The sequence below is a fragment of the Stigmatopora nigra genome, chromosome 1, assembly GCF_051989575.1.
Source record: "Stigmatopora nigra isolate UIUO_SnigA chromosome 1, RoL_Snig_1.1, whole genome shotgun sequence".
NCBI classification, from domain to species: domain Eukaryota; kingdom Metazoa; phylum Chordata; class Actinopteri; order Syngnathiformes; family Syngnathidae; genus Stigmatopora; species Stigmatopora nigra.
In genome coordinates this window covers 637,287-892,500 of record NC_135508.1, presented here as the reverse complement: position 1 = coordinate 892,500, position 255,214 = coordinate 637,287, and the positions used below count along the sequence as shown (strand labels likewise).

At 37.4% G+C, this 255,214-nt stretch overlaps 22 protein-coding genes, 1 long non-coding RNA gene and 1 pseudogene across 44 annotated transcripts in view; 11 read left to right on the top strand and 13 right to left on the bottom strand.

Moving 5' to 3' along the window:
* LOC144206329 (metalloreductase STEAP3-like) overlaps window positions 1–1,846 on the bottom strand; it is a 7,374-nt gene extending 5,528 nt beyond the window's left edge. The window contains exons 1-2 of the mRNA XM_077731262.1: window positions 1,769–1,846; window positions 515–734 (exon numbers count right to left, since the gene is read on the bottom strand). Of these exons, the coding sequence (XP_077587388.1) occupies window positions 515–727 (213 nt within the window). The 5' untranslated portion in view covers window positions 728–734; window positions 1,769–1,846. The remainder of the gene's footprint in view (window positions 1–514; window positions 735–1,768) is intronic.
* Window positions 1,847–2,121: 275 nt separating this feature from the next.
* Window positions 2,122–9,566, bottom strand: borcs6 (BLOC-1 related complex subunit 6). The gene is made up of 7 exons (XM_077732691.1): window positions 9,292–9,566; window positions 7,598–7,977; window positions 6,284–6,470; window positions 5,060–5,224; window positions 3,823–3,986; window positions 3,669–3,752; window positions 2,122–2,591 (listed from the first exon to the last, which is right to left on the bottom strand). The coding sequence occupies exons 2-7, from the start codon at window positions 7,964–7,966 to the stop codon at window positions 2,466–2,468; spliced, it is 1,095 nt and encodes a 364-aa protein (XP_077588817.1). The 5' UTR covers window positions 7,967–7,977; window positions 9,292–9,566; the 3' UTR covers window positions 2,122–2,465.
* A 396-nt stretch (window positions 9,567–9,962) lies between these two features.
* Window positions 9,963–25,786, bottom strand: LOC144202787 (phosphatidylinositol 5-phosphate 4-kinase type-2 gamma-like). 2 transcript variants are annotated; one of them, XM_077725806.1, is made up of 10 exons: window positions 25,344–25,786; window positions 24,356–24,453; window positions 24,172–24,268; window positions 23,932–24,081; window positions 14,558–14,704; window positions 14,448–14,486; window positions 14,250–14,363; window positions 12,688–12,955; window positions 11,781–11,884; window positions 9,963–11,717 (listed from the first exon to the last, which is right to left on the bottom strand). In XM_077725806.1, the coding sequence occupies exons 1-10, from the start codon at window positions 25,509–25,511 to the stop codon at window positions 11,637–11,639; spliced, it is 1,266 nt and encodes a 421-aa protein (XP_077581932.1). In that variant the 5' UTR covers window positions 25,512–25,786; the 3' UTR covers window positions 9,963–11,636. The 2 variants fall into 2 exon arrangements, with proteins under 2 accessions (XP_077581932.1, XP_077581941.1); XM_077725815.1 differs by having other exon boundaries at window positions 25,607–25,786.
* An 834-nt stretch (window positions 25,787–26,620) lies between these two features.
* On the bottom strand, window positions 26,621–38,724 carry LOC144202744 (LIM domain and actin-binding protein 1-like). Of its 4 annotated transcripts, XM_077725699.1 has the most exons (10): window positions 38,567–38,724; window positions 36,966–37,081; window positions 32,042–32,108; window positions 30,761–30,849; window positions 30,615–30,680; window positions 30,486–30,540; window positions 30,353–30,396; window positions 29,249–29,382; window positions 28,324–28,661; window positions 26,622–27,307 (listed from the first exon to the last, which is right to left on the bottom strand). In XM_077725699.1, exons 1-10 carry the CDS (start codon window positions 38,592–38,594, stop codon window positions 26,802–26,804), a joined length of 1,443 nt encoding a protein of 480 aa, XP_077581825.1. In that variant the 5' UTR covers window positions 38,595–38,724; the 3' UTR covers window positions 26,622–26,801. The 4 variants fall into 4 exon arrangements, with proteins under 4 accessions (XP_077581852.1, XP_077581844.1, XP_077581835.1 ...); XM_077725726.1 differs by lacking the exons at window positions 36,966–37,081; window positions 38,567–38,724 and adding an exon at window positions 36,610–36,773 and having other exon boundaries at window positions 26,621–27,307; XM_077725718.1 differs by lacking the exons at window positions 36,966–37,081; window positions 38,567–38,724 and adding an exon at window positions 35,429–35,541 and having other exon boundaries at window positions 26,621–27,307.
* LOC144202767 (uncharacterized) lies at window positions 35,629–37,327 on the top strand. Its single transcript, XR_013327557.1, has 2 exons — window positions 35,629–35,695; window positions 36,733–37,327. It is a non-coding gene; the product is annotated as an uncharacterized LOC144202767 (long non-coding RNA).
* Window positions 38,725–39,836: 1,112 nt separating the features above from the next.
* taf8 (TAF8 RNA polymerase II, TATA box binding protein (TBP)-associated factor) lies at window positions 39,837–44,075 on the top strand. Of its 2 annotated transcripts, none has more exons than XM_077725751.1 (8): window positions 39,837–40,048; window positions 40,920–41,079; window positions 41,151–41,249; window positions 41,988–42,050; window positions 42,136–42,260; window positions 42,576–42,723; window positions 43,477–43,610; window positions 43,765–44,075. In XM_077725751.1, exons 1-8 carry the CDS (start codon window positions 39,998–40,000, stop codon window positions 43,903–43,905), a joined length of 921 nt encoding a protein of 306 aa, XP_077581877.1. In that variant the 5' UTR covers window positions 39,837–39,997; the 3' UTR covers window positions 43,906–44,075. The 2 variants fall into 2 exon arrangements, with proteins under 2 accessions (XP_077581877.1, XP_077581866.1); XM_077725740.1 differs by having other exon boundaries at window positions 39,841–40,048; window positions 43,477–43,616.
* A 1,049-nt stretch (window positions 44,076–45,124) lies between these two features.
* Window positions 45,125–51,785, bottom strand: LOC144200651 (V-type proton ATPase subunit S1-like). The gene is made up of 9 exons (XM_077722899.1): window positions 51,620–51,785; window positions 50,833–50,953; window positions 49,611–49,685; window positions 49,352–49,542; window positions 49,238–49,275; window positions 47,823–48,144; window positions 47,716–47,751; window positions 46,683–46,920; window positions 45,125–45,533 (listed from the first exon to the last, which is right to left on the bottom strand). Exons 1-9 carry the CDS (start codon window positions 51,748–51,750, stop codon window positions 45,321–45,323), a joined length of 1,365 nt encoding a protein of 454 aa, XP_077579025.1. The 5' UTR covers window positions 51,751–51,785; the 3' UTR covers window positions 45,125–45,320.
* Window positions 51,786–54,430: 2,645 nt separating this feature from the next.
* On the top strand, window positions 54,431–68,073 carry LOC144196799 (rab GDP dissociation inhibitor alpha). Its single transcript, XM_077717249.1, has 11 exons — window positions 54,431–54,725; window positions 57,151–57,258; window positions 57,335–57,434; window positions 58,583–58,717; window positions 58,783–58,981; window positions 59,765–59,896; window positions 61,072–61,171; window positions 62,357–62,528; window positions 62,605–62,749; window positions 64,243–64,297; window positions 65,039–68,073. The coding sequence occupies exons 1-11, from the start codon at window positions 54,681–54,683 to the stop codon at window positions 65,186–65,188; spliced, it is 1,341 nt and encodes a 446-aa protein (XP_077573375.1). The 5' UTR covers window positions 54,431–54,680; the 3' UTR covers window positions 65,189–68,073.
* Window positions 68,074–68,969: 896 nt separating this feature from the next.
* Window positions 68,970–84,094, bottom strand: itih6 (inter-alpha-trypsin inhibitor heavy chain family member 6). Its single transcript, XM_077722924.1, has 17 exons — window positions 83,937–84,094; window positions 82,742–82,777; window positions 81,788–81,942; window positions 78,290–78,400; window positions 77,172–77,425; window positions 76,950–77,107; window positions 76,769–76,885; window positions 75,583–75,754; window positions 73,471–74,556; window positions 72,740–72,772; window positions 72,174–72,236; window positions 71,294–71,353; window positions 71,181–71,210; window positions 71,049–71,090; window positions 70,822–70,935; window positions 69,839–70,207; window positions 68,970–69,247 (listed from the first exon to the last, which is right to left on the bottom strand). Exons 1-17 carry the CDS (start codon window positions 84,042–84,044, stop codon window positions 69,021–69,023), a joined length of 3,135 nt encoding a protein of 1,044 aa, XP_077579050.1. The 5' UTR covers window positions 84,045–84,094; the 3' UTR covers window positions 68,970–69,020.
* Window positions 84,095–85,578: 1,484 nt separating this feature from the next.
* On the top strand, window positions 85,579–89,198 carry LOC144206255 (peptidyl-prolyl cis-trans isomerase FKBP1A-like). Its single transcript, XM_077731112.1, has 5 exons — window positions 85,579–85,764; window positions 85,864–85,911; window positions 87,088–87,200; window positions 87,941–88,117; window positions 88,889–89,198. Exons 1-4 carry the CDS (start codon window positions 85,605–85,607, stop codon window positions 88,070–88,072), a joined length of 453 nt encoding a protein of 150 aa, XP_077587238.1. The 5' UTR covers window positions 85,579–85,604; the 3' UTR covers window positions 88,073–88,117; window positions 88,889–89,198.
* A 475-nt stretch (window positions 89,199–89,673) lies between these two features.
* sarnp (SAP domain containing ribonucleoprotein) lies at window positions 89,674–95,286 on the top strand. Its single transcript, XM_077719601.1, has 11 exons — window positions 89,674–89,815; window positions 90,577–90,676; window positions 91,678–91,721; window positions 91,793–91,863; window positions 91,983–92,034; window positions 92,119–92,192; window positions 93,163–93,200; window positions 93,291–93,316; window positions 93,388–93,456; window positions 94,955–95,041; window positions 95,135–95,286. Exons 1-11 carry the CDS (start codon window positions 89,783–89,785, stop codon window positions 95,174–95,176), a joined length of 636 nt encoding a protein of 211 aa, XP_077575727.1. The 5' UTR covers window positions 89,674–89,782; the 3' UTR covers window positions 95,177–95,286.
* Window positions 95,287–95,818: 532 nt separating this feature from the next.
* Window positions 95,819–105,359, top strand: ccnt1 (cyclin T1). Of its 2 annotated transcripts, XM_077718142.1 has the most exons (9): window positions 95,819–96,026; window positions 97,380–97,461; window positions 98,179–98,307; window positions 98,569–98,629; window positions 99,871–99,933; window positions 100,037–100,088; window positions 101,565–101,728; window positions 102,797–102,867; window positions 103,775–105,359. In XM_077718142.1, the coding sequence occupies exons 1-9, from the start codon at window positions 95,854–95,856 to the stop codon at window positions 104,933–104,935; spliced, it is 1,956 nt and encodes a 651-aa protein (XP_077574268.1). In that variant the 5' UTR covers window positions 95,819–95,853; the 3' UTR covers window positions 104,936–105,359. The 2 variants fall into 2 exon arrangements, with proteins under 2 accessions (XP_077574268.1, XP_077574277.1); XM_077718151.1 differs by lacking the exons at window positions 101,565–101,728; window positions 102,797–102,867; window positions 103,775–105,359 and having other exon boundaries at window positions 100,043–100,092.
* A 2,940-nt stretch (window positions 105,360–108,299) lies between these two features.
* On the top strand, window positions 108,300–117,968 carry kansl2 (KAT8 regulatory NSL complex subunit 2). Of its 2 annotated transcripts, none has more exons than XM_077718713.1 (10): window positions 108,300–108,403; window positions 109,958–110,225; window positions 111,295–111,470; window positions 113,341–113,461; window positions 114,879–115,042; window positions 115,100–115,263; window positions 116,225–116,321; window positions 117,269–117,525; window positions 117,596–117,736; window positions 117,816–117,968. In XM_077718713.1, exons 2-10 carry the CDS (start codon window positions 109,966–109,968, stop codon window positions 117,846–117,848), a joined length of 1,413 nt encoding a protein of 470 aa, XP_077574839.1. In that variant the 5' UTR covers window positions 108,300–108,403; window positions 109,958–109,965; the 3' UTR covers window positions 117,849–117,968. The 2 variants fall into 2 exon arrangements, with proteins under 2 accessions (XP_077574839.1, XP_077574847.1); XM_077718721.1 differs by lacking the exon at window positions 108,300–108,403 and adding an exon at window positions 108,822–108,842.
* Window positions 117,969–119,067: 1,099 nt separating this feature from the next.
* On the top strand, window positions 119,068–142,559 carry nckap5l (NCK-associated protein 5-like). 3 transcript variants are annotated; one of them, XM_077720617.1, is made up of 13 exons: window positions 119,068–119,225; window positions 125,460–125,542; window positions 128,360–128,491; window positions 129,753–129,821; window positions 129,898–129,936; window positions 131,046–131,165; window positions 132,319–132,411; window positions 133,448–135,573; window positions 136,819–136,945; window positions 137,016–137,082; window positions 138,379–138,615; window positions 140,885–141,012; window positions 142,172–142,559. In XM_077720617.1, exons 3-13 carry the CDS (start codon window positions 128,360–128,362, stop codon window positions 142,409–142,411), a joined length of 3,378 nt encoding a protein of 1,125 aa, XP_077576743.1. In that variant the 5' UTR covers window positions 119,068–119,225; window positions 125,460–125,542; the 3' UTR covers window positions 142,412–142,559. The 3 variants fall into 3 exon arrangements, with proteins under 3 accessions (XP_077576743.1, XP_077576723.1, XP_077576733.1); XM_077720597.1 differs by having other exon boundaries at window positions 140,882–141,012; XM_077720607.1 differs by lacking the exon at window positions 119,068–119,225 and adding an exon at window positions 122,710–122,861 and having other exon boundaries at window positions 140,882–141,012.
* A 50-nt stretch (window positions 142,560–142,609) lies between these two features.
* On the bottom strand, window positions 142,610–171,622 carry tmbim6 (transmembrane BAX inhibitor motif containing 6). 2 transcript variants are annotated; one of them, XM_077720722.1, is made up of 11 exons: window positions 171,619–171,622; window positions 149,036–149,063; window positions 147,725–147,800; window positions 147,539–147,647; window positions 146,346–146,466; window positions 146,209–146,257; window positions 146,019–146,116; window positions 145,031–145,110; window positions 144,856–144,956; window positions 143,956–144,031; window positions 142,610–143,887 (listed from the first exon to the last, which is right to left on the bottom strand). In XM_077720722.1, exons 3-11 carry the CDS (start codon window positions 147,778–147,780, stop codon window positions 143,864–143,866), a joined length of 714 nt encoding a protein of 237 aa, XP_077576848.1. In that variant the 5' UTR covers window positions 147,781–147,800; window positions 149,036–149,063; window positions 171,619–171,622; the 3' UTR covers window positions 142,610–143,863. The 2 variants fall into 2 exon arrangements, with proteins under 2 accessions (XP_077576848.1, XP_077576838.1); XM_077720712.1 differs by lacking the exon at window positions 171,619–171,622 and having other exon boundaries at window positions 149,036–149,092.
* letmd1 (LETM1 domain containing 1) lies at window positions 149,770–154,380 on the top strand. The gene is made up of 8 exons (XM_077720671.1): window positions 149,770–149,971; window positions 150,252–150,606; window positions 150,859–150,941; window positions 151,011–151,197; window positions 151,842–151,943; window positions 152,355–152,507; window positions 152,576–152,672; window positions 153,257–154,380. The coding sequence occupies exons 1-8, from the start codon at window positions 149,856–149,858 to the stop codon at window positions 153,331–153,333; spliced, it is 1,170 nt and encodes a 389-aa protein (XP_077576797.1). The 5' UTR covers window positions 149,770–149,855; the 3' UTR covers window positions 153,334–154,380.
* cd63 (CD63 molecule) lies at window positions 154,407–163,201 on the bottom strand. 3 transcript variants are annotated; one of them, XM_077720691.1, is made up of 8 exons: window positions 163,038–163,201; window positions 162,386–162,472; window positions 158,275–158,463; window positions 158,122–158,196; window positions 157,007–157,105; window positions 156,796–156,939; window positions 155,962–156,045; window positions 154,407–155,078 (listed from the first exon to the last, which is right to left on the bottom strand). In XM_077720691.1, exons 2-8 carry the CDS (start codon window positions 162,449–162,451, stop codon window positions 155,013–155,015), a joined length of 723 nt encoding a protein of 240 aa, XP_077576817.1. In that variant the 5' UTR covers window positions 162,452–162,472; window positions 163,038–163,201; the 3' UTR covers window positions 154,407–155,012. The 3 variants fall into 3 exon arrangements, with proteins under 3 accessions (XP_077576817.1, XP_077576808.1, XP_077576825.1); XM_077720682.1 differs by having other exon boundaries at window positions 162,386–162,470; window positions 163,035–163,199; XM_077720699.1 differs by lacking the exon at window positions 163,038–163,201 and adding an exon at window positions 162,757–162,987 and having other exon boundaries at window positions 162,386–162,470.
* On the bottom strand, window positions 163,391–175,982 carry LOC144199171 (UDP-glucuronosyltransferase 2A2 pseudogene; annotated as a pseudogene). Its single transcript, XR_013326861.1, has 4 exons — window positions 175,776–175,982; window positions 173,896–174,043; window positions 167,575–167,734; window positions 163,391–165,763 (listed from the first exon to the last, which is right to left on the bottom strand). The product of XR_013326861.1 is annotated as a UDP-glucuronosyltransferase 2A2 pseudogene (transcript).
* Window positions 169,082–178,340, top strand: LOC144199178 (6-phosphofructo-2-kinase/fructose-2,6-bisphosphatase-like). 3 transcript variants are annotated; one of them, XM_077720640.1, is made up of 14 exons: window positions 169,085–169,382; window positions 170,854–170,973; window positions 171,036–171,132; window positions 171,199–171,265; window positions 171,348–171,422; window positions 172,615–172,671; window positions 173,664–173,785; window positions 173,853–174,060; window positions 176,676–176,822; window positions 176,894–176,998; window positions 177,603–177,732; window positions 177,860–177,922; window positions 178,011–178,075; window positions 178,220–178,340. In XM_077720640.1, exons 1-14 carry the CDS (start codon window positions 169,325–169,327, stop codon window positions 178,277–178,279), a joined length of 1,374 nt encoding a protein of 457 aa, XP_077576766.1. In that variant the 5' UTR covers window positions 169,085–169,324; the 3' UTR covers window positions 178,280–178,340. The 3 variants fall into 3 exon arrangements, with proteins under 3 accessions (XP_077576775.1, XP_077576766.1, XP_077576784.1); XM_077720658.1 differs by having other exon boundaries at window positions 169,255–169,365; XM_077720649.1 differs by lacking the exon at window positions 177,860–177,922 and having other exon boundaries at window positions 169,082–169,382.
* Window positions 178,341–180,184: 1,844 nt separating this feature from the next.
* Window positions 180,185–208,119, bottom strand: hnf4a (hepatocyte nuclear factor 4, alpha). Of its 3 annotated transcripts, none has more exons than XM_077720929.1 (10): window positions 208,019–208,119; window positions 189,715–189,889; window positions 189,002–189,096; window positions 187,173–187,279; window positions 185,628–185,783; window positions 184,342–184,429; window positions 184,111–184,263; window positions 183,793–184,029; window positions 182,755–182,877; window positions 180,185–181,279 (listed from the first exon to the last, which is right to left on the bottom strand). In XM_077720929.1, exons 2-10 carry the CDS (start codon window positions 189,861–189,863, stop codon window positions 181,137–181,139), a joined length of 1,251 nt encoding a protein of 416 aa, XP_077577055.1. In that variant the 5' UTR covers window positions 189,864–189,889; window positions 208,019–208,119; the 3' UTR covers window positions 180,185–181,136. The 3 variants fall into 3 exon arrangements, with proteins under 3 accessions (XP_077577055.1, XP_077577047.1, XP_077577037.1); XM_077720921.1 differs by lacking the exon at window positions 208,019–208,119 and adding an exon at window positions 203,410–203,557; XM_077720911.1 differs by lacking the exon at window positions 208,019–208,119 and adding an exon at window positions 191,784–191,974.
* Window positions 197,785–212,998, top strand: ormdl2 (ORMDL sphingolipid biosynthesis regulator 2). 2 transcript variants are annotated; one of them, XM_077720964.1, is made up of 4 exons: window positions 197,785–197,964; window positions 210,724–210,897; window positions 211,001–211,152; window positions 212,398–212,998. In XM_077720964.1, exons 2-4 carry the CDS (start codon window positions 210,724–210,726, stop codon window positions 212,531–212,533), a joined length of 462 nt encoding a protein of 153 aa, XP_077577090.1. In that variant the 5' UTR covers window positions 197,785–197,964; the 3' UTR covers window positions 212,534–212,998. The 2 variants fall into 2 exon arrangements, with proteins under 2 accessions (XP_077577090.1, XP_077577083.1); XM_077720957.1 differs by lacking the exon at window positions 197,785–197,964 and adding an exon at window positions 209,606–209,683.
* A 569-nt stretch (window positions 212,999–213,567) lies between these two features.
* On the bottom strand, window positions 213,568–220,863 carry nemp1 (nuclear envelope integral membrane protein 1). Of its 2 annotated transcripts, XM_077720939.1 has the most exons (10): window positions 220,703–220,860; window positions 220,467–220,484; window positions 220,270–220,391; window positions 219,327–219,540; window positions 219,175–219,247; window positions 218,641–218,734; window positions 218,456–218,570; window positions 216,721–216,946; window positions 215,875–216,051; window positions 213,568–214,080 (listed from the first exon to the last, which is right to left on the bottom strand). In XM_077720939.1, the coding sequence occupies exons 1-10, from the start codon at window positions 220,809–220,811 to the stop codon at window positions 213,882–213,884; spliced, it is 1,347 nt and encodes a 448-aa protein (XP_077577065.1). In that variant the 5' UTR covers window positions 220,812–220,860; the 3' UTR covers window positions 213,568–213,881. The 2 variants fall into 2 exon arrangements, with proteins under 2 accessions (XP_077577065.1, XP_077577072.1); XM_077720946.1 differs by lacking the exon at window positions 220,467–220,484 and having other exon boundaries at window positions 220,703–220,863.
* A 759-nt stretch (window positions 220,864–221,622) lies between these two features.
* LOC144200542 (ras-associated and pleckstrin homology domains-containing protein 1-like) lies at window positions 221,623–250,662 on the bottom strand. The gene is made up of 19 exons (XM_077722768.1): window positions 250,266–250,662; window positions 242,952–243,016; window positions 242,554–242,673; window positions 241,592–241,697; window positions 241,346–241,525; window positions 240,064–240,464; window positions 238,052–238,129; window positions 237,198–237,272; window positions 234,200–234,277; window positions 232,911–233,070; window positions 232,038–232,159; window positions 230,815–230,880; window positions 230,576–230,719; window positions 230,288–230,398; window positions 229,275–229,373; window positions 229,073–229,193; window positions 227,879–228,012; window positions 227,320–227,810; window positions 221,623–227,274 (listed from the first exon to the last, which is right to left on the bottom strand). Exons 3-19 carry the CDS (start codon window positions 242,671–242,673, stop codon window positions 225,378–225,380), a joined length of 4,383 nt encoding a protein of 1,460 aa, XP_077578894.1. The 5' UTR covers window positions 242,952–243,016; window positions 250,266–250,662; the 3' UTR covers window positions 221,623–225,377.
* A 757-nt stretch (window positions 250,663–251,419) lies between these two features.
* On the bottom strand, window positions 251,420–254,481 carry fastkd2 (FAST kinase domains 2). 3 transcript variants are annotated; one of them, XM_077722266.1, is made up of 6 exons: window positions 254,309–254,481; window positions 253,539–253,888; window positions 253,378–253,481; window positions 251,963–252,071; window positions 251,756–251,879; window positions 251,420–251,648 (listed from the first exon to the last, which is right to left on the bottom strand). In XM_077722266.1, exons 1-6 carry the CDS (start codon window positions 254,376–254,378, stop codon window positions 251,524–251,526), a joined length of 882 nt encoding a protein of 293 aa, XP_077578392.1. In that variant the 5' UTR covers window positions 254,379–254,481; the 3' UTR covers window positions 251,420–251,523. The 3 variants fall into 3 exon arrangements, with proteins under 3 accessions (XP_077578392.1, XP_077578399.1, XP_077578383.1); XM_077722273.1 differs by having other exon boundaries at window positions 253,539–253,892; window positions 254,309–254,447; XM_077722257.1 differs by lacking the exon at window positions 254,309–254,481 and having other exon boundaries at window positions 253,539–254,203.
* Window positions 254,482–255,214: the final 733 nt, after the last annotated feature.

The window sequence follows — 255,214 nt, the reverse complement described above, 5'->3', positions numbered from 1 at the left end:
TCAGAATCGGATTCCGAATCGGATTCCGAATCGGATTCCGATTCGGAATCCGACTCGGAATCCGATTCGGAATCCGATTCGGAATCCGATTCGGAATCCGATTCGGAATCCGATTCGGAATCCGACTCGGAATCCGACTCGGAATCCGATTCGGAATCCGATTCGGATTCCGATTCGGAATCCGATTCGGAATCCGATTCGGAATCCGATTCGGAATCCGATTCGGAATCCGATTCGGAATCCGATTCGGAATCCGATTCAGAATCCGATTCGGAATCCGATTCAGATTCCGATTCAGAATCCGATTCAGAATCCGATTCTGAATCCGATTCCGAATCAGATACAGAATCCGATCCAGAATCAGATTCCTATGGCCAGAAGTCAGCTGGGAATAGCTCCAGCACCCCCCGCACCCCTAGTGAGGATAAAGCGATTCAGAAAATGAAATCTGAAAAAAATGGATACCGAAATAAGTGAAGTTCTCAAACATGGCCGCCGTCTAATTCCGTCTCACCTCTGCATTTTTGGGGAAGAGCGCCGCCGAGCGTTTGGGGGTTCGACTCCCGACCACCACCTGGTAGCCCGACGCCAGAAGTCTTCCGGTAAGCGAGCGGGAGAAGTCGCCCGAGCCCAAGATGGCCACCACCGGCGTATCCGGTTCGGACGCCCAGGCCTTGTCGTCATCGTCGTCTTCCTGGATTAAAGCGCTTCGCATCTCGTCGGGCATGGTGGCGCTGACAAAGAAAAACGCGGGAGAAATTGTTATCCAGGTGATAATTGTCCAGAAAATGACAATTATTGATTTAAACGGGGAAAATCAGGAAATTTAATATACATCTATACTCTTCATATTAATTTTATCCTAAAACAGAAAGTCGGCACTCATTATTTACTTTCCCGGGCCACACAAAATGATGCGGCGGGCCAGATTTGACCCCCGGGCTGCCACTTTGACACACTAAATTAACCATTATATATTATTGGGTTCCTTATTGAATGAGTGTTTATAAGGTTAGCATTAGCAGATGACTTCAGCTAATGCTAACCATATTCAGTGTGTGTGTTCCCCCTGGTGCTTGTAGTTAGCTGGGATGGCTATAGCACCCCCCGCGACTCTTGTGGATATAAGAAAACAAAAAAATGGTTTTGCTATTCTCTAACTTTATGGTTGAATAGCTATGTTCAAATTGGGGGAAGGTAGTATTTATATTCGTCCCATTTTAATACATTTTCGAGTTTTCGGATCGGGACTGTACAAAAGTCACGTGACTTCCATGGAAATCATTAACAACAAAAGCATTAAAAACAACATTCTCAATTTTATGTAGCGGTAATAGCAAACGGTTGTTGCTTTTAACAGAAAGTTTAAAAACTTACATGACATTTGAACAATTTAAAAATACAAGCGTGAAGTTGTGTCGAATCTGCTGATAGGAAAAAAAGACTATTTTTTTCACTCACGTTCGACATTTATTCACCTGCGAAGCGGATAAATTGTCGTTTTTCGCAACACTGCACTTAAACATAACATGAAGTTTATTTTTAAAAATTTAAATAAATTAAAAGCTTTAAAATTAAGGTTACATTTCCTTCCCCCGAAGAAGCTAAAGTGACACTTTGTTCCGTGTCCTTGGTCGAAGTTAACTCATAAAAAGTAACTTTTAGTTCGACTTTGCGAATCAATATAGCACAAAACGCTGCATTACATATGATAATAATTCATTTTTTCGCATTAAGGGTGAAAATTAATAGTTATTTATTTACTCACGCCGCATGTAGTTCTTTCTGAGGCAGTTTCGTTATTTTTGACAGATGACGTCATCGGACCGCGCCCCCATGTGTTGCAAGAAGATAAAACTGGTTCCAAATTCCCGTTTTTTTACCTAATTAATTCTTATACAAACACGTTTCCACATACAATAATAACAAGTATCATTTACATAATATTACAGAAAGTCTATTTTAATGGAGACTTGTTTTGTGACATTTAAAACGTTAAGTGATGTATAATTTCCACCAAATGTACTATTAGTAGTTGTTCCTCGTTTTATGATATTTATATAGTTTTTCCTTCCATTATGTCGACTTATAAATAAAATAAATAAAAATACCAGTGAAATATGCGTGTGACCTTATTGCATTTTATTAAAAATAGCCATTCCTTACACTCAAAAAGTCTGTCGTAAGAACAAAAGACGTACACCTCCTTGTGGTCAGGAGAGGTTATTGCAATCTGAACAAAGCTTGACAGGTCGGTTACATCGAACAAAAAAACCTGAACCTGCCAGTTTTTAGGGCCCGGAAATAATTAAATAATCAAGTAGGTTACAGTGACGTCATCACGGTTAACCGAGTGGCAAAAAATCCGGCATGCCGAGCGACCGTAGTCGTAAAGAGTGCAGAGAGGCGAGGAGTTTTTTGGGAGGTGCTTCGGGACCAATTTTGGCAAAAAAAGGGGGTCCTCGTTACTTGCAGACGGCCTCCAAAGCGTCCAGGGTTCGTTTGACGTCTCGGATCTGCGTGGCCAGGTTGTTGATGGGCTGCATGGAGCGGTCCAATTCCTCGCAGCGAGCCATTAGCGTGTACATGCCCTGTTTTGGAGATATCGGAAACATGTAGTTTTTACCCAAAAAATTCTTGTAAATTCTCGAATTTGTTCGGAAAGTGAGCGTGGGTTTATATTAGTGGCTAGTTTTAAAGATGGTGGCTAAAATAATGCTAAGTTAATGAAAAAATTGGCCTCGACAGTGGTACCTTGACATACGAGTGCCCCGACATACGAGTGATTTGAGATAGGAGTAAAATTTTGAGGAAATATTTATCTTGAGATGAGTCAAATTTGGAGAAATTTTTATCTTGAGATACGAGAAAAATTTGGGGCGAATATTTGAGATACAAGTCAAATTTTGGGGAAATGTTTATTTTGAGATACGAGTAAAATTTGGGGCAAATATTTGAGATACGAGTAAAATTTTGGGGAAATGTTTATCTAGAGATACGAGTAAAATTTGGGGAAAATATTCGAGATACGAGTCAAATTTTGGGGAAATGTTTATCTTGAGATACGAGTAAAATTTGGGGAAAATATTTGAGATAAGAGTCAAATTTGGGGCAAATGTTTGAGATACGAGTAAAATTTGGGCCAAACATTTTAGATACGTGTAAAATTTGGGGCAAATATTTGAGATACGAGTGAAATTTGGGCAAATATTTGAGATACGAGTGAAATTTTGGGCAAATGTTTATCTTGATATACAAGTAAAATTTTGGCAAATATTTATCTTGAGATACGAGTCAATTTTTGGGCAAATATTTATCTTGAGATACAAATAGATTTTGGGCAAATATTTGAGATACGAGTGAAATTTTGGGCAAATGTTTATCTTGAGATACGAGTGAAGTTTTGGGCAAATATTTATCTTGAGATATGAGTATAATTTTGGGCAAATATTTATCTTGAGATACAAGTCAAATTTTGAGCAAATAGGGTTGTAACCAAATAATTTGTCTTGAGTTCATTTCTATGGGAAACATTCATTTGAGTTACGAGTAAATCAACATACGAGCTCAGTCTTGGAACGCATTAAGCTCTTATCTCAAGGTACCACTGTATTTACAAAAAAAACAAGTCACAAACAGATGAATTTGAGTTAAATTGGACAAATCACCTTGATGCTCATGTCCACCGACTCTCCCAGGCTGTCCACCGAGTCTCGATAAGTCTGGATGTATCCGACGCTCAGAGCCGTCATCTAGTGGGAGGAGAACGGAGATGGCCCTCATTGGCTGGAGAAAAGGAAGGGGGCGGAGTCAGCCACTCACATTCTGGATGGTTCCATTGAGGCTTCGCATCATCATTTCCACGTTCTGCGCGATGTCTTGCGTGTGTCTCTGCAGGTCGAGCAGGACGCCGGGATCGATGGGCGGAATGTCCTCAAGTCGCCGCAACAACCCGCGGCTCCGGTAGATTGGACCCGAACAGTCGGCTGCCATTTTCCACAAAAACATGACGACCGGGTTATTAAAACGACTCACAATGACGTCAAATAATGTCACTTTACCATATTGGCCCGAATATAAGACAATGTTATTTTTGTATTTGGCACAAGACTGGAAAAAAGGGTGGTACGGTGGACGAGTGGGTAGCGTGTCGGGCTCGCAGTTTTTTTGGTCTTGGGTTCGAACCCAGATCCATCCACTTTTGTGTTTGACTTTGCATGTTTTGCGTGGGTTTCCCCTGGGTGCTCCGGTTTTCTCCTACATTCTAAAGACATGCAGGTGTCAAAGCGGCGGCCCGGGGGCCAAATCTGGTCCGGCGCATTATTTTGTGCGGCCCGAAAAAAAAATAATGAGCGCAAATTTTCTGTTTTAAGATATAATTAATATTAAAATCATGTATTATTAATGTGTCTTAAAATTATATTTTATATATATTATATTTCCTGGTTGTATTTTCCCTTTTAAAACAATAATTGCATTTTTTTTAAATCCAATTTAGGGTTTTTTTAGTTCAAAAATAATTTTGTAAAATCGAAAAATAAATATATACAAATATGTTCTATATTCCACTTAAATATTCAATATAATTAAAACAAAATTTAGTTTCCTTTTTAAATGAAAAAATAATTACAATGTTTTCCCTTACTAAGAAAAACAAATAAACATTGTTTTAGATTTATTTAAAAAAAATAGTCGGCTCCAGCACCCCCCACGACCCAAATGAGGATCCAATAAAGCGGTTCAGAAAATGAATGAATAAATGAAATAATACTGGAAAAACTAAAGGTCGTCTTACTTTCGGGGTTTGGACATTATACCCATTCACAACACTAGGGGGCGCCAGATATGATATTAAAATGTTCAGCGAATATTAACATGATTTTTGTACGATTTCAATGAGGAAAAATCATTAGATTTTTTTCCTCCAATATATTGTTTCCGGTGTACTGTCATTATTTTGAATTAAATTTGAAAAAGGGGGCGTCGTCTTATAATCGGGCCAATAGGGTTCACGAGAAGGAAACCCATGGTCAACTAATAAGAAAAATGTGAGCCTCACAATCACTGCAGTCCAAACTGGGCTTGGAACTCATCTTGATCTTCTGCTCTAGGTTCTTGGTGATAAAATTGGTGAGGTCCCCCTCGTGGCTGACCGTGCCCTCCAGCTCCAGTGCCGAGGAGATGGTGGCTCGCCTGCCTTCCGATTGGCCGCCCCTGGCTCCGCCTGTTGGTGAGTTTACACACAAACCGCTTAAATGACAGAATCGTGAATAAAACGTATTCCAAACTAATGGAAACCCGCACAAATCCAAAAGATAACTGAAATTGGGTGATTATGCTAACTTGGGGAAGGGTTTGCCTCTGCATAAGGGAAACCAATGCATGGTGAGCAACCTTAAAAATCTCTCAAAATTAATATGAAATTAAAATGATCCAAAATTTACCAGAAGTGACCCGGAAGTACTCAAAAATGGCAAGGAAATCACCTGGAAGTACTCAAAAATGACAAGGATGTGACTCGGAAGTAGCAAGATATTACAAGGGGTGACCCGGAAGTACCCACAAATGACAAGGAAGTGACCTACGTGGAAGTACCCAAAAGTAGCAAAAATTTACAAGAGAGTGACCCGGAAGTAACCTAAAGTACAAGGATGTGACCCAGAAGTACCATAAAAATGGCAAGGAAGTGCCCTGGAAGTACTCTAAATGGCAAGGAAGTGACATGGAAGTACCCAAACATGACAAGGAAGTGACCTGGAAGTACCCTAATGACAAGTGACCCCGGAAGTACCCTAAACGACAAGAACATGACCTGGAAGTACCCTAAATGGCAAGGAAGTGACACGGAAGTACCTGAAGATGACAAGGAAGTACCCTAATGACAAGTGACCCCGGAAGTACCCTAAAGGACAAGGACATGACCTGGAAGCACCCGAAAATGACAAGGGGGTGACCTGGAAGTACCCTAAATGACAAGTGACCTGGAAGTACCCTAAATGACAAGGAAGTGACCCGGAAGTACCATAAAAAGAAAGGACCTGGCCCGTAAGTACCATAAAAATGACAAGGAAGTTTCTCATGTTTTATGCAAGATACGCTTAATTTCTTCTTTGAATTTCATTCGTAGAGGTCAAGATAGATTTTCTTTAGCATTTTATCCGTTTATCTTTTCTACGCGTCATTGCGTCACGTCAATACGGCAACCGAACTGGCCCCTCCCACACAAGATCGACTTAAGAAATCATTTCATCCACAGCTTTATATCCACCAATCACAGACGTACCTCCACAGGCTCGGCTAATCTCATCCAAGCTCTTGCTGTCCTGCATCCCCCGGACGTTGCGGACCCAGACTTGGGCCATGACGTGAGGGGGACACGGCGCATCGTCGGCGGGGTGGACGGACGCCGGCGCCAAGCGGGAGTAGGCGGTGCTTGGACCCGGCGCTGATGACGAGTAGTGACGTAAAGACTGGGAACAAAATGAGTCTTATTATAAAGGTAAGCTTGATGCAGTAAGTAATACTTTGACATACGAGTGCCCTGACATACGAGAAATTTGAGGTAAGAGTAAAATTTTGGGGCAAATATTTATCTTGAGATAGGAGACATTTTGATGAGTATTTTAGATTCAGATTTTTTTTTAATAAATGGATTAAAAGAACTGGATTAAAATCCCTGAATATTCAGTTTTTTTTATAGATCTAAAACAATGTTTATTTTAGCTTTTTTTAAATATATTTTTAAATTTTACAAAATGATTTTTTAACTGAAAACACCGAAAAAATGGACAAAAAAATGACAATTATTGATTTAAAAGGGGTAAAATCAGGACATTTAATATACATCATATTTAGATTTTTTTTAAATAAATGGATTAAAAGAACTGGATTAAAAGCCCAGAATATTCCGTTTTTAATAGATCTAGAACAATGTTTATTTTAGCTTTTTTAAAATATATTCTTAGGGTTTACAAAATGATTTTTTTAACTGAAAACACAGAAAAAAATGATTAAAAAATGACAATTATTGATTTAAAAGGGGTAAAGTAAGGACATTTAATATACATCATATTTAGATTTTTTTTTAAATAAATGGATTAAAAGAACTGGATTAAAGTCCGTGAATATTCAGTTTTTATAGATCTAAAACAATGTTTATTTTAGCTTTTTTTAAATATATTTTTAAATTTTACAAAATGATTTTTTAACTGAAAACACAGAAAAAAATTATTAAAAAATTACAATTATTGATTTAAAAAGGGGAAAATCTGCAAATTTAATATACATCTATACTCTTCATTTCAATTTCGCGTTGCCGTGCAAAAATTCTAATTTAGAACTATTAAACACATTTTACTCCTATTAAACAACTAGTTATCTATTACTTTATTAATAGATGACAAATTAGAACAAATAAAAATATTTTTCCAATCCAATATCCTGTTTTGGTGTTTTTTCAGAGGTTTGGAACAAATTAATTAGTTTTTAGTTCATTTCTATGGGAAACGTTGATTTGAAATTGACATACGAGCTCAGTCCTGGAACGAATTAAGCTCATATCTCAAGGTACCACTAAGCAAGGGGATGAGTGGCTCACCTCAATCTCCCTTTTCTCATTCCACCGCTTGTTTTCATTCTTTTCTTCTTCTCCGCCATCCAAGTCGGCGAGATCGGGATCTCCCCTCCAAGATGAGGCCCTGGGACGGATATCGGCGTTGCCAGATTGGGCGGCATTCTCAGAAGAATCCAGAGAAAAATGATTTTCCACGGCGTCGTCTCCCATTTCGGAAACTAAGCAGTAGTCACGTCCTTTGAGTCCGTCCGCATGCTTTTCATGGTCTTTTGACGGAGGGTCCGAAAAGTCCGCACTTTTCCACCGGTCCGTAAAACCAGGACTGTTTTGGGAGGAGGAAACGCCATTAAGAGTTTCTGGCAAGTCTGCGTCAATCACAGGGGAGATGTTCATCCCTCCACCTGCTGGGGAAAAAACAGAAAATCTCATGTTGGTTTGTTTCATAGAGAAAAAACATGTTTACTTTCAAAACAAAGGTTGCCAGATTTTGGGTGGGGTTTACATTGTATTTGCATTGGTGATTATCCTTCTATCTGGCAACCCTGCTTTCTACTTTAAAAGTGGTGGAATGACTAAAAAAACATTTTCATGTCGTCATACCTCTACTTACAACTGCCTCTAAGTATGAAATTTTCAGGTTATTAATTTTTTTCTATTCAAATGAGTGACTGGAGCAACGAAAAAGACCAAAAGTAAAAAAGTAAATGCATTTCTTATCCGTTATTTTATTAGGAAAATGTCGCGGATGCATTTTTTTCTTTTTTTTGGAACCTCGCTACTCTCTACTGGGCTCTCAATGGCTGTCTCATAACAACCACTATCCATGTTTCAAGATTTTCTCTTACATACCTGTCCACCTCAGCTAAATGCTCCCCTTATTAAACAATGCAATTACCCCTTATTAAGCGATTAAAAACTGTACAAAGGCAACATACCAAATATTTTCACACAAATACATAGGGCACACATAAAAGTCTAAAATGTACTACAAAGTGGACGGCTTTTGGCCCTGGTTGAACCGGGTATTGTCGCTATCTGGCGGACCAAAACGGGTACTACATCTATAACGGCCGCGGAAGGAGATATTTCAGCGGCGTGAGGCACATTTTTATAGTCTTTATTCATTTTAAGATATTAATAAATAATTTTCTTGTAATTTTCTCTCATTTTGGTGCGTTTCCTCACATCTTTCATGCAAAATTGGGACACTTTGATCCATTTTAATACGAAAATTTCAAGTTACCAACTTCATTTTAAAATTTGGCTATGACTCTCAAGAAATAACATTTAAAAATGTCAATTATTTATGACTGTCGAAGTAAAAAATGTATATAATCTTCGAACTAATCATTAAGACAGTGTTTAACCGTCTTATGTTAAGGCTAACATTAAAAAAATGCTAACTTATTAGCTCATCCTCGATTAAGCTTTACTGAAGCGCCAGCATGAGTAAATAATTTCACCAAAAAGGCTGGAAACAAACCTCAAAAACAGAAACATAACCGTAATATAAGACAAAATAGTTATTATGTAACAATAAATAGTACTCTGAAATGTCAAGTAGCCAACTTGCTAGCTTTGTTGCTGAGTTAGCATTCGTGTCTCGGCTATCAGGCCCTTCGGACAATAATTAAAAAAAACGACAATAACTGGGTGATATCACGTGAAATATTCATTCTATATTATATGGATAATACATTTTAATGTTGTCAACATACCAATCCGCTGCTCAATTTGATGAGGTCAACGTCAGCTGTTTATGTTATCATGAAAACATCAATTCGAAGTCCGTTTGGAAAAAGCGTCCCCACGAAGACCTAAGCAAAGTTTGTTTTCCGCTTTAAAGTAACAATTAAATGTTCTGCCTGGGTTAATAAAACATGTTTACGCGGTAATAATGTAAATAAAATGCACGAAAATAGTTAAAATTACTATAAATCCGACATTTAGAGGAAATACTGTAAAACCGTACGACTGCTCGTGTACCCAAAGAAGTCGTATGTACAAAGCTAGAAGAATTAAATAGGAAGCGAGAAAACGGAGACTTCCGTCGACTTTTGTCGGCCATTTTGAGTCGGGGTTTTCGGGTTCGGTTACAGTCATTTAGTCGCGGATGGAATTTTAAAATGGTAATAATTTGCTCGTTAAACAACACATTTTGCTGTCGGCCATTTTGTGTTGAGGACTTAAGGTACATATCGTCAATTAGCCGTGTAATTTTAAAATAATAATTATGTGCTCGTTTTAAAACATTTTCAAACAGTTTGGTTGGTCATAAACGTGATAGATGTAGTAATTTTACTCTTTAGGTAATAATAGTTATAACATGTTCTTAAAATTATACCTAAATCGAAGAAAACTCAAAATGACGACAAATGACAACTTTTTTTTTGTAAAATATATTTTGGTCAAAATGCAGATAGCAAAAATACAACATGTGCAATGCATTGAGAAGACAAGGCCTTACACAAAATGCAGATTTTATTTCTACATATCCGCGCTATTTCTTTTTTTTTTTTGGAATGCTGCATGATGTTGCGTTTAATTGCTAAACTAATCAAGTGCAGAGTGGAAGAAAAAAACAGGCCATCACGAAATCTGCAATAAAATTGAATACCCAACAATAAGTGTATTGCTAGATTGCTCACACATAAAAATATCTCCCATATTTAATAAGCTACAACTTGAATTTTTCCAGTCACATAACATATATTAAATATTGAAGTCAGCTGTGCTCATCGGTCCTTTATTTTTAATGAAAAAAAACTATAATTTATTTCCTATTAAGTCCAAATTTAGTGTACAACACACTTTTGGCACTTTAGGTATTTTTTTTCAAAACTAATAATTCCTATTTTGGCAAAATAAAATGAAAAGTTCAGCTTGAATTTAAACACAAAATTATTTCTTTTCAAATGTAAACTAATATTTAAATGTACCATATTTTGCGGACTATAAGCCACGCCCTTTTTCCTTATTTTGGTTGAGCTTGCGACTTATATTCATGTCAAACTGAACATTATATACCGCCATACAATGGAGTATATAGACGACCAAAAATCAACCACCAGAGGGCGCTCTTAACTTGTGATTAAAAAGCCAAGAAACGATCTTCGTCTTATACTTTTAAGCACAATTTAACCGAACAATAACGGGATAATAATGAGAAATTATCATTTATTTGGAGCAGTTTGTTGAAATTGAAGTTATATTTACGTTTAAATTTTAATTATTTGATTTTCTCATGCATTTTAAACAAAGTGATTATTTTAAAAGGAAAAAGTTGCATAATTTTGGACAAAAATCGTTAAATTAATCCGGAAAAATCATTTTTTTAAATTCTGGAACGAAATTAAGGAAGATATGTTGCCTAATTTGTGAATAGCATCTCTACAGAACATTTTGTTAGCTAGCTAGATGCCAAATTGTCCACTGGAAACACTGGACAAGCTAATAGCAACAGCTTAGCTAAGCTAAGCCTGCTAATGTCAGTGAATTCCATACTAGCCAAAACCAAAAGTAAAAAAAATGTGCGAATGCTAAGAAAATTGAAGAAAACTAACGCTAACGCTTAGCTAACATACTAGCTTGCAAAGCTAAAGGGTGTTTGTGTTAGCATATGCTATGTTAGCATCAGTACTGCTATTTGTGAATGTCAACACAGTGGATTTGGCAACAATTTAAGTCTTTTTTTTGCCTAATGACTAAATTTGAGCTACTTCACAAAATGGCGGGCATTTTCTCCATAAAATTAACGCATTGTTTGGCACTTTTTTTGTCTTTTAGTCCAAAACGACTTATAGTCTGGCAAATATGGTACATAACTGTTAAATATCTTTTCAAAATAATAGCCATAGCAAGTCTTGTAGATAAATATCAAGCGAGCTAACCAGTTAGCAATATTTTAGCATTTCTGGCAAACATTATTAGCATTGAATTATGTTGAAATATTATTTTTTTTGGGGGGGGGACATAATTCAATAGTCAGCATCCACGACAAAAATTATTGCCGTCAAAATTACTGTAGTTTTTTTTTGCGTTTTTTTTGCGAGAATTTTTTAGTTTACGCAAAAATGTTGGAGATGAAGTCCCGGAAACGTTTGGCGTACTGCTCGGGGTGCACGGTGGAGATTTCGGCCCCCGCCTGTGAGACAACAAATCAGATGTTTGGAAGGGAAATTCACCAAAAAAATAGCATTTCACTCACCCCATGTTTGACTGTTTTGGCCGCGTGGGCGGCTTTTTTCTTGGTGTCGTACTGAGTTAGGACGTCAATCAGGCCCATGAAGTAGACTTCCCTCTGGGGGGCCCCTGCAAAAAAAATATAAGGGATGCAGTAATCCCTCGATTAGCGCGGGTAATGAAGAGCAAATATGGCCGTGATAAATGGAAAAAAACTGAGAAATAGGGTCACCCCTATTTAAAAAAAAATGTTTTTTTGTATTACGGAGGACGCGGAGTGGTTTCTACTAGCGAGTTTTAGTGTGGATTTTCACATTTATCTTAAATTACAACAAAAAAAACTCAAAAGTTGAAGCCATGATATTCAAGGGATTACTGTACAGTAATCTCTTGATTATTGCAGTTAATGTAGACCAGACTAATCCGTGATAATTGAAAAATAGTGAAGCGGCTTCACTACATCGCGTTTTTTGTGAAAAAAAAAATTGTAAAATTTTTTGGTAGAAAATTTTTTGGGTAAAAAATTTTTTGGCATTTTTTTTGCAAGTTCATAAAAATGTGGATATTCACATTTTTATGAACTTGCAAAAAAAATGTACCAAAAAGTTTTACCCCCAAAAAAAAAAATTCTACCAAAAAAATTGTACTTTTTTTTTTTTGCTGAAACCCGCAAGCGGAAGCAACCTAAGCAAAATCTCCTCCAATTTCATTTTAAACAAAACAAAATTTTTTATATTCCAGTATTAAATCTTCTTATTCTTGTCAAAATATCTAAATATGAAAAAAAAAATTATTACATATCTAAAATCAAATTGCGGGACATCTAAATCTGACAAAAAACCCTTTTTTTAATACAATTAGCTTTTCTCTATTGCACTAACTCTCGAAGTCATACTAGCTTCTGTGAATAAGAGCCAAAATGGCGCCCTCACCTGCACAGCTTCCCACAGCATAGACATCCACATAGGGGTCAAACTCGCCACTTCCCAGGGGCTTGCAGCACGACATGTATCCGGCGATACCCTCGGGCGACGTGCCGTAGGGCCCCGCGGCGGGGGCGCCGGGCGCCAGGCCATTCTCCGCCTCCTGCTCTTCCTCATTGGAGACCTCTTCACCTTCCTCTTCCTCCCGCTCGGCTCGGCCCGAATCGTGGATGCCCAATAGGAGGCTGTAATCCATGATCTTCAGTTTCACCAAGAACTGGACACAAACAAGAATGTCAGCACATTAATTCACATATAAGCCTCCTCCACGTATAAGCCACACCCTTAAAATGGCCTTAAAATGGTTGAATTTGACAATTTCTCGCATATAAGCCTCCCCCTGCTTCCCAAAATTCACCTCCATATTTGTAGTTTTTAACAGGGAGTGCAAATGAGTTACTATAAGTCGCCTCGCGTTTAAGCCACACCCTTAAAATGGCCTTAAAATGGTTGAATTTGACAATTTCTCGCATATAGGCCTCCCCCTGGTTCCCAATTTTCACCTCCATATTTGTAGTTTTTAATAGGGAGTACAAATGAGTTATTATAAGACGCCCCATGTTTAAGCCACGCCCTTAAAATGTCTGAATTTGACAATTTCTTGCATACAAGCCTCCCCCTGGTTTCCAATATTCACCTCCATATTTGTAGTTTTTAATAGGGAGTACAAATGAGTTACTATAAGTCGCCCCACGTTTAAGCCACACCCTTAAAATGCCCTAAAATGGTTGAATTTGACAATTTCTCGCACATAAGCCGCCCCCGATTCTCAATACTAACCTCCATATTTGTAGTTTTTAATAGGGAGTACAAATGTGTTACTTTGAAGGGAAAATCTTAAGAAAAATCAAATTTCTGAGATACTTTATGAAAGAAAAGGATCATCTTCTGGATTGCCACCCAAAAAAGTTCTTACTTGCACGTAGATAAATTCAAAACGGAAGTCATGTGACCAGTACAACCAGGAAGTGTTTCCGTAGTAGTCTAGTTTTGTCATCCTGAGGTAAGATGGCGACACCCTGAGCGACCAATGGCAGGCACAATTAAGTTTTTTTTCACGTTTTATGCATTTTTTTCTTGAATTTCATTCATAGACGGCAAAATAAATTTTATTTAGCATTTTATCTTTTCTTTATTTTGAATTAAATGACCAAAATCAGCCATATTGTCTTGAGTCATGGCGTCTAATTTATGCGCATATAAGCCGCCCCCTCAATTCAGTATTTTTTTTAGCGACAAAACGGCGTATATGCAAAAAAATATGGTACTTTTTTTCCAAAACTATTTTGTTCTACTCATTAACATAAAATATTGACAAAGACGGGACATCCAATCAGAAAATAGGGAAAATTATCCATTTTAAAGGGTCCCCAAAACATACAAAAACCAACACTTAACATCAACAAATATAAATTAGCATGCTTGCTTCTCACTAGCGAATCATCATAAACCCATTATCATTTTTGCGCTAACTGCTACAGAAAATAACAAATGCTAAATGTCCATCTCACCTCGACATCACGATTAAGTTTCTCCATGATTTTCTCCTTCTGCTCATCCGTGACGTAAACCTTCTGCATGTTGTTCCTGAAGTCCACATCCTTCAAAGTGGGAAGTTCTTTACCCTTAAAACCAGAGTCCAAATACCCTCTCGTTAGCATCGACGGCTAACGAAATGCTCACAAGTCGTTTTTTGTTTTTTTTGTTACCCGTTCTTTGTCGCTGGCCTCCCGATCCACTAGAGAACCCTGCGAATAAAACCCAAAGATCAGTGTACTTTGTAGTCGGCGATAATTTCCCAAGTGTACTTTGTACTGACCTTCAAGTCGTTCTTCCTGTGTACCACCAATCGGTGGCTGAACATGTTCCTCATGACGATGAGGTAAGTCTCTTCGCTGTCCACGCTCACCCGGTACATTCCCAGGAATTGAGGTAGCAGGGTGCTACCGTGGCACTTGACGATGTGCTGTTGGGACCCGTCATTTGCATATCAACCGCTTTTGTAACTTGAACATTTTGTACCCAGAGGCATTTGTAATTAGAGGGATATTTACAAAATTAGCTGGCCTTAGTTTGGCATAACAAACGCTGGCGGCTGGCATAGCATACACTGGCGGCTAGTGGCTACCATAACATACACTAACCACTAGCATAACACACTACCAGCTAGTGGCTAGCATCACATACACTTGCGGCTAGCATAACATACACTTGTGGCTAGCATAACATAAACTGGCAGCTAGCATAACATACGCTAGCAGATAGCAAAACATAAGCTAGCAGATAGCAAAACACACTGGCGGCTATTGACTAGCATAAGATCCAATAGCATCTAGTGACTAGCATAACATACACTGGCAGCTAGCATATCATACACTAGCGAATATCATAGCATACACTGGTGGCAAGCTAGCAGATAGCAAAACACACTGGCGGCTAGCGACTAGCATAAGATACACTAGCAGGTAGCATAACATACACTAGCGGGTAGCATAACATACACTAGCGGGTAGCATAACATACACTAGCGGATAGCATAACATACACTAGCGGGTAGCATAACATACACTAGCGGGTAGCATAACATACGCTGGCGACTAGCGGCTAACATAACATACGCTGGTGGCTAGCATAACACACTGGCGGCTAGCATAACATACACTAGCGGGTAGCATAACATACACTAGCGGGTAGCATAACATACACTAGCGGGTAGCATAACATACACTAGCGGGTAGCATAACATACGCTGGCGACTAGCGGCTAACATAACATACGCGGGTGGCTAGCATAACATACACTGGCGGATAGCATAACATACACTGGCGGATAGCATAACATACACTAGCGGGTAGCATAACTGTTGGGTTTATGCTGTTTTACTATTATAATAGTTATATTAATTCATTTCTTTATTAAATCATTCTCTTTCTTTTCTTTGTATTAATTCATTACTTTGTTAAATCATTCTCTTTCTGTTTTTCAAAAGTCTTGAGGTCACACCAAGTCATCTTTAACCTAGACAGCCTGTTCCAGGATGGTTATACAAACAATCCACCCAATCTGGGTCCTTGAGATTTGGTGGGCCCTTGGTGACGAGGACAGGGCTATTCGGACAATAACAAGAATATTGTTATCGTTATGTAACCGTACACTTCGGGTTTTTCTGTATGTAACGATTATATGATTATGATTATATTATATGATTCTTAGGTCAAGGAGGTTGTATAATTACTCTAATCTAAATGTTGTTAGGTCTAGTCCCTGTTTTTGTTATTAGATTGTTATTGTAGTCCCAGATGTTGTTTTTACTCATACGTGATGGAATGATCAACAACTCTGTAACTTGTGACCATAAGAATGGGACGAAAACGTCTATTCGAGGAGACGTTCGGAAGTCGTACGGTGACGCTTGCTGTAACTCTCCCTCCGGAGGCTATCTGTTGTATCCATTTCTATTTAATTAAATGTCAATAATTGAATAAGATGTCTTCCTGCAGTTATTGATAATTACGGACGAAGGTAATTATTGATGAACCTGACATTTTGGTCCTTCGAGCCATGGAGGTCAATATACCGGAGCGAGAACCCAGGCGCTGCTGTTCGACATCTGGTAAGTGACCGTGCGCACGGCGTCTTCAAAACCCTTGGTGGGCCGGAGTTTTTCGACGGGGGCGCCTGGATTCTCGGCGGTTGAAGACTTTTCCTGCTGGAGGGAGACATCTGATGGATCTCGGGTAAGTCCACATTAATGTCTGCATGTTGTGAAGGTGTTTACAAATGCGTTAAAGGGACATTGTATGTGAGGCCCATTGTTGGGCTGGTTTCGCGTCCTGGGTGACGGCGATAAAACCCTGTGTTTATACTAGTCAATGGCAGGTACGGTGGGGCACTTTGCTGGAAAGTGTCCTGTGTCTCAGGGGTAGGCACGAATGTATTGTACTAGAGGTACAATATTGGGGCCGGGGAGTGTCCTGTGTCTAAAGGGTAGGCACGAATATACGTTGTATGTTGTTTGTGTGGTTTCTGCAGTAAAATTAAGATAAGCCTAGGAAATACAGTCGAAGGAGTGATAATAATAAAAATAGATATAATAAAGTTAACTCTGTGAGGCACACGAACTCACTACAAAAAAGTAAAATATGGGAAACACGTGTTGTAAGGCGGGTTTGGATGACGATCCAAAAAATACGTCTAACTTGTAAGGATTGGAAAAAAAAATTGGTAAGACAAAGCGCTTTAAAAATATTACACAGCTATATTTATGGATAAATAAATATGGGTTTGCTGGCCAGCTTAAAATGCATAGAATACAGGATAATATATGCACTAATGCATAGAGGTAATATACATATATAAATAATATGTGAGTGGATAAAAGTGTAACAGCTTGTTCCACAGACACTAATGGAGGTAATATACATATATAAATAATATGTGAGTGGATAAAAGTGTAACAGCTTGTTCCACAGACACTAATGGCGAAATAAGGCCGGGGAGAAGTTAAAAATACTATTTTGGGAAAATAGTGGGGGCTCCCTCGGATAACGGGGATATATTTAAGACCGTGGCGGCGGGAAAGTACTGTTTGGTAAGGAAAAAATAGCGGGGCCTCCTCGGCTGACGGGGAAAATATTTACCGAGATAGGTGACGGGCGCGGAGGAAGTTTAACAAAAATAAAGGGAGCTAGAAAATTAATGGAGACACTGGTATTTAATTTGGTTCATCCAGGTATGACGTTTTGTGATTACAATTAAATTGGGTTTTTTGTGATGCTTGGGCTTGTATAACAACAATTAGAATGGTTATTTCCAAGTGCTGGTGGTGCTTTGTTAATATAACCTATATGTACTGTCAATTTACAGCAATGTGATGGCTTATTGCAGCTTGGTTTTTGATCCCGTCCGCTAGCGGGAAGATGGTGTTTAAAAAGACAAAAGAATATATACAAAATGATCATTTAAATTTTAGCAGGGAATGTCACTTGTGTTTTTATTATGCTCTAGACTTGCCAAAAAATGTGTCAACTGCGGGGGAAGCGTTTCTGGTGCAGCGGCTGCTGATTAGATGGGAGTGAAACATGTGGGCCGCGGGGCAGACGATTTAACTGTGTTGGGCTTTCGGGAGCGTTCGGACCGTGTAAACGACTAAAATTTTGTGATCCCTTCCGTGAAGACATTATAATAATAATAATTGGCCTTGGGGGTGCTGAAGCAAACTTGAGGGCAGAAAATGGGTTTTTGCCATATTGTTGTGCTTGCAGCATACATATTCTGGATATATGGGGTCTTGGAAAAATATTGTTATGTAGTTGAATATCGGAAGAGGGGTTAATTTGACGTTTTAATGGTTGTCTTCTCTAAAAAGCGTTGTATTTGGGCACAGGGAAAAAGCTGGTTTGTAAACATAAGATAACAATGCTGTTTTCGCAGCAAGAGTGGAGGTCATAGTTAACGGCTAATTGCGTTTTCTGTTTGGACTTTTCAGAATAAGAACAATACATGGGCTGCAAGAAATGCAAGGTTATGCGAATGCTTTCGCATTGATATTTTGGGTTTTAAAATGAAATGCATTAAGAGGATAGAAAAATCTGTTCAGTAAAAGGTTGATTTGGTAAAAAGCTTTGGATTTGGGAAATAGACCAAAATAGTCATTTTTGAGCAATTGTGGATTTCAAAGGGCTCTTAGTTAAAGGAAACTAGCTTTTGGAGGATAAAATAATATTAATACTATTTCAGAATTTTTTGATTATTCAAAATACTTTAATCCAGGAGGTTGGCTGTTTAAAAAAAAAAAAAAAAGGCCAGGATGACAAAATTTACAATATTATGGTATATTGGTGACGATAAGGTTTTTAAAACATTAAAGTTTGTAATTAGGAATTGTCTAACAAAAGGTTGATTTGTCTCATTTAATTGTTGTAGATTTTTGTTTTGGTAACAGGCTATGGGAAATGACTCGTGTCTTAAGTAAACATCATATGAGGTGATTTACAAAGTATAGTAGGTATTGAATTATTTGGCTGATTAACGACATCAGATGGGAAATTTACAATGCAATAGTGGCATGATAAAATTCATGGCATTCATCCAAATAATTAGGTGAATTGTAAATAAAATAATTGGTTTAGGATGAGCATATTTTCCCTAAGAATGGAGTAACATGGAATGTTTTTCAAAGTGCACTTGAAAGAACATTGTCTGTTGTCCTGGCAGGAGGAAATATGCTTTGTCACAGGTCATATTGATGACTTTAAGGATATTACGGATTGGATAAGCATTGGTCAATTGATACAACCAAATAACGTTGCTTTTACGGCTTTAAGGGCATGCAAATTGGTGAGAACTTTAGCAACGATGGGGTTAATACGCCTGAATGTTACAGTGATAACGAGTGACAATAACAAGCTTAGATAAGGGAGGGAAAGGAGAAATTCTCCAAATTCCAGAATCTGGCTTAGAAACAGGTTATGTTAGTCGTTTTGGGTTTTTGACAGGATGTGGTAGTACATTAATTCTGGGAAATTTTGGGAAATTGGGGACCCCATATCTAAAACAAGTTTGAGACAAATGTGTAAATAGGCTCTATTTGGCGCTGGATGCACGAATTCTAGTGGGGCCTTTCATGTTTTGAAACAAGTGACGCTTTAGGTAGATGGGTTGTCTATGAACAAAATGGGATGGGGGAAATTCGCTTACAAATTCGGCGTGTTATCTTGGTTCATAGAATTTGGAGTCAAGGCGACGTAATAAAGGCCATAGGCGTCATGTTGTATAAATTAGGCGTGGACGAATTTGTTTTACAAATGGGGGAGATTATCTTATCACCTGAAACAAGTAGAAACAAAATTGGATGGCCGCATTAAAAGGTGATTGGCATGCTATTAGAGGGAATTGGGATTTTCCAAAAACATGATAGGGGGCCATTAGGTCATGGCGGCTGTAAAAAATAAAAACTTTAGATGTGAAACTATTCCCACCTCAATTCGGGGAACAAACAGGTAAACTGATAGCATTAAAAAGGATATAACTTTGTGTGAAACTTGAAGGTAATTTTTTACAAACGGTTAAAATACTAGAGTGGGGGTGTGTATATTAAAGGATCTACTAATGAATGCGGGGTGGATCCAGACCTTCCGGAATGTGGGGTATTCATGGCGTCCTCGAGAATTTGTGGATTTTCTCCGGGTACTCCAGTTTACTCCCACAAAATGAAATTATGGATGCTAGACTGGTTGAACACACTAAATTCTTCTGTTTATGAGTGTGAGCGTGAATGATAGTTTGTATTTTTGTGTTTTTTGATTGGCAGACCACCGAGACATAATCTATCAATAAAAGATCAATAAAGAAAATAATTTGGGCTTGAGTCAAGGGAAGACCTATGTCTCGACAAGGGGGAGGTGGCCTTGCTACAACGGCACTACAAGGCTTAGGGTTTAAATCTATATGCATACCCACATATCCATTTCAAAAAATACATATAGATTTTATTTTATTCTTTAGATCATATGGATATCATTCCACGATATGGAATTCCAGAAACTATTTATAGTGATAATGACTCCCATTTTGTTAAAATAATAGTTGTCTACCATCCACAATTGGCGGACCTTATATGAAGTCCTGTTTGGTAGACCTTACAAATTGTTATTATTCACCACACAATGACAATTGGATGATGAGGCGAATCTATCAGAGAAAAAAAAAAAAAAAACGCACACACCAAATTTAGACTATCAGAGGGAGATTTTGCTTCTCAACAGGAAACGGACGAAGCGACGGTGATTCTTGAAGACTGGATGCTGATAAGCAGCATAAAAGAAGAAACATCGGAGCAACGCAAAGTGGGAGGGTCCTTGTTACTGAAAGGGGACACGGATGCACCTTTCCCACAGTAAGAAGGTTGTCTAAATTGAAACGTTTCAAGAGGAAAACTCCCTAAACAAAGACAAAAAGTCATGTTGAAAACAATTATTGCTTTTGGGGCAATGAGATTAATGATGATTGTGATTCTATTCCTTTCCACAGTAGGGTTGTTTTCTCCAGTTGGAGAAAAAGGCGGAGGCGTTTCAATTGAGGATACACCTTCTTACGGGAGGGTAAACCGAGAAACATACACATTTACATTTAATTAACATTACCTACTAAATCAAATTTCCACATTGAAAATATATATTTGGACTCGGCGACGTCCCGGTTGCCATACAAAAAGAGATGGTGGGAAATATGTGTGGTACATTAACAGCAAAAAATTAAAGATTGGGAAAAGCCTTGTTGCAGAAATTGGTCAAGATTGGAAAGCTTGGACTGACATATTAACCTGTGAAATTTATTTCTGAAACAGGGATTTCCCAAACGGGGGATAATTGGGCGCTGTTAATGGAGTGTAAAGAAGGCAAGCACTATGTGGAGCTACTTTGGTAAAAGGGTGGTCTCAATTGAAACATTGAGGGGACGGGTAAGATAAACTTTCTGACTTAATAAGATACGGGAAACACCAATATTAATTGAAAAGATTATTGCTCAGCAAGCAATACCATAAAACTATAGGGAACTCTTTTATATTGGGTTTGACGTCTCCATATGGTTTCAATTGAGACTAAACCATCTTACAAAGGATTAGGATAACCTACCAGACAAGGGAAAATACGATGGGGTCTAACAACTCCCTCAATCACCATTCATTTGGGGAAAAGTGTTTTTACAAATGAAAAAACGTGTCCTACTTGGCAAGAAAAAATATTGAAGCAGTGTTTATCCTGTTACGCGGTAAATAGGAAGTCAATTTTTCCACTGTTTAATCATTTTACCTGCTTAAACCTTACAGGGCATGGTCTGAAGCTGGGGGCGATAAATGAGACGTGGTGTACCGGCGTTCTAAAACAAACTACACCCCTGATACCACGTTCTGGCCTATGGTGGCGGGGTGGTAGATAAATTATACGACTCCTGCCGAAACGCGGCAGGACTAGGTACTTTGGTCTCACTGCTCTTACCGGTGTCTGTTTTTCCATCCACAGTGGAGGAGATACAATTGGCGGCTCATAATTCGGAGGTGAAGGGTCGACCCTCCCGACATCGTCGAGAGGCATGGAGGGAAGGAGATCCAACATACATTGATGCGATTGGCATCCCCTGGGGCGTACCAGATGAGTATAAGCTGGCTAATCAGATCGCAGCAGGTTGGGAGTCTATCTTCCTTCTAATCACCCCAAACAAAAATGTGGATAGAATAAATTACTTACATTACAATGTTCAAAACTTGGAAATTATACTGAACAGGGATTTGTGGCCATGAAGGAACAACTGGCAGCTACCAGTCTGATGGCGTTCCAGAATCGCATAGCGGTGGATATGATCCTTGAAACAGGGGGCGTGTGTGCAATGTTTGGAAAACAATGTTGCACCTTCATACCGAACAACGCGTCACCCAGTGGATCTCTCACCAGGGCCATTACTGGCCTGCAAACACTGAACCGCAATATGCAAGAGCACTCTGGAGTAGATACGTCCGCATTGTCAGATTGGTGGGATAAGACCTTTGGAAAATCTAAAGATTTGGACTATAGGCACAATTACCGCTATCCCAACATTGTGTGGGTGATGTAGTATCCCCTGTTTGCGCTACTTGCTAAGCCGACTTATAACTACTGAAATTGCCCCTACAAATTCTAAAGTACATGAGTTGTATCTTATGGGACGGTTTGGGGAAAGCAGTGAGGTCCAGGAGTACGGTAAATCCGAGGACCAATTGGACGAATATAATTATGTTTTTTCTCTTTCAGACCAGCCATGGGAGTAAGGAGTAGGCGGGAAAAATCACAGTCACCCGACATTACCATTTAGTGATTACTTTGAAATGACTAATAACATACATATTATAAAAACGGGGGAATGTTGGGTTTATGCTGTTTTACTATTATAATAGTTATATTAATTCATTTCTTTATTAAATCATTCTCTTTCTTTTCTTTGTATTAATTCATTACTTTGTTAAATCATTCTCTTTCTGTTTTTCAAAAGTCTTGAGGTCACACCAAGTCATCTTTAACCTAGACAGCCTGTTCCAGGATGGTTATACAAACAATCCACCCAATCTGGGTCCTTGAGATTTGGTGGGCCCTTGGTGACGAGGACAGGGCTATTCGGACAATAACAAGAATATTGTTATCGTTATGTAACCGTACACTTCGGGTTTTTCTGTATGTAACGATTATATGATTATGATTATATTATATGATTCTTAGGTCAAGGAGGTTGTATAATTACTCTAATCTAAATGTTGTTAGGTCTAGTCCCTGTTTTTGTTATTAGATTGTTATTGTAGTCCCAGATGTTGTTTTTACTCATACGTGATGGAATGATCAACAACTCTGTAACTTGTGACCATAAGAATGGGACGAAAACGTCTATTCGAGGAGACGTTCGGAAGTCGTACGGTGACGCTTGCTGTAACTCTCCCTCCGGAGGCTATCTGTTGTATCCATTTCTATTTAATTAAATGTCAATAATTGAATAAGATGTCTTCCTGCAGTTATTGATAATTACGGACGAAGGTAATTATTGATGAACCTGACAATAACATACACTAGCGGGTAGCATAACATACACTAGCGGGTAGCATAACATACACTAGCGGGTAGCATAACATACACTAGCGGGTAGCATAACATACACTAGCGGGTAGCATAACATACACTAGCGGGTAGCATAACATACACTAGCGGGTAGCATAACATACACTAGCGGTAGGATAACATACACTAGCGGGTAGCATAACATACACTAGCGGGTAGCATAACATACACTAGCGGGTAGCATAACATACACTAGCGGGTAGCATAACATACACTAGCGGCTACCATAACATACACTAGCGGGAAGCGGCTAGCATAACATACAAGTGGTGGCTAGCATAACATAGACTGGTGGCTGGCATAACATACACTGGTGGCTAGCATAACATACACTGGTGGCTAGCATAACATAGACTAGTGGCTAGCATAACATACACTAGCCTAGTGTCATGCTAGCGCCTTTTCAAACAAAGCGTCTGATATATTAACAAAAAACAGAAAATATACCCGTAAATGAGACTGCACCCTATCACACATTGCATTTTATTGGTGTACAAATACGGTACCATAGTAATAGAATTTATCTAGGTAGCGTAGAATCGACAAGCCTCACCTGGTGATACTCGGAAAGGATGCTGTGCATGTCGGCCACGTCCTCGCTGGATATTTGCTTGACGATCAGCGTCCTGTCGTAGGAGTTGAGGAGAAGCCCCTCCCCTTGGTCGTTGACACTCCGGGTTGGGGGACTGCGGGTCAGTGATACCTTGGAAGACAACGTAAAAAAAAAATCAAATCTGGTCCGAATCTAGCCCCCGGGCCACCACTTTACCACCCGGAATGAGTGGTCACCTACTTGATAATCCAGATCTTCGATACCAAAGCGTTCCCGCAGATTTCGAAAGACTTGAGGGCAATATTCCTTGAATTTAAAATGTCCAGGCAGATTTTCTCTACACAAAACAGGGAAAAAACACATAAAATGGCGACTTTGGCTAGCCAAAACACAAAATTACCCAGAAACCCTTGCGTTGTCTTACTTGTTGAACAGATGGTTGTTCACCTTGATCTTCATGTTGGCCTTAAAGTCGTCAGGGAGTAACATGACAGGCACTGGGACCTGGTTAAGGTCATTAATCTGCAAAAAAATAAAAATATATATGTTATTGTTTTCTTTTAGCAAATTTTGTTACATCCACTTTTAATTTAAACAAAAAACAAGCTCATTTCTACTAAAGTCATTGTAAAACATTTTTTAAATTTATTTAGTACTTTTTTTCAACATGTTATTATAATTTAATATTATTTTGTCATATGAATATTTATTCATATATATTTATATTATTATTTGAATTTTGAAATTATCCCAATTTATTCCCATTTATTTTTTAAATTAATTCACTTTATTTGTTTTTAATACTTAAATGGGAGTGGCAAAGTACCATCACATGGACTCCAATTGGCCCCTGTACCACAAGTTTGAGATCCCTGCCCTATATGAAATAAATAAAATCTCATAAAATAAAAATATATAGTTTGGGCGTGGTACATTTATTCTTATGGGATTTTGAATTAAATCATATTTTGCACTTATAATTACGACATTTGTTGTTGTGACGTCACACCCAGATATTGACGTCTATCTTCCTAGTGCATCACTAACTAGTACATGTTGACAAAAACATGGTGACAGCAAGTGAATAAAAAAGCGGATATCTTGCAATTATACACTGAATTATGATTTTTAAAATGAATTATGATTTTTTTGTGGGTCGGGTCACGGTATCTGAGAAATGAACACAAATTAGCATTTCATTATATAGCTTTTTCGGTCGCTTTTCTAGATAAATTCGTATCCAAAATACGGTGAGCGTCAAGTCTTATCATAACTAAAAGCACATTTTAAACCATATAGCTAATAAATACTGACCGACGTAATGAAAGCGACCCTTGTTTTGGTGTTTATGGAACACCTGCTAGCATCTAAGCTAACATCGCTAACGCAAGCTCCGTTGCCGGCCGACTCACCGAATGATTGACGCCCCAGATAAAGACGCTGAGAACCGGGTCGCTAGCTCGGAAGACTTTAACCTTCTGCTGAACAAAGTGTTTCTTTTTAGTCTTCGTCTTCGGGGCTAGTACTACCATGGGACTAGTAGCCGAGGAAGTGACCGCCGAGTTCCCGAGCGAAGCCATGGCGGCCGGAGCAGGGCTCTCCGTCCGGCGTCCGTAAACGCTTGTCCGCTAGCCGAATGCTAACCTTTAGCTTGGCTAACGGTGCGAATGTTTACCGTTCGAGGAGGACAACAATGTCAGGCGGCGTCTTCGCTAAAGTCGGACAACTTTTGCAAATGAAATGGATGACTCATTCGTCAAGTTGAACCGCGCTGCACCGTAGACGGCACACTCCCCCACCTTGGGGGCCGCGGTCTTATACGTCAAATGGGGTGGCCATGTTTGATGTGGCTAGTGGAGAGGGCGGGGTTGCCAGATTGAAAGGAATTCTTGCTTGATGTGGCTCGTGTTGAGGGCGAGGTTGCCAGATTGGGAAGAATTCTTCTCAGATGGGAAGGAATTCATCGCTTTATGTATTTTTCAGCGAGGTTGCCAGATTGGGAAGAATTCTTCTCAGATGGGAAGGAATTCATCGCTTTATGTATTTTTCATAATTTCGTCTCCTATGTATTTTTGGGGCGGGGTTGCCAGATATGAATGAATTCTTCCCAGATATGAATTATTCTCTTTATGTATTGTTCATAATTTCGTCTCTTTTATGTATTTGTTGAGGGGGCGGGGTTGCCAGATGGTAAGGAATTCTCCCTTGATGTGTCGAGGGCCAGGTTGCCAGATAGAAAGGATAGCTGCCATTTGCGTTTTTTTTTATAATTTCGTCTCTTATGTGTTTTAAAAGTATTACATTAAATGGGGAAAATATTGTTTAGATACAAAAATGTTTATTTGAACTTTTATTAAAAAGGAAGAACGTTCATATTTTAAAATGAAAATTATTTATTTAAAAACAATATATTTGAGGGGATATTTTATTTACATTAAAAGGTACAAGTGGAATTTACCAAATATTCAATTTTCCTTATTTTTGAAAATGTTTTTGAAATAAAAAAATGCTATTTAAAAACAACTGCAAATTATTTAAAAAAATGATCCCTTTTTAATATGAACTTAATTGAAAAAATATAAAAAATAAAGAAACCTTAACAAAAACAACCCCCGATTCAAGTATTTGGTTTATTTTCATTCTCTTTCAGCAGTTTCCAATAAAGAAATTATCTCCAATTGCCCCTCCCCCACCTCCAAAATCCCCCCCAAAAATAGCATCAAATACATTCAACACTTAATTGTCTACATATAAAAAATATTGGCCAAAGTGGGATAAATTTGAATTGGATTACACTTTAAAGACCTTCAAGTTAGCAAAGAAAGGTCCCGGAAGGTAGAAAATAGGCACAGCGAAAGATTCTCCAAGGTCTAAAAATCCCCCTCATCTTCATCCTCCTCTTCATCCAGGTAGCGATTTTGTTTGATCATTTCCTCCACGGACATCTCAAGCTCCGCCTTCTCGTCCCCCTCCCCCTCCTCCCCCTCCCCCTCCCAGAAGCCCACATCCTGGGGTGAGCGACTGGCCTCCTTCTCGGGCTCCCATTGGTCTTCCTCCTTTTCGTCCGTCTCGTCCGTCTCGTCGTCATCCTCCCGAACTACTTCCGCATCGCTCCCTTCAAGCTCCGCCCCCTCGGCATTTTCGCCGTCTTTTTCAGGCGCGTCACCGCCGTCCTTCCCCGGGACGTCTTGGCTTTTCTTCCCCGATTCGTCGGTCCCCGGGCGTTCCTTTTCCGTCTCGGGGTCACAGCCGGGTGAGAAAGCCTCCGCGGGCTGTTCGGGGGGCGGTGAGGAGTCCTCCGGGGGCCACTTGGCTCGGATGGACTTTCCGGCCCCGTCGGAGGGCGTGGCCAAGATAGCTTGCACGTCGTCCAAGCCTGTCGCCAGAACAAATTTTATTCATTTTTTTTTGAACCGCTTATCCTCACGAGGTTCGTGGGGGGTGCTGGAGCAATAATTACTTAGCAACTTAGCAAATAATTACTTAGCAATTCAGCAAATAATTACTTCTCATATAATTACTTAGCAACTTAGCAAGTAATTACTTAGCAACTTAGCAAATAATTACTTAGCAAATAATTACTTAGCATATAATTACTTAGCATATAATTACTTAGCATATAATTACTTAGCAACATAGCAAATAATTACTTAGCAACTTAGCAAATAATTACTTAGCAACTTAGCAAATAATTACTTAGCAAATAATTACTTAGCAAATAATTACTTAGCAAATAATTACTTAGCAAATAATTACTTAGCCAATAATTACTTAGCATATAATTACTTAGGAACTTAGCAAATAATTTCTTAGCAACGTAGCATACAATTACTTAGCAGCTTAGCAAATAATTTCTTAGCAATGTAGCAAATAATTACTTGGCATATAATTACTTAGCAAATAATTACTTAGCATATAATTACTTAGCATATAATTACTTAGCAAATAATTACTTAGCAAATAATTACTTAGCAAATAATTACTTAGCAATTTAGCACATAATTACTTCGCAACTTAGCAAATATTTACTTAGCAATTTAGAAAATAATTACTTAGCATATAATTACTTTGCAACTTAGCAAATAATTAGTTAGGAACTTAGCAAATATTTACTTAGCAAATAATTACTTAACATATAGTTACTTAGCATATAATTAGCCTAGCATGCATGTTTCGGGGATACTTTTTGGGGAATGTGGGGGTGCTGGAGCCTATCCCAGCTAACTATGGGCACTAGGAGGGCGACACCCTGAATTGGTGGCCAGCCAATCACAGGGCACTAGGAGACAAATGACAATAATTTAGGCTCACACTCATAGCTAGGGATTACTTAGCATACAATTAGCCTAGCATACATATTTTGGGGATATGTGGAGAAAACCCACGACTCACCCTCGTCGTTTTCTGGTTGCGGCGGCCATGAAATCTTCAGCCTCCGCGCTTCCGGCGGCCTGTCGCTCTTCTCGGTCGAACCTTGGCCCAGCGCCTCCATGTTGGCCGTCAGGACGTTGACTTTGGCGATGGGGGAGTCCTCCACGTTGGCGTCGGAGGCGCGATGACCGGCGGTGGCCCTGGGGGGCGACGTCTCGCCCGCCTCGGCTTTACTCTCCCACAATTCCTTGTGGGGACGGTGTCCGAAACCCTCGTCGTAGTTGCCCTTGGCTTTGAAGAGCTGGCAGAAATGCGGCTTGCAGTAGACGTTGTTGTGCAGGGACGCGTAGTTAGCCAAACTGTAATAAAATACATATTTAATTCAAATTTTTATTGTTATTATTAAATAAATATAATGAGATTTAAAGCTTTAACACAAAGTGTACAAATAATAACAAATAATAAATAAAGTAGTCAAAAACAAATAAATAATCCATAAATAGCACTAAATGATAAACAGGGTGGTACAGTGGGGAAGTGGTTAGCATGTCGGCCTCACACTAGGAGATTCTGGGTTTAAATCCAGGGTGTTCCACGGTACCCAGAATAAACCCCCACAAGCCTAGCGAGACCATGCAAATTCCACAGAGTTAAAACCCACTTGGGATTCGAACCCAGAACCCTACACCACTCTTTCACAACCCGTAAAATTTACATTTATTTTTTTCAATTTGATTTTTTTACTCAAAAAGAGGGTATTTTATATTTTTTTTTAAAATAAATATTTGAAGCAGAATATTTCCCGTTGGCTGGGATAGGCTCCAGCACCCCCCGCGACCCTATTGGGGATAAGTGCTTATAAATATAAATATGAATGATCATTTTTTACACAGTGACGTTTTGTTGGCATGGATATTGCAGAAAAAGGGGCGGGGCCACTGCTTACCTGAGTTTGGTGTTGCAATGACAGCATCGGAAGCAAGCGCTGTGAAACACTTGCTGATTGGCTACCAGCCTTTCCAGAGGATAAACCGTCTTCTGGCAGGACACGCATGGCTCCCGCGTGGGAAGGCAGAAACTCTGTAACCCCGAGAAAAGCAAAGCGTCAGACCATATTTGGAGCTTCTCTTATTTCACGCCCATTCTGCGACCCATTAATGACCACTATGTTCACCAGGTGAGTCAATTGGGAGTGCTAAATTAGCCTAGCATCCCTTTAGAGAGCTAAACTAGCCTAGCATCCATTTAGAGTGCTAAATTAGCCTAGCATCCATTTAGAGTGCGAAATTAGCCTAGCAGTGCTAAATTAGCCTAATATCAATTTAGAGTGCTAAATTAGCTTAGCATCCATTTAGAGTGCGAAATTAGCCTAGCATCCATGAATTAGCCTAACGTCCATTTAGAGTGCTAAATTAGCTTAGCATCCATGAATTAGTCTAGCATCCATGTGGAGTGGTAAATTACCCTAGCATCCATGAATTAGCCTAGCATCAATTTAAAGGGCTAAATTAGCTTAGCATCCATTTAGAGTGCTAAATTAGCCTACCATCCATGAATTAGCCTAGCATCCATTTAGAGTGCAAAATTAGCCTAGCATCCATGAATGAGCCTAGCATCCATTTAGAGTGCTAAATTAGCCTAGCATCCATGAATTAGCCTAACATCCATTTAGAGTGCTAAATTAGCTTAGCATCCATTTAGGGTGCTAAATTAGCCTAGAATTCATTTAGAGTGCTAAATTAGCATAGCATCTGTTTATAGTGCTAAATTAGCCTACCATCAATTTAGAGTGCTAAATTAGCCTAGAATTCATTCAGAGTAATAAATTAGCCTAGCTTCCATTTAAAGTGCTAAATTAGCATCACATCCATTTAGTGCTAAATTAGCCTAGCATCCATGAATCAGCCTAGCATCCATTTAGAATGCTGAATTAGCCTCGCATTAATTTAGAGTGCTAAGTAAGCCTAGCATCCATTCAGAGTGCTGAATTAGCCTAGCATCTATTTACCGTGCTAAATTAGCCTAAGTCAGCTAGCTTGTCGAAACTTACCCTGGGAGTTTTCACTGGAGAAAAGTTTACAGCATTCTCACCATCTGTGGGATAAAAAAAAAAAACTTACTCAACCCCATTCGCTATACATGTTGCTAATGCTAATGCTAATGCTACTTAAAAAATATGTCACCGTTGTTCTCAGCAATAAAACTTCTCCTGACGCTCGGTGGCTCCGCCTCCGGGCTCTGTAATCAAAGTGGAATCATGGTTAGCGTTAGCATCAAGTCATTCCAATAAAGCTAACGTTAGCTTAGCTCACAGTGTCCAGAGAGAAGGGTGGCACGTTCTCCTTCTGTTTGCCGTCAAATGATTCTTGTAGATCAGTCTGGGGGGACGGAAATGATTCATTATCATATTTGAACTGATTGGACAGCGGTAGTCGAATGGTTGTTTGGCAGAACTCACAGCGACTGGAGTGGCTTCCTGTTTGGAAATGGCCGCCTGGTAGAGCGCCATCCTGTCCCGGAGTGGCGTCGAATCTTCCAGACTTCCGTCTGTTGTAAACACAAAACAACATGGAAACTTTCTTTTAAAAAATATATACATATAAATATATATCATTAAAAAATATATGTATCAGTTTTTAAAAGGAAAATAGGGTTTCCCTAAATTATTGACAGTTATGAGATTGGTTAACGTCATGAAAATAATAATAATATTAAGAATATTCTTAAAACATTTTTCTTAAAAATGAGAATGATGCTAGTAGGCTAACCTATAGCCTACTAGCATCATTCTCTTTTTTATGATTTTAACCGCTAAAGTCATGAAATTATTTGTTTTTCTGGATAAAGGGGGATTTTCCTATAAAATATTCAAATGCTAAGCCACGCTATACGACATTATGCTCTGCTACGCTAAGTTATGCTATGCTACACTGTGCTACACTGTGCTATGCTGTTATTCTATGCTATATTATGCTAGGCTACGCTATGTTATGCTTTGCTATATTATGCTTTGCTATATTATGCTTTGCTATATTATGCTTTGCTATATTATGCTTTGCTATATTATGCTTTGCTATATTATGCTTTGCTATATTATGCTTTGCTATATTATGCTTTGCTATATTATGCTTTGCTATATTATGCTTTGCTATATTATGATTTGCTATATTATGCTAGGCTACGCTATGTTATGCTATGCTATGATATGTTATGATGCACTATGTTACGCTATGCTATATTACACTACAGTATTCTACAATAAGCTAGTCTACGCTATTCTATGCTACGTAATGCTATGCTACATTATGCTACGCTATGCTATGTAATGCTATGCTGTACTATGCTATGCTATTAGCCAAAAGGCATTGAAAAACTACATTTCTGGGGTGTTTCCAACTGTATTCAATTATACTCTGAGATTAAAGTCATAAAAATATATTTTTTTCTATATTTCCAAATGTATACAATGATGCTATGGGGCTAAAGTCACCAAAATATCAATTCTTTTCCAAAAAGAGGATTCAATTATTTCTCAAAACATGAAAATGCTATGCTATTACTGTTTATTTTCCATACCTGTTCTAATTTACTTTCATCTTCTTCTTATCTATTATCTATGTTTTGACAGCTTAAAGTATAACAGACATTAGTGTCTTAAAAAAATAATAACTTTAAATAAACAACGTCACTTTGACTAAGTAAATAGAATTAAGAGAGAAGAAGATGAAGAAGAGCCTACCCCCCAGTATCTCCTCCATTTTGGCTCTATTTGCCTTTCCTCTGGGCGACTGCTCTCTTGATGAAACCTTGACAGAAAAAAGCAGGAAAACTAAATAGGACGCAATCAAACAGGCGCCCGACACCAAAAAGCGGACCCACATTGCTTCCTTCATCACACAAAAACACACAAAAACACACACACACACTACACACTTCAAACTACGCGATTAAGTGTTGTACATTAGAGGAATCAGAATTTAAAAAAAAAACACTGCCACTGTGGTAAGTGTGTGCGTGTGTGTGTGTGTGCGTGACTTTAATCCCGGTAATGAGCTCAGAAGGCCGACAGACAACCCCGTCTGAGCGAGACAAAACACGTCTCGGCTTCCTTTGGGAATATTTCCAACGCCAGCAGGGCCGGTTTTCTACTATGAGCAATCTAGGTGGTTGCCCAAGGCGCCACATGTTTGGGGGCGAACATGTTTTTTTTTTTTTAGTTATAATGGTAGTAAGGCTTGATGGTGGAGCGCAGGTGGGTGAAAAGTGGTGGTTGGGGGGCTGATTGTGGCCCGCCGTATCAGTTTGTGTGGCCCGGGGAGGTAAATGATGAGTGATGACGTTCTGTTTTAGGATCAAATTCAAATGAATATAGATGGATATTAGATTTTTTTTATTTTCCCCCTTTTACATCAATCATTGTCATTTTTAATCAATTTTTCTGTTTTTAGTTAAAAAATATTTTGTTGAATCTAAAAAATACTGAATATTCAGGGCTTTTAATCTAGTTATTTTAATTTTATTTAAAAAAATCTAAATATGATGTATATTAAATTTCCTGATTTTCCCACTTTCAAATCACTCATTGTCATATTTTTAATCCATTCTTTCTGTGCTTTTAGTTCAAAAATCATTTTGTAAATTCTAAAAATATATATTTTTAAAAAGCTAAAATAAACATTGTTTTAGATCTATAAAAAACGGAATAATCAGGGTTCTTTTATTTCATTTATATAAAAAAAATCTAAATATGATATATATTAAATTTCCCGATTTTACCCCTTTTAAATCAACAATTGTCATTTTTAATCCATTTTTTTTTCTGTTTTTAGCTCAAAAATCATTTAGTAAAATGAATTGAAAGGAATTTTCAGGCATTTTAATCCAGTTCTTTTAATTCATTTATATATAAAAAAATCTAAATATGATGTATATGAAATTTCCTGATGATCCCCCTTTTGAATCAATAATTGTCATTTTTTAATCAATTTTTTCAGTGTTTTTAGTTCAAAAATCATTTAGAAAAATCTAAAAATCTATTTTAAAAAAGCTAAAATAAATATTGTTTTAGATCTATAAAAAACTGAATACTCAGGGCTTTTAATCCACTTCTTTTAATCCATTTATTAAATAAAAATCTAAATATGATCTATATTAAATTTCCTGATTTTGGCCCTTTTAAATCAATAATTGTTATTTTTTAATCAATTTTTCTGAGTTTTTAGTTCAAAAATCATTTTTAAAAATTTAAAAATATATTTAAAAAAAGCTAAAATAAACATTGTTTTAGATATCTAAAAAAACTGAATATTGAGGGATTTTAATCAGGTTCTTTTAATCCATTTATAATTTAAAAAACTAAATATTTTATCTATAATAGTCCAGCCCACGTGAAATCAAGTTGACGTTAAAGCAGCCCGCGAAGCAACCCGAATCTCCCACTCTTAACCGTAGATAAAAATCAAATAGAATCTACCTTTTCCCCAAGAAGACAAACAACAACAACAGGCATGGGCGTTCTGTTCTGTCTACGTGGTCCTCAGCTGGTGTCCAATCTCAGACTGAGCAATCTGGCCCAGATTGCCTCGGGACACAAAGGGGATGATGAAAGGGGTTGGAGCGTGTGGCGGGGGGGTCGCGGGGGGGGTCGCCGGAAGGGGGGGGGGGGGAGAAAAAAAAGAGGGAGCGGGGCGCCTTGAAATCCAGGTCGTCTGGATGAGGTCAAGCCAACGGAGCCATGGAGCTTCTTGCTAAGGATGACCTCATTTTTCAAGAATTTCCTGTCTTAGTTTTAAAGAGGGGGGGGGGGGGGCACTTTTTTGTAGCTTTTAAAGTCCCCCCCCCCCCCCCACATGTGTGAATGGATTCACTTTATTAGGCCACAAACTAGCGTTTTTTATGTAAAATAAAGGAAAACAAGCATATTTTTTTTAGTTTAAGTTTGTTTTGGGCCAGAAAACTACAAATGTTATCTAGTGAGTATTGGGCGCCATGTTTTCGCACTGTATGTCAATGCTAAAGTGAGAGAGAGGTTAAAAGCTAGCGCTATGTTTGCGCACCATGATTGGAATTGAATGTCAATGCTAACGTGAGATAGATGCTAAAAGCTAGCGCTTGGTTGCGCACTGCAATTGGAACTGTGTCAATGCTAACATGAGATAGATGCTAAATGTGAGTGCCATGTACAATTGGAACTGTATGTCAATGCTAACGCGAGATGAATGCTAAATGCTAGCGCTTGGTTTGCGCACTACAATTGGAATTGTGTGTCAATGCTAACATGAGATAGATGCTAAAAACTAGTGTCATGTTTGTCCACCACAATGTATGTCAATGCTAACGCAAGACAGATGCTAAAAGCTAGCGTCATTTTCGTGCACTACAATTGGAACTGTGTCAGTGCTAACATGAGGTGGATGCTAAAAGTTAGCGCTATGTTTCCGCATTACAATTGGAACTGTATGACAATGCTAATGCGAGATAAATGCTAAAAGCTAGCTTATTATAAACATTTATAACCCGCCTGGTGTTAACTTTTTTTTTTTTTTTTTAACTTTAATGCATTCTGTTTTCTTCTCTGAAGTCATCTAATCCTTCTTCTACTGACCGGCGGCCATTTTGGGGCGGACGCGTGTCAGTTGGTAATAAAAACTCATATTATTACGCAATTTAGCCACTCATTCAAAAAAATATGCCGTAAAAATGTTAGCATCCACTAAAACGTGTTTAGCGCATCCGGCTCGCAGTTCTACGGTCAAGGGTTCGATCCCGGGTGGATCCTCACAGTGTAACGTTTGCATAGTCTTACTGGGCTTGCCTGGATTTTCTCCGGGTAACCCAAAAATACATGCTAGGTTAGCTAGTTGAACACTTTAAATGGTCGCTAGCTAGCTCCAGCACCCTTCGCGACCCTTGTAAGCAATTTAGAAAATAAATGAATATATAAAACAGCCATTATAGAAAGCGAACCCCCCAAAAAAGATAATTTCCATTATTTTTTTGCCCCAGTGCTAATGCTAATGCTAACAACGAGACAAACTGAATGGACAGCCATTTTAAAACCACATAAGACCAATCTTACCTCATTTATCTCCTCATATTCCGAATATTTTGACAAAAATATACTCACTGTCTGGAAAGGCTTCGGCCCGTTTAAGCGCACTTTTCAGGCATCATACGATGATGCAAAGTGGCTGTGCGGGGGTGCTTGAGTTGCTTTATGATGAAAGGTGATGGCTTAAAGACAACCACATGTCATACAGCCGACTCCCCCCAATCAGCCCGTTTTGTCATTATGTCATCGTTATGTCATTTTGACATGAGTCATTTATTTAAGGGCGCATGAGTAGTTAGCTGAGGTGGACTCCAGCACCCCCTGTGAGCCTTGTGAGGATAAGTGGATATAGGAATTGAATGAAGTTAAAAAAAAAATAATTGTGCGTTGTTAAGTCACAATGGCTGGGCCTCAGTTTGGGGTGTATATAGTTAGCTCCAGCACCCCCGGTGAACCTTGTGAGGATAAGCGGTATGGAAATTGATTTAAAGTGTTTTTTGTGTGGGTTGTTCAGTTGGATTGGCAGCGCTTCATTTTGGGATGTCCCCGATTTGGTATCCATAGCTAGGTCAGATCGACTCCAGCACCCCCGGCGAACCTTGTGAGGATATGTGGTCTGGAAATTGATTTAATGTATTTTTTTGTACGAGTTGTTCAGTCAGATTGGCTGGGCCTCATTTTGGGGTGTCCTCGATTTGGTGTCCATACCTAGGTGAGATCGACTCCAGCACCCCCGGCGAACCTTGCGGTATGAAAATTGAATGCATTTTTTTTCATTTTTGTGTGTGGGTTGTTCAGTCGGATTGGATGTGCCTCCTTTTGGGATGTACCCGATTTGGTGTACATAGTTATCTGGAAAAGACTCCAGCACCCCCAGCGAACCTTGTCAGGATAAGTGGTATGGAAATTTACTGTTTAAAAATATTTTTGGTGTGTCTTTCCATCGCATTGGCTTACCACCGTTTAAATGTTACACATTTCCTGGTTCCCATAGTTAGCTTGGATATACTCCAGCACCCCCGCGAACCTTGTCAGGATAAGTGGTATGGAAATTGAGTATTTTTAAAAAATGGTCTGTATTTCCATCGCATTGGCTTTCCACCGCTTAAATTAGTTACACATTGCCTAGTTCCCATAGTTAGCCTTGGACAGACTCCAGCACCCCTCGCGAACCTTGTCAGGATAAGTGGTATGGAAATTGAGTGAGTATATTTTTAAAAATACTTTTGGTGTATCTTTCCATCGCATAGGCTTACCACCGCTTCAATTAGTTCCACATTGCCTGGCTCTCATAGTTAGCTTGGATATACTCCAGCACCCCCCGCGACCATGATGGATAAACAGCCCGGGAATTGAATCAAAGTATTTTTTTCCGCTAGGCCCGCATGACTCCACTCCGTCACGCTCCAGTTTTAACCGTTGCGGAGATGCGGTGGTAGATCAGCTGAAGGAAGACAACCATGTGACCACCAATATGACGTCATTGACGGACCGCGTGATTGCTCCCCGCCGATGCCCGATAACGAAGGGCCAATGGGAGTGGCTTCAAGGGACCGTGACGTATTGGAATTGCCAATGGGTTATTCTACGGGTGAATGTGGCTACTACGCACCTGCTCCGTCCCGGACTTTTCAAAGATCATTTTGAGGTTTTGGAGGGGGACGCTAAGTCTCTCTGAAGCGGGGACTTCGGTAGACCGGGGCTTGTCCTGCTCTGGGACGTCCATACCTGCGAGAAAAGAAGGGGGAAAGCTAAATTAGGTTGGATTTTATGCCTTATTAGCAGTGGAACATGATACAGTAACACCCCCGTTATTGTGGATAAAGTGGTTCGGTCCAGCCAAAATCGACAAGTGAGGGCACCAATACTTAAAAAAACTAATGAATTCTTCATAGGAGTAGGAGTGGCTTCTGGTTATTATGGGTTATTTTTGAGAATGTAAAAAAGTCATAGAATAAATTTAAAATAAGACGCCTTGTGGTTAACTCGCCTGACTTTGTTTCGGGATTGATTCCCGCAGGCGGTGTTAGGGTTGAGAGTGCAGATAGAGTTTGTCTCTTTGTTTGCCCGACGACTGACTGGCGACCAGTCGAGTATTAAAATGAATTATACATATATAATTAAATTCATATACATTAATTTATTTTATATATATTTGTATCAAATGGATTAATTTAATGGTATATAAATATGATAAGACTACATGCTTTACAAAAATACAATATATAGAATACAATTTAAAAAAAAAATTGAGTTCAGTGAACTAGGTTCGCGGGGGTGCCGGAGCCTATCATAACTAACTAGGTGCGGGACACCTTGAATTGCAAAGGGACTATTTAGCATACAATTAGCCTAGCATGATTTTTTTTTGGGATGTGGGAGGAAACCGGAGTCGGTACCCAGAGAAAACCCACACAGGACCGCGAAGAACATCCCAACTCCGAACGACCTGGATTCGAATTCAGGACACCAGAACTGAGAAGCCAAAGTGCTAACCACTCAATCGTGAAAGTAAACATTTTAAAAATAGCCCAATTTTTTTTTTCTTATTCACTTTTTTTTTATCCAAGATTTTTTTCAATCACAAAATTTAGAAAAAATAATAAAACTGAAGATAAAAATAAATATTTCAGGTTTTTGCTTATTTTTCCATTTAAAAAAAAACATTAAAAAAATCAAAAAACAAGAATGTACTCCTATTAAAAAGCCTCCAAAATAGCATTCATACAAATTAAAATAAATTAAAAACAATCATTCCACGACCCAAAAAATGCTAGTCAGCGAACATAACGTCAAAAAAATGACGTTGCCAAAAAAGAATTTGACACCCCTCAATTAGTCACTGAACCAAAACGCTCTTTAAACTTAAAGCTAACACTTCTTAGCTTCATAAAAATTAGCTTCCCAAACATTAACATGTCTCAAAACCCAAAAACAAAGACAAGAAGAAAACATTTTCCCCCCTAGAAGTCTTTCCAAGCCTCCAAAAATGATGACTCACCATTCCTCAAACTTAACCGGCGACCAATCCGACAAAAAAACCCTTAAAAGTCCAATTTTTATCTCAAGGGAGGACAACAGAAAGAAGAAAAAGAACAACCGAGACAGGAAACAACTGCACACAAAGACAAAGAACCATTCAAAAAGAGCCTGACTAGAAAGTTTGAAACCCCCCCCCCTTTAAAAAAAAAAAAACATTAAAAAAGGCCCAACCTGAGAATGGCTGGAGACTGGTCGCCATGGAGCGGTCGCTGGATCTCCGGCGTTGGACGAGAGACGCTCCAGATGTGGCAGCTTTTGGGAAAAAAGGAGCTGGTCGTAGAGAGACAGGAAAGAAAGGAAGGAAACTGGGAGGGAGTGACGGGAGGGGGGCGTGGCCAAAGGGAAATCACAAACAGGGATAGTCACAGATGGAAACTGGGAAGAAAAAAACCCAACAGGAAATGGAGGAAAGTGCTGGAGAATGACGGGTCTTCAGTTTCACGCAAGGGGTGGTTTTTCCTATGGGAATAAGTGCGACTGAGTCCCGTGCGGAGTCCATTTTGGGGCGGCTTAGAGTTATGGTTGAATGTTGTTTGGTTGGTTGGTTGGTTGGTTGGTTGGTTGGTTGGTTATTGGAAGTCCTAGTGTGGAGATTTTTTTTGTGGGGAGATTTTATTGTTGTTAGGGTGATTTTTATTTTATGATTGGATGTTGGGGTCCTAGTGGATTGTATTTGCAGGTCGGGGGTCGTGGGTTTAAATCCGGGTTGGTGGAGTTTATATGAAGTGAAGGGGAAATAAAGTAGGATTTTTTTGGAATGTTTTTTTTATGTTGTTTATTTTTTTAGATAACATCATAAAATAATTTAGTGGGAGGATTGGTGGTTGAGTGGTTAGTGCATTGGCCTCACAGCTCTGGGGTTGTGGGTTCAAATGCAAGTTAGTGGAAAAAATGCATTTTTTGGGAAGTATTTTTAGTTTTTTAATTTTTCTTGATTTAACATATTGGAATCTGATAGTGCGGGTGGTGGTTGAGTGGTTAGCGCATTGGCCTCAGGGGAACTGGGTTCAAATCCAGGTCAGTGGAGTTTGCATGAAATGGCATTTTTGGGGATTTTTTTAAAATTATTTTTTCTATAAAATCACAAATTAATTGTGTGATGGCCTGGCGGATGAGTGGTTAGCTCATTGGCCTAACATTTGGGGGCCTGGGTTTAAATCCAGTTTAGTCCCAACTGTAAAACGGTTCCGAGCCAATATGAGATCAAAAGGTCAACAATGTGATGCGGGAATAAAATGAGTTTGGCAACCTTGTAACGGAAAAAAAACAATAGAATCGTTTGACAAATAAGTCTTCCATTATACTCATAGGCGAAAGAGTGATGGTTTCGTCCCCCGTTTTTGTTATTATATGAAAACATACAGTTTCATAAAAGGAGAAATTGTATCTTTAATGTAGCGGAAGTTTGTGTTTTGTACTGGCGTCTATGTATCTGGGCGGATTTGACAGTCCAGACAGATTTTCTTAACTGGCAACCCTGAAAGTGACGTCACAGGCACGGTGTTTACGAATGGCGGCTATGGAGATTTAGCTCGGAAAACCCGAAAGAGGAGTTTTTTGAAGGCAAGAACTTCAAGTTAGGACGCGTTTTTGTAAAAACGCATGAATATGGACGCGGCCGTGGCGACGGGAGTTTCGCTGGCGACTGGCGGGGTGAGAACGTCCACCATTCGGCAGAGACGCTAGCTCGCTAGCTAGTAGCTAGCTTGTGAGCCAAGCTAGCTAAACGTTTACGACGTTCGTGAAATACGTTTAGGATTTATTTAGTTGACGTATTTGCTCGTTGGCTTCATTATTAAGGTTTACATTGAATAATTGAGCAGTTAATAATGTTGAAAATGTTTATTTGTGGATATAATCGCTCCGTGGGTAGGTTCGTCACATTGCGATGTTTATTCTTTTTTAAGGGGTCGAATTCTTTTTTTTTTTTTTTGTGAGCCACGTTGAAGTTACGTTTTTACTAGTGGGGCTGTGACGTCAAATTAGGGCGACGTAATTGATCGGAGGAAAATAATTTGTTTATATATTTTTTAATTAAAAGGAAATTAGTAAATGTTCTATTTATTTACTTTGAGTAAACATCTTCGTTTTATTTGTTAGTTTTGCTAAATTTTCGATTTGAAAATAACAAATAGTGAAATTGGGGGAGGGGGTATATTTTGTTTACATTTAAAAAATTACATTGGAAAATAAAAGGGGAAACGTCTGTGTTATATTTATTACTTTTTCTTAAATTTCAGATTTGAAAACTATTTTTTTTTTTGGATTGTACAAATGGCGGGAAAACTTTTTGTTTACGTTTAAAAATATTTGTAGACAGTAAAATTGGGGTAACTACTTTTTGTTTACATTCAAAAATAAAAGGTTGAAAGAATAAACGTCTCTCTTTTGTTTATTAGTTATGCTAAATTTCAGTTTAAATACATTTAGATGGTGAATTTGGGGAAACACATTTTTTGTTTACGTTTAAAAAGTACTGTTTCAAATGTAAAAAGTGAAAGTTTAACAATTTTTGCCTTGCTAGCGCGCGGGTGGTGCTAAAGCCGCCACTAGCCCCCTGGAGAATTACCACCTGGCTCGACGGCGGACCCTACAGGTCGCAGTGAGCGCCCTCCTGACCGAGTGCGGGTTCGACTCTGCCGAGAAGGTCGCCGTGGAAACGCTGACGGAAATGATGCAGAGCTGTAAGTTCAAAATATTTTTGTCCAATCAAAGTCACGTGATTCAGATTCGTGATGCCATTTTGTTTTTTCAGATATAACGGAAATTGGACGCTGCGCCAAATCGTATTGCGAACACACGGCGAGGAGCGTCCCGACTCTCTCCGATACGGTGCTAACGCTAATTGAAATGGGTAAGTTTATTTTATTTTACCGTATTTTCTCGCATATAAGCCGTATTTGTCGCTAAAAAATGATGACCCAGGGTACGGTTTATATGCGCATAAATTCAACTTGACATTTAAAGGTTTTATAGTGGTGAGGATTAAGGATGGTGGATTGAATGATGCTAATTTAATATAAAATGATGTTAAACTATTAAAAGTATGAAAATTGTCCATTAGTGGGCGCCTTATACAAGAGAAATGGTCAAATTCAACCATTTTAAGGGTGTGGCTTAAACACGGACGCGGCTAATATTTGAGAAAATATGGTAGCTATCACCCCCAATTTTACCACATTCAGCGCATATTTCAAAATCATGTTTTTAATTTGAATAAATTATACATCTAAATAAATCAAACTGAATATTTCCTGGTTTCGTCTTACTTTTTATGATTTTATTTCAATATTAACTTCATTTTTTTGTACATTTGTACTGCTATTAAAAGCATAATTTCAAAATCATGTTTTTAATTATAAAAGTTAAAAGTTAAATAAATTAAACTGAATATTTCCTGGTTTCGTCCTACTTTTTATGATTTTATTTCAATATTAACTTCAATATTTAGTACTGTGAAGTCAAGGCCTTTTCCCTTAATCAGGAAATAATCACCAATGTGGATTTACATTAAACATCTCGCCCCCTGCTGTTCAGTCTTGGCATTGCATTTATATATATTTTTTTCCATCAATTAATTTATTTCGTACAGGCTTCAATGTGGACACCCTCCCCGTGTACGCCAAGCGCTCGCAAAGGATGGTCATCACTGCACGTAAGAAGCTCCTCCCCCCCAATGCCCCGCCCCCGACTTCACCACATAAACAGCCACCATAAAAATGTCCGCCCATTTTTTTCAGCTCCGGTCACCAACCAACCAATGACCCCCAAAGCCTTGTCGGCCGGACTCAAACGCACGCACCCGGCGCACATCCCGGGCCATTACCCAGAATTCCCGGACCCGCACACCTACATCAAAACCCCCGTGAGTCAAAAACGATTAGCTTTTTAAGCATGTCGGCTTCGCAGTTTTGAGGTCGTGGGCTCGATCCTGGGCGGAGCTTCACTGTAAAGTACTGATCAGGGTGGCTGGGATAGGCTCCAGCACCCCCTTATACCGCAACTTTTGTGAGAATATGTGGTTTTACAACATGAATGAAGTTTGAAGTGTCCAAGATCAACGTGTCACTTGGCGAGCAGTTCAGAAAAATTCAGTTATTGTTATTTTTGTTACCCTAAAAAAAGCCACGCGCGTATTTCCGGGAATAACGTAGATTCCTTACCTTGTTTCCGTGCGCAGACATTCCGGGAACCCGTGTCCGACTACCAGGTGGTGCGGGAGAAAGCGGCCACCCAGAGGCGGGACGTTGAGAGAGCGCTCACCCGCTTTATGGCCAAGACCAGCAAGACGCAGAGTCTCTTCAAAGATGACGTCACCGCCTTCCCCTGTAAGTCACGTAGAAGGATTATGGGGGGAGGAGCCCAAATATGGGGGGCAAAAATTGTATGACTGAGACTGGGTCCAATCCATTTCAATCACACGGTGCCAGAAGTGCCAGAAACAACAGGATGTGATGTAGAGTAAACAGGAAGTAGCCCAGAATTTTTAGTTATCAACAGGAAGTGAACAATGAATAAGAAGCAGCCCAGAATTGCCTTATAACCAAAAGGAAATGATCCCAAATGTGCAGGAAGTGACCGCATAGAGGCCCGAAATGTACAGGAAGTGACACCCGTAGTGAGTGGCCCAAAGTGTACAGGAAGTGACCACAGTGGCCCAAAATGTACAGGAAGTGATCACAAAGTGACCCAAAATGTAAAGGAAGTGACCATAGTGGCCCAAAATGTACAGGAAGTGGCCCAAAATGTACATGAAGTGACCACAGTGGCCCAAAATATACAGGAAGTGACCACAGTGGCCCAAAATATACAGGAAGTGACCACAGTGGCCCAAAATGTACAGGAAGTGACCCCGTAGTGAGTGCCCCAAAATGTGCAGGAAGTGTTCCTTTAGTGGCCCGAAATATAGAAAGTAACCCCGTAATGAGTGGCCCAAAATGTGCAGGATGTGACCACGTAGTGGCTCAAAATTTAGAGGAAGTGACCCGGTAGTGGCCCAAAACGTACAGGAAGCAACCCAGTCAAAAAACCCAAAAAGGTAATAGGCCTCACCCGCGTTCTTGCCCGTGTCCTTTCCTCAGTGATCGCTGCGCAGCCGAGCACCATCCCGTACCTCAGCGCCCTCTTGCCGTCCGAGCTGGAACTGCAAACGCTGGAGGACACGGATTCGATGGAGCAGGACGACCAGGCGGACGGCGACACCACTGGCAACCTCGTGAGCGTAAGCCGCCTCCCACACACATTATTGTCACATACAAGTATAATGAGATATATTGGTAGAATACAAATATAGCCACTAGGGGGCGTCCAACTGGTTTCTCATTTCACAATGTGCTTGACTTACCTTCTTTTTTAAATTTCTTTTCCAGGACGAATTGGCGGTAGACAAAGAAAACTCCATGCTGCCACCAGGGGGTGCCATTCCGCCCACTAAAAACTGCGAGGATAACGTGATTGACAACCCGTACTTGAGGCCTGTGAAAAAACCCAAAGTGAGGAGGAAGAAATAAAGTTTTGAGACTTTAATTTTTTTTGTCCCCTTATCTCGTTGTCATGGTTACCAGTATTTCTCAGCCACTTCCTGTCTTCAAGCACTCATTTCTAAGTCATTTTGAAACATTTGTTGTCAAGTCATTAATGAAAAGATTTTTTTTTGTGAATAAAAGTTTGTTAAAATGTATCTTCTGTCTTTTATAAATATACATTAAAAATACATTTAAATATTTATTTTAATTAAGGGCTCCAAAAGAACACAAAAAGACAAATGAATCCTCAAATAAAACAAAAAAGAATGACATTTTTGTACTATGCAACATTTTTTGAGGGTTGAAAACATAAATTATTAAATTAAAAGTAAAGGTGTTGGGAGATAGGGAGCAAAAATAATATTAAAAAATAGTTCATTTTGCATCTTTTTTTTACTTCTAAATATACGAATTTGATCTTTCTGTGATCATTCGGGTCAATGAGGATTTTGTTAGTATAAAAGCCACAAAAGTTCAATAAATGTGTTCGTCCATGCCCGTCATTTGAACAAATGTTTTACAGCGGGGGGACTATTTCTTGCAGCGGGCGATTAACAGACCACTGTTTTTTTTTTGTGTCAACATGACATTCACTATTTTAAATTTGGTAAAAATCTACTTCAGGTAGTTCAAGGGTTAAAGCACATAGGTTGGGGTCCAAAAAAAAAAAAATTATAGATATTTAAAAAAAAAATCCTCCGGACTACCGTATTTTCCGGACTATAAGCGGCACTTTCTTGGCTAAGGCTCATCCACACAATTGGTTTGTGATACATAAAATTAAAAATAATAATAATAAAAAATGAAAATAAAATAATCAAAAATGAAAATAACAATAATCCAAAATAAAATAAAAATAATCCAAAATAAAATAAAAATAATCCAAAATAAAATAAAAATAATCCAAAATAAAATAAAAATAATCCAAAAATAAAATAAAAATAATCCAAAATAAAATAAAAATAATCCAAAATAAAATAAAAATAATCCAAAATAAAATAAAAATAATCCAACATAAAATAAACAATAATTAAAAAATAAAAACAACAATACCCAAAAATAAAAACTATAAAACAAAATTTGAAAAAATAAAACTAAGAAAAAATAATAAATCAAAAATTTAAAACAAAACTAAAAATAATTAAAAAAATATATAAAAAAATAAAATTAAGAAAAAATAAATCAAAAATTAAAAAAGAAAATTAAAAATAGAAACACCCCAAAAAATCAAATTATTTTCCCCACCTCTGGATGGCGTACTCTTTTGGCTGGGGTGACTTACAGTCTGGAAAATAAGGTTCAAAATTTGAAGCCATCTCCTGGAAGAAAACAGTTTAGGCACTTGCATGGGGAAGAAGGAGTGTGCGTTAGCATAGGAGCTAACAGCGCTACAAAACGCCTCACTCCGACTGAGGCACAGAAATGGACGGTCCCTTGGGGTCGTCGAAGCGGTCCATGGTGTTGAGTTGGGTGATCATGTGTAGGCCGTAGACCAGGATGGACAGCATGAGGAGGGACGTCAAGGTCCCCATCCAAATGCCCGGCGTGAAGAAACCCGCGCAGTCGCTGGCGTACGAGAAATCGGTCCCGTTGGCCAATCCGAAGCCTTGAATCTACAAAAGGGGTGGAGTCAAAAAGTCATAGAAGTCACCTTTTAAATATTTGCAGAACAAAGTGGCATGTAGAGAAAATAAATTGCTCAATTTTGAATTTATGCTATAATAATGGCTATATTTTATTGATTTATTTATTTATTTACTACCTATTTATTTGTGTCTAAAATGTATTTTTTTGTTTTTGTATTCGAATACGGGATGAAGAAAATTATCTAAAAAAATAGAAAATATTTTTTGTTTGTTTTTCAAGTGGTTAGCATGTTAGCATGTTAGCATCAAAGCTCTGGGGTTCTAGGTTCAAATCCAGGTCTAGTCCACCTCTATGGACTTTGCATGTTCTGTGTGGGTTTTCTCCGGGTACTCCGCTTTCCTCCCACATTCCAAAAAACATGCATGCTAAGCTAACTGTATGCTAAATCGGCCTTAGCTATGATTGGTTGTTTGTCTCATGGTGCCCTGTGATTGGCTGGCCACCAATTCAGGGTGTTGTTCCCTGCCTCTGGCCCGGAGTACGCTGGGATAGGCTCCAGCACCCCCGCGACCCTAGTGAGGATAATCACAGGATAAACATTGATGGTCATACTCATAGCTAGAGGTGATTTAGCATATAATTAGCTTAGCAGGCATGTTTTAGGGATGTGGGAGGACACTAGTGCACCCGGGGAAAACCCACACAGGCCGAGGAAGAACAAGTAAAGTCTAAACAAGTATTTTAGCATGGATTTTCACATTTTATGAACTTAAAAAATATTTATATTTGAAAATTAAGAACCAAAAGTAATTGTTATTGCTATTTAAAAAATCTCATTTGATAAATGGGTGTTTAACAAATAAAAGATTGAGTTTACAAACTTAAAAAAGGTGAAAAACAATTCAATGACTCGTCTATTAGTATCCGGCAGCCATTTTCGGTGAATATAAAAAATTTCAAATCCCTACGTTGCACGGTTTGGACAAACATAGCGATAGAATCTTAACATACCCACACATACACCCATAACTTGTCTATTAGGATCTGGCAACCATTTCTGACCATCACAAAAAAAATCAAATCTCTACGTTGCACGGTTTGGACAAACATAGCGAGGGAATCTTAACATACCCACAAAAAATATGATTTTCCTCACCATTTTCGTGTTTGTTTACCTGAAAGTCGACGAAACGCAGCCTCCAATCGGCGAAGGCGGGATCGCTAGAATTGAGGGTGAGCAGGGCGTCGCCGAAATTGGCCACCGTCTGGCAACGGAAGGAATACTCGGACGGCGCCGAGATGGCGCGGTGGCCCGTGAAAGTGGCCGTGGTGCCGTTGGAGCTCAGTTGCACCGAGTCCAGTTTGAACCAGTTCCGGGCGGATGTTGGGTAAAAGCGTTGACTCATGGCGAAGCTGCAAAATCAAAATAAAGGAAAATTACTTTAGGTATGCAGTAAAAGTACTTGTAGTTGAAGTAGGGGGCAAAACACAGCTACTTCAAAGTACAGTAATCCCTCAATTATCACAAATTCACTAGAGTTATATTTTTCTGCTATTAATTATTTTTTAAATTATTACAGTTGTCCCCAAATATCGCAAATATTTTACCATTAATAATTTAAAAAAATATATTACAGTAGCAAGAGTTGTTTAATAAATAAAAATAAATCAAATAAATAAAAATGAATCAAATAAATAAAAATAAATCAAAATGAATCAAATAAATAAAAATAAATAAAAAGGAATACAATAAAAATAAATACAAAAGTTAAAATAATAAAAAAAGAATATTAAATAAAGTTAAAATAAAAATGAATCAAATAAATAAAAAGGAATAAAATAAAAATAAATACAAATAAGTTAAAATAGATTAAAATAGATAAAATGGATTAAAATTGATAAAAATAGATAATAAATCAATAAAAATAAATACCAATAAATTTAAAAAGATAAAAATGGATTTAAAAAAGAAATAAAAATCCATTAAAATCAATAAATTAAACAAAAATAAAGTTAGAGCCACTAGAATATAGTGGAGGTATAAAACAACTCCTAACCACTACAGTTCCATCTAGTGGATTGATAACACAACACACTACTTCTCATGAATAGATGTAGCCTTAGATGTAGTATGTTGTGCCCTCCATCCACTAGATGGAGCTGTAGCAGTTAGGAGTGGAAAATAGGGTAATTGAAAAAGGGGCATACCTGAGGCTAATGCCCGACGAGTACTGGAGGACCAGCCTGGGATAAAAAGAAGAAGAAAATTTCCATCAGGCATGTTTCAGGACAGCCTCGCGTGGGCGTGGACTCACAAGGCGCTGTCGGCGCCACAGCGCGAACCCGCCAAGGAGGGCGTCTGGGCGGCGAGGTCCGTCCACTGGGGCGACGGCGAGAAGCTGACGTTGAGGTTCTGCGCCCAAAGCATGATGCAAGGCCCCCCGGTTCCATTGAACATGATTGGAGCCGTGACTTCGGGGGGCGGAGCTTGGAGTAACGAGCGGGCGGCCCCGTCGTTGGCGAGTCTCTCCCATTGGTGGGCGGAGCTTACTCTCGAAGGGCGGACCCCCGTGTACATGGCGGTGTACGGGAGCATTTTGGTGGCCATGACGCCGGTGACATCGGATATGATGGCGTCTGAAAAAGACGGGAGGGGTAAATGTTTGGCAACCCGGGAAAGGAAAGCATGGAGTGGGGACAGGGGGTTGCCAGATTGGGAAGAAAGAAGTGTTGAAGTTAGTTTGGGGGCGATTTAGGAGTTGAAAAAAAAACCTATACATTCAAAATACATTAAAAAGAAAATCTGATGGATTTTACGATATTTCCTGTCTGCCACAAATTTTAAGTTATATTAAAATATTAAAATATATTAAAATGTATTTTTTCTAAAAAAATTAAAAATGGAAGTTAAAAAATAAACAAAAACTAATAACTACAAATTCAAAAATAAACCAATAAGAACAAACAGATAAATAAAAATACAGAAAGAATAATAAAAAAAATAGAAACAAATAAATAAAAATACGTAAAGAATAAAATAAATAAAAACAAATAAACACAAAATACATAAATTAATTAAAATACATAAGAATAAAAATAAAAATAAAAACATAAACAAAAATAAATGAATTAAAATACATAAAAATAATAAAAAAAAAATGTAAATAGTTTTAAAGTTCCTAAAGAAATGTGAAAATCCACAGAAAAAATGGAAGTTAAAAAATAAATAAAAACTAATTAAAAAAAATAAAAAATAAACAAATTAAAACAAATAGATAAATAAAAATAGATAAAGAAGAATAAAATAAATAAAAACAAATAAACAAATAAAGATAGATTAATTAAAATACATAAAGAAGAATAAAAATATAAATGAATAAAAACAAACAAACAAAAATAAATAAATTAAAATACATAAAAATAATGTAAAAAGTAAATAAAATGTAAATACATATAAATAAAAATATAATTGAATAAAATTGTAAATAAATTAAAATGTAAATAAATCGTCACAAATAAAAATACATAAAAATAAAGAAAAATACATAAAGATTGATAAAATTAAACACTTAAAACAGATTTTTTAAAGTTCCTAAAATATGTAAAAATCCACTCTAAAACTCAAGTTTGCTATAAGGACTGTAGTTAAAAAAAATATATTTCAATTAATAAATAGCAGAAAAACACAAAGCAGGAGGGATTACTGTAGTTTGAGACCCCTCCCCCTTACCATTGTCACGTAGAACTTCCTTGCAAGACTTCTGCGAGCTACAACACAAAAAACAAACACGTCACATAACTCCGCCCCCAAAACCTGAATGGGCCGCATTCCAACAGACATCACCTCGCGCAAGACGCCAACTCCACCACCAGCAAGTTGCCAATTTTTGTCTCCAGTCGGGCGCGTGCCAGCGAATCGGCGTCCACCAACGTGGGCGGGACGCCAAGTCGGCGCTCCAGCATCGCCAGCGTCGAGGATGCCGAGCACGCCACGGCGGGGAACGTCAGCGAGGACGCCGAATCCCGTAGCGACGCCTGGACGGCGAGTAACGGTCGGTTTTGGTGAAAAATTATTATTAATAACATTTGTGTTGAAAACTTACCCGCAGGTTGGCGAAGGCGCCATCTCGCTCGTTTCCGAACACGCCCCCAAAAACGGTGAAGTCATCCACGCTGAGCTGAACGCAAAAAAACAAAACAATTTGACATTATCCCGTTTTTTATGCGCATATAAGCCGTACTCTGGATTTAGTCATCATTTTTTAGCAAAAAATGATTTTTTTAATGCGCATATAAGCCATACCCAGGACGCAGTCATCATTTTTTTGCGACAATTACCTTTTTTATGCGCATATAAGCCTTACCTTGGATTCAGTCATCCTTTTTTAGTGACAAATACCATTTTTTTATGCGTAAATAAGCCTTACCTTGGATTCAGTCATCATTTTTAGCGACAAATATCGTTTATATGCGCATTTAAATCGTACCCTGGATTCATTCATAGTTTTTTTGCAACAAATACCTTTTTATTATACAGATATAAGCCGTACTCTGGATTTAGTCATCATATTTTAGCAAAAAATACCGTTTTTATGTGCATATAAGCCGTACCCTGGATTCAGTCATATTTTTTAGTGAAAAATACAAATTTTTAATGCGCATATAAGCCATACCCAGGACCCAGTCATCATTTTTTTGCGACAATTACCTTTTTTTATGCACATATAAGCCTTACCTTGGATTCAGTCATCATGTTTTAGTGACAAATACCATTTTTTATGCATATTTAAGCCGTATCCTGGATTCAGTCAACATATCTTTTAGCGACAAATACCGTTTTTAAGTGCATATAAGCCACACCTTGGATTTAGTCAACATTTTTAGCAAAAAAATTAAACAAAAATATGCGCATATAAGCCGTACCCTGGATTCAGTCAATATTTTTAGCGACAAATACCATTTTTTATGCGTATATAAGCCATACCCTGGATTGGGTCATCATTTTTAGCAACAAATACAGATTTTTATGCGCATATAACCCTTACCCTGAATTTAATCATTATTTTTAGCGACAAATACCATGTTTATGCGCATATAAGCCATACCCTGAATTCAATCATCATATTTTAGCAAAAAAAACATTTTTTGATACGCATATAAGCCGTACCCTGGATTCAGTAATCATATTTTAGAGACAAATACCGTTTTTCATGCGCATTAAGCCATAACCTGGATTCAGTCATCATTTTTTTAGCGACAAATACCATTTTTATGCACATATAAGCCGAAAAAATGATTAAGAGTCAAGGAAAGATTAACACTGACCTCGTCTTGCAGGAAGAAAAGAACGGTGTGGGCACCCGGGCCAAAGGCGGAGCCTAGGTAACTGTTGAGGCCATCGCTGGACAGGATGTGGCCCGCCGGGGACGGTGCCGCCACAGGTAAACTACACGACAAAAAATTGAATTTTATAAAAATATGGATGACAAGGTCATTAAAATACAATTTGGACTGTTAAAGCAAAGTTCTGAAATTATTAAAATGATATACTTCATCATATACTAATAATCCTGACGTTTCACAGTCAGAATTGTGCCAAAAAACAGAAAAAAATCCGAGATACGAGTCAGAATTCGGACTCGGAATTTTCAGCCAAAAAATGACAAACTGGTGAACGTCATCATGGCAAATTTGACTCGTTTTACGTTTTTATATACGGAACTTCCGTTTTTTCACATATATAACTCCACGGAAAAAAAAACAGGAAAGGAAAATGGAACATATGTAAAGGCTTAATAACCAGAAGTTCCCAAAATTAGTCATAAAAAAATACGAAACGTTCGAAATATCAGCGAAATATCTCCTAATTCAACTTTGAGACTGAACTTTTTTTCATATTTTGCCTATTTTCAAACACATACCCGACGTATATCATAAAATTTACCACTTAAACATGAATATTAAGTCTCTTTAGCACACAAACTTTCGCGAATATGTGTTTTTTCGGTTTTCCTTAGACGTAGGAGAAAAGTTAGTTATGCTTCGGAGCGTTAGCATTAGCATTACCGTAACAAACAGGCCTTCATTCCGGGCAACAAAGTAATATATTTACCTGCGGTTGGACCAAATGACAAGAGGCACTTGAGCGGTTGAGCTCGCTAACTTCAAATTGGTTAAAATGAAGGAAAATAGTAGAATAAGTCGAACTTTTCGGGGGCAGGTGCACGGAAATGCTTCCTCCATGTTTCACGAGTATTTTAGCTTTGGAAAGGGAAGGAACTAGCACGTGACGCACACCAGCTGACCGTCATGTGAGGACTCGGAGCGATGTTACTAGGTGCGGACGAATCGTAGGGAAACGCATTGGCGGCCATTTTGCGACAGACGGAAACATCTGTCGTGTTCGGTTGCAGTGGAAGAAACGTTGCCAGATTGGGTTAGGGTTAGGGTTAGGGTTAGGGTTAGGGTTAGGGTTAGGGCTACGGTTAGGGTGTGTTTAAATACAAAATGGTTAGGGTTTGTTTAGGGTTAGGGTGTGTTTAAATACAAAATGGTTAGGGTTAGGGTTAAGGTGTGTTTAAATACAATATGGTTAGGGGTAGGGTTAGGGTTAGGGTTAGGGTTAGGGTTAGGGTTAGGGTTAGGGTTAGGGTTAGGGTTAGGGTTAGGGTTAGGGTTAGGGTTAGGGTTAGGGTTAGGGCTACGGTTAGGGTGTGTTTAAATACAAAATGGTTAGGGTTTGTTTAGGGTTAGGGTGTGTTTAAATACAAAATGGTTAGGGTTAGGGTTAAGGTGTGTTTAAATACAATATGGTTAGGGGTAGGGTTAGGGGTAGGGTTAGGGTTAGGGTTAGGGTTAGGGTTAGGGCTAGGGCTACAGTTAGGGTGTGTTTAAATACAAAATGGTTAGGGGTAGGGGTAGGAGTAGGGTTAGGGTTAGGGGGAGGGTTGGGGGTATGGTTAGGGTTAGGGTTAGGGTTAGGGCTAGGGCTACAGTTAGGGTGTGTTTAAATACAAAATGGTTAGGGTTAGGGGTAGGGGTAAGAGTAGGGTTAGGGTTATGGGGAGGGTTGGGGGTATGGTTAGGGTTAGGGTTAAGGTGTGTTTAAATACAATATGGTTAGGGTTAGGGGTAGGGTTAGGGTTAGGGGTAGGGTTAGGGTTAGGGTTAAGGTGTGTTTAAATACAATATGGTTAGGGTTAGGGGTAGGGGTAGGGTTAGGGTTAGGGTTAGGGGTAGGGTTAGGGGTAGGGTTAGGGTTAGGGGTAGGGTTAGGGGTAGGGTTAGGGGTAGGGTTAGGGGTAGGGTTAGGGGTAGGGGTAGGGTTAGGGGTAGGGGTAGGGTAGGGTAGGGTTAGGGGTAGGGGTAGGCATAGGGGTAGGGGTAGGGTTAGGGGTAGGGTTAGGGGTAGGGTTAGGGTTGGGTTAGGGTGTGTTTAAATACAAAATGGTTAGGGATAGGGTTAGGGGTTAGGGTTAGAGATAGGGTTAGGGCTAGGGTTAGGGTGTGTTTAAATACAAAATGGTTAGGGTTTGTTTAGGGTTAGGCGTTAGGGTTAGGGTTAGAGTTAGGGTTAGGGCTAGGCTTAGGGTGTGTTTAAATACAAAATGGTTAGGGTTTGTTTGGGGTTAGGGTTAGAGTTAGGGTTAAGGTTAGGGCTAGGCTTAGGGTGTGTTTAAATACAAAATGGTTAGGGGTTAGGGTTAGGTTTAGGGGTTAATTTCCCTCAATTGAATTGATATAATTAGCCTTTTCTTGTTTTTTTTAAATGTTGATTTATTATTTAACCATTTTGACTAGTTTTAACAGTTAAATCTGTATTTCTACAGCTTGAAATTCGGTCATGTGACTCCTGAAGTGGCATTTTTAACTAATTTTTATGTAATTTCTCATTTGTTGGCAGTTAAATTCAACACAAAAATTCTAAATAATAAAAACATTTAAATTAATTTTTACATCTTAAATTAATTGTTTACCTATTTTTTGGTATGTTTGTTATGTTCATATTTTGTTAACAAGCGAATTAGCTTCTACTTTTAACATCCTAATTTAATCATTTTTCCCAAAATGCACTTTGACTATATAATCTCTGGAAAATATAGTCAAAATTCTGCTTTGACAGTGTTTTTTAAGGACAAACATGTGGTTATTTTTTACATTTAAAAGTTGAAATTTTACAAATTTTTGCTTTAGCCGATATCAATATTTTACCAACACTGTACAGAGACCACTTAAAAAATAATACATAAATTAATAAATAAACTTTGGTGTTTTTTTTCAATAGGTTTTTGTCATATATATTTAGCTGCCATTGACGGTAATAGACGTCCAATCCATTTAAACTGGAAGCCGTTTTGGAACATTTTACACACATACACAAATTATACAAAAAAATAACTTTTTAATAAACGCCCACTGTCCAAGAAATCGCGAAAAACACTGGAAATTGAGTGAAGTTTTTATCACATAAAAACATTTTCATGTTTAATGTGAAACAGGTTCACCTGGCGACTGTCCATGGTGCTACGTTTACAACCACCGTTATTTCTGTGTTATAACGCCCAAAATATAACACCAAAACAAGACAGGTCCCCTCACCATCCTCATAAACATTTAAAAACATAAGCCAAGTCCGTGTTAACAGACATTTCTCGCCATTTTCCATGCCCGAGTGTTTGGGATGGCGGAGGGATACCAGTCGCCTCTCCGCGTAACCCTTCGCCTTCAACTGCGAAAAAAACCCTAAAAATAATACTTTTTGGGGTGAAGGAAGCTCTCACGGTCTAAAGGTTAAGTCGATTTTCGAATTAGAAAGAGAGACGTCGTGGTGTTGTTTTTTATTCGGACTCCATTGTGTGGATGCAACATGCAAAGCGGACAGGGAGCGCACTATTTTACGACGCGGATGCAGGGAGGGACTATTCCCGACTGCTTCAGGAGCCGGGCCATCTTTACTCGTCCTCTCCGGTGACATCCAGCTTGATTGAAATTCTTCGCTCTTTTCCTCCGCTTTCTAATGATTTCAGAACACATTTAAAAGTGTCAAGCAGCTTCCCGAAACGGTTGACGGTTTTCCTTTTTTCCTCCCGGGACTCTTTGTTAGGTTTACTCGCGAAAAAAAGGGTGAAAAGGGAAAGAGGAAGAAGAAGAAGAAGGCGAGGCGGAGACACAACATGGATGAGGAATATGATGTGATCGTTTTGGGCACCGGGCTCACGGTAAGACGCTTTTTTGGGTTTAATTTGGGTTTTTTTGGAAGGGGGAACATCTGGGTTGCTCGGTGAGGTGGTTATATCGAGGTAGAAAACGTTTTTAGGTGGTTATTCGGTGGGGGAGCTTGCGTGTTACGGACCGAGGAGGTTCCGGAGGAGGGCTGGCTGGGGAGGGGCGTTTGATGGCCGCAGTCTGCAGCATCTTTTAGGCGTCACCCCTCCGCGGCTACCGCTACTCAAAACGGCTGACTCATGATGACGTCACGCCGCGCGACGTGGTTGGGGGACATTTGGCTTGTTTTTGCTGGTTAGGGTCGCCATTTCGGCTCCGAAAAATGGTTGGAAAATGGCTCGGCGAAATACACACCGTCACCGTGCGATGACGTCAGCGTGACAAATACATCGGGGATGATTGAATTCTTGGCGAAATGGATGCGCATGCGCAGTTGGGTTTGGCCAGGCCTGCATTGTTTGAGGCATAAGCATCCATTGGAAGGAAAATTATTAATAAATAATAAAATAAAGGTTTGTTTTAGACAAGTTAAGCTTACGGATTTGTGCAGGATTTATGATTTTTTTCCAGTTTATTTCATTTTAATTACTGGTTGTCATCCAATACATTTTGACTGGGAGGGGCGAATAAGAATTTTTCATTGGCCCCTCCCACTTTCAAACGGATTGGACATCTGGAACCAAAACAAGAGTTGAATTGTCTTCATTTTCAATATTTTTTTTGCTTTTTTTGGTCATCCATCTTCATTTTTTGTTCCCTTATAGTTATTAATACAAATATTAAAAACATAATTCGACCTATTGACAATTTCGTCACAATATTGTGTAATACAATTTTTTTTGTATATTTTGTTATGTAATTACACACATTTTTACAAGATTTAAATTCTAACATGGTTGGAGGATGGCTAATTTAGCTCGACTAGCTACTATGTGCTTAATTAGCGCTTTTTTGCTTCAAACTATGAATTCATAATTAATTATTATTATACTAATACTTTTTTGTGGTTCTGAATTTATAACTTTTACTTTAGGAAGCAATAATCACAATTTTTTGTCAATTTCTTTTTTTTTAATGATGTTACAGTCTAAACTTGTCCTGTAAAGTGGGCGGAGCTATTTTTCCCTATGATTTATATCCATAATTCCTGCAAATAAGGGTACAATTTTCCCCGTGACGCACTTTGGTAGCTAGCTAGCCGACCCCCACTACACAACAACACCCGCTATTGTAGGGAATGCTACGCTAGTTGGAAATGCTTACAAACCATGCTTTTATTCCCCAAATTCTTCAAAAAAAGCCTTGATGAAGCAACACTTTATAGATATTTACCACATTTTCTTGCATAAACGCCGTATTTGATGACTGAATCAAGGGTACGGCTTATATGCGCATAAATTAGACTCAAAACTGCAAGTTGATCTAGACTAAACGCCATAACAATTTGGCCAATATGGTCATTTATTTTAAAATAGAGATAAGATAAACAGATAAAAAGCTAAACAACATTTATTTTGATGTCTATGAATACAATTTAAGAAAAAAAATAACCCATATCTTGCATAAAACATGAAAAAAACATTGTTTTAGATTTATAAAAATGGAATATTCAGGGATTTTAATCCAGGTCTTTTAATCCATTTATTTTAAAGAAAATCTAAATATGATGTATATTAAAATTTCCTGATATTTTCCCCCTTTTAAATCAATAATTGTCATTTTTAAATCCATTTTTTTCTGTGTTTTTAGTTCAAAAATTATTTTGTAAAATCCAAAAATATATTTAAAAAAAGCTCAAATAAACATTGTTTTAGATCTATAAAAAACGGAATATTCAGGGCTTTTAATCCATTCATTTAAAAAAAATCTAAATATGATATATATTAAATTTCCTGATATTTCCCCCTTTTAAATCAATAATTTTCATTTTTTAAATCAATTTTTTCAGTTTTTAGTTCAAAAATAATTTTGTAAAATCTAAAAAATATATTTAAAAAAAGCTAAAATAAACATTGTTTTAGATCTATAAAAAAATGGGATATTCAGGTCTTTTAAGCCAGTTCTTTTAATCCATAATTGTCATTTTTTAATCCATTTCTGTGTTTTTAGTTCAAAAATCATTTAGTAAAATCTAAAAAATATATTTAAAAAAGGTAAAATAAACATTGTTTTAGATCTATAAAAAACGGAATATTCAGGGTTTTTAATCCATTTATAAAAAAAAAAACATGGCCGTAATAATTGAAAAATGATGAAGTAGAATCACCCCTATTATAACTACCATTCTTTTCCCTTGAGTGCTAATTGGCTAATGCTTACAAGTTTTAGCGTGGATTTTCACATTTATGAGTTAATTTTTTTTTATATATACTTAAAAAAATTATGAATAGCATTTATCTTAGATTTTTTTTTGCGCAGGAATGCATCCTATCGGGGATCATGTCGGTGAACGGCAAGAAGGTGCTGCACATGGACAGAAACCCGTACTACGGCGGCGAGAGTTCATCCATCACCCCGCTGGAGGAGGTAACGGCGACCACTAGGCGGCCGGCCAATGGCTTTTCTCCGATGCGTTTGACGTCAGTCTGGCGCTCGCTTTCAGCTTTACAAGCGCTTCAGTCTCCCCAATAGTCCGCCCGAGTCCATGGGCCGAGGACGCGACTGGAACGTCGACCTCATCCCCAAGTTTCTCATGGCTAACGGTAAGACCGCCGCCAAATACCGCAAAAACGGGAAATTTATTTATATTTATTCAAGTTTTTATGCATGTGAAAATTTCAGTTTTAAAATAAGGAAGAAAAAAATACATAATAAACGTTGTGCAGCGTTAGCATTAAGGCTAACGACAATGTTTGGTTGGAAATGAACCAGTTTAGCATGCAGTTAGCCATTAGCTTCTTTCTCCAAAACGCATTTTTTTTCCAAACATACATTTGCAAATGATGCCAATTTTTTAAAGAAGTACACCTTATACAAAGTGTAAATCGTCTGATTAGCGGCTAATTTTGCACATTTCCGGTGAACATTTCAAAATAAAAGCAAAAAAAACTGATGCCAGATGTGGTATGAAAATACAAATGCTATTTTTGTACAAAGTTTAAACTGTCGGATTAGCGCGTTAGCATACAGCCTAGTGCACATGTTTCTGGTGAACGTTTCAAAATAAAAGGTGGAAAAATACAACTGATGTCGTATGTGGAAGAAAAAAAACAAGTGCTGTTTTTTAAAATTTAAAGAAGTACAACTGATACAAAGTGTAAGCCGTGTGGTTAACGCATTAGCATGCAAATTTCCGGTGAACATTTCAAAATAAAAGCAAAAAAGTACAATTGATGCCGCATGTTTTATGAAAATACAACTGGTATTTTTGTACAAAGTGCAAACCCTCTGATTAGCGCGTTAGCATGCACATTTCCAGTGAACATTTCAAAATAAAAGCACGTTGCATTTGTAGTTTTAATAAAAAAATAAATAGTATAATATTAAAATAAAATAAATGATATATCAAAATAGAATAAATAATATATCAAAATAAAATAAATAATATATTAAAATAAAATAAATATCATATTAAAATAAAATAAAATGCATAATACATTATATATTAAAATAAAATACATAATATATTAAAATAAAATAAATAATATATTAAAATAAAATAAATAATATATTAAAATAAAATGAATAATATATTAAAATAAAATAAATAATATATTAAAATAAAATTAAATAAATAAAAAAACACAAAATGCATTTTTACGATAATTTGAGAAGCGAGTCGTTGTTCTAGCCTGAAAACATTCGCATCTCAAAAATGGCCGCCAAAGAACCGAATTTTGGTCCCGAGCAGGTCAGCTGGTGAAGATGCTTCTCTACACGGAAGTCACCCGCTACTTGGACTTCAAAGTAGTGGAGGGAAGCTTTGTGTACAAGGGAGGAAAGATCTACAAGGTGCCCTCCACCGAGACCGAGGCCTTGGCTTCCAGTAAGACCCCGCTACGGCGCCCCCTGCTGTCCAATGGCGTCTCACCACTCTGGTTCACCTCCTAGATTTGATGGGAATGTTCGAGAAGCGGCGCTTCCGAAAGTTTTTGGTCTTCGTGGCCAACTTTGACGAGAACGACCCCAAAACCTTCGAGGGGGTGGACCCCAAGACCACCACCATGAGGGACGTTTATAAGAAGTTTGACCTGGGACAGGACGTCATCGACTTCACCGGACACGCCCTTGCCCTCTACAGGACAGACGAGTAAGTGCCGTTTGAGTTGGGAATTGTTACTACGGTAATCCCTCGAATATCGTGGGTTCAATTTTTGTGGATATTTTTATGGGGGATTTTTTTTTGTTTTTATTACTTTTTAATCTATATATTATATATATATTTATATTTTGTTGTTGTTTTTATTACTTTTTCATTTATATTATATATTATATCTATTTATATTTATTTATATTTTGTTGTTGTTTTTAATTACTTTTTATTTATATTATATATTTATATTATATTTTGTTGTTTTTATTACTTTTTTATTTATATTATATATTTATTTATATTGTATTAATTTTATATTTTATATATTTTTTAAGTTCATAAAATATGGAAATCCTTTTTTTTGTTATTTATTTATTACTTTTTCATTTATATTATATATTTATTTATATTATATTTTTGTTGTTGCTTTTATTACATTTTTATTTATATTATATATTTATATTTTGTTGTTTTTATTACTTTTTTATTTATATTATATTTATTACATAATTAATTTATATTATATTTTTTATATATATTTATATTTATTTATATGTATTTATATTTGTTTATATTTATTTATATTTATTATATTTATTTATATTTATCTATTTTTATTTTTATTTATTTATATTATATCTATTTTTGTATTTATATTTTTTTATATTATATATTTTGTTGTTGTTTTACTCCCACATTCCAAAATCATGCATGCTAGGCTAACTTAGCGCTTTAGTCAGAGTTTAACCGAAGCCGATTTGCCATTTTTTTCGTCGTCAGATACCTGGACTCTGCTTGCTTGGACACCATCAACCGAATTAAACTTTACAGCGAGTCGTTGGCGCGTTATGGGAGGAGCCCGTACCTCTACCCCTTGTACGGCCTGGGAGAACTGCCGCAGGGATTTGCCAGGTGAGAAACAAGTTCTTACGTTTGGTTTTGTTAGTTAGCATCGATGCTAATGGAGAAAGACAATGTATACAGTTGTGCTAACCACTTTAGCTCGCTATTAGCTAAAGCTTTCCTCTCCAAAAATCAATGTTACTTAGCATTGAGGCTAATGGCGAAAGACAGTGTTAAACAGTTGTCTGTTATGCTAACCACTTCTGCTCGCCGTTAACTGAAACCCTCTTCAAAAATTAGGCTAATGGCGAAAGACTATGCATACAGCTGTGCTAACCACTTTTGCTCCCTAATAACTAAAGGCGTCTTCTCTAAAAAATGTTATTTAGCATTGAGGCTAATGGCAAAAGCTAATGTAAACAGTTGTCAGTTGTGCTAGCCACTTTAGCTCGCTATTAACTAAAGCTGTCAGCTCCAAAAAATCAATGTTAGTTAGCATTGAAGCTAATGGCAAAAGCCAATGTATAAATTTGTCAGTTGTGCTAACCACTTTAGCTCGCTATTAGCTCAAGCTGTCCTCTAAAAAAAATCAATGTTAGTTAGCATTGAGGCTAATGGAGAAAGACAGTTTATACAGTTGTGCTAACCAGTTTAGCTCGCTATTAACTAAAGTTGTCTTCTCCAAAAGTTAATGTTAGTTAGCATTAAGGCTAATGGCAAAAGACAATGTATACTGTTGTGCTAACCACTGTTGCTTGCGATTAACGATAGCTCTCTTCTCCAAAAATCAATCTTAATTAGCATTTAGGCTAATGGCGAAGGTGTATACAGTTGTGCTAACCACTTTAGCTCTCTATTAATTAAAGCAATCTCCCAAAAAATGTTAGTTAGCATTGAGGCTAATGGCGAAAGACAATGTATACAGTTGTGCTAACCAGTTTAGCTCGCTATTAACTACCATATCATTGTTTAAATCAAATTAGCTAACAAGCGCACTTTGATGACGTTCATTTTGAATCAAATCAATGTTTTTTATTTATTATTTTTTATTATTATTTGTAATATAGTACCTGTATTTTATTCCATTGAATGGTGGTTTATTGTTACTTCATTAATGACAAAATTGTTTTATTTTTTTATTTTTATAATAATATCGCAAGTCAAGGTAAATGTATATTGTCCACAAACATTTTTGGGCATAATTTTTTGACATTTTGGCACTTGATTTTTTTGACTCTCTTGAGGTTGAGCGCCATCTACGGGGGAACCTACATGCTGAACAAACCTGTTGATGAGATTGTCATCGAGGACGGTCACGTGATCGGCGTCAAGTCTGAAGGCGAGGTACGCCCACACCTTTTTGGACCTTTTTGGTACGGCTTATATGCGCATAAATTAGACTTGACATGCACCAAAATACAAGGTCAAAAAGACTATGTATGACGCTATGATGCCATGATACGGTCATTAAATTCAAAATAGAGAAGAGATAAACATAAAATGCTAAACAAAAAAATATTTTGACGTCTTTAATATAACATTCAAGAAAAAAACAACTTATCTTGCATATAATGGTGAAAAAACTCACTTTTGCCTGCCATTGTTTGCTCAGGGTGCCGCCATCTTACCTCTAGATGACAAAACTAGACCACTACAGAGCTATTTCCTGGTTGTACTGCTCACATGACTTCCTTTTTGAATTTATCTACGTGCAGACAACAACTTTTTTAAGTGTGCAATCCAGCAGACGATCCTTTCCATTCAAACAAAATCTCAGAAATATGATTTTTCTTAATAGTTTCCCTTCAAAGTAACACATTTGTACTCCCTATTAAAACCACAAATATGGAGGTGAAAATTGGGAATCAGGGGGCGGCTTATACGTGAGAAATTGTCAAATTCAACCATTTTAGGGCCATTTTAAGGGTTTGGCTTATACGCGAATGCGGCTTATATGCGAGAAATTGTCAAATTCAACCATTTTAAGGGTTTAGCTTAAATGCTAATGCGGCTTATTCGTGAGAAATTATCAAATTCAACTACTTTAAGGGTTTTAAGGGTTTAGCTTATATGCGAATGCGGCTTATATGCGAGAAATTGTCAAATTCAACTATTTTAAGGCCATTTTAAGGGTTTTAAGGGTTTAGCTTATATGTGAATGCGGCTTATACGCGAGAAATTGTCAAATTCAACCATTTTAAGGCCATTTTAAGGGTTTGTCTTATATGCTAATGTGGCTTATATGCGAGAAATTGTCAAGTTCAACCATTTTAAGGCCATTTTAATAGTTCGGCTTATACACAAATGCGGCTTATACGCGAGAAATTGTAAAATTCAGCCATTTTAAGGGTTTAGCTTGTATGCTAATGCGGCTTATACGCGAGAAATTGTCAAATTGAACCGTTTTAAGGGTTCGGCTTATACACGGAGCTGCTTATATGCGAGAAACTACACCATGAGTCGATCGCAACCAACCCGAAATTCCTCAAATCCCAACATTTTTTTTACATTACCGGTTTTCACCACCAGGTGGCCCGCTGCAAACAACTGATCTGCGACCCCAGCTACATCCCCGAGCGGGTGCGCAAAGCGGGCCAGGTGATCCGCGTCATTTGCGTCCTCAGCCATCCCATCAAGAACACCAACGACGCCAACTCCTGTCAGATCATCATACCCCAGAATCAAGTCAACCGCAACTCAGGTGAGCTCAAACACCGGCACCCCCGCAGCACGCCACGGCCTACCAATTGAGACCGGTGGCCATTTTTTCCCCGCAGATATCTACGTGTGTATGATCTCATACGCCCACAACGTGGCGGCCCAGGGGAAGTACATCGCCATCGTTAGCACCACGGTGGAAACCGCCGAACCCGAGGCCGAGATACAACCCGCCTTCGAGCTGCTGGAGCCAATCGACCAAAAGTAAGTTGGTTCACGAGCCACTTTAACGTCAACTTGGTTTCATGTGGGCCATTTTAGATACAGTATTTAGATTTTTTTTTTATAAATGGATTAAAAGAACTGGATTAAAAGCACTGAATATTCAGTTTTTTATAGATCTTACACAGTGTTTATTTTAGCGTTTTTTAAATATATTTTTCGATTTTACAAAATTATTTTTGAACTAAAAACAGAGACACAATGGATTAAAAAATGACAATTATTGATTAAAAGAACTGGATTAAAAGCCCTGAATATTCTGTTTTTATAGATCTAAAACAATGTTTATTTTAGATTTTTTTAGATATATTTTTTCGATTTTACAAAATTATTTTTGAACTAGAAACACAGAAAAAAATGAAGGAAAAAATAACAATAATTGATTTAAAAGGGGGAAAATCAGGAAAATTAATATACATCATATTGAGATTTTTTTAAATAAATGGATTAAAAGAACTGGAATAAAAAACCCTGAATATTCTGTTTTTTTTATAGATCTAAAACAATGTTTATTTTAGCTTTTATATATATATATATATATATATATATATATATATATATATATTTAGATTTGAAATATATATATATATATATATATTTTTAGATTTGAAAAAATGATTTTTTAACTAAAACACAGAAAAAAATGATGAAAAAATGACAATAATTGATTTATAAGGGGGAAAAATCAGGAAATTGAATATACATCATATTTAGATTTTTTTTAGAAATGGATTAAAAGTACTGGATTAAAATCCCTGAATATTCCGTTTTTATAGATATAAAACAATGTTTATTTTAGCTTTTTTAAAATATATTTTTAGATTTTACAAAATGATTTTTGAACTAAAAAACAGGAAAAAAAGGATTGAAAATGACAATGATTGACTTAAAAATCGGGACATTTAATATACATCATATTTAGATTTTTTTTATAAATGCATTTAAAAAAACTGGATTAAATGCCCTGAATATTCCGTTTTTTTATAGATCTGAAACAATGTTTATTTTAGCTTTTTTTAAATATATCTTTTGATTTCACAAAGTGATTTTTGAACTAAAACACAGAAAAAAATGACAATTGATTTAAAAGGGGGAAAATCAGGAAATTTAAAATACATCATAATTAGATTTTTTTTATATAAATGGATTAAAAGCCCTGAATATTCCATTTTTTTATAGATCTAAAACAATGGTATTTTGTGCTTTTTTAAATATATTTTTTAGATTTTACAAAATGATATTTGAACTAAAAACAAAAAAAATCAACTTCTGTCTGTGTATATAAACCCCGTGTTCTGGAATGTTTTATTGTTGGGATTATTGTTTCTATTCCATATTGTCTATTCGTCAATGAGTAGAATTAATAATAACTTTGGAATCTTACATGTATGTATATTTTCATTAATTTGTTTTAATCATTAATTCAAGATGGCTGCCGTCCCTGAAAGGGTTAAACTAATGATTGTTCGTTACAGGTTTGTGGCTATCAGCGATCTTTACGAGTCCACTGACGACGGCACGGAGAGCCAGGTGAGATTATTAATCATTATGATTTTTACAAAAAGGGCGAGTAGGGCGTTAGCATTGCTACATTTAGGCTAATGGCGAAAGACAATGTACGCTAATAACTCACCAAATCGCTAAATATATACAAAACGTTCAACATGTAGGAATATATAATATAAAAAGCAACGCACAATTGAATAATATTCAACCCGCCACTGGGGGCAGTGTCTAGCTTCGGTACTGCGACTCCTAGTGGTAAGAAAGAGGAGCTCGCTATTTTGGAGGTAATAAATAAACCGTTTCTATATAAAAGAGGACGATGCTAACATTAGCCATATACATAGTCGACTCCTGAATGGACAAAATACAATATAATGGCTTCCTTTTCCTCCAATAGCGTATTAGTTGCAATATCTGTCATAATTTCTTATCTTTCTGAGTAATAGGCCCCGCCCATTTAGTTTATTCGGACAAATAACTTTAAATAAAGAACTCTATGACGACAAAAGGCGTTCAGAAGAATTGTTTGAGGCTTCAATGAGTCAAACAGGATGTGGGGGCATTTCAAAATAAGATGAGGGATAAAGGAAATGTATTGTTTTTGGGGGGTTTAATAACTTTTGTGTATTGGAATGATCATTTGGATGGAAAAGTGCTTTGCATGATGCTAACATTTTGTATGTAGAGGCTTTTATTTGTAAGTAGAGGAACCTCTTTCTTTTATTCTGACGACGACACGATAATTTCCTGCCAATGCGTTAACAGATCTTCGCGTCCAGTTCTTATGACGCCACCACCCACTTTGAGACCACCTGTAACGACATCAAGGACATCTACAAGCGAATGACCGGCAGCGACTTTGACTTTGAGAACATGAAGCGCAAACAAAACGACGTCTTCGGGGAGGACGAATAGTGAGAGACGTACGCCCACCGCCCGGCTTCTTCTTCTTCTCTCGCCCGCCACGCACACAAAACACGCACGCGCTACCGTTCGGCGAAAAAAAAAAACAGGACCCACGCCATCTCTCGTTCGTTTTGACCAAACTATACGCATTTCTAACTATGGCCACTAGAGGTCCGTCTACCGGGCGCTTTGCAAACACTGCCTTTCTTCTCAATTCACTATCTTTTGGCTCTCATTGGTTAACGTCTTTGCTAAGAATGGGGGTGTCAAACTACTAAAGGAGAAGTTTGAGAGTATTTGGCTCCTTAAAATGGCCCAAAATCAACAGGAAGTCACTGGGAAATGACCCAAAACCAACAGGAAGTCACCAGGAAATGCCAAAAATCATCAGGAAACAAAAATTGAACAAGCATCTGGAAAATGCCTCAAAATAAATAGGAAGTGACCCAAAATTGACAGGAAGTTACCCAAAATTTTCAGGAAGTGACCCAAAATTGACAGGAAGTTACCCAAAATTTTCAGGAAGTGACCCCAAATTGACAGCAACTGGCCCAAGATCGACAGGGAAGTTACCCGGACTTGACAGGAAAGTTACCCAAACTTGACAGGGAAGTCACCCAAACTTGACAGGGAAGTTACCCAAACTTGACGGGAAGTGACCCAAACTTAACTGGAAGTTACCCAAACTTTACAGGAAGTTACCCGAACTTGACAGAAGTTACCCAAACTTGACAGGGAAGTTACCCAAACTTGACTGGAAAGTTACCCAAAATTGACAGGAAGTGGCCCAAACTTCACCAGAAGTTACCCAAAATTGACCAGAAGTTACCCAAAATTGACCAGAAGTTACTCAACATTGACCAGAAGTTACTCAAAATTCACAGGAAGTTACCCAAAATTTACCTGAAGTTGCCCTAAATTGACCTGAAGCTACCCCAACTTCCCCAGAAGTTACCCAAACTTGGCCCGCGAACCGAAGTTTGACACCCCCTTGTCTTAGAACCTTCCATCCCCTTCGTTTTGATTACAAACATTTCACACCTGGCTTCATTCGCTTCCGTATTCTCACGACCTCTAGTGGCTCTTTGTCACTCCCCTCGCTAAAGACAAAATGCTAGCTATCTATTCACCAGTAAGCACTGGTTTTGTTGCTTTTTTGCGCTACTGTGTTAAAGTCATTACCTCGATAGAAAATGGACACCATTACTTTGCGGTAAGGATTTACATTTTATTGCTAACAGTTTGTTTCATGCCCATTTTTGCACATTATGCCCCTTTTCTCTCAAATTGGGATACAAACAATGTTAGCTATTGAGATTAAAAACATAACCGGAATCAAACTACTTCCGGGACGCACCCCGTTCGATTTCAAATTAAAAGTCGCTATTTTGTGAGCTTTGCTCGCATCCTCACAGCCTTTTTGTTTACGTTTTCAGCTCATACTAAATGCCCCGTTAGCTTAGCTTAGCCTACCTGTACACTAGCTTCCCATTCTACTCATTAGCTTCCGGCTTCGGTACAAGCTAGCTTTCAAAATGTTCCTTTTAACTTCCGGTCGATTTAAAACGGTCCTTATTGACATAATTTAGCTACTTTGTGTAGTTTAAACGTCAAAAACCGTCAGGACGAGCACAATTTGAGTCTGCTAATTCCGTACAAAATAGACAAAGTTAACACACTTATTGGCAGCTGTTGTTAAATTAAATACACAATAAACAGTGTATTAAAGAATAATTGGGTTTCTAATTATTATATAGTAGCTTGGTTAAATATGAATAGCGGTAATGTTTCTTGGCGTTTTAATTGCGAGTCATTTGCGCCCTCTGGTGGCTGATTGTGGATTAACAGTTCACCGTTGTAGTTTTGTTTACATTTGAATTTGGTGTATTTATTTACTAACCGAGATTGTGAAGTTTCAGAGATGAGCCAGAAGGTATTAAAAGATTAAAAAATATGAAATTATTATTTTTTAAAGTTTGGGGCAACCGTAAGTGAGTTTTGTCAGCACTTTTTTAAAATTAATTTGCGTCGTTTGAAGGAAAACTGGAAGTAAGCCTCCATTTGTAATTGGTGTGTTGTGAATATAGTCTATTTAATAACAATTTTATGCATAAATTATGTTGCTTTTCATTAAAATAAAAACTGGAGAGTCAATGAATTGGACGTTTTTCACCGTCAATTAATTTAAAAAAATAATTAATAACTTTGAGAGGTGACTTGGGGCCATAACCGGTACGACTTTTTGTTTTTAATCAATTTTGTATTATTTTTAACTACAATAATAATCAACCATTTACAAAATGTGTAATAATTTCAAGTATTTAATATTTTTAAATAGGCACTTGCTCTTTAAAGTGTCCAAAAGTTTTTTCACCTTCTCCATAAAAATTTAAAGGTCAAAATCGTTAATTATGTTGATAAATACTGTCATTTTTGCTTGTTGTAACACACAAAAACACGCAAATATAGCACATTGTTAATGTTTTTTTTCTTTGTATCGTGTTGCATTCAGGCGACCTAAAACGGTCGTTTTTTCCGCCTTCATAATGTACGTCATTGAATTTAACATTGTGTGTGTGTTCTGAAATTAATTGTTGTCTTTCCTCATCAATATAACGACGCCTTCCTCAACATTATAGTGCTTTAACATTTTTTTCTATTTATTGAAAAGCAAAAATCCCCACATGTGGTTGTACTATTTTAAATCTCCTTTTTTCGGGGGGTCATTGAACGCCACTTTTTGCTGATTTCCTGACTGACTTGGATATCACGTGTCCTGTTCATTCGCTCGTCACGTGACCGGCGCCTTTGCGTGCTCTTTTTGTGTCAACGATAAGATGAATTCAACTATGGATAAAAGGATAGAAAAAATAAAAAGAAGCACATGGTGAAAATATGACAATTGTGCCTGATTTTTTTCCCTTCCAAAATAAAAGACAGGACAGACCAGTCCTTACGTAGAGATGTCCAAACGGTGATATTTGTGGCTCACTTCTTGTTCATGTTAGGGGAATTGTAGGTCACTTCCTGCATGTTTTAGGGCAATTGTGGGTCACTTCCTGTTTATTTTAAGGTACTTGTCGGTCACTTTTTATAATAAGACAATTGTGGGTCACTTCCTGTTTGTCTTAGGGCAATTGTGGATCACTTTCTGTTTGTTTTAGGGTAATTCTGGGTAACTTCCTGTTCATTTTAGGGTAATTGCAGGTCAATTTTCAGATTAGGACAATTGTTGGACGCTTCCTCTTTGTTTTAGGACAAATGTGGGTAACTTCCTGTTAATTTTAGGTTAATTGTGGGTCACTTCCTGTTTGTTTTAGGGCAATTGTGGGTAACTCCCTGTCAATTTTAGGGCAGGTGTGGGTAACTTCCTGTTTATTTTAGGGCAAGTGCGGCTTCACTTGCTGTTTATTTTAGGTCAAGTGCGGGTAACTTCCTGTTCGTTTTAGGGCAAGTGCAGGGTAACTTCCTGTTCATTTTTGGGCAATTGCAGGTCACTTCCTGATCATTTTTGCACAAGTGCGGGTAATTTCCTGTTTGTTTTAGGTCAAGTGCGGGTAACTTCCTGTTTGTTTTAGGTCAAGTGTGGGTAACTTCCTGTTCATTTTAGGACAAGTACAGATCAATACCGGGTTGGTTTAGGGCATTTTAACATCACTTCCTGTTCATTTTTGGGCAATTACGCATCACTTCCTGTTCATTTTTGGGCAATTGAACATCACTTCCTGTTCATTTTGTTTCTTCAATAGCGCCCGATGCTAAATGCTGTCATTTATAAGCCTAAAAGACATTTATAAACAGCAATATTGGCCTTTATTGACATTTATTTCCACCGCGGCGTCTAATGGCGCCGAACCACGTAGCTGGCGTACGGCCTGCCGAGTAGCCGCTCAATCTCCGACTTGGGCACCGCCCAGCACTTGTCTACGTGTCGCCTTAGCGCGCTATCCTTTAGCATCTTGTCCTGTAAGGTGACCGGCATCAGCTGGGCACCCCGTCTCAGGACCCCCCGTCCCGCCATTCCGTCTTTGGTCGGCGCTACGCTCAAAGCGGCGTGCTGGAATTGTCCTGTAGGGGGAAACATGGTGTTATAGGGTTGAGGGTTCAATCCCAGGTTGGTCTTCCATGTCCCCCAAAAACATGCATGCTAGGCTAGCTGGTTGAAACACTCTAATTTGGCTAATGCTAGCTATGATTAGCTGGGATAGGCTCCGGAAACCCCCGGTTTCCTAAAATCATGCATGCTAAGCTAATTGTATGCTAATTTTACCCTAGCGACCAGTGATTGGCTGTTATCTTGGGGGCTGTGATTGGCTGGCTACCAATTCATAGTGTTTCCTGCCTGTTACCAGTAGTTGACTGGGATCGTCTCCAGCACCCCCGCGAAGCTTGTGAGATAAGCAATTCAGAAAATGAACTAATAAATTGTGGCGACTGAATGGTTAGCACGTGTGCCTCCGATTGGCTGGCCACCGTAGTCGGCTGGGATTGGCTCCGGCACCCCCTGCGAACCTTGTGAGGATTTAAAGTCATTAATTTGTCCCTACATACCAATAATTAGTTGTCTATCTCCTTATGGCCTGCGATTGGCTGCCCACTGGAATTGGCTGGCTGGGATCGGCTCCAGCACCCCCCGCGAACCTTGTGAGGAAAATTTACCCAGCAGTCCCCGCGTGGAGGGTGACAAGCCCCGCCCACGGGTGATGTAGAAACCCAGGTGGTCCATCTGCAGGTAGCTGGGGTGCTTGTAGTGGTGGAAGAGAACCAGGAAGTGGACGTCCTCGGCCAGCTGGATGCGGCACCCCCGCCGCTCTTCCACGCTGACTGTCACGCCCCCTCTGGTGATCGAGGCGCTGCGGTCTAGGCGGAGGCGGTCTCGTCCCTCCCCCTTGACAGACACGTGGTCCAGGGACACGGCGATCTCGACGCGGCCTGACGTCACGCTCAGCCAGTCGAAGTACGTCCGCGAGCTGTTTTCGTGGCCGCGTTTGGACGGGGCGCCCGTCAAGTGACCCTCCACCGTCACTCCTGGGGGGTTATAAAAGGGGGCGTGGTCGTAGTCAAACTTAATTTTAACACTATATATATATAAGTATATATATATTTTTTGTTTTATTTCAACAATCACGATATAGCTAGCAACACTTTGCGAGCAGTATAGAGGAATTATATTGACAAAACAGCACAAATGGGGTGCTGGAGCCTATCCCAGCCAATAACGGACACCAGGCGGGGGACACTCTGACAGGAAGTATCCTAAATTCGAAGAGAAGTTACCCAAAATGGACAGGAAGTGGCCAAAAATGTACAGGAAGTGGCTAAAATGGACAGGAAGTGGCCCAAAATTGGCAGGAAGTGGCCCAAAATTGATAGGAAGTGGCCCAACATTGACTGGACGTAACCCAAAATTGACGAGGAGTGGCCCAAAATGGACAGGAAAATACCCAAAATGGACAGGAAGTTACCCAAAGTTGACAGGAAGGTACCCAAAGTTGACAGGAAGTGGCCCAAAATTGATAGAAATTGGCCCAAAATTGACAGGAAGTCCGTAGAAGAAAATTATGTTCACTTGACAGCTATTAGCGCCATTCAAAGCAACCGATTTCTGATTGGAAGACAAAAAGAGGGCGTGACCAACCAACCTCTCTGCGGGTCGTCCACCAGCCTCAGCACGTCATTGGCTCGTCCGTTGACGGTAAAACACAAGTTCTGTTTTTGCTTGGGTAATTGGAGGACAAAATGCGGGTCTCCATCAGCTGGGGGAAAAAAAAGAACGTTGACATTTATTTGGCGACACCTGGCGGACCAAAACAAATTGCCCCAAAACAGACCAATCCCCAGAACCCAAATAATAGAGAATGATCATCACCTGATGAGGAGAAATGTTCGGCACTCAGCCCAGTGGGAGGTTCTAAAAAAAACGACTACAATCATACCTCTACTTACAAATACTACAGTTGTACATAGACTTAAACGCCATAAAGAATTAAAAATGGCCTACCAAACGATTCCGTGTCGGCGGCGTTCACCCCTAAAATGGTGGGAAAAAAGACAAAGTGGATTTGAAGTGGACCAAGCGCTACATCGTTAGCATCGTTAGCGCCGTTAGCTTACACGCGTCGCGGTTGAGATTTTCGTCGGCATCGTCGTCGTACTCGTACGTCACGTCGTAATCTGGAGAAGGAAATCGTTTATTACGTTTTTTTATGATTGGTTCTATTATGGTTCTGAAAATATGAAAATATGAAAATATGGAAATATGGAAATATGGAAATATGAAAATATGAAAATATGAAAATATGGAAATATGGAAATATGGAAATATGGAAATATGGAAATATGAAAATATGAAAATATGAAAATATGAAAATATGAAAATATGAAAATATGAAAATATGAAAATATGAAAATATGAAAATATGGAAATATGGAAATATGGAAATATGGAAATATGGGAATATGGGAATATGGAAATATGGAAATATGGAAATATGAAAATATGAAAATGTGAAAATGTGGAAATGTGGAAATGTGGAAATGTGAAAATGTGAAAATGTGAAAATGTGAAAATGTGAAAATGTGGAAATGTGGAAATGTGGAAATGTGGAAATGTGGAAATATGAAAATATGAAATGATGAAAATATGAAATGATGAAAATATGAAATGATGAAAATATGAAATGATGAAAATATGAAATGATGAAATGATGAAATGATGAAATGATGAAATGATGAAATGATGAAATGATGAAATGATGAAATGATGAAATGATGAAATGATGAAATGATGAAATGATGAAATGATGAAATGATGAAATGATGAAATGATGAAATGATGAAATGATGAAATGATGAAATGATGAAATGATGAAATGATGAAATGATGAAATGATGAAATGATGAAATGATGAAATGATGAAATGATGAATATATGAAAACATTAATATATGAACATATGAACCTATGAACATATGAAAATATGGATCCAACTTACCTTTGGCGGCATCCAAATCTGTTGAATAAAAAACACCCGCAGTCGTTAAGTTTTGAAACTTTTTTTTAAACATTCATTTGAATGAAAAAGTGTTTCAAAACTTTCGACCGCAGGGGTGCAAGAGACATTAAAATGAAAAATTATCCCGACAAAAATTAAGTGGGTTACAGGACTACCGCCATTGTATACAGTAATACCTTGACATACGAGTGCCCCTTGAAATTTAAGATACGAGTCAAATTCTGAGCAAATATTTACCTTGAGATATGAGTAAATTTCTCAGCAAATATTTACCCTGAGATGTGAGTAAAACTCTGAACTAGTGTTTACCTTGAGATACGAGTAAGATTCCGAGCAAATGTTTACCTTGAGATGTGAGTAAAATTTTGAGCAAATGTTTACCTTGAGATACGAGTAAGATTCCGCGCAAATATTTACCTTGAGATGCGAGTAAAACTCTGAGCAAGTGTTTACCTTGAGATACGAGTACGATTCTGAGCAAATATCTACCTTGAGATACGAGTAAAATTCAAAGCAAACCCTTGTGGAAAAAAATGGAAATTCACCTTTTCTCTGCATTTGAATGGAGGTAGAAACATCTAGTGAGGAGATACAAAGAAGAAGAAGGTTTAGTTGTCAAGCTAAAATGGGTAGCCTAGCGGCTAACAGTTAGCAAATCTGCGTCGCAGTTCTTAGATGGAAGGTTTAATCTCGTGGTTTTTGTGTGGGTTTTCTCTGGGTACTCCGGCTTCCTTCCACATGCTAGGCTAATCATATGCTAAATTGACTGGAGCATGTGTCTAATTGTGCCCTGCGATTGGTTGCCCTTAGTTGGTTGGGATGGACTCCAGCACCCCTTACGAATTTCACCCCTAGTGACCCAAAAATGCCCCAAAATCACCAGGAAGTGACCCAAAAATCCCCTCAAATAAACAGGAAGTGACCCAAAAAAATATCACAAAATCAACAAGAAAAATGATCCAAAAACTACCCTCAAATCAAGAGGAAGTGACTCAAAAATGCCCCCAACTCAACAGGAAGTGACTCGAAAACTACCCACAAATGAAGAGGATGTGACCATAAAATGTCCTAAAACCAACAGGAAGTGACCCAAAACATACCCCCCACTCAACAGGATATGACCCAAAAAATCCCCCCAAACCAACAGGAAGTGACCCAAAAACTACCCTCAATTCTACTGGAAGCGATCCAAAAAATACCCCAAAATCAACAAGAAGTGACCCAAAAATACCCCAAAAATCAATCGAAAATAAACTTAAACAGCAAATAAACTTACCCAGAAGTCCGGCCGCCTCCCACAATTTGGGCGCATCCGTCGCCCCAGGCATGGGCGCAAAAGTAGCGCTCACCAACTTAGCTAAAACCGGAAACGGCGCCGAACTAGGACTCGTCCTCCCGTCCACTTCCGACTCCGTGGTGGGTTTCGGGGCGGTACCCGCTACCACCGTTAGCATCGCACCTGGCGACGCTAAGGTTGGAAACAATCCCATTTTAGTAAAAGTGGGCGGAGACTCATGCTTTGTCTGGGTAAGCACTGGAGTCGGTCGAGGGTGGGCGGGGCTAGAGGTGGTTGTTTTAAGGGTTTTGGCAGTGGGGGGTTGGGTTTCCGGAGTCGGAACCGCTTCCACATCGGGCTTGACTACAACCAAAGAGGTCACGGGGGTGACGAAGTTATACTCCAGGGACAGTTTGGTGGCTTTAGTCTCCAAGACCTTCTGGATTTCGGGGTCCGCAGTTCCCAGTTTAGCCTGTAGAAGTTCCTTAATGGTGGAAAAGGCCCAAAGACGTCGTACGAACCCGAACATCCCCTCCGAAGGCCACGGGCAGTCCACCGACTGTTGGATTTGGACACGCCCCTCTAGCTTGAAGCGTTTCTGCCAGTCTGTGGCGGATAAAGACACCCGGAAGTCCCCAAGCTCCGCCTCCCGGAGTCGTCCGGCGATTACTAACTCAGAACCCCGGAAATAGTTGGGGAATAACGCCCGGGTGACGTCCAACGCCCGGCCGTCCAAGTAGCGCAACTGCACGTCGGCCAGTAGGGGGCTGGCCACTTCGTCGTAGAAGCCCTTGAGCTGCGAGGGGGCGTCGGCATCTTCGTAGACCATCCGGGCGGCGCCGCGGTTTTCTAAGGCCAAGCGGCGGAGGAGGGGGAAGTCGGCGTCGTCGCCGAAGGCCAAACCGAAGAGGGAAATGGAACCCAGGGCCTTTTTGGCGTTGCTGAGGATGGCCACGCCCCCTGTCACGCCGGCGGTGGCTTCGCCGTCTGTGAGGAAGATGAGGAGGGGGACGCGGGGGGAGTCGGAGGGGGGAGGCGGCTTGACTAGACGGGCGGCTGATAGGAGGGCGGCGTTGATGTTGGTCCCTGAGGGCGGAGGGGAACCAATCAGGGGGCTGGAAAATGATATGCTGACAAATAGGACCGTATTGTGCTTGTTTATGTTGGTTATTTACTGATATATTATCTTGAAATACTTCATTTATAACTCTACTTACGAAAGTTTCGAGTTACAAATAAAGTTGGTAGGTAAAAATACGACCGGAAAAATATTTATCATTATTTAAAGATTTGTTTTTAAAAAAAATTCTTATTATTTGTTGATTTTTAAACATTAAAAAATATTTATTATTATTTGTTGATTTTTAAACATTTAAAAAATATTTATTATTATTTGTTGATTTTTAAACATTTAAAAAATGTTTATTATTATTTGTTGATTTAAAAAGGATATTTATTATTATTTGTTGATTTAAAAATATATATTTATTATTATTTGTTGAGTTTTTAAATTATGTATTAATTTTTGTTTATTTCTAAAAATTATTTAGTATTTTTTTAGAATTTTCAAAATTATTTAATTTTTTTTCTAGATTATTAAAAAATATGTACTATTATTGGTTGAGTTTTTAAATTATGTATTATTTTTTGTTTATTTTTAACAATTATTTAGCATTATTTTAGGATTTTTAAAATTATTTAGCATTATTTGTAGATTTTTAAAATGATTTAGAATTGTTTGTAGATTATTAAAAAATATCTATTATTATTTGTTGATTTTTAAAATGTATTTATTACTATTTGTTATTTTTTTACAAATATTTTTATTATTTGTTTATTTTTTAAATGTATTCATTATTATATGTTGACTTTTAAAAAATATATATTATTATTTGTTCATTTATTTAAAATTATTCATTATTATTTGTTGATTTAAAAAAATATTTATTATTATTAAGTCTCATACTTTTAAAATGACTGTAAAAGCATTCTATACACTGTGACTGCACTTCCCCTCCCGTCCACTAAATGGCAGCACGCGTCATGCTGTTACTTAAGATAATGATCTGACCTGCCAATTTTTTTTTTAAATACCCAAATCCGGATACTCACATCCCTGAGCGACGATCTTCTTGACAAAATCTTTGGCTTCCTGAACGTTTCGTCGCGAGGCCGGGACCGTGCGTCCTTTCTTCCAAACGTCCACCTTGTCGGAGAAAGTCACGATGTTGAAGTGGTCTCCTTCCCTCAGCTCACCCAGGATGGTGTTCATGGCCTGCTTGGTCTGCCCACAAAATAAAGGAGCCAAAAATACCCTCAAATCAACAGGAAGTGACCCAAAAAATTCTCAAAATAAACAGGAAGTGACCCAGGAATGAATGCCCTAAAATTAACATGAAGTGATCACAAAGTACCCCCAAATTAACAGGACATTGCCCAAAAAATCTAGCCAAATAAACAGGAAGTAGCCCAAAAATGCCCAAAGATCAAGAAGGGACCCAAAAATTCCTAAAAAAAAAACAGGAAGTGACCCCAAAATACCCCCAAATCAACAAAAAATGGCCCAAAAATTCTTAAAAATCAACATAAAGTGGCCCAAAAATTCTTGAAAATCAACAGGAAATGGCCCAAAAATTCTTAAAAATCAACAGGAAGTCGCCCAAAGATCCCGGCAAATCAAAAGAAAGTGCCCCCCCCCCCAAATATCTAAAATCAACAGGAAGAGGCCCCAAAATTCCTCGAAATAAACAGGAAGTGACCCAAAAATGGCCCCAAATAAATAGGAAGCGCCCCCCAAAGAATCTTCAAATCAATAGGAAGTTACCCAAAAATATCCTAAAATCAACAGGAAATGACCCAAAAATGCCCCCAAATCAATGAATGCACCAAAAACAACAGGAAATGACGTAATAATGCTCCGAAATTAACAGTAAATGACAGCATAATTCCCCAAATCAACAGGAATTGACCCAAAAATGCCCCAAAATTAACAGGAAATGACAACATAATGCCCCAAAATCAACAGGAATTGACCTAAAAATGCCCCAAAAATAACAGGAAATGACAACATAATGCCCCAAAATCAACAGGAAGTGATGAGATAATGCCCCAAAATCCAAAATCAACAGGAAGTGACCCAAACATGCCCCAAAATCCAAAATCAACAGGAAGTGACCCGAAAATGCCCCAAAATCAACATGAAAGGACGACATAATGCCCCGAAATCAATAGGAAATGACAACATAATGCCCCAATATCAACAGAAAGTGACCCAAAAATGCCCCAAAATCCACAAGACCTGTTTGATTTTGGTGCCGATCATGGATCCGCTGACGTCGATGACGAAAACCACGTCCTTGGGGACCACGGGAAGTCCTCTGGGTGCAAAGTAATGCACAAAGTAGCCGTCAGAGACCTGACAAAAACAAAAGTCATGGCCCCGCCCATTCCGCCCATTCGGCTCCGCCCATTCCGCTCACCCGAACGTCTCCCATGGGGTCCGTCATGTTCACGTCGTACTGGACCACCAAGTCCCCGTTCAGGCCTTTGGGGGAGACGTGGACTTGCTCCTCCCACGTAGGACTGTAGCTCACCCGGGCGCAACCCGCGTTTTTCTCCACCCGGGTGGAGGCGGGAGCTATCAGGAAAAAAACTACATGAGTCGTCATTTGCTACTATGTAGCCCCGCCCCCAAATGAGACCTTGAGTGCGATTGGAGGACGGTAGTCCGCCGCCGCCCCCTAGTGGGAGGACCTGGAGGAAGCGGATTCCCGTGGGTTCGGCCAACGCCACTTCCACCGTCAGGTTTTGCACGGGTTGGCCGGCGCGCAGGGGTGCCGTGATTCGGTAGCGGCCCAGTCGGCGGTGGAGAAGCTCCTCGTAGGTCAGGGCGAAGGAGAGCCGAGCTCCCGGCGGGACGCTGACCGCCACGCGGAACTTCTCCGTCTCCCTCTCTCTGTTTGGGGGAGGGGGGACAACGCGGTCACGTACGGCTTTATTTCTGGCCTGGAAAGTTGACGCACTTGCCGTCCTTGATGGGGATTGGAATTTGAATTGAATTGGGAATTGAATTGGAATCGGAATTGGAATCGGAATTGGAATCGGAATTGGAATTGGAATCGGAACTGGAATCGGAATTGGAATCGGAATTGGAATCGGAATCGGAATTGGAATCGGAATTGGAATCGGAATTGGAATCGGAATTGGAATCGGAATTGGAATCGGAATTGGACCGGAATTGAATTGGATATGATTGCTAATTGAATTGGAACTAATTGAATTGGAATTGAAACTGAATTGGAATCAGAATTGGAATCGGAATTGGAATGGAATCAGAATTGAATTGAAATGGAATTGAAATGGAATTGAAATTGGATATGATTTGGGAATAGCAATGGCAATTGAAATTAATTTGAAAATAATTTAAAATTGGAATTGAATTGATTTTTGATTTGAAATCGAATTTGAATTTGAATTGGAATCAAATCGGAATTTGAATTGAATTGGAATCAAATTTAAATGGATTTAAAAGTGGAATTGAATTGATATTGATTTGAAATTGAATTATAATCTAATTGGAATTGAATCGGAATTGAATTGGATTGGAATTAAATTAGGAAATGAATTGAGAATGAATTTGAAATTGGATTGGATTTTAAATTGGGATTGGATTGAGATTGAATTGGAATTTGAATTGAATTGACTGCAACATAATAGTAAGTCTATTTGGACTGAATATTGGTTAGTTGGCCCCTCCCACTGAAAATGGATGTCGATCGGAAACAATGGCACAGTCCCCAAAATTGGGAGCGGAACTCACTTAGTAGCTACGAGTCCCGCCGCCTTTCCTTGCTTCTTCGCCGCCTCGTAGATTTTCCTGGCCGCCGCCCGTTCCTTCACCTGGGCGTCGTACACCTTGCCGTTGGCCACGCTGAAGGGGAGGAGCAAAGTCGTGGTAGCTAATTGTATGACAATTATATGCTAAGATAATTATATGCTAAGCTAATTGTATGCTAAGCTAATTGTATGCTAAATCGTCCCTATCTTTGATTGGTTGTTGCCGTCACCGTGACCGCAATTGTGGGATGGGCGTAGTTTTTCCAGGTTGTGTCGGATTCCCACGTGGAATTCCAGAAACACCCATAAAAAAGTGGAAAAGTGGGGCACGCAAAACACAGCATCCTTGTTTCGAGCCAACGGCGCCGTTCACGGAGGAGGCGGCGGCGTGGCGGGAAAATAAGGGCAAAGAAAGGTTCCCCTTGTGCGGGTGTTTGGGCGTCGACACCCCCAAAAAATCCCCTTTGCACAGCACTTGATCCAAATTACACAGCGGACTTCCTTATTTGTGGCTTGAGGTCACGCTACCAAGGTGCATGATGGGACATTTTATCACTATTTGTTTTCCATTCCCATCAATTAAGCCAATGAGACAAGGTTACCGGTATATGTATATTATGCTTACTTTTGTGTACTAGTACAACAAGTATGTGCACTGTTGTGTACTAGTACTACAAGTATGTGTACCTTTGTTTGCTAGTACTACAACTATGTGTACTTTTGTTTGCTATTACTACAACTATCTGTACTTTTGTGTACTAGTAGTACAAGTATGTGTACTTTTGTGTACTCGTGCTAGAAGTATTTGTACTTTTGTGCACTAGTACTACTTGTATGTGTACTAGTACTACATGTATGTGTACTAGTACTACACATATGTGTACTTTTGTGTACTAGTACTATAAGTATGTGTACTTTTGTGTACTCATACTAAAAATATGTGCACTTTTGTGTACTAGTATGACTAGTATGTGTACTTTTGTGTACTTGTACTACTAGTATGTGTACTTGTGGTAACTAGTACAAAGAAGTATGTGTACAAGTACTACAGGTATGTGTACTTTTGTGTATTAGTAGTACAAGTATTTGTACCTTTGTGTATTAGTAGTACAAGTATTTGTACTTTTGTGTAGTAGTAATACAAGAATTAGTACTTTTGTGTACTAGTACTACAAGTGTACTCTACATCTACACATGTAATAAAAGTACATAAGTGTGCGTATTTGTACTAAAAGTACACACATCTGCATGTACTCTGATGAAACGTACACATACTTGCAAATACTAAAAGTACAAACATGCGTATATTCATACAAAAATTACACGTGTGTACTAAAAGTACACATAGTTGCACGTACTTGTCCTAAAAGTACACACAGGTGTATGTACTCGTATGAAAAGTACACATACTTGCACGTACTTGTACTAAAACTACACACAGTTGCATATACTCATACAGAAACTACATGTACTTGTGCTAAAAGTACACATAGTTGCATGTACTTGTACTAAAAGTATGCGGAATTGCGTATACTTTCTCTAAAAGTACACATACTTGCAACTGTTGTCCTTTAAGCATTTACACCCGCAAAATATCCCCAAAAATAGCATTTTCTTGTTTCTAGGTAGAAATGTTGCCTTTTTAAAACCAGCCATTCTGATTGGCCATTGCTATCCATTTATCTGGAAGCCCAAAGATGAACCAATCAGATGCCGGTATCATTTTAAGCAACCCTTCTTGCGCTTTCAAGGTAAAAAATGTGGGAGAAAAGTCAACACAAATATCCGCGGGTGTAAAATTGTCACGAGAGGGCACAAAAGCGGCTAAGTTCCGTCGACAAAAATGGCGGGGAAAGTCGGCATTGCACAACATGAATAGCGGCCAAAAAAAAAGGGGGCGGTCCCAAATAGCGTGTGCCATTTGGCCGTGTGCCACTGTCAACGGACCGGGAAGCGGCGTTGGGCAAACTGCTACCCGCGTATGAACTTTATGGCTTTCGGGCGGGTTAGTACAAAGGTGGCATTGATTCGGGATGGGCTTCCTCACCCTCAAAGCGGCTAGCGTAGCGCCGCCGTGTCTGCCGCCGTCGGTTCGTTTTATATTTAGCGCTTTTTCAAAAATCACTGCGTGGTGTATGTGCGGGTGTGTGGGTATGTTTGTGGATTAACTCATTTTTGGGGAAACTAGTCAAATGTTATGATTGGATAAGACATTTTTGTGTATATCATGTTGAAAGTATTGATAAAATGGATTTAAATGGTGGTTTGGTGGATTAGTGGATATTGTGACGGGCTCGCAGTTTTGGGATCGAGGGTTCGATTCCAAGTCCGGACGGTTTTTGGGGAGTCCAAACTCTTTTTTTTGGAGATTTTGCATGTTCTTCTAGGGTTTTTTTCCGGGTATTCCACTTTCCTCTCGCATACCCAAAACATGAATGCTAAGCTAAGCTAATTGTATGTTGCATGCTAAGCTAAGCTAATTGTATGCTAAATTTGTTCGTACTAGCTATGAATGATTGGTTGTCTGTCTCCTTTTGACCTGCGATTGACTGGCTACTAATTCATAGTTAGCTGGGATGGGCTCCAGCACCCTCTGCGGACCTTGTGAAGACATTTATTTCTGAAATTGTAGTATTTATTATTTAGTAAACATGTTTGCAGAACATATGGCCTCGATATCTACATTCATTTTCTAAACCGCTTATCCTCACAAGGATTGCAAGGGGTGCCGGAGCCAATCCCAGTCAACCCCGAGCAAAAGGCTGGGAACACCCTGAATCGGTGGCCAGCCAATCACAAGGCACAAGAAGACAAACAACCTAATGACTTCTAGCTAGGGACAATTAAGCATCCAATTAGCCTAGCATGAATTTATTAGCATCTAATTAGCCTATCATGAATGTAGTACGTTCCAATTAGCCAGGCAACAATGTATTAGCATCTAATTCACCTAGAATGAATGTATTAGCATCTAATTAGCCTAGCAAGAATGTACTAGCATCCAATTAGCCTAACATGAATGTATTAGCATCTCATTAGCCTAGAATAAATGTATTACCATCTAATTAGCCTAGTATGCATTTATTAGCATTGAATTAGCCTAGCATGAATGTATTAGCATCTAATTCGGCTGTATTAGCATATTTTTTTCATATTAAGAATTTTGTATTTAAGCTCGTTTAACGAATAAAAATGTGGAAAATAGGATAGGCTAATTGGATGCTAATACATTCACAATACACAATAGCACTCAAAATATCTTTGAAACAGCTCCCTCTTTCGTCCAAGTAGGCTTACAACATGCCAGGCCACCTCTGCTGTTTACTAGTGGACACGAATGGAAGTGAAGCCACCGACTGTTTATTTCCACCCAAAATACGCGTATAAAAAAACCTTTTGAATCAAAATACATAACACGTGACCCATTATTATTATTTACATAATATATATATATTTTTAAATAATAAAAATGAGGACGTACATGGAAAAGTTGGAGATAAACGCCGAAGATGGCAGGTCCACCTCAAAGGCGGCCTCCTTGATGACCCCCATCTGGTTCCACACGGTACTGCGGACCTCCGTGACCACGTAACGGGACGTCACGGAACACTTGACGTGGTAGTCGGTCACCTTTAACTGGACACAAAATTGTCAGAAGGGGTGCTGGAGCCATTCCCAGCCAACCATGGCTCAAGGTGCCATGAAATACTCGAAAGAGTGACCCATTTTTTACGCAAATCCATCCCACAAAACCTCAAAAACAGCCTAATAATTAAATTAAATGATGCCTTTGGCCCCGCCCACAAAAACTTAAAAGCAAATAAGTCACACCTGGAAACGCACTGCCAATTTTTAGCATTGCTAGCATTTTAAGCTAATGTTTTCTCTAGTGTTGTTACTGTGTGATTTCCAAGATACCTTTAGCCCCGCCCACAAAAACTTCAAAGAGACGATGTGACACCTGTAAACGCACTGCCGATTTTTAGCATTGCTAGCATGCTAAGCTAATGTTTTCTCTTGTGTTATTGCCGTGTGATTGCCACGATGCCTTTAGCCCCGCCCACAAAAGCTTCAAAGCGATGATGTCACACCTGTAACGTATTGCCGATTTTTTTGTGTTCGCTAGCATGCTAAGCTAATCTTTTCTCTTGTGTTGTTTCTGTGTGATTTCAAAGATGTCTTTAGCCCCACCCACAAAAACTTCAAATCGATGATGTCACACCTATAACGTATTGCCAATTTTTTACAATTTGCTAGCATGCTAAGCTAATGTTTTCTCTTCTGTTATTCCTGTGTGATTATCAAGATGCCTCTGGCCCCGCCCACAAAAACTTCAAAGCGATTACGTCACAGCTTGAATAAATTACCTATTTTTTAGCTTTTGTTAGCATGCTAAGCTAATGTTCGGCACCCCCGTTTTAGAGGACGGACTCACCGTTGGTCTGGTTGTCTTCGTCTGGCGTTTTTCTCTCTGCAAAAAAGAAAAAAATCATTAAAACGGAGACAACAAATTATGTGGGTTCCGACTTGTGTGGACTCCGCCCCTTTCACAAATGGCGGGGCAAATGAATGGTCGCAGTGTAGTCCATCAGTGCCAGCTCCAAAAATTCGCCCCGTGCACAAAACATGGCTGTGTCAACACGGCTATTTCGCGTAAGCGGCTTTTAAGCGGAGAAACCAGTGGTTAGTGGATAGTGTGTCGGGCTTGCAGTTCTGGGGTCGAGGGCTCGAATTCCGGGTGGGTCCTCATTGTTTGGAATTTGCGTGTTTGCCCTGGGCTTGCATGGATTTTCTCTGGGTACTCCCACGATTTGAAAAATATGCAATGCTAGGCTAATGATATGCTAATGATATGTCCCTGGCCATGACTATGATTGGTTGTTTGTCTCATTGGGTCATTGGCATGTGTGGACTTTATATTATGTTATATATATTTATTTATTTAATTTTATTTTAACGATTTAATATTTTGTAATTTATCTATTCCTTTTTAAAATATTATTATTTTATTTGTTTTATTGTTTATTTATGTATCCATTTTATGGTTTATTTATTTATCAATTTTACTTGTTTTATTTATTATTCAGCAACAAGCTTATTTATTTATGTATTTATTTATATATTGCCTATTATTTTAATTTAATGATTAAATTTGTTTTAAATGTATTTATTTATTCATTCCTCAATTATTATTATTTTATTTATTCAATTATTATTATTTTATTTATTCAATTATTATTATATTATTTATTCAATTATTATTATTTTATTTATTCAATTATCATTATTTTATTCAAATATTATTATTTTATTTATTCAATTATTTATTAATTAAAAAAAATATTATTCATATATTTAATTATTTCTATTTTTATTTATTAGTTATTTATTTATTTTTATTTTTATTCAGCAATAATCTTACTTATTTCTTTATTTATTAACTTCATTATTACCCATCTATTTATGTCTTTCCCGGATCTAATCTAATCTAATGTAATCTAATCTAATCTTATTGTTATCACCAAATTAACCCACCCAATAAAACCCTAACCACCAAAAATGTACAAAAAAATGATAAAGACTTCAACCAATAAAAAGTCAACTATCTCATGAAAGTTGTTGTTACTCACCCTTGGCAGACTTTGATCTGATTGGCCGACGACGTTGTCATGCTGAGAAAATCCCTCATTGGCACAAAAGAAGAAAAGCAAAAAGCACTTGAAGTTCAAATGCATCATCCACCACCAAAAAAAACCCCGATTTTCAACGAGAAAAAGTTTCGTCGACCGACCCGCCTGGAATTTCAAATAACGACTACGAGGGGAAACGCGCTTGGTCGCTGGGGTCTGGCGGCCCATCCCCCTTCCTCAAATAGACCATTTAACTGGTGGAAACTGTATACAGTAGGGCTGGGAAAACTGCACTATATACGCTAACCATTAGCATTAGCTCACAATTATAGCTAGTGTATATTTATTCATTTTCTCAACTACTGATCCTAAAAAAAATGTTGCCGGGGGTGCTAGAGTCTCACTACGGGCACCAGGGTTGTGATACACCAAATCAGTGGTCAGCCAATCACAGGACACAAGGAGATAAATGACTAATTACTCATAGATAGAGGCAATTTAGCATAAAATTAGCCTAGCATGCATGTTTTTGGGATGTAGGCGGAAACTGGAGTACCTGCTTATTCTTACAAGGTTTGCAGGGGGTGCTGGAGCCTATCCCAGCCAAGAAGGCAAACAATAATTTACAATAACACTTGTTTCTAAAGAAAATGTAGCATAAAATTAGCCTAGCATGCATGTTTTGGGGATGTGGGTGGAAACTGGAGTAACTGGTTATTCTAACAAGGTTTGCAGGGGTGCTGGAGCATATCCCAGCTAAAAAGACAAACAATAATTTACGCTAGTACTTGTTTCTGAAGAAAATGTAGCATAACATTAGCCTAGCATGCATGTTTTTGGGATGTGGGTGGAAACTGGAGTAACTGGTTATTCTTATAACGTTTGAAGGGGGTGCTGGAGCCTATCCCAGCTAATAAGATAAACAATAATTTATGCTAGCACTTGTTTCTAAAGCAAATGTAGCATAAAATTAGCCTAGCATGCATGTTTGTGGGATGTGGGTGAAAACTGGAGTACCGGTTTATTCTTACAAGGTTTGCAGGGGTGCTGGAGCATATCCCAGCTAAGGAGACAAACAATAATTCATGCTAACACTCATTTCTAAAGAAAATTTATCTTAAAATTAACCTAGCATGCATGTTTTTTAGGAAACCAGAGTACCTGCAGAATTTAATAAATATTTATTCATTTTTCAAACCGCTCATTCTCACAGGGGGTGCTGGAGCGTATCCCAGCTCATGAGAGACAGATGTTTATTGGCCAATAAAACAGCATAGAAACGTAATCAGACTTTCAAAATAAAATAACAATTATTGTGGTTATCACTAAATAAATGCAAATAAAAAAACAAAAACATACATATACAAAACATAAATAATAAAATATAAATTCTTATGATTAGATTATATGTTGGGGTGGGTTGTATGTAAGGGGGACCATGAGGTTTTCTGCCCATGACGCAATATTAGCTAGGTCCGCCTCTGGGTGAAATGTGGGCGTGGCTGATTTTTACGTCATTCACAAAAAATAATAATAATTTAAAAAGATCAATACGATAAAATAATTTGATTAAATATTTTATAAATTACAACTTTAGAGTTATAAAAAAAAATTGAATTTATTAGTTGAATGTAGTCAAATCATAATGCCGTCAAGACCGGATAGTTGATGTTTTCCGGTAGTCAAAGACAAGAATATATTCCGCTGTTGCCAAGAACCGGCGTGCCTCCCCCCGCTTCCGCTTCCCTACTCGCACCGGTGGTCGACCCGAACGGCTCCAGACTTTCGGACATGGGGGTACAAATCGAAACTATCCAAGCCGGAGACGGTGGGTGGCTCTCGGCCTCGTTTCGCTACGTTCACCCGCTGTTTTCTCCGGGTGTCTGTCCAACGTCATTTTTTCCCGTTTTTTCACCCCTGTTTGCAGGACAGACGTTTCCCAAGAAGGGACAACGAGTCGTGGTTCACTATGTTGGTGAGTAAATGGCTTAAACGGCCGTAAACTTTCGAATTTAGCCATCTTTGTTTGGAAAAATTTACGTCATTACGAGCTTTGCGGTTGCGTAGTTTCTAGAAGTTCGGGGGGTTCCTCGCGTTGTTCCGGTGGGCAATTACGAAGTGGTTTTGGGGTTTTTAAGGGGTTGCGAGGTATGGTTCGAGAGGATAATTAATTAATTTAACTGTTTATAGTCATAAATATGTTTGAATTGTCGGGTTTGGGTGGACGACGGGCGGGTTAGCGACATGCTTCATGCTAGTCGGCTAACTTTGGCTGGTTGGCTAATCGTAGCATGACAGTTATAGCGTCAAATTCGCTATTTTTAATTTATTTTTTAAATATATGACGGAAAATATGACACACAGGGCCCCCGAAAATGTGTTGTTTAAAGCTTTTGCAACTCTACGTTTATTTTCGTACTATAATCATGGAAAAAGAAGTCGGCTCATAGGAGTGGTGGAATCGTTGCGGTTTGGGCGCGCGAAGCATCATGGGTAATGTAGTTCTTATACTATTGTATTTACATTGGAATAAGTACAATCATGAACTGTTTAGTCATTAGCAGGCGAATAAAAGTTAGCGTACAAGTATAAAAATAAGGTATTAGTAGTTAGTCATAAAAATATGAAAATTAAGCAAACTGTATAGTTATAACAGAAAATGAATACGTTCTAATAGTAATAAATTAAATTTACAAAGCAATAAACACCATCTGGAAATGCCCCAAAATCAGTAGCCTGGGAACAGGAAGTAGCCCGGAAATTCCCCCTAACAATCGATTGGAAAGGATCCAAATTTTGAAGGATGTGACTTGTAAGTACTCTAAAATGGATGCAAAATTAACTCTTTGCCTGCCATTGACAACTATAGACGTCCAATTCACATGCTTATATTTGAATGCCAGTTCAGTGCTATTAATTATTTTTTGGACAAAAATAAAGGGGTCTGGTCTGGTTATCAGGGTCTGGTTAGCGCAGTTTGGTTAGCACGATTTTGTTAGCATCAATGTTGAAGTTGGAAACCACCATTCAACGCCCATTATTGGCCGGCTACCCCTGAATTGGGTAAAATTTAGTCTGCAAGTTTTTTAAAGACAAAGTCCTCTATTGATTTTGGTTCTGGAAATACACAAAATGTCCGCCGTGTGTTCAGGAACGCTGTCCAATGGCAAAGTATTTGACTCTTCGAGGGGACGAGGAAAGCCGTTCAAGTTCAAGATTGGACACCAGGAAGTCATCCGGGGCTGGGAAGAAGGAGTGGCACAGGTGACATTATAGTATTCGAATATATGCAATAATCTTTGCTTAAAATATTAAATAACACCAACTGTATTTAATGTAATATCTATATCAAGTAGGTGAGATAACGTTTTTTTGTCCAATTATAGCCTATCAAATGTCTAAAACGATTAGCTTTAGCTTCTCGAAAATGGTGCGCTTTTATTTTGAAATGTTCAAGTGCGGAAGTGCTCTCGCTAAACCAAGTGAACTTGTATTTATCTACGTTTTTTTTCTTCTTAAATCGTTTCTAAATGCTGAAAAAACATTACCATGTTAAAAATATCACTTTTTAATGTGAAGATAACCTTTTGGTTAAGTTAAATATTGGACCACTGCACGCTAAAGTCGTTAGTAAAACTACACATTAACAACTATACAATATACTGCGTTAGCATTGAAGCTAATGGAGAAAACCACTGACTTTCTCCATTAGCCTCGACGCTAACGCTGTAAACGTAAACCGAACCGAAGACTTTTATTATCATTATACTTTTTTCTAAATACAACTATATTACCATAAAGAGCTTACACGAATAAATAAGCTTAAACAAAGTTATATAGTACAATAAAAATAAAATTGGCTCAAAGATGGATGTTTTCTTTTTTTTTTGTATGTCAAAGCTTTATTACTATGCATGTATGTTAACAGTCAGCAAAATGGTCGACTTTTTTTCTTTGTTTTTTATCTTTTTCTCCCGACGTAACCCCCTCGGCACCCCCCACAGATGAGCGTAGGTCAGCGTGCCAAGCTGATCTGCTCGCCGGACTTTGCGTACGGCAGCAAAGGTCACCCGGGGATCATCCCCCCCAACGCCACCCTCACCTTCGACGTGGAGTTGCTGGGTCTGGAGGCCTGAAGCGCCCCCGTCCACGTGGCGCGCCGTTCCGCTCGACTCACTGGGGTGAGTGACCGCTCTCCATCCCATTACACCGTCTAAATTTTTACGTTTAGACTAATCAGCCGGTGCACTAAATTCAAGATTCTGTAGATGTCGCTGTATCTCACTTGATTGTCTGGCTACATTGCTTGCTGACACGCTCTATTTCTCATGTGTTAGCCACAACCATGTATAAACTGCACCCTTAAAATTGTCTTAAGATGGTTAAATTTTACAATTTCTCGCGTATAAGCCACCCCCTAGAAAATACAGTATTTTTTTGTTTTTATTCAGTTACAATTACATTTTTTTATTTCAATCTATTTTTTATTTTAGTATATTTTTTATTTCAATCTATTGGTATATTTTTATTTCAATCTATTTGTATATTTTATGTCAATTTATTTTTTATTAGTGTATTTTTTATTTAAATCTATTCTACTTAATATTTTTATTTAAATATATTTTCTATTTAGTATTTTTTATTTCAATCTATTTTTTTAGTATATTTTTAATTTCAATCTATATTTTAGTATTTTTTATTTCAATCTATTTTTTAGTATATCTTTTATTAAAATGATTTTTTTTATTTTGTATATTTTTATTTTATTTGTTATATTTTTAGTGTTTTTTTTTACATCTCTTTATATTATTTAATATTATTTTTTTCTTTCAATTAATTTTATTGTCACTGCCATGATGTCTGTGCCTTTCAACTCTATTTCCGGTCATATTGTTTTTTTATTCCGAAGCATTTCCTCAATTTCATATTTTTAATGTTTTTTTCCCCTAAAGCTACACTCGGAGTTCACAACACCCGGAATTTTCCAAGCAAGCACACGTCGGAAACCCTTGATGACCATGCAAGTTTATTTATGAGCGCTAAATGGTTTTTTTTAGCGCTCGGACACTTTTCTCATGCTGGTTGCTTCTGATAACAAAAAAACAAAAAAAAAAACAATGGTGGGGATCATGTTTTGCTGAAAAAAACTGCCATTTCTTTCATAAAAAAATCACCTGCATGGTTTGTCATTGTTTATTATAACAAGTTGTGTGTTACATTTTTGTTACACTTCAAAATTAAAGAGTTTGTAAGGGGGAACAAGTGTCGTTATTTTATTTTTCGGATTTTATCTTTTTGTATTGGTCGGGTATTTGATGCTCTTATTTTGCAAGAATTTTAGGGATTTTTAATCACTTCCTATGGAAAACAGGTCATTTTCAGTTTGTTTTTGTTTTATTTTTTAGCAAAAAAAATATATATATATAATATATGCGTCTAAATTTCCCAAAATTGTATTATTAATTAATGCAAATTGGCTAAAATATGCGTGACAAAAATTGAATGTTAAATCTTGATTGAGCATTTTGCTTCCAGCGTAAACATTTGGACAAAATTAAAACATTTAATATATATATTCTAAATTCAAACACCGAAAAAACGACAATCAAGCAACTACACTACTCCACGCCACATGGGGCGCTCTTACGCCATTCGAAATGTTCCAAGTTGAAAGCTAGAATAAGACGGCGAAAGAAAACACTATCTGACACTTACTCGTCACGCCACTGGGGGAGCTCTAACACCAATAAGCAGTTTCCCAAACGGCAACATTCAAATATACCATCCCAAAACGCCTACGAAGAAGAAACGCGCGTCGGATTGGAGGAAGCAGTCGGTCAACAAAGATGGCTGAAGTGATTGAGCTCCACAAACTCAAGGTTTGTAACGCCAACGAATCTTTAAATTATGCTTTTAACGGCTTACGCATATCACGTTTTAACTCTTTACGAGAAGTAGTTCGCTGCCCTGTCCAATAACAGACGAACAGAACGTAAAGCGCGGTCGTAACAATGAAATTGGCTCACCGGCTAATGTTAGCGGTTAGCTGTAGGCTAGCTCGCGTTCACGGTTGTCCCGTCTCCCCGCGCCCACGCGTAACCGGCTAATACGCCTCTAAAATGTACTTTAAGATACCGTTTAAGTCGTAGTTTTCGATGGGAAACTATTCATTACGTCCTGTAACGTTTATGTAGATACACGGTCAGTAGAAGTGAAAAGTAAGACGACTTATCATTCGTCGGTTTTAGCCTGGGCGCCCCGACACACGGTCTGCGGGCTAGCTTTACAGAGCGAGGTTTATGTTGCACTTCTCGGTTTTCAGCGCTAGATGGAGCTCGATAGTTGGACAGTACAAATTCAATACCGCAAGGGTCGTAATATTGAAATTAATGTAAGGAACTGTTGAACTTATTTTTGCCGTGAGCAACGTTGAAATTTGATTTTTATAGCATTTTGTTTACAATTTGTATTTTTCCTAATTATTATTTTTTAAATAAGAAGTTAAAACCTCATATTTAATTGTATTTTCCCTTAAAAGGACAAATTTTACATTGATTATGGCGAATTCAATTTTTTTCGGCTATTATTTTTGTAAATGTAGTTATTATAATGTTGACTGTACTTATTTTTTGCTTATTAGCTGGCCGAACTGAGGCAGGAGTGCGAGGCCCGAGGACTGGAGACCAAAGGAAACAAGGGCGATCTCATCGCACGTCTGCAGGCATACTTGGACGAACATGGTGAGATCCAAACGTCACCTTTGACCTGATACAGTCATACCATTATTTCCAAATAATTGGTTCAAAGACTTTCTTTGTAACTTGAAAATTTCGTAAGTAGAGGTGTACTTTATATGTAAATTCTGTAATTGGTTCCACATTTCTTACACAACTACCAACTAAACCCTTTAAAATGGGTTTAAAAAGTCCAAACTTTGTACGAAAAATGTGAAGATACACAGAAAATTATAAGGAAATTATTTATTAATGTCATAAAATCAATAACGCATATAAAACTGCCTTACGCCGCTGAAATATCTACTTTTCAAAGGATATCTTGGATCTTTTTCGTAATTTCCGTCACTCATTTGCATAAAAAAAATTGTAACCTGAAACATTTTGTAAGTAGAGGTGTACTTTATATCTAAATTATCAAATTGGTTCTACGGTCTTCACACAATGACCAATTAAACCCTTTAAAATGGGTTAAAAAGCCCCAATTTTGTATGAAAGATGTGAGAAAACATAGAAAATGAGAGAAAATTATAAGGGAATGATTTATTAATGTATTAAAATAAATAAAGCATATGAAAATGTGCCCTTTACTTTACTTTGTAGTACATTTTAGACTTTTACGTGTGCCTTGTTTGTGTGTGTGAAAATATGCGGCATGTTGCATTTGTAGTTTTTAATACCGTATTTTCACGACTATAAGGCGCACTGCATTATAAGGCGCACCCTCAATGAATGACATTTTTTTCCATATATAAGGCGCACTGGATTATAAGGCGTACTGTCTATTTTGGAGAACATTGAAGACTTTTAAGTGCGCCTTATAGTCGTGAAAATACGGTAGCTTAATAAGGGAAATTCAAAATAAAATGATGGATAAGGAAATGCATCTACTTTTGTGATCTGGATATTTCACTATCTCATTTGCATATTTAAAAATTTGTAACCTGAAATTTTGGTACATAGAGGCATTTGTAAGTAGAGGTATGACTGTATTTCTTTCTCCGCAGAAGACGATGTGGACGTGGACGACGTTCTGGCCGACGACGCGGTGGTAACGTGGCCAGTCGGCGATGCTCCGCCCTCCCGCCCAAGTCGACGCCCCCTTCTCCGTTTGCGTTGCAGGACTTTGTCAAAGGCCAAGTCGTAGACAACGGCAAAGACGTCAAAGACTTGGAGTCTCCCGTCGCCGAGCTGTACGGGGTTTTCTTTTCATTTTTTTTTTGTCCGACTCGAAGTTCTGAGGTCGAGGGTTCGATACCCCGGTCGATCTTTCGATTGATTGCTTTTTGATGTATTTTTGTGTATTTTTTAGGCCGCCCGAGAAGAAGCTGGTCAAAATCTCCCCGCCAGCAACGGCCACCGAAGTATGACGCGGACTCCATCTTTTTTTTTTGGACAGGTTTATTAATTTTTTTAAGCGCATATTTATCGACAATTTTGTCACGCAGCGACTACAAAAACGCGCCGAACGTTTCAACATGCCGGCCTCGGCCGAAGATAAGAAGAACCAACGTGCCGCTAGGTGAGTACAAATAATATTTAATATGCAAATGAGTGACTGGAAATACGAAAAGTAAATATATTTCCTTATCCTTTATTTTATTTTGAAATTCCTCCTATTAAGCCATTAAAAACTGCAACATATTTTGCGCACGCACACACACATAAAAGTCTGAAATGTACCGTATTTTCGCGAGTATAAGGCGCACATAAAAGTCTTAAATTTTCTCCAAAATAGACAGTGCGCCTTATATATGGAAAAAAACAGAAAACCAAAAACGAAAAACCACCATTGACGGATATTAAAAAAACACAAATGCCTGAACTGAATACTAAATACTGTTAAATATGCAGATCAGCCATCTTAGTTTACAAAATCTTCCATCATATAGCTCCTCCCCCACTGCAAGATTTTCTACCAAAAAAAAATCCAAAACATCAACAATGGCTGGCTCTAGAGGTGACTGTGAAGTAGTGAGTGCTTCATACCTGGAAGTCAATAGCAACTACCGTATTTACACGACTATAAGGCGCACTTAAAAGTCTTACATTTTCTCCAAAATAGACAGTGCGCCTTATAAAACAGTGCGCCTTATATATGGAAAAAATGTCATTCATTGAGGGTGCGCCTTATAATGCGGTGCGCCTTATAGTCGTGAAAATATGGTACTACAAACTAGACGCTTTTGAAATTTTCAAGTTACAATAAATGTCTTGGAACCAATGAATTTCATAAGCAGAGGTATGACTATTCTGGTTTTTATGATATATTTATTGTTTTATTATATTTGATTTTTAATACGGAACTTACATGTAAAGTACACTTTTACTTACCAAATTTTCAATTTACGAAAAAAAACTATTAATTTTGTAAGTAGAGGTACGACTATTGTGAGGATTGGAACTAATTTGTGTGTTATTTAGTTATTTGGTTGTAATTCTGTTTTGTCTTAAAGTAACAGAACATTTTCCCGGCTTATTTGTATTTCTAGGTTCGGGTTGCCAGTCAGTGTTTCCAATCCAGCCACAGGTCGGTTTGTCTTTAACGACCGTTTGATGGAAATGGCGCTATCTAGGTGCGCAAAAGTAATCTTATCTTATCTATTCTTATCCCACACAGGCGCCGCAGTAGCCAGCAACGCTCCGGTAAGCGCCATCTTCGCCGCCGTGACCTTCTTGACGACATGCTAACGTGGCTACGTTGGCGTGTGGCGCAGGTTAGCGTGGATCAGCTGAAGAAACGGGCCGAGAGATTCGGCATGAACGTCTCGTCGCTTTCACAGAAGGTGACCACCATTTTCTTTTTTCAGCTTATCCAGACTACAAGTCACTTTTTGCCGTATTTTCTCGCATATAAGCCGTATTTGTAACTTAAAATAAAATGCTGACTGAATAAAGGGTAGGGCTCATATGCGCACAAGACTTGCTATACTCGTTTTCACCAGTAGAGGGTTGCAGAAGGTGCTGGAGCCTATCCCAGCCAATTACCATATTTTCTTGCATATAAGCCGGGTTTGTTTAACTTAAAAAAATTATGACTTTATCAAGGGTAGGCCTTATATGCGCACAAGACATACACCGTTGATATACTCTTTCTCACCAGTAGATGTCAGTAAAGTGACATTTACTATTTGTTGGTTATTTTCAGTTTTGCAGTAAGAAAACAACCATTACTGGATGAATGATGATATTGACCCTAATAATGTGCTTTTGATTCATACAGTTTCTCATAAATATGATTTTTCTTGCAATTTTCCCTTCAAAGTAACACATTTGTACTTCCTATTAAAACCATGATTATGGGGGTGAAAAGAAGGAATCGGGGGCGGCTTATACGAGGGAAATTGTCAACTTCAACCATTTTTATGGCCATTTTAAGGGCGTGGCTTAGATGGGGCGTCTTATAAAAACTCATTTGTACTCCCTATTAAAAACCACAAATATGGAGGTGAAAATTGGGAATCAGGGGGCGGCTTATATGCGAGAAATTGTCAATTTTTCAGATTTTAAGGCAATTTTAAGTGTGTGGCTTATACGCGGGGGAGACTTATAGAAGAAACTCATTTGTACTCCCTATTAAAAACCACGAATATGGATGTGAAAAGAGGGAATCGGGGGCGGCTTATATGCGAGAAATTGTCAAATTCAACCATTTTTAAGGATGTGGCTTATACGCAGAGGCATCTTATAGTAACACATTTGTACTCCCTATTAAAAACCACGAATATGGAGGTGAAATTTGGGAATCTGGGGGTGGCTTATATGAGGGAAATTGTCAAATTCGGCCATTTTAAGGTCATTTTAAGCATGTGGCTTACATGATATGTAAAAAGTGGGAATCGGGTGGCTTATACGAGGGAAATTGTCAAATTCAGCTATTTTTAAGGCCATTTTAAGGGTGTGGATTATACGTGGGGGCGTCTTATTGAAATTTATTTGTACTGCCTATAAAAACCATGAATATGGAGGGGAAAATCTGGAGTCAGGGGCGGCTTATACGAGGGAAATTGTCAAATTCGACCATTTTTAAGGCCATTTTAAGGCTGTGGCTTATACGCGGGGGCTTCTCATAGAAACCTATTTACTCCCTATTAAAAACCACAAAAATGGAGGTGAAAATTGGGAATCAGGGGCAGCTTATACGCGAGAAATTCTCATTCGGCCATTTTAAGGCTATTTTAGGGGGCAGCTAATATGGGACAAAACACAGTGGATATTACAAGTGAGTGTTTGTGGCTTTTATTGTGGTATGCATTCAACAAATTTGTTTTTTGTGTTTTCCAGATGGAAGCCGACGAGAAACTGATGAAGAGGAAGGAGAGGTTCGGCATCATGACGGCCGGCACCGTCACTGGTTCGGCAGACAGCGAGGTACATTATTCCACCATTTTGACTCATTTTACGGGATTCAATTATTATCATTTCAGGCAAATATATGAACTTATTTCTTTCCTTTTTTTGCAGGCCAAAAAAATGAAGCGTGCTGCCCGATTTGGAAAAGTTTAAAATGTCTTGTTTTTTTATTTTGTTTGTTTTTAAATCATTTCCAGTCTCCAGAATTTAAAGTGATGGCAACAGTAACCTTGGTTTTCAAAATAAATTTTAAAAAATGTCAATTTTTAGGGCAAAAGTGTGGAATTTTTCATGTTAATTGCTTACAGTTCTTTAATTATATTAAGTATAATATGTTAAGTACATTAATATGAATATTTGGTGATTATAAATTATTTATTCACAAAAATAATGTAATGTTGATAAATTGAGCTGTTTTGATTGTGATTTTCTTAGCATTAACTCCAGCACCCCCTGCGAACCTTGTGAGGATAATAATAATGACGAATGAATAAATATATATATATATACTATTTAAAATAATATGATTTAAAAAAGAAAATATATATATTTTTAAATTATATACATATATATATATTTTAAAATAATAATATGTATATATGTATATTTTCATTTTGTATTTTATTTTCTTTATTATTATTATTTATTTTTAAATGGCATCAATGCAGTATCGGTATCGATCGCTAACGTACAGCGAATTATCTGTCGCAAAAGAATAAAAATTGGCGGTAAACACAAGAAAGCACCTACTCCCCCCCCCCCCCCCCTCGAAGTCATGACGTAACATCCTGTGACGCACCGCAATTTTAAACTGGCCTCCCTCGTCAGTGATGGCGGCTTCCCTTCGTTGTCTCCCCGCAAGCTGCAACAACAAATGGTACTACAGCCGGCAAGAAATCGACAATAACCCGTCCCGGAGAGCCGGACTCGACCCGGACAAGGAGCTTTCGTACAGACAACAAGCGGCTAACTTGCTACAGGACATGGGACAACGGCTCAATGTGTATCCTTTTGTCGTACGGTGGCTAGCCGAGCTTCTCCGCTAGCCTAGCGTAATGGCCGCTTCTTTCTCGTCGTGTCTGTTAATATAACTTAACGGTAGTTAACGGTTAACGTTTCCTTTTCGTGACGCACTTTTTAAAATACATTTTTAACGGTTTGGTTGTCTAAGGGCGCCGTAGAACAAGCTAGCAATCGACGAAGGCTTCAGGCCTAGTTCGCTAGCATGTTGTCGGCTAGCGGTGAAACGATACTCGTTTTTTGGAAAAGTGTTACAAAAGAGGATTTTATTGCATGCACGTCGGTTACGTCAGTATTTTAATGGTATTATCTTTGCAGTGTTTTGGTCTTGCAATGCTTTTTAGCTAACTTTAGTTTTTATGAGGTTATAATCGGAATGCGATATCGGCTGTAAATGCTACATCGAGTCGTGGAGGTTTTTTTTTAATAACAATGTTTTTTTTAGCTATTGGCTTTTGATTATTATTCAAATTGTGCGATTATTGTGCTTTAGTTTCATTTAGTGAACTAAAGAATTATGTTTTGAACTTGAAAATGCTATTTTTGCTGGAATTTGGTGTTGCTGCATGGAGTGTTTCTCCCATGGGTGGATTTTTATTGGTCACTTCCGACTTATTTTGAAGAGTTTCCGGGTCACGTTCTTGTTGATATGTTGACTTGAATGTGCATTCAACCAATACCCAGTTAAATCGGATTGAACGTATCGTGACGTCATTGGCAGACAGTTAGTGGCCTTTAAAGACTACAACTAAAAACATGTCGTGGTCTTTTTCATAGTTTTTTTGGGGGGATTTTTGGTTACTGGTTGCCTTTTCTGGTTTGGTGTTGTTTTTAGTGGTATTGCTGTTTTCAGTTGTGCCTGGAATTTTGTCAGCTTTTGTTTATGTCATAGATTTTGTTGTTTTCCGGGGTGCATTTTAGGTTCAAAACTAAAATCCTGTCGTGGCTTTTTGATTTTTGATTACTGGTTGTGTTTTTTGGTCCGGTGATATTTTCATTTTTTTAATGGTATTGCTGTTTTTAGCTACATCATGGAATTTTATTAGCTTTTCGGTCATAGTTTTTGTTGTTACTTTTTTTGTGTTGTTTTTGGAGTGCATTTTAAGTTAATAGGCAGAGTTTTCAAATCATTTCCTACTCAAATCTGGTTATTAATCGTTGGAAAGGAGCTTTTTTGGTCATATTTTGGTAGAAACGTTTTCTATATATTTTTTGTCCGTTACCATAAAAATCGTATCAAAAGTTACCCGAACCAATTGAGACGTTGCGATAAAGTTTCTACTTGATTTTTTTTTGCGGAAATGTTTTAGTGTTGCCCTTAACGGGCATTTCTCAGATCCCAGCTGACAATTAACACGGCCATTGTGTACATGCATCGCTTCTACATGGTCCAGTCCTTCACCAGATTCCACAGAAATGTAAGTACAGTTATACCTCTACTTACAACATTTGTTGGTAACTTGAACATTTTGTAAGTAGAGGTGTACTTTATATGTAAATTCTCTCATTCTTTCCACGCTCCTCGCACAACTACCGACTAAAATTTGGTCAAAATGTCCCAATTTTTATCATAAAATTATTTATTAATGTCATTAGTGAATAAAAAAGTATATTGTAGTGCCTCAAGATACAAGTTTAATTCGTCCCAGGACTGAGCTCGTATGTCCATTTCCTCGTAACTCAAAACGATCAGAATGGCCAAAAGTAGTATATAAATACTCCTCTCGTATTAGCGATTAAGCTCCGCCTTTCTGCACTGACGAACAGGAAAAAAAAAAAAATTGAAAAAATGCAATTCTCCGCCCGGTGGTCCTAGAGAGACATTACACGAGGGACTTGCTACCAATAAGACAGCGTCCACAATGTTTTTATGAGCAGCCTCTCACATCCACAGTCTGCTCGTATCTCAAAATTTGACTCGTATCTCAAGACAAAAATTTCCCTATTTTTTTACTCGTATCTCAAATTGCTCGTATGTCGGGGTACCACTTGTATTTAAATAAATTGGTCAAATTCAGCTTTGTTTTTGTGCCAAAATGTGAACGTTTTGTCAATTTTTTTACGTTTGTTTGTTGTTTACGTTGATTATTATTATTGTTATTTTTTAATGGTTATTTTTTGTTAAATTACGGCAGGTGATTTCCCCCGCCGCCCTTTTTTTGGCCGCCAAAGTGGAGGAACAACCCCGAAAACTGGAGCACGTCATCAAAGTGGCTCACGCCTGTTTGAACCCGCAAGATCCCTCGCCGGATGTACGGAGCGACGTAAGTACAAAGACAAACCCGTGGCGACCTATCCGTCTATCCCCGATCCAAAAAAAGCGACCCGTCTTAGTTTGGAGTTGCGGTCGGCCGACTTTTTGAGAAAGCGGCGTCGTAGAACGCCCAACGAAAAGATTGGCGATAATGCATGAGAGGCCGCTATATTTATTTATGAAATTATGAATTTATGAAATATGATAGTTAATGAGTGATGGGTGGATGGGCTTTTGGCGGTGAGTAACGTGCCTGTCCTCTCAACCTCAGGCTTACCTGCAACAAGCCCAAGACCTGGTCATTCTTGAGAGCATAATACTCCAGACCTTGGGTAAGTTGGGAAGGAAACAAAGCGTGGTGGGCGGGGTTTGATGGGGTGGGGTGTGGCTACCTTTGGGGTTTTCCCCTCCTCATTCCACAGAAAGAAAGAAAAAATGATGACTGAATCAAGGGCATGCTTTATATATAGTAGTCCCTCAAATTTTGTGGACTAGGACGCCATGATCGAAAAATCGCAAAGTAGGGTCACCACTATTATAAGAAATTAAAAAGAAAAACTTTTTTTTGTTCAGTGCCGAGTTAATGTAGCAAGAGTGGCTCTCTTTTATCAGATTAGATTTACGATTAGATTTAAGGGTTTGGATTAGATTTAAACTTTAGGATTAGATTTAAGATTTAGGATTAGGTTCGATTCGGAGTCGATTCAGATTTGATTTAGATTTGGATTTGATTCAGATTTGATTTAGATTTGGATTTGATTCAGATTCGATTTGGATTCAATTGGATTCTATTTGCATCTGGATTCGAATCAGATTTGATTTGGATTTCATTTGGATTCAGTTTGGATTTGGATTCAATTAGATTCTATTTGGATTCGTTTTTGAATTGGATTCAGATTCAATTTGGACTTGGATTCGATCTACTACGATTTGGATTGGATTTCGATTACCATTTTTACTTTCAAAAGGCAACAAAATATTTTTTTAAATTAATTTTTTATGTTCAATATTAAAGTGGTAAACAACATTTTTATTCTTAGATTCTACAAAATGCTTTTTGAACAAAAAAATAGATTACAATTTGATTAAAATGGGTAAAATTAGGAAATATAATATACAAATGTAATCTAAACAGAGAGTGGCCACTCATCAATTACATTCTTGGGCGCACATTTGGCCCTTGGGCCACCATTTTGACACCTTTTTTTTGCCGTATCCCTCTGCTCAATGGACGCCAGATTCTGCAGAATGTCCCAACCTTGTGTGGGTTTTTCCCATGTTTAGTTCCACTTTTAACTAGCTCTACATTGTCTTTCCCTGTGTCTGTACTCACCACTGCAACAAACCCAATTTCCCCAATATGGGAAGACTAAATGTTAATCTAATCTAAGATTTTTTCCCCGGAAATAATGTCTCGGCCCGGGTACCCAATCCCATCTGTTCGTAGAAAACCTTCCCTCGCAAAAACAACCAAAAATTGAACGAAAACACGACTTTTTATGGCCTGAATCGGGTTGTGTCTTTTTACCGGGACATCACCGTCCAATGGTCTTTCTTCTTCTTGTCCTCACAGCATTCGAAATTACCATCGATCACCCTCATACGCATGTGGTCAAGTGCACCCAGTTGGTCCGAGGTGAGTATCCAAATACATGTCATTTAGTTCAAAAAATATGTATTTAAGAATTTTTGTCCACACCGTCTCAGATTTTAAGTATGCTTGTTTTTTCCCCTCGTTGTTTCAGCAAGCAAGGACTTGGCCCAAACGTCATACTTCATGGCCACCAACAGGTAAGCCCAACTCCATGTCATTTTTTTTGCGTATTATGAGCCGGAAAATGCGAAACAAAAGGGGAAAAAATCTTTATTTACCGTATTTTCACGACTAGAAGTCTTAAATTTTCTCCAAAATATAATCCAGGGTGATTTGTAGATGGAAAAAAATTAAAATGTGTCATTCATTGACAGTGCGCCTTTGAATGGGGTGCGCCTTGTAGTTGAGAAAATACGGTAAATTGAATTTTTGAGGGAGTTTTTGGGTATAAAATTCGAAATAATCGTCTTGAAAGTCATTAAAAATTAAAATAAAATAAAAAGTAGAGGCAACAACAAGCTAAATGCAATTTATTGACAATTTTTTGATAAGTTACATGCAATTGAATTGAATGTCAATATTATTATACAAGGATAATAACATTTTAAAGCACATTTAAACCTTATTAATGATTGCAATCCCCTTTTTTAATCGATAATAAACCATACAAATGCAACATATATTATATATTCGTTATTATTATGTATATATTTACTCGTTTACATGTAAAAGTCTCAAAAGTGGACGCAGTCCAATCAGAATGCACCAAATTGTAGATTCTGTAGATGTCGCTGTATGACTGTCTGGGTACATTGCTTGCTGACATGCTATATTTATACAGTTGTACTTCTACTTATGAAATTAATTGGTTTCAATACTTTTTTCGTAACTTGAAAATTTAGTAAGTAGAAGTGTACTTTATATGTAAATTCTATAATTGATTCCAATGTCCTCAAAAAACTACCAATTAAACCCTTGAAAATGGGTCAAAAAGTCCCAATTTTGAATGAAAAATGTGCGAAAAACACACAAATTTGAGTAAATTATGAAGAAATTATTTATTAATATCTTAAAATTAATAAAGCATATGAAAATGTGCCTTTAAATATCTCCCTAAGCGGCCGTTATAGATTTAATACTTTTTGTTCCACTTTGGAAGCCGTCCACTTTGTAGTACATTTTAGACTTTTACTTATGCTCTATTAGTGTGGGTGTGAAAATATTGCATTTTTATAGTTTTTAATGGCTTAATAACAGAAATTAAAATCATTAATAAGGGGAGTATTTTGTCAAAGTGGTCAGGTATGTAAGAGAGAATCTTGAAGTATGGATAGTGGTTGTTGTGAGACAGCCAATGAGAGCCCAGTATAGGGTAGCGAGGTTTTAAAATGAGAATCAATGCATCTGTGACAATATTTTCATAATAAAATAACGGATAAGCAAATGGATTTACTTTTTGGGGGGATTTTGGTATATCCAGTCCCTCATTTGCATATTAAAATAATTTATAACCTTAAAAGTTTGTATCTAGAGGCATTTATTTGTAAGTGGGGGTGTGTCTTAAACAACAATTGCATTGAATGTACTGAATGTGTATTTTTCTTCTTTTTTTTCCCCTTTTCGTCCTCCCGCTGCAATTGTCTTCCTCGCCTGGGGTGGCCGCCACCGAGCAGTCTACACCTGACCACCTTCTGCCTGCAATACAGCCCGCCGGTGGTGGCCTGCGTGTGCATCCACCTGGCCTGCAAGTGGTCCAAGTGGGAGATTCCCGTCTCGACGGACGGGAAACACTGGTGGGAGTACGTCGACCCCACCGTCACTCTCAAGCTGCTGGACGGTAAGCATGCAAAAATCTATAATTTTTGATTTATTTCGGGTTATCGGTAGAAAAGGTAACAAAAAAAGGACCATGTGACCCTTTGCTTGTCAGTTTCACTTTTATGGGTTTGAATGGGGTCATTCCCTGATAGGGATCGGCCATTTTGGCTCTATTGGGATCAATTCTGTTAATTACAGTAATCCATCGATTAGCGCAAATTCACTACTTTGCAATTTTTTTTCTGCTATTAATTTAAAAAAAATGTAAATAATTTTTGAAAAGTCAATAATAAAAAATATGAAAAATTAAATAAATAAATAGAATATATAAATCATAAAAAAATGAGAAATAACAGGAAAAGAAAAAAATATAAATAATTAAAAATAGAATATATAAATAATAAAAAAATAGAGAAATAACATAAAAAGAATATATATAAATAATTAAAAATATATATAAATACTTAAAAATATATATAAATACTTAAAACAATATATAAATATTTAAAGATATATATAAATACTTAAAAATATATATAAATACTTAAAAAAATATATAAATACTTAAAGATATATATAGATACTTAAAAATATATATTAATACTTAAAAATATATATAAATACTTAAAAATATATATAAATACTTAAAGATATATATAAATACTTGAAAAATATATATAAATACTTGAAAAATATATATAAATACTTAAAAAATATATATAAATACTTAAAAAATATATATAAATACTTCAAGAATATACATAAAAATTTTGTACAAAACGAATATATACATAATTAAAAAAGTATTTTTATTAATTTCTTAAAAAATATGTTTATTCTTTTTTAAAAATGAATTATTTGTTTATTTTTTGATTGTGGCAGCCATGTTTGGACTACATTAACCAGGATATTTGAGAGATTACTGTACGGTATTTTCTCGCATATGCTGTATTTTTAACAAAAAAATGACAACTGTTGGGGTTACGGCTTATATGTGCCCAAATTTGACTTGAGATGCACCAAACTTGCAACCCACAAAAACTTAAACGCTGCCATGGTAACCCGACTGTGATTTCGTTTCCTTCAGAGTTGACGCACGAGTTCCTGCAGATTCTGGAAAAAACGCCCAGCCGATTGAAACGGATTCGCAACTGGAAGGTACGTCGCCTGGACTTTCTCGCTCCAAAGGCGGTGGTGGTTCAACGCTTGTACGCTATTTTTTCCCCCCAAAAAATACAGCTATAGCTTGAAATATGAACTTAATGCGGGATTTAGCTTGTATGTCAAATGACTCGTACCTCAAATCAAATTATCCTCATGAATTAACAATTTAAAATGTGTCTCGTATCTTCAATTTATGCAAAAAAAATTTACAGAATTGCCCTTGTATCTTAAATTTCTGAGAAAAAATGCTTAGAATTTTCCTTTTTTCTTGAATTTCTGCAAAAAACATTCTTGGAATTTTCCTCATCTTAAATCCTGCAAAAAAATGCTCAGAATGTTCCTCATTTCTTAAATTTCTGTCATTTTTTGGGGGGAACTTTTCTCGCGTCCTAAATCTCTGCAAAAAATACCTCCAAATTTTACTCGTATCTTAAATTTCTGCAAAAAATGCTCCAAATTTTCCTCACCTTAAATTTCTGCAAAAAAATTCTCAGAATTTTCCCTCTATCTTATTTTTATACAAAAAATTGCTCAAAATATCTTGTCATAAATTTCCCCCCAAAAATACTCAGAATTTCCCCCCCCCCGAACTTAAATTTCTTTAAAAAAATGCTCAGAATTGACCTCTTATCTCAAATTTCTGAGATGATTGGGACACACTTACCTCAAGTTATTGCTATACAACAAAGCTATGCAAACATTGACCATCAAATTCTGACAATACACAGTCATACCTCTACTTACAAATACCTCTTGAGTCACAAAAGCCAGATTTATCTCATATCCCCAGGCAAAAAAAATCCTCAAATCTTCCTCATATCTCCAATTTCTCCCATTTTCCCAATGGCTTCTTTTCCCATCCAACCATAATGGACCCTAATGACCCATTTCCTCCCCCCAGGCCGGAGGCCAGACCCCCAAAGCCAAACCCAAAGTCCAAGAAGAAGGCGACCAACGGGACACCATGATGAGCATGATCTCCATGGCGTCCTCCGAGAGCACCGTTGCCGGCCTCATGAGCCTCTCCGCCCCCTCTTCCTCTTCCTCCTCTTTGGAAAAACTCCGCGGCGGTGGCGGCGCGGCCTGGAGCGGCCGTAACCCCGTCCCCGACCCCGCCCCTCCCTCCTCCAACCACGAAGTCCACGCCCCCGCCAAAGTCTCCCTGAGCGAATACCGCGCCAAGAACGCCGACGTCCTGGCCGCCCAGAAGCGAAAACTGGAAAACATGGAGGCCAGCGTCAAACGGGACTACGCCAACGCCGCCCAAGTCCTCATCGGACAACAACAGAGGAAAGACAAACCGTCCTCACACCAACAACAACAACAACAACAACAACAAGCGACCGCCGCCTCCTCCTCTGACTCCTCCCCCATCATTTTAAAAATCCCACTCGAAAAGGAACGCCACGACCGATCTCTAAAAATGCGATTCCCTTTGGGCGCCGGTGGGCGTGGCCAAGAACAGGACATCAAAGTACGAATCCGCGTCCCGGACAAACAGCGAATGGGCTCGGGGGAGGACGCAAAGGGGCGGGACAAGCACCGAGGCGAACGCTCCAATCACCATCATCACCACCACCATCACCCCACGCCGTCCTCCGCCTCCCACAAACACTCGTCCGCCGGCAAAAAAGCCCCCGGGGGTGCCGGATCCTCCTCTCGGAAGAGGACACACCCCCAGGATAGCCAATCTTGGCCCCACCCACCCAGCAAAACATCCAAATCCTCTTCCAGGAACCCTTACCAACTCCAGGCTCCGCCCTCTTCCTCCGATATCCTCAGCGCCCTAGGCCCCGCCTCCCACCCGGCGGGGGCGGGCTACCCCCACGCCAAGGGCGACAAGACGGACACCAACGGACACGGCGCCCAGTCGGACGAGTACCAGGATACTTTTGAAATGTTGAACTCGTTGCTAAGTGCGCAGGGGGTGCAACCCTCGCAGCCGTCCGTTTTTGACTACCGCTCACAATTCGGGGACTACAAATACTCCAGGGGGGGGAACGCAAGACCCCCACCCTTGCCCTCAGACCCCCCGCCCCCGCTACCGCCATTACCCAAATGAGTTGACGTCGGCCATCTTGGATTTTTGCCGTTTTTTTTTTGATATCCCATTTTTTTGGTCGTTTTTTTTTTACCCAAATTTTTTTTCGAGGAAAATAACTTGATATTATCGACACGCAACTAAAGTTGGTGGTTTTTAAAGATTTTTTTAGACGAAAAAATGACGACAGAGTTTTAGGGACGGAAAAAGAACCAAAAAAATGTTTTTAAAAAATTAATCAGATGATCGTATTTGTGGGATTAGCTTGAGATAAGAGCTTAGTTTGTTCCAAGACTGAGCTCTTATGTCAAGGCACTCAACTTTTTTCTATAGAAATTAATTCGTTCCAACCCTCTAAAAAAACACCCAAATATTATATTTAAATTTCAAATATTATGATGTATTATTTCCAAATATTACGATATATTTCCAAATTTTACGATATAATATTTCCCAATTTTACGATATAATTTCCAAATATTACAATATAATATTTCCAAGTATTACGATATAATATTTCCAAATGTTATGATATAATTTCCAAATATTACAATGTAATATTTCCAAATATTTCAATGTAATATTTCCAAATATTATGATGTAATATTTCCAAATATTACAATAAATTTCATATTACAATGTAATATATCCAAATATTACAATATTTCCAAATATTACAATAATATTTCCCAATATACATATTTCCAAATATTACAATATAATAATTCCAAATATTACATTATAATCCAACTTTTTAAATTGAAATATTACGTCAATTTTTTTAATCCCTTTTCTTTGTTCGCCCCTAAAATTCTGTCGTTAAAAAAACAAAAACCAGCCCCGTTTATGACTTATTTATTGACATTTTTCATATTTTTTTTTCAACCTCTTGAAAATGTACAGACGTCACAAAACAGCCCAAAAAAAACCCACAAAAAAATCCACTCTGTGTTCTGTATGTATTCGGAGATTGTAAAACGTTGTTCAAAAAACAGTACGAGAAATATTTTTACATTTTGTTAAAAAAACAAAAAAAATAGAAAAAAAAAGTAAATTATCGTTTTTTTTTCTCTAAAAAAATGGTTTTAAGTGTTGCAGTCATTGTTTTAAATGGTTGTGAAAATACGTCTCATTTTTCCAAGCTCAAAAAGTTTTTACCAATTCAATCCATTTTTTTAAATCAAAAAAGTCCTTCTAAATGTTCTCTTTCCATATTTTGATAGCATATCAAGTTATTAATTCACCAAGTAAAGTCGTCCGTTTTACATTTCGGCATTTCCGTGTCATTTTAATGTCGTTTTTTTTATACGATAAAGTCAAGTCGATCGAAACCATGTCATTGTTTTTAAGTGGACTTTTTGTACTTTTGACTTAAACCCCATCGAGAAACAACTTGTTTGGAGATTAATTTTAATATTTTGTGCAAATTTTGCAGTGCAAAAATGTCTTTTTTTTTTGAAATCTGTATTCTATTGACTTAAACCCCGTCGAGAATCAATTTGAGAGGATATTTTATCCACTACATTTTAAATTTTTGCTCAAATTTTGGGGAAATTTTGGGCAAATTTTGTGGTGCAAAAAGTATTTTTTGGTCTTATTGTGTTCTATTGATTTAAACCCCATCAAGAATCAACTTGAGAGAAAATATTCAATCCACGTTTTAAAATTTTGAGCCATTTTAGCTCAAATTTTGCGCAAATTTTGTGGTGAAAAAAGCTTTTTTAAAAATTTTATTTATTCTGTGTTATATTGATTCAAACCCCATCGAGAACCAACTTTAGAGAGGATATTCAATCAACTACATTTTACATTTTTTTGCAAATTTTGCGCGCATTTTTTGGTGCAAAAACATTTTTTTTAATTCTGTATTCTACTCATTTAAACTCCATTGAGAATCTGCCTGTTTAATTAAGAGAATATTCAATCCACTACATTTTAAAATTTTGCCCAGTTTTTGCACTACAAAAACCTTTTAAAAATTTTGCACAAATTTTGCATTGCCATTTTTTTAAAAAATTCTGTCTTCTATTGACCTAATTCCTATCAAGAATCAACCTGTTTAATTAAGAGGATAATAAATCCACTCAATTTTTGAAAAAAATGCACAAATTTTGCACTGCAAAAAAGTATTTTTTCCCCCAAAAAATCTATATTCCATTGACTTAAACACCACTAAGAATCAATTTAAAACAGGATATTTAATCCACGACATTATAAACTTTTTTGCACATTTTGCTCTCCAAAAAACAAGTTTTTTTTTTTAACGTTCTGTACTCTAGTTTTTTGTTTGCTTGGTGAATTGGTAGACATTATTTTTTTTAAAAGAAATCTTTACAGGAAGGAGTAAAAAACGTTTTTTTACGTTTCCATGTGAGTGGAAATTAATTTAAGAGAGAACAAGATTATAAAAAAAGTAACCCTTCAAAACGCGAATGCAAAAAAAATGAGTTTTCCTTTATTTTTTAAAGAAATATTGGACGCAGGACTGGGAGAGTCGGCATGCTGGTGGGATTTATTTTTTATCCTCCTGTTTGTTCTATGTGAATATTTCTTTTTACATCAACTTATTTTTTCCACATTAAAGTCAAATGCTTGAGAAAAGCTTGGAATTATTTTTTTGACAATTTTAAATACCGGATTTTCTCGCATATAAGCCGTATTTGTCACTAAAAAAATGACTGAATTGACGGTGCGGCTTATATGCGCATAATTGACACTTAAAGCAAAATAATGGTAATTTATTCCAAAATAGAGAAAAATAAACTGATTAAACGCTTTAAAATTAATTTTGACGTCTATGAATATGTTTAATCTGAAAAAAAACTTGGTTGTACTGGTCACATGACGTCCTTTTAAAAACAAAATTCCACATGAGATGATTTTTCTTACAAAAATTCCCTTCAAAGTAAAAGTAACATTTCTAACCCCTATTAAAATTATTGTATTTCCACCATTACACTAAAATTTATACTTCATAAAATAGGTGTGCAGACTAATAATGACCAGTGATGGCAAATTAATATAAAATATAACAACGAAGCCCAATTAACATTTGTATTTAATGTAAAAAAGAAAATAAGGAAACTGCATTGTCCTATTTTAATTTGTTTTTTTTAGCATTACCAAATAAAGAATCACTTTTTTAAATAACTAGCTCCACCTATCGTTAATTCTTTTGACTGCAGTTGTTTATCGGCTGAACTGTGCGAACATATTCAATAATACATAATAATATTAATACTAATAATAACTGGGTTAGTAACAACGTACAGTCAACGGACACGCGAACGCATCATCGTCCTCACATTTGATTGACAGGCATTTTTCGCGAATGAAATCGTCCAAGCATACACTCGGACCAATCAGGGCTTTCGATGTAGGCTTGGGGGCGGGCTCTAGTAACCGACAGCGCTTTTTCCTCTCAGGCAGCCAACAGAGCAGGCGCATTGTGCTTCAAGAGCTTGGCTACGACTGTTGCTTGCTAACTAGGTACGTAGCTAATATTCTTGATTTTCATAAACAATAATTGATTTTTAATGTATCGGTAAGATTTCAGTGCCCACCCGAAAAGAATTCGTGTGACTAACGAAAATATCTAGGCGCTAAATTTTGAGTTTTTGCTAAAAAAGCAAGCTTAGCTTCCGTTAGCAACTCCTGAACAAAGATGGCGCCTCTGCGGGAATGACGTCGGCGTTAGAGGCGGGCGTTGAAATCGGCGTGTTTGGACCCTTACTCGCCAAATAATGTATTATTTCGGGGTTTTTAAAGCTTTTTTTGTGATTATTTGTACGAAGTAGGTATGTTGTGTTCTTTCGAGCTGCGTGTGTTGCAATTTGGACCAAGTATTTAACTATTTGGACTTTATTTCGAAGGTATATTTGTGCTTCCTTTGTGAATGCGACGTTTTTTCGTCGAACTTCGAACCCTGGTACATTATTTTATATTCTTTAGGCAAAATACCGTTTCCGTAAATCGTATTTCGTCGTTACGATCACCCATCTACTGTATTAGCATCCTAATTGAAGTAAAATTTGGAACTTGACCTGTCAAACAACGCCCTCCTGTGTCCAAACACGTTTACAACCACGCTTTGTCGAATCATCATGCAGTGGTGGAGAAAGAATATCATTATTTAGAAGTGATAAGCTTTTTCATTGTCCTGGAAAAAAATGTATGTCCTGTAAATTAGAAACATTTGTGTGATTTTTATCAAATTATATTATATTATTATGTATTTTATTTTTATGTTTTCACCGGGTTTAAAATTTCAAGTTGCGTGCTTAAAAAATGTGAGCTCCACGAGTGACACAATTGGAAAAAAAACAAAGAGATTTATTTATTTATTTTAAAAGTATTATGTCCCGTCAATTAGAAATATTTGTGTGATTTTTATGAAATGATATTGTATTTTTATGTATTTTATTTTGATGTTTTGACCTGCTTTAAAATTCAATTTGCGTGCTTTAAAAAATGTGAGCGCCACTGGTGATATAATCGGAAAAAATGTAATTTTTTAAAAGTTATTTTTAAAAAAAATAGTAAGTCCTGTCAATTAGAAATATTTGTGAGGTTTTTATTAACTTATATTATATTATTATGTATTCTATTTTGATGATTTTACCTGCTTTAAAATTCAATTTGCGTGCTTGAAAATGTGAGCTCCACTGGTGATATAATTGAAAAACAAACCTGTGTTATTTATTTATTTACTTATTTTAATAAATTAGTATCTCCTGTCAATTAGAAATATTTGTGAGATTTTTATTAAATTATATTGTATTTTTATGTATTTTATTTTGATCTTTAGACCTGCTTTAAAATTCAATTTGTGTGCTTAAAAAATTTGAGCGCCACTAGCGGTATAATTTTTAAGAATTTAGTTATTTATTCATTTTTTTAAAATTAGTATGTCCTGTCAATTAGAAATATTTGTGTGATTTTTCTTAACTTATATCTTATTATGATGTATTTTATCTGGATGTTTGAACCTGCACTAAAATTCAAAAACCCTGAGTTTTTATTCATTTATTACCCTGTTTTCAGAGGCAACCATGAACAGGATTCGAATCCACGTCCTGCCGAGCAGCCGCAACCGTCCGGCGACCCAGCCGCAAGCGGCTCGCCCTCAGGAGGCGCAGAAGTGCGCCTTCGCCCAACGGCCGTGCTCGCAACCCCACCTGGAGGGCTTGGACTTCTGCATCAAGCACATCTTGGAGGACAAGAGCGCCCCCTACAAGCAATGCAATTACGTTTCGGCTAAGAACAACAAACGATGCCCCAACGCAGCACCCAAGGTGGACAGGAAAGACGGGTAAGAGTTCCGGGGGGCGGAGCCCGTGTGTCGTCAGGTTTTTCAATAGTAGTAGTACCTCTACTTACGAATTTTTCAGGTTATAAGATGCTTTGAAAGGTCAATTGTTGGTCCAAGATGCAATAATTTGTCACAGTTACGAAACATCAAAATACAAAAAGTGTATAAATATTAAAAAATACTCACCCTTGTAGTAGTAGTACCTCTACTTATGAATTTTTCAGGTTATACGATGCTTCAAAAGGTCAATTGTTGTTCCAAGATACAATAATTTGTCTCATTTGACGAAACATCAAAATACAGTGTGTAAATATAAAAAAAAAAATACTCGCCCTCGTAGTAGTAGTTGTACCTCTACTTACAAATTTTCAGGTTGTAAAACACTTAAAATGTCAATTATTGTTCCAAGATGCAATAATTTTCCCCGGTTATGAAACATCAAAATACATCAAGCGTGTAACTATAAAAAAAATACCCTAGTAGTAGTACCTCTACTTACGAATTTTCAGGTTGTAAAACATTGAAAAAATGTCAATTATTGTTCCAAAATACAATAACTCAGTTATGAAATGGTTATGAAACATCAAAATACATGAAGAGTGTAAATATAAAAATAAATACTCACCCTAGTAGTATTGGTAGTAGTAGTAGTACCTCTACTTATGAATTTATCAGGTTGTAAAATGATTTGAAAGGTCAACTATTGTTCCAAAATACAATAATTTGCCCCAGTTATGAAACATCAAAATACCTAAAGCATATATATTTTTTAAAATTAATTGTAGTAGTAGCACCTCTACTTACAAATTGTGTTACCAATTGATTTTGTAAGTAGAGGTACCACTGAATTTATTTTAATGACTTACTTTTGTTACATTTTGACTCCTTTTCTTCTATTCTAACTCCATTTTTTGCATATGTATGTCCATTTACGTCCATATTTCATCCAAAATTGATTTACTTTGATCATTTTTAAAGGTTTTAAATTAGCTATAATGATGCTAATGAATGTAAAATATGTCCAAAATGACCAATTGAACTTGATTTTTATTATTATTTTTTTTTCCAGCGTGACGTTTTGCGCCGAACACGCTCGCAGGAACGCCATGGCGCTCCGGGCGCAGATGAGGAAGGCTTCGTCACAAGTGTCCCCGGAGACGTTGCTGTCCCAACTCAGCGGATACAGCCACGCCGAAATGCGACGATTGGACGGCGGAGGACGCGGCGAATCCAGTCGCATTTTAGGCAAGTTCATCATAAATATTTAAAGAAAACTAATAAACATCATTTTAAGATGATAAGTTGAAAATTGGGAGCCGAATGCAGCTCGAAAGCCGCCTTTGTCGGCAAAAACGTCTTTTTTGGACTACAAAAGGCAAAATACAAACAATAATATAAGGGGAATTTCATCTAATTGGATTGTACTTGCGCCTTATAGTGCGAGAAATACGGACTGTCGTGTTAAGTGTTTAAATAGTAGTAGTAGTACCTCTACTTACGAATTTTTCAGTTTGTAAGATGCTTTAAAAGGTCCACTATCGTTCCAAGATGAAATAGTTTGTTCCCATTACAAAACATGATCATAATAAAGCGTGTAAATGTAAAAAAAAAAAAATACTTGTAGTAGTAGTAGTAGTAGTACCTCTACTTACAAATTTTTCAGATTATAAGACGCTTTAAAAGGTCAATTAGTGTTCCAAAATATAATAATTTGCCCCAGTTATGAAAAATCAAGCGTATAAATATAAAAAAATTACGCACCGTAGTAGTAGTAGTAGTACCTCTACTTATGAATTTATTAGGTTATGAAATGCTTTTAAAATGTCAATTATAGTCCTAAGATACAATAATTTGTCCTTGTTACAAAAAGCAAAATACATAAAGCGTGTAAATGTAAAAAAAAATACTCTAGTAGTAGTAGTAGTAGTAGTAGTACTTCTACTTATGAATTTATTAGGTTGTGAAATGCTTTTAAAATGTCAATTATTGTTCCAAGATATAATAATTTGCCCCAGTTATGAAACATCAAGCGTATAAATATTAAAAAAATACGCACCGTAGTAGTAGTACTAGTAGTAATACCTATACTTATGAATTTATTAGGTTGTAAAATGCTTTTAAAATGTCTATTATTGTCCTGAGATTCAATAATTTGTCCTTGTTTCAAAAAGCAAAATACATAAAGCGTGTAAATGTAAAAAAAAATACTCTAGTAGTAGTAGTACCTCTACTTATGAATATTTCAGGTTTTAAAATGCTTTGAAAGGTCAATTATTGTTCCAAGATATAATAATTTGCCCCAGTGATGAAACATCAAGCGTATAAATATAAAAAAATTACGCACCGTAGTAGTCGTACTAGTAGTAGTAGTAATGCCTCTACTTATGAATTTATTAGGTTGTAAAATGCTTTTAAAATGTCTATTATTGTCCTAAGATACAATAATTTGTCCTTGTTACAAAAAGCAAAATACATAAAGCGTGTAAATGTAGAAAAAATACTCTAGTAGTAGTAGTACCTCTACTTATGAATATTTCAGGTTTTAAAATGCTTTTGAAGGTCAATTATTGTTCCAAGATATAATAATTTGCCCCAGTTATGAAACAACAAGCCTATAAATATAAAAAAATTACGCACCGTAGTAGTAGTACTAGTAGTAGTAGTACTAGTAGTAGTAGTAATGCCTCTACTTATGAATTTATTAGGTTGTAAAATGCTTTTAAAATGTCAATTATTGTCCTAAGATACAATAATTTGTTTTTGTTACAAAAATCAAAATACATAAAGCGTGTAAATGTAAAAAAATACTCTAGTAGTAGTAGTAGTACTTCTACTTATGAATTTATTAGGTTGTAAAATGCTTTTAAAATGCCTATTATTGTCCTAAGATGCAATAATTTGTCCTTGTTACAAAAATAAAAATACATAAAGAGTGTAAATGTAAAAAAATACTCGTAGTAGTAGTAGTAGTACCTCTACTTATGATTTTTTTCAGGTTTTAAAATGCTTTGAAAGGTCAATTATTGTTCTAGGATACAATGATTATAGTGCGAGAAATACGGTAGTTCCTAAGGTTGAGTGGGCGTGGTCATGTTTGTGTGGATTTTTGGTTTAGATGACGACAGTCCGCTGAGCGAGGAGGAGGAGGCGGGGCCATTGGTGCTGGACCAGACGTGGCGAGGAGATCCCGAAAGTGACGCCGACAGTGTGGACAGCGACCATGAGGACCCTCTCAAGTAAGTATTAATTACCGTACAGTGTAGTACTTTGAGATATGAGCTTAATTCGTCCCGGGACTGTGCTTGTATGTTGATTTTCTCGTTCATGTGGGCTGGACCATTTTAGATAAAATATTTAGATTTTTTTATTTTAGCTTTTTTTTTTAAATATATTTTTAGATTTTACAAAATGATTTTTGAACTAAAAACAGAAAGAAAATGATTAAAAAATGACAAATATAGATTAAAAGAACTGGATAAAAACCCAGAATATTCAGTTTTTTATAGATCAAAAACAATGTGTATTTTAGCGTTTTTTAAATATATTTTTAGGTTTGACAAAATGATTTTTAACGAAAAACTGAAAAAATGGATCAAAAATGACAATTGTGGATTACAAGAACTGGATTAAATTCCATGAATATTCATTTTTTTTATAGATCTAAAACAATGTTTATTTTAGCTTTTTTAAAATATTTTTTTAGATTATAACAAATGATTTTTGAACTAAAAACACAGAAAATGAGGAATAAAAATGACAATTATGCAATAAAGGCCCTGAATATTCCGTTTTTTTTTTCGATCTAAAACAATGTTTATTTTCGCTTTTTAAAAAATATATATTTAGATTTTATAAAATGATTTTTGAACTAAAAACCGAAAAAAATGGATTAAAAATGACAATTATGGATTAAAAAAAACTGTATTAAAAACCCAGAATATTCAGTTTTTATAGATCTAAAACAATGTTTATTTTAGCTTTTTTTAAATATATTTTTAGATTTTACTAAATATTTTTTTTACCTAAAAACAAAAAAATATTAAAAATGACAAATATGGATTAAAAAACTGGATTAAAAGCCCTGAATATTCCGTTTTCTATATATCTAAAACAATGTTTATATTAGCTTTTTTTATATATATATTTTTTTTAGATTTTACACAATTAATTTTGAACTATAAACATTAAAAAATTATAAAAAATACAATTATTGATTAAAATCCCTGAATATTCCGATTTTTTTGTAGAAATCAAAAACAATGTTTATTTTAGCTTTTTTATGTATATTTTTAGATTTTCCAAAATATTTTTTGAATTAAAACGCAGAAAAAATGGATTAAAAAATGACAATTATTGATTTAAAAGTGGAAAAATCAGGAAATATAATATCCATCTATACTCTTCATTAGAATTTGATCCTAAAACAGAAATGATTGACTTTCCGGACCGCACAAAATGATACGGCGGGCCACATTTGGCCCCCCAACCGCCACTTTGACACATGCACACTAATACTAAAAAAATGCAACACTACCCCAAGTGGTCATAGAAATATTACACAAGTGACTAGACCTCCATTCCATTTTAAAAACTACCATCTCTTATAAATTCAACTACTATTCCTAAATATAAACCCCGCCTCCTTCCCCGCAGACACGCCGGCGTGTACACGGCCGAAGAGGTGGCGCTATTCACCCGCGAAAAACTGATCCGACTGCAGTCTCTCTACATCGACCAGTTCAAACGGCTTCAACATCTTCTCAAGGAGAAAAAACGGCGTTATCTTCACCACCGCAAAATCGAGCACGAAACCATGGGTGAGCTCCCCCTGCTGGCCGTCTTTGGCAATTGACCATTCTTGACCCTTTTTCCAGGGAGCAGCCTACTGACCGGACCCGAAGGTTTGTCGGCTAAGGAGAGGGAGAACCTGAAAAAGCTAAAGGCGCTACGTCGCTATCGACGACGCTACGGCGCCGAGGCCTTGCTGCATCGACAACTGCGGGAGAGGAGGCACGCTGCCACCGAGGGACTTCCTCAGGTACGCGGGGGTCACAAAAAAAACACATTCATTTGGAGAATTTACAGTATGGGTGTCCAAGTGAAGGTTGGAGGGCCAAATGTGGTCCGCCGCATCATTTTGTGCGGCCCAAGTCAATGATTAATGCCGAATTTTCTGTTTTAGGATCACATTAAAATGAAAAGTATAGATGTATATTATATTTCCTGATTTTTTTCCACTTTTAAATCAATAATTGGCATTTTTTAATCATTTTTTTTCTGTTTTTAGGTCAAAATCATAAAATAAAATTATATAAAATCAAAAAATATATAAAAAATGCTAAAATAAGTATTGTTTTAGATAAATAAAAACGGAATATTCAGGGATTTTCATCCAGTCATTTAATACATATTTGTCATTTTTTAAATACATTTTTTTTCTGAGTTTTTTAGTTTAAAAAATCATTTTGTAAAATCTAAAAATGTATTTTAAAAAAGCGAAAATAAACATTGTTTTAGATTTCAATGAAAAATGAAATGGGATTTTAATCCAGTTCTTTTAATCCATAATTGTAATTTTTTATATATTTTTTTTGTGTTTTTGGTTCAAAAATCATTTTGTAAAATCTAAAAATATATTTAAAAAAAATGGAATATTCAGGGTTTTAAAAAAAATGGAATATTCAGGGTTTTAATCCAGTTCATACATAATTGTCATTTTTAATCCTTTTTTTCAGTTTTTTAGTTCAAAAATCATTTTGTAAAACCTAAAAAAAATATTTAAAAAAACTAAAATAAACATTGTTTTAGATCTACAAAAAACTGAATATTTATGGCTTTTAATCCAACCATTAAAAAAATCGAAATATTATATTTTATAGTAGCATCAGCAAATTTAACAAAAAAAAAATCCCAAAGATTGAGAGTCTCACAGTGGAATCCTAATTTGGGGTGCATAAAATGGTCGTTAACCTATTGTTGTTGTTGTTGTTGTTTTGTAGGCACACCCGCGAGCCCTGCAGGAGAAATGCATTTCCTTTGTGGAGGGAAGTCGATGTTCCAATCCCTGCCTTCCTCTCACGCGACACTGTTTCTCCCGTATCCTCTTTGGAAAATCCCATGTAGAAATTAACAAATTCAACCAATAGAGGGCCATTTTTTTGTCAAATTCAGCCATTTTATGGGCGATTTTTAAGGAGTGGCTTATATGCGAGAAATTGTAGAATTCAGCAATATATAATATAAGATATAATATATGTGAGAAAATACTCAATAAATAATAAATAATTTACATAGATATATATACACAATGAATTAATTTTAAACAATTAATGTATATTATTAATTAAAAATAATAAAAATTAATTCATTCAAAATAATTATTTTATATTATTAATTTAAAATAATTGATTTACACAAAATTAATTCATTCAAAAGAATTAATTTATTTATATAAAATTAACTAATTTAAAAGAATTAATTTATATAAATATATATATATCTAAATATAATTAATTTATACAAAATTAGGTAATTCAAAGGAACTAATTTATATATATATATATATTTTTCATATATATTTATATATCTAAAATTTACTTATTTAATATATATACATGTATCTAAATATTAATTTATACAATTTTTTAATTTAAGTTAATTCATTCTATTTAATAGTTCTAATTCACCACCTATGCTAAAAACCCTAACAAATACCTATTTTAGGCTTATGAAAAATATATAAAATTCAACTATGGCATTTTACCTTCAAGACAGACTAAAATAAACCCCATAAAATATGTAAACTATACAACCAATCCTCAGATATCTTTACCCGATGAAGATGCTATTCTCATTTCGGCCACTTGGTGGCCACATGTGTAACCATCTCTTATTATGCTCGTTTTAAATAGAGATTTCACTGTACCGTTTTAAAGGGGTTTTTCACAATATCCTTTTAAATGTGTTTGTCACGCCCACCCCCACGTGACCTTTACCCCTCCGTAGCTTTCCTGACACGACCTTTGACCCCAGCCCCCTCTCAGACATCTCCCAGGACGGCAACCAAGTCCTCTTCAAAAACTGTCCCGGCACCAAAGACGTCCCCTGCCAGCGAACCGTCCACATGGGCCAATCGGACGACCCCCGCTGCCCACTCCACTTGCCCCTCCCTCCTCCCATGCATCAACCGGAATGGGAACCGCCCCCTCAGGAGCCCCCCAGCCCCCCCGCCGGTCGGGAACTCTACCTGAGCGCCGCCGAACTCCAACCCACCGAGAGCCTCCCCTTGGAGTTCAGCGACGTGCGAAACTCCGCCCATTCACCACATTCCCTCGCTCACCACTTTTAACGCCACGCCCCTTTTCCCACAGGACCTGGACGTGGAAGGAGATGGCGCACAGGCTCCGCCCTCCCCGCTACAGTTCGATACGGCGTTAGCCTTGGAGGACCAGACTATTCGGGCAATTGCCGAGGCGCCCATGGACCTCCTGACCGCCGAGGACCCCGATCAGGTTGGACACGCCCCCCCGCCACTGTTTGGCTCAATGTCGCCCCCTCCTGGCTGACCACGGTATCCGTTTTTTTCCGTAGGTGGCGTTGGGAAGGGAAGATGCTCATAGATGAAAACAAAAACAAAAAAAATGGCCGACTTGTTGTTCTTCTGACCGTCGGGGACCAGAGGGGACTGAGTCTTCTCTGATTGGTTCCCTGCACTTGTGGGCGGGGCTTTCTGAACTCAACTTGATTTTTTTGGGGGACGGTTGCTGTTGTTTAACAGGAAGAGGAAGTGAGAATAAAAAGAGGAAGAAGAAATTATTTGAGAAACTGGGAAGCGTGTAGAGCCAAAATGGCCGTGCTAAAAAGGAAGTTATGGCCATTGAATGGGGGAAATTAATAAAGGACTGTTACTTTAAAGTCAGTTTTTGGGCTTCAAATGATGATTTTCAGTTTTTCGGACTAAATGTCAGAATTAGGACAGAAAAATATTCAGATTTTAAGGTTAGAAGAAAAGATTTGAAGACGATTAGATTAGCTAGTGTGTACTGGCTGTAGTTTTAGCTAATTAGCTAGTGCATACTAGATGTAGTTTTGGCTAAATAGCTAGTACGTACTGGTTAGCTGTAGTTTTGGCTAATTAGCTAGTGCATACTAGATGTAGTTTCGGCTAAATAGCTAGTACGTACTCGCTGTTTAAGCTAATTAGCTAGTTTGTACTGGTTAGCTGTAGTTTTAGCTAATTAGCTAGTACACACTAGTTGTAGTTTTAGTTAAGTGGCTAGTGTATATTAGATGTAGTTTTGGCTAATTAGCTAGTACATACTCGCTGTTTAAGGTGATTAGCTAGTTTGTACTGGTTAGCTGTAGTTTTAGCTAATTAGCTAGTGCATACTAGTTGTAGTCTTAGCTAATTAGCTAGTGAAACCTAGTTGTAGTTTTAGTTAATTAGCTTGTGCACACTAGTTGTTGTAGTTTTAGCTAATTAACTACTATGTGCTGGCTGTTTGTTTTAGCTAATTAGGTAGTGAGTGTACTCACTGTTGTTTAGCATAATTAGCTAGTACGTACTAGCTAAATTAGCATACATTGTCCAAAACGACTTTCCTGCTAACATCACTTTTTTCATAATATTTCAACATACAATTTTCATAAGACGATGACCTCCTTTTTTTTATTTTTCCCCGTAGCGTTACAACGTGACTTTAATCTTGTGATTTTATGACTTTTTTTCCTTTAGTCTCCTTTTCTTTCTTCCTTTGTTTGGCCCCAAAAAGCCGTCGTAAAATCTACATTAAAGAAAAGAAGAAGAAGAAGAAAACGGGGGGCGGGGCGACTGAAACAGATGCAATGACATCACTTTCCTCAACCCAAACACGGACGAAGAAGAAGAAGCGGAGTACGACGACGACAACGCGGAGGAGAAAGAAGGACATAACGGAGAAATGAACCCGTCTCGAACACTCTTTCGACAACATGGACGTCTAAGACCTCCTACAAAATGAGGTACGTGTGCTAGTTTATAGCTTCATGGGTTTTGTGAGCACGAAATAGCCCCCGTTGGACCTCTAGTAGCGGAAAGATGGGTTGTAAAGGAGCCGCCTTTACTCGGCTGTTCGTCCCCCAGCCAGCAGGCCAAGGGCGGAACGGTTCGTTTTGGGGACGAAAACCGGTTCCGTCCGGTACCGTGTTTGCTATTTGTTGTTTTTTTTACTACAACGTATATAAATATCGACATATTTCCTAAGTCATTAAGGAGGGGTCTTGAGCATCCATGGAAAAGTGCTGACTCATGATTTTTTTTAATCTATGGGTTAATTAAATGATAGTAAATGTGGTTTTTCAACTAGTTTTGAGGTTTATATGTTTAGTGTTAAGGGGTTGAAAGGAAATGAAAGAGAATTTGGCTATAGGTTTTTAATAAGGGCGTCCACAAGGTGGTGTTTTAATCGGTTGATTGCCCTCAGGTGGGGCTGGTTTTAGATGAAAGCTTATTGGTTGAACTGGTTGTGCCTTGGAGCCAAAACATGGCCTTTTTGAAATAATTTTGCCTTAAGGCGGAGTTTAAAATCACACAAAAATTAAAATTAGTATTTACTTGCATGTAAGACACTCCCATTTATAAGCTAAATGCATAAAAATGCCTTAAAATGGTTGAATTTTACATTTTTTTGCATATAAGCCGCCCCCTGATCCATAATTTTCACCTCCATATTTGTAGTTTTAATAGGGAGTACAAATGTGTTACTATAAGACGCCCCTGTGTATAAGCCACACCCTTAAAATTGTCTTAAATGGTTGAATTTGAAAATTTCTCGCGTATAAGCCGTCCTCTTATTCATAATTTTCACCTCCATATTCATCTAGTAGTTGCAAAAACTGTCAAATATCATCTTCTATTTTCCCCCCAAAAAATAACCGGGCCCGTTGACTCATTTCATTCGCAGCTGCAATATTTGAGGGATTACTTTAGCCCCAATTCTTTTTAAATTATTTTTTTTTTTACACAAAAATCATTAAAATAATAAAATTCCCCCAGAAAAAACAGTCTGTGATGTCATGAAGCTGCAATATTCGAGAGATTACTGTAGCCCCAATTTTTTTAATTTATTTTTTAAATTGTTCTTTTTACCCCCAAAAATGTCATTAAAATTAAAAATATCCCCTCCAAAAAAACTCCATGTAATGAAGCCGCAATATTCGAGAGATTACTTTAGCCCCAATTCTTTTTAAGTTTTAAAATTTTTTTTTCTACAAAAAAAATCATTAAAATGAAAAAAATCTCAGAAAAACAATCTGCCGGGTCATGAAACTGCAATATTCGAGGGATTACTGTGGCCACAATTTATTATTTTCTTAATAAAAATTAAAAAATTCCCCCAAAATGTTTTCATTAAAATAACCCCCAACAAAAACCCTGTCATTTAGTGAAGCCGCAATATTCGAGGGATTACTGTAGCCCCAATTATTATGTTTTAATTTTTTAATTTTTTTTAATGAAAAATAAATTCATATAAAAAAATTCCCCCAGAAAAAAAATCTGCAACGTATTCAAGCCGCAATATTTGCGGGATTACTGTAGCCCCAATCATATTTTTTTTTACATTTTTAAAATTATTTTTTTATGAAAAATAAATTTATATAAAAAAATTCCCCCAGAAAAAAAACTGCAACGTAGTCAAGACGCAATATTCGCGGGATTACTGTAGCCCCAATTATTATTATTTTATAATTAAATAAAAAAAACATGAAAAATAAAATCATTCATATATTGAAAAATATAATATGAAAAATAAATTCATTCAAAAAATCCCCCAGAAAAACAATCCGCCATGTCATGAAGTCGCAATATTCGAGGGACTACTGTGGGCCCAATGTATTATTATTTTATTATATTTTTTTAAACAAAAAAAAATCATTAAAATAAAAAAATTCCCTAAAAAAAAAACTATCCGCCCTGTAATAAAGCCGCAATATTCGAGGTATTACTCTAGCCGCAAAAATTAAGAAACCCGAGCTTATTTCATCATTATACTACATTACCGCCATTTTGACACATCCCTTCACCCAATCACGTCGCTGCCTTTCGACAGTGTTTTTTTTTTTAATCAAAATTTTGCTGAATAACGTCGCCAGTTGAGCTATTTGCGGCGGCGTCTGGCCCGCGTGGCGCCGCGTGACATCCCCACAAGGCGAAGAAGGGGTGACTTCATGCATGGGGCGGGTCGCCTCCGGCACCCTCTAATTGATGCCACATGCGCTTTTGCCGCAAACAATACGTTGAAATCCCAACCGTGTCTCATCGGAATGTTGATGATTTCATTTGTTTATTTGGGAAATTTAATACTCGCCATCTTTTGACACTTTGTCAGATTTTTGTCCCATTTTATATCTCATAGAAAGAGATGAAAATGTCTATTTAACTTGGAAATATGGATATTAAACCGGGAAAAAAATGAGACTGAATTGTTTTATACAGTCGTAACTTGAAAATTTGGTAAGTAGAAGTGTACTTTATATCAAAATTTCTAATTTGTTCCACATTTTTCACAAAACTACCAATTAAACTCTTTAAAATGGGTTAAAAAGTCCCAATTTTGTATGAAAAAAATGGCGTATACGCAAGAAATTGTCAAATTCAACCATTTTAAGGGTGTGGCTTATACACGGAGGTGGCTAATATGCAAGAAAATATGGTACTTCTTTTATTTATCAAAATTTGTCTACTTGAAAGAATTTTTAAAGGTTTTATGGTGGCAAAGATTAAAGATGGCGGAATCAATGAGGCTAATTTAATATAAAACATTGTTTTCAATTTAATGTATTGCTTTTTTTGTATCTTGGATTTTCATTTCGTAAGTAGAGGAAACACTGTAAAAAAATGCTCACAAAATAACATGAGCTAGTCCAATATTTTGTTTAAATTTATTTTTTAATTTTTCTTTGTATTTTTTGTATATTTTTACTCCATATTGTAAAAAAGGCTCACAAAATACCGTGGGCTAGTCCAGGAGTAGGGAACCTATGGCTTGAGAGCCATATGCGGCTCTTTTGATGGGTTTATATGGTTCGGGAGCCATATGTGGCTCTTTTGATGGGTGTAAATGGCTCTCCACTGTTCCCGACCCCTGGGCTAGTCCAACAATTAATATTTTTCTGTATTTTTTGTACATTTTTTACTCCGTATTAAAAACATGAATATGGAGGTGAAAATTGGGAATCGGGGCGGCTTATACCCGAGAAATTGTCAAATTTAACCATTTTAAGGCAAATTTAAGTGTACGGCTATTACACTGAGGTGGCTAATATGCGAGAAAATACATACACTATGTCCTATTTATTGGGCTGACGGGAATCGGGTAAAATCCAATGGCGCAGTTCCAATCCACTGCCGTCAAAAGTCATTTGGAGAAAGCCAATCCTCTTAGCCGGTATTTAAGGGGTTAATGTTTAGCGGAGGCGGGAGGAGGGAGGGAAGGAGGGAGGGAGGAAGAGCCGGCACAGCTCCGCAGATGTTGTAGCGGGGAGGGAGGGAGAGAGGGAAGGAGGATCGGCGGCAGGAAATCCTCCTCGTCCGTGGTCCCGGAACAATGGCTGAAAATGCCGTCTCCGTTTGATTAATAAAAAGCGCCGGTTGGACGGGTGAGTGGTGTCTCTTTGCCGTCGTTCCGCCGTTCTTTGTACGTCGCGACGCTAAGCCGGCTTTGTTTTGGTTCCGAGGTGTGAGGGAGGGAGCGAGGGGGGTGCTAAAGCAGGGGAGGTGCGCTAATCCACCGGTTATTGATACGGGGCCCGGCCCGGCTCGGCGAGCGAGCGAGCTCACCGCGGCGGCGGCGGTTCCCTTCCCCCGACGGTGTGCCGTCGCCGGAGGATTGTGGCCAATCGTGTGTGTCGGTTCCTGTGGTAATGCTAAATATGTTAATTATATGTAAATATATATGTATATATATTTTTAGAAAAAATAATGTAATATTATTTTAAAATAAAAATATTACTAATATTTCTACTGTTATATTATATATTAGTGTTATTTTATATTTATAAAAAATAGGCTAGGAATAATACATTTGTAAGAATAATATATTCAGAAAATGGAATATTTCAGATTTTTCATTTTTTTTTAATTAGAAAAATGGAATAAACTTTTTTAAATAAAAATACTAATATTGCTTCGGTTATATATATATCCTACTACTGTTTTTTCAAGTTTAGGGATGATAAATTCATAAGATTATTCTATTCATAAAACTGAATATTTCAGATTTTTTTGTGAGAATAAAATTGAATACACTTTTTTAGTTAAAAAAATCTATTACAATTTAGTTCTATTTTAAATTAATAAGGAGTCTAGAAATAATAAATATATTAAACTGAATACTTTAAATGTTTTAAAATGTCTAATTTTTAGACATTTATTAATACTAATATTTTAAATAAAAAATGTAGAAATTCCTAAAACTAAATATTTCTGGTTTTCCACTCTTTATATAAATTATAATCATTTTTAAAAATATTTTTTCCGCATACCAGTGGTTGAGTGGTCAGTCTCGCAGTATATAGGTCGAGGGTTCGATGCCCTGTGGATCCCAACCTATGTTCTTCCCCCAAGTTTACGTGGCTTTTCACCGAGTACTCAGTCTCCCTAAATTATACATGCTAGCTTATCTTGTTGTCTGTAATATTCATTATATTATTCCACTCATTCATTTTTCCCAAGGCTCGCAAGGGGTGCTGGAGCCTATCTCAGCCAACCACAACTGCTTGAAAGGGTGTCCTGCCAATCATAACCAAGATTACCCAATTTTAAAGTGTTTAACCAGCTAGCTAGCCTAGCATGAATGTTTTGGGGTTAGGGATCGAACCTACGAGCCCAGAAGCGTCAGGGCGACATGCTAACCGTTAGCTTGCCGATTGTTGTCTGTGCCCGTGGCAAATTTGGCTTTGAAGAAGAAGAAGAAAATGTAGGCCAAAGTCAAGCACGGTGTCGCCGCCATTGTCTGCTTGTTTCATCTTGGAGGGGGGGGGGGTGCATGGGGGGGGGTATATCAAAGAGGTTGACGACGTGGGGGAGGTTGCTTCCTCTTTGATCTCCGGCGCCACTGGGGGTGGTGGCAAACGCATTTTGGGCCAAACACGTTTTCTTTCTTCCATCATTCACCCGTTCATAAATATCGCCGAGATTTTATATCGTGCAAAAATTTATATTCTTTATAGTAGATTTTATGTGATGATTTTTTATTTTTTAAACATTTTTTTACAGCATTTTTTGTATTTGGAAAAAAATGGTTACATTTTTTACAGTGTGTTTGATATGTAAAAGTGTATGCAAGCTATACAGCATTTTTATAGCATGACAAATGTGTACATTTTTTACAGCGTGTTTATTTATATATCATGCAAAATTGTATTCACTTTTTACAGCAGATTTTGTGATGACTTTTTTTACAGCCGGATTATTTTTTACATTCTTTACAGCGTATTTAATATGCTAGTCTACATACAATGCAGCATTTTTAGAGCGTGAATAAATATGTACATTTTTTACAGTGTATTTAATATGCCTAAGTGTATACATGCTATACAGCATTTTTTTTATACCATGATTATTTTTGTTACGTTCTTTACAGCGTAAATAATATGCAAACGTATATAGATACTATACAGCATTTTTTATAGCAAGACATTTTTTTTGACATTTTACAGCATATTTAGTATGCATAAGTTTAAACACTATACAGCATTTTTAATATTTTTTGCATTATTTACAGCGCATTTAATATCATGCAAAAGTGTATTCATAATAGCCTGCATTTTTATATCATAAATAATATATATTTTTTTAATATCATGCTTAAGTACATACATTAATTACATTAAGTAATACAGCATTTTATTATATCATGATTTCTGTACATTCTTTACAGCGTATTTAACATAATGCAAGTGTATACATACACAGCATTTTTTGTTATGATTTTTTAAAACATTTTTTACAGCAATTTACTATGCATAAGTGTATACATACTGTACAGCTTTTTTTATATCATGATTTTTTCTTACATTCTTTACAGCGTATTTTATATGCCTTAGTAGTGTATATACATACTATGCAGCATCTTTTAGAGCATGAACAAATGTTTGTTTGTTCGTCTATGATCAGTTTTAATAGCCCTGCCCCAAAATGGCCGCCCTAGCTTTAATAACAACAAATTATTTTGTATTTTTTGTATATTTTCACAGTCGTTTGCTGCTAACGTTGGAAGAGCCAGGTGCATGATGGGAATGTGAATCTCCGCCAATCAAAAACGGAGCTGACAACACAGGTGTGTGTTTTAGCATCCTATTAGCCTAGCATACATGTTTTAGGCTCCGGCACCCCCGTCTTCTCAAATGTGATCCTCGTTTAAATCGCTAAAAACAAAAATGACCGTCTTAGCTTCCATTTTGTCGTCTTGCTGCAATTTGGGCACCAATGGGAAAGCCAAGGCGTAAGGGTCGTGTGCAAGGGTAGGTCAAGCACCCCCGCTTTCTGAATCGATCACGCCGACTCTCCGGTTACTGGCGGGTTTTTTTTTTACTCGGGCGCCGGTCGATGATCTTCCCGAAAAAACACTTTGCGCGCGGATCAGGTTACCACAAAAAGCTCATTTAAAATCAACAGGAAGTGACATAGGAATGCCCCAAAGTTAAACAAAACTGAGCCCTAATTAACAAGAAATGGGAAGGAAGTTACCCAAATAAAACCTACAGGAAGTAAAATGCTAAGATTTAATGAGAAGAAACGTGTAAATGGATTAAAATCAACAGAAATTGACACGGGAATGTTTCAAAATTAATAGGAAGTGACCCAGAATTAACAGGAAGTGATGTCAGAATGCCCCAAAATGGACAAGGCACCAAGATGGACAGGAAGTGACTCAAAATCAACAGGAAGTTTCCAGAAAATGGGGCATAATTAGTAAGAAGTGATCAAAATGAACAGGAAGTAGCCCAAAATCAACAGGAAGTCACAAGAAAATGAGCCAAAATCAGTAAAGAGGGATCAAAATGAACAGGAAGTGACCCGAAATAGACAGGAAGTAACCTGAAAATAGGCCAAAATTAATAAGTGATCAAATTGAACAGGAAGTGGCCCACAAATTAACAGGAAGTCACAAGAAAATGAGCCAAAATCAGTAGGGAGGGATCAAAATGAACAGGAAGTGACCCAAAATAGACAGGAAGTCACCTGAAAATGGGCCAAAATATTAGGAAATTACCACAATGAACAGGAAGTTACTTAAAATCAACATGAAGTAATCTTTAAATAGGCCAAAATTGGTAAAAAGTGATCAAAATGAACAGGAAGTGACCACAATGAACAGGAAGTGAATCAAAATCAACAGGAATTCACCTGAAAATAGGCCAAAATCAATAGGAAGTGACCCAAATGACTTCCTAGTCCAACTTATTTGGACATCCCTCTCAACCAAGAATTTAATATCAGGAAAAAAACCTAAATCTATGTTTATACATCTATTTTCATTGATTGATTGATTGAGCGGCTTATACTACTTTTTTCATTGATTGATTGACGGAATGATTTGGAGCGGCACTTGGCCAGCCGCGAGATTACGAGCCGGAAAAAAACAGATCACGTGGGTGGCTGAGTCCAGATTGACCCGGTTCCGAAAGCAAGCATTAGCCTAAGAAGGCAACTCCAGGACGCCTGGGAGACAAACGCCCGGCACCTCGGCGTCCATTCATTCGGATTTTGGATGAATGGCGTGCGTCTTGGTGCTGGCGAGCCACATGTGGCTCTTTTAAAGGGTTCGTATGCTAACCCGGGAGCTAATAAGAGCACCAAGAAGAGGTGTAGGACTATTTTAATGTTTTATTTTGTTTTATTTTTTAAATTAGATACCCTTCTATTTGATAGTCATTGGTTAGCATTCGCATAGCAATGTTGCTAACACAATTTTTCTATTTTTTGTTCCTTTTAAAACTGCTAAAAATGTATTTTCACTTTCATATTGTAAATTAGACTCGCTTCTCTTTGATACTCATTGATTAGCATTAGCATACCAATGTTGCTAACACAATTTGGTGAATTTTGTACCTTTTAAAACTGCTAAAAATTTACTCTTATTTTTGAAATTAGACTCCCTTCTTTGATACTCATTGATTAGCATTAGCGTAGCAATGTTTCTAAAGCAATTTAGCAATTTTTTTGACCTTTAAAACAATTAAAAATTGATTTTTACTTTTATTTTTTAAATTAGACTAGCTTCTTTGATACTCATTGTTTAGCATTAGCACACCAATGTAGCTAACACAATTTTGCAACTTTTTGCCCTTTAAAACCATTAAAAATGTATTTTTACTTTACTTTTTAAAATTAGACTCCCTTCTTGCGTACTCTTTGATACTCATTGATTATCATTAGCACACCAATGTTGCTAACACAATTTGTCCACTTTTTGTACCTTTTAAAATTGTTAATGTATTTCTACTTTTATTTTTTAACTTAGACTCGCTTATCCTTGAATACTCTTTGATACTCATTGATTAGCATTAGCGTAGCAATGTTAATAAAACAATTTAGCGACTTTTTGACCTTTAAAACTATTAAAAATGTATTTTTACTTTTATTTTTGAAATAAGACTCACTTTTCTTTGCATACTCTTTGATACTCATTGATTAGCATTAGCATACCAATGTTGCTAACACAATTTTGCACCTTTTGTTGTACCTTAATACTGTTAAAAATGTATGTTTACTTTTATTTTTTATGAGACTCCTTTCTCTTTGATACTCATTGATTAGCATTAGCATACCAATGTTGCTAACACGATTTGTCTACTTTTTGTACCTTTATAACTGCTAAAAATCTATTTTTACTTGTATTTCTTAAACTAGACTCCCTTCTACTTGCATACTCTTTGATACTCATTGATTAGCATTAGCATAGCATTGTCACTAAAACAATTTTGCGACTTTTTGTACCTCTAAAAATGTATTTTTACCTGTTTTTCTTAAACTAAACTCCTCTCCCTGTCTACAATTTGATTCTCATTGATTAGCATTAGCGCACCACTCTTGCTAACACAACTTTGCCACTTTTTGTTGTACCTTAATACTGTTAAAACATGGCTTCCAGATGAGAACCATGTCGGACGAGGCGGAGCAGAGAGCCCGCGACGAGGACTTTTGCTCGGACGAGGAAGCCGACGTGGAGTCCTACCTGGAGGACAACAGCGGGGACCTCGTCGATCGTTTAAAGGAACTCGAGGTCACTCAAAAATTTACATTTAAAGTACACTTCTACTTACTAATGCCTCTAGGTATCAAGATTTCAGGTTACAAATAACTTATTTAATATGCAAATGAGTGACTGGAGATACGAAAAATATCCAAGTGACAAAATCCCCCAAAAAGTCAATGCATTTCCTTATCTGTTATTTTATTTTGAAATTCCCCTTCTTAATCGATTAAAAATTCAAAATGCAACCTACCACATATTTTCACATACACACACATGGAACACGTAAAAGTCTAAAATGTAGATGCTTTTGGCCGTGGTAGAACTTGTTTTGTCGCCATCTGGTGGACAAACATGGGTATTGCATCTACAACGGCCACAGAAGATATTTCCGAAGCGCAGGGAACATTTTTATATGCTTTGTTCATTTTAAGAGTTTTTAAAAATCATTTATAGTAGTTTTATCTCATTTTTGTGAGTTTCCAGACATTTTTCATACAAAATTGGGACTTTTTAACCCATTTTAACGGGTTTAATTAATAGCAACAAATGAGAAAATTTACATATAAAGTACACTTCTACTTACAACATTTTCAATATACAAAAAAATATATAGAAACGACACTGGGTACAAAATAAAAATGTACAATGTACTACAAAGTGGACGGCTTTCGGCCTTTGCTATTACGTTTTTTTTCCGTCACCTGGCGGATAAACATGGGTATTACATCTATAACAGCCGAGGAGGAAGATATTTCAGGGGCGCAAGGCACATTTATATGCGTTTTTTCATTTTAAGACATTAATAAGTCATTTTTTATAATCTTTTCTCATTTTTGTGAGTTTGCTCACATTTTCATACAAAATTGGGACTTTTTAACCCATTTTAAAGGGTTTAATTGCTAGTTTTGTGAAAAATGTGCAACCAATGAGAAAATTTACATTTAAAGTACACTTCTACTTACCAAATTTTCAAGTTACAAACCAATTAATTTCGTAAGTAGAGGTACCACTATATCTCAAATATTTTTTACCGATTTTTAAGAACTAAATCAGTTTCCAATCTGAAAAAAATGCCTGAAAATAAGATATTAAGATAAAAAAGGCTGCTGTTTATTCTTCTAATCCGCCAGCTACACTCACAAACTAACAAATAGCCACCTAGTGGTTATAACCTGCCATGAAATTTGAATTTTAGTGCCTACAAAAACCGCACCTAATTTGAAGTACGCCACCTAGCTGTTAAAATACGGTAGTCACCTGAAAATAACACACATTTTGTCTTTCACAGGCGGAAAATTCGGCGCTGATTTTAGCCAATGAGAGTCAGCGAGAAGCCTATGAAAGATGCCTGGATGAGGTGACCACGCCCACCTGAGAAAAACCCCCCAAAAAACAAAACAAAACTAAAGAATGTTGTTTTTTTATGCTTCCAGGTGGCCAATCACGTGGTCCAAGCTCTTCTCAATCAGAAGGTACCCTTCCCATCCCCTTCAACAAATTCACGTGTACAAATGGATTTAAAGCCCTGAATATTCCATTTGTTTATAGATCTAAAACAATGTTTATTTTATAATTTTTTTTAAATATATTCTTTGATTTTACTAAATTACTTTTTGAACTAAAAACACAGAAAAAAATTTATTAAAAAAATAACAATTATGGATTAAAATCCCTTAATGTTCCGTTTTTTAATAGATCTAAAACAATGTTTATGTTAGCATTTTTTATATATTTTTAGTTTTTACAAAATGATTTTTGAACTAAAAACACAGAAAAAATTGATTAAAATGACAATTATGGATTAAAATAACTAGATTAAAATCCTTGAATATTTGGTTTTTTTTATAGATCTAAAAGAATGTTTATTTAAGCTTTTTTTAAATATATTTTTAGATTTTACAAAAGAATTTTTGAACCAAAAAACACAGAAAAAAAATATTTAAAAATGACTGAGAATAATCAGTTTTTTTATAGATCTAAAACAATGTTTATGTTAGCATTTTTTTATATTTTTAAATTTAAAAAAAATGATTTTTGAACTAAAAACATTAAAAAAATGAATAAAAAAATACAATTATGGATTAAAAGAAGTATATATTAGTGAATATTCTGTTTTTTATAGATCTAAAACTTTATTTTAGCATTTTTTAAAATATATTTTTAGATTTAAAAAAAATGATTTTTGAACTAAAAACATCCAAAATTTCGATTAAAACATTACAATTATGGATAAAAGAACTAAATTAAAATCCCTGAATATTCAGTTTTTTTATAGATCAAAAACATTGTTTATTTTAGATTTTTTAAAATATATTTTTAGATTTCACGATATGATTTTTGAACTAAAAACACAGAAAAAAATGATTAATAAATTAAATTATTGATTTAAAAGGGGGTTCATCAGGAAATGTAATCTACATCTATACTTTTCATTTTAATTTGATTCTAAAACAGAAAGTCCAACACTCATGATTGACTTTCCCGGGCCACACAAAATGAAGCATCGGGCCACATTTGGCCCCCCAGCCGCCACTTTGACACCAATGCTCTAATTCAATTTTTTTTTGTCTGTACGTGACAGGATTTACGAGAAGAATGCATCAAGTTGAAAATGTTGGTTTTCGACTTGGAGAAACAAAACCGAGCACTTTGTGAGCTTTTTCAACAGAAGCTGCCACATCACCCTACCGCCCACTACCAGGTGACTCCGCCCACACCCACATTTTTCAGGGGGGGGGGGGGGGGGGGGGGGCAACTAAATATCCGACCTTTCTTGCTAAATGATTGCTAATGTGTTTTGAGTTTTTTTTCACTATATATTCGTACCTCTACTGACAAAATTATTTTTTGTTTTTTGTAACTTGAAACATTTGTAAGTAGAGGTGTACTTTATATGTAAATTTTACAATTGGTTCCACGGTCCTCACTAAAATACCAATTAAACCCTTTAAAATGGGTTAAAAAGCCCCAATTTTGTATGAAAAATGTGAGCAAACACACAAAAATGAGAGAAAATTATAAAGAAATTATTTAGCCTATTAGTCTATTTCATATAAACATTATAGTTATATATTATAGTTTTTTATTATATTATATTATTTGTATGTTTTTTTTAAAATTATTACTATATTATTTTTGTTTTTTTTAATCATCATTATTATTATATTATTTTTTTTTAATTATTATTATGTTTTAAATTATATTAGATTATATTATATTAGATTAGAGTACAGTAGAGTAGAGTATATTTTATTTTATTATATTATATTTTATTATATTTTATTATAGTATATTATAGTATACTATAGTATATTATAGTATATTGTATATTATAGTATATTATAGTATATTTTATTATATTTTATTATATTATATTATAGAAATAGACTAATAGTCTATTTATTATTATAGACTTATTAATGTCTTAAAATAACTAAAATATATGAAAATATACCCTTTGCCATTAAAATATTTCTCTCTGTGGCTGTTATAAATGTAATACCCACGTTTTTCCGCCAGAGGGCATTAATACTCGTTTCTACTAGGACCAAAAGCCATCCATTTTGTAGTACATTTTCGATTTTTGTGTGCCGTGTGTGTTGAATTTGTAGTTTTTAATCGCTTAATAAGGGTATTTCAAAATAAAATAATGGTTAGGGAAACACATTTTTACTTTTTTGGGGGGATTTTGTCACTTTTCATATCTCAAGTCTCCCATTTGGATATTAAATATGTTATTTGTAACCTGAAACTTTTGTACCCTGGAGGGATTTGTAAGTAGAGGTATGACTATAAACATAGCATGTCAGCAAGTAATGTACCCAAACATGTGATGACATTTTCTATCCTTTCAGGTCCAAGCGGGCCCCCTGCTGGACTACAACGCGGCACCGCACAACGACTCGGCCAAGCACTTGGAGGCCGCACAGAGCGAAGCACAAGCCAAGGTCATTATTATTAGTAGTATTATTATAATACTATGATTATTATTAATAACTAAAATTATAATCATTTAGGTTCGATTCCCTCAAACACACACAGGGCACATGTTGAAGCAAGGGTGTCAGACTCAATTTTCTTATATATCTAAAACAATGTTTATATATTTTTTTATTTAAAAAAATGATTTTTGAACTAAAACTACAGAAAAAAATGATTAAAAATGACAATTATGGATTAAAAGAACTGGATTAAAATCCCTGAATATTCATTTTTTATAGATCTAAAACAATGTTTATTTTAGCTTTTTTTTAAATATATTTTTTAGATTTTACAAAATTATTTTTGAACTAAAAACACCGAAAAATTGATTAAAAAATGACAATTATTTTTTGAAAGGGGGCAAATCAGAAAATTGGATATGCATCATAATTACATTTTTTAAATTAAATTGATTAAAACCTCTGAATATTAATTTTTTATATATCTAAAACAATATTTATATATTATTTGATTTAAAAAAATAATTTTTGAACTAAAAATACAGAAAAAATGATTAAAAAGTGACATTATGAATTAAAAGAAGTAGATTAAAAGCCCTGTATATTATTTTTTTATAGATTTAAAACAATGTTTATTTTGGTTTTTTTTAAATATATTTTTTAGATTTTACAAAATTATTTTTGAACTAAAAAAAACGAAAAATCGATTAAAAAAAATGACAATTATTGCCTTAAAATCAGAATATTTAATATACATCAATACTCTTAATTTGAACCTAAAACAAAAACTCACCACTCATGATTTACTTTTTCGGGCTGCACAAAATGATGCGGCGGGCCAGATTTGGTCCCCCAACCGCCACTTGCACACCAGTCTCGTAAATAGAGCTACATCTCTACCATCATACCTTGAGATATGAGCAAAACTCCAAGCAAATTTTTGCCTTGAGACACAAGTCACATTTATTACATGAGGAAAAATCATCACACAGCCCTGTAACAGTATTCCTAAAATCCTCCATTTTTTTTGTCTCCCCCACAGGGAACCGCCTACCGCCCCCAACACCCCTCCCCCTCCCCCCTTGGCCTCGGACCTCCCCCCGGCCCGCCCACCTCCATGGACGCCCTGTCCCCCTTCTTCAAAAAGAAGGCCCACATCTTAGAAGTCCTCCGCAAGATGGAGGAAACGGACCCCCTAAAATTCCACCCAAGCACTTCCTCCCTGTCCACCCTGTCCTCCTTGTCCTTCCACAACTACACGGACGCCGTCCTCTCCCGTCCCGGACCCCCGCCGGGCCGCTGCCCCCGCCCGGACGCCGTCAACGGGGGCGGAGCCAAGCCGTGCGAAGGCGGCGGCGGCAACAACAACACCTGCTGTCTCCACTGCAAAACAACTCCGTCACCCCCCAAGATGGATACCGTCCAAGAACTGGTGGGCTTCCTCCCGGCCCCGCCCTCCGACCCCGCCCCCTCCGAACCCGTAGTGGCCAGAGCCGACGCCCCGGTCAGCCCGAGCCCCTCCTCCTGCCTCAGCGAAGTCAAAGCGGCCGCCATGGGTTCGCCATCCAAACTCCTCAAGTTATTAAAGATTCCCGCCACCGCGGACAAGGCTCCGCCCCCCGACCCGGCGGTCCGCCTCAGCCCGCAACTGACCCGCAACTCCCGAATCCCCTGCCGCACCAATACCTACGAAGTCTACCACTCCCCCGTCCCGCCCCGTCGCGCCACCACCGCCGAACGCTGCCGTCAAGCTCCGCCGGCTCCGCCCACTCGCTCCGAGTCTTACCCCTCCCCCCCGAGACACGACGACGCCCACCGAGCCGACTTCTACGCCTCCAAGGCGGAACCGGCACCCCCCGGGGCGACGGAAACCCTCCCACTCTACGAGAATGTACGAGACTCCGCCTCCGACGGGCGGCGAGCCGGAGACGGCGAACCCGCCACTAGCCACGCCCCCACTCCGACAAAAACCGAGAGGAAACTGGTGAAATCCCTCCCACTGGCGACTACCCAACCAAATCCATCTTCATCCTCCTCCTCTTCCTCCGAAGACGATTCTTACAGTCCGACATGGGTGGACCGCCCTCAAACCCCAGAAGGGGCGGATCCGGATCCACCAGGCCGCCGCCCACCACCGCCTCCTCCCGCCAGAAGAACCGACTCCTCCTCCATCCCCAAAATGGCGTCCAAGTCCCCAGCCGACTCCGGTCACCACGCCTTCAAAGATAGATTAGCGGCGTTGGGAAAGCTCCGCGAACCAGACAGCATCGAACCCAAACTCTCCAAGGGCGGAGCCAACAAGCACCCCGTCACCGCCGTCCCTCCCACTCCGTCCAAGCGAGAACCCAAAGCCCACCTCGGACCGCCCTCCCCCAACGCCGACGCCCCTCAGGTTCTCCGCAACCACATCCGAAGCCCCCACGAGGTCAAAAGCGGCATTAGCCACGCCCCCAATAAAATCCCAACCAAGTCGCCGTCCAAACCCGCCCCCAACAGGGTCGGAAAACCCGCCGAGACGCCACGTTACGCCTCCAAGTCGGCCGAGAGGAGCAAAACGGGAAACGGCGTGGGCAGGAAAAACCCGATTTTCGGCGATAGCCTCCCGCCTCCTCCTCCTAGGCCGCCGCCCCTAAGCGAAAAGGGGGCGGCGGCCAGTCCGGAGGACACCCCGACCGATCCCCAGTCGGCCATCGAGCAGAAGGTCATGAAAGGCATCGAAGAGAACATGTTAAAACTCCAAAGCGGCGTAGGGGCGTCGCCCATTATCGCCGCGATCGCCGCCCCCTCCGAGGCCAAACACAAAGCGTCCAATGGGATCGCCGGCTGGTTCGGACGCAAGAAGAGCAAGCTCCCCGCCCTCAGCCGCAAAGCCAAGGACGAACGACGCGATTGGAGGATCCACGTGGGGAAGGAGACGCCGCTCAAGATGGCCGCCGGCGAGGGAGTGGAGGGCTTGACTATCTCCACCTTGATGGAGAAGGCCGAAGGTTTGCGGAGGGCGCTGGAGGAGGAGCGGGCCTACGTGGAGAGGTCCGGACGGGGACACTCGTGCCGGGTGGTGGTGGACAGGGCTCAGGGACAGTTGGCCGTCATGTATCGCGGTGGAGGCGGTGGAGGCGGTGGAGGAGGAGGGCGCTCCGACAACTTTATGCAGCAGCTGCTTAACAGGTGTGTCCACTTGGTTTCTGTCGTTAGCTAGCATGTTGCTAAATGTGGAAATATATGTATCAAAAATTAGCTAAATAGGTGGTCCAGTGGAGTAGTGGGTAGGGAGTCCGGGTCGCAGTTATGGGGTCAAGGGTTCGATTCCCAACTCGGTCTAAAATTTGTATTTTTTTGCTGGGCCTGCGTGGATTTTCTCCTGGTACTCTGGATGAGTGGTTGATGAGGCAGACTCACAGTTATAGGGTCATGGGTTCGATTCCCAGCTAGGTGCAAAGTTTGTATTTTCTCTCTGGGTATGCATGGGTTATTTTCTGGTACTTCGAGTGAGTGGCCAGCGAGTCCGGCCGGCTCAGTTATAGAAAAAAAATGCAAAATGGGTGGTCCGGTGTGTCCGTGGTTAAGGAGTCCGGCTCACAGTTATAGGGTCGAGGGTTCGATTCCCAACTCGGTCCAAAGTTTGTATTTTTTCCTTGGGCTTGTGTGGATTTTCTCCTGGTACTCCGGGTGAGTGGTTAATGAGGCAGACTCACAGTTATGGGGTCATAGGTTCGATTCCCAGCTAGGTGCAAAGTTTGTATTTTCTCTCTGGGTATGTGTGGGTTTTCTCCTGGTACTCCAGGTGAGTGGCTAGCGAGTCTGGCTCACACTTTTAGAAAAGAAAAAAATTGCAAAATGGGTGGTCCAGTGGAGTAGTGGTTGGCGGGTCCAAGGGTTCGATTCCCATCTAGGTCCCACGTTTGTATTTTTTCCCTGGGCTTGTGTGGGTTTTCTCCAGGTACTCCGAGTGAGTGGCTAGCGAGTCCAGCTCACAGTTATGGAAAAGAAAAAAAATGCAGAATAGGTGGTTTGGTGGAGTAGTGGTTAGCGAGTCTGGTTCACAGTTATAAAGTTGTGGATTCGATTCCTGGGTGGGTTTTCACAGTGTAGAATTTGTATTTTCTCCCTGGGCCTGCATGGGCCCCTTATTATACATAATAGATGCAAGTATAACTTTTTCACCAGCAGAGGGCGGCATTTCATCAGGATATGGGTATCACGCAAACTTTGTGTTTTTGTTCCAAAATTTAGCACGTTTTATTCAAATAAATACGGTAATCATTAATTTGCTGTTTTTTATTAATTTCTCTAAAGATTAACTATTAAAAAACATAATTATCTGAAAAGCATGAGCTAATATTCTGCTTTATTTTCAACTACATTGCTATTAAACGCTACTATGGTGCTAACATGCTAACTGACCTGTTTCAGGGTGGACGGCAAGGAAGTAGCTAGCGCCCCCCCTAGGCGGCTCTCCTTCGACTGCAAGAGGGCGCAGTCGCTCCAGTCAGGCCACGCCTCCTCCGCTGCCGGTGGTGGGGACGACGAATCGCAAAAGGTCAGTGCCAGCACCGCCGTTTTTCTGGGCGTGGCCTAAAACCAAGCCAACGCCCACTTTTTTTGTGCAGGCCTCCCGTCGAGGGGACGACGTCACTTCGGACGACAAGCGTTTGGTTCGTTCGGCGCATTTTGCGGGTGAGTTGACGCCATTTTTTTACTTTGCACCTACCGTATTTTCTGGACTATAAGTCTGAATTTTTTTGCATACTTTCATTCTTGTGTTGTTTTATTTACTTTTATTTTTCACTAGTTATCTGGAATAGAATGCTATGCTAACAGGTGCTTATTTAGCATGTTTATTACCATATTTTACTGTATTTTTTCGCATTTTAGCCACATCCGTGTATAAGCCCCTCCCTTAAAATGGTTGAATTTGACAATTTCTTTCGTATAAGCCTTAACCTTAAAATTGCCTTAAAATTGTCAAATTTGACAATTTCTCACGGATAAGCCTTACCGTTAAATATGCCTTAAATTGGTCGAATTTGACAATTTTTTGCATATAAGCCGATCCCTAAAATGACCTTAAAATGGTTGAATTTTACAATTTCTCACGTATAAGCCTCACCTTTAAATATGCCTTAAACTTGTTGACTTTGACATTTTTTGCGTATAAGCCACACCCCTAAAATGGCCCTAAAATGGTTGAATTTGACAATTTCTTGCGTATAAGCCTCACCTTTAAATATGCCTTACATTGGTTGAATTTAACTATTTCTCACATATAAGCCTTACCCTTCAAATTGCGTTAAAATGGTTGAATTTTACAATTTCTCATTTATAAGCCTCACCTTTAAATATGCCTTAAATTTGTCGAATTTGACATTTTCTTGCGTATAAGCCGCACCCCTAAAATCGCCTTAAAATGGTTGAATTTAACAATTTCTCCCATATAAGCCTTAATCTTAAAATTGCCTTAAAATGGTTGAATTTGACAATTTCTCTCGTATAAGCCGCCCATTGATTGACAATCTTCACCTCCATATTTGTAGTTTTTAACAGGGATTGCAAATATCTTACTTTGAAGGGATTATAAATTAAAAAAAGAAGTCATGTGAGCTGTACACTGTCTAGTTTGTCATCCCAAGGTTAGATAGCGGCACCCTTGAGCAAACAAGGTCAGGCACAAGTTTTTTTTTTTCACGTTTTATGCAAAATACCCTTTTATTTTCTTGAATTTCATTCATAGACGTAAAAATAAATGTTATTTAGCATTTTATGTTCATCTTTTCTTTATTTTGAAATAACGTCATGTTTCATTTATGCGCATATAAGCCGTACTCTCGATTCAGTCAATTTTTTTGGTGAAAAAAAAACACCAAAAATTGATGTTCCAGTATTTTCATGGTGTATTTTTTGCTTGATGCGGCTTATACTCGAGTACGACTTGTTTAATGCTAAAACGCTAATTTGTAAGCGTCTTTTTGGCAGATTCCGGTGCGTCCACGTACACGCTGGACAGCGGCATCGGCACCTTCCCGCTACCGGACGGCGCCCCGTCCAAGGCCAAGGCGGACCTTCGCCGCCCGCCGGGATCGTCGGGGAGGCGGGCCCGTACTTTGGACCGAGAGCCCGCCTCCCAGGAGGATGCAGACTGGAACCGGCGACCTCTAGTGGCCAACGCGCCCCCGACGGAGGGAAGGCGCTCGGCCGTCGACGTGCGAGAAGGTAAGCGACCACGCCGCCATTTTTCACTCGTCCCAAGAGCAATTTTTTGGTAGAAATACATGTAAAGTATGGCATTTTTTATTATAAAAAACAAGATCATTTGTAGTTAGGCTTTTTTTATTATTAAAAAAACGACCATGTATTGTAAGGCATTTTTTTGTAATAAAAATTGAACATGTATAGTAAGGCTTTTTTTTTCTTGAAGCACAGTACAAGAAAAAAAGCCCTACTATACTATGTCGTTTTTAAAGGAAAAAGCCTAACTATACTGTGACGTTTTTTGAAGGAAAAAGCCTAACTATACTGTTTTTTAATGAAAAAAAGCCTTACTATACTATGACGTTTTTTGAAGGAAAAAGCCTTACCATACTATGTTGTTTTTGAAAAAAAAAGCCTTACTATACTGTCGTTTTTGAAAGAAAAAAAGCCTTACTATACTAAGACGTTTTTTGAGGGAAAAAGCCTAACTATACTGTTTTTTAATGAAAAAAAGCCTTACTATACTATGACGTTTTTTGAAGGAAAAAGCCTTACTATATTATGTCGGTTTTGAAAGAAAAAAGCCTTACTATACTGTTTTTTAATGAAAAAAGCCTTACTATACTATGTCGTTTTTGAAGGAAAAAACATTACTATACTATGTCGTTTTTGAAAGACAAAAAGCCTTACTACACTGTCGTTTTTTAAAGGAAAAAGCCTTACTATACTATGACGTTTTTTGAAGGAAAAAGCCTAAATACTGTGTTGTTTTTTAATGAGAAAAAGCCTTACTATACTATGACGTTTTTTGAAGGAAAAAGCCTAACTATACTGTGTTTTTTAATGAAAAAAGCCTTACTATACTATGTTGTTTTTTTAAGAATCAAAGCTTCACTATATACAATGTTGTTTTCAAGCAAAAAAAGACCTACTATACTAATAGTTGTAACAGACAAAACAATCAATACTACTGCTAACTTTTGGGATACTTTGGTTCAGTGGATAAGTCATCAGTCTCCCACCTCTATGGTCCTGGGTTCAAATCCTGCTTTCCTAACTTTTCCCACTTGAAGGTACCATAAAGTATTAAGTATGATCTGGGAGTGAAAAGAGACAAAACAACAAGTACTACTAATTACTCTCACGTGGTGATAGCTCAGTGGATAAGTCATCAGACTTTCACTCTGTGGACCTGGGTTCGAATCCCGGTTGGGATACATCATTTTCACTTAGTCATTTCTGTGGACTTCTTGACACTGAAATGATTACAAAGAAAGGTTTCGTCCACTTGGTGGCGCAGAGGTTAGATCACTGGACTCCCGTCTGGGAGACCTGGGTTCGATTCCCGCTGTCGCCCTTTGTCTGGAAAATGGAACAAGAAGGGGAAAAAAGAGAAAAACTTTTTAATTCATATTAAACATTTAGTCATATTTTTCAGTAAAAGGTTTTATTGACTAAATGCTTCATCCACTACTCAATACTTATACACATAAATACTTAGACAGTTGTAGTTGTTATTTTAACTGAATATGTAATATTCAGAAAATCTTTGCCTGCACTGGGATTTGAACCCAGGACCACAAAGGTGGGAGACTGATGACTTATCCACTGGGCCAAAGTATCCCAAAAGTTAGCAGTAGTATTGATTGTTTTGTCAGTTACAACTATTAGTATAGTAGGGCTTTTTTTGCTTGAAAAGGACATAGTATAGTAAGTTTTTTTCCCCGCAAAATAACTATGTCGTATAGTAAAACTTTTTTTCTTAAAAAAACGACATAGTATAAGGCATTTTTTGTAATAAAAAAAACAACATAGTATAATAAGGCCTTTTTGTTTTAAAAAATGACAGTATATTCTTTTCTCTTAAAAATTACAACGTAGTATAGTAAAACTTTTTTTCTCTGGAAAACGACATAGTATAGTAAGACTTTTTTTCGCAAAATATAACATAGTAAGGCTATTTTTTCTTTAAAAAACGACATAGTATAGTAATGTTTTTTGTGGAAAAAAACGACATAGTATTGTAAGGCTTTTTGATTAAAAAAATGACATAGTATTGTTAGGCTTTTTTCTTTAAAAAACAACATAGTATAGTAAGGCTTTTTACTTCAAAAAACAACATAGTATAGTAAAGCTTTTTCTTAAAAAAAACGACATAGTATAGTAAGGCTTTTTACTTAAAAAAAACGACATAGTATATATAGTAAGGCTTTTTACTTCAAAAAACGACAAGTTTGGTAAGGCTTTTTAAACTTTAAACAATGTCCTTGTCCCTGTCCCACCCCAGCAGATCCGGTGTACAGCAGCCACTCCAAGACGTGGACTTTCCCAAACCTGAAGACTCCGTCCGAGGTCTACCTGGCCGTGGAAGAGGAGGAGGGGGAGGAGGTGCTCTCCTTGGCCACGCCCTACCGAACCGTACGTCACCTTTCAATACAAAAACTTGCACACACACACATTCCCACGCGCTATCAATCATGCCAGGGATGTCCCATAGTCAAAGAGAAGAAGCCTGTAGATGCCCAAAATGAACAGGAAATGACTTAAAATCAAGAAGTTGTGAGTCACAAATGACCAAGGATGAACAGGAAGTGATGGAGAAATGTCCCATAGTCAAAGAGAAGAAGCCTGTAGTTACCCAACATGAACAGGAAATTACCTAAAATCCAGAAGCTGTGAGTCAGAAGTGACCCAGGATTAACAGGAAGTGACCCAAAATCAACAGGAAGTGATGCAGAAATGTCCCATAGTCAAAGAGAAGCCTGTAGATGCCCAAAATGAACAGGAAATGACCTCAAATCAAGAAGTTGGGGGTCAGAAGTGACCCAGAATGAACAGGAAGTGACGCAAAATCAACAGGAAGTGATGCAGAAATGTCCCATAGTCAAAGAGAAGCCTGTAGATGCCCAAAATGAACAGGAAATGGCATCAAATCAAGAAGTTGTGAGTCAGAAGTGACCCAAGATGAACAGGAAGTGACCCAAGATCAGCAGGAAGTGATGCAAAAATGTCCCAGAGTCAAAAAGAAGCCTGGAGTTGCCCAACATGAACAGGAAATTACCCTAAATAAAAAAGGAATTTTGCTGGAAGTTACCGAAAATGAACAGGAAGTTACCAAAAATTAACAGGAAGTGATGCAGTAATGTCCCAAAAGCAAAGAGACGACCATAGTTACCCAAAAATGAACAGGAAATGACCTAAAATCAAAAAGTGGTGAGCCGGAAGTTACCCAGAATGAACAGGAAGTTACCCAAAATTAACAGGAAGTGACGCAGAAATGTCCCAAAAGCAAAGAGACGACCATAGTTACCCAAAAATGAACAGGAAATGACCTAAAATCAAAAAGTAGTGAGCCGGAAGTTAACCAGAATGAACAGGAAGTTACCCAAAATCAATAGGAAGTGATGCAGAAATGTCCCAAAATCAGAGACGGCCATAGTTACCCAAAAATGAACAGGAAATGACCTAAAATCAAGGAGTTGTGTGTCAGAAGTTACCCAAAACCAACAGGAAGTGACCATAACTAATAGACTTAAAATCAAAATTTTCAACTTACATTGACGTTTTCATCCCGCAGAGCGTGAAAGGCGGCGGGGGCGGAGCCTCGTCAAGCCGTGCTGCGGATCCCCCAAGTTCGCCGGCGCCGGCCCCCTCGGGGATCGGTCGCAGGGTGGCCAAAGGTCCCCCCGAACTGGAGCTTCTCAGGGAACGCCCGGAAGAAGCGCTGTCGCCGGGTCGCCCGGCGGTCCCGGAGACGCCCGAGTCCCTCAGCGATTCCCTCTACGACAGCCTATCATCTTGCGGCAGCCAGGGATGACTGCGCCCCCCTCACCCGTAAAAAAACCTACGCGAGAAAACGAAGTTTGTCCCGGCGTGGAAACTAGCAAAAGAATGTCAATGGTGGTTTTCCTAAAAGCAACTGCTGGCATTTCTCAATGTACAAAAAGGTTTGTTTTTGTCGCCCCCCTGCGTTGAAAGATAATATATACCAGCAATAAGAACCAAGAGAAATGGCTTCAATTCATACTTTGATTTATTTATTGAATTTTTTTTTTTTTTTTGTAATCCGGCTGTGAACATTTCTCGGCCTTTACGACACGCCCCCTTTTCAACTTTCTATTAAAAACTTTTCATTTACGCTTGGGCTTTTTAGAGCAAAAAGTGGGCGGGATTGCCCGGCGGGAAAATTCACCCGCTTTTGTCAAAAACAGAAAAAAAAGTTATTTGAAACAAACTACGAGCCGCAAAACAGAAAACATTTTTCGAATTTTGATGATTTGTACTAAAAAAAAATGCATGCAGTTCACAGTTTTGTTCGCTAAGGAGCGCCAAAGTGCCATCTTAAATTTAGTTTTCAAAATTTGGGTCCTTGAATTAAAGTATGGACACCGGAAAAAAAAAATGCTATATTTCAAATTTTGCCAATTTATAGTTTTACAAAATTGCATGCAGTTCACAGTTTTGCTCACTAAGGGGCGCCAAAGTGCCATCTTAAATTACAGGAAAATGATGCTGCTGTTAGCAATTTAATCAACGCGCAAAAATATTGAATTCAAAATTTATCCTTGAAATTTAAAGTTTGTTCTAAATTTGATTTTTTAAAACGAAAAGTTTTTAAATGTTTAGTTTTCAAAATTTTGGGGCATTACATCAAAGTATAGACAAACATTTAACTTTAGCTTTATCCAAACGTGCCAGATTTTTGCCATTACTTTAAGGATATTATACATATATCTTAAGGCGGGAAACCTCCCAAACCTGGCAACCCATCAAAGAATAGAGAAACAAATTTAACTTTAGCTTTAGTCCAAAAGTGCCAGATTTTGGTCATTACCTAATGGATAATGTACATATATCTTAAAGCGGTAAACCTCCCAAACCTGGCAACCCACGAGCTAAGCAAGGTGATTGGATTTTTTCAAACAACAACAAAAAAATGCTATTTTTAAAGGAAGCGCTTTTCGCTTTTAGCATTTAAAAAGCATTACACAAACAAAAATGATTCTTAACAAAAACGAGATGAATTATTTTGGCAAATTCACGTTTGTGGGATGGAAAAGAATCAAAAACAAGATTTAGAAACGCCTTTTGCGAAGATAACCCACTCGAAAAAAAGTCGCGACGCTAAATTTAGCGGGAAGCTAACTCACTCTAGCATTAGTTTAAGTGGAAATAATCCAAGAACTATTTTTAAAAAATCGTTAGCAATCACAACGAGGAAAAAAACGAAAGGGAAATGAAAAGTGCGCCAATGGCGACCAATCAATGTTTACTTCTTTTCCTTTTTCTTGTCCTGAAACGACAAACGTTTTTTGAGTGGACGCTTTTGGGAGTTTAAAAAAAAAAAAAAAAATGACGTACCTTATCGTTGAGGGCCAGGACGACCATCAACTTCCTGAAAATGGTGATGAAGTCCAGGAACAAGTCCACGCAGTGCCTGCAGTCCAGAAAACGGGGTTAAATGTTGCTGGGGCTAGCTATAGGTTAAAGCACCGGTGTCAAAGTGACGCCCCCGGGCCCAAATGTGGCCCGCCGCATCATTTTGTGCGGCCCGGGAAAGTCAATCATGAGTCAAATTCAAATGAAGAGTATAGATGTCTATTACATTTCTTAATTTTACCACTTTTTAATCAATAATTCAAAAAAAAAAATAATCATTTTTTTCTGTTTTTAGTTCAAAAATCATTTTGTAAAATCTAAAAAAAAACTTAAATAAACATTGTTTTAGATCTATAAAAATACAGAATATTCAGGGCGTTATTTTAATCAATAATGGTCATTTTTAATCAATTTTTGTGTGTTTAGTTCAAAAATCATTTTGTAATATCTAAAAAATATATTTTAAAAAAAGCTAAAATACACATTGTAATTATTTTCATTTGGCTGGACCATTTTAGATATAATATTTAGATTATTTTTTTAATAAATGGATTAAATGAACTGGATTAAGAGCCCTGAATATTTGATTTTTTTTTGGATCTAAAACAATGTTTATTTTTAAATATTTTTAGAATTTTTTAAATGATTTTTGAACTAAAAACACAGGAACAATTGATTAAAAGAGACTATTATTAATTTAAAAAGGGCAAAAAAAATCAGGAAATGTAATATACATCTCTACTCTTCATTTGAATTTGATCCTAAAACAGAAAGTCGCCACTCATCATTGACTTGGGCCGCACAAAATGATGCGGCGGACCACATTTGGCCCCCCAACCGCCAATTTGACACATGTGCGCTTAAAAAAAATGTCCAATTTACCAGACGTAATCCTTGTCGCCATTCTCGGCCTTCTCGATGATGAGCTGCGTGTCGAAGAGGACGAAGCCGCACATGATGAGCAGGCCCAAGTAAAGGTGGAGCTGAGAAAAAAAAAAAAAGTGAGCAGGAGTGGTGGGCGGGGCTTAGCTTTGATTGGCACCGAGCCCAAAGCCACCTTGAAGACGATGACGGAGCCCAAGAAGACGTTGACCAGTGACAGCAGGAAGAAGACGGACAGGCCGGACATCAGGGTGCCTGTACGCAAAAAATACAGCAGGGGGCGCCAAGTGAGCAAGACTGGAAGGCACAAATATACTCTACCAAAAAAATAAAAAGAAATGCATCATGATTTACTTTAAAGCCCCCAATTGCGGGAAAATATATAATTCAAAATATTTTTAATATACATAAAATATTTTTTAATATAAATAATAGATTTTTTAATATATGTGTAATTTTTATATATAGTATAATTTTTCATATATAAAATATTTATTTTTAATGTGCATAAAATATTTATTTTTAATGTGCATAAAATATTTATTTTTAATGTGCATAAAGTATTTTTTAATATAAAAGATTTTTTGATATATATATATATATATATATATATATATATATATATATATATATATATATGTAATTTTTATATATAATATAATTTTTCATATATATAATATTTATTTTTAATATACCCAATAGATTTTTTTATATACATATATTTTTTAATATACATATATATTGTTTAATATACATAATAGATTTTTAAATATATATATAATATAGATAATACACAATATAGATTTTTCAATATATATTTTTAATATACATATATACAAAAATACCTGAAAATAAAATTTGAAAAAATGTTTAAAAATGTCTCTTTGCCAGAATTTTTTTTTTTTGTTATTCTCCAAAAAGCCAAAAATATTTAAAAACTAAATTACATACAAACAAATAACTGGAAATAGTGAGTAATACAAGTCAGACGACTTGTATTACTCACTAATTCCACCAGAGGGCAGTAAACAATCCCAAATCAATCCAAACCAATAAATAAAAATCTGCTCAATTTTTTTAATAGTATCTCGAATTCAACGTATGTCGAGGGAGCACAGTATCATAAAAAATATATAAATATATATAGGAAGGAAAAGGCTTACCTCCAAGGAAGAGGTAACTCCGACGTTTAGCATAGAGGGCGCTAAGCGTGAAGCAGATGAAAATCAGAGACGTTCCCAGGAAGGCCGTGACGATGATGCTGCGCGGGGGAACGTGGAACCGGAAAAAATGGTCAAAAAATTGAAGAATGCTTGGATATTAAATCGTAAAAAAAAAATGGCGTTAACGTACCTAGGGTTGACGGCGAGTACAAAGTCCAACGTGGGTCCGAGGCCGACACCTAGTGGGCACAAGTGGGAGGAGAAGGGTTTGGTGTAATGCAAGTCTTTCTTTGAGAGGACGGTGTTTGTCGGCGTCCGCTCGGCGACCGTTGAAGAAGGCGAATCCGGCCAGGATGGCCAGTCGCTTCTTCTCCGTGTCCGGGTTGTGTGGCGTCATGGCAAGCCACACCATCATTCCCAGTGAGGCCAGTGCAAAGATGACGCCACCCTGGTTGGTGAGAGTAAATAAATTGCAGTGTTTCCATTTTGTATTGTATTTTCAGGACTATAAGGCGCACTTCAAAGTCTTAGATTTTCTCCAAAATAGACAGGATGCGTTTTATAATCCAGTGCGTCTTATATATGGACCAATAGTAAAATTGTTATCACGATATAATCAAATAAATCAGTCGATTTAGCCAGGGTACACCACAGGTGTCAAAGTGGCGGTCGGGGGGCCAAATCTGGATCAAATTAAAATTAAAATGAGTGTAGATGTATATTAAATTTCCTGATTTTTTCCACTTTTAAATCAAGAAGTGTAATTTTTTAATCATTTTTTTGTGTTTTTAGTTCAAAGATCATTTTGTAAAATCTGTAAATATATTTTAAAAAAGCTAAAATAAACATTGTTTTAGAATTATAAAAAATTGAATATTCCAGGTTTTTAATCCATTTCTGTTAATCCATAATTGTCAATTTTTAATCAATTTTTTTCTGTGTTTTAGTTGAAAAAACATTTTGTAAAATCTAAAAATATATTATAAAAAAAGCTAAAATAAACATTGTTTTAGATCTATAAAAAATGGAATATTCCGGGCTTTTAATCCACTTCTTTTGATCCATAATTGTAAATTTTTATTCCATTTTTTACTGTGTTATTAGTTCAAAAATCCTTTTGTAAAATCTAAAAATATATTTCAAAAAAGCTAAAATAAACATTGTTTTAGATCTATGAAAAAATGGAATAATTATATCTAAAATGGTCCTATGGTACTATTAAACACATTCTAGTCGTATTAAACCACTAGTTATTTCTTACTTTGTTAATAAATGGCAAATTAGAACAAATAAAACTATTTTTCCAATCCAATATCCTGTTTTGGGTGTTTTTTAAGAGGTTTGGAACCAATTTATTCATTTTTTAGTTAATTTCTATGGGGAAACTTACATTTGAGTTACAAGTTAATCGACATACGAGCTCAGTCCTGGGAGGAATTAAACTCATATCTCAAGGTACCACTGAACTTCCACCCAAATGGTGGTCAACGAATAGAAATGAAGGACTGAACCTGCCTTACCTGAAAGAGGCGGAGCACCACGTGCGTGTAAGCCCCGCCCGCTGCCACCAACATGCAGATTGCCAAACTGGAGTAGACATTCTTCAAGTGGAGTTGGGTGGAATGCGATCTATGTGAGGAGATAAAAGTTTTAGAAAAAAAAGACCATTTTTGTTTGTTTGTGGTTCTCCGTCACCCCCGGCGTACATTTGCGAGAACTTGAAGAGGGCGTCAAAGTTGATGTTGCGATCAAACACGTTCATTGTGTCACCACAAGATGGATCTGAAAAAAAAATAGGAGTTATTAATTAGCTTTAAAAATTAAGGCAAGATTGTATTAAATTATATCTAGGTTTAAATAATTTAATAAAATATATGTATTTTTTTGAATTAAAAAAAAATTGGTGTTGATTTTAAATTAAATTAATAGGATTTTTTTCATTTAAAAAAATTAAAAAATTGGGAATATTGTTTTGAAATATAAAATAAATATTTGCTTGATTTTAAGTTAAATTGGTAGATTTTTTTGCATTATGGTCCATCAAAAATAAAATAAAAAATTTGGAATATTGTTTTGGAATATGAAATAAATATTTGCTTGATTTTAAATTAAATTGGTAGATTTTTTTGCATTATGGTCCATCAAAAATCAAATAAGAAAATTGGGAATATTGTTTTGGAATATAAAATAAATATTTGCTTGATTTTAAATTAAATTGGTAGATTTTTTTGCATTGTGGTCCATTAAAAATCAAATTAAAAAATGGGAATATTGTTTTGTAAGGTAAAAGAAATGTTTTGATAATTTGGCTCTATTTGATATCACATAAAAAATCTTTTTTAAGCCTCATTAAAGCCAAAATGACAACCACGTGAATTCCAATCATTCCTCAAGACTAAACAATCCAAATTTCAAATAACTCGCCATTACCTTACAATAAAAATAACAAATAAATGTAACTTAAAATTCCAGCCTTTAATTCCCTCGTTCAAATGACGTAATTGGCCAAGAAAGTTGCAACTATCGCGTCCAGTTTTACGACAGACGGAATGATTGACGTCACCTTGTTACGGTTTGGGCAAGAGAGTTCCATTTCTCGCGTCCAGTTTTACGACACATGTAATGATTGACGTCTCCTTGTTACGTAGACGTGGTTAAACTAATTCGTCTACTTCCGGACGCTTCGTTATCGGACTCGGGGCCTGCCTTCATTTCTTACAAAATGACTCATTTCTCAACATATCGCCTTTCTAAATAAACAAAACGACATCAAACAAACATAACACAACTTACTTTACCGACTGTGAACCACTAAAGTGTCCCTAAATGTTTTAAAATCACACGCCGAGCAACAGCTTGTTGATAGCTAGCGGAGGCTAGCAAGCTAACGTCGGGTAGCCGTGCATTCGGTCAACATTTCAGGAAATAACTCGAACAATACAAACGTTAAATAGTTAAATGGATGTTTGTAGATATTCGGAAGCATATTTTTTGATAGATTTGTGGGTATTTTATACCTGCTCGGCTGTCTTGAAGCTGTGTGTTCTGTTGTGGTGCCTTTTTTTGCTTGGATTCTGTGGAAGTAAAAATACGACGTGAACAGGGTTGCCAGATATGGAACATATTCAGCAGTCCAAAAAGTCTGTAAATCCCGCCCATTAAAATAAAATTATAACCTTTACTACATATGTTTACTTAAAATAGATGTTATTTTTGTGCAACTTTTATACAAATGTATGTTTTGATATTTTAATCAGAAAAGATAAAAACAGTGAATTGATGACGACATTACATTGTAGCGGCATCGTTGCCGATAAGCATTATGGGAAGTGTATTTCTTAGAAAAGGTTCAAACCATTGTGACATTTTTAAAATCCCCTTTTAACGTCTAATTGTCGAAAAAACTCTGCAAATAACATTTTGCAAAGGAAAATCATTTTCTAAACAAGAGAAGGGAAAGTAAAATACAAGAAAATATAAAATAATACACATAAAAAGCCATTCGTAATAGAAAAAATATTGAAAATGAAAGGAAATATTTTTTTCAAAATAGGAAAACTTAAAACTATTTAATACCTTCAAAACAATTGAAATAAATTGAAAATAATACTACATATATTCACATAAGTGTGCCCTGTATATATATTTTGTGTAATATATTTTTTTAATATTATGACCTAATATTGACGACATAAAACGTACAATCATTTTTCACCGAGGTCGGAAGTTTACCTTACACGCTTGTTTTGTTTGTAAATGCAAGAGGGCGTGTTCTTCGATGTGACAGATTAGGCTTGCTTTCTGATCTGGCAACCTCACTTGCCCACTCCTTCAAACATGGCGCTGTCCTGTTCGAGGCTTTCCAACAATTTGTCTTTGCTTCGACTGCTACGGCTCCAAAGTCACCAAATAACCACTGGAATTTCCAGCCCGTGCTTTTGTCAACAGACCAGGTTTGTCGGCGACCTATCGCGAGCGACGCGTCTGTCCTTCAAGCGTTGACGTTTGCTTTTTCCGGTTAACACTCGACTTCATGACAGCATTTCCAACCGGCTTCATTAAAATCAAAATGTTTATTTATTTTCTTACTACGCATTAATTTGAAACGTCGTCTCTTGTGCTTTTAAAAAATATTTAATTTTTTTAAATTATTTTGTTAACGCATGAATTTGAACCGTCGTCTTTTATGCTTTTTAAAAAATATTTTTAATTATTATTATTTTAAATGCGTAGATGTTACTCTACGTCCGAAGTCCGCCGAGGGATTGGTCGCTACGTGACGACCAGTCTTCAGTGGGTCAACGGCAAATATGAAAACTTCCTCAAAAAGCGTTTTCCACGATATTATTTGCTCTACCATACATTTGTCGAAGGTAAGAGAATTTCATTCAGGCGGAAACTTCGCCATACTTCCGGTTGTAGTCTTTTTACCTACTTCCTGTTCTTGTTTTCTTGTTTTTTGGCCACTGTAGGATTCAAGCTTCTTTTCCGAGATGCCAAAGATGTGCGAGATATCAAAATCAAGATGTCCAAAGAGGGAATTGCTCCCCGGGATTTGTCCTACCGAGAAATGGAGAAACTACGTCAGGTGACTTCATAAAAAAAAACATTTAAAAAAAATACATTTTTTGGTTATTTTCAATAAACAAAACAATAATTTGAGATACGAGCTCATTCCCGCAACGCATTTAGCTCGTATCTCAAAGTATAACATACCAGGGGCGTCAACAGGTTTTGAGGATAAGCTCCCCCTGGTGGTATAGTAGGGTAAATGGAATATATGGGTAAATTAAATGGAATTTTATGGTCATAAAATGTAACGATTTCCCGCGTTTGTCAGTTTCGCCGAGACGTCCTAAAAGGCATCCCGATTGTCTTGCTGTCAATCCCCCCTTTTGCCAACTACCTGGTTTTGCTTCTGATGTAAGTCTCCGCCTCCCACACGCCTATATTGTTCCCCCAAAAATTGAAGCCCCGCCCCCTTGTGGCCAGGTACTTTTACCCCCGCCAGGTGTTGACCCGTCATTTTTGGACGCCGAAGCAGCAGGTGGAGTTTCGTCAGCTTTACCACTCGCAGAGGATCGGTCAACACCCGGCCGTGATCCAGGAACTGCGGCGGGTGAGCGCCGGCACCCCCGATGGCGACCTCCGTTCCCGCCTCGAAGACCTTTGCACTCAGGTACCTGACTTCCATTTTTTTTGAAATTTCACGTTGTTAAGATCTTAAACTGACCACTAACTAATTATTGGTTCACTCATTTTCCAAACTGGCTCACAGGGGGTGCCGGAGCTCACCCTGGACCAGACAATTCTGGGGTACGAGGAGATAAACGACCAATTGCTCGAAACTAGGAACAATTTAGCATACATTTAGCCTAGCATGCATAATTTTGGGGATATGAGAGGGACCTGGAGTACCCAGAAAAAAACCTAAGCCTGGGGGTGCCGGAGCCTACCTTGGACCAGCCATTTTCACATTTTTTTAAACTTTTGAATTAATTGAAAAGAAAAATTTCCCCGGATATACATGTCGATTTTTACATTTTTTATTAAATTCCAAAAATAAAATTAAAAAGAAAAAAAAAATCCCCAGAAATAAATCTGCAATGTAGTGAAAGCTGCGATATTTGAGGGATTACTGTTGTCACCCTTATTTAAACCATTATTTTGTCAGTGCTGAAAAGTGCCAATTTCACATTTTTATGAACTTAAGAAAAAAGTAATAATTTAATAATAGCAAGGAAAGAATGGCAAAAGTGATAAGCGACAAGTGAGGTCACGATAATTGAGGGATTACTGTAATTATTTTTTTTTCCATTTCAGGTGCAAAAAGGAAAGACCCCGCAAGTATGGGAAATCCTGGCAGTGCGTGGTTTATTTTCGGGTGCTCCTCTGGGCATGGGACAGCTGAGCGTCAATCAAATGGTGAGTCAAATATTCTTTTTGCGTCTATTATTATTATTATTATTTTTTTGTTATTATAGTGATTATTATTGTTAGTGAATATTTTTATGATAATAGTGATTATTATTGTTAGTGATTATTTTTTTTATTAAAGTTATTATTATTGTTATATTTTTATTATGATTGATTATTCGTTACTCCTAGTATTATGATTATGCTTGTTATGCTGATTCATATTTATGATTATGATTCATGGTCGTTATTTTGATTATTATGATTTATGTTATTACGAATATTATGATTTATGATTTTAATACGAATATTATGATTTATGATTTTATTACGAATATTATGATTTGTGATTATGATTATTCTGATTTATTATTATTAATTTTGAATTAAATATGATTTGTTGAACTGTTCTATTTCAAGCGGAACTTAAGCCCGCTGCTCTTTTTGACGCCACGCCTTCCCGGCTTCCTGATGGGTCGCCGGCTGACCAGTCACGCCGCGGAATTGTTGGTGCTGGACCGAGCCCTGGGAAAACTGGGCCCGGGTCAGCTTAGCGAATCGGAATTAAGACAGGTGTGAGCGAGGTTGCCAGATGGTGTGGGGTTGCCAGACAGTACTTTAATTTATTTTTTTTTTTTCAGGCTTGCTACATGAGGGGATTGGATTCGGACCGACTGGGCGTCCACCGGTGCCGGGAGTGGTTGGACCGCTGGTTGCGGGTGTCATCCTCGCTTGGAGGTATCTTTAAAAATGCGGGTGTCACATTGAATCCATAGGGAATATTTACATTTTATTTTAATTTTTTAAATGGATACGCTAAAAGAAAAATTGTAGGTTTTTGTTTTAAAAAAATTATGCAATTTTTCAGTTTTCAACTGGTTAATTTAAATTAAAGTGTAATATATATTTTCAAATATTCATACTCTTTTCCTTATTTAGAAAAAAAACAATTCCAATGGAGAAATTAATATATTTTCAGATTTAAATTGGAAAATCAATTTGAAAAATCAAAAAATATATATACACTTTTACCTTTTAGTGTAAATTAAATGTAAAATTATTTAAAAATATTTCCCTCATTTTGAATAAATTAATACTTTCTAATACTCAAATATTTAAAAACAAACAGAATATTTTAGTTTTTATGTAAATTAAACAAAATATTTTTGTGCCATGTTCCCCTTTTTTCCTTGCAATCAAATCAAAATCAGTTAACTCCGCCCCCTATGCATAAAAACCTTCCAAAAACCAAAACCACATCCCAATTTAGAGACTAAAAATGTCACTCACCTTGCCATAAAATCTTGATTTTGTCCCCTTAGACTCGGACACATCACTCCTCTTGCACTGCCTAGTCTTCCTATCGGCTGAGCCCCAAAATGGCGCCGGTGGCCAGTGAACCTCCAGTTTCTCCACTCTGAACTCCGCCATTTGACCTTTCTGCTCCACTGGGAAAACTGCTTCAAGATTACATTTCATCCAAAACAGCTCAAAGTAAAACTTTATCAAATTAACTTACCGCAGTTTACATATTTTGCTGGATAATTATGACTTGGACACATTCCGTTTACGTTAATATATATAAATCTTAACATGTCCTCAAACATCCGGTCTACTATTTTGTTTACTTTTTACCGTGTTCCGACGGAGCGCCGTTGTTTAAAAAGACGGCGACATTATCTCTTCTTTAGCGCCATCCTGTGTTTCAAAAATGCTGTGAAAATGTTAGTCAAATTAATATTAATACCTGGAAACTTTATTTTTTATTTTTAAATGCTAAATCTAAACGATAAACGTGTCCACCAAACATTTAGCTAATAGGCATATTCAAACGCCCCGGGGACAGGAAGTGACAAAATAAAAGTCAAGGGAGCTCATTTGTTACTTTTTTCCCCACTGTGACCACCTGAACGGATTTTCCAACGGCTTTTATTTTATTAATTCCGGTCAAATGAGGTTTGAACACGCTAACTAGCTAATTTTTTTTAGCTCAGTCATTTCGGATTTATATTCACGGTTAAGATTTAACTTTAAAATGTTCAATTTGAAACAAACACTTTACAAAAAATGCTAAATATTGTTGCTAATGTGCAAAAAGAGTTGAAACTTTCACGTAATTGGAAACATTGGCGTAAAATAAAAAATAAAAAAGTTTACGTCTTTCTAAGCGAGTTTAGCTTGTCAAACAGCGCCCCCTATGTACCGACCTCCGTTAATGCACCTATTTATTTTCTTGCATTTGTACTCAATGTACAGCACAATGGAGTCTTTTCAATATAAAACATATCTAAATATTGTCAATTCAAAGCGAACTATTGAAAAAAATGGATTTATAATTTGCATGGTTGTGTTTAAGTTTTTTTTTGTTCGCACTTTACATGTTTACCAGAAAGAAAAATAAATATTGGTGCCTTTTGCAAAGTCTAATAAATGGATTTAAAATGTCTATTTCTGTGACGTCATTTGCAGCCATTTTAGGATGTAAAGGTTCTTTAATAAAAACAAACTGCAAACCAACAAGCTGTAAAAACAATCCAAAAATGTGACAAGCAAAATTACCGTAATTTCCGGACTACAAGTCCCATTTAGATCATTTTTTTAAATATTACATGAATATTAAATTTAATAAAGCATGAAAATGTCTGCGGAACAAAATATGTGAGATGAAGTGAACATTTTGGACAACTTTGTGAAAGCTAATGTGTAGCGAATGTAACTAAGCTAACGTGAGTAAAATCATTTTTGTTTATTATGAAAGTTTTTAAAAAGTGTCTTTTAAAGAGTTGGAGTGCTTCGAGGTAGTAGCTCGCTAAGCTAAAGGTAGCCTATGTTAGCATTAGCCATAGCGCTGCTAATTTTTCATCCATTTTAAAGGGCTTTTCAAAATAAATTTACAGTTTACCCATTTTTTTTGGAAGCCCGTAGTCCGGAGAATACGGTATTCCCGCCCCTTGACCTTTGTGACCTCAAATTGGACAGTGTTGTGTAGAAAGATGATAAATGGCGGATGGAATGGCGGTGATTCTGTGCGGGAGGGGGGGCTAATAACGGGAAGCCAATCAGCGAGCGCCAGACATCTCACATGACCTCGTAGCCGCTGCGGATTCCTCGCATCAAACAGCAGGCAAAGACCACGCCCAGGATCTACCAAAAGGGGCGGGACAAGGTGGAGTCAGTCCAATGCCGCTAAGTGTCGTATTTTATCTAATCTAATCTAAAATTTCAAATATAACTCAAATAATCGAATTCCTAATCTAAAATCCCTACTAATCGCTAATCTTAAATCGAATCCAAAATCTATAATCCAATCTAAAGTCTATATTCCAATTTAAAATCTATTCTAAAATATTTAATTCAATCTAAAACCTAATGTAAACTATCTAATCTCTAATCTAAAATATCTGATCTATTATCTCTAAATCTAATCTATTATCTCTAATATGTAATCTATTATCTCTAATCTGTAATCTAATATTTCTAATCTCTAATAAAATATCTCCAATCTAATGTAAAATCTTTTATCTCAAATCAAATCTAAAATTTCAAATCTCTAATCTAAAATATCTAATATCAAATGTCTAATCTATTATCTCTAAATCTAATATATTATCTCTAATCTGTAATAAAAAGTCTCCAATCTAATGTAAAATCTCTTATCTCAAATCGAATCTAAAATCTCTAATCTCAATTATCTAATATAATATCTCTAATCTCTATTCTAATATCAAATCTAATCTAAAATCTCTAATCTCAAATCTGATATCAAATCTAAAATCTCTAATATCAAATCCCTATTATAATGTAAAAAAAAAACCTGTAATTACATCGCCTGACCACCACAGAGAACAGGGGCGCTGTTGCGAGTCATTTATTTACTTAATAGAATTTTGAAATTTTAAATTTGAAACAAAAACGACGTGGACCCATCTTTTTTTTAATTGTGATAAATTGTGATAATCGTGCCAACGTTCGGGGAAGAGGATTTGTTGCTTTTTGAATTTTTGCTCCAATTTTGAAAGACACTTACCTCGACAAAAGCCAGGACGAGAGCAGCGACAATGACCCACAGGATGTTTTTCTTCAGGAGCTCCTCAAGTACAGGACCACAACCCTTCAAAACATTAACAATTACATTTCAATTAATTTTAAAAAACTAAAAAAACAAGAGAATATCTCCTATTAAGAAGCTCAAAACGACATTTTGGACAAATATTCCCATCAGAAAAGCTTTTTCAGTCTTCCCTCAAATATCGGAAATTCACTCATTTTCTGCTATTAATTTTCTTTAATTAATTTTTTTTCAAGTTCATATATATGTGAAAACCCACTCTTGCTACCACTACAGAAAAAAAAGTTAGAATAGGGGTGACCCTAATTCGATTTTTCTCTTGTCGCGGCCATGTTTGGTCTAAATCACCGGTGTCAAAGTGGCGGCCCAGGGGCCAAATCTGGCCCATCGCATAATTTTTCGTGGCCCGTTAGTCACGGATGAGTCCCGACTTTCTGTTTTAGTATCAAATTAAAATAAAGAGTGTAGATGTATATTAAACTTCCCAATGTTCCCCCTTTTAAATCAATAATTGGAATTTTAAAGCATTTTTTTCTGTGTTTTTAGTTCAAAAATAATTTTGTAAAATCTAAAAAAAATATACTTAAAAAAAAGCTAAAATAAACATTGTTTTAGATCTATAAAAAACGGAATATTCTATGCTTTTAATCCATTTATTAAAAAAAAAATCTAAATATTAAATCTAAAATGGTCCGGCCCACTTGAAATCAAGTTGACCTTAAAACGGCCCGCGAACCAACCCGAGTCTGACACCCTTGCTCTAATTTATACGCATATAAGCCTTTTACTTACCCTCTGGTTAACTTTGGCGGCGTCGGCCATGGCCCGGACGCCGCAATTGAGCGACACGTTCAGACAGCACGAGTCGGGCACGGAAATCCCGTCGGGTCGGAAGTCGCCCCAGTCGGAGGAGCCGTTGACGCCGCAGCATTTCAACTGCAAAAGTCCACAGGGGAGCGTGAGAGGGTGCACGCGGGGGTGCCGTCCATCCGGGAACACTCACCTGCTCCTGAAGCGCGTCCACGCTGCTTTTGAATTCCGCCGAGCTGTTGCCGTACAGGGAAATCATGTCCGACAGGCTGTCATGGACCATGGCGGACACCTGGAGAGAAAACATGGCGTCCATTTTGGTTCATATGGCAAAATAAAATAAGATAAATTATATTTTTTTAGCGTGTTTAGGACAAAGCTAACTTCTTTCAACGCGCAGGACTAAAGATGGCGACTGTAAAGGGTAGGTAAGTTCAACAAAACGAAAAGAAAACAAAAGTTTTCCGCTTTTGGAAACTGGCCAAGTGTCTTGAATCAGTCACATGGTGCATTCAGGGACATCATGTAAAATACAACGTCCCACGTATAGTATCTTTTGAGCCTCAACAATTGCAACAATATTTTTTTTTGTTTTCCAAACGATTTTTGGTGGCAAATATACAATATTAAAATTTGTAGATACATATAAAATACAAATCAACTTAATTAGTCACGTAAAATTTGGTAAATCGCCAACTTCGAGGCTCTTCAATCAGTCACGCGGTGCGTTTAGGGACATCATGTAAAACACATTACGCCCCACGTATACTATGTTTTTAGCCTCAACAATAGAAATAGTATTATTTTTTAGTTTTCTAAACCCTTTTTTTGTTGGCAAATAGACAATATTAAATGTAAATACATTACATATCCAAATCAACAACTAAAGTCACATATGGTGTTGGAAACTCGCCACCTGTGAGGCTCTTCAATGAGCATCGCGGTGCGTTCATGGACATCATGTAAAACACAAAACGCCTTACATATACTGTTTTTAAGCCTCAAAAATTGCAACAATATTAATTATTTGTTTTCCAAATGACTTTTTGGATTGAATAACTTTATTCATCCCGTATTTGGGGAATTTTATTGTGACAGTAGGGCAAATAGACAATATTATTTTTAGAAATATATAAAATTCAAATCAATTTCATTAGAATATGCCTTCATATTTGAGGGACTGTATTACATACACAGACATTTTAATTAAAAAAATCAAAAGCATAGCACAAGCCATCCAATTTATTATTCATTGTATATTTTTTTTAAAACTTGTAAAAATATAAATAAAAAATGTTGTGAACTCACTTTGTTCCTAAAGACGTAACCGGCGATGGCCGCCGCGATCTGGACGAGGATCACCAACGAAAGAAGGATGGAAAACTAGACAGGGGAGACAGAAAAACCACGATTAAAAACCCAAACCCGTTAGTTACCATGGTGACCGAGTGCACCCATTACCAAGGTAACCATGCAGTAGTTTTCCTTCCAGGCACCGCAGCATCCGAAGAAGGAGATGAAGAAAATGAGCACGCCCACTCCGATGATGACGATGGGCGCCCCCGAGGCCGAAAGGTCCTTCATCTTGATGGTTTGGTGTAAGGACACCTGCGCCAGCACCCCCACCACGATCAGGGCCAGGCCACATAACTGCAAAGTACACAAATAAAGGCAATTCATTAAAAAATAAAAAAAAAGAAGACGCGGTATGACGTCACAACCCTTCTCGTTTCGCTTCTATCGACCTGAATGGATCTTTAGCGGAATAAAGCTACAGGTGGCTGCACTTCCTTCAACGTCCACCAGATGGCAGCAGTCGTGAACTGACATGTAGTAATTAGGTTTGGACGTAGAAAGGCGATGTTTCCCGGATTATATTAAGTCGCATTTTAAAAGTGAAGATGTTTATTTATTTATTTTGTTTATTTATGTTTATTTTATTAGTTCGCGGGCCGCTTTAACATCAACTCAATTTTATGTGCTAGACGGTTTTAGATATAATATTTAGGTATATATTTTTTAATAAATTGAATAAAAGAACTGGATTAAAGGGCCTGAAAATTCAGTTTTTATAAGTCTAATATTTAATGAAATTATTTGAGCTTTTTTTAAAAATATTTTTAGATTTTAAAAAATGAATTTTGAACTAAAAACAGACAAAACTAAACTAAACAGAATAAAAACTATTTTTTGCTTATCACACATCACTGACGTGATGAGTCAGCAACAGGACGCAAAAAAAATGGAAGGAAGTTGCAATATTCTGCGGTCGCTCCTGCCAGAGAATTCAAATAACTACTTCATTACTACTACCGTATTTTCTCGCATGTAAGCCGTATTTGTAACTAATAAAAATGCCTGAATCAAGGATACAGTTTATATCCTGGCTATATTCTTTTTCACCAGTAGATGTCAGCAAAGTAACATTGACTTTTTGTTGGTTATTTTTTGTTTTTCAGAAAGAAAACAAACATTACTGGATGAATTAATTCCTTAACATATTGACCCTAATAATGTGCTTTTGAATAATGCACTATCTCAGAAATTAGTTAAGTAACACATTTTCACATCCCTATTAAAACCACAAATATGGATGTGAAAATAGGGAATCAGGGAGCGGCTTATACGCGAGAAATTTTAAAATTCAACCATTTTAAGGCAATTTTAATAGTGCGGCCTATACGCGAGAAATTGTTAAATTCGACCATTTTAAGGCAATTTTAAGGCTGTGGCTTATACGTGAGAAATTATCAAATTCAACATTTTAAGACAATTCGAAGGGTGCGGCTTAAAAGCGAGAAATTGAAAAAATTCAACCATTTAAGGTCATTTTAAGAGTGGTTTATACGCGAGAAATTGTAAAAACAACCATTTTAACGCAATTCTAAGGGTGTGGCTTATACTTCGAGAAATTGTAAAAATTCACCCATTTTAAGGCAATTTTAGGGGTGGGGCTTATACACGAGAACTTGTCAAATTTGACCATTTTAAGGGTGTGGCTTAAATGTGAGTAAATACTACGTGAGAAAATAGAGTATTTTGGTACTTTTAAGGCGTGGCGGCAATCTAAAAAAATGACAGGCGTCATCTTTTGTGTGGCTTGTGACATCATCACGTGCATTCTGTGGCTTTTGTGGAGATGAGCTAATGTAAATATTTGAACGGGAGTCAAATAGGTGAGCCAAAGGCAGCCAGCAGTGGGGCGGGGGTGAACATAAAGGAGTCAACAAAAAGAGTCAAACACGTAACCGGAATTCAACAAGGATAAGGCGTTTCTTCCATGGGTGGTGATGGTGTCAAAGTAGCGGGGCAGGGGCTGGGACGGGGCCAACGCATCATTTTGGGTGGCCCGCCAAATTAAAATCGGGAGTTTATCATTTGTGCTAGAATTTAAATGGAGATTGTTTTTTATTTTGAAATACAAATGTGATCCAGTAAAATATACTTCCATTGTTTTTAAATCAAAATAGCATTTTAAAAATTAAAAAAAAAAACAGACCGAATGTTTCTAATTTTTGATGTCATTTTTTTTCATTGCTTTCAAATTAAAATAGCGTTTTAAAAATCAAAAAAATATATATATCTAACTGATTATTTCACCATTTTTAATTTCTAATGTGAATAAAAATAGAATATATTTTTTAAAATCTACTTAGTGAACTTTTTAAATTAAAAAAAAAACAAAAATTCGGGAAGAAAATGATTATAAAGTGAATTATTATTATTATTTATTTGCTTTTCTTGATTATAAAGTCAACTGAAAATAAATAGGCTTAAAGGGGGTGAAAATATTAATTTAATTATTTTACATTTATTTATTATCTTACATCATTTAAAATAACTGAAAGAATGAAAATATCAGATTTATTTCAATTAAAACTAAAATATTAATTTAAATTTAGACATGATTTACTATTGAGGTTACACAAAAATGACACTTAAAATTTGACATCACAAATAAATGTCAGATCTTTTCAAAATAAAGCATTTTTCATATCTTTCGACCCCACAAAAAACAGCAAAAATTTGGCCTATTTCCCCCTTTCAAGTTACAATATTACTCTATTTTTTCTACTAACAAGATCTTCACAAAAAAAAATACATTTTAAGACATTAATAAATAATGTCTTTATAATTTCCTCTCATTTTGTATGTTTCTAAAATCGTTCATACTAAATTGGGACTTTTTAACCCATTTTAAAGGGTTTAGTTGGTAGTTGTGTGAGGACTGTGGAACCAATTGGGGAATTTACATATAAAGTACACTTCTACTTACTACATTTTCAAGTTACAGAAAAGTATTGGAACCAATTAATTTTGTGAATAGAGGTACAACTGTATTTCAATTCTTGTCAAAGTGTTGACTTTGTGTAAAGAAGTAGAATAAAGTGTAAAAAAAATAAAGCGCAATGTCATTGACGTTTTTTCCTTCCTTATTTATTCGAGTTGACGCTTGAACTTAAAGAGACTGAAAAGTCACATGACGCATTCCACTCTGGGAAATCTGGTCATAAGACTCGCATTCCATCATTTAGGCTTGGGTAACGTGCTTTAAAAAAAACAATATTTCAAAATGTACTTAGAGTTTAATTTAAGCAACTAATGTTTTATTTTTTATTAAATTTTTGGAGGTGGAGTCATTAAGTGGGTTTAAATTATTTTTATATATTATAGAAATGCTTCTTAGTTATATGATTTTGATTTAAAAATATTTATTTCTAAAAACAGTAATCATTAAATGATAAAAATATTATAAGAAATTAATAATGCAATTAAATATGATTTTAAAAATCTATAAGAAATTAATAATGCAAGGGAATATATGATAACAAATCTATAAGAAATTAATAATTCAATTAAATATGATATTTAAAAATAAAAAAAAAATTAATAACGCAATTAAATATATGATTAAAACATCTAGAAGAAATTAAATATATGAATTAGAAGGAAAATATGAAGCTTATTTTACAAAATAGGTCTTTATTATTTTTTTGACTTAGTGGATTGTCATCATTAAATTTAAATTTTAAGATTTAGATTTAATAGCAACTTATGTCACCAATTTTCAGATTTTTTTTTACAATACAGTAACAATAAAATCAAATCCAGTAAAAAATATATATAACAAATAATCACATCATTGTCAGAGGAACAAAATTGGGTATAAAAAAACTTAAATTTATTTATTTATTTTAAAGTATGAATTTATTGGCAGCCATTGACAACAATGCATGTCCAATCCATTGAGACTAAATATGAATTATTTATCTCTACTGTGGCTTTAATGTCAATAATTTTGATCAAATTAGTTTTTAAAAAATCCTCCAATTCTTTTATTATTTTTTATCCCCGAAGGGTGGGGTTTATGTCGGGGGATCATAAATCATGTTTTTCCCTGTCATAATTTGATAAAATTAATATTAAAAGGGCATATTATAAATTAAAAAGTCAATATTATTGAATCACCATTGACGACGAAAGACGTCGAATTCATTTAACTGGCAACCAACAATTTAAACAACAACAAAAAACAACTCTATTCTCCCCAAGTAGAAAAAAATGGACTCACCCAAAAGATGAAGTTAAAAAAGAAGAGCAAGAACTTGACGCATTTCATTCCTCCTTCGAGACTCATTTTTGAACCCTTTCCGCTTCTACAAAGTAAAAAAAGGCACAATTAATCAAACAAATACATTTAAAAAGCAACTTTTATCGAATTAAAGCGAACAACAGCTGCTTTTTAGAGGAACAACATGACTCATTTCCCCCAATGTGTTGACATAAAAAGTTCCCGAACCGGCCGAAATCTTACGGAAAGTCCCCTAAACTCCTTTGTTACCCCCCAAAACCTGGTCTTAGTACTCTCCCGGGTTCTAAAAGAACCTAAATAAGGTTTAAGTCCTTTAAAAAGGTTAAAGTTGGAGCTAAATTCAGCCTTACCTCGCGTTCGTACCGTTAGCCAACAAGCAAGCTTCGGGGCGACAATGGCAGCTTTGTTCGGGGGTAAACGTCCATAAAAGTAACCGAATTAGGAGCCTTATTGAATTTATTAAAGTGTTATCTTCGTAAATTAGTCGACGCGTTTGGTAATAAAGTGGACGCCGTTCGGAAAAAAAGTTCTTAGGAAGAAAAAAAACTACTTAAAGACACAAAGAGGGGAAACTTTCGCGGGGAAGTGAAGCGGACTGTTCCATTTTCGTTTTTAAAATAGGGCTTACCTTTTTGGTGGAAGAATGGAAATGGATGAAATGAAGGGCTAAAAAGGAGAAGCGTTGAAGTTTTGACTCTTTTTAGGGGGGCTGGAAAGCTGTTTTGGTCCCTCCCGGTTTGAGATGATGATGACGATGACGACGATGATGATGATGGTGGTGGAGGTGGCTAGATAATGCGTCACTGCGCCAAAATGGCGGACCAAGGGGGCCAGTTTCGGCCCCGTCACATCGCTTTGTACGGCCTGAGAAAGATTTTTTTTAATGATTAGCTATAAACAGAATATTTCGTTTTTTTCCCAGTAAAAAAAATCTAATAAAAATAATGAATGTTTATATTTTTGCTATTATTTTTTTAATGAAAAAATGCATTTTTAAAAAATGGAAAGGTGGATTTACAATTAAAAACCAATACAAGGAATAGAAATAAATGACAAATTGCTTTGTTTCTTATATTCATTCAATTTCTATATCGGGGGTGCTGGAGCCTACTACAGTCAGCAGGAGGAGGACACACTGAATGGGTGGCCAGCCAATCACAGGGCACAAAAAGACAAACAACGAATCACTCGGAGCTAGGGGCAATTTAGACTATTTAGCCAGCTAGCCTAGCATTTATGTTTTGGCCATGTGGGAGGAAACTGGAGTACCTGGAGAAAACCCACACAAGCCTAGGGCGAATATGCAAAATCTAAACAGGAGGCCCGACCTGGGCTCGAACCCACGAGCCCAGAACTGTGAGGCTAACATGCTAACTCACTCATATATTGACTATATATGACTTATTTATTTACTATTTACTTATTACTCATGTTTATTTGTGCACATTTGTACTTCTTTATATTGCCAACTAATTATGTATTATACATATTTACTGTTAGTATTGATTATTTATTCATCTTTTAGTTTGTTGTTGTTATTTGTGCACATTCCTGCTTCTTTATATTGCCAACTAATTATGTACTTTACTTATTTACTGTTAGTATTGATTATTTATTTATCTTTTAGTTTATTGTAGTTATTTGTCTACATTGTGTAGCTTTAAACCGCATTATAAAATGACTATAAACACGTTAAATTCAATATAAATCATTATATATCAAAATACTACACAGAAAAATCCCCAAAACGACGACTCTACTCCTTCTTGGGTTTAAACGTGCAACTATCACCCTTCCCCATTCGCCTGTAGAGCCCTCTACAGGCCAGACTCGGTACTGCAACCATCAAAAACCCTAAAAAAGCCAGAAAACCGAACACATCCAGCGAATGATAAGCATACCACGGCAACTTGTAAGACTCCGTACGCAGATGCGCGGCACCCCCATGCCTCATGACGTACTCCACCCAAAAAACTGCAGTACGCAGTGGTTCCACCGGCTTATCCCGATGAAGCCTGGAAAGCTCCACCATCTTCCTCTTATACGGCTTCTCTGGATCCAGAACGTCCACCAGGGCGGCGGCAAAGGACTCGGCGTCAATCGTCGTGACGTCAACGGCCACGCCCACACCACGAGCTTCCATCCTCACCATGTTGTCGTGCTGGTCGAAAATAAGCGGGATACCCAAGACGGGTACGGCGTGGTAGATAGCCTGGTAGAGTCCATTAGTACCCCCATGGGTGATGAAGACTTTGGTCTTGGGGTGTCCTAGTAGGTCATTCTGGGGTAGCCAGTCCACCAGGAGTGTGTTGTTACCCAACGTAAGGGGGCGGTCCCCAGTATGTCGCCATATTACTTTCTGTGGGAGGTTGGCGAAGACCGAGGCTAGTACCCCAGAGACCTCTGGTCCCAAGTCCCCTAACAGGGTACCCAAGGTCATGACCACTATACCGTGGTCTCCGGAGCTCTGGACAAAGTCCTCTAGGTCTGGCGGAAGTGGGCGGGCCGGTTTACCTTGAAATCCACCAATGTAGACCATGTTGGGCATGGTGGGGCGGGGGAACTCGAAGGTAAAGTCCACCCTGACCAACCAGAGGTCGGCACCTTGCGTCAAGGTCATGACGTCGACGTCTCCGGCGAAGTAGCGTTCGCAGAGGGCGCGGTAAGGCGGGTCGGAAACGGCGTAGAACATGTAAACCAGGGCGCCGTGGTAGACCACGTTCCCTAGTCTTTGCCAGAAGTCCATCTTGTCGGAGTACCCGGAGAAAAGCTGAGGGACGTAGGACAAGGGGGACGGCGCGATGGCAAAGTGGGCTTCGCCGTTAAAGAGCCAGCGTACGTTAAAAACCGTTGGAAGGTCCAGGAAGTGCGCTAAAAGAACGCCGCCGGGGAAACCCGGGTCGGTTAAGCAGACGTCGTAGCGTCCTTCTCGCAGTTCCCGGCTCAGGGTTCGGTTTTCCAAGATGGCGGCGATGGTGTCGGCCACGGCGATCTGGCTCTCGCCGATCAGGGCGTAGATGTTACGGTAGAAATCCACGAAGGCCCAGGGCGAGCCGCGGCGCCGCCGGATGTCCATGGATCTCGCCAGGAAGGACGACATGTAGTCCGGACTCTCGATGGCGTGCGAACCTCGGGTCGGGAGGGTGATGGAGGTGTAGAAGGGGGAGTTTTCCGTCACGTACCAGCTGGTGGAGGAGCGGAGGACGGTGATTTGGTGGCCGCTGGAGTGGAGCGCCTCCAAGAGGATGTTCATGTTGAGCCAATGGCTGCCGTCGATGGGGTAGACCAGGATTTTGCCGGACTGGACTGTGGTGGACAGGGCCAGGAGGAACGCCATGCTCAGGTAAGGGGACATTGCTAAAGTGGGTAGACATGTAGTAAGGGGTTTTTATTAGTAGATTAGAGCAGGGGTGTCAAACTTTGGTCTGCGGGCTGAATACAGCTTAATTTGAGACTCAAAATGACATAAAACTAACAATAAGCCCACTTTTTTTCCTTTGTATTAGTTACTAATACTAATAATTAGTGCAAAGAATGAGTAAATTATCAAAATGTTTATCAAAATAATCTTCCTTTTACATTATGAACAATATATTATGAACAAGACAATAACATAAGAACATAAATTAAATGTCAATTCATGTTGTCTGCACCTACTAAAACACTGCGCCCCTAGCGGATAATACAAGAACTACAAATTTTAAAGAAAATTCAGTTGTTTTTTTTTATACAAGGCAGCTTTCTTCCCCGGGCCGGACCAAACCACCAGACGGGCCGGATCCGGCCCGCGGGCCGTATGTTTGACACCACTGGATTAGAAGCTTATTTTTGAAGGTGGGTTCGAGTCCGAGTCACATGATTTTGCGGATCTGTTTGTACTGAGATCGAGGGACTGTGTTAAGGATGTAGGGGGTGGTATTTACTCGCATATAAGCCGCCCACTTTTGAGAGCCGCACCCTTAAAATTGCTTTAAAATGGTTGAATTTTACAATTTCTCTCATATAAGCCGAAATCTTGAAATGGTAAAATTCTCCAATTTCTTGTGTGTAAGCCCCATCCTTAAATTTTAATTAAAATACCGTATTTTCACGACTATAAGGCGTACCGCATTTAAAGGCGCACCCTCAATGAATGACATTTTTTTCCATATATAAGGCGCACTGGATTATAAGGCGCACTGTCTATTTTGGAGAAAATGTAAGACTTTTAAGTGCGCCTTATAGTCGTGAAAATACGGTAGTTGAATTTCACAATTTCTGGCGTATAAGCCCTACCCTTAAAATTGTGTTAAAATGGTTGAATTTTACAATTTCTCGCGTATAAGCCCCACCCTTAGAATGCCTTGAAATGGTTGAATTTTACAATTTCTCACGTATAAGCCCTCCTTAAAATTGTGTTCAAATGGTTGAATTTAACAATTTCTCGCATATAAGCCACACCCTTAAAATGGTTGATTTTTTACAATTTCTTGCGTATAAGCCACACCCTTAAAATTGCCTTAAAATGGTTGAATTTTAGAATTTCTTGTGTATAAATTCAACAATTTTGAATTGAAAAATTCAACTATTTTATGCATTTTTAAGGCACCCTTAAAAATGCATAAAATAGTTGAATTTTTCAATTTCTCGCATATAAGCCACACCCTCAAAATTGCCTAAAAATTGTTGAACTTTAAAATTTCTCGCGTATAAGCCTCCCCCTTGATTCCCAATCCATATTCATAGTTTTAATAGGGAGTACAAATGTCTTACTTTGTAGGGAAAATCTTCAAAAAAAATCATATTTTTGAGCTACTGTATAAATCAAAAGCAAATTATTAGGCTCAATATCATAAGAAATTAATTCATCCAGTAATGGTTCTTTTCTTACCGCAAAACTGAAAATAACCAACAAATAGTCAACGTTACTTTACCAACATCTACTGGTGACAAAGAGTATAGCAAGTCTTGTGTACATATAAGCCATACCCTTGATTGAGTAATCATTTTTTATTGTTACAAATACGGCTTATATGCGAGAAAAATGGGTCATAGTTTGTCCTGGCGTTACGACATCAGTTTTTAACAACACTGATCCACTTATATGAATTATTTTTTAGTACAAATTCATAATGTAGTGTTTATAAAGTACGTATAAATGATGGCAAAAAATTAAAGTGAATTCTCACCTGAGTTGTTGTCTTGTCAGCAAGAAAGAGCAAAGATTAGGAGTGTGTGCCGTTATCGTTTTCGAGTTGACGTCCACAATCGAGTTAATGTACAACTGCTCCTTGTTTGTGCAAAAAAACGCTTGACGTTTTAGTGAAATTGGCTCCTTAAGTCGAGAAACTGAAAAGACAAAAACAACATTTCCATTTTTTTCTTCTACGGGGGTCAACCTTTGACTTCAACAAACAGAAATTTAACAGAAAACCGTCAATGGATAACAAGAGTGCAAGTGCTGTTTTTTGTGCAAAAAAATGAAACCATATTTATTTAACAGGTAAGTCAGGAAATCATTCCTAAGGTTTTGTTTGGAATAGATGTCCAATTCCAAAGTAGGAGAGTTTCTGTTGATTTTGGGTCATTTTTTGTTGATTTTAGGGGGAAATTTGGGGTAATTTTCTGTTGATTTTGGGGGAATTTTGGTTAATTTTCTCTTGATTTTGGGGGAATTTTGGGTAATTTTCTGTTGATTTTGGGGAATTTGGGGTAATTTTCTCTTGATTTTGGGGGAATTTGGGAATTTTCTGTTGATTTTGAATAATTTCATGCTGATTTTGTGGGTCTTTTGGCTAATTTTGTGACTATTTAGGAAAATTTTACAGCAATTTTAGGGGTATTTCAGGTAATTTTATGCCAATTTTGGGGTCATTTAGTGCTAATTGTGTGGGTATTTTAAGTCATTTTATGATAATTTTGGGGGTATTTTGGGTAATTTTATGCCAATTTTTGGGCTCATTTTATTTTGATTGTGTGGGTATTTTGGGTCATTTTACGCTAATTTGGGGGGTATTTTGGGACATTTTGAGATAAATTTTGGGGTATTTATGGTAATTTTATGCCAATTGTGGGTATTTTGGCTCCTTTTATGCTACATTTGTGGGTATTTTGAGTCATTTAATGCAGATTTCATGGGTATTTGAGTTGTTTTCTGCTGATTTTGGGGGTATTGAGTCATTTTCTGCTAATTTTGTGGGTGTTTGGGGTCATTTTTTTTGCTCAGTTGAGGGTTTTTGGGTAATTTTCTGTTTAGTTTGGGATAATATGAGTCAATTTATGCTAATTTTGTGGGTGTTCTGGGTCATTGTATGCTAATTTGGGGGTATTTTGGGTCATTTTATGCTAATTTGAGGGTATTTTGTGTAATTTTCCGCTCATTTGTTTTTTTGGGTCATTTCTGGTCACTTTTTGTTGATTTTGTGGTATGTTTGCTCATTTTCAGCTAATATTCTGGTCACTATCCCTTTAACTTGAAACACTTTTACACGTTATATCGATTCTAGCAGATTGTGAATCAAGTATCGCAATGTATCACCATTTTGATTTATTGTTTTTTATAAAATGACTTCCGTAAAAAAGCCGGACTTTGACTCTAACAGCTATTAAATTTATATTTCCAATCGCGACAGCTCAAATGAATAAAAAAATATAAGAGCAAGCAAGATGTTTGCAACTTTCCAAGAAAGGCTATCACTTTCTCTGTGACCTTTGTACGACTTAGGCCACGCCCACTGGCTCCAGATCATGTGTTATGAACTCCGGCCCTGGCCCACATTAAAGGACATCGCCAAGTCGCTGCTATCGGATGTCCGCGCGTCAATAAAAAAAAAGAAGGGCGTCCCGCGGCGGGCGTGGCCGCCCAGAGGAAAAAAAACAAACAACTGGCGGGTCTTTAAATAAAAACATTTGGGAGCCTCGTTCCTCCGAGCCCAAGGAATGGCCGCCATGGAGCTTCTCCAGCCGATGAGACGGAGAAGGTGCGACAGCAGTACAGGTGACTTGTGGACGGGAGATTTGGATTGTGGCTTTTATTTTGAAGGAAAGCTTGTTCCTGTTGGTTGTTGTCTGATTTGTGATCCCAACACTTGCATTTGTTCAACAGAATCGGCTCAAATTGTACTTATTTTTTTAATGATTCATAGCTTATTTCAATAGAGGTGCTACTGTACAAGCATATTTGTAAGTAGACGTGCTAGCGGACAAATTTTTGTAAGTAGAGGTGCGATTGTACAGGCATTTGTAAGTAGAGGTACTATTGTACAAGTATTTGTAAGTAGAGGTACTATTGTACACGCATTTGTAAGTAGAGGTACTACTTTACGCATATTTAGAAAGTAGAGGTGCTACTGGATGTAGATTTGTAAGTAAAGGTACTACTGTACAAGCATTTGTAAGTAGAGGTACTACTGTCAACACATATTTGTAAGTAGAGGTACTATTGTACAAGCATTTGTAAGTAGAGGTACTATTGTACAAACATTTGTAAGTAGAGGTGCTGTTGTACAAGCATTTGTAAGTAGAGGTACTACTGTCAACACATATTTGTAAGTAGAGGTACTATTGTACAAGCATTTGTAAGTAGAGGTACTATTGTACAAACATTTGTAAGTAGAGGTGCTGTTGTACAAGCATTTGTAAGTAGAGGTACTATTGTACAAGCATTTGTAAGTAAAAGTACTCTTGTACAAGTATTTGTAAGTAGAGGTGCTACTGTCAACGCACAGAGGGGCTAGTGGACACATTTGTAAGTAGAGGTATCACTGCATGCATATTTGTAAGTAGAGGTGCTACTCTACAAGCATTTGTAAGTAGGGGTACTACTTTACGCATATTTAGTAAGTAGAGGTGCTACTGGATGTAGATTTGTAAGTAGAGGTAATAATGGACGCATATTTGTAAGTAGAGGTACTACTGTACAAGCATTTGTAAGTAGAGGTACTACTGTGCAAACATATTTGTAAGAGAGGTTAGTGGACGCATATTTGTAAGTAGAGGGGCTAGTGGACGCATGTCTGTGAGTTGAGGTTTCTACTGTACAATCATTTGTAAGTAGAGGTGCCACTGTCAATGCATATTTGTAAGTAGAGGTGCTACTGTCAACATGAATTTTTAAGTAGAGGTGCTACTGTCAACATATATTTGTAAGTAGAGGTACTAATGGACGCATATTTGTAAGTAGAGGTGCCACTGTGAATGCATATTTGTAAGTAGAGGTGAACCGTACAAGAATTTTTGTAAGTTTGTTAGTAGAGATGCTACTGCCAACGCATATTTGTAAGTAGGGGTCTAATGTATGCGTATTTGTAAGTAGAGGTACTACAGTAAGCATATTTGTAAGTAGAAATTATACTGTACAAGCCTTTGTAAGTAGAGGTACCACTAAATTTGAGCCACATTTAATGGTTTTGTGCTAAAAGATTAAGTTAGTAAACCTCTTAAAAGTCATCTTTGTGGTCCAACCCCAGTGCCGCAACTCTGCAACTCCCCCACCCTCATCGTCATGGTGGGCTTGCCAGCCAGAGGGAAGACCTACATCTCCAAGAAGCTAACCCGCTACCTCAACTGGATCGGAGTCCCCACCAAAAGTGGGTTTAATGTTGGGTTTCCGCACGATTCCCCGCGTTTTACCCTCCCCCGTTTCCGCTAGCATTCAACGTGGGTCAGTACCGGCGACGGGCCGTCAAGACCTACCAGAACTTTGAGTTTTTTAAACCGGACAACGAGGAGGCCATGAGGATCCGCAAGTAAGAAAGCGCTAGCTAACCGCCACCAAAAACCAGCGGGTCACCGTTGCGCGTCGCTATCGCTAGAGCCTGCGCCACGGCCGCCCTCCGCGACGTCGCCGCCTACTTTGCCAGCAAGGAAGGCCAAGTGGCGGTGAGTGGTATTGCAGGGGCGACGCCCCAGAAACATGAATTATTATTAATATTTTTTTACAAATATATTTCTAATTTTTCAGGTTTTTGATGCCACAAACACCACCAGGGAACGAAGGCTAATTATCTCCAGTTTTGCTAAGGAAAGAGGCTACAAGGTAAATGAATTTAAAATTATTTATGGAAAAACAGTGGTACCTTGAGATATGAGCTTAATTTGTTCCAGGGCTGAGCTCATATGTCGAATTACTTGCAACTCAATGAATATTTCCCAGAGAAATGAACTAAAAACGAATTAATTGGTTAGAACCCTCTGAAAAACCACCCAAAACAGGATATTAGATAGAAAAAAATGTGGTGCCTTGAGATTTGAGCTTAATTTGTTCCAGGGCTGAGCTCATATGTCGAATTACTTGCAACTCAATGAATATTTCCCAGAGAAATGAACTAAAAACTAATTAATTGGTTCCAACCCTCTGAAAAACCACCCAAAACAGGATATTAGATGGAAAAAAAAAATGTGGTGCCTTGAGATATGAGCTTAATTTGTTCCGGAATGAGCTCGTATGTCTATTTACTCATAAGTCAAATTAAAGTTTCCCATAGAAATGAACTAAAAACTAATTAATTGCTTCCAACCCTCTGAAAAACCACCCAAAACAGGATATCAGATAGGGGAAAAAAAATGTGGTGCCTTGAGATATGAGCTTAATTTGTTCCGGAATGAGCTCGTATGTCGATTTACTCATAAGTCAAATTAAAGTTTCCCATAGAAATGAACTAAAAACTAATTAATTGCTTCCAACCCTCTGAAAAACCACCCAAAACAGGATATTAGATAGGAAAAAAAATGTGGAGCCTTGAGATATGAGCTTAATTTGTTCCAGTTTGAGCTCGTATGTCAATTTACTCGTAACTCAAATGAACTTTTCCCATAGAAATGAACTAAAAACGTATTAATTGCTTCCAACCCTCTGAAAAACCACCCAAAACAGGATATTAGATTGGAAAAAAATGTTTTATTTGTTCTAATTGGCCATTTATTAACAAATAATAAATATTTAGTGGTTTAATAGTACTAAAATGTGTTTAATAGTACTAAAATGTGTTTTTAATAGTACTAAAATTAGACTTTTATGCACGGCAAAAAAAAATCTCAAGATAAATATTTGCTCCAAATTTTACTCGTATCTCAAATTGCTCTTGTGTCGAGGTACCACTGTATACCAGAGATATATATATATTAACATTATATTAGGCATACTTGAGTTAAAGTCAGCAGCTCGTCTAAAAGTATGAATATAATATATATTTTATAATATATATGTATAATTTTTTAATTGTATGCAGGTTTTCTTTGTGGAGTCAATCTGTGACGACCCAGAAATAATTACAGAAAATGTCAAGGTAAGAAAAAAAAAAAACTTGTAATGCTTCTATTGAGAAATAAAATTTGAGCATTTTTTGTTATTCTACATAAAATATAATATATTCAAAAACTAACTTACCAACAAAAATGACTCCAAACAAAAACCTTGGACAACCTGTCATACTCACTATTGCCACCAGTGGGCAGAAAACCTTCACAAATCAATCCAACTCAATCCACAACTCTTTAAAACCCCTTAGAAGGGTTTGGGCGTTTTTAGTTCAAAAATAATTGTGTAAAATCTAAAAATAAAGCTAAGATAAACATTGTCTTAGATCTATAAAAAATGGGATAGTCAGGGCTTTTAATCCAGTTTTTTTAATCCATAATTGTAATTTTTTAATCATTTTTTTCTGTTTTTAGTTCAAAAATCATTTTGTAAAAATCTAAACATATCTTTAAAAAATTCTCAAATAACCATTGTTTTAGATCTATTAAAAACGGAATATTCAGGGTTTTTAATTCAGTTATACTAATCCATAATTGCAATTTTTTAATCATTTTTTCTGTTTTTAGTTTAATTTTTTTTTAAATCTAAAAATTCTCAAATAAATATTGTTTTAGATCTATTAAAAAACGGAGTATTCAGGGTTTTTAATCCAGTTATTTTAATCCATAATTGTAATTTTTAATCATTTTTTCTGTTTTTAGTTCAAAAATATTTTTTTTTAAATCTAAAAATTCTCAAATAAATATTGTTTTAGATCTATAACAATTCCAGAATTGCAATTTTTAATCATTTTTTTCAGTTTTTAGTTCGAAAAATATGTTTTATAAATCTAAAAATATAATTAAAAAATTCTTAAATAAACATTGTTTTAGATCTATTAAAAACGGAATGTTCAGGGCTTTTAATCCAGTTCTTTTAATCCATTTATCACCCCAAAAAATCTAAAATGGTCCGGCCCAAGTGCTTTACTTCATATTTTTTAAAGGTACTTTACATCATTTGTCTGCACTCCCTCGACAGCAAGTAAAATTCGGAAGTCCGGATTACGTAAACCGAAGCATGGAGGACGCCATGTTGGATTTTGCCCAACGAATCGAGTGTTACAAATCCAGCTACACGCCCATTGACGACGAAAAAGACAGGTATGGGGTCCAAAATGGCCGACATTTGTTTGTATTGACGTTTGTGGGTTTTTTTGGGCGGAAACAGGAAGCTTTCCTACATCAAAATTTACGAAGTGGGGAAAAGGTACCTGGTCAATCTGGTCCGGGATCACATCCAGAGTCGGATCGTCTACTACTTGATGAACATCCACGTCGCCCCGAGGTCAATCTACCTCAGCCGACACGGCGAGAGCCAACTCAATCTTCTCGGGCGCATCGGTGGGGATTCCAAGTTATCTGAAAGGGGACGCCAAGTAAGTGGATCCCCTCAAATACGTCGTAAAGCAAGGCTGTCAGACTCGGGTTGGTACGTTGGTTAACGTCAACTTGATTTCAGGTGGACCATTTTAGATAGAATATTTCGATTTTTTTTTTTATAAATGGATTTAAAGCCCTGAATATTCTGTTTTTTATAGATCTAAAAAAATGTTTATTTTAGCTTTTTTATATATTTTTTATAGATTTTACAAAATTATTTTTGAACTAAAAACTGAAAAAAATGATTAAAAAATGACAATTATGGATTAAAGGAACTGGATTAAATTCCCTGAATATTCCGTTTTTTAATAGATCTAAAACAATGTTTATTTGAGAATTTTTTAAATATATTTATAGATTTAAAAAAATATTTTTCAACTAAAAACTGAAAAAAATGATTAAAAAATGAAAATTATGGATTAAAGGAACTGGATTAAAATCCCTGAATATTCCGTTTTTTACAGATCTAAAACAATGTTTATTTTAGATTTTTTTTATATTTTTTATAGATTTTACAAAATGATTTTTGAACTAAAAACTGAAAATAATGATTAAAAAATGACAATTATGGATTAAGAGAACTGGATTAAAAACCCTGAATATTCGTTTTTTGTAGATCTAAAAACAATGTATATTTGAGTTTTTTTAGATATATTTTTAGATTTTACAAAATTATTTTTGAACTAAAAACACAGAAAAAAATGGATAAAAACATACAATTATGGATTAAAAGAACTGAATTAAAATCCCTGAATATTCAGTTTTTAATATCTCTAACGCAATGTTTATTTTAGATTTTTTAAATATATTTTTGGATTTTACAAAATGATTTTTGAACTAAAAACACTGAAAAATTGATTACAAATTTACAATGATTGATTTAAAAGCTGGGTGGAAATCAGGAAATTTGATATACATCTATACTCATCTATACCATCTTTTAAGACTTAATTTTAACAAATTCATGAATACTTTACCAAAAAAATGGAGATAAAAACCAAAACTGAAACCAAGGGGGCCCCTTGACACTTATTGCCCCCAGGCCCCGTTCGCATTAAATCCGCCCCTGGATATGCAGCAGGATGGGAACATATTGAAATCGTTATAAAACAAGCATTTTTTCATGGAACGCAAAAAAAGCTAAACAACAATAGCTATTTCAAAACATCTGTAATGCATTACCATTGTATAACCGCATAGTTTTTAACCATGTGTTGTTTTATACATCTCTTGCAGTGATTTCATTAGTTAAGAACACACAGTACACGTGAGAGAATGTTAGATAAAGACAATTTAAGATAAAGGATGTTCCTCTTTGTAGTTTATTATGCTAACCATTGTCATAATGAGATGCAATCAACAGTAATTAAGTGACATTCTATAATGATTTCATCTAAATAGCTGGCTCCCTAACTATCTCAAATTAACCAAAAGATAACTTTAGAGTACACAAGTTAACTATGTTAAGGTCTAGGCATGTTTTTATCACTCCCTCGTCAATAAATACATTAAGTTTATCGAATGAACCGAACTCGGCTAGCAAAAGTCCGCTAGCTTAATGCTATATATTGCTAATTTATCGGCAGTTCTCTTCATAAATATCTTTCAACGACATTATTGTGCCGAATATACATCTTAGGTATGTTAGTAAAGCGTAAAGAAACATGTTATGCACGCGTAAATAAAGTTATTAAGTGAAAGATAGACTTACGGTCTTAATGGGGAGCAGCTGGGTTCAGGAATGGTGGATGAGGGATGTCACATTCTGATTCACGGTTGCCAAAAAAAGTAAATACTTCGAAAAAGGGGGTTGGGAACCCGGATAATATTTTTCTCCTCCTTGTTTTTACAAGAATACTTTTGCTATAGTAGACAATATACTTATGAGTGAAATTTAAATCCAAAAAAGATTTAAATTATTTTTTAATCGGATGTCGCTAGTGTGGCGTTCAAGTGCCTGAGAAAAAAACCGTCAGCGAATCACTGCGAATTTTATTTTAAATTAATTTATATATTTTTTTCCAATAGTTGACTCTTTAAGCAAGCTTATGGGTAAAATGACTTTTGAAAAAGTAATAGTAATAATAATAATATATTATTTGAAGTCAAAACATGTATATTTTTTAACTTGCGCATATTTGACGATGCCAGCCGAGTGTCAGTAAACGTCTCATAGTTTACTTCCCATGCTATTGTTATTAACGATCGCTATCCCGCATGCTAACTGGCTAACAACAGCATATTTTACTACATTTTAACTCCAAAACAACCAAAAACTGAGCGCACATGTCATTCATCACTCGGTCAAATATGTCAAAATAACATAATAACATTCAGCTCACTGTTAATTCTAATTAGGAGCGTAAAAAAATACTTTTAGCAATGCTGTTGTACCAATTTCCCATTAATCATATATTAGCCATTTCCCAATAATAGATGCCATATCTAAAAAAATAAAGAACAAAATTAATGTCAAGTGATAAAACCCGGACCATGGCCCAGATTATTTTATTTTTTTCATGACGGAGTGGTCAAAATACTTAAAATGGCATCTTTTTCCCCCTCTAAAATGGCGGCTATGGGCGTGGCCTAATCGACATCTCGTTCACAGTATGCTGCCGCGTTGAAGACCTTCATCCACAGTCAGAAAATCCACGACTTGAAGGTTTGGACCAGCCACATGAAGAGAACCACCCAGACGGCGAACATTTTGGGGGTGCCGTATGAGCAGTGGAAAGCCCTCAATGAAATCGACGCGGTGAGGAACCGATTCCACCCGCTTTTCTGCGGGTATTCGGACAACTTACCCGCATTGTTGTTCTTTCGCAGGGTGTGTGTGAAGAATTGACCTACGAGGAGATCCAAGAGCAGTTCCCCGAAGAGTTTGCGCTCAGGGACCAGGACAAGTTTCGTTACCGTTACCCCAAGGGGGAAGTAAGATGGGGTCCGCGGGGGGTGCCGTAGTAACCTGTAAGAACCCTAAAAATGAACGTTAGGGAAAAAGGGATGCAAAATTGCATTTTATTAACAATGGGGGGATCAGAGTTGAATAAATAATATTACACAAAAAAATAATTAATTAATTAAAAATAGTCCGGCCCACATGAGCCCGAGTTAGCATGAGAAGCTAACAAGGAGCTAATAATCCTAACAGCTCCGTCTAATATTCCTAAACAAAATATTCTTGCCTGAAATCCAAACAAAGTTATTTACAATTTGCTACTAACATTATATTTAGCGGTATAAAAAAATCGGGTGTAAATTCTCCACCCGATCAAATTCACCTAATCCTATTGGACGTAAAAAATCAGTAAAATGAGGACCCCCTTAAGTTCCTACAGGTCAAAGTTTGGAGCCTTAGCTAACGATGAAGCACTCTTAGCAACCTCTAGTGTTAAAGATGAGAAGTGCAATAACAAAACTGAACTGTCAAGGCCAAAATTCAATGATTTGGGATAATTTTCCGTCTTTTACACCCTAAAATCATCAAAAAAATGCTTTTTTAAAGGAAGATTTCAATAAGAATTTCCCCCACCAGTCCTACGAAGACCTGGTCCACCGCCTAGAACCGGTTATCATGGAACTGGAGAGGCAAGAGAACATTCTAGTCATCTGCCACCAGGCTGTCATGCGCTGTCTTTTGGCCTACTTTCTGGATAAAGCGGCAGGTAAAACGTCCGTTAAACCTCGCCGTCCATCAAACTGGCCGTCAATCAAACTTTCTGTTAATCGAAACTCGCCCTCCGTCCTCCATCTTTCCTCAATAACCCGCTCTCTTTCCATTTTTACCCCTAGACAAGCTCCCCTATCTTCTCTGTCCTCTCCACACGGTGCTCAAACTAACACCAATAGCCTACGGTAGGCAGCAGGCGGCCATCTTGGAACTCTTTAAAGCACGAACCCTAATGTAATTATCATTATATTTTATGTATTTTTTCGCCGCTAGGGTGCGAAGTGGAGTCGTTTTACCTCAACGTGGAGGCAGTCAACACCCACAGAGAGAAGCCCGGGGTAAGTGGAGACAAAAACCAGTCCTACATGACCCACTTTGGGTGAAAAACGTTGAAAAACGTTATGGATGAAGAAAATAGCGCATTCAAAATGTCATTTTAGCCCAATTTGATTGACTTAAGCACAAAATAATTGACGTTTCAGAACGTGGACATCAACCGGAATCCAGAAGAAGCCCTCCAGACCGCCCCCGATCACATTTAGACGTCCACGCCGCCACCACGTCACAGTATTAAAGAAAATTAAAAAATATAAATAAATGAATTGTCTATGAAAAATAAATACCTCGTTTATACTGTTTTTTTCGCGCATATAAGCCGTACTTGTCACTCAAAAAAAGTGATGACTGATTCCTGGCTAGGAAAATTGTGAAAATAAAAACAGATAAAATGCTAAAAATATATATTTTAACGTCTATGGATGAATTTGAGAAAATAAAATTAAGCATTTTTTGCATAAAATGTGGAAAAAAACTCACCTGAAATTGCTCGCTCAGGGGTTTCCAGGCTGGTAGTACTGCTCACAAGACTTCCCTTGTTAATTTTCTTGATTTTTCTGAAGATTTTCCCTTCAAAGTAAGACATTTATCTTCCCTATTAAAACCGTAAATATGGAGGTGTGAATTAGGAATCAAGGGGCGGCTTATACGAGGGAAATTGTCAAATTCAACCATTTTACGGCCATTTTAAGGGTGTGGCTTATTAGCGGAGGTGATTAACATGCAAAAACGTATGATAATTTAAATATTTTTATTATTTTCTCAAGAAAATGGCGATTAAAACATGGGGGCGGGGCTAACTCGGCACTGAGTTAAGATGGAGGGTTGAATTGTGAATAATGGAGGGCTTATACAAGAGAAATTTATAAATTTAACCAATTTAAGGCAAATTTAAGGGTACGGCTTATACGTTAAGGTGGCTAATATGCAGTAAAATACGGTATACATATTTAAAAAATATAAAATGGCCCAGTAGTGGAGTGGTTAGCATGTCAAAGTTCAATTCCCGTTTCTATTCCTCTCAGTGGAAACTGACAGGCACCAAATATGACAGTTTGTCCACTATAAAAAATATCTTAAAGGGACATTGTCGATGAAAATAAAATTGAAAAAGGTAAAAAGAAAACCTGGATTTATTGGTTGAGTTTTAGTTTGTACGGCTTTTAAGACAGTACAGCTCACACAAGGCACATTTGCGTTCACATCCAACAACAAAAATAATCAAAATACTCAAAACAAAAATATACATATTTAGACTGAAATCGGAGATTCCCCCCGCTCAGTGTACCGTTTGTTTTTTTTTTTTTCATTTTGAATTACAGAGGAACCTGAAATATAAAAAAACGACAAACAAAGCACTAAACAGAATGCAAGCCTTGTAACATTCATAAAATACTGACATGGTGCGGTTGCCATGTCGGATGAGTTTTTTCGAGTTAAAAAAAACTCACAAAATAACTGGGTTTTTTTTTGTTTAAATTCTAGTAGACTGGGAAAATTAATCATGTATCTTATTTTCAGGACGATAAGTCGCTCTGGAGTAGAAAAATCTGTTAAAGAGTGAAAAAAGCAAAGTCGTAGCAGGTTTTAAATCCTTTTTAAAATCCTTTTTATGGGGGAAAATGTACCGTTTGTTGCCAGTTAGCTTAAAGGCAGAAACTAGCATTAATTGAGTGTCACCAAAGCAGTTTAAATTAAATAATTGCAGAAATCATATTCAATAACAAATAAAGAGATCGGGGGATAGCATAAGCTAGCTTTATCATAGTTAGCTAATACGTCGGAGCACTTTGCAAGCATTCAAAAAGCCATTTACTTACGGTTTTGGCAAACAGTCATCGCAGTCACGGTCCAGTTAGCTTAGCATTAGCTGTAGTAGCTACCCGGGATCAGCATTAGCTCCAACTTCTACGACTAAGTTGTCCAGCTTGTCTCCAAAAAGTTCCGTCTAGGCCATATATTTTTTCCTCCAGGGACTATTTAAGGCTGTCTAGGTTTATGTAGCTAATTTGTTAAACTTTTCGGATAGTTAAGTCAACCGTAGAATGCCGGTGTTGCTATTCCAATTCAAATCAAACGATGAGGGCAGCCATTTTGGGGACGATAATACAAACGCCCCGGGCGTCCATTTTGGGGACGATAATACAAACGCCGGGAGCGGCCATTTTGGGGACGTAAATGGAACATAAAACGAACTAGTTGACAATCGTATACGTTCGAAAAGGTTAAACTAACATCTGAATTTTTTTGGCGTATTCCGACTTCCATAGCACGACTTTCACTCATAATTTTGGCAAATAATACGAAAGTCTGACAGTCCCGCAAGCTTAAACTAGCCGTAGCAATAGCACGAGCCTTCGGTGATTAGTTTCCGGTGTGCTACTTTCAAAACAATCCGTGTAGCTTCCGTTCACGCTACGTATTTTTGTTCCCATGATAATTTAAGACGGTTGAGATTTATGGAGGTATACTTTTGTGTCCCTCTAAAAAACAGTCAACATTAAAAAATAAACAACTAAGCTTTAAAAAAGGATAAAAGTATAGCAATTTTGTCTGAATTATATCTGTAAGGTCCAAAAAAAGAAGATTATTACCATATTTTCTCGCATATAAGCCTTATTTGTAACTAAAAAATGACTAAATCAAAAGTGTATGAACACAAAACGTGCTATACTCGTTTCCACCAGCAGATGTAAGCAAAGATTTACTTTTTTGGTTATTTTACTGGAAGAATTAATTCCTTATGATATTAACCCAAATAATGTGAACCATGAATATGGAAGGGAAAATTATTAACCAGGGGGCGGCTTAAACGCGAGAAATTTTAAAATGTAATGACTTTAAGGCAATTTTAAGGGTGCGGCTTATATTTGAGTAAATATGGTAATTGAGGCACCAGGTGGAAATATTCGTAAATAGTATTTTGGCGAGTATAGGTCGCAAAGTATGAAAAAAATGGCGACTTATAGTCCAGAAAATATGGGAATTTTGTCTTGTTAAGGCACTTACGGTAGCTACGTGACGTTAAATTTGAGGCAAGTGGTTTTGGGTCTTGGAGGGTCATCAGATGGCCTCTTGCTTGGTAATGGTGGGCTGGGGGATGGAGGTGGGCTGCTTGGGGACCGTGGCTATCACCCCCTGAGTTATTTTATAATGTTCCGAGCCGGACGCTGTGGGCGGAGACGGGATGGGAGTTTCGGGAGTGGCTGTGGGCGGAGCAAAAGACAAAAGCCGAGTTAGAAATGGGGGCAAAAACACAATTGCCACTTGAGAAATAATGATTGGCACTTGTAGCTCTACTTATGAATGATTCTACTTGCAACATTTTGAGGTTACGAAATGCTTTGATATGCGAATGGACGTTCCGAGATACGAAAACAAGATCCAAGTGATCAAATATCGGGAATATGGCATGAAATAAAATTCAGTTTTAATCTAATCCAAGACAAATAAACTAAGATAAAATAAGATATGAAAAAATACGATAAAATAAGAGATGATAAAATAAAATAAGATAAACTAAGATAAGATAAACTAAGATAAGATAAAGATAAACTAAGATAAGATAAAGATAAACTAAGATAAGATAAAGATAAACTAAGATAAGATAAAGATAAACTAAGATTAGATAAAAATAAGATAAGATAAAGATACACTAAGATAAGATAAAGATAAACTAAGATAAGATAAAGATAAACTAAGATAAGATAGAGATAAACTAAGATAAGATAAACTAAGATAAGATAAACTACAACAAACTAAGCTATGTTAAGATAAATTATGCTAAAATAAAATAAACTGAGCTAAATTAAGATAAACTAAGATAAGATAAATTAAGCTAAAATAAGACCAAACAACATAAGAAAAGATGAACTAAGATAAAATGAACTAAGATAAGATGAACTAAGATAAGATGAAAATAAACCAAGGTAAGCTAAAATAAACTAAGCTAAAATTAGATAAACTAAGATAAGATTTGCTAAGTTAAGTTAAGCAAAGCTAAACTAAGCTAAATAAAGATAAGATAAAATGAGCTAAGATAAGATAAACTAAGATAAGATAACATTAAATAAGAAAAACTAAGATAAAATAAGATAAGATAAAGATAAAAAAAACTAATGTAAAATAATCAAATCTAATTTAATCTAAGCGAAGCTAATCCAATTGAACCTAATCTAATCCTATTTAATCTAATATAAACTAATCTAATCTAACCTAATCTAATCTATATCCCTCCAAACGGCAATACGTTTTACATATAACTGATTTTATTTTGAAATGGTCACGATAGCATTGCATTGTGCTTGACAGTCTCGCTACACTCCACTCCATTGTTTACCATCAATAACTCTTTATGACAACGGGTTTATCTTGTCATTTTTTGGAAGAATTTTCGCACTAATTGAAGAACATTGAACTAAAATTATTTTCTATTTTGATCAAATACAAATTATGGAGCCAATTCATTATGTAAACCGAGGTATTAAATTTCTTTTGGATAACGAAAAAACATTTCTCAGCGCATTAAAGACGTTAGCAAAGAAAAACAGAAGCTTTCTTTCAGCGCGCGTGCGGCTAATCCACATTACTTTGCGGGAACAATTCCCAGGACGATAACAACGATTATACTGCCTTTGTCGGTCGGCCCCGCCCACCAGTCCCGCCCCCTTTCGATACGTACAAATTTGTCCGTTATGGATGGGCGTGGCCATGTTGCCGGCAACAATGACGTTGCTGCTGAGGTGCTCCTGAACTAGGTGAGGGTGAAGGGAGTGAGGGGCGTGTGCCGCTTCGTTGCCAGAACCTCAAACACAAAAACAAACAAAATGGACTCCATTATGTGTCCAAGTAGATACGTTTTGGAGGGTCGGCATGACTCTATTTCATAGGTTTTTTTATCGAAATATTTTTTTTCTTCAATTAAAATAACAAATTCTCTTTATATGTTCAAAATATGAATAAAAATGGGTGATTTTTCTAATTTAAAAAATAATAATTCTCTCTATATGCTAAAAAATGAATGGTAATGATTTTTTTACAATTATAAAAAATTGATAAAATAGATTATTTTAAATTAAAAAAACAAATTCTCTTTAAATATGTATTTTTAAAAATGAATGTAGATTGGAGATGTCTTTTAAATTAAAAAAAGAATATTAAAAATGAATGGAAATTATTTGTCTTTCAATTGAATTTTTTTTTTTAAAATTGAGGTTTTTTTTTTATTAAAAAAAAACAAATTCTCTTTAAATATATATTTTTGAAAATGAATGTAGATGGGAGATGTCTTTTAAATAAAAAAAAATGCCATTATATATATTAAAAATGAATGGAAATTATTTGTCTTTCAATTAAAAAAAATGAAAAAAATGATTTTTTTTTAATTAAAAAAACAAATTCTCTCATATATCAAAAAAATGAATGGAAATGGGAGATTGTTTTCATTGAAAAAAATATTTATATATATTAAAAAATGAAAGGAAATTATTTTATCAATACAAAAAATTGATTAAAAAATAGCAAAAAAATATTTTTTTTCAATTAAAAAAATCATATTCTCATTAAATAAATATTTAAAAAAGAATGAAAAGCGAAATTGCTTCCAATTAAAAAAAAACCCAAATTCGCTTTTTATACCATAAAAAAACTATTTTTTTTTCCAATTATAGAAGTCCAACAAAAAAAAATCCCCATAAGTAAATGAATTCTTCCATCTCACCTCCCAATAGCATCTCCTGCAGCAGATTATCAATCTTGGCCATCCCAAAGAGTTTAACAAACTGAATCTGTTCGATCATCTGCCAAGTGATGCCTTGGAGGGTCGGCAGGAGTAGGAGGAGCTCCCCAAAACGCCCCCTGGAGTCGTACTGCCTATCGTTGATGTAGTCCTCCAAGCTCACCTGGACTTGATAGCGCATCCTCTTGATCTTTCCCGGGTCACTCAGACCTTTGGCGTCTAGCCCCGCCCCCACCAAAAAACATCTCGTTATTAATTGGCCCAAATTCGGACAAAAAAAAACCTCGCCCATGTCCAAACCTGGGTCGAAAAAGACGATGGCCTTCAAGCAGGCGTACTCGTTATCGTCAATCTGGAGTTCCTGGAACGGGACCACCAGTTCGTCCAGGATTCTCAGGGCTACCCGACCCACTTCCGGTTCCGGGCAGTTTCTGGGGATGATGTGATCGTTTCCTAAAAAAAAAAAAAAAAAAAAAAAAAAAATCAATTTTTTTTAGGCCACGCCCCCTTTCGGGTGTCTCAACCTCTCACCCAGTAAGAGGAGGTCTTTGAAGAGCATAGACCTCTTGGCGGCGCCCAGTAGTAGGTGTTCTCCGGCGTGGGCTCGAAGCAACGCCACCTAGTGGTAAAAAGGGGGAAAAGGGAAGTTTTTAGGTCATTTTTGGTGGGCGGAGCTGAAAGATTGGTGATTTTAGGTGTTTTTTTTAAATGGGAGAAAGCTGGGGAGTATAGTTTGTGTGTTTGGAGATATTGTTAGCCAATGGGTGACTAGATGCTAGCTTGTTAGCTTGTTAGGTAGTTAGCGAGCTAGCTGTGGGACTGTTAATGATTGGGTGGTTGTTTTTTGGGGGGAGGGGGAGGGGGGGGGAATGGAAGATTTAGAGTTTGTGTACAAAATGATTGAAGGGAATGTTTTGGGAAGTCAAGACTTTGTTGTGATTTGAATTGGCCAATCAGGGCCCTGCATTTTGAGATTTAAGTCGGAAGAGTGAGAATATTCTGAAATAACACAAAATAAATGAGATTAAAGAAATGAATACATAAAATATGCAATAAAAAATAAATAGAAAATGTAAAAATAAAAATATATAATTAAATAGATAAAAATAAATGAGTATTAATAAATAGAGAAAAAATAACTAATTTAAATAATGAAATATACAAATACATAAAATAAATAAATACAAAAATAATCCAAACAAATTATACAAAAAATTATAATAAATAGATAAAAATAACCAAAACAATTAAGTAAAGACCCCCCAAAAAATTGACATCAAATTAAAAAGCACATAAAATAAATAAATAAACAAATAAATGACAACAGAAAAAATAACAAAAGAAAATTATTAAATAAAAATTTAATAAATAGATAAAAATAACAAAAAAATCAAGTAAAGACCCAAATAAAATTAGAAATCATATTAAAAAAAACATAAATAAACAAATAAATAACAACCGAAAAAAATAACAAAAGAAAATAATAAAATAAAAATAAATACATAAAACTAAATAAATAACAAAATTTGACTTGATGCTCTACTCCCACTTTATTCCCAAAAATTTCCCAAAAAAATCCTCTAATTTAAAATTCGCAATCCCACGACCACCTTCTTTCTCCTCTACATCGAGCCCGACCCCCCCCCCCCCCATCAGTCATATTATAACCCAACATCCAAATACATTACCACCCGCCATTTAATGATTGACCTCCGCTTCCTAAACTTGTTTGGGTGGACAAACGAATGGACGCCGCAGTTGATGAGTGACCCGAGCTCGCGCCCCGCTCTGGTACATTGCGTCCGAGGCGCTCTCACCTGGTCGTCCAGGGGCAGGTCGCAGAAGGCCGGGATGTACTTGGCCCACTCCACCAACACCAAAAGCTGCTGCTTCATAGACTCGCAAACGTCCGTGATGGCCGCCATTTTCTTGGCGCGGATGTCGCCGTTCAACACCGGCCCGGGGGAGGCGATCTGAAAAAACCCGACCTGTTTTTAGACATACTTATGTCCAATTTTGGATTTAAATACAATTTTTTAAAAATTTGGCGGTGAGTTTGGCGGGCTTGCAGGTCTGAGGTCGAGGGTTCGATTCCAGATGGGTGTTAACTGTGTGGGGTTGCCTCGTTTTGTTTTTATTTTTTGTTAAGGTGGCGGCCATGATGGTTGTGGGCGTCAAATCAGGCTAATGTCGCATTTATTAAGCATTTACCCGCATAAAAGGGTCGCGGGGGGTGCCGGAGCCTATCCCAGCCAATGAGGGGCACTATGTAGGGGGCATGCAGGAATGGGTGGTCAGCCAATCAAAGGGAATGAGGAGAAAAATGACCGTTTATTCCCAGTTAGGACTAATTTAGCTAGCTATTAGCCTAGTATTTATTTATTTATATTAATTTTGATTTTTTTTGTATTTAATTATTTTTATTTATTTATTATTGATTTATTTGTATTTTATGTAATTATCAATTTTATTTTGATGTATTATTTGTTTGTTTTATGTATGTACATATTTGTGTTAATTTATTAATATTTATAAATTTTTATTTCTTTATGTATCTTTTAATTTTATAGTTTTTTTTATTTATCTTTTATTATTTTAGCTAACTATTAGCCTAGCGTGTATGTTTTGGGTAATGTGGGAGGAAAAAGGTTCTCAGTTCTTTCTAATTTTTAAATATTTATTTATTTTATATTTTTTTATTAGTTTAAGTATCTATTCATTATTTATTCATTTGTATTTATTTATCTTAAGTATTTATTATTTTAATGTGATGTATTTTTTTTGTTTTATGTATGTATGTATTTATTTATTATTGTATTTATTTATTTGTTTTATGTATATATTATTTTTATTTTATGTATTTTGGGGATTTTATGTATGAATGTATTTAATAATTTTTATTTATTTATTTCTTTTAATGCATTTATTTATTTTTATTTATTTATTTATATTTATTTATTTTGTATTTATTTATTTTTATTTATTTATTTATTTTTATTTATTTATTTTTTATTTATTTATTTTTATTTATTTATTTATATTTATTTATTTTTATTTATTTATTTTTATTTATGTATTTATTTATTTTTATTTATGTATTTATTTTTATTTATTTATGTATTTATTTTTTTTATTTATTTGTTTTTATGTATTTATTTTTATTTATTTATTTGTTTGTTTTATATCGCTAACTAGCCACAAGCTAACTCGTTAGCCTCAACAAAAATTACGAGTTAAATGATTAAATTGTTACTTTTTCAGCTTTTGAGACAATTCCACTACACTTTATCAATTAAAAGCTTGTTTAGGCGGCCATTTTGGATCAGGATTGGTCGCAGGATTGGTCACAAGATTGGACGCACCTGTCTGGAAAGCACGTCGGCTTGAATGAGCGCGTTGATAGACGGCAAACTGCTGTCTTCATAGCTGGATCTCCGCGTACTGATTCGGTCTCTTTCATTCTGCACGGCTGTGGGCGGAGACAAAAGTGCGCGGGGGTGCTTGAGTTCATTTCTATAGGAACATCTCTAAAACTTGTCTTGACAGTACAATCAACATACAAACTCAATCCCAAAAAGCATGAAGCTCATATCTCAAGGTATGACTGTATTTAAGCCCAAAAATAAAAGCTGCGATCTGATTGGCTAATTCTGTAAATGGCGAGAAAAACAAGGCGTTTATCAGTGTCGGCCATTATTGCCCCGCCAAGTGTTTGCTCAGCATAATCTTCTCGCCGATCATTAACGACCAGTCTTCTGAGTGGATGTCGCAATACCCCGAGCTGTCACTCAAGTGAGAAAGGGGCGGAGCTACATGAGGAGGCGCATCATTTTGCGGCTAGCTCGCCAAAGTAAAACATGTGTGTTTGTTGCTAAAAATCCAAAGGAGGGTTTAGAGATTTGTTCATTGTTGTTGTAAGGGTCGCGGGGGGTGCTGGAGCGTATCCCAAACACCCTGAAATTAGCCAATCAAGGGGCAAGAGGAGATAAGGGGAATTTAGCATGGAATTAGCTTAGCATGTGTGTTTTTTGGCAATTTAAAAGACAAAATGCAGTGATAGCTCTACTTACAAATGCCTGGAGGTACAATTTTTTGATATGTAAATGAGTGACTGGAAATCCAAGTTACAAAAAAAATCCAAGTTACAAAATCCCCAAAATGTAAACAATTATTAAGCAATTAAAAACTACAACTGGAACGTGCCGAATATTTTCACACACATACACACACACACAGAAACACACTCACACAAACACACATTCACACAAAAAACATTCACACACATACATACACAAAAACATGTAAAAACACACAAAAACACACAAAAACACACAAAAACACACACATACACACACACATTCACGTTCACATACACACATTCACATAGACACACATTCACATATACACACACAAAAACATGTAAAAACACACACTCACACAAACATCCATTCATACAAAAACACATTCACACATACATACACACACAAAAACACGTAAAAACACACAAAAACACACACACAAAAACACACATTTACACACACTTACACACACAAAAACACGTAAAAACAACACAAAAAACACAAAAACACACAAAACACGTAAAAACACACAAAAAACACAAAAACACACATTTATACACACATACACACACAAAAACACGTAAAAACACACACACAAAAACACACAAAAACACACAAAAACACGTAAAAACACAAAAAACACAAAAACACACATTTACACACACTTACACACACAAAACACGTAAAAACACACACAAAAAACACAAAAACACACATTTACACACACACACAAACACATTGACGTTTAAATACACACATACACATTCACACACACACATTCACATACACACACAAAAACATGTAAAAAACACAAAAACACATTCACACACACGTACACATACACACACTGACAGACTATCACAAACACACACACACATACATACACACACACACATTGACACATTACACACACACAATAACATACATAAACCGTTCCTATTGGTGCATTCGGGACTCGGCTCTGTCACCCCCGGGTTTCCATATTTGAGCTCAGAGTCATATATATACTCCCATCAAAGGACCCCTCCCCCCTTTGAGCTAAACGCTGCTCGGTCCACTGGGACACAAGACGGACACCCAAAAAAAAAAGGGGGCGGAGCCTCCCAGCTCACCTTCTTTCTTCATGCCGGCCCTGAAGCATTTCTTCAGTCTGCAGTATCGACATTGATTGCGTTTGTCTTTGTCCACGATGCACTGGCGGTTGAACCTGCGCCCACAAAAACAACAAAAATATACTCAAATTTGATTGGCCACAAAAAAATCAAACTTTTTGTTCAAATTTCACCCACTACTACAACATCATCGCAATCTGAATAATCTCACTTATTCTCTCTAGCGCCCCCCCTAGGAACATTTCAATATTTGACTCCGCCCCCTAACCAAGAATTTAAAAAAAAAATCTATAACATTTTGAGAAAATAATTCAAAACAGCAATAGAGACTAATTTAATTTAAAAAATATTTTTTTAATGGTCACGGGGGGTGCTGGAGCCTTCCCCCCACGTCTCAAAAACATGTATGCTAAGCTACCTACAATTCAAAACAATTGAATAGAGACTAATTGAATAAAAAAAATATATATATATATATATTTTCCGAACCGCTTATCCTCAAAAACATGTATGCTAGGCTAACTACACGCTAGGCTAACTGTACGCTAGGCTAACTGCACGCTAAAATGTCACTATCTGTGAGAGATTGTTTGTTTATCTCCTTGTGCCATGTGATTGGCTGACCACTGGTTTCAGGATGTCCACCCCTTGACTGAGATAGACTCCGGCACCCCCCGCGACCCATTATTTTGCCCAAGTGGCGGGAATGGTACCTGCAGGAGTACATGTGGTTTTTGCGGACGCTGCGGCGGAAGAATCCTTTGCAGCCGTCGCAACTGGACGCCCCGTAGTGTTTGCCCGTGGCTCGATCCCCGCATATGGCGCACAGGCTGCCCGCCGTCAGGTGCCCGCCGCCGCTCATGTTGGCGCTCTCGGCCGGCGAGGAGTCTGGGGAAGAAAGATGGCTCATTATCGGGAGGAATTTGATTTAATATATCAGGATCGGCCATTTTTTCATTGAGAAAAGCAATTTTACTCGCATATAAGCCAAATATCATGATATAAATAATTTTGTCGGCCAAAAAAATGACTGAATTGAGAGTGAGGCTTTTTACGGTAATTTATTTCAAAATAGAGAAAAGATAAACAGATAAAACGCTAAAAAACACATTTATTTTGACATATATGAATGAAAATCAAGAATAAAAAAAAATAAAAAAATAAACAATTCTACTCCCGTCCACTAGTCTGCAGCAGTCAGGGACAATACATTCGATTAGATTAGATTGTCTTTATTCGTTCCGTACGTAGATAAATAAATCAAAGTCAAACTGTAATCTGGTGCTTGGACACACGAGGGCGGTATTTCCTAGCTCATCCGCTAATTTGATGAATGTACTATTAGTAAATCACGATTAAAAGATTTGACAATTCGTTTTCTTAATAATTAATATGTAAATCCATCAATTTATTTAAAAAACAAAATAATTCTGTAAAACACATACTATATATTCATTTATAAATTTTATTAACACTAACTGCAGAACAAAAAGAAAATATCTAGCAACAATTAATTTTTTTAAATTGTATTTCATATTTTTAGTTTATTTTGAAAAACAACCGGACGTAAATAAGGGGCGATCAACAAGATGGATTGGAATGTTTTTTTTAAAGTGGATATTGTTATCACTTAAAAAAAGGGGGTCAGCAAAATTCAAGATTGACAGCTCAGCCTTTTCAAAAGTTACCCGTGGAAATGCCAACTATTCAAGCTGTAGATCACCCGCATAAATGTTTTAAAAAAAAATAAAAATCAAAATCAAGTCAAATTAAAGATCGTCAAAAAACTCAGCGTGTTCAAAACTTCCAAAAATTCCCAAAATAGCCATCCAAAATACCCGTAAAAACGCCAAATATCTCCCCCCTTGTTAACATTAGAACACCCGCATTTAAAAAAAAACTGATCAGCAAAATCTGCGATCGACAGACAGCTCAGCATTCTAAAAAAAAGCTGTAAAAATACCAAAAAACACACAAACGAAGTACCCGTAAAAACGCCAAATATTTCTCAACCCATGGCTGTAGAACACCCGCATAAAAAAATAAAATATAAATAAAAAATTAAAATCTGTAAAATTCGAGATCGACAAAAATCTCAGCATTTTCAAAACTTCCAAAAATTCCCAAAACAGCCGAACGAAATACCCACAAAAACGCCAAATATCTCCCCCCCCCCCCCCCGTCAACTTAAGAACACCCGCATTAAAAAAAAAACTGGAATCAGCAAAATCCACGATCGACAAACAACTCAGCCTTTTAAAAATCCCCCAAAACTCCCAAACAAAACACATAAAAACCCCAAATATCTCCCCCCTACCCCATAGAACACCCAAACAATTCCCACCCCAAAAAAACAACCCACAAATAAAACAACATCAAAACTCAATGCATTTCCAAGCCTTAAAATCCCCTCATTCACCTCCATATTAAACCCCCACTGTAAAAAATGTCACCCGCGCTCCAAAAAATCAAAAATCCAACCCTTTCCTCCATCCACACCACAACTACAATTCAACACTTTTTATATTTTCCCCATCTCATCCACTCCAACCAAAGGTCACCAAATCCCCTCATTCACCTCCATATTAAACCCCCCACTCTAAAAAATGTCACCCTTTCTCCCAAAAATCAAAAATCCAACCCTTTCCTCCATCCACATCACCAACAACAAGTCAACATTTTTTATTTTTTTCCCATCCCGTCCGTCCACCCAAGCCAAAGGTCAGCAAACGTCGTTAGCGTAGTTAGCGGCGTTAGCGGGTGAGTCGGAATGGGGTGGTACCTGCGCCCATGGCCAACACGTGCATGTTTTCAAACTCCAGCGTGGTGTACGCCGGGTCCAGGGCCTCGCTATAGTCCGCCATGTCCATGTCTGCCAGCGTCCTGCCGTCCTGCCTTGCTCCCTGCCGTCCTGACACTGTGACGGGATGGCTCATCCGGGGCCAACTAATGTCAAGCCCCCCCCTCTAACCTCCTCCCTCCCACACCTTTCTTCTTCTACTACTTCTTTTTTTCTTCTTCTGGTCTTTCGGGACTCCACCCAGATCCAGAACCGGACCGCCTCCTCGTCAGGAGACCCGAGGCGGCCCTCCCAGGGGTCCCGGGTTGATGGTTAACTCAAGTCAAGCACTGTTTTGCTTTCTGTCTATCTATCTATCTATCTTTTTTATCTATCTTACTACTGAAGCACCTCGGTGTCCAAGTGGAGGGACGCGGGCCATAGCCCGGACCGCCTCACCCCGTTTTTTACTGTATTGACAAGCAGAAAAATTGGGTTTTCCTAGCGCTAGGATTTTTTTAGAGTTTGGTAGGAAGGGCGAGTGGTTATAAAATTGGGCTCGCAGTTCTGGGGTCGTGGGTTCGATTCCAAGTGGGTCCAAATTTGTGTGTTAGCTACAAGTTTTTGTAGGGTTTTCTTCCGGGTTTTGTATTTTCTGGTTTTGGATTTGTTATTTTGTATGAAGCGGGGGTGGATGGAAAATTGGGCTCGCAGTTCTGGGGTCGTGGGTTCGTTTCCAAGTGGGTACGATTCCAAGTGTCCAAGTTTTTGTAGGTTTTCTTCCAAGTTTCTGTGGGTTTTCTTATGGGTTTAGGGTTTTGGATTTTTTTAAATTATGTATGAAGGGGGAGTGGTTAGCAAATTTGGCTTGCAGTTCTGGGGTCGTGGGTTCGAATCCATGTGGATCCAAATTTGCATTTTGTGTGTTTCTGTGGGCTTTCTTCCAGGGTTTGGATTTTTGGATTTTTTTTATTCTGTATGAACGAGAAGTGGTTAGCAAATTGGGCTCGCAGTTCTGGGGTTCAGGGTTCGATTCCAGGTGGATCCAACTTTTAAATTTGCATGTTGTTTCCAAGTTTCTGTGGGTTTTCTCACGGGTTTTAGATTTTTGATTTTGGATCAAGTGGGAGTGGTTAGCAAAATGGGCTTGCAGTTCTGGGGTCGTGGGTTCGATTCCAGGTGGATCCAAATTTGCAATTTGCATGTTAGCTCCAAGTTTCTGTGGGTTTTCTTCCGGGTTTTGGATTTTTGAATTTTGTATGAAGGGGGAGTGTTTAGCAAATTGGGCTTGCAGTTCTGGGGTTCAGGGTTCGATTCCAGGTTGATCCAAATTTGCGTGTTATCTCCAAACATTCCAAGAAATATTCATGCTAGGCTAACTGTATGCCTCACACTTGGTCCTGGCTTTTCTCCGGGTACTCCACTTTCCTCCCACATACCCAAAAACAAACATGCTAAGCTAATTTAGCACTTTAAATCATCCCTAATGGTCATAAGTTGTTATTTATCTCATTCTGTCCTGCGATTGGCTCCATGCTAATTCGGTGTGTCGCCCCACTTGGTGACCATAGTCATCTCCAGCACCCCCCGCAACCCTCGGTACAGAAAATGAATGAATTAATGATTTTTGGGGGGAGTTTTCTTGCTAATTTTGCGCTACGAGGGAGACAAAAATCAAGGTTTTGGTGAGGTGGGGGTTGTTTTGTGTGGGTTTTTTGACGTGACACGACACGACATGGCAGGGTAAACAGTAGCGGGGTGCCGTATTTGAACAGGAAGCAGAGGGGTCAAGGATCTGCAGTTCAGTGGCGGCTAATTCATTTAAAAGTAGTCTTTTACATTTTTAATTAAAAGGCTGTTTAAAAGTCTTTTAAAAGATTTTTTTTGAAATGATGAGGAAAGCAATCAATTGTTGAATTGATTAATGGCTGACCTATTAAAAAAAAATCAAGAAAAAAGCGCTAATCCAATCAGAAAGCGACGTGATTAGCACCAGCGGCCATTGTGATCAACTCATGTTAAGCTCCGCCCACCATTGCAAAAGATAGAAGAGGAAGTTCTTTTTCAAAGTCTCATTTATTTGTCTCCATTTCACAATAAAACTGTATTGTATTAGAATATTATATAATTAATATATCTAATTATTATTATATTAGATAATAATGTTATCCTGCATTAAAAGGGATTAAAGATTGAAATTAGCCTTTGGCTACAATTTAATATATTTATTTTTTTCAGTGTTGTGGTTTATTAAATAAATACAAAATATATTGTTAAATAATATTAAATAAGTCAAAATATATTGTTTATTAATATAAAATAAATCTAAATATATTGTTTGATATTATTAAATAAATCAAAAAAGTGTTAAATAATATTAAATAATTAAATAATATTAAAGGAATCAAAATATATCGTGAAATAATATAAAAAAATTAAATAATATTAAATAAATCAAAATATAGTTAAATAATATGAATCAAAATATATTGTTTAATAATATTAAATAAATCAAAATATAGTTAAATAATATTAGTAAAAATATATTGTTTAATGATATTAAATAAATCAAATTATATTGTTTAATAATATTAAATAAAACGAATTACATTGTTTAATAATTTTAAATAAATCAAAATCTATTGTGTAGTAATATTAAATAAATCAAAATATATTGCTTAATAATATGCCATAATTAAAAATACATTGTTTAATAATATTAAATAAATAAAAAATATTTTATTAAATAATATTAAATAAATAAAAATATATTGCCTAATAATATTAAATAAATCAAAATGTATGCCCAAAAATCAACAGGAAATGAGCCAGAATCAACAAAATGTGCCAAAAATCCACAGTGAATGACCCAAAATCAACAGGAAATGACCCAAAATCCACAGGAAATGGCCCATACATGCCCCAAAATCAACAGGAAATGACCCAAAATCAACAGGAAATGACCGAAAATCAACAGGAAATGACCAAATCAACAGGAAATGACCGAAAATCAACAGGAAAAGACTCTAAATCAACAGGAAATGACCCCAATTCAACAGGAAATTACCCAAATTCAACACAAAGTGACTTTTTTTTTAAAATGGTTATTATGATGAATTGATCACAGTTTTAAGGTCCTGGGTTCGATTCTAGCTCCCGCAAATCAAGGCGCCAAAGTCGATGGCGTTTTCAGCAAAACACGACTTTTACCGATGTGTGTGTGCACGTGTGTGTGCGTGTGTGTGAGTGTGTGTACAGAGGTCGTGTGTGTGTGTGTGTGTGTGACAAGACGTGTGATGTGCTGGCCTTCGATGGTTGTTTGCTCAAGTCCGCCCGGCGATTATTTCAAAGGCGAACGAACGGGCTGAATGATGCGAGGTGACTGACTCATGGCCAATCTTATCTGGGCCGCCATTAAAAGGCCTTTTTTTATTTCATTTTTTTTTTTTATGGCCGCTCCCATCTTACTTTTGGCACGACTCCTCAAGGAACGGTCGTATACGGCGACCCATCATAAAGTACAATCTGGATAAACTGTCTCCCGCAATCGCTGGGGTTGTGTGATTGGGAGGGGGCGGGGCATAGTGGTGGTGGGGAGGCGGAGTCAAAGTGGACAGGATTTTATTAATACGGAGATTGTATTGAATGAGGTGAAAAGGGTCACTTCCTGTTGATTTGGAGTCATATTTGGGTCACTTCCTGTTTGGTGGCCTGAAAATTAACAGGAAATGACCCAGAATTAACCGAAAGTGACCAATATTCTACAGGAAATGACCTAATGATAAAAAATAAAGAGGAAATGGCCCAAAATCAACAGAAAGTGACCAAAAATTAACAGGAAATTACCCATATATGGCCCAAAATCAACAGGAAATGACCCAGAATAAACAAAAACTACCCAAAAATCAACAGGAAATGACCCAGAATCAACAAAAAGTACCCAAAACTTAACAGGAAATGACCCAGAATAAACAAAACGTGACCAAAAGTCAACATGAAATGACCTAATGATCAGAAATAAACAGGAAGTTGCCAAGATTCAACAGAAAGTGAGACAAAATTAACATGAAATTATCCATATATGGACAAAAATCAACAGGAAATGACCCAAACTCAACAGAAAGTACCCAAAAATCAACAGAAAATGACCCAAATATGGCCCAAAATCAACAGGAAATTACCCAGAATAAACAGGAAGTGACCCATAATTAGCATGAACGACCAGTTAAAAGGAAATGAACGAGTAATCAAAAATTAACAGGAAATGACCCATACATGCCCCAAAATTAACAGGTAATGACCCACAATCAGCAAAAAGTACCCAAAAATCAACAGGAAATGACACATATTTGCCGCAAAATCAACAGGAAATTACCTATTATCAACAATGAGCAAAAATCAACAGGATATGACCCAAAATCAACAGAAAGTGACCAAATGTTTGCATGCATGCTAGGCTAACGGGTTGAACACTCCAAATAGCCCTTAGCTAAATTTTTACTAAGAGCAGCATTGTACATTGAATTAGCATCATTCCTTCTGCCATCTTTAATGCTAGCCACAATGCTAGCCACAATGCTAGCCACAAGGCTAGCCACAATGCTGGCCACAATATTAGCCACAATATTAGCCACAATGCTAGCCACAATATTTGCCACAATGCTAGCCACATTGCTAGCCACAATGCTAGTGACAATGCTAGCCACAACGCTAGCCACAACGCTAGCCACAACGCTAGCCACAATGCTAGCCACAATATTAACCACAAGGCTAACCACATGGCTAACCACAAGGCTAGCCACAATGCTAGCCAGAAGGCTAGCCACAATGCTAGCCACAATGCTAGCCAGAAGGCTAGCCACAATGCTAGCCACAATGCTAAACCCTTTAAAATTATACCAATTTTTCAATGAAATATGTTCCCAAATATTCATACCATAGCATGTCGTCAGTCTGGTGTCAAGTGGTTAACCGAAACGGCCTCGCAGTTTTGGGGTCGACGGTTCGAATCCAAGTGTGTTAAATTTACATATTCTCCCCAAATTTCCATGGCTTTTCTCCGGGTACTCTAGTTTCCTCCCACATATAACAAAAAAAACATACATACTAAGCTAATTGTATGCTAAATTGTCCCTAACTATGAGTATAATTGGTTGTTTGTCTCATTCTGCCCTGCTATTGGACGACCACCCATTCAGGGTGTCCCCAGTATTAGTGTAGGGATAAGCTCCGGCACCCTCGGCCATCCAGTATGAGGAAAAACAGTTCAGAAAATGGATATATTGTAGAAATATTTTTAACTAACTGATATTCCTGACTATGTTATGATTAGCTTTCGGCAGTCCAGTGTGAAGTGGTTAACCTAATGGCCTCGCAATTTTGGAGTCGGCGGTTCGAATCCTAAGTGTGTTAAATTTGCATTTTCTCCCAAATTTTCTGTGGCTTTTCTCCGGGTACTCTAGTTTCCTCCCACATATAACAAAAAAACATATATGCTAAGCTAATTGTATGCTAAATTGTCCCTAACTATGAGTATAATTGGTTGTTTGTCTCATTCTGCCCTGCTATTGGACGACCACCCATTCAGGGTGTCCCCAGTATTAGTGTAGGGATAAGCTCCGGCACCCTCGGCGAGCTTTATGAGAAAAATCAGTTCAGAAAATGAATATATTGTAGAAATATTTCTAACTAACTGATATAACTGACTATGTTATGATTAGCTTTGTATGTCAAAGTAGCTTTGTTTTGCTAGCCTCATGCTAACGCTACGCTAACTCCCTCCCCGCTAAAGTCGGCGTCTCGCAACGGTCCAAGCGAAGGAACTCTGACTGGAGGGCCAAAAGTCAAAAGGCCGTCCCGCGCCGCGTCCCAGGGGGGCTCGCCCTGTCCGGGGCGCGGGTTTGAAACTTCAAATTCCACTTTGTGAACAAAGTCCTGTCAATCTCTCCCGCAGAGCCGACCGACCAAACTCCAAATAGGCAGGCAGGACGGCAGAAAAGGACCTTCTCCTCTACCGCCGTCTCTCATTAGCGTGCCGGGCGGCTAACCGCTAGCTAACGCCGCCGCGGATTAACAACCAGTAGGACGGCAAATGGAATATACGGCTTTTTTACGGGCATTTTTCCCGTCTGGGACGGGGAAGGACGGCGTGGGATGAAGGGAGAGTCGGCGTGGGATATTGGAGGTGAGCCGGTGTGCGGGTGTGTGGGTGTCAGAGGGTGACGGAGCGCAGAGAAAGACACTATCGGTAAATAACGGCGCTTATGCAAGTTAGAGGAGGGGTGGGGAGGGGAGGGGGGGATTTCACTCAATTGGCTTTGTGTTGGTTAGGTTAAAGAGGGTTATGATACCCACATTTTATCCACAAATTCATGTGTACATGGGTAGAAGACGTTTTTTTGGGGCTGTGATTTGTTTTTATAGTGTAACTTGTTTTTAAGGTGACTTTTTTTAATGGGTGTGTTGTTTTAAATCTTGTTGTAGGATAAAGTTTTATTGGACTGGGTTTTATTCGGGTGTTTTAAAATGTATTTAATTCGGTTGGGGGAAAATATGTACTAAAAAGAATGAAAAAACAGAAAATCTAAAAAAAATGTTTAAAAAGGGTAAAACAGAGTGTTTGTATGTTTTCCCAGGGCTCGCATGTTTTTTCTTCGGGTGTTCCGTTTTCCCCCTACATCCCCATTATTCTATATTTATTATTTTTTACTAATTTAAGTGTATATAGAATGATTTAATTTGATTTACGGGGTGCTGCTTTAAATCTTGTAGGATAAAATTTTATTGGACTGGGTTTTATTCGGGTGTTTTAAAATGTATTTAATTCAGTTGGGGGGAAAATATGTACTAAAAAGAATGAAAAACAGAAAATCGAAAAAAAATGTTTAAAAAGATGTAGTGTGTATGTTGTCCCAGGGCTCGCATGGTTTTTCTTCGGGTGTTCCATTTTCTCCATTATCTCCATTATTCTTATTTATTATTTTTTACTAATTTAAGTGTTTTTAGAATGATTTAATTTGATTTACGGGGTGCTGCTTTAAATCTTGTTGTAGGAATAAGTTTTATCGGACTGGGTTTTATTCGGGTGTTTTAAAATGTATTTAATTCGGTTGGGGGAAAAAATATGTACTAAAAAGAATGAAAAAATAGAAAATCTAAATATTTAAAAAATATGTTCTGCTCCAGGCTCGCGTGGATTTTATTTGGGTGTTCCCACATCGCCATGATTCTTATTTATGGATTTTTTTATACTAATTTCAGGGTATTTTGAATTATTTAAATTTTTCATTTTACTTTTTCACGGGTGCTGCTTTAAATCTCTGAGATAACGGTTGATTGGATTGGGTTTTATTGGGGTGTTTTAAAAAGTATTTAATTGGATTGGGAAAAAATATGAAATAAAAAAAACAGAAAATCTAAATATTAGTGCGTGTATGTTGTCCCAGGGCTTACATGGTTTTTCTTCGGGTGTTCTGTTGTCCTCCCACATCCCCATTTTATTTAAAAAAAAAAACAATTAGTTTAAAAGAAAAAAAACCTGTGCTAAAGTGGTTACCGTGTCGGCCTAACGGTCCTGGGGTCGAGGGTTTGATTCCCAAGTTGGATCCTCACTGTATAAATATGGAGTTTGCATGTTCTCCCTGCGCTTTCGTGGATTTTCTCCGGGTTTTCCGCTTTCCTCCCACACACCCAAAAACACGTATGCTAAGCTAATTGTATGCTAACTCGATCCTAGAGAGGAGTGATTGGTCATTGTGCCTCACAATTGGTTGACCACCGATTCAGAGTATCAGCTGGGATAAGCTCCAGCACCCTCCGCAACCTTTTGTGAGGATAAACAATCCAGAAAACGAATAAATGAAAAGTCAACACACCCGCTTTTACTTTGGCGAGCCCTCGCCGCCATTTTTGACACCCGCATTTTTTCCACATATGCACCGATTCAGGATGTCAGCTTGGATAGACTCCAGCACCCCCTGTGACCCTTTTGTGAGGGTAAACGGTCGAGAAAACCAATTCAAAAATGAAAGTCAACACACACATTTTGACACCCGCACTTTTTCCACATCAACCGATTCAGGGTGTCAGCTGGGATAGACTCCAGCACCCCACGCGAACTGTGTCAAAGGATAAGCAGTCCCTAAAACGAAAGGATGAATGAAAAATGTAACACACCCGCATTTTTTCCACGTAAAACGTTTCTCTGTGAGCAAATACTGCGTTTGATGAAATGAAATCTCGGCGGGGGTGAAGGAGTAGCGTTCCGATGGTTGACACACTCGTGACATCTATTTGCTTTGGGGCTAATGATAAACCCCGAGGGCCAATCGGACGCCATCACAGCGCAATCATAAAAAAATACAACAGTACATACTCATACCATTTTTCGTCTCTGTAAAAAATGTACAAAAATACCAAAAGAAATACAAGAATATTGGACAAGCGCATGTTATTTTGAGAGCATTTTTTAGAGTATTGCCTCTACTTAAAGAAATGAATTGGTTCCCGGAAATACAAAATAAGTAGGATAAATATACTAATAAAATGGTCGAATTTGACAATTTTGGATATAAGACACCCCCTTATTGATTATGTTTACCTCCATATTCATGTTTTTAATAGTAATAATGTACAAAAATACAAAAAAATGATTGACTAGCGCAGATTATTTTGAGAGCATTTTTTACAGTGTTGCCTTTCCTTACAAAATGAATCTGAAACCTATTCATTACAATTGAGAACTGCGTTTAATGTACGCTAAATTCACATAATTTGATCCACCATCTTTAATCCTCGCCACAATAAAAGCTTTATAAACTATTTCAAGTCGACCAATTTTAAATAAAATAAGTATTATCCATATTTTCCTCACATATTAGCTGCCTCCACGAAAAAGCTATACCCCGTCCACTGTAAAAAGTGTTGCCAGCACGTAGACAAATTCAAAAAGGAAGTCATTTTTAATTGGTCAGTTAATTTTGGGCAGATTGTAGTAGTTTGTAGTTTCCAACCACACTTTTTACCAAACAGCTAAATACGCATTTTGCATCAAAACTACCAAATAAAAGATTTTTTTTCAGAAATTTCATATGAAAAAATGTGATTTCAACTCGGCATTTTGACAATTTATTTCAAAGCACGTCATGTTCTAAACAAGTTTTACAATTTTTAAAAACGTCGTTTTATTTTGAAAGTAGGGCGCTCACTTCCTTTTCAACGACACGTCATCAGTTTTTTAGCTCAAATCAAAACGTAAAAAATAGTCAATTTAAAAAAATAAATTGCAAGAATTGAAAAAAGGAAATATTTTTATAATATATAACATATAATTATATGGATTTATATATAATATATATTGTTTTAATCTATAACATGATAATATTAATTTATTTATATTATATATTGTTTTAATCTATAAAATATGATTTAATATATATATATTATTTAATAAATTTAATAATATGGGTTTAAATATAATATATATATATAAAAAATCTATAAATCTAGGTTAACAAAATCCACCAAATCAGATTTTTAACATTCAACAACACTATTTACAGTCCCTTATTAACCCTTTCCCCCCATTGGTGGCGCTATTCCCCATAAAAAAAATATAGCAAAGGGGCAATCTCACAAAACAACACTTTCACGGCACCCCCACCCAAAAAAAATAACAATTTTATACACCGTATACAGTACAAAACACTAAAAATCACCCAAAAAATCCCGACAGGGGCCCGCTGAAAACACATTTAACCTCATAAAACTCCCGCGTTTTTTCCCTTTATTATTTTAATTTTTTTTGTATGTCCAGAAAATAGGAATTGTTCTTTTTGGTGCGTGTCAACGTGTGTCAAAAACGTCGGCGTTACCAATAAGTCAACAATTGCATCATTGCAATAAACAGCAGACGTAAATCAATCACAGCGCACGATAAGCTTCGCAATCATTAACCGGCTTTTTCAGGGGGAATCGGTGTCAGCGTCCCTCGTCCCTCGTCCTCGTCCTCGACATTGATTGGCGGACCGACGCAACCACGGGTGGGCGGACTGCTCGTGCTGTTTTTGTCCACGTTTCCAGAACCTTATCAAGTCAGAGTAATATAATATATATACGTATACGATAATGTTAGCCTAGCATGCATGTTTTTTAGCATGGGGGGAATCAGGGTACTTGGAGAAAACCCACACAAGCCCGGGGAAGACAGGCAAACTTCACTATAGTGAGGACCATTCTAGGAATCGAACCCTCGACCTCCGAACTGCGAGACCGACCTATTTAAAGAAGAATTAGCCTAGCATGCATGTTTTTGGCAATCAGGGTACTGAGAGAAAACCCACAAAAGCCCAGGGAAGACAGGTAAACTTCACTATAGTGAGGACCATCCTAGGAATTGAACCCTCGACTTCAGAACTGCGAGACCGACCTATTGAACAAAGAATTAGCTTAGCATGCATGTTTTTTGGCATGTGGGGGTTAATCAGGGTACCGAGAGAAAAGCCACACAAGCCTGGGGAAAATTTGCAAACTCCACTATGGTGAGGACCATTCTGGGAATCGAACCCTCGACTTCAGAACTGCGAGACCGACCTATTTAAAGAAGAATTAGCCCAGCATGCATGTTTATGGAATGTGGGAGTACCCAAAAACATCCCACACAAGCCCGGGGGAGAACAAGCAACTCCACTACAGTCAGGAACCATCTGGGAATCAAACCCTCGACCTCAGAACTGCGAGGCCAATGGATTTAGCATCAAATTAGCCTAGCATGCATATTTTTGGCATGTGGGTGGAAATCAAAGTACCGAAAGAAAACCCACATAAAACCTCCAAACTCCACACTAAAGTGAGAAGCCACCTGGGAATCGAACCCTCGACCTTAGAACTATAAGGCCGACCGATTTAGCATCAAATTAGCCTAGCGTGAATGTTTTTGGCATGTGGGTGTAAATCAGAGTACTACCGGGAAAAAACCCACAGATTTTCATTTTCATTCATTTTCCGATTCTATTTATCCTCACAAGGTTCGCGGAGGGTGCCGGAGCTATCCACACTCATAGATAGTTAGCATATTATTAGCTTAGCATGTTTATGGCAAGTGGGAGGAACAATTTGGGGCGGAGCTTAATGAAATGTTATTAAAGGCAATTATTAAAGTCAACATTTTGCTAATTCGATATAAAACTGATTTTAATGTAAAAAAATAATTATTTTTTACACATTTTAAAAAGAAAATTCTTAATAAATTAATTTAATTCACAACTTTTATTCATAACGACAAATTTTACACAATATTTCATATATTTAAGCCTCTTACTATCAAATATTTACTTAAATAATTGGAATTTTACCCATAAATGTCATTTTTTCATTTAAAAAACGAACTAAAGTGACGTCACATACTTTAATAAATCAAGTTATGATTCCACGCGTCATTCATTCCATCAAATTTAATTCCAAAGCATCTTTTAAAACCACTTTTCCCAGAATAAATACGTCAGTCATCCCGCAGCATAAAGAAAGTTAAAACCAATACTCTAGCCCCCTCATGTGGCCACAAGCAAAACAGCAACTTCACCGGCACCGAGTGACAGTGGGGGGAAAAAAGCAACGAGCGGTTTTCTGGTACCTGTCCCGCCGAAATTGGGCATCCCGTCGTGGGCGAACATCCCGGGCGGTTCGGCCCATCAGCCGAGCCGATCCGGTAGATACCGGAAGTCGAATCGGAGGCCGATTTGACGGCCGTTTTTCCCCGTTTTGGCCCACGAGCGACGGACGGCGAGGCGTTCTGGTTGGGCTTAAATCCTGCCTGCCCGCCTACTCCGGTGAAATTTGCGCATGGGGTCCGAGGGAATAAGTGGTTTAATCCTCTTTAAGGGGTCCCAAACAAATGCTTTTGTGAGTAGGTTCGTCACCAGAACTGGTTTCAGGATTTTTGTCATGTTTATATCAGTAATTGTCCCTCAAAATTGGAAGCCGTTTCAACACCGTCGGAGTGAGAATTTATTCCGAAGGTTCCTGGGGGTGCCGGAGCCTATCCCAGTTGACAGCGAATCGCAGGGCACAAGGAGAGAAACAACCAACCACATAGCATCCATTTTGCCTAGTGTAAGTGTTTTGGGGATGTGGGTGGAAAGTGGAGTACCCAGAGAAAACCCACGAAAGCCAGGGGAGAACATACAAATTCCACATTTGCTAATCGCAGGGCATAATGACACAAATAACAATGAAACTCACATAGGAACAGGTTAGCATCAAATTAGCCTAGCCTGTATGTTTTTGAGATGTGGGAGTACCCAGAAAAAAACCCACACAAGAACATATAAACTCCACACTAGGCAATCGCAGGGCCTAATGAGAAAAAACACCAATCACTGGTAGCTAAGGGTGAATTAGCATACAGTTAGCCTAGCGTGCATGTTTTTGGAATGTGGGAGGAAAGCGGAATACCCAGAGAAATCCTACGCAAGCCTGAGGAGAATATACAAACTCCACACATGCCAATTGCACGTTAGCTAGCATACAATTAGCCTAGTGCGCATGTTTGTGGGGATGTGGGAGGAAAGCGGAGTACCCGGATAAAACCCACAAAAGCCAGGGGTAAACATACAAACTCCACACTTGCCAATTGCAGGGCATAACAAGACAAACAACCAAACAATCATAATTAGGAACAGATTAGCATAAAATTAGCCTAGCATGTATGTTTTTGGGATGTGGGAGGAAATTGGAATACCCAGATAAAACCTACGCTATCCTAGGGAGAACATTCAACTTGCATGATAAGACAAAAAAAACAATCACACTTATATAGCATACAATTAGCCTAGCATGTAGGTTTTTGGAAAGAGGGAGGAAAGCAGAGTACCCAAAGAAAACCTACGCAAGCATAGGGAGAACATACAAACTCCACCCGTGCCAACCGCAGGGCATAATGAGATTAAAATAAACTAATTGTCAGACTCATATCTAAGAACATGTTAGCATACAATTAGCCTAGCATGTTTTTGGGATGTGGGAGGAAAGCGGAGTACCGCAAGAAAACCCACGCAAGCCCAGTGGGAAAATACAAACTCCATACTTGTCCATTGCTGCGCATAATGAGACAGCAAACAACAATTAGTCATATTTAGGAACATGTTAGCATACAATTAGCCTAGCATGTATGTTTTTGGGATGTGGGAGGAAAACAGAGTACCCAGAGAAAACCTACATGCCAACTGTAGGGCATAATGAGATTTTAAAAAAACAGTCAAACTCATATCTAGGAACAATTTAGCATAAATTTAGCCTAGTATGCTTGTTTTTTGTATGTGGGAGGAAAGTGGAGTACCCACAGAAAACCTACACAAACCTGGGGAGAACATACAAACTCCACACTTGCCAATCGCAGGGCATAATGAGACAAACAACCAATTACATTTTCTTATAGGAACAGGTTAGCATAAAATTAGCCTAGCGTGGATGTTTTTGGGATAAGGGAGGAAAGCGGAGTACCCAGAAAAAACCTACACAAAGCTGCGGAAAAACATATAAAGGTCACTTGCTATGAGACAAAAAACAATCACACTTTTCTAGGAACAATTTAGCATAAAATTAGCCTAGCATGTTTGATTTTGGGATGTGGGAGGAAAGTGGAGCACCCAGAGAAAACCCACACAAGCCTGAAAAGAACATACAACCTCCACACTTGCCAATAACAGGGAATAATGAGACAAAAAACAATTACAGTCATATTAAGGAACCCCGTTAGCATACAATTAGCCTAGCATGTATGTTTTGGGATGTGGGAGGAAAACGGAGTACCCAGAGAAAACCCATGCAACCCTGGAGCGAACATACAAACTGATGAATTTCGCAGCTTGGAAATGTGGAAATGTTTGCTGCTTGTTGTGCTCATGTTACACAAAATCCGGGTTAAAAAAGGAGCTTATGCGGGTGTGCTGCCAAAGAATGTGTTTGCAAATCACCGCATTTTCAAACACACAAAAAAACAAAACAACTAAAAGCCTTGATTGGAATTTATAAAAAATGAGCTGCTGATTCACAGGAAGTACCCAAAATAAATAAAAATAAATAAAAATAAAGAAAATAAAAATACAAAAAAATAAAACAAAAAATATAAAAATACAAAAATTAGAAAATTTGCCATTTTATTAAAAAAAATATTAGTACAGTCGTACCTCTACTTATATATTTAATTGGTTCCAGTAATTTTTCATAACTTGAAAATTTAATAAGTAGAAGTGTACTGTATGTGTAAATTATCTCATTGTTTCCACAATCCTACCAATTAAACATTTTAAAATGGGTTAAAAAGACCCAATTTTCTATGAAAAATGTGAGCAAACGCAAAAAAATGAGAAATAATTATAAGTAAATAATTTAATAATGTCTTAAAATAAATAAAACTCATGAAAATGTGCCTTTTGCTACTGAAATATCTCCCTCCGCAGCTCTTATAAATGTAATACCCATGTTTGTCCACTAGAGGGTGGTAAGAGCCATATTCCACCAGGGCCGAAAGTCATCGACATTGTAGTAGATTTGACCTCTTTACTCACTCATTTGCATATTAAAAAAGTTTGCCAAGAACTTGATTTGCATTCACGCAAAATTTCTGTCAATGAACATCCAAACTTTTAACATTGGTTGAGTGGTTAGTGTGTTGGTCTCGCATTTCTGGTGTCGAGGGTTCGATTCCTAGGTGGGTCCTCCCTTTAATATAGAGTTTATATGTTCTCCCCAGGCTTTCGTTGGTTATTTCGGGGTACTACGCTTTCCTCCCACATCCCAAAAACATATATGCTAGGCTAATTGTATGCTAACACTTGTTCCCTAGATTTGAGGGTTATCAGATTTTTAATTTAAAAAAAACGTAAAAAGAAATATTAAAAAAGAGAAACAAATATTAGCTAGTAGGATGCTAACGTGCTTTTAAATGAATAAAAATTTAAAACACAAAAAAGATATTAGCTTGTCCAATGCTAATCTGCTTTTTAATTTTGAAAAAACATTAAAAAAATATTTTAAAACTATAATATTAGCTAGCCCGATGCTAACTAAAATGAATTTAGCCTCAATGAAATGCCTAAAAACAATAAACTCCAATTAAAAAAAACACACAAAAATATTAAAAACACAAACAAATATTAGCTACCGGTTGCTAATCTGATTTTTAATTTAAATATATATATATATATTTTTTTAAACAAATATTAGCTAGCTCAATGCTAATCTGATTTTTAATTTAAAAAACATTAAAAAAATATATATATATATATAAAAACAAAAAAATATTATCTACCCCGATGCTTATCTGATCTTTAATTTAAAAAAATATTTAAAAAATATTTTAAAAAACACAAACAAATATTAGCTAGCTCGATGCTAATCTGCCTTTTAATTAAAAAAACATTAAAAATATTTAAAAAACACAAACAAATATTAGTTTCCCAATGCTAATCAGATTTTTAATAAAAAAATATATATATTAAAAAACACAAAAAATATCTGCTAGCTCGATGCTAATCTGCCTTTTAATTTAAAAAAAACATTTAAAAAATAAAACACAAACAGATATTAGCTACCCAATGCTAATATTTTTAATTTAAAAATATATATATATATATTAAAAAACACAAAAAAATCTTAGCTAGCTCAATCTAATCTGCCCTTTAAAAAAAACATCAAAAAACTATTAAAAAACAAATATTATCTAGCCCGATGCTAATCAGATTTTTAATTAAAAAAAACATTAAATTTCCTTTAAAAAAAACACAAACAAATATTAGCTAGCTCGATGCTAATCTGCCCTTTAAAAAATCATTAAAAAAATATTAAAAAAATAATAAATATTATCTAGCCCAATGCTAATCAGATTTCTAATTTAAAAAAAACATTAAATTTCCTTTAAAAAAACACAAACAAATATGAGCTAGCCCAATGCTAACTAAAACCAAATCAGCCTCATTTAAATCCTTAAAAAAAAAAAAAAAAAAAAACCCCAATAAAAGCCCATCAATCCCTTCCACCCAAACGTGGCCAACAGCCAAACCCACTCCGACACCCCCGACATGACTAACGATGGCCGACGGCACACCTTAAGGACACACCTCCCCCGCCCGATAAGAAGCGTGTGAAAAAACCCAACCCGAACATCGGGGCCCGTAAAAAAAACTGTCAAAACAAACCAAAAATTTGGTCCAAAAACATGAAAACGGAACAAAAAAACTCACCGCACGGCCTCCGCGGGATTGGCCGGTGGAGCTGGAGTACGCGGGCCTCCCCGGGGGTGAAAAAGCACCTTTGCGGTTTCTCCTGAGGGCGTCAAAGTGAGAAAGTTGTGTGTTAGTGGAAGGAAGGGACGGCAGGGAGGGACGGCAGGCAGGGAAGGCCGGCGTGGCCGCTCTTATCTTATTGATTTTCCTAATCTGGGCAAATGTGGGTGGGGAGGTTAAACAGTAACCCGGCGCCGCCAAAGGGGACGGACAGCTATATGGCGCCCGTAACCGTGGCGACGACGCCATGATAGAAACTCAAATAGACATCAAGTTATGATGATGATGATGATGATGATGATGGCACCTAGAAACCAGTCAGCATCCTCACTTTCGGGAAAAAAACATCTTTCGTAAATTGTATTTTTTATTAGTTTGGTGACATTTTAGAGGACAGGTGTTAAAGTGGCGGTTGGGGGGCCAAATGTGGGCCGGCGCATCATTTTGTGTGGCCCGGGAAGTCAAATGAGTTTCTGTTTTAGAATCAAATGAAGAGTATAGATGGATATTATATTTCCGGATTTTCCCCCTTGTATATCAATAATTTAATTTATTAATCATTTTTTCTGTGTTTTTAGTTAAAAAATCATATTGTGAAATGTTCAAAAAGCTCAATTAAACATTGTTTTAGATCTATAAAAAAACGGACTGTTCGGGGATTTTAATCCATTTATAAAAATCCATAATTGTCATTTTTAAATCAATTTTTCATTGTTTTTAGTTCAAAAATAATTTTGTCAAATTTGAAAATATATTAAAAAACCCTAAAATAAACATTGTTTTAGAACTATAAAAAATTAAATATTCAGGGATTTTAATCCAGTTCTTTTAATCCATAATTGTACAAATTTAACAAAAAGTGCCTCCAAAATGACAAAAAACCTGACCTGTAAACACCCCAAATTTAACAAAAGTGACCTTTAGGTACCCCAAAATTAACAATGTAATGACCTATAACTACCCCAAAATGAACAAAAAACTATCAGATCCTCAGAATGAACAAAAACCTGTTAATAATAAATTAACAAGTGACCTGTAAGTACCCAAAAATTAACTAAAAAAGTTACCTATAATTCCCCGAAATTAACAAAAAGTGACCTATTAGTACCCATAAATTTAAAAAGTGACCTATTTGTACCCCAAAATGAACAAAAAAGTGACCAATTAGAACCCCAAAATGAACCAAAAGGCTACCAGTACATACCTCAAAATGAATGAAAAATGATCTGTCAGTACCCCAAAACTAACAAAAAAAGTCACCTATAATACCCCAAAATGAACAAAAAGTGACCTACAATTCCCCCCAAAGAAAGTTAACCAAACATATCCATCCTTTGCTTTTGTATTTTTTTTGCAGGTGATCAGAATTCGGAACGAATCAAGCTCGTATCTCGAGGTACCACTGTAGAAATAAACCCGTAAAACAATTGATTACAATCTATCCTTTTCCCCCATATTAAACGTCTTTATATATTTTAAAAGGCAAAATTTGGTAGTGAAAAGAGCTTTTTTTGTCACATTTGGAGCTCCATAGAATAACAAAGGATAAAAGGGAAAAAGGACAAGCCCAAATGGGCGTGCTTTAAAACCAATACACTTACTTCCTGGTCGGCGGTTGACAAGGTAAACTTCCAGGCCGAAAAGAGGAGCACATTTCCCGCATTTCAAGCCACTCCATCACGCTATTTTTCTCCTTTCTCCTTTTCTACTCTGCCCTTTGTCCAACTTTGACGGAGTTTTCTTACGTCGACAGCTAGCGTCGGCTCGCTATCACTAGCTAGCTAGCATGACAACAAAACGTCACTCGTACGCTTTTGTTTATACTGTACTAACTCAGACGACCTTTTGGGAGGTCGTTATTTACGTTCAGGACTTTTTTACGTTGTGATTAATATTATTTGTTGTTTTTTAAGTTGTTAGGTTTGTTTTAATCGGACACAAACAAAGCAGCTGTGGCTAGGGGCAAAACTTTCTTTTTCTTTTCTTCTTCGTGGCTAGTTTAACGGTGGCTGACTTTTTTTAAGTGAAATACCGCCACCTTGTGGGATGGAGGTGTATCCTCGCAAAAAAATATTCGCCTTATTTTAATAAAAAAAAACGTCTAGATTTAAAACCTTATCTCTCGCAACTAATTTAGACTGCCCAATCGGCTCCAGCACCCCATGACCCATGTGAGGAAAAGCATAAAATTGTATCTATATATATATTTACGCACAAAAAAAGAAACCTTCAATGAATTAATTCTACTTTTTAAATGTGTCTTCCTGTTTGATAGATGAATGTGGGCGTGGCCTAGAGGTTTGAACTTCATTCCAATGTGATTTTATTTATTTTATTTTGCTTTCTTGTTTGGCAAATGAATGTGGGCGTGGCCTATAGGTTTGAGACCTCTGTACAATGTGATTTTATTTATTTTATTTTCTTGTTTGGAAGATTATGTGGGCGTGGCTTACAGGTTGAAACTTGTCCTTTGTGAATGTTAGTTTTTTTTTGTTTTTTTATTATTTGCCAGATGAATGTGGGCGTGGCCTGTAGGTTTGAGTCCTACATAAATGTGCTTTTTTTATTGTTTGCTAGCTGAATGTGGGCGTGGCCTACTAGCACAAAACCTCACTCCAATACAAAAGCGATTTATGGATTAATTTTGTTTTGTTGTTTGCCAGATGAATGTGGGCGTGGCTCACAGCGAAGTCAACCCCAACACCCAGGTGATGAACAGCCGCGGCATCTGGCTGGCTTACCTTCTCCTGACGGTGGCGCTACACGTGGTCCTACTCAGCATTCCCTTCTTTAGCGTCCCCACCGTTTGGACGCTCACCAACATTATCCACAACTTGGTAAGTGGGCGGAGCCATCTGTCCAGTCATCTTTTTCCAAACCTGAAATAGTTGGCTTCAAAAAAGGGGCGTGTCTAATGAGTTTTTTGGGTTTTTTTTGGAGGTGATGTACCTGTTCCTGCACACGGTGAAGGGGACCCCGTTCGAGACCCCCGACCAAGGCCAAGACCGCCTCCTGACGCACTGGGAGCAGATGGACTACGGCATCCAGTTGACGGCTTCCAGAAAATTTCTTACCATCTCGCCCATCATTCTGTAAGAGCGCCCACATTTCTCGTCATTGGCACCTGCGTTCTCGATTTAAAGAGACAGTAACGCGATTGGAAATGTGCTGCTTAAAAATAGCCTGAAATGAACAACCCTAAAATTAGCAAAAAAAAGTGACCTGTAGGTATCCTAAATTTAATAAAAGTGACCTATAGGTACCCCAAAAATTAGCAATAAAGTACCCCAAAATTACCAAAAAGTGACCTAAAAGTATCCCAAAATAAACAAAAAAGTCACCCGCAAGTACCCCAAAATTAACAAAAAAGTGACTTGTAAGTATCCCAAAATTAACCAAAAAAAGGTATCTAAGCACTTCAAAATAAACAAAAAAGTAACCTGTAAGAACCCCAACATTAACAAAAAGTGACCTAAGTACCCCAAAATTAACAAAAAAGTGACTTGTAAGTACCCCAACATTTACAAAAAAGCGACCCCAAAATAACAAGGAGCTGACCTGTAAATACCCCAAAATTAACCAAAAAAAAGTGTCTAAGTACCTTAAAATTAACCAAAAAAGTTCTCTAAGTACACCAAAATGAACAAAAAAGTGACATATAAGCACCCCAAAATAAACAAGGAAATGACCTGTAAGTACCCGAAATTAAACAAAACAATGATCTGGAAGTACCCCAAAGTTAACAAAAAAAGTTACTTGTAAGTACCCGATAATTAACAAAAAAAAAGTTACCTAAAACCCCCCAAATTAACAAAAAAAGGACATGTAAGCACCCCATAATTAACAAAAAATGTGATCTGCAAGTACCCAAAAATTAACAAAAGTTACCTGTAAGTACCCCAAAAATAACAAAAAAATGGCCTATAAGAACCCTAAAATGAACAAAAAGGTGACCCGTAAGTACCCCAAAATTAACAAAAAAATGGACACGTAAGTACCCCATAATCAACAAAAAATGTGACCCACAAGTACCCAAAAATTAAAATAAGTGACCTCTAAGTACCCCAAAATTGACAAAAAAATGGCCTGTGGGTACCCCAAAATGAACAAAAAGATGACCTGCAAGTACCCCAAAATTAACAAAAAAATGGTCTGTAAGTACCCCAAAATTGACAAAACAAAGTGATCTCTGATACCCCAAAATTAAGAAAAAAGTGAGCTATAATTAGCAACAAAATTTATAGGAAGTCAACCAATCTCCATCATTTGTTATTGTTATTTTTTTTGCAGGTAATCAGAAAAAGTAATTACGTTTTTTTGTTTGTTTGTTTTGGCAGATATATCCTGGCCAGTTTTTACACCAAATACGACGCCACGCATTTCCTAATCAACACTTGCTCCCTCCTGAGCGTCCTTCTGCCAAAATTGCCACTTTTCCACGGCGTGCGAATTTTGGGGATCAACAAATACTGACCAAAAAAAACAACAACAAAAAAAAGGAATTGTCATTTCTGGGCCAATGGATGGCGCCACTCCAAAAACCACTGGACGTCCGTCACTGTGAATTATTTTATCTTTTTTGCGTCATTCCGTCTTTTTATGAGCTTTTTTTGGCTGAATTATTCTTTGCTTTGTAAACAAGAGAAATCCATTTTTTTGATGGAATATAATGTGCCATAAAGTCAGTTATGAATGATGCAAATTATCCACATATAAGCCGTACTTCCCATTTTCATGGTTTTGAGTACAAATGTCTTATTTTGAAGGGAAAATCTTTTAAAAAATCATCGCACGTGGACACGTTTTTAAAAGGAAGTCATGTGAGCAGTACAACCAGGAAGTAGCGGTCTAGTTTGTCATCCCTAGGTAAGATAACGGCACCCTGAGCGAGCAATTAAAGGCACAAATACGTTTAAATAAAGTTTTTTGCAAAATACACTTGATTTTTTTTCTCAAATTTCATTCTTAGACGTCAAAATAAATGTTTTTTTTAGCGTTTTATCTGTTTATCTTTTCTTTATTTTGAAATAAATGACTATGGGTAATAACTAATATTTTTTTTTACAAAATATAATAATAAAAATATGGGTTGTTATTATTAATAGCTTTTTACAAAATATAATATTCTCCCCTTTATCAAAATATTGGTAATAAATATTACTTTTTTGACTAAATATGGACAATACATATTAATATTTTTTACAAAATACCATAATATTCTCCCTATTTATCAAAATATGGGCAATAAACAATATTTTTACTAAATATCATATTCCCCCTTTATCAAAATATGGGCAATAAATATGAATATTTTCTTACAAAATATCATATTCCCCTTTATCAAAATATTGGTAATATTACTAAATATGGACAATAAATATTAATATTTTTTAAAAAATATCCTAATATTCTCCCTATTTATCAAAATATGGGCGATAAACTATAATATCTTTTACAAAATATAATATTCTCCCTCTTTATCGAAATATGAGTCATAAATATTAATATTTTTTTACAAAATATCATATTCTTTATTTTTAGATTCTATCACCCCAAGGTAAATGGGCAATTTCTCCAAAATGGCGGCCTAAACAACTTTTTTTTTACCTATTTCCTGTTACCCAGAAAACATGTAAATGTATTTTATCCAAAAAATATTTTATTGACAAATAGTCCATAGACCCGCCCCCGGGGTCATGTGCGGGACCACCTGCGCCCCCCAGAGGACAAAAATAGGAACTCACCGGGTACTGGCGAGTCTACATTCGAGAAGAAAAACAAAAACGGCGTCCGCTCACTTTGAGGAAATGGCGGCGTCCAGTCACTGCGGCGCTTCAAAGGAGCTGTCCGAGTGGCTAAAAGAGGCGTGGTGGTTCTGGCAGAGACCCGATTGGTCGCCTTGGTCTCCTTGGTCGTCCTCGTCGTCCGTGTCGAAAAAGTCTTTCCAGCCGTATTCGTGCGCGTGCATGGACGCCTCGTTGGCCAGCAAGTGGGAGGAGCCTTCGATGAAATCGGCAAATCTGAAAAAAAAAAAAAAAAAATTGGGGTGGATTTCATTTTAATGTCAAAGTTCAAGTGTGTGTCGTATTTTCTGCATTATAAGATGCAAGTCAAAGACAGTGTGCCTTATTGGTCCATCATGGTATCAAATTAACATGAATATGTTCAATAATTTGTGCTGTACCTTATTAAAAATAACCTAAAATTACCAAAAAAGTGACCTATAGGTACCCCAAAATTAACAAAAAAGTGACCTATAGGCACCCTGAAATTACCCAAAGCGACCTATAGGTACCCCAAAATTAACAAAAGAAAGCGACCAGTGAGTATCCCAAAATTAGCAAAAAAATGAGCCATAAATACCCCCAAATTAACAAAAAAAGTGACCTTTCACTGAACCCACAATCAGCAAAAAAATGACCCATAGGTACCCAAAAATTAACAAAAAAGCCACTTGTGAGTATCCCAAAATTATCGAAAGTGACCTATAGGTACCCCAAAATTAACAAAAAGTGACCTGTGAGTATCCCAAAATTGACAAAAGTGACCCATAAATACCCCCAAATTAACAAAAAAGTGACCTATAGGTACCCCAAAATTAACAAAAAAGTGACCTATAGGCACCCTGAAATTACCCAAAGCGACCTATAGGTACCCCAAAATTAACAAAAGAAAGCGACCAGTGAGTATCCCAAAATTAGCAAAAAAATGAGCCATAAATACCCCCAAATTAACAAAAAAAGTGACCTTTCACTGAACCCACAATCAGCAAAAAAATGACCCATAGGTACCCAAAAATTAACAAAAAAGCCACTTGTGAGTATCCCAAAATTATCGAAAGTGACCTATAGGTACCCCAAAATTAACAAAAAGTGACCTGTGAGTATCCCAAAATTGACAAAAGTGACCCATAAATACCCCCAAATTAACAAAAAAGCGACCTATAGGTACCCCAAAATTAACAAAAAAAGCGACCTGTGAGTATCCCAAAATTAACAAAAAAAGTGGGCCTGCACCCCAAATTTAACCAGTCAGTACCCCAAATTTAACCAAAACTGCCCTATAAGTACCCCAAAATAAACAAAAAAGTGACCTGCAAGAACCCCAAAATCAAAAGTGACCTAAGAGTACCCCAAAATTTTAAGAGACCTATAGGTACCTTAAATTTAAGCAAAACTGAGCTATAAGTACCCCAAAATAAACAAAAACGTGACCTGCAAGAACCCCAAAATTAACAAAAAAGCGACCTGTAACTGAACACACAATTAGCAAAAAAAGACCCATAGGTACCCCAAAATTAACTAAAAAAGGGACCTGCACCCCAAATTTAACCAGTCAGTAGCCCAAATTTAACAAGTGACCTATAGGTTCCCCAAAATTAACTAAAAAGGCAACCTGTGAGTATCCCAAAATTAACAAAAAGGGACCTGCACCCCAAATTTAACCAGTCAGTAGCCCAAATTTAACAAAAACTGACCTGTAAGTACCCCAAAATTAACAAAAAAACGACCTGTGACTATCCCCAAATTAACAAAAGTGACCTATAGGTCCCCCAAAATTAACAAAAAGGGAAAGAACCCCAAAATTAAGTGAGCCATAGGTCCCCCAAAATTAACTAAAAAAGCAACCGGTGAGTTACCCAAAATTAACGAAAAAATGAGCTGCACCCCAAATTTAACCAGTCAGTAGCCCAAATTTCACAAAAACTGACCTATCAGTATCCCAAAATTAACAAAAGAGTGACCTATAAATACCACAAATTTCACAAAAAAAGTGACCTGTAAGTACCCCAAAATGAATTACAAAAAGTGCACCTCTTGGGCGACTGAAGCCTACTGACGGCTTTCCAGGGGTTGCAATCGGGGCTGCTGCAGAAGGAGCGCAGGCCTTCCAGGGCCTTCACCGTCTCCTCCTCGCCTTGCTTGCGATACTCCACCATGGTCAACAGGCGGCGCTTTTGCGGCTTGGAGTCGATGTACTGGCGGATTTTGCTGTGTACACCAAAACAATGGACTGTCAATCAAAAAAAGCCTCTTAACACATATTTTCAATAACTTTATTTTGTTTAAGACTTACTTATCGATTATTTTATCATTTTTGGCAGTAATATTTTACAATTTGGTCTTTTAAAACAATATTTTGGCTATTTTTGTTCAATTAAAGCTCATTAAAAATGAACTAAGTTGAATATTTAAGATGATATGCTATTATTTTAGCTACTAACGGTAAGATATACATTTTTAATCCTATTTTATGAGCAAAAAATGTATAAACATGCTATGTTGTGATGATACTTGTATTTTGAAGGGTTCGCCAGCAGGGGGAGAGCTAACATGCTAACTTTAAGCTTTAAACTTAGCTAAAAAAAGAAATAAATACATTATTTAACGTTAGCAAATACCGTAAACTAGCAAAATTAGCTTTTCGCGAGCTAGCCTGCTTAGCAAATTGTTTTTCCGCATTACCATCAATTCTACAAACAGCAAGAATTAGCTTTTCACAAGCTAATGCGCTTAGCAAATGATCTTATCTGCTTTAGCCTCAATGCTAAAAACAGCAAAACTTAGCTTCCCGTCAGCCAACGCAAAGTGTCCTTCCACGCTAGCCTCAATGCTACAAACAACAAAAAATAGCTTTTAGGAGTTTCCGCGGGGACTCACCCGATGGTAACGAGCGCCAACATGATGGGATATCCCAGATTTTTGGCCAAGAGGGCCACGGCCATGATGGCAAAGGAAACTTGGTGAATTTGATTGCCCAGATAGATGAGGAGCATGCTGAGCAATTGCAGCGTCCACGACAAGATGTTGATGCTCTTCTCGTCCACTAGGGGGCCGTAGCGGTAACACACGGCAAAACTGATGAAGCCCACCACACCCATGTAACCTGAGTGGGAGGGGGGAAAAAAAGGAGAATTTTCTTTAGCACAGCTCCATCTAGTGGATTTATACACAACCCACGACTACTACTACTACTACAGCTCTACCTAGTGAATGTTCAACACAATCTAATATTACAACTACTACTACAACTACTACTACTACAACTACTTCTACTACTACAACTACTACTACTACAACTACTTCTACTACTACAACAACTACTACTACAACTATATCTAGTGGATCTGTAACACAATCTTCTACTACTACTACTACTACTATGATGATGACTGTTACTATGGCTTCTACTACTACTACTACTACTACTACTATGATGACGACTGTTACTATGGCTTCTACCACTACTACTACTACAACAACAACTACTACTACTACAAAAAATACTACTACTATTACAACTACTAAAATTACGAATACTATCACTAATACTACTATTACAAAAACTACTAAAATTACGAATACTATCACTAATACTACTATTACAAAAACTACTAATACTACAACTACTAAAACTGCTAATACTATCACTAATACTACTATTACAAAAACAACTACTACTATCACTACTATAACTACTACAACTGCTACTATCACTAATACTACTATTACAAAAACTACTGCCACTACCAGTACTACTACAACTATTACTCCTACTAAGAATACAACAACTATTACCACTACTAAAAATACAACAACAACAACTACTACTACTACTATCACTACAACTACTACAACAACTACTAAAACTATCACCACTACTAAACATACAACAACAACAACTGCTACTACTATCACTACAACTACTACAACATCTACTACTACTATCACTAAAACTACTACAACATCTAAAACTATTACTACTACCACTACAACAACTACAACATCTACTACTACTATCACTACAACTACTACAACATCTACTAAAACTACTACTACTATGACTACAAGTACTACAACAACTACAAGTACTACAACTACTACAAGTACTACAACAACTACAAGTACTACAACTACTACAAGTACTACAACTACTGCAAGTACTAGAACTACTGCAAGTACTAGAACTACTGCAAGTACTACAACTACTGCAAGTACTACAACTACTGCAAGTACTACAACTACTGCAAGTACTACAACTACTACAAGTACTACAACTACTACAAGTACTACAACTACTACAAGTACTACAACTACTGCAAGTACTACAACTACTACAAGTACTACAACTACTACAAGTACTACAACTACTACAAGTACTACAACTACGACAAGTACTACTACTACTAAAACTACTACAAGTACTACTACAACTCTTACTACTACTAAACCCACAACAGCTGGATTTAGTGGATATATTACACAATCCAATACTACTACTACCACCACCACCGTGTCTCCTAATCCGGTGATCTTGATATATGAAGTAAAATGTCGAATAGGCGATAGATTGAAGCGGCACCTCGTAGTAATCAGTCCCTCCCCGCCCACTGACCTAAAGCCGTGTGCCAATGCTCCCGAAGGATGACGTTGAGGTTCCGGCAGACCAGCTGGATGGCGTAGACGGAGAAAGACCAGCCGCCCACGATCAGGATGTAAAAGGGGCTTTTCTGCGGGTAAAACAATGGAGGCGTCTCATTGGCCGGTCTCGGGAGCGGCCCGCAAAAAAACCTTCGATACCTTTGGCAAAAGGCGAGCCAGGATGAAGAAGAGGATGATGAGGGAGGCCATGATTCCGGTGCCCGTGCCCGCCGAATAAAAGAAAACTTGACTCCTAAAATCACAAAAATAAAGAATACAATTAAAAATATAAACATGTTGGGAAAAAATTGAAAGTCTACAGTAAAAATAAACCTACAATAATCAATATTAAATCCCCCAATTTTCTTTCATATTTTTTTAAATTAATTTTCCTTTCTATTAAAAAAAACCTATAAATTCAATAATAAAGCCCAAATTTCCCTTCATAATTTTTTACATAATTTCCCCTTATATTAAAAAAAATAACTGAAACCTATAAAAAAACGATATTAAACTCCCCAATTTCCTTCAAACCTATAACATAGAATATTTATTTTTTATATCCCCCATAAAATCTGAACCTAAATTCTAAAATTAAAAAAATACCTAAAAAGCAATAATAATTCTAATATTTTTCTTAAATTTTTCCAATGTAAATATAAAAAGATAATATTAATAAAGTCATGCATTTACCTGCTGAGTGAGTCAGCAAAGAAAAACAGCAAGACCCCCAGGAGGAAAACCACAAAGAGATAGACGTCAAACTCTGAAAGGAAATCCGAGAGACGTCATTGGACGCCGAGGAACCCTCCCCCCGGCCCCTCCCAATGGGCGTTTCCACTCACTGCGAACGGACTTGACGGTGTAGTGGTCTCCGCTGGGCACGATTTTAAAACAAGTCCTGTTGCTAAAAAGGTGGACGTTGATGGTGGTTTCGTTGTGGCCTCGTTGCAACCAATTCTGTAACCAATTCCACGCCGAGAAACGCTCCAATTCCCGCAGCTCGTCCTCGCCTTGGACCGTCTCCACCCTAAAGACCTCCGAACTCCAAATTCGAACCTGTAGAATGATCGTTTTCAGGTCAGAAAATATACATACTGTCATACCTCTACTTACAAAAAAAGTCAAATTTACATATAAAGTACATTTCTACTTACAAATTTGTTAAGTTAGGAAAATGCATGAATATTCTATTTTTATAGATCTAAAACTATGTTTATTTTAGCTTTTTTTTAAAATATATTTTTAGATTTTAAAAAATGATTTTTGAACTAAAAACATAAAAAAATGAATTCAAAAATACAATTATGGATTAAAAGAACTGGATTAAAAACCCAGAATATTCAGTTTTTTATAGATCTAAAACAATACATATTTTAGCTTTTTTTTAAATATATTTTTAGATTTTACAAAATGATTTTTGAACTAAAAACAGAAAAAAATGAATTAAAAATACAATTATGGATTAAAAGAACTGGATTAAAAGCCCTGAATATTCAGTTTTTTATGATCTAAAACAATATTTATTTTAGTTTTTTTTGTTTATATTTTTAGATTTTACAAAATTATTTTTTGAACTAAAAACCCAGAAACTGATTAAAAATGATAATTATTAATTTAAAAGGGGGAAATCAGGAAATTGAATATACATCTATACTCTTCATTTTAATTTTATCCTAAAATAGGTAGTCGGCACTGATGATTTACTTTCCCAGGCCGCACAAAATGATGCAACGGGCCACATTTGGCCCGCGGCCCACCACTTTTACACCCGTGCTCTATTCCTACCTGAATTCGAGTCCAGGTCTGCCTCCAATTTGGAATGACGCTGTTTTTATAGCACAGTTGAGAGGACCCCGATAAATGATGCTCTTCGCCATCTTTCAGGTTGATTATTGACGTCTTGACACCTAAAAAATACCCCCAAAAATGAAATATTAACTATCAAAACACAGCCACCGTACATATATACACTTTGAACTCACGTGTGCTGACTTTAAAACCTATTTTCACAACACAAAACAACATTTACGGACCAAACGAGTCCCTTTTTAACGTGGTTTATAGCCTATATTAGCATTAAAACGTTCGCAATTTGGACAAAGAAGCTCTCTCGTAGTAGTTTTGACAAAGATAACATACAAGCTAATATCATAGCGTCGGCTAAAGAACAATAGCCTCTCGCTGAATGAAGTTTAAAGTCGTATTTGTGTTATATTACCTGAATATTGTGAGGATTGTTGTGCTAAACACAAGATTAGCAGCGTTAGCAAGAAGGAATGGGCTACCGTCGGGTTTATTTGTTTTCTATGTTTCGTGCATCCCGCCATGATGAGTTCCACAGTTTGCCGTCTTAAGACACACCCTTTTCCGGTTTGTTAGGATGCGTCACAGACAGCTGGCCAATCAGGAAGCCACAACTCACGGCGTTGTCTCTTTTTCGTTTTTCTTTTATTTTTTTACTAAATACTTCTTTATTTGCATGTGGAGAATTTAAAAGACAGTTATTTTTAAAATTAAATAGATTAAAAATAAATAAATACGTATTTATGAATAGATAAATACTTAGATCCCAAAACGACGGTGACTCTAAATAAATTCTGATGACGTAAATTTTCAGCGACATCCCTCGTGACGTAGTGACTCAATAGAAAATGTATTTAAATTTATCCAATTGTTTTAATTCTTATTAACAGCCAAAATGTGGATTATTATAATTATAATGTTAGTTAAGTTATTTATTTGGGCCTTGTTCAGTGAAACAAATACAAAATGTCTGACATTGGAAGACCGTTAGATGACGTTAATCTACAGTTTGACGAACTTTTTTTTTAGTTAAGGTAACTTTATTCACACTTATATTTCCCCGAATGAATATTTAAGCCCTTTTATTTTTCATATTTGGGGCAAATAGTTTGCTTTAATCGAGTGTAACACAAATTATTCTTGACTTATTACCGTAAATTCATATTTTTGGTAAGCAATAACAGCTAGGTAAACAGTTAGCTTTCGTCAGTGTCAAAAACACGAAGTCTTAAAGGCACAGTGTCAAAATAAAGATTTAAACACCCTAAATCCTTTCATCTGTAAACTGTCCTTCACATTTATTAAAAATATAAATAAATAACGACTCGGGACACATTTTGGTTTCAACATTTATATTGTGAATCTTGGTTTTTATATGCAAGAACAATTTGAATCCATTTGCAACCATTGAGGCCATTGAGTACATCAATAACTTACACACAAAACTGTAGCAAATGTCCCATTAAGGACAGTTTTTTTCCATAATAATTTTAAAATATGTATAATCGTACAGAGTCGACCAAATAGCAACATTTTTTGGGGGGAGGGGGTCTCGGTTGGCCCGGATTTAGTAACAGTTTCCATTGGTGTTTATCATTATTAAAAAAACAAAGATCGGACAATAGCACATTACAACCAGCAGAGGGTGCTGTTTTATCGTTTCATTTTTTTTCGGTAAATACTCAGTATAGACCGAAAATATGGAATATTATGGGACAAACAAAGAAATAAAATAGGTCAACAAGAATGAAAACTTAATATTACAAGATTAAAGGCATTTTGCAAAACTATATTGTGAATAAAAGTTGGCAGAAATACACAAATATTACGAGATTAAAGTAAAGAAAACAATAATACAACAAGATTAAAAAATGGTAACATTTCTTTCCCGTAATATTGTAATTTTTTGTCATCATATCACAACACATTTTATTTTGAAAGTTTTTTTGTACTTTAATCCTGTAATACGTCTTTAATTCTTGTTGTCCAATTTTATTTGTTATGAATTAATACTTCATCGTAATAAACAGCATTTCCGGAAATAAAAATATTAAAAGTGAAGGCATCGTTTCTAGCCGGTTTAATTACAACCTTCTGGCTCCGGCACCCCCGCAAACCTCGTGAGGATAAACTGTTTGGAAAAGGAATGAAAATACTGAATTGATTAGAAATAATAGTTTAAGCGTGAAATATACCATCATTGAATTTTAGCGTCATATTCAATGATATATTTCATCCAATAAAAACGCCCCATTTTAGCATACGGCGACACCATTGGATAAAACTGTACCATATGTTTTAGCATCATCCCGCGGCGCAACATTAGCACGGATAAAAAATTCCCGGATGGCTGCGACGTGACAACTTGGACGGCGACTGTACAAAACGGAAAGAAAAAATGAAAATAAAAAATGAAATTAAAAAATTGGAAAATAAAATTAAAAAAATTGGAAAATAACAAAAAAATAGAAATTAAAAAACAATTAAAAATTAATAAGGAAAAAAAGGGAATTAAAACAATGGAAAAATAAAAATTAAAACTAAAAATTGGAAAATAAAATTTTAAAAAATGGAAAATAAAATAAAAAATGGAAAATAAAATAAAAAATGGAAAATAACGTTAAAAAATTGGAAAATAAAAAACATAATTAAAAAATTTGAGAAGAAAAAAAGGAAATTAAAACATTGGAAAAAAAATAAAATTCGAAAAATATAGAATTATTAAAATTAATGATTGGAAAATTAAAAAATAATAAAAAAAATTGGAAAATTAAATTAAAAAAATGGAAAATAACGTTAACAAAATTGGAAAATAAAAAAACATAATTAAAAAAATAGAAAAGAAAAAAAGAAATTAAAACATTGGAAAATAAAAAATACAATTCGAAAAAAATGGAAAAAATAAATAAAAAATTGGAAAATAAAATCCGCAATTTTTTTTCTTTTGAATATATATAAGAATCCACCCCCAAAAAACACCGTTTCCAACTGTGCAAGACTTCTAAGGCCTCCTTCATTTGAAAGCGAGTACGTACATTCCTTCATAACACGTCAATTTATCGTTTAAATAATGTCACACAAAAGGCAAATATTGTTTTTTTTCTCCTTTTTTTGAGTCCCAGGAATGGCGTTAGCAATGTGGCTAATGCTAAGGTACCTTTTTCCAGTTGTTTTTGACAATATACAGCACCATTAAGATGATACAGTAGCCCCTCCCCCCTTATGAGGACCAACTTGGTACGCTCCGAATTTAAATTTAATTTTCAGAATAAAAGGACCATTTTTTAAGGAATGCGACCAATCAGCTCTAGATGATCTGTTTTCTTTTTTGCTTAAAAAAAATGAATGTATGTGCATAATAATTTGAATTTGTTTTGAAATGTTATTTTTTTAGGTACTTTTATTCTGGAGGCTTTAGGACCATTGGAATATTTTGAAAAATTGGATATTTTGACCATTTTGATTTTATTGTGTTTTCCATTTTATGACCATTCGGATTTGACAACAGTTCAGATTTTATGACCAATCGTATTTATAACCATTGTTTTAAGACCTTTTGGATATTATGACCATTCAGATTTAATAGCGGTTCTCATTTTATGACAAATCAAATTTATAACCATTCAGTTTTAAGACATTTTGGATATTATGACCATTCAGATTTGACAACAATTCAGAATTTATGACCAATCATATTGTTAAACCATTGTTTTATGACCTTTCGGATATTATGACCATTCAAATTTGACAAAAATTCAGAATTTATGACCAATCATATTTTTAAACCATTCAGTTTTGAGACATTTTGGATATTATGACCATTCAAATTTGACAACAATTCAGAATTTATGACCAATCGTGTTTATAACCATTCAGTTTTGAGACATTTTGGATATTATGACCATTCAAATTTGACAACAATTCAGAATTTATGACCAATCGTGTTTATAACCATTCAGTTTTGAGACATTTTGGATATTATGACCATTCAAAATTGACAAAAATTCTGAACTTATGACCAGTCACATTTAAAACCATTTAGTTTTAAGACATTTCGGATATTATGGCCATTCAAATTTGACAACAATTCAGAATTTATGACCAATCATATTGTTAAACCATTGTTTTATGACCTTTTGGATATTATGACCATTCTTATTTGCCAAAAACTCCGATTTTATGACCACTCAAATGTATATCCATTGTTTAATGACCCTTTGAACATTATGATAGTCTGGTTTTATGGCTCCTCCCATTTTAGGACCTTCCAAATTATTACATATTATTACGACGCCAATTTAATTAACATTTGGATTTACGCTCATTCAGTTTTATGACCCTTTGGGCATCACAATACGTTGATTTTATGACCATTCCGATTTTACGACCCCTCCAATATTCTGGCCCATCTGTTTTATGACCATTGAGCTTTTTAACCAATCAGATTTAAGGACCAATCATATTTTATGACCCATATTTTCTAGTCCCAACGTGGTCATCTTAAGCAGAACCTACTGTACTTGGTTAGGGGACAACCCCAATCTGGTCATATTTGTGTTGCACTGATATCAAATGTACTTTGCCCCACACAAGATGGCCGCCAAAAAGGCACGGTATCAAGGACCGCGCCACTGGCGACCGACAAGTGAAAAATAAAATGAGTTCTTCCTCCACTCTGAACAAAATGGACCCTTAGATTAGACGTCCAATCCGTTAGCGAGCGACTTGACCCCGCCCACTTGACACGGATTGGACGGCTAACCAACAACGATAGCACGTACGTCGTTACTTTACATTCGAGCGAGTACAAAGTATTTTTGTATTAAAAGAAACACAGTGTGGGAATCGGGAGGCCAAAAAATGGTAGCTTGTAGCATTTAGCGCCCCATTTTAGCATTTCCATCCAAGATTTGACTTTGCTAGCAGTTGAAAAAGGACATGCTAAGTGGCTAACTGGTAGCTTAGCGCTAAAATCCTGAGCATTTGGACCCTCACTCACCAAATTCCAAACCAGCTTTTTGTTTGCTATTTACAATTTTTTTTGGGGAACGGTGGTCCCTCCCCCAGAAAAAGCAGGCCACGCCCCCTCTTCAACAGTCCCCCGTAAGCTTGGTGGCGTCCCCCCGTTTGGGGGGAGCCGGCGGGGGCCCCCGTCGTAGCGTTGCATAGCCTGAGATGTTCCCGGACACGTAGCCGTCGTCCCCGCCCCCGTTGCTCCGCCCCTCCCGGTCAGGGAGGAGCTCGGGGGGAGGAGGGGGCAGGGCCATATCGTCCGGGGTCCCGCCAAAGTCCGTTTTGCCTTGTTTACCCACGGACTTGCGCTTGAGGGTCCGGTTCAGGTCGGCCAGGAAGTTGGGTTGGCCCGAGTTGCCCTTGGGGGAGGTGGCCGGGGGCGGGGCTTCCGCTCCCGCGTTACTACGCCGTGCCAGCGTGGGGGGAGGAGTCTTTTTCAGGGAGCTCTTGGACCAAGAGTTGTTACTCGTCGGGACGGGCGGCGGAGGAGGCGGAGCCTGGGGTTGGGGGTTGACCACGGCCACCCTCGGGGGTCCGCCGGGGGCGTGGAGGTCATTTCCGGGAGGGGGAGGAGGCGGGAACAGCTCCGAGGCCGGAGGAGGGGGCGGGAAGTAGGCGCACTCGGCCGGGGGGGAGGGGAATTCAACGCCGGCTTGCTTGGATTGGCCCACTTGGGCCTGAAGGGCTAAGGGGAGGTTGGCCAGGTTGAGTTTACCCGGTTTAGGGGGGGCGCGGGGTCCCCCCGAGGGGTCCTTGGCGGGGGAGGGGGCGGAGACTAAAGAGGGGGAGGAGTAAGAGGACGGCGGGCCGTTGCCGGCGGGGGAGAATTTGCCCAAAAGGTTTTTGCGGGATTCTTGGTAGGAGGAGCAAGAGTCCGACTTGACGCTGGAGTTCCTCTGGGGGGTCGGGGGAGGTTTCTTACCGCCCGTGGGCGGAGACGCTTTGCCGCAAGGGAGGAGGGGAGGGGGAGGAGGGGGAGCCGGGCAGGAGGCCGGGGCCGGGGGCGGAGCCGGAAAAGAAACGTCGTCCGGGGGAGGCGGGAACTCCGACGGGGGGAGGGGCTGACTGGCCACCGGTTGCCATTTGGGTTTGGACTTGACCGCGGGGGGAGAGAGGGGGGCTCGGGAGCCCTCGTTGTGATTGGTCGCCGGGGAGGAGGAGACCCCGGGGAATTGACTGGCCAGCTGTTTGACCAATGAGGTGGAGGCGGGGCCCGTGGGGGCTCTGCTGAGGCTGTGTTGCTTGGGGAGGGTCGCCGGGGGAGGGTTGGAGGGGGGGCACATCTGGAGGCTGAATTGCTTCTTCAGGGGGGCGGGCGGGGGAGGAGGGGGGGCCGGGGGAGGGGCCTGAGGAGGAAAGGGGACCATGGGGGATACGGGTTTGGGGGCCGTCTGAGGGACGAATCCCGGGCCGAAGGATTTGGGCGGAGCCGCCGGGGGAGGGGGCGGGAATAGGCCCGGAGGAGGAGGTGGGGGAGGAGGGGGCGGAGGAGGCGGAGCCGGAGCGGGAGGGGGCGGCGAGTCTTCCACGTCCAGGTTGGCGGGCGGGAGATCTCGAGGGGGGCTGGGGAAACGTTCCTTGGGGGTGCCCATGGGAGGGGGAGGGGGCGGGAAGAAGAAGCCGTTGCTATGACAACTCAAAGGCGGGGCTTGGGAGTAACCCGTGGGGGCGTTGGGACTGGGGGGGCCGAACTTTAACGCCGCCATGGCCGAACCGGGCGTGGGGACTGACGGCGGAGGGGGTGGCGGAGGCGGGGGAGGAACGTTAGTCCTGGACGCGATGTGATTGACGTTGGGTCTGATTGGAGTCTTGGAGGGCGGGGGCGGCTGAGTCGGGGGCGGGGCTTGGGGCTGCGGCTTGTGATGGGCCGCGTTCTGGTTTTGGAGGCGGGTGATGGTGCTGAACTTGTACATGTTGAGAGCCGGGGAGTAGTGGGAGGTGCTTTGGATCGGTGGGGGAGGGGGAGGGGGTGGGGGAGGGGGAGGCGGTGGGGGCGGGGCCAAGGTTTGCAGAGGGGACGCCACGTGGTCGTAGGTAGGAAGGAGTGGTCGGTCGGCGTCGGGCTGGGTTGGTTGCTGCGGTTGAGGGGGAGGGTCGCCGGTGTATGGGGGGCGTGGGGGCGGGGCCTGGGTCGGTAGGTGACCGTAAGTGGGCGTGGGAAAATGAGGATTTTGGGGGGTGGCTTTGAGGGGGTATTGGGAACGTTGGGGGGAGTGGGGGGAAGGTTGAGGGGGTGGGGGGAATTGTTGGGGGGGTTGGGGGGGCTGGGAGACCAGTTGGGGGGGCTGAAAACCAGGCTGGGGGGAATGAAAACCAGGTTGGGGGGGCTGGGAGACCAGTTGGGGGGACTGGAAACCAGGCTGGGGTGAATGAAAACCAGGCTGGGGTTGAGGAGACTGTGGTTTGGGGACCAGCTGGTGGTCCACCTGGTCCATGGAATGTTGACTGTGATGGCGGCTAGCGTGGGTAGCATGTGGTAAAGTGCCCCCCCTGGTGGTCTCGGTTCGTATCTGTTTGAGAGAGGGAATTTCGGGTGTTAGCGTTAGCTATAAGGTAAGGTAGTAGGTCAGTTGGGTACCTTGGTGTTTTCTTCCAGTTGGGTTCCCCTCTTCCAGGCTTCGGAGAAAATGGAGCTGACCACGCTCTGGGAGCGGCCGTGGGAGGCCGTGTCCACGCCGCTGTCCGAGTGGCCAGAGTGGTTGGATTGGGATTCTAGAAGGGGGGGAGGGGGAGGGGGAGGGGGAAGGAGGGGAGGGAGGAGGCAGAGGAGATTGGGAGTAATGCTCAGTGGTGACTTCGATAGAGAATATCAATGATAAATTCCAAAATAAAATTTGATGATTAAATCCAAATGGTAAATCAAAATTATACATTTCAAACTAAAATATGTATCTGAAATCTAAATTGTAATTTAAATTTTAGATTTCAAACTAAAATATGATTCTTAAATCCAAATAGTAAATTTAAAAGATGCATTTCAAATTAAAATATTAATATTTAATCTAAATAATGAATTTAAAACAATATATTAATCTTAAATCCAATTAAAATGAAAATATAAATGGTTAATGTATAAATAAAATATAAAACAAATCCAAATGGTAAATTTAAATGATAAATTTCAAAATAAAATTTGATAATCAAATCGAAAAGGAAAATTTTAATGATCGGTTTCAAACTAAAATATGAATCATAAATCTGAATGGAGAATTTAAATCATGAATTTCAACCTAAAATATGAATATTAAATCTAAATTATACATTTCAAACTAAAATATTAATTTTAAATCTAAAAAGTAAATATGAATAATACATTTCAAACTAAAACATGAATCTTAAAACCAAATGGCAAATAAAAATGATAAAATTCAACCAAAAATATGAATCTATAATCTAAATGTTACATTTTAAAGATAAATTTCAAAATAAAATATGAATATTGAATTTAAATGTGAAATTTAAATGATCATTTCAACCTAAAATATAATTCTTAAACCTAAATGGTAAATATAAATGATAAATTCCAAAGTAAAATATGAACATTAAGTCCAAATGTTAATTTTAAATGATAAATTTCAAACTAAAACATGAACCCTAAATATTAAATATAATCCCCTAACCTAAATCTTAATCTTAAATATTTAGCCAACATGCAAATTCAAACGACCCGAAATAACAAAATAAAAGCCTTCAGAAACTCAAATTTGGAGCTTCTCCGATCTAATAAATGACTTTTATTTTGTTACTTCCTCTTATAGGCGGTGTCAAATACCGTGGATGCTGGCCGAACTGGAGCCGGAGCGAATACTGGCGGTGGACAGCGAGGACCAATCGTAGGCCGCCTCCGTTCTCTTCATGGCCTCCTGGTAGTTCCCGTACAGTTGTTTCCCATACTACACACACACAATAGATCTTTTTCAGCGGCCATTTTGAAAGGACAATACAGGATGTCGGGGACTCGGACTCGGTCTGACCTTGGCGATCCGGATTCCGTTGACCCACTGGTGCAAAGTACGCACGTCGTCACAGCACAAATACTTGATGTACTGCGACTTCTTCTGAATCTGAGGATGCTACAATCCACGTTAGCGGACATGTTAGCTCCAGTAATTCAACTTACAAATACCTACATCCAAATACTCTACTTACAAATACACTAGTTCAAAATACCTCTACTTGACAATACCTGTACTTACAAATACCACTACTTACAAATTACTATATCCAAATAACTTAAAAATACTTTGATACACAAATACCTCTACTTACAAATAACAACTTACAAATACCTCTACTTACAAATACTTGTATATACAAATAATTTTATATACAAATACTTTTACTTAAAAAAACTCTACTTACAAAAACCTCTACTTACAAATACCTCTACTTCCAAATTACTTACAAATACCTATACTTACAAATACTTTCACTTACAAATACTTCTACTTACAAATACTTCTACTGACAAATACTTCTACTCACAAATACTTCTACTTACAAATACTTCTACTTACAAATACTTCTACTTACAAATACTTCTACTCACAAATACTTCTACTCACAAATACTTCCACTCACAAATACTTCTACTTACAAATACTTCTACTTACATTTACTTCTACTTACAAATACTTCTACTTACAAATACTTCTACAAACAAATACTTCTACTTACAAACACTTCTACTTACGATTACTTCGACTTACAAATACGTCTCCTTACAAATACTTCTACTTACAAATACGTCTACTTCCAAATTACGTGAAAAAATACCTCTACTTACAAATAATCTACTTCCAAATACCTCTACTTTCAAAAACATCTATTTAAAAATGCCTCTATATACAAAATTTTCAGGTCACACAACACTTTGACACACATGTGTGTGTGTGTGTGTGTGTGTGAAAATGTGACACGTTGTATTTGTACATTTTTTTTAATGTCTTAATAAGGGGACGTAGACGGACGGGGGTGCTTGACTTACCTTCAAAGCCAGGCAGTAATCGGTGGGCGCTTTGTATTTGCTGCGATAATCTTGACCGTAGTAAACGTTGACGTGGTCCAGTTGGAGGAAACACACAAGGTCTCGGGATGCCTGCCACAGGAAAGGAGAAAATACAATATATTATAGCATTATCGCCACCTACTGGTTGGGAGGCCAGACACTTTTTTTTTGGTCAAATTTTTCAATTTTTTTTTACATTTTCAGCTCGTCACATTTTTGTCCTTTTCCCGTCAACACGTTAACGCCCCCTTATTTGACTCCGCCCACCTTAGCTTTGCCTTTCGGGACGTAGTAAATTCCAGAAGCCCTGAGCAGGAAGTAGCGCTTTTTCCATGACTTTTTGCCGTCGTCTTTGAGCCACAGCACCCCCTCGATCTCGGGGACGGAGACGGAGCCCCCGCAGAAGCACTCCTGAAAAAAGGTAGAAAAAAAAATAATTTAATTAAAAAAATTAAATTTCAAGATCATTTTCCGCCCGGCAACAACATCGTGATTGGTCGTTTTACCTCTAGTAATGCTTCCTTGTTCCTGTCGGCCATTTCCGAAGTCTCCTTGCGCCCCAACAAATAGTTCTGCAAGGAAAGAGGGGAGACGTGTTAGCGCTTCGCTAAAATGTCAAATTAGATTGGATGTGGGGGGCAGAGGGGGCTTGGCCATTTGATACCAGCTATGAGCTAATGGCTAATAGCAACTACAGTGATCCCTCGAATAATGTGGGTAATTTAGACCAGACATGCTAATATTTATAATAAATAATAATAATTATATAAAAATAATAAATAATATTAAATAATAATAAATAATAATAAACGATAATAATTAATAATAATAATTTAAAAAACATATTTTCATAATTTGTTGCCACTTTTTTGTGCCGGTGAGAGAACTGGGATTTGCTCCAGCACCCCCGTGAAAGCTTAATGAGGAAAAATCGGACCAGAAAATGAGATGACAGATTATTAATTTTCATATTTTCATAATTTGATGCGACTTTTTTTTGGCGGCCCGGTGAGAGAACTGGGTTTGGCTCCAGCACCCCCGCGCGAACTTTTGTAGGAAAAAGCGGTCCAGAAAATAAGATGACAGATTATTATTTTTCATATTTTCATAATTTGTCGCCACTTTTTTTCCGGCCTAGTGAGAGAACTGGGATTGGCTCCAGCACCCCCGCGATCTTAGTGAAAAAAAATCGGTTCAGAAAATGAGATGACAGATTATTCATTTTCATTTTTCATAATTTGTTGCCACTTTTTATTTTTGGCGGCCCGGTGAGAGAACTGGGTTTGGCTCCAGCACCCCCGTGCGAGCTTTGGTAGGAAAAAGCGGTCCAGAAAATGAGATGAGAGATTATTATTTTTCATATTTTCATAATTTGTTGCTACTTTTTTCGCGGCCAAATGAGAGAACTGAGATTGGCTCCAGCACCCCCGCGCGAGTTTATTTAGGAAAAAGCGGTTCAGGAAATGAGATGAGATATTTATCATATTTTAAAAATTTCACTTTTTTTGGCGGCACGGTGGAGCAAGTGGTTAGCATGTTTGCCTCGCAACTCTGGAGTCTTGGGTTCAAGTCCAGGTCGGTCCATTTTTATGGAGTTTGCATGTTCCGAGTGGGTTTTCTCCGAGTACTCCGTTTTCCTCCCACATTGCAAAAACATGCTAGGCTAATTTAGCATTCAAAAATTCACCCTAGCGTCGATATGAAAAGTAATTTTCATAATTTGCCGCACCTGAGGATTTTTGAAGAGAGCGTATTTCTCAATACGCTCGATGAACATGAGTTTGTTGTGGCTGTCCCGCGTCCAGTTGAGGAGGTTCTCCACCAGGTTCTCGTGGTCCTCGAAAATGCGTTCTGAAAAAAGACAGGAGAAAGAAAGGGGCGGGGTTTTATTAATAACAACTGTTCAGTCATTTGTTAACACGCTCCTTGTTAGCTTCTATTGCTAACATGCTAAAAATGTTTTCCCCATATGATCCTCGTCTTCTCCTGAGCGTTAGTATGGAACTGGCGTTTAGTTCGAAACAGCGCCCCCATTCTCCATGGTGGCCAACTTGTGTAAGTGCAGTTTAGTTTTTGCATTTTATCGTTTTTACGTTTTCATAATTATTCTTATCGATTTATCTAATGAAAACTAGAAATATATGGGGAACATTTTTAGTTTTTCTTCTATAAAAATAAAGTACACTTCTTTTTATGAAAAAAATACTCCGCCCACTTAAAATCAAAAAATAAATCAAACAAAACACTTTTTTACTATTATTTTTCTTAGCGTAAATGTATTTAAATTTAAAAAAAATGAGAAGATTAAAACAAGGGAATTAAAAAAAAGTGGCTGGGCTTGCGTGGGTTTTCTCCGGGTACTCCAAGCCAAAAACATACATGCTAGGCTAACTATATGCTAAATTGCGAAGATAATTGTGATCGGTTGTCTCATTAATCCCTGCGATTTGATTGCCACCCATTTAGGGTGTTTTACGTGTTGCTCCGGCACCCCGGCGACCCTTTTTTAGGATCCTCTGTGCAAAAAAATCAATTTTTCGAGTGTCAATTGAATAGGAACGGTCGTATCATTTTCCCAAATTGAAAAACGGCAAGGACTTACCCATCTGCAGCTCGGTAATGGTTTCAACCAGCGACCAATCGGGGCTGTAACCACAATGCGACTTGTCCAGGAGGCTGTCCAGCACCTGCCTGACCGTCTGTCTCTCGTCCACCATCATGGTTTTGGAACTCTCGTCCGACATGTGGACTCGGATCACCAGCTGTTAAAAAAAAAGACAAAATGGCGACCGCTCATTCTTGGAAGTTGACCTGATTATTGGTCACCGCCGTCTGAGCATTTAAAGAGCAACCCGCGTAATCCCGCTCGCCATCTAAAGAAGATTAAACCTGGCCAAAGCGGATTTCCGTGGCAGGCCGATCGGTCGCCGGGACAAACTGATTGCCTTGACCTTTCGGCTTCAATCTGGTGTTCCAATCAGTGTGGCTTTGCCACAAACTTGCATAAAAGTGCGGAATTTGACCCATTTGAGTGAAGTAATACTGTATTTTCTGGAATAAAAGTCACCTTTTTGAATATAAAAAATTACCTAACCATCTACTAATACTTAAAACATAAAATTTTATGTTTTTTATCAAAACGTAACTTTTTTTAAGGCTAAAATGACCTGAAAAAGTGTCATTATTTAACCCATATTCTATTTAACCAACAAATAAAAGTCAAACAAACGCAATTCATAAACACCTCACAATTAACAGGAAGTGACAAAAATAAGAGTAAATAAAACGTTTTTTTACAAGTTTGAAAAAATAATTTTATTTCCAAAAGCATCCCCTCTAATTAATAATAAAAAAACAACTTCTAATTACTTAACCATATTAAAAATTTTCTCTCCACCCCCAAAAAAGCGGACACTTGTGATTTACTTTGGCGAGCCACATCTTCCTATTGCCTGCTATTAACTACTTTATCTATTGGAGAGCAAAGAGCCACTGCACACCACGCGCGCCGCCATTTTGGGTCGCCACTGTCCACTAGTTTCATTATACTTCTGTGTATGATGACAATAAAGCCTTTTAATTTGATTATTGATTATAATAAATCCGCTTTTTTTGTTTTATGTTCTTATTTGTGCACTTCCTTAATTATTATGTCGTTGAACACTTATTTATTCATTAGTTATTGTTATAAATGATTCATTATTTTGTCTTGTAATCTAATTCTTTGATAAGAAAAGAGACCGAATTCTCAATCCACGGCGCCCAATCAAAGCCCCTCGACGTGAAGCCCCTCCCCCTCCACTCCCACCAATCCCACGGCACGTCGCAATGACCTACTTTTCCCCCACCCGAACGAATCTAGCCGCGGGAAGAGACGTTTGAGCGCCTTACCTTCTTCACCTGCGCCTCCTTGATTTTCTCCAGTGCAACCCGAATTTTTTCCGCCTTTAGCTTGGCGGCGTGTTCCTCCTGCGGGTAAAAAAAAAGAAATAAAAGAGACGCTCAATTCTCTTTCATCAAACGATATGATGGCCCTTTTTGTGTATTAAAAAAAGCACCCTATAACATATATCTGGGTGCTGCCAACTAGTGGACGGGAGTGGAAGCGCAGTAAGATATTATTTATAACCCTTAACCTGCATGGTTAATGGTCGAATTCGACAATTTCTCACATATAAGCCCCACCCTTAAAATTGCCTACCAGCCAATCACAAGGCACAATGACACAAAAAAACAATTCCACTAAAATCTAAGGCTAATTTAGCAAAAATAATTAGCCTAGCATTCAATTTTTGGGAAACAGGGGTACCTGGAGCAAACCCACACAGGAGAACATGCAATCTACACAGTGAAAACCCACCAGGGATCGAACCCACAACCTTAAAACCGTCAAGCCGCTGCAATATCCACTCAACCAACGAGCCAACCCTATAATAATAAAAAATACTTTTTTTCATTACTTTTTTAATCTATTAAATATATTTACATATATTTTTAAAGACATTGTATCAATCAAGAGGGCATTATTAGAGTCAATAACATAAGAAATTAATTAATTCAGTAATGGTTGTTTTCTTACTGCAAAACTGAAAATAACCAACTAATATTTAATACAACTTTTCTGACAAATGCGGCTTATATGCAAGAAAATAGATAAATAAATTTTTAAACACCAAAATTTAATTCCACCCAAAAAAAACCCACACAACCAAACACCCAAATTTTCAATCCTTCCAAAAATATTACAGAATAAATTTTTTATATTAAAAATCTGGGCTAATTTTTGACTATTTATGGTCAACATTAATCCGGGAAACACGATACCCTTCACCCCCATTTTTAGCCAACCCCCACAAAACCCAAAACGTCTCATTTTTTAATCAAGAATAAAAACCGACATCTACTCACCCGCCCTTTCCAACACGACGCCATCACCCCCGTTCGGCCGAAACGTCAAATTATCGATAAAAAATCCCCGCCATGGAATCTCCGCCCCCCCCCCCCCTCCCAAACCCCCCTCGACGACAATCCAAACAAAGCGCCGGCACCCCCCCCAACAAAACCTTCCAAAAACCCTCCAAATTGTCGAAAATCCACCCGAATAATCGCAAAAAAATAGCATCAATCGTCAAATCCTAAAGGAAGCGGCGTGTAAAATCAACGCTAAGACGGCGCGTGAATGGCGTTAAGCCCCTCCCCCTTCCCCCGGCAGCCTTCAAAGGCGCTCTCTCACTCCCCGGCGACTGAGGGACACCCGCAGAATAGCGGCTACTTTTTTCCTCTTCCTTTCGCGGTCTCGTTTTTATTCGACCAATGGGGCGAGGGGGGCGGGGGAAGCGTGACCGGGTGGGATAGCCCTCGGCGCTAACCCGTCACGACAAGGATGGAGAATTGGGGGAAAGGGTGGCGTATTTCGAGGGTGTGCACGGGCGGCTCAGCCTAAAAAGCTCCCCTTCGAAAGCCTTTTGGCATTTTAGGATATTTACTTTAGTTTTTTGGTCACTTCCTGTTCATTTGGGAGTATTTCAGGACATTTCCTGTTGTATTTTTGGGTACTTCATGTTGATTTTGGTGCATTTCCTGTTGATTTTGTTCACTTGCTGTTAGCTTTTGGCATTTTAGGACATTTCTTGTTTGTTTTTGGTCACTTCCTGTTGATTTTGGGGCATTTCAGGTCATCTATGAATTTTTGGGCACTTCCTATTGATTTGGGGGGCATTTTGGGTAATTTCCTGCTCTTTTTGGTCACTTCCTGTGGATTTTGGGGGCATTTCGGGTAAATTCCTGCTGTTTTTGGGACACTTCCTGTTATTTTGGGGCATTTTAATGCAAATGTATGTGCACTTCCTGTTAATTTGAACATTTGAAGACATTTTTGCTATTTTTTAGTGACTTCCTGTTGATTTTGGGACATTTCCTGTTATTTGGGGCATTTTAATGCAAATTTTTGGGCACTTCCTGTTAATTTTGAGCATTTGGGGACATTTTTGCTATTTTTTTAGTCATTTCCTGTTGATTGTGGGGCATTTCACGACATTTCCTGTGGATTTTGGCATTCCGGGACATTTCCAGCTGAATTTGTGTCACATTTTGGTGACTTTTGGGCATTTGAAGACATTTCCTGTGGATTTTTGAGTAATTTCTGTTGATTTGGGGGTATTTACTGCTGTTTTGGGCACTTTCTGATGAGTTAGGGGCATTTCAGGTCATTTCCTGCTATGTTTGGGTCAATTCCTGTTGATTAGGGGACATTTCAGAACACTTCCTGTACTTCCTGAAGATTTTGGGCACTTCCTGTTAATATTGGGGCATTTCCTACTGATTTTTGGTCATTTCCTGTTGGCTTTTGGCATTTCCAGACATTTGCTAGGGATTTTCGGGCACTTCCTGTTGCTTTTGGGACATTCAGGTTATTTCCTGCTGTTTTGGGTCACTTCCTGTTGATTTTTTATCATTGACTGACATTTTCTGCTGATTTTTGGGCAATTGCTGTTGATTTTTTATAATTTACGGACATTTCTTGCCGATATTGGGCACTTCCTGTTGATTTTTTATCATTTCCGGAAATTTCCTGCGGATTTTTGTCACTTACTGTTAATTTTAGGGCATTTAAAAATTGACATCTTGTTGAATTTGGGTTACAGGAACAGGAAGTGACATACAATACATTCATAAACCGGTTTCCTATAAATTTCCCTTAGTTTTTACACCACACATCCACAATTGAGTTGCTCAGTGGCGCCCCCATTAGTACCGTAGGCTACGCTAGAAAAGTGCAATGTGATTGTGAAGCGTGCAGGGCAGCAAAAAGGGTGAGCGATGATAAGTGGGTGTGGCAATAGAAGAAAAAAAAACAAAACAAAACAACAAAAAAGAAGAAGAAGCGCACCTTGGTCAGCAGGTGAGAAGGCTTTCCTGCTATGCTTTTCAAAATAAGAGAAGTTTCTTGGTCCAGATACGAGTGCTTGAGGGTGAGGAGAAAAAAAACAAAGCGCAGTTGAAATACGGCACATTTTGCGGGTGTTAGTCAGGGACAAAAACGGCGGAATTCGGGTATTAACAAAAAAAAACACCCAAATTTTGGCCAAATATTTGGAGAGAAATTCATTTTTTGGACAAAAATATGAAAAATTAAATCCGGCATATTTTCCGGGTGTTAGTCGAGGCCAAAAATTGTGTCTTGGCGGAATTCGGGCGAGAGAGTAAAATGCACCCAAATTTTGGCGAAAAAAATGGAGTCTCCCTTCAAATTTTTTTGGCCAAAATTTGGGTGCATTTGAAAAATGATATCCAGCACATTTTCCGGGTGTTAGTCGAGGCCAAAATGGCTTCCTGCCGGAATTCGGGCGAGAGAAAAAATGCACCCAAATTTTGGCCAAAATTTGAAGGGAAATTCATTTTTTTTGCCAAAAATATGAAAAATTCAATACGGCATATTTTTTGGGGTGTTAGTTGAGGCCAAAAATGCCTTCCTGACACAATTTTGGTGAGAACGAAAAACGCACCCAAATTTTGACCAAAAATTTGGAGGGAAATTCCATTTTTTTTGGACAAAAATATGAAAAATGTTATCCAGCACATTTTCCGGGTGTTAGTCAATGCCCAAAATGGCTTCCTGACAGAATTTTGTTGAGAGAAAAAAATCCACCCAAATTTTGGCCTAAAATTTGAAAGGAAATTCATTTTTTTGGCCAAAAATATGAAAAATGACGGCGACGAAAAGATTCTGAGACGTGCACTTACGGTGGCCCGATCCACTTCGCCCTCCGGCGAGGCGAAGTCGAGGTGGCGGCGAGCCCGTCGTGGCGTGGGCGTGGCATGCTGAAAATGGGCGGGTGTGCGAGTGTGGGTGGGGTTTTGGGTGGGTTATGTGGACAGGAAATCAAAGGCAAAAGAAATAAAGAAATAAAAATGCAAACACATGCGAGGTCGGCGAGCGTTTTTGGCGAGGCGACGCCGCCAAAAAGGGGCGTCGGCCTAAGAGGGCTCGCTGGGAAAAAGGACGGAAGACGATGAGGGCCACTTTTTTGTTCAAATCGGACATTTTTCATGGAAAATGACTTTAAAGTCAGCATTTTGATGTAAAAATTGACATTTTTTGGCAGAAAATTGTTTTTTTTAAACACAATTATGACGTTATGATGACTTTTTTAAAACTAATTTAAGTTTTGGGGGTGGAGCTTAAAGTCATTTGGACTTTAAGATGACTTATTAAATATTTTTTTGGGCTGAATTTAAAGTTGAATCAACTTTTTGGGGGCGGAGCTTAAAGTAGTTAGCATTTTGATGTAAAAAAATAGAAATTTTCGAAACTGACAGAATTATGATTTTTATAAGGACTTTTTTTATATATTTTAAACACTATTTAGAGCTGACTTTTCACGTCATGTGCCATTTTTTTTAGTGGCCCAAACGGACTTCCTGTCCCGCGTAAAAGCCAAACTTGCAAATGTTTTTGGTGTCACATGCTTGGCGGTGAAAACGTGCACAACAACAACAACAACTGGATTGAGTCAAATAAATCAACTGATTAGGAGGGGATTAATCCCACCATCACTTCAAATCCGATTGGTCGGATTTTGTTTTCACACACACACGAGTAGTGCTGACCAATATATTGCAAAAAAAAAAAAATACAGTAATCCCTCAAATATTGTGGTTAATGTAGAGCAAACAATAATTGAAAAATCGCCAATTAGGGCCATTCCTATTATACAGTAATCCCTCGTCATTTCACGGTTCAAATTGCGTGGATTTTTTTCTGGGTAATTATTATTATTTTTTTTTTATTGTGAAAATCCACGCTGAAACTCGCAAGCAGAAGCCACTCCCCTTTAGTCTGATTGCTACTAGGACTCAGCACTGAATTTTTTTTTTTTTAAATAAAAACTAATAGTTAAATGACAAAACAATACATAAAAATAAATATATGTACATACAGTCATACCTAAACAAAGTTTATTTTAATCTTTTTTAAATATATTTTTAGATTTTACAAAATAATTTTGAAACTAAAAACAAGAAAATTTGTTCAAAAATGACAATTATGGATTAAAATAACGGTATTAAAACCCCTGAATATTCGATTTTTTACAGATCTAAAGCAATGTTTATTTTAGCTTTTTTTAAATATAATTTTATAATTTACAAAATGATTTTTTTAACTAAAAACAGAAAAATTGCATTAAAAAACAATTATGGATTAAAATACCTGAATATTCCGTTTTTTATAGATCTAAAACAATGTTTATTTGAGTTTTTTTTAAATATATTTTTAGGTATTACAAAATAATTTTTAACTAAAAACACAGAAAAAATGATAAAAAAATGACAATAATGGATTAAAATAACAGCATAAAAACCCCTGAATATTACATTTTTATAGATCTAAAACAATGTTTATTTGAGCTTTTTTTAAATATATTTTTATATTTTACAAAATAATTTTTGAACTAAAAACACAGAAAAAATGATTTAAATAATGACAATAATGGATTAAAATAACAGCATTAAAACCCCTGAATATTCCGTTTTTATAAATCTAAAACAATATTTATTTTATCTTTTTTTAAATATATTTTTAGATTTTACAAAATGATTTTTACACTAAAAACACAGAAAATTATGAACTAACGATTAACCATGATAATCAAGGGATTACTGTATTTTCAAAGTCGATTTCAATTGGGGAGCAATGACGTCACACATCACCTGTTGCTAGGTAAAAAAAAAAAAACGGGGCAGTACAACAGTACCTCAGTGCTGGTCTGATTGGTCCTCTGAGGCCCGGGGCCGCCTCCCCCATCTCCGTCTGTCGCCGCCCCTTTCTCCATGTCCAGCGAGTCCACGCTGGACGCCGAGGCCGAGTTGACGCTGGAGCGCTGGGATGGCGGCGCTTCCCGTTCGCCGCCGGAGGCCGTCCGACGGTGGCGCCGTCCGTCCGCGGACGAGGCGGAAGACGGGCGGCGTGGGGCGTCGCCCGCGCCGCCCATGGAGGTCTGCCGGGCCGCCTCGTCCATGCTGAGGGAGGCCTTCTCCAGCTGGGAAGTGATGTCATCGAGGGAGAGGTCGGATCTGGCGGGGCGCCGGTCCGAGGCGCCGGCACCCCCGCGGACCGTGTTGGCCGGAGACGCACGGGTGCTGCTGTTGGCACTTCCTGTCGGAGGAGGAGAATTGGTACATTTGGTGAATATTACATAAGCGTAACCATATAATCACATTTTTGTTTTCATTTATTTTATTTTGAAAATATTAAACTTTTTTTTTCAAAATAAAATAGAGAAGGAAATGCGTTGACTTTTTTGGGGGAGGATTTTGCCATTTGTTTCTTTTTGAAATCCCTCCAAAAGTTAATGCATTTTCTAATCCATTGTTTTATTTTGAAAATATTAAATAAAAAGCTATTTTTTCAAAATAAAATAGCAGTGAAGGCTATGCTTTACTTCTGGGGGGGGGGGGGTGAGATCCAAGTTACGAAATCCCCCCAAAAGTTAATGCATTTTCTATTCCATTATTTTATTTTGAAAATATTAAATTAAAAAAACTATTTTTTCAAAATAAAATATCAGAGAAGGCAATGCTTTACTTCGGGGCGGGGTTGAGATCCAAGTTACAAAATCCTCCCAAAAGTGAATGTATTTTCTAATCCATTGTTTTATTTTGAAAATATTAAATAAAGAAACTATTTTTTCAAAATAAAATATCAGAGAAGGCAATGCTTTACTTTGGTGCAGGGTTGAGATCCAAGTTACAAAACTCTCCCAAAAGTAAATGCATTTGCTTATCTCTTATTTTATTTTGAAAATATTTAATAAATACAAAAATTCAAAATAAAAGATTTTTTCGGTGATTTTGTAACTTGGATCTTTTTCGAAATCCCCCCAAAAGTAAATGCATTTCCTTATTCGTTATTTTATTTTGAAAAATATTTTTTTAATTTAATATTTTCAAAATAAAATGACAGATAAGGAAATGCATTGACTTTTGCAGGGTATTTCATAATATTTATAACATATTTATAATAACATAATATTTTACCTCCACTACTGCCGCCTCCCCCGGCGCCCGGGTGCTTGGCGCCTCCACTACGCCCCCCGGTGGCGCGTTTGCCGGAAGCGCGAGAATTGGGCTTGGAAATGGTACTCAATTCCTGTTCGATGGTACACAGGTCGGCCATCAGGGCGTCCAAGTCCACGGCGTCTCCTTGATTCAGGGCCTCTGTCGGGGGGCGGGACGCACGTCACCGTGAGGCGGAGTCACGCGTCAGGATTGGGCGGGGCTTACCATTGAGGTTGTACATGGAGAAGCGGTAGGAAAAGTTGGCAATGTTGGTTTCCTGTCTGAGGGGGGGCTTGCGGAGGCTCTTCTGAGGACGGTCTTCGTCCATACTCTGGACACACACACAAAAATTAAAAAAAATATGATTATTAATAATAAGTCACAGTGACACGGTGCTGCTATTAGTGCGTTCGGGACTGGGCTCCGTCACCACCGCTTTCTATGTTTTAGCTCAGAGGTTAGCAGAGAACCGAAAAAGAGCCAGGTATGGGTATTGAGCCATATGGACCCATGAAAAGAGCCACATATGGCTCTCAAAGCACCTATCAGAAGAGCCACATATGGCTCTTTGGACATATGCACCCATGGAAAGAGCCACATGTGCTTTCAAGCCATATGCACCCATCAGAAGAGCCAAATATGGGTTTAGAGCCATATGAACCCATGAAAAGAGCCACATATGGCTCTGGAGCCATATTTGGCTCTTCTGATGGGTGCATATGGCTTGAAAGCCATACACACCCATCAGATGAGCCACATATGGCTTTCTAGCCATATGCAACCATCAAAAGAGCCACATATGGCTCTGAATGCACCCATGAAAAGAGCCACATATGGCCCTCGAGCCCTATGCACCCATTAAAAAGCCACATATGGCTCTTGAGCCATATACATTCATCAGATGAGCCACATATGGCTTTCGAGCCATATGTACCCATCAAAAGAGCCATATATGGCTCTCGATGTAGCCATCTGAAGAGCAACATATGGCTTTAGAGCCATATGCATCCATCAAAAGAGCCACATATGACTCTCAAGCCATAGCCATATCCACTCAGAAAAAGAGCCACATATGGCTCTTGAGGAAACCATCAAAAGTGCCTGCGTGGCTCTGGAATCATAGGTTCCCATACCCCTGCGCTTATTAATATTATTATTCAAAAATATTGTAAAATACAACTAATGACCTGCGTAATCTTGTCCAACTCCCCCAGCCAGGCTCCAAACATCTTGTCCAGGTCTTGATCCTCCTTATCGCTGTCCTCCTCGGCGCCATGGTCCAACTCGTCGTCGGACACCTGATCCATCTGAATGAAAAGAACAAGAAAATGAAGACATTTAAAGGCAGAAAAGTAAGGAAAGAGATTGGCGGGCTCCCTCTTGTGGACTAAAAAAGAATTACACATTAGGCTGTCCATGTCTGCCAGTAAAATGACTTATCTGACTAATTACAAAGAGATCCACCCACTTAAGATAAGAGAAATGCAATAAATCCAGCTAATTGGTCTCCACGTCAACTTTGTTTGAAATGGAATCCGTCACCCCCGGCGGGCCGCCTTTGGTCCGTCACCCGAGACTTTCTCACCTGTGAAGCGGTTGGGCCGGCCCTCTTTCTACCCGGCGCTGCACTCCGACGCCGCCGTTAATCCGCTGTCAAAGACACAAAATGGCGGATGAAAACATGAGTCGGGGAAACTCGGCAGGAAGTGACCCGGGAAAGGAACAGGAAGTGACTCAAAATCGACAGGAAATTAACTGTAATTGCCCTAAAATGAAAAATATAGACCAGCTATGAAGTCCCTAAACCTTCCCATACAAATCACTTCCTGTTGTCATTTGGGTCACTCAACAGGAAGTAACCCAAAATCCACAGGAAGTGCCCTGTAATTGGCCTAAAATGAAAAAGACTGCCCATGGAGCCCCTAAACAGTCCCATACAGATTATTTTGAGTCACTTCCTGTTGAATGACCCAAACAACAACAGGAAGTGACCCAAAAATGTCTGTGAAGGAACAGGAAGTGACCTAAAATCCACAGGAAAGGGAAGACAAGCTATGAAGTCCCTAAACTTTTCCATACAAATCACTTCCTGTTTATTTTGGGTCACTCAACAGGAAGTGACCCGGGAATGTCCGTGAAGGAACAGGAAGTGACTCAAAACCCACAGGAAATCACATGAAATTTCCCTAAATAATGCAAAATAGCATTAGAGTCTGTCACCCCGCGGCGACCTTTCCACCACTTACAGCCTCTGGAGAGGAGGGGCGGGGCTTAGAGAGAAAAGTCAGCTGCTCCGGAGTAAGGGGAAGCCTTTTTGACTCCGCCCCTCCTCCCGGCCTCAGCTGTTCTTAACTTTTATTTCTGCACGCGACTGTTCTGTTCATAATGACCGGTCGTCTCCTCGTGCCGCTCATTTTTTTTAGCACGGGTTGCTCATGACGTCAATCGCCAACATACGATTGGTCGATGGCATACCGCATACATAGATTAGCCCTCTGTTATGAATGGTAGTCAATGAGTTCATAAGGAACCTCAAAATGCACCAAAATAGACAGGAAGTGCCCTTAAAATGCCCACAAAAATCAACAGGAAGTCAACTTAAAGTGCCCCAAAATTCAAAAGGAAGTCATCTTAAAGTGCCCCAAAAACCAACAGGAAGTCACTATAAAATACCCCAAAACCAACAGGAAGTCACCCCAAAAGTCTCTCAAAATCAACAGGAAGTCATCTTAAAATGCCCCAAAACTAACATGAAGTTCCCTTAAAATGTTCCAAAAACCAATAGGAAGTCACTATAAAATACCCCAAAACCAACAGGAAGTCACCCCAAAAGTCTCCCAAAATCAACAGGATGTCCCCTTAAAATGCCCCAAATATAACAGGAAGTCCCCTTAAAATGTTCCAAAAAACAACAGGAAGTCACTATAAAATACCCCAAAACTGACAGGAAGTCACTATAAAATGCCCCAAAACCAACAGGAAGTCACCCCAAAAGTCTCTCAAAGTCAACAGGATGTCCCCTTAAAATGCCCCAAAACCAACAGGAAGTTCCCTTAATATGCCCCAAAAACAACAGGAAGTCCCATTAAAATGCCCTAAAATCAACAGGAAGTCTTCTCACAATCAACAGGAAGTTGCCTAAAAATTCCCCAAAAACCAAAAGGAAGTTGACTTAAAATGCACCAAAAACCAACAGGAAGTCCCCTCAAAATCCCCCAAAACCAACAGGAAATCCCCTAAAAAACCAACAGGGAGTCACCATAAAAATCCCTCAAAACCAACATCAAATGATCCAAAATAGACAAGAATGCCCTTAACATGACCCAAAAATAATACAAAATTAACTCATATCCCAAAATGGATGTCTAAATGTCCAATTTCCTTGAACTCCCCACCTATGTTCATCTCTCAATGCCATTGAGAGCGTTCATTCACAACAACAAACAGCAATCAATCAGAGTCCGACACCCCCGCACACGTTTGTCACCCGTCACGGCGTAATCCGACTCTGGCGAGCAGGTGCGGCGGCGCTGGCGACACATGGCAGGCCGGCGCAGCTGCGGGGAAGACAGTTGCCGCAGTCAAAACAAGGGCCAACAAAGAGAGCGCCTTGTGAGGCCCCGCCCCCCCAAAAACCCACAAAAAGGGCCTTTAAAGGTCATATAAGGTCAAAACAAAATGAAAGCATTCTTAAATAGGGCCAAAGTAAAGACAGGGTAACAATATGGACACCAAAACTCAATTTGTTCCCTATTAATTTGATTAGGCTAGTGGTTAGCATACCCGCTACACAGTTTTGAAGTCCAGGGTTCGATTCCACTATGTGGAGTTTGTTTTGTGTATTTTACCTGGGCTTGCGTGGATTTTTTCTGGGTACTCCTACATGCCAAAAAGATGCATGCTAAGCTAACTGTATGCTATATTGTTCCTAGCTAAGAGTGTTTAGTTGTTTTTCTCGTGTCTTTTAATTTGGCGGTGTTTTGGGATAGGCTCCAGCACCCCCATGACCCTTGTGAGAATAAGCGGTTTCCTTCCACATCGCAAAAATATGCACGCTAGGCTAACTATGCTAAATTGTTTCTCGCTAAGAGTGTTTGATTGGCTGGCCACCAATTCAGTTCATGGATAGGCTCCGGCACCCCCCAGGATCCTTGTGAGGATAAACAGTACAGAAAACGATTGACTGAATTGTTAAAAATATTTACAATACATGACAATCAATAAAAAGTAATAAACAAACCATTATTTGCTATTTACAGGCTAAATAAGTGAATTTGGTTTCATTTGAATGAGTAATATGCACTCCTATCCAGTAGGTGGCAGTAAGCAGCTTTCTCTAACAATAAGCCATTCATCAAAAAACGAAGATGCTAACATGTAACCACATCTAGCTACAAAAAATACTGCAAAATTGCACATAATACACTTTAGTTTAGTTATGTTCCCACCAAAATAAAATAAAAATTAGGAAATGCTTTTAAGACATTAAAAAGTCAGAAAAAGGCAAAAGAGTGTTTAGCAGGTGCATCCTTGCCCCCTCCCGCACTCCACAAACATTAGACATGCTCATTTCCTGCCGTGACAGGAAGTGGGAAAGACGACGATGATGTCACCGGAAAAGAGAATGAAGAAAAGGCCAAAAGTCTCAATGGAGATCTCTGGCCGATCCCAAGGAACGGCCTACTCTGATTGGTCCAAAACGACGGTCTGGTGGCTATTATGGGGAGGCCATCTCCCCCCTCCCTTCCCCTCCCTGACGATCATAACACACACACAAACACACACAGATGGTGTCAATTATGAAATAATGCTGCGTCAGGAATGTTCCCACGGTGGCTCGCCATCCCTCCCCGTCCCGTGGGCCAAAGACCCCGTCCCGTTTTAACCCCAAAATGGTGGAATTGAACCATGTTTAAGTTTTAGCCCAACAATTTCAAAAGCATTGGAGCAATACACACATGAGTAGATCAAATATTATGAGAGAGAGAGCAACTAAAAATGGCGGGAGGGGGCGGGGCTTTATAACAATGACAAAAATTACATGAACTACAAATTTGTGTATTGGCGAGTACTTGAACTGTAAGTGTGTACTGCTGTGTAATTGTACTAAAAATGTGTATACTAGTACTAGAATTGTGTGTACTGGTGTGTACTTGTACTAGAATTGTGTGTACTGGTGTGTACTTGTACTAGAATTGTGTGTACTGGTGTGTACTTGTACTACAAATGTGTGCACTTGAAATACACGAGTGTGTACTGGTGTGTACTTGTACTACAAATGTGTGTACTTGAAATACACGAGTGTGTACTGGTGTGTATTTGTACTACAAGTTTGTGTACTGTGTGTCTGGTGTGTACTTTAAATACACAAGTGTGTACTGATGTGTACTTGTAGTACAAGTGTGTGTGTAATGGTGTGTACTTGAAATACACAAGTGTGTACTATTGTGTACTTGAAATACACAAGTGTGTAAAATTGTGTACTTGAAATACACGTTTGTGTAATAGTGTGCACTTGTACTACAAGTGAGTCCTGGTGTGTACTTGAAATACATGTGTGTACTGTTACTACAAGCGCATAAACTTGAAATACAAGTGTACTTGTGTGTACTCATATGACAGATGTCATGTGTACTTGTACTACAAGTGTGGGTACTGTTGTATACTTGTACGACAAGTGTGGGTACTGTTGTATACTTGTACTACAAGTGTGGGTACTGTTGTGTACGTGTACTACAAGTGTGTGTACTGTTGTGTACTTGTACTACAAGTGTGTGTACTGTTGTGTACTTGTACTACAAGTGTGTGCACTGTTGTGTACTTGTACTACAAGTGTGTACTGTTGTATACTTTTACTACAAGTGTGTGTACTGTTGTATACTTGTACTACAAGTGTGTACTGTTGTATACTTGTAATACAAGTGTGTACTGTTGTATACTTGTACTACAAGTGTGTGTACTGTTGTGTACTTGCACTACAAGTGTGTGTACTGTTGTGTACTTGTACTACAAGTGTGTGTACTGTTGTGTACTTGTACTACAAGTGTGTACTGTTGTGTACTTGTACTACAAGTGTGTACTGTTGTGTACTTGTTCTACAAGTGTGTACTGCTGTGTACTTGTACTACAAGTGTGCGTACTTGAAATACAAGTGAGTGTACTTGAAATACAAGTGTGGACTCGTGTTCCCATACGAAAAATGTCATGTGTACTGGTATGACAAGCGTGTGTACTGTCTTATACTTGTACTACAAGTGCATGTACTGGCGGGTACTGGAAATATAATTGTGTAGTGGTGTGGCAATTGTGGGTCAACGGCGAGCGAGTGTCGGAATCCCTCGTGCGTCCCCATTGGCTGCCCTCCTTGTGTCCCATCCATCCCATCATTCGGCGAAACGGGAGCGGTCGCGTGACAGTTCAGTCGTTTGTCACCGAAGAATTGGTCACGTCCTTTTAGAATGGAATCATTCCTATTATTTCATGTATTTCTCTCAAATATGGATTAGACACAAAATGGCGGCGCGCGTGAACGGTTGCAGATGGGAAAAATGACATAAGTTTTGGGTCATTTGGAAGAATAAAGGACAATATTTGCAAATGTTAATATTGTAATTATATAAAGAAAAATACAGTGGATAAAAATTGTGCTATAAAATACAGTTATAAATTCATAAAGCTGTCATAGAAATCTAACTTTATATTCTGTTTTTTTAAAACTGAAGTAAACAGTGTTGTTTTTTTCATATATTTTTAAACTTTTATTTAACCAGTTAGGTTCAAAATATTTTAAAAACAGGCGTACATACTGTAGGTTTTTTTGCATATTTAGTTTTTAACTTCTATTTAATCAAATTAAGGTAAATAAAATAAATAAAATATAAAAACAGAAGTACACTTTGTGTCTTTTTCATATTTTGTTTGTTTTTTAACATTTATTTAACCATATAAGTTAAATAAAATATTTTTTAAACAAAAGTGCACATTGTTGTTTTTTCATATTTTTAATATTATTTATTTAACCATATAAATTAAATAAACTATATATTTTTTTAAAAACAGAAGTACAGTGTTTTTTTTCATATTTTTATTTTTTTAAAACATTTATTTGACCAAATAGGTTAAACAAAATAAAATAAAAAATTCAAGTGCACATTGTTAGTTTTTTTCTATTTTTTTATATTATTTATTTTACCATGTATCTTAAATAACATTTTTAAAAAACTGAAAATACTGTTTTTTTTTATTCAAATAGGCTTCAAAATTGGATTAAAAAACAAGCCAAAAGTGAGGGCGAGCATTTCTGAGAGATTTTTCTTAGGTCGGTGACTTTTGCTTTTGTTTACAAAGTCTACAAAAAAGCTGCCGCCAAAGGTCAGCAAAATGTTAGCGGGGCAGGTCGGCGTTCGGAGAATGTTGACTTTTGGAATTGTGGGAAAACTCCCAAAAAAAAGACAGGAATTTTGAGATATTACAATTAGGACTTTTATTTCATGTTGGCCGGACCATTTTAGATACTCTTTTTAATAAATAGATTAAGAGAACTGGATTAAAAGCCCTGAATATTCTGTTTTTATAGATCTAAAACAATATTTATTTGAGATTTTTTTAAACACATTTTTAGATTTTACAAAATGATTTTTGAACTAAAAACACAGAAAAAATGATTAAAAAATGATAAATATTGATTAAAAGGGGAAAATCAGAAAATGTAATATACATCTATACCAAATGTGTCAAAGTGGAGGCCCGCGGGCCAAATGTGGCCCGATGCTTCATTTTGTGTGGCCCGGGAAAGTCAATCATGAGTGTTGACTTTCTGTTTTAGGATCAAATTAAAATGAGTAAAAAAGTATAGATGTATTTTACATTTCTTGATTTTCCACCTTTTAAATTAATGAGTGTCATTTTTTAATCATTTTTCTGTGTTTTTAGTTCAAAAATCATTTGGTAAAATCTAAAAATATATTTCAAAAAAAGATAACATGAACATTGTTTAAGAATCTATAAAAACAGAATATTCTGGGTTTTTAATCCAGTTATTTTAATCCATAATTGTCATTTTTAATCAATTTTTCTCTTTGTTTTTAGTTCAAAAATCATTTGGTAAAATCTAAAAATATATTTTAAAAAAGCTAACATGAACATTGTTTAAGAATCTATAAAAACAGAATATTCAGAGTTTTTAAACCAGTTATTTTAATCCAGAATTGTCATTCTTTAATCATTTTTTCTATTTTTAGCCCAAAAATCATTTTTTTTAAATCTAAAAATATATGGAAAAAAAGTTAAAATAAACATTGTTTTAGATCTATAGTAAAAATGGAATATTCGGGTCTTTTAACCCAGTTATTTTAACCCATTTACCAAAAAAAATCTAAATATTATATCTAAAATGGTCCGGCCGACCTGAAACCAAGTTGACGTTAAAACGGCCCGCGAACCTCATGACACCGACACCCTTGGCACTCATGATATATATCCCCGGGCCACACAAAATGATGCGACGGGCCACATTCGGCCCCCCAACCGCCACTTTGACACCCGAGTTAAACCGTGTCTGACCCAAGCGGCGATAGCAACAACTTGGCATTCGAGTAATGGAATATTACAAAACGGGGAGTACAAATATCTCCCAAAAACGTATTTGGAGTGACAAAAAACTATCAGTACAGCATCATAATCGTCAATTTAAATCGTATCAACCATTTTTAATACCCCCAAAACACAGTTTAAAGGTTCGCTAGCTTTTTGAATGGATGCTAACATGATACATACCCTCTCCCAGCGGGTGACGTCAACAACCCGTCGGGATTAAAACTGGGAACAATTGACGTCTACACTATTTACACAAAAAAACACCATTTCTTTCACAACTCACCTAATTTTATTCACAACTCACCCCTTAAAAATGTTCAGAAGATGGAATTTCCGTCACGTAGAAGACGATAAAAAGCATCCATCGGCCACGAAGACACGCTGACGGCCTCCCTTAGCTCACCATCCAGGGTGGAGACGACAAACTGGGCTACCGAACCTTCATCATAACGCTTTATTTTATAAATTAAAAACCCACAAAAGACCCCCTTCCCCCTTAAAAATTTTAAATAACCGTCCCCCATACTCCCAGGCTGCCCGCACATCCATTTTTTTAAGGCCGAAAGAACCACAGATGCTTCTTTTAGGATGAGAATACTACCCCCCACCCCCCTAATTTTTAAGAAATGGAGTGACCCACCGCGTCTGGCGCGAATAAAATAACAGTTTTCCCTCCAAAACGAAGGCGTTGCGTTAAAGTTAAAAAGGATATTACAAGACATACACGTCGGCGTTAGGGATTGAAAAGAACTTACGTCGTAATGGGGGTCTGGTGGTGGTGGGGGGCGGGAGATGCGTTAGGGTTCTTCGGTCTTAGAAAAGGAACCCCTTTTTATTCTCCTCACGAATAAAAAGAGAATGGAACTAGTTGAAAGTATCCGTCTTGTTCATGTTTTGGGGTGGAATCCGGTACGCATGTATCCCATTCTTCTCGCTGACCGCGGAGGGGACACGCCGCGAGGCTCCGTCGTTTCCTGTCCAACCCAGTAAGCTGTGGTGCGTTCATGGACGAGGGGAAAATCGGACGGAAAAGTGTCGCATAAGGAATAGCGGTTAACGGTAGCTAAAATGTGCGGTTTTATAGCTGTAGCACTGACAAAATCGAGAAAAAATGAAGTTAAGGTCAATTTGTTTTTATTTTCGGGTATTTTAAAGGTTTTATAGATGAAGTCACTTTTTTATCACGGAAGATTAGCCCCAAAAAGTCAAGACATTTTGAGGAAAATCAATAAAATGACATTTTTATGTGGAAAATTAATGAAATAAATGAATAAACGTCAAAGTTATTGTATTTTGTTTGTTTTTATGTTTTATTTGTGAGGTTTGACAGTTCCGCTACAGGTTTACCAGGAAAACGCTGTGCTGCCACCCAGCGGTCAAAGCTTTTACTACTAGTAAAATTACACCAATCAATATTCTTCCTAATTTTGTAAATACCATTAATAAGGAGAAAGTCAAAAGGTCGTAAGAAGTCCTTTATTGACGACAAACCTTAATAGATACAATAGAACATTTCAAAATGTTGTAAAATGGCGACGGTACCTCCCCTTTGCGTCCATTGGTCAAGCAATGGCGGAGGCCTTGCGATCCGAGACGGCCGACATCAGCGCTACGTTTTTGTAACGTAGCTCCCGAAATGCCGCCGTGACTTTAAGGAGTCTTTTGAGTGGAATTTCCGCCATGTTTTCTGCACGCCAGCGCAAAAACCTCCGTCAATCATTTTTTTTAAGGGTGTGGCTTATACGAGAGAATTTATCAAATGTACACATAATGAGTACGAAAAATGTATCTTACCCACAATTCTTTGGCTGCAAATATCCAGCAAGGGTCGAGAACGGAACCCCATGTCGGCCATGGTGAAAATGAGGTACTGCGCGTTGGAAACGTCGAAGCGCTCCGCCATCTGGAAGGCCTTTCGCTAAAAATTCAATGGTTTCAGGAGTGAAAAAGGGGGTTAAGCTCTTGGTTTCTATTGGTCCAAATTTCTACAACTGTACATACCTCAATTTTCCGTTTGATGTCCAACGGCATATCTCCGCCCAGGACTCGAACCGCGATCTGGAGAGCCGAGACGCTTTCCATCTCCTCCAAACGCGCCTCAACGAGAAGCCTGTCGTAAAAAAAAATATCAGGCACTATATACTATTATACACTATTATAGATACTTGCAAATACTAGCATATACTAGCATATACTAGCAAATACTAGCATATACTAGCATATACTAGCATATACTAGCATATACTAGCATATACTAGCATGTACTAGCATGTACTAGCATGTACTAGCATGTACTAGCATGTACTAGCATGTACTAGCAAGTACTAGCAAGTACTAGCAAGTACTAGCATGTACTAGCATGTACTAGCATGTACTAGCATGTACTAGCATGTACTAGCATGTACTAGCATGTACTAGCATGTACTAGCATGTACTAGCATGTACTAGCATGTACTAGCATGTACTAGCATGTACTAGCATGTACTAGCATGTACTAGCATGTACTAGCATGTACTAGCATGTACTAGCATGTACTAGCATGTACTAGCATGTACTAGCATGTACTAGCATGTACTAGCATGTACTAGCATGTACTAGCATGTACTAGCATGTACTAGCATGTACTAGCATGTCCTAGCATGTACTAGCATGTACTAGCATGTACTAGCATGTACTAGCATGTACTAGCATGTACTAGCATGTACTAGCATGTACTAGCATGTACTAGCATGTACTAGCATGTACTAGCATGTACTAGCATGTACTAGCATGTACTAGCATGTACTAGCATGTACTAGCATGTACTAGCATGTACTAGCATGTACTAGCATGTACTAGCATGTACTAGCATGTACTAGCATATACTAGTATATCCTATCATATACTAGTATATCCTAGCATATCCTAGCATATCCTAGCATGTACTAGCATGTACTAGCATGTACTAGCATGTACTAGCATGTACTAGCATGTACTAGCATGTACTAGCATGTACTAGCATGCACTAGCATGTACTAGCATGTACTAGCATGCACTAGCATGTACTAGCATGTACTAGCATATACTAGTATATCCTATCATATACTAGTATATCCTAGCATATCCTAGCATATCCTAGCATATCCTAGCATATCCTAGCATATCCTAGCATATCCTATCATATCCTAGCATATTCTAGCATATCCTAGCATATCCTAGCATATCCTAGCATATCCTACCATATACTATTATATACTATTACATATATTATTAGGTATACTATCATACTATTATACTATTATATACTATTATATATACTATTAGATATACTATAATATACACTATTATATACTACTATATACAATTTTATACATATATATAAAAAATCAGGCATCACAGGGGGACCCAATTTAGCATTAGGATTAGCGGAAACGGACCTCAATCCGCGTTTGAGGGCGTTGACGTTAGCGGTGTTGTCCAATCGTTCCAGACAGGAGACCAAAATGGACAAACTCTTCTCGTCCAAGTCGTTCAACCTCTCCTAGACGTCAACAACCAATCAGAATGAACCAAAAAAAATGAGCATCATAAGCCCTACCTGGCAGGTGCGCAGATACATCTGGACGACACGGCTCTTCTCCGGCACCCCCAGGTGCACCATAGACAGGAGCGAGTAGGCCATGTCTTCATTCTGCATGACCCCCAAGCTGGTCATGGCGTTTTGGAGAAGAAGTTCGAACCCGGGGTGCTTTAATATCAACTGGAGATGACGTCGACGCTGCTCCTCGGACGCCATTTTGGCGCAGGTCCACATCCGAGTGAGGCAGTTGCTGATTTCCGCAGGCAATGGCGGTTGTCTTTGACTGAGTTCAAGAACCTCTAAAGGAGAGTTACACTCTTCCAAGAGCTCATAATAAAGAAGTTCCTCATTTTTCGGGTCCGAGGAACCTTCCTCCAAAGAAAATACTGAATCATTTAACTGCAAAGTTCCCAAACTAGAGTTCTGCCATTGGGACCGCACTGGTCTATTTATGCTAGCTAGCTCCTTAGCTACCATAGTTTCGTCAACCCGTACAAAATGACGCCTGGAGGACTGTGAAATGTCCGAAAATGTCTTCCACGAATTGACACTTAAGCGTAACGAGCGCCTCATGACGTTCAATGACATTATTTTTAAGTATAAGATGAAAATTTATAGGTTTAAACATTCGAATCGTGACTTGAATTAACGCTATAACGGAACTTCCGGTAAATTAGCGCTTCTTTTTTGCTACGTCAGAAGTAGCCGGTGTGTAATGTTATGAGCTTGAAGATATGCGTCAAAAAAGCAGAGAATAAACGATGAATATGGGTTTATTTTTGTCTTACGTTCTCTCGCGGTGGCCGGGTTATGACCTGTGCGTCGCTTTAAAATGTCCGTCTGGCAACAATAACCCATTTTAAATACAAAATAGTAGTATTTTAATACAATCGATATAACTATAAAATGGCTAGCTAGTCAGACCGCTAGCTAGCGAGAGTGGAAAAATTACATAGATCACATTCATAAAACGAGTTTTCGGATTCGCACTGTATAAAGAGCCATGGCGTCGTCACCCGTCGGCCATTTTGAGTCAGATAAACGCGTTCTTTTAAAGGGCGCCGCTTCTTAAACCGATTTTCAAATGGTTTGGTTTTCAATAAACTTAAGGGATGTCGTCTGGGGTTAGTGTGACGTCAATGGCATCCAATGAGATCAATAGACGCCTGATCAATTATTTAAAGCATTTCAAATCACTTGGCGACAAATGGAAACTTACAAAGTAATAAAAACGAGCCGTATTCATTCTGACCACTGGAAGGCAGCATACATCTTAAAGTCATTATATTATTTACTAGAAGAAACGAACAGATTCACCAGTAAAACCACTACTACTCTTATACAAATATATACATATACATACATATATTTTTACTTTACTTTAAAAAATATCTACATAATATTTAAAATGTATATTAAAATGTATATCATATACTATTATATACTATTATATATTATTATATACTATTATATATTATTATATACTATTATATACTATATTATATAATATCAAATACTATTAGATATATTATTATATACTATTAAATATACTATCAGAAATACTATTAAATATACTATTAGAAATACTATTATATACTACTACTACTACTACTACTACTACTACTACTACTGCTACTACTACTACTACTGCTACTACTACTACTACTATTACTGCTGATAATACTACTACTACT

Excerpts from the sequence above, each read along its gene's own strand:
- borcs6 (XM_077732691.1), bottom strand. The coding sequence starts at position 7,966 with ATGAACATCTCCCCTGTGATTGACGCAGACTTGCCAGAAACTCTTAAT. Across the intron at positions 5,225-6,283 it reads GATTAGCCGAGCCTGTGGAG|GCGGAGCCAGGGGCGGCCAA; the intron begins GTACGTCTGTGA and ends ACTCACCAACAG. Across the intron at positions 3,987-5,059 it reads CAGTTTGGACTGCAGTGATT|CCGACTGTTCGGGTCCAATC; the intron begins GTGAGGCTCACA and ends GGAAAATGGCAG.
- LOC144202787 (XM_077725806.1), bottom strand. The coding sequence starts at position 25,511 with ATGGCTTCGCTCGGGAACTCGGCGGTCACTTCCTCGGCTACTAGTCCC. Across the intron at positions 24,269-24,355 it reads AACAACCATCTGTTCAACAA|AGAAAATCTGCCTGGACATT; the intron begins GTAAGACAACGC and ends TGTTTTGTGTAG. Across the intron at positions 14,487-14,557 it reads ACAGGAAGAACGACTTGAAG|GGTTCTCTAGTGGATCGGGA; the intron begins GTCAGTACAAAG and ends TTTTATTCGCAG.
- LOC144202744 (XM_077725699.1), bottom strand. The coding sequence starts at position 38,594 with ATGGCGACCAGTCTCCAGCCATTCTCAG. Across the intron at positions 30,541-30,614 it reads CACCCTTCTCTCTGGACACT|AGCCCGGAGGCGGAGCCACC; the intron begins GTGAGCTAAGCT and ends CTTTGATTACAG. Across the intron at positions 27,308-28,323 it reads GCAACCAGAAAACGACGAGG|GCTTGGACGACGTGCAAGCT; the intron begins GTGAGTCGTGGG and ends TTCTGGCGACAG.
- taf8 (XM_077725740.1), top strand. The coding sequence starts at position 39,998 with ATGAATATGGACGCGGCCGTGGCGACGGGAGTTTCGCTGGCGACTGGC. Across the intron at positions 40,049-40,919 it reads TTTCGCTGGCGACTGGCGGG|CGCGCGGGTGGTGCTAAAGC; the intron begins GTGAGAACGTCC and ends TTGCCTTGCTAG. Across the intron at positions 43,617-43,764 it reads CCACTGGCAACCTCGTGAGC|GACGAATTGGCGGTAGACAA; the intron begins GTAAGCCGCCTC and ends TTTCTTTTCCAG.
- LOC144200651 (XM_077722899.1), bottom strand. The coding sequence starts at position 51,750 with ATGGAGGAAGCATTTCCGTGCACCTGCCCCCGAAAAGTTCGACTTATT. Across the intron at positions 49,276-49,351 it reads GAGTTGGCGTCTTGCGCGAG|CTCGCAGAAGTCTTGCAAGG; the intron begins GTGATGTCTGTT and ends TTTGTGTTGTAG. Across the intron at positions 47,752-47,822 it reads TGTGGCGCCGACAGCGCCTT|GCTGGTCCTCCAGTACTCGT; the intron begins GTGAGTCCACGC and ends TTTTTATCCCAG.
- LOC144196799 (XM_077717249.1), top strand. The coding sequence starts at position 54,681 with ATGGATGAGGAATATGATGTGATCGTTTTGGGCACCGGGCTCACG. Across the intron at positions 58,718-58,782 it reads GACCGAGGCCTTGGCTTCCA|ATTTGATGGGAATGTTCGAG; the intron begins GTAAGACCCCGC and ends TTCACCTCCTAG. Across the intron at positions 62,750-64,242 it reads CTGGAGCCAATCGACCAAAA|GTTTGTGGCTATCAGCGATC; the intron begins GTAAGTTGGTTC and ends TGTTCGTTACAG.
- itih6 (XM_077722924.1), bottom strand. The coding sequence starts at position 84,044 with ATGATGCATTTGAACTTCAAGTGCTTTTTGCTTTTCTTCTTTTGTGCC. Across the intron at positions 72,237-72,739 it reads CATTCAAATGCAGAGAAAAG|AAAAGTTTCAAAACTTAACG; the intron begins GTGAATTTCCAT and ends GAATGTTTAAAA. Across the intron at positions 71,211-71,293 it reads AAATCTCAACCGCGACGCGT|GGGTGAACGCCGCCGACACG; the intron begins GTAAGCTAACGG and ends CCACCATTTTAG.
- LOC144206255 (XM_077731112.1), top strand. The coding sequence starts at position 85,605 with ATGTTTTCCGGTAGTCAAAGACAAGAATATATTCCGCTGTTGCCAAGA. Across the intron at positions 85,765-85,863 it reads AACTATCCAAGCCGGAGACG|GACAGACGTTTCCCAAGAAG; the intron begins GTGGGTGGCTCT and ends CCCTGTTTGCAG. Across the intron at positions 87,201-87,940 it reads GGGAAGAAGGAGTGGCACAG|ATGAGCGTAGGTCAGCGTGC; the intron begins GTGACATTATAG and ends CACCCCCCACAG.
- sarnp (XM_077719601.1), top strand. The coding sequence starts at position 89,783 with ATGGCTGAAGTGATTGAGCTCCACAAACTCAAG. Across the intron at positions 91,864-91,982 it reads GAGTCTCCCGTCGCCGAGCT|GCCGCCCGAGAAGAAGCTGG; the intron begins GTACGGGGTTTT and ends TGTATTTTTTAG. Across the intron at positions 92,035-92,118 it reads CGCCAGCAACGGCCACCGAA|CGACTACAAAAACGCGCCGA; the intron begins GTATGACGCGGA and ends TTTGTCACGCAG.
- ccnt1 (XM_077718142.1), top strand. The coding sequence starts at position 95,854 with ATGGCGGCTTCCCTTCGTTGTCTCCCCGCAAGCTGCAACAACAAATGG. Across the intron at positions 99,934-100,036 it reads GTGCACCCAGTTGGTCCGAG|TTTCAGCAAGCAAGGACTTG; the intron begins GTGAGTATCCAA and ends TTCCCCTCGTTG. Across the intron at positions 100,089-101,564 it reads TACTTCATGGCCACCAACAG|TCTACACCTGACCACCTTCT; the intron begins GTAAGCCCAACT and ends GCCACCGAGCAG.
- kansl2 (XM_077718713.1), top strand. The coding sequence starts at position 109,966 with ATGAACAGGATTCGAATCCACGTCCTGCCGAGCAGCCGCAACCGTCCG. Across the intron at positions 111,471-113,340 it reads CGAATCCAGTCGCATTTTAG|ATGACGACAGTCCGCTGAGC; the intron begins GCAAGTTCATCA and ends TTTTTGGTTTAG. Across the intron at positions 116,322-117,268 it reads CACGCGACACTGTTTCTCCC|ACATCTCCCAGGACGGCAAC; the intron begins GTATCCTCTTTG and ends GCCCCCTCTCAG.
- nckap5l (XM_077720597.1), top strand. The coding sequence starts at position 128,360 with ATGAGAACCATGTCGGACGAGGCGGAGCAGAGAGCCCGCGACGAGGAC. Across the intron at positions 128,492-129,752 it reads ATCGTTTAAAGGAACTCGAG|GCGGAAAATTCGGCGCTGAT; the intron begins GTCACTCAAAAA and ends TGTCTTTCACAG. Across the intron at positions 132,412-133,447 it reads AGAGCGAAGCACAAGCCAAG|GGAACCGCCTACCGCCCCCA; the intron begins GTCATTATTATT and ends TCTCCCCCACAG.
- tmbim6 (XM_077720722.1), bottom strand. The coding sequence starts at position 147,780 with ATGAACGTGTTTGATCGCAACATCAACTTTGACGCCCTCTTCAAGTTC. Across the intron at positions 146,467-147,538 it reads TGGTGCTCCGCCTCTTTCAG|GGTGGCGTCATCTTTGCACT; the intron begins GTAAGGCAGGTT and ends CTCACCAACCAG. Across the intron at positions 144,032-144,855 it reads GGCGACAAGGATTACGTCTG|GCACTGCGTGGACTTGTTCC; the intron begins GTAAATTGGACA and ends TCTGGACTGCAG.
- letmd1 (XM_077720671.1), top strand. The coding sequence starts at position 149,856 with ATGGCGCTGTCCTGTTCGAGGCTTTCCAACAATTTGTCTTTGCTTCGA. Across the intron at positions 149,972-150,251 it reads TGCTTTTGTCAACAGACCAG|ATGTTACTCTACGTCCGAAG; the intron begins GTTTGTCGGCGA and ends TTAAATGCGTAG. Across the intron at positions 152,508-152,575 it reads GCGAATCGGAATTAAGACAG|GCTTGCTACATGAGGGGATT; the intron begins GTGTGAGCGAGG and ends TTTTTTTTTCAG.
- cd63 (XM_077720691.1), bottom strand. The coding sequence starts at position 162,451 with ATGAGTCTCGAAGGAGGAATGAAATGCGTCAAGTTCTTGCTCTTCTTT. Across the intron at positions 158,464-162,385 it reads TTTTTAACTTCATCTTTTGG|TTATGTGGCCTGGCCCTGAT; the intron begins GTGAGTCCATTT and ends TGTACTTTGCAG. Across the intron at positions 156,046-156,795 it reads CCGCCAAAGTTAACCAGAGG|GGTTGTGGTCCTGTACTTGA; the intron begins GTAAGTAAAAGG and ends AATGTTTTGAAG.
- LOC144199178 (XM_077720640.1), top strand. The coding sequence starts at position 169,325 with ATGGCCGCCATGGAGCTTCTCCAGCCGATGAGACGGAGAAGGTGCGAC. Across the intron at positions 173,786-173,852 it reads ATTGACGACGAAAAAGACAG|GAAGCTTTCCTACATCAAAA; the intron begins GTATGGGGTCCA and ends GGGCGGAAACAG. Across the intron at positions 176,823-176,893 it reads CCCTCAATGAAATCGACGCG|GGTGTGTGTGAAGAATTGAC; the intron begins GTGAGGAACCGA and ends GTTCTTTCGCAG.
- hnf4a (XM_077720911.1), bottom strand. The coding sequence starts at position 191,937 with ATGAGCCATCCCGTCACAGTGTCAGGACGGCAGGGAGCAAGGCAGGAC. Across the intron at positions 185,784-187,172 it reads CCGACGTGCTTTCCAGACAG|ATCGCCTCCCCCGGGCCGGT; the intron begins GTGCGTCCAATC and ends GGGTTTTTTCAG. Across the intron at positions 184,264-184,341 it reads CAAAGACCTCCTCTTACTGG|GAAACGATCACATCATCCCC; the intron begins GTGAGAGGTTGA and ends TTTTTTTTTTAG.
- ormdl2 (XM_077720964.1), top strand. The coding sequence starts at position 210,724 with ATGAATGTGGGCGTGGCTCACAGCGAAGTCAACCCCAACACCCAGGTG. Across the intron at positions 210,898-211,000 it reads CCAACATTATCCACAACTTG|GTGATGTACCTGTTCCTGCA; the intron begins GTAAGTGGGCGG and ends TTTTTTTTGGAG. Across the intron at positions 211,153-212,397 it reads ACCATCTCGCCCATCATTCT|ATATATCCTGGCCAGTTTTT; the intron begins GTAAGAGCGCCC and ends TTGTTTTGGCAG.
- nemp1 (XM_077720939.1), bottom strand. The coding sequence starts at position 220,811 with ATGGCGGGATGCACGAAACATAGAAAACAAATAAACCCGACGGTAGCC. Across the intron at positions 218,571-218,640 it reads TGGCTCGCCTTTTGCCAAAG|AAAAGCCCCTTTTACATCCT; the intron begins GTATCGAAGGTT and ends TTTTACCCGCAG. Across the intron at positions 216,052-216,720 it reads TTGGCGCTCGTTACCATCGG|CAAAATCCGCCAGTACATCG; the intron begins GTGAGTCCCCGC and ends TGGTGTACACAG.
- LOC144200542 (XM_077722768.1), bottom strand. The coding sequence starts at position 242,673 with ATGGATCAGGTGTCCGACGACGAGTTGGACCATGGCGCCGAGGAGGAC. Across the intron at positions 229,374-230,287 it reads ATTACTGCCTGGCTTTGAAG|CATCCTCAGATTCAGAAGAA; the intron begins GTAAGTCAAGCA and ends CGTGGATTGTAG. Across the intron at positions 229,194-229,274 it reads ACGGAATCCGGATCGCCAAG|TATGGGAAACAACTGTACGG; the intron begins GTCAGACCGAGT and ends GTGTGTGTGTAG.
- fastkd2 (XM_077722257.1), bottom strand. The coding sequence starts at position 254,108 with ATGTCATTGAACGTCATGAGGCGCTCGTTACGCTTAAGTGTCAATTCG. Across the intron at positions 252,072-253,377 it reads GCCCTCAAACGCGGATTGAG|GCTTCTCGTTGAGGCGCGTT; the intron begins GTCCGTTTCCGC and ends TTTTTACGACAG. Across the intron at positions 251,649-251,755 it reads TTGCAGCCAAAGAATTGTGG|AAAACATGGCGGAAATTCCA; the intron begins GTAAGATACATT and ends GCTGGCGTGCAG.